The 234,877-nt window shown below is 47.6% G+C and overlaps 2 protein-coding genes, 1 long non-coding RNA gene, 1 other non-coding gene and 1 pseudogene across 8 annotated transcripts; 2 read left to right on the top strand and 3 right to left on the bottom strand.

Moving 5' to 3' along the window:
- Positions 1-1,755: 1,755 nt before the first annotated feature.
- Gm25079 lies at positions 1,756-1,958 on the bottom strand. The gene has a single exon (XR_003951982.1). It is a non-coding gene; the product is annotated as a small nucleolar RNA SNORA73 family (small nucleolar RNA).
- An 18,115-nt stretch (positions 1,959-20,073) lies between these two features.
- Positions 20,074-72,872, top strand: Sec22a (SEC22 homolog A, vesicle trafficking protein). 4 transcript variants are annotated; one of them, NM_133704.4, is made up of 7 exons: positions 20,085-20,179; positions 22,244-22,442; positions 35,009-35,172; positions 36,210-36,404; positions 54,390-54,505; positions 65,134-65,199; positions 69,716-72,872. In NM_133704.4, exons 2-7 carry the CDS (start codon positions 22,261-22,263, stop codon positions 69,914-69,916), a joined length of 924 nt encoding a protein of 307 aa, NP_598465.2. In that variant the 5' UTR covers positions 20,085-20,179; positions 22,244-22,260; the 3' UTR covers positions 69,917-72,872. The 4 variants fall into 4 exon arrangements, with proteins under 4 accessions (XP_006522297.2, NP_598465.2, XP_006522298.1 ...); XM_006522235.3 differs by having other exon boundaries at positions 20,173-20,528; positions 69,716-70,594; XM_006522234.4 differs by lacking the exon at positions 65,134-65,199 and having other exon boundaries at positions 20,074-20,179; positions 69,716-70,594.
- Positions 72,873-78,259: 5,387 nt separating this feature from the next.
- Adcy5 (adenylate cyclase 5) lies at positions 78,260-229,509 on the bottom strand. 2 transcript variants are annotated; one of them, NM_001012765.5, is made up of 21 exons: positions 226,768-229,139; positions 135,053-135,202; positions 130,741-130,862; positions 116,712-116,823; positions 114,920-115,047; positions 113,007-113,165; positions 111,783-111,924; positions 109,438-109,578; positions 105,486-105,508; positions 104,663-104,807; positions 103,567-103,664; positions 100,394-100,481; positions 94,382-94,498; positions 93,812-93,976; positions 92,326-92,501; positions 90,956-90,985; positions 89,909-90,041; positions 85,393-85,656; positions 84,346-84,550; positions 81,612-81,736; positions 78,260-80,390 (listed from the first exon to the last, which is right to left on the bottom strand). In NM_001012765.5, exons 1-21 carry the CDS (start codon positions 227,902-227,904, stop codon positions 80,262-80,264), a joined length of 3,789 nt encoding a protein of 1,262 aa, NP_001012783.3. In that variant the 5' UTR covers positions 227,905-229,139; the 3' UTR covers positions 78,260-80,261. The 2 variants fall into 2 exon arrangements, with proteins under 2 accessions (NP_001012783.3, XP_030104945.1); XM_030249085.1 differs by lacking the exon at positions 226,768-229,139 and adding an exon at positions 229,334-229,509 and having other exon boundaries at positions 78,265-80,390.
- Gm46550 lies at positions 148,088-154,831 on the bottom strand. The gene is made up of 3 exons (XR_001781915.2): positions 154,822-154,831; positions 152,077-152,079; positions 148,088-149,154 (listed from the first exon to the last, which is right to left on the bottom strand). It is a non-coding gene; the product is annotated as a predicted gene, 46550 (long non-coding RNA).
- Gm25179 lies at positions 149,080-149,164 on the top strand (annotated as a pseudogene).
- Positions 229,510-234,877: the final 5,368 nt, after the last annotated feature.

The following is a 234,877-nucleotide window of genomic DNA, read 5'->3' as shown; positions in this document are numbered from 1 at the left end:
GCTAGATTATTGTTTTGTTTTTAATTAACCTTAATTTTTATTTTGTGTGTATGGTTATTTTTCCTGAATGTATGCCTCTGCACTATGTGTATGCAGTGCTTATGGAGGCCAGAATACTGACACAGGTGTTACAGACAGTTGTGAACTGCCATGTGGATGCTGGGAATCAATCCACCAGCAGAGCCGGTGTTCTTAACTACAGAGCCATCTCTCCAACCCCTCCACCTTTTTTAAGCCTATATTTTCTGAATGGTCTGTATTTGTGCCTATTGACCAATGGTCACATATCCAAGGGAAATGAAATTCCCTCCCTTACACACAGCAGGTTAAGGAGTTTTTTTGTTTTGTTTTGTTTTGTTTTGTTTTTGCAGCTGTTTCTCCTAGCCAGAATACTCAGCCACATGAGAAAACATGTGCTAGGAGAGTTTGAATGCATCAGAATCACACACATTAATAAGAAAACACTTCCAATTTTTCACATTAAAAAGTAGCTGGAAGTATGTGACCATTTATCGAAAGCCCCAGAGTCTCCGGAACAGTGCAGTCATTTTGTTTGCACACATGGACAGAAAACCACGGGGCTGACAGGAGGCTGAGAAACAGGGGCCCTAGCATGATGGTAGCTTGAGAGGTTAAAGACAGAAGGGGAAAGAGAGGCACCTTCAGGGCGACACGTATTGATGTACCTTGTATTATCTTAGTGCCTTTTCAAACATTATATCACATTACAAAAATTATCTTTAAAGAAAACCTTTAGAAGCATATACTTTGTTGTATCACTCTCTCTACTCTTCTTAAATCTCTTCAGGTAATAAGGTAGCATATTTTGATGTAAATTCTACCTGCACAGCTCTCTCTCTCTCTCTTTTTCGTCCTTGTATTTTACTACCAAAGTGAATGGAAGAGAAGCTGGAATAAGGTGCAGTATTATTTCAAAAGTAGCGAACCGAGGCTCCCTCTGCTGAGGACCAGAACTTGAAATGAATTAGGTTTGGTTCAGTCTGGAGTATTAATTGGATTTAATTATTTATGAGCTCAGTATCATAAGGGTCCATGATCCTTAAAAGAACTAATCGCATTTCAAAGGGCACAGAAAACCATATAAATGCAATAAAGTCTCATAGTCTATTCATCAGCACATTATCCTGAGGTCCTATGGAAGGAGTGATCTGTTTAATACCCCAGACACTAATCCAGGCTTTTGCATCAGACGCCGTACAATGTCATTTAACGCCTACAGAGAAACAGCAACGATTACCCACATACCACAACCCAACACATTTATAAACACACATGCATATGAGCTTGAAAACAAAGAGTGAGTCAGCACAAACGAAGTGACGCAGAGGAGGGGCTTTCTGGGCACTGATAATGACAACCAGTTATGAACTAAGGAGCAGCATCCACTCTCAGCGCTCAAGTGTTTGGTGACGTTAAGGTCAAAGTTCCCTTCTTCCCAAAGAAGAGGAACATGGTGTGATTTGTGCCACATCCTACAGCCATTAAGTAGGTTTCAGAAGCCAGAGCTAGACCAGCAGTAGTAAAGTAGTCATAAGTCACTTTAATAAGATAAAGTATGTTTCTTCTTCTTCTTCTTCTTCTTCTTCTTCTTCTTCTTCTTCTTCTTCTTCTTCTTCTTCTTCTTCTTCTTCTTCTCCTTCTCCTTCTCCTTCTCCTTCTCCTCCTCTTCCTCCTCCTCCTCCTTCTTTCTTCCTCCTCCTCTTTCTCTTCCCCTTCCTCTTCTCCTCCTTCTTGGAATGCTTCCTGCATATCTTGTCTCCTTAGTCATTGCCCACAGACCCTTGGAAATCAGAGGAGTATACAGACACAGACTCAGAACTCAGTTTCATTTTCAATGTTGTAGAAAGGGCCTATATATCATTGGGCAGAGCCCTGTGCTCCCCTCTGATATTAGGACAGAGCCCAAACAGAATGACTTCCCAAGGTATCCATTTTGAAAGTAATAAATATTTTTTGAGACACGGTCTCTCTCATATATAGTCCTAGCTAGACTGGATCTCAATATGTAGACTTGAACTCACAGAGATAGGTAAACCCTTGCATCCAGAGTGCTGGCATTAAAAGCATGTATAGCTATAGATAGCTCAAATACCTTGACATCATGTTCCTTCTCTGTGTTGGATGCACCAAGAATATAAAACAGTATTCTTTACTTTTCCCCAGATGTACAACATCTATAGAACCATAGGAAACCACTGAAACCTCAAACTTACAAAGTGAGTTACCAGTACTTTTCAGATGTATCAAGACTACGTCGAGAGCAGTGGCTCACGCCTTAATCCCAGCACTCTGTAGGCAGATCTCTGTGAGTCTGAGGCTAGTCTGGTCTAAAGAGCAAATTCTAGGCTGGGTAGGACCACATAGTAAGACCCTGCTTCAAAAAAAAAATCAAGATCATCAAGAACAAGAAATGGATGAGCCAATGCCACAAATAGAAGTGGCAAATGAATGAAATCTGGAATTCTGGATTAAATTCCTAGATGGTGTGTGGTGATTTGAATATGCTTGGCTCAGGGAATGGTCCAGGGAGGTGTGGCCTTGTTGGAGAAAGTGTGTCCTTTGGGGATAGGCTTGGAGACCCTCCTCCTAACTGCTCCTGGCTTCCTTTGGATGAAGATGTAGAACTCTCAGCTCTTTGAGCACCATGCCTGCCTGGATGCTGCCATGCTTCCTGCCATGATGATAATGGACTGAACCTTTGAACCTGTAAGCCAGGTCCAATTAAATGTTGTCCTTTATAAGAGTTGCCTTGGTCATGGTGTCTCTTCACAGCAATGGAAACCCTAACTAAGACATGGTGTTAGTAGAAAAGCAAATAATCTGTTTAAGTTTGTCGCCTTCCTGGTTCTTGTTCCAGTGGGTTAGTGGGTTCTGATCATTGGGGAGCAGTTATATAAAACATTATTAGAGGAAGCTAATGAAGGTTATGCTTTCAGAGCCATTTTTGTGACCCTGAATCTATAATTACTTTAAAATAAAAGATATATTAAAATCTGGGCCCAATGCCCTTTTAAACAACCCCTTAGCAACCAATTGTTCATTTGCTATGTTATGATTGGCTGCCAAGGCTTTCTATCTGGTTTATAGGCAGTTTGAGTGTTCCATTTCAACTGTAGTTTCAGGATTCGGTGGATGTTCATCTTTATTATTCTCCACTAAGCCCAGAACTCTGTTGCTTTTATGGCTATGTCAGCTCTTTCATAATTAAAGTGACTCATTTGAGCTTTCTCTCCGTCTGTCTGCTCCTTTGATAAGGACCTCGTGAGCTCTGTCTTGTTCAAGGAGTTTGCTCTGGCTTGGGCATTCATTTTTCTATTGCTTTTCTACTTTGGGCAATCATTGATTTCATTTTCATGTTTCTTGAGTCTCTTCTATCACTTTTTCTCAGTTCTTAGGCTGAACTCTTGGCTCATTCGTTGGCTATCTTTTTTATTTACTATTGTGGGCAGTCATAAGGATACGGTAATCTCGTCTAGTTCCGTTTGGCTGCATTGAACAAGCTTTAGTGTGTAGAATTTTCATTATGCAATTTCAAGGGCGATTATTTTTTTGGCCATAGTCTAACCTTTTGACCTACAGGTTATTATGTTTGCCTTTTTGTTTCTAAGCACACAATGCATCCTCTTGTTCCATTATAGTTATGAAATTTCTTGTATAAAAACAGGCACACTCTTGCGGTTTATGTGGCATTCTTGTCATTTGCCACAAGATTCACAGTACAATGTTAGTAACTACTGCCCATTTCCTCTTCTCTCTCCTCTCCCAAACAGTTCTTGGTGGCCTGAAATAAGAGCCCAAGCACCCTGCCCGATCGACCGACTGATCTGGGCTCCTCCTTGGCTCACTCTCTCTCACCACGTCTTCCTGACGACTTTGTATACTGATGAAGAGTGCTAAAGCGTGCCCTTAGCTTGATTTGCGATTCTGTTCACCATCTTCAGACAAATTACGGCCAATAAAAGTTTTCAAATTAGCATCTCCTCTCTGGCCCTTGCAGGTACCGGTGACATTTGTGTGCAGACAGAGGTTACAGAGATTTGTGATTCGCTGGTGACTATAGGTCCAGAATCCGTCCTTATTATTGCCGGTGTTAAAGCATGACGAGTAATCTCCTGGTTAATTTATACACTCCCACAACCTGAAACACTGAGCTGAGCCAGAGTCTGAAGACAAGGTTGGGAAGGTCACTCTAAAATGGAATCTAGTGAGATTTAATACACAAGGGAAGCTTTAAAAAATAATAATAATAATGTATTCTACTTTGTAGTGTTGAATGGTCTTTTCTGTGAGTGAGTTGTGAGAAGCAATAGCCTCAGCTCATGCAGACTAAAAAACAAAACTAAACAAGAGAAAATGAAAACGAAAGTGGTAATGTCATCTATTTGTCCAATACTATGTGGTCAAGGTTCTCCAAAGAAACAGACAATCTGCCCCGCCCCCTCTCTCAGTGATGCAATCCAAGCCTGAAGGCCACCTGCTGGTAGAGCTCCTTCTTGCCTAGGGGAGGTCAGACTTTATGCAGTTCAAGCCTTGAAAGCTTTTCTCAGAATCTATCCATTTAAACATTAATATCGTCCCATAACAAATTCACAGGAAGAAACAGCACAATGTTTGACCATCTCTCTGGGCATGGTGGCTGTATTGGTCAGGGTTCTCTAAAGTCACAGAACTTATGGATAGTCTCTAAGAAATTTATTGATGACTTACAGTTTGCAGTCCAACTTCCAACAATGGTCAGTAGCAGTTGTGATGGAAGTCCAAGGATCTCACTAGATTCCATTTTAGAGCTCAGTCCCACACGGCAAGCAGGCAAAAGGGAGAGAGAGGCAAGGGGGGACAGGGACGGGGAGAGGGACAGGAAGAGGGACAGGGAGAGGGGGAGAAGGGGAGATAGAGATATATATATAGAGACTTCCTTTTTCCAGTGACCTTATATGGTCTCCAGCAGAAGGTGTAGCCCAGATTAAAGATGTGTGCCACCACACCTTTAATCCCAGATGACCTTGAACTCGGAGATCTCCCCGTCTTAATCTTCTGGAATTCATAGCCACTATGCCTCAAGATCGCCACACCAAGATCCAGGCCAGAAACTTCTATCTTCCAGCCTCCAGCTCAGGGTCACTGGTGAGCCTTCCAATTCTAGATTGTAGCTCATTCCAGATATAGTCAAGTTGACCACCAGGAATAGCCACTACAGTGGCTTAGCCACAGGTCTAACTCTCGTGGCCATAGGTAAGAAGAGGCTGAAGTGAATGGCTGCCGGTGTTAGTCCCTTGGCAAGCTGAGTGCCAGAGAGGAAAAGGGGCATGACAGTGCGCTCCCTCCCTGCTCGTTCCTAGTGTTGTGGAAGTTTACTAAACTCCTGCAACCTCAGATTCCTTATTCAACTAACTAAAGGAGTTTGAGAACTAGATGGTAAAGTTCCAACGTGAGGATCCCTTTGTAGAGACTGAATAATTACTTCCTTCCGTTTCCGTGCAGAGGGGTCTGGAAGCTTCTGTTTTATTTGAATCAAACTTCCTATGAGAGGATCCAACCCTTGGCTCACAGAGTACCATTCGGCTTACAAATTCCATTACCCACATATGAGACCTAAGAATCCTCACTGGGAAGGATCCATCCATTGTTCATGACTGTGATTGTATCTTTAGTCGTAAATTAGTGTCTGTGTTGGAAATTATTAATAAAAAATAAATCAGCACTCTCCTGGACAGGGTTTGTTATCAAGATTGGGAGTCTGGTAGGGGAATCTTAGAGAGACCTGAGTGTGGGAAATAACTACCTGCACTGCTCACCACAACGAGAGTTACCTGTCTCTGTAACTTCATGGGAAATCATAAGCACACTCCTTTCTCTTGACCTTCATTTGCTGAGTTCTAAGTGACCCATCCCTTATAATCTGGGCCACATGTGACACTGTACAGACTCTGTGGCCTACTGTATAGTTCCATAAATATGCCATCTTATTATTTTTAGTCAGTTGTTTTTTTCTCTTTTGTCTCCTTTTAAAAATATAAGTGTGTGTGTGTGTGTGTGTGTGTGTGTGTGTGTGTGTGTGTGTTGTTCCATGCCCATGTGTGTTCTGATACTTGTGGGAGCCAGAAGAAGGCATCAGATCCTCTGGAGTTACAGGTGGATGTGAGCTACCTGATATGGGTTCTGAGTTCTAAATTCAGGTCCTCTGGAAGACCAGAAATTGTTTTTAACTGCTAAGCCAGTCATTCTCAATCAATGGGTCAAAACCTCTTTGGAGGTCACATACCAGATATTTACATTATGATTCATAACATTAGCAAAATTACAGTTAAGAAGTAGCGATGAAATAATTTTATGGTTGGGGATCAGCACAACATGAGGAACTGTATTAGGCGTCACAGCATTAGGAAGGTGGAGAACCACTGGGCTAAGCCAAATCTACAGCCTCTCTCTTTTAAAAATTTCAAACTATACTTTATTGTATGTATAGCAATACAGTTTACATGTTAAATGATATTATAATAGAATGATTGATTCTTTGAAACAGTCTCACTGTGTAGCCCATGATGGCCTGAAACTCACTATGTAAAACTGGTTGGCCTTGAACTTGCTGTCATCCTCCTGCCTCTGGCTAGTGCAGAGATTGCTAGGATGAACAATGCCACACATAGCTTCTTAGACCAAATTCTAAAGAGATCCTGAATGGTTACTGACCAGCTCCTCTGGTCAGGTGATCCAATCGGCTGTGGAAATGGACCACATTTTTAATGGATTGGTCCCTCCAGGAATGTAAATCAAACAGTTGAACTTACAGGCAAAGTGTATAAAGCAGGCTAAGTAAACTCTAGCTTAGTTTCTAGTGTGGTTGCTCAGCTGGGGCAATCAGTGTTCCTTGGAGAATTGTCTGGCCTTTGCTCCTGCAATCTTCCTCCCCAGAAGCTCTCAGTTGGTTCTGATATCACAGTAAGCCTTCAGAGATACAAAAGTGGGTTATCAAAAGAAAAGCCTACATTCCACCAGTCTTTCTGTTTCTCTACTTCTTCAGGGTCCTTGACTGTCATTTGGTTGGTCAGTGCGGTTTTTGGGATGATATAGACATCTCTTATGGTCTAGCCCTGTGTGTATCTACTTCTCAGTGTCTGTGTCTTTCTTGGACTTTGACTCCACACCCTTCCACACAAATGTGTCTGTATTCACATCGCCCCACAGTGTTACCTCTCTCTCTGGCATGCTCCTGTTCCATAACATTCCATTCAGAACATTGGTTTTGAACTTGTAAAGCTGAAAATCAGACACAGGAATAGCTGATTCCCTAAGCTGTCAAGCTCCCTGCGAGGACAAACCTGGAACAACTGGTCTACCTTCACCCTCATAGTCACACTCTACCTTGCCTAAACTTCAGCTTCCACATCCACAAATCAATCAACTGTAGATTAGAAATTATGTCTACACTGAACATGGCCAGGATTTTTTCTTGCCATCACTTCCTACGGAGTATGCACAACCACTATTTACCTCACATTTACCTTATATTAAGTGTTACACATAGTCCAGAGGAGATTTAATTCAGCCAGAGGATTTCCCGTGGGTCAAATGAAAACATGCCATTGTATGTAGGGGGCTTTGCTCCATATCCTGATATTCAGGAACATTCTGGAACTGATTCATCGCAGAAAAACCAAAATGACAATTGTATAGGAAAGCTGAATCATGGAGAAAACATGAGAGCTTTCAGGGCTGGATTTGAATCTCCACTCTTATATTTACTAGCTGTGGGGACCTCGGCCAAATCTTCTGAGGGCTAGTCCTATAAAATAAAGTAAGGCACAGAAATACTAAGAATCTAAACAAGTGCAAAGGCAATTAGCATGTAATGTTAATGCTTATTTTTTAAAGATAATTTTTAACTATGTTAGTAATAGTGTTTTCCAATCCCTAGGAATTGGTGAAAATGGAGGTTTGGGTGTGCCAGGCAATCAGCTTATCGTTTCTGAGAAAGGCATTTGTCTCCATTCCATCCACCCTCCAAGGTCACTGTCACATGGGGGTGGTGAAGAAATGATGGCTATATTTATAGCAGCTAAGGAAAGCATACTTTGGATCTGGAGAACTTCCCCCACCTCAAACCCTCTCCTGTAATAAAAGTTTAAAGTCTTTCCCTGCAGCCTGCCTTATTTTTTTTCTTAAACTACAGCAGCAATGTCACACTGCGGTTTTTTTTTTTCTCTCTGCACAAATGCCACTGTATTAAAATATATTTCTCACTGAATTTTGGTTGAAGGGAATATTATTTCTAGGTCATTTTTCCTCTGGCCAAGAAGTATACAATAATTAAAGCCTTATTTGTAAACAGGAACAGGAAATAACTTATAGCCAAAGTACAATCAGTTTGCTCTTTCATGAACTTACATATTTATGCGTTTGAATAAAACCTATGAATACTAACTGGGTCTTTATTCCAGTAAATGAGGCTGCGGAGGGGAGTGAACTGCAGGAGGGAAGTACAGGGCACATAATTGAAAAATAAGATGGAGCGATAGACTTTAGATGCATGTCTACTGCTGGGTCATTTTGTGGCTCTAACTAAGCACACGGCTTCATGCTCTGATTCTTCACCTGGAAAATTATGACAATAAGACATCTGGGAGGTATGGCATGGGCATCTATTTTTACATCAAAAGAGAGCATCGACATGTCTTTGGGACTTTTGAATCTAAATAGGTAAATATTCAAAACTACCATCTAGGAAGTTAGAATAGATCTATTTTATCCTTTGTTAACAGACTTGTAATATCTGAAGATGGGGAGAGAAAGAGAGAGAGAGAGAGAGAGAGAGAGAGGGAGAGAGAGGGAGAGAGAGAGAGAAAGAGAGAGAGAGAGAGAGAGAGAGAGAGAGAGAGAGACTGAGAGAGAGATATCTTGGTACATTATTCATGTCTGGCCAGTCTAGGCTTGCCTAGAACTCATGATCTGCCAAGTAGCTGGAATTGCAAATCTGTGCCACCAGGCTTAGCCTTAGAAAGTCATTTTGATCTAGGGCTTCTTTAGATTTCTTTAGTATTTGTGATCATTAGTATTAACTGCTAACTTGCAGAAGTTAGAATCACTGGAAAGATGGGCATCTTGGCCTGACCTTGGGGGGATTATCTTCATTTTGTTAATGGAAGTAAGGAGAGCCACCTATGGAAGGTGGCCCCATTTAAGGACTAGGTCTGAACGAAAGGCAGGAGGGAGCTCCTAGATGCTTTTGTCAGAATATTTCAGAAACAGGAATATAGACAGGCCTCTTATAGTGCTGAGGCGAAAGCACAGGGCAATAGGTAAGTTATATAATGAGAAATGTATTTGTCCAATAGACATACTTTCAAATTATCAACCTCATCAATCATACAAAAGCTACAGCTGGAACACTGGGGTATGCTAGGGATGGAACCTAGGGTCTAATGCTTGTTAGGCATGTGCTCTAATTGGTGAGGTGAGGGGATTAAAAGCCTGATGACGCAAGTCTAAGTTGGTGTTGGTGGTAGAGAAATGAGTACAACATAGTGACAGTACAAGTCAGCATAGAAGTTTTGACAGCAATTGGTGTGACTTTTAATTTCAACTCTACATACCCTTAGCAGTTCTCAATGGTTCTCCACCTTCCTAAGGCTGTGACCCTTGAACACAGTTACTCATGTTGCAGTGACCCTTGACCATAAAATTATTTTCATTGCTTCTTCATAACTGTATTTTTTTGCTACTGTTATGAGTTTTAAGGTGAATATTTGTGTTCTCTAATGGTCTTAGGCAAACTCTGCATGAATTGGAAATTTATGGGTTCTTTAGAAAGTCAGTTGTGTTAGATGGTGTTCTGTTGGGGTAAACAGGTGAAGGAGTGTTTTCTTGAAGTGGACATAGGTAAAAGACTAAGGCAGACTCTTGAAGGAATGTTTCATTGAAGCAGACACAGATGAAAAGGTGTTCTATTAAAAACCAAGCATATAAAAGGACTTATGATGAAGGATTCTTCATTAACAATTCTATATGTATTATGTTGGGTAGTTGAGCTCCGTTTGTCGGGACTCCATAGAGAAAAACACATTAAGAAACTTCTGGCAATGTGTCTTGGCTTCTTACTGCTTTCATGGATTCAGACGGCTTGACAGAGAGATGTCAAGTGAGACAAATATACATGTTGAAGCAAGAAGTATGTTGAGGCAAGACTCATGGAGGACAAGTGATGTTTAGAGGGAGAATAAATAGAACTCAATGGACAATGATGGAGGCTGAGCTTGGCTTGCTGGTCTTGCGTCTTCGTTGATCTTCGCTTTGTTGATAGAGGCATAGCTGAGAACTTTTCCTGGCATTCCTGTTGGTCTCTCTTGTTGACTCGTGTCAAGGCTGAGACATGGCTGTCTCTATTGGATCCTGTCTTCGTTATTGATTTATGTTTATTATCTTGACTCTATCGAACTGGACTCTTGATATATCTATGAAATGTTTATGAGTAGATCAAGCTGCCTCTGCTGACTCCTGTGAACTGAACTGTTGATTTCCTGACAACACAGATAGGATTTGTTCCAAAGAACAATTTCTAAATAGGTTCACTTCCCCTGTATCCTTTCTGTTCCACTAATTCTGGTGGGTAATGGGCTAGAAAGGAGGTTAAAGCGTTTATGAACTATCATTTAAAAATAGACTTTAGGACTGGAGAGATGGCTTAGCAGTTAAGAGCACTGACTGCTCTTCTGAAGGTTCTGAGTTCAAATCCCAGCAACCACATCGTGGCTCACAACCATCTGTAATGAGATCTGACGCCCTCTTCTGGTGTGTCTGAAGACAGCTATAGTGTACTTAGATATAATAATAAATAAATCTTTTAAAAAATAGACTTTTAAAAATTAAGTAATATCTATGAAAGTGTTGTTGGACCCCTCGAAGTTATCATGGGTCACAGGCTGAAAATGGCTGCTTTAGATCAAACTTTGGCCAGGGATGTGTCCTATCTAAACACACTGAGCAAAGTGTACTTGTGATGTGTAGAATGGTTCGAGAGAGAACCTAAACATATACTAATAGGAAGGACTCGATAACTTATGGGTCATCTGTGTCTCCATCTGCTGCTGTTAAGAAGGATAAAATAAACCCTATGCTGGCAGATAGGATAGGAAGGACTGTGCACAAAATATTGTTAAGTCATTAAAAGAAGTTGTAGGATAATAGGTGGAATTTGATCTCATTTTTCAAAAATGCTGCATATGGAAAAATACCCACTAAGCCAGTAAAAGAGGAAAATTGCAAAAGCTGAGGGATGACTTTTTCTGTTTTGATTTTATATGCTTCTACATTATAATTTTTATAGCAATTCTAAATGACTCCTGTTGTTAACACAGCATGTAATTTTATAGACAGGCTTTCACAATTCTGGTTCTCCCAGCCCGTCCCCCACACTATGTTAGCCCAACTGTTTTCTCTGTCCTTGTTTGGGGAACTTTTTGTTTTTGTTTGGTTGGTTTGTTTTGTTTGCTTTACCTTTGCATGTGTCTGCACATGCGCAGGTGTATGAGTATGTGTGGAGGCCAGAGGTCAATATTTTCTATGGCTCGCCACATTCATTTTTGACACAGGGTTTCTCACTGAACCCAGATCTCATCCACTTGGCTAGCCTTATGTGTCAGTAGGTGCTCACCATCCACTCTCTGTCCTACAAACACTGGGCTTTCAGAACACTCTGCCACACCAGGCTTTTGTAGGTATTAGAGTTGGAAATGTAGGTCCTCACTCTTGTGTGGCAGGCAGCCTCCTCATTTACTGAGCCATCTCCCTTTGGAAGGCATTTTTATATAGAAACCTTCCCTGCTAATAATAAAACAAGATGTGTTGTCAAAAAAATTGCAAACTATGGGAAAATCAATGACAATTAGACCATGAATCACTCTCTCGAAGTGAACTGGCACACACTTTGCCAAACCTCCCCTTTTGAAACCTTTCAAAATCTAGAGTGGTGGGAAAGGTCCGCAGAGTGCTGACCCTTTAGAGCAGTGGTTCTCGCCCTTCCTAATGCTACAACCCTTTAGTACAGTTCCTCATGTTGTGCTGACCCCAGACCATAAAATTATTCCCATTGTCTTTTCATAACTATAAGTTTGCTACTGCTATAAATAATAATGTAAATATCTGATATGCAGGATATCTGATATACATACAGCCTTTGTGAAAGGATTTTTCCACCCAAAGGGGTCGCCACCCACGGCTTGAGGATCACTGCTTTAGGGGGTCATTTAAAAAAATTAATCATTCCTTTCGTTTATATCTCAAATGATATACCACTTCCCAGTTATCCCTCCACAAGACCCACCATCCCACATCTGCCCTCTCCCCCGTCCCCTTTGCTTTTATGAGAGTGCTCCCACACTCACTCACCCTCTCCTATCCTACCGCTCCAGCATCTCCCTAGACTGGGTCATCAGACCTCCATAGGACCAAGGGCCTCCCCTCCCATTGATGTCAGACAAGGCTGTCCTCTGCAACATATGTATCTGGAGCCCTGGATCCTTCCCTGCACACTCCTTGGTTGGTGGTATAGACTCTGGGAGCACTGGTGGGCAGGCTAACCTATGTTGTTCTTCCTATGGGGTTGCAGTCCCCCTCCACTCCTCTAGTTCTTCCTCTAGCTCCCCCACCGGGCTCCCCAAGCTCAGTCTGATGGTTTACTTCAAGCATCCACATCTGCATTGGTCAGTTGCTGGCAGAACTCTCCCAAGAACAGCCATGTTCCTGGCAGCAAGTGCCTCCTGGGAAAAGTAACAGTGTCAGAGTGTCTGCAGACAGGATGGATTTCCCAGGAGGGACTGTCCCTGGATGGCCCTTCCTTCAGTCTCTGCTCCATTTGTTGTCCTCATTCTTCCTTTGGACAGGAACGTTCCTGTGTTAAAAACTTTGAGATGGGTGGGTGACCCCCATCCTTCTACCTGGGGCTGTGCCTATCTACTGGAGGTGGTCTCTGTGGGAAGCCACATATGCCATTACAAGGTGGCGCTGGCTACCACTGGCCACCACACATAAGTCTGGGTGAACAACCAATGTGTACATATGCAGTAAAGTTTTTCACCAAGTCACTGCCTGGCCTGGGCATGATAATGAGGCTCTGCAAGGTACTGAGAGAGAATAACCAATCAGATGAGAGACATGCAAATGAGGTATGATAATGAGGCTCAGTGAGGTACTGAGAGAGAATAACCAATCAGATGAGGAACATGCAAATGAGGTAGAATGCATAACCAATCCGGGTGTGAGACACGCCTCTCCTAGGCCTATATAAGCAGCACCAGTTCTGGGCTTGGGGTCTTCTTGCCTACACAGTAAATGCTCTCCCAATAAACATGTTGCAGAAGGATCCTGTTGTGGCATCTGCTTTGCTGGCGAGTCGGGCGCTCACAGGTCTCTACAGGTTCGGTCTCCTTAGGGGTTCATTTATAAATTGCTTGCCAATTCTGGCTTTTTGAATTCCCACACTGTCCATCATAGGCCTGGTGGGAATAGGTTTTAATCTTTCTGCCAGTTGGTATCTTTTATGTTAATCTTGTTACCTCCAGAACCTCCTTCTGTGAGAAAAGTTTTTAATTCTACCAAAGGTTGTTCATCCCTATAAGGGCCCCCTGTTTTCTGAATCTCTCTTGCTCCTTCCCATGGACTAGCCAATCACATCAGACTGTGAAGCACAGCTCCACCAATGAGATGAGATGCAGTCACTATCACTGTTGAAGATGAAACACAGGGGCCACTTTGGCTGAGTGTGTGTGCTCACCTTTTTGCAAGAAGAAATCACCTTGCTGACTTACTTTTGTTTTGTGTGTTTGCTTTGTGCAAACACTAAGATTATTCTTTCCCCTCACTTCTCTGCCTTATTTTAATACCTCAAGAAGCCTGACAAATAATATCCCATTGCTCAATCATTAGAAATACTGAGATTGATCCCAGGGTGATAGTGGTGCACTTTAAACTGTGTTGATGGTGTGAATAGGAATGCCCCACTCTGGCATTCATAGACTCATGTGTTTGAATGCTTGGCCCATAGGGAATGGATCTATTAGGAGGTGTGGCCTTGTTTAAGTAGGTATAGCCTTGTTGGAGGAAGTGTATCTCTGTGGGGACAGGATTTGGGGTCTGATATGCTCAAGCTACGACAAATGAAGCTCAAATCAGGCTCCTTCTGCTGCCTGCAGAACAGGATGTGGAACTCTCGGCTCCAGCTTCAGCTCTGTGTCTACCTGCATGCCACCATGGCAATAAGGAACTAAACCTCTAAAACTGTAAGCCAGCCCCAATTACATGTTTTCCTTCATTAGACTTGCTGTGGTCATGGTGCCTCTTCACAGCAATAGAAACACTAAGCCAGGTAGGTTTCCCTTTGGGGACTGGGCAGTATTCAGTACAATGTGCTTCAGCACTTTAAGGTTGTCTTGCATTCATTTATCTTCCCCCTAATGACTTTACCACCGATAGTTAATTTCCACCTAAAGCAGTGTTTTCATTTGGGCTCAGAAAGGTGATTTTTCTCGTTCTGTATTTCCTTCTATTGTACAGGCCATGATGTATTAAGTAAAGCTGTCCGTCCTCACCTAGGAAGACTTGTTTATTCTGAAACACAACTCCCACTGGAAGGGAAGGATATTTAACCTCTACTTAATTCTCATTCAATATTTGTTGGCCACTTAGCAAGCCTTTGTAAATGCTCTTTCCAGGCCCCTGTCTATTTGCAGTGAGAGTGTTCCATATTCTTTTATTGACATGTTGGCATTCCTTGTCATAATTAATGTCTATCCCCTTAGTTTGTTGCTTAAATTCTAATTGAACTGGTTTTCTAAAAAAAAATGCAAACATGTTTTGTGCTTTTAGTTCCTCTGAGGTATTACCTTTTTTTCCCAGTGACTTTTCATTTCATCCATTCCCAGACACTCTTCTTGTCCAAAGCCAGTCCTTCTTTATTTTCTATAATTGTTTCCCGGTTGAATTTTTCTATATTTATAGAACATGCTTCTTTTTAAATTTATTTTACTTTATGTGTATCAGTGTTTGCCTGCATTCATATATGTATGTGATACTCATGAGTACCTATTTGGAGCTAGGCTCATAAGTGGCTGTGAACCACCATGCAGTGCTGGGAATTGAATCCAGGTCCTTTGGTATTGCGGTTATAGAAATGAAACATGACAAATGGCAGGAGCATATATCTTGCTCTTCCACTCCCCCAACATTTACTAATTTATTTTGTGTGAGTGTGTGTGTGTGTGTGTGTGTGTGTGTGTGTGTGTGTGTGTGTATGGAATCAGAGGACAGTTTGAGGAAGTTTGTCTTCCCTTTTATCAAGGTGGGACAAGGGCCTTTGTGTGTTGAGCTGTCTTAACAACCCTCTTCTTTTTTAAAAAGGACATCTATCCTATTAAAAAGGCCCTGTCCTCAAGAGCTAATCTAGCCTCCATTACCTCCCAACTCCATTTCCCATTTCCTCCATAATCTCCAACTACCCCCACAGTGGGATCTGAACTTCAGGATATGAGTCTGGAGAGCATGGACATTCCGCCCATCTTATTCTTCGGATCGTACCACTCGTGTTTGCAGTTGTTCATCATGCTACCTTCCCTTCTTGAAGTTTTCTCTCAGGAAGAGAGGGCTACCTCACTCCTGGAGACAGGATTTGGGGCACGTCCACAGATTGGCTGTGGTAGTTCTAGCATCTACTCTGTTTAGCGCTTCCTAAACACTGCGACTCTTAAGGAAACGCTCACCCTCTGTAAGCTCTGAGCCGTGAAATGCCCTCTAAGTGGCTTTTGTACACTTCTGATATATCCCTGTCAATTGTTGACATTTCCACACAATGACCCCAGACGCACACATTCCTTTCTCTGCCCTGGCTCTGAGACTATGGCACCATCACCGATTTCTGGTTTCTTTACTGAAAGTGGCATTTTAAACCTGATTTTTAAAATTCCTTTTCCTAATCCCAGAGGGCTGGCTCCTGTTTTCCCAGCGTGTGTGCCTCATTTGCTCAGTCTTAGGACACACACACACACACACACACACACACACACACACACACACACACAAAGAGTTTCAGAATTGCTAATTAGATTTCAGTATTAATAAGTCTTTATTTTTCCTTTGGGGGTAAAATCTAAGAAACAAAACAAAACAAATGAACTGCAAGGAAAAATCTCTGCATTAGGGGCTGGTGAGATGGCTCAGTGGGTAAAGGTGCTTAATGCCAAGACTGATGTATGCTTTCCACTCCACTGTCTTTCTCTCTGTGTCTCTCTCTGTCTGTCTCTGTCTCTGTCTCTCTCTCTCTCTCACACACACACACACTCCAATTGAAATGCATATCTTAGTGTTATCCCAAACTCCCATCAAAGGATGCCTTTCACGGATGTTTCTTATAATTACTTTTGTGGTCCAGAATGTGCTTTCCCTGGGTGAAGATTCTATGTGCACTTGAAAAGGATGTGAGTTCCACCGCTGTCTAGTGAAGTGCTCTGGAGTGCCGCCATGGCAAACTGCTCATCTTCTACGTCCTTACCTACTTTCATTGACTTCCTCCCTCACTAGAGAAGGAAGTATTCTGAGCTCCCCATTGATATTCATGGCTGTATCTGTTTCTCCTCTCAGTTTACCGGTGTCTGCTCTATGTACTTTTCTTTCTGATGTCGTTACAAACCATCACTCTTCAACCTTGAGGACATTCCCAGCTCTCATGTTTACTTTGATAGGAACATGACTATTTTCATCTTATTTTATTTAGTTGTTGGGTTTTTCCTCTTTTAAAAGAAAATTATCATTGTTAACATAGCCGTGCATTCATTGTTAAAGCAGACAAGTTGTAGAGAGCATAGGTTGGGTTATGCCTTTAAAAAAAATCCAATGTACTAATATTTGCCTTTTACTTGAGGTGTTGAGAGCACTTACATTTCATTTAAACTGTCCCTGTGGCTGAGACTGAGTATAACATATTGATATCCATCCAAATTGGGTTTTGTTCCAGTTTTCCTTATTTCATTTTTGGTAGGAAGGGGACAGGATTGCACTGTGTGACTTAGGGTCTAGAACTCACTGTAGAGCCCAGGCTGGCTTTGAATTTATGACAGCCTTCCTGCTCAGCCTCCCTGGGATTACAAGCATGACCAACATCCTTCTCTTCTTTTGAGTTATTTATGGTACTTCATTAAAACAAAGATTTCTTTTATTTAATGTGTATGCAGGTTTTGTCTGTGTGCATGTTTGTGCATGACGTTCATGCACTGTCAGAAAAGGCTATCAGAGCCTCCAGGACTGGAGTTACAGGTGTTTGTTCACTGTCCTGTGGTTGGGAACTGACCTTGGGTCCTATTCGAGAGCAATAAGCACTCATAACCTCTAAACTCTCTCTTTATCCCCTGGAACTGCATTCTTAACAACCAATAAACTTTTGGGTGTCTCTATGTTCCTTGTACTATATTCAAATAATATTATTTCACTTTATGTGTGTCATAAGAACTTTATAACAATCCAATATCCATAGTTGTGGGCCCTGTGGCCACGGATTTAACCAACACATTTAAGATATTTATGGGGAAATTTCATCATACTGAGCAAGTATAGATTTCATTCTCTAAACAATAAGTTTTAGTAGTTATGTGGCCTTTCTGTATAAGCTATTATAAGTAAACTAGAGGTGATTTAAAGTGTAAAGTGGATGTGAAGAGCAGCTTTTCAATATTGTTTGTGGTAATTAAATATTATCTCCAACGTGTTGCTTGTCTAGGGGCCTCTCTACTGAATGCTTTATGTTTCTAATGAGGTTTTTTTCTTTCTTTCCTGGACTAATTACTTAGAACCTGAATGTTTCCAAACTGCTTGGAAACTCTAGTAATTGTTCCCACTTAACTTTCCCAGTAGCTGCTATTTGCCAAGGACCTTCATGTATTCTCCTGGAGCTCTTCCTCTGCTCTCAGATTAGAGCTCTTGCTCGTCTCCTCCTTACCATGAGGTTGAACGTCTGCTTGGCTTTCTTCTAGCCCGTGCTTCCAATATTATTCCCAGAGAGCGATCTTGGAAAATCTGGGGGTTCGCTCTGTTGGCTTCTTCTTTCTATGACCATAAAGTGACTGCCAGGTTGGAAAATGCCTGCAAGTGCTTGTTCCTCAGACTTGGTTTTCTTTCCTTTTGGTCATGCTAGGAAGCAACTTCCTGCCTTCAATGCCAATGTGGTGGTTTTTGAATAGCACGTTAGTGGAGTCATGTAACATGTGTTTTTGTGTCTGGCTTATTTTAGTCTTGTGGTGATTTGTATACAGTTGTTGATTGTCGTTCTTTTTCCTTAGACTGTGTGACTAGTCCACCACCTACTCATTCTATAGACATTTTAATACACATGAATACATTTCTGCTGGAACTTTATCTCAGAGTGGAATGCCCTGTTAAGTCATACTAAGAATTACCAAATACATAATTAGTTCAGATCTCCCCTCTGAGCCCTAGGCATACTTATCCCCAACTGCCTCTTGACATTCCCATTTATAGGTCTTCAAATTTAACATAGCCCACATGTTTGCTACACTTTGAGAATCCTAATGGCTTCTTAACCCATCTAGTTACCTAAGGCACCATGTTTAATAGTCTCCTTTATTTTGACCTGCTCCAGAAAATCAGTCCATTAAGACCCATGAACTCCACCTATGATTTATTAATATCTTGAAATTGTCCATCTCTTTCTGCCTCTACTGCCATTATCTTTGTTTAAGCCACCATCATTTGTGGCCTTGACCAATACAACTGCCTCCAAACTGGCCCATCAGTAACCCTTCTTGCTCCCTATCCATCCATCTCCATAAACAGCAAAATGAGCTTTAAAATATGTAAATCAGATCCTACTTAAGAATCTTTATTAGCTCTGTGAATTGATCTTAGGGTGTGTTGCTGAAGTCTGAACTGTATAAAGTAGCCAAAGAGAGTTAGACCTTGCCTCATCTCAGCCTAAACTTCTTGCCCCTACATACTTTCTGCTTTAGGCTTTTTATTGATGAAATTAACCATAGTGACCAAAGGCAACTGGGTGTGGAAAGGATTTATTTCATCTACGAAAAGAAGTGAGGGCAGGAGCTCAAGGCAGGGATCTGGACAGGAAGTGAGGCAGAAGTCATGGAGGAGTGCTGCTTACTAGCTTGCTCCCCATTGCTTGCTCAGCCTACTTTCTGGTACAACATAGAACTACCTGCACTGGGGTGAAGACCGCCCACATTGGGCGGGGCTCTCCTGTATCATCGTCAATCAAGGCAATATCCTACACACTTGCCCACTAGGCTAATTTTACAGAGGGTTTATCAAGATTCCTTCTTCTAGCTATGTGAAGGTTTCTGTCGAGTTGACAGAAACCAACCATCACGACTTCCTAGTACAGTTAAATGCTCACAAATCATGTTTCCAGGGTCTAGAACATTTTTAAGGGTCCCTTAATATACCTTGACCTTAAAAGGTACGTAATCATGGAGCTCTTCCCCGACAGTCCACAACTCATTCATCAATGTACCTATTAGTTTTTCTTCACAGTACCAGTCAAATGTACATTTCTGTAACAATTTACCTTAATGCCTTTTATTCCTATTACACCTTAAAAGGAGTGCTGTGGACATTCCTGTAAAACATGCTTAAGATGCTGCCGACCATTTAATTGACATTCAGCATATCCTTGTTTAATAATACTTAACCTCGTGAAGGCTGGGAGGAGCTACTGAGGCTTTTCTCTCTGTTTTGCTAAGTTTCTTTGTGTAGTGCCTGATGGAAGAAGATCCTTTCCCTGTTCACCAGAGAGAGCTTTTCCTCTGTCCCGAGTGGCGCACGAGAGACAAACTGCTTCCCGACACAAAGCAGCAGGTGAAGGAGATTAGCCTTATTTCCGAAGGACAGCATAATTCTCTTCTTAGAAGAGAAGGCAATCTCCTGGCGCAGGTGCAGGAAAACCTGCCAATCTCCGCCGGAGGAGGCGGGGATAGGGCGGGCCTCGGAAAGGGGCGGGTCTTTGGATGCTTCCCACGGCGTCCGATAGGCCCGTGCGAGCTCCGCCGGCGCCAGCCACGTTGGACGCGGGCATCCCCGCTGGAAGGCCACTCCCGGCCCCACAATGCACTGCGTGGCACGTCACTCCGAGCCGCGGGTCCCGGAGCGACAGGTATGGCCCGGCCCCTCTTTTCAGCTTCCTCTGGGTCTCCCGGAGCTCTGGCCGGCTGCTCGCGCCGCTCTCTCGGAGTTCCACCTCGGCTTGACCGGTAGTTGTCCGAGCCGGAGCTTGGTGGCGGTGGCCTCAGAGCTTAGGAGGACGGGCGTGCAGGGTCCGAGTCCCTGCGACCTAGGGCTGCGAGCCTCGCGGGCGGCGGTTGCTGTTTAGCAGGCCTGTCCTAGGATGGGCGGCTGGAGTAGGGGCTGCTGACGGGGAGGGACGGCCGTCCCGGGCTGCCAGCGAGCCGTAGTGTTGACTCCCTGGCTCCCGATGTCAGCAGCACACCGACTCACTCGGGCTGGTAGGTGGCCCGAGAGAGCTTGAGGTGGCATTCCTACTTTCTTTTGGGCGGGGTAGCTTGTACCCTGTGATTTGTGAAGTCTGAATGGGCGTTGCAGTTGGACATCTTACTCGTTGGCTCTGGGAAATCCCGTGAGGCCCTGTTTTAAAGGTGCTTTGCGACTCTCTGTGGCAGAAAAGAGACCTGAGAAATTGGCTCCACAAGTGGGGAGTCTCCTGCTGCTTAGCTTCCGGGATCACCATCACCTGGGGGCAGGTGGAACTCTTCAGAACCCGCCCCTCCTGTGCTTAACCCTGGGCAGAGCCTGGGTGTCCCGCCAGGCTACACGTGATAGAATCCCAGCGGATTAGTACAACCACCATTTTTTTAAAAAACGGAATCACATTCCATGTTACTGGTACCCACTCGTTTGCCAGTACCGTGAGAAGTCGGTTTCTTAAACAATACTTAGAACTTCTAGTGTGTAAAGGAAGACTTGAGAGCTGAACCTGACACCCGTAACCAAAAGTTACTAAAGGATCGGCCGTTTCCACTTAAGAAGATCACATCAGTTTAGTACTTGATTTTTAGAGACTGGGTAAAGTTTAAGTATATTTTAGTTTGGTGTATGAAAAGACACTAGCAAAGAGATACTTGCCACCTTCCTCTCCATGTAGTAACGAAGCCTGGGTATGTTTAGAGGCAGTGTCTTATAGAGTTATTAGAGTTAGTAACAACTTATTACTTACTAGGGGTTGAACAAATGACTTAAGCTTTTGGAACCTGTGTTTCTTCCAAAGCAAAGTGAAACAAATACCCAACCTTACCGGTTCCCGGAAGGTTCAAATGAGGTGTATGAAGTGGATCTTAAATTCAATTAAAAAAAAAAGATAGGTAACTCCTATAATATTCTGTCATATTGTACCTCTGGGCACTGTAGGCAGGTCATTATTAGAGCTTGCAGGGTTCGTAGTTGGGTGAAATGGATGGCTGCCTTTCTCCAGTCACTTGCATAGCAACTTGTAGCACTATGAACACTGACCAGTAGGGGTGAAGCATATGTGTGCCACAGCATAGGTATGCAGGTCAAAGGATAACCTAAGGTATTGGTTCTTGCCTTCCCACCTTGTTTGAGACAGGGTCTCTTGTTCACTGCAATATACCAGGTGATCTGTCCTCAGAGCTTCTGGGAACTCTTTGTGTCTCCAATTCCCATCTACCTGTAGGAGCCCTGGATTATAGATATCTCCTCATATAACCACGTCTCAATTTTTCTTGTGTTCTGGAAAGCCAAACTCCCGTCATCAGATGGCTTGCCCTACAAGTGTTACCATTCAGCCATCTTCCCAGCTTGCAAATGCTGTTTTTACAAGCTTGTTTGGTAGTGGGAGAGATGGCTCAGTGGTTAAGAGCTTTAGTTACTCTTGCAGAAGACTCTAGTACCCCCATAGCTGCTCACAACTATCTGCAACTCTAGTTCCAACATATCAAGTTCTTCCTCTCTGTTCTCCAAGAGCACCGGGCATGCACATGGTGCGCGTACATACATGTGGACAGACACTCATACACATAAAATAAGTTACATATTTTTAAAAAATGTGTTAATTGGAAGGTTCTTGGAATATATTGTGTTGTTATCTTAATACTCTGATTATTACTAATTGTGAAAGTTGTATAAATGCTTACCAGTTTTGGCCTTGATTTTTATTTAATTCAGATTTCTCATTTTATTTTAGGTCTTCTGTGGGTTGAAATGTCTATGATTTTGTCTGCCTCAGTCATTCGTGTGAGGGATGGACTACCGCTGTCTGCATCCACTGATTATGAGCAGAGCACAGGAATGCAGGAGTGCAGAAAGTACTTTAAGATGCTGTCCAGGAAACTTGCTCAATTTCCTGATAGATGTACACTGAAAACGGGGCGCTATAACATTAAGTAAGACCTCAGTTTGGTTCGCTAGAGTCAGTTGCCTGTAGGTTGCCATTTTCATGAAATGTAAATGGTTGCAAGAAAACCTCATGTTTGAGTGACTCTGAGAAACTTGAAGTCAACATTCATGTTCTGAACTTACCTTAAATAGTAGTCATGATGTTATTAACCTTTTGTCTTTGCAGAGTCTCTGGATTGGATTCTGGCTTTAGAAGACTTTATATAAGTTTTTCAGATAGTGCTTCCTGTAAATTGCTCGATAACTATTTAGTAGAGTTTTCACATGCACAAGATTGTAGCAAGCAAATTGTAATGGAAAATGTTAAGTACAGTTTTATCCTACAGTTTTATCCTTTAAGACTGGGCAATAGGATAGAGTGTGACTTTACCCTGTGCTGACTGCATCCTTCAGGAAGAATGATATTTGACCCGAACCTTTAAAAATGAAAAAGAAGACAGTTGTATGAAGGACCCTGTGGATGGGGAGTAAGGCTGGAGAAACTCTTGGATCCATCTTAAAGGGTAGGAGGAAAGCCAGTGGTGCCGAAGCACCTGGGGTCAGTCAGGTGGCAGAACTTGAGGTCAAGAAGGTAGGAATGGGACAGGCTATTTAGGGTCCTCTACGCTGTGATGAGTGTGTACACCCCTTTATTAATCTTGTGCAATAGGAAGCTGCAGGGGAGTTTTAGGCTGGAGAATTGTATGGTCTGGTCTTGACTCAGCTTGGATGGACCAAGCCACTTTGAAGAGCGACTGAGCAGGAGCAGAGTGACCGCTAGGGGGCGCTGTAGAGACGACAGGTGCAGCTTGAGTGGGTAGTAGAGTATTTGGAGTTAAGCTGCATTTCAGGCCTGTCACCTGTAAAGGGCCCTGAGAGGCTTTAGGGTGCGAAGGAAAAAGAAAAGAATCATGTAGATTTTTGGCCTTAGAAACTGCATGCCTAATGGGACTACAATGAGCAAGACTAGAAAGGTTTAAGTTGCATTTCACTGGTAAGGTTTCTGTTTGGGTGTGTTAAATCTGAGATGTCCAAGGGGCATGGTCAGCTGGATGTATGAGCCTGAGGCTTAGCAAAGAAGACAATTGTGGGGTTTAGATTTAGAAATCAGTTTATGATTTGTTAAAATGGAAACTGTTAAAACTGTGGAAACAAATGAGACCACTTTGGACAGCATCCATATGAAACAATTAGAACAGTTAACCCAGGGTCCATGATGCTAATTATGAACATAGAAGGAAAGCAGATAGTAACAAAGTGGGTTTTATCAGCAACATAGCCTTATTATTAAGATCAGACACTATATTTTGAAGAATTAAAAGTTGCCTAAGGCAGGACTAGGCATCACAGCTAAGAGTAAGGCAGGGAGGCAGGAGAAGCAGTGTGAGAGCCACATGGCAGGTTGACTTGGTGCTGGTGGATGAAGATTTGCAGGTAGCTATGAGACAAGTGTGATGACTAGTGTGGCTCCAGGTTCTGCTGCCTGAAAGTTCAGGCGGAGGGATGTTACTGTACACAGCAGGCTGCAGGTCACCGCTGCAGGTTTGAAGAAAGCCATTTGATTAAAAATCAAGCAGTGTAAGGAGTGGTGTGTCCTTACTCCCAGGACTCAGGAAGCAGAGGTGGGCGGATCTATAAGTCCCAGCTAGAACTACCTAGAAACAAAGAACAAGGTACAAAACCAAAGCAAACCCAAGACTATAGAACAGAGAGTAAAACAGAAAGTTTATCAACCTGCTACTCCAGTGTGAAGTAAACAAATAGATGTACAAATGAGAAAGAAAATGCCGAACAGAAAAATGGCTCAAAGGACGAAATGGTCAAGCCTGTGAGGTGGAATACTAGAGATGAAGAAAAGGAGCGAGCACAGAATGATAGTGTCCTCAGAAATGAGCAGTCCTTGGAGAAGGATGGCTTAGCTGGCTGAGGAGGAGGGACAGTGAAATCCCATGTGATTTTTTTTTTTTTAAATGGGAGATGGGGTCTCACAGTATAGTCCTCGATAGTATTGAACTCATTAGGTAGGCCAGCCTGGTCTGCCTGACTCGGCCTATCTTTTGCTTTTTTTGTTTGTTTTGTTTATTTGTTTGTTTGTTTTTTGAGACAGGGTTTCTCTGTTGTAGCCCTGGCTGTCCTGGAACTCACTTTGTAGACCAGGCTGGCCTCGAAATCAGAAGTCCGTCTGCTTCTGCCTCCCAAGTGCTGGGATTAAAGGCGTCGCCACCACGCCTAGCCCCTGACTCGTCCTTTCTATGCTAGGATTAAAGGCATGTGCTACTGTGCCCAGTCTTCATGTGATCTTTACAGTCTAGTGGAAGGATGATGGGGATTCTGGAACCATTTACATAGATACAGTTCAAATTTTGAGGGCAGAAATGCTCACTGAATTTAGAGAAGGCCAGGATAGAGCCTCAGAGAATGTCCACAATTATTTAGATCACATAACTCTAAAATAATGGGATATTACACTTACCTGGAGTTTTGGAAGCTTATCTAGAAAATCACATTGGTGGTAGCGGTTGGATTGAATCTAAAGGCTATCTCAGCCTGCCTCTACTTAGGTGAAGACAAGACCTTGAAGCGTTGAAGCATTGTAAGTGGTGGCATTGTAATGTCCTCTGTCATTCTCAGCTCTGTCTGTTGTAAGGTAGTGCTATAGACATGCCGTAGTTACTGGGGACTGCCTGAAGTCTACGGTAATATTGGTAACTACCTGGAATTAAAACACAAATCTTTCAATTTTTGTTTTGCTGTATCTTCTTAAAAGTAATAGAAATGTACCAAATTTTTACTATGTCCCAATCCTATTTAATTATGAATTTTAGACTTTATATCATTTCTTCTAATCCTGTCTTATTCTATACAAAGGATTTGATGCAATTTTCAAATACAATAATACAAGAGGGTAAATGAAGAAATCAGATGAAAGGAGTAGATTGAGGGGATTAAAAAACAGAGGTAACACTTTCTGGAGATGTAGCCCGTGTGTGTGTGTGTGTGTGTGTGTGTGTGTTAGAGCAGGCCTGCAGGTACTGCCTGAGCTCCCTTGTGTCAGAGGCAAGGTTGAAGGTCAGTCAGGAGACTCAGTTTCCCTGTAATACAGGACAGGGGCAGCATTGTGCTAACCCTCCTCCGGTAGCAGTAGCGAGCCTGTGTGACTTTTCTTAGACTCCTTGGTATAAGCAAATGGCATGATAGGACATTTATTTTTTAGATTGGTTGGTTCATTGATTAGTTGAATTTTGGCTTAAAATTGCTTTTATATTTACTTCATATAGGTGTGTTCATATACATGGCATACACACTCTTGCACACCATGGCACATACCACACAACTGTTGGGAATTGACTCTCTCCTTCCACCACATGGGTTTCAGAGATCCAATTCAGGTCGTCAGGCTTGGAGGCAAGTGCCTTTGCCTGCTGAGCCATTTTGCTAGTACACAGTTTTTGTGTTTTTCAGACAGTGTCTTACTATGTTCCTTTATCTGGCTTTGAATTTGTGATGATTCTCCTGCCTCTGCCTCCCCTCCTGAGTGCTAGAATTGTAGGCTTGCCCCACTGTGCCTGGCAATACAATGTTTTATGACAGAGGTTACAAGTGGAATAAGTCTGATCCAAGAATGCATACATTACATAACTTTTATAACCAGGCATTAAAAAAAAAATCTCTGCATGTTTTTTGTAGTCAAGTATTTAAAAGGGTTGGAGAGAACTTTCTTAGTTGTAGTTCCAGACAAGAACCTGATTTTATGTATTTTTCTCTCATTAATAAAAGGTCCTGTTGGTTGCTTTCTAATCTTTTGGGATGTGGCAACAGACTTAGTCTAATATAAATTGGCAATTTATTTGTGTTACTTGACTTTAGTTTTTTTCCATGACCTTTTTTCTCCCTGCTCTAAGGCAAATAAAACTCAAGGGCTCTGCAGTGGCAACATCGTGGCACACAGCCACTAGGCTGCCCTTCTTTGTCCTGGCCATGCTAAGGATCTCTCTTTCAAAGCCCAGATTTTTACCTGCTTGCTCACTGTCTTCATGTAGAACTTGCTCAACTACTCTTTTTCACCACTTATTAAGATTCTTTAAATATTAAAATTCTCTAATTTGCTCTCAGTAATTGGGTTGTAACTCATTGAGGAAATTGACCCACCACTGCCTAATCTATTTTAAATATATATTTATTTTTTAATTAAATGTGTATGTGCAGGAGTGTAGGGGCTGTTTACATGTGGATTTGTGCACATGTGAGCACAGGTCCCCTTGAAGTCCTTGAGAGTTGGTGTTTCAGGCAGTAATGAGCCACCTCTGCGTTAATACGTGCTCCTAACCATAGAGCCTCTCCAGCCCAGCCTAACCTATTTTAAGTCTTCATCTTTTAGTATAATGGTTTTCAAATCTGTATAGAAATTGAGTGTCAAAGTAACAAGTTATAATTGTAGGCTAAGTCACTTAGTACTTCACGCTGAAGTCTAGTTGACCTGACAAGAGAAAGACTAGAGGCTTCAAGGGGAAATGTAAGAATAGTAATGTTTAAAATGGAGACAGCTCTTTTCATTTTCTCCCTCTGTGTATGGGGAAGATGATGGTTTTTTTCTGACTGCAATGACCCACGGGTCTTTTTGTGGGTAAAGCATGTTCCTCAGTGTGTGGCTGGCCTTGCCCGTGTCAGAGCAGCAGCTAAGTGTGAGAGAGAGCTGCCCCTCTTGGCTTTCTGTTGCTGTGATAAACAGCTAAGTGTGAGAGAGAGGCGCCCTGTTGGCTTTCTGTGGCTTTGATAAGCATCACGATCAGAAACAACCTGGGGAGGAAAGCGGTTGTCTTACTTACACTTGCTGATCACCATCCACTGCTGGGGAGATTCTGGGTGGAAGCTCCAGCAGGAGCAGGGTCAGAGCCAGAAGCGGTGGCACAGGCTTTAATCCAGCACTGGGGAGGCAGAGGCAAGCTGACAGCTGATACTAACTGTGGCAGGTATTTTAGGAATTTACAGGTTCCCAGCCATGGAAGTGAGCCTGTTTTCTTCAAAAGGGTTTTTTAGCTTTGGAAAACCTTCTTGCTTGGTCTTGTTGTTTGGTCAGAGTGTGCAGTGTTGAGTGTGAGACGATTTAGTTGTGTGATTTTGCATTCCACAGTGATATTACATAATTTTAAAGGAACTAGTATTTCATAAATTAACGAATATACTTTCCTCATGCTGTAATAAATATCTAATGATAACCTTATTACTTTGAAAATGGCTAAAGCAATCATGAAAATTAAATTGTGTCCTCTGAGTCCTTAAAACTCTGTGGTTGGCTTTGGAATTTAAAAAAAAATCAGATTGTGTATTTGAGATCTCTTTTAATTTTGAGACATTGATCTTGTGAAAAGACAAATGTCCTTTGAGGACCAGGCCTACCCCACTGTGAATTTTAATGGAACAATGTGATTACTTAGTTCTTTCTCTGGGAGTTCATTTGAAGTGAGTGAAGGCTGTGGGCCTCCTAGGTTTTCTCCTGCTTGAAGATGCAGTTTCTTTGTATTTATCCCTAAACTACTTTCGGTGGGAAATGCTGTTGAAAGCCTCCTGTCTGTTAGTTTCAGTCACTAGCAGGTCTTTCCTGTCACTCTTTGCTGATAGTTTCTTTCTACAGGAGTTGTAGCTTGAACAATAGCATAATTATTCACCACCTACAATTAGCAGGTACTTTACCTAACATCTTTAAATTTTGTATGGCTCTGAATGCCGAGTAAGTGGAGTACTTCCCTATTGTGGGCAAAGGCAAGCTCAAAATTCACATTAGGTTAAACAAAAAAGCAAAATGTATCATGAAAGCTTGCTTGTCAAATGCTCGGTAGGCAGTCTTTCTTCTGTACAATCTCTTGGCTTTTGTAGATTTTCTGTTCTTCACAGATCGGGAGACATTTACCAGCAGCTGCAAGCCTTAGTGGAGCTGTGTACCTGCCCTCCCTTGATGTCAGGAGCAGGACTTTGACAGGACTACTCATTGTGGATAGGAAAGAGGGACACTCACAGGTAGCCTGGGCACACTCCAGTACATGTGGCATAAACAAGGCTGTATATAATACATGGTGGGTTAGAGGCCTTCCCCCTAGGGAAGAGAAGAAAGGATGCTGGTAGATACCCATAACCAGTACTGTCACTTTACTGATGGAAAGAAAGTCCCATCAAGTCATAAAGCCAAGGAACAGTAGAGCAGAACCCCAGCCTTGCCTTTTGCCTTCATGGTCCACATTATCTCCCAGGAGATTTATGTCCTTCCCCTTTTGTGACCACGTGTGTTCCCAATCTCCCTAATTCTTTTAACTTTTTATGGAGAGAGAAATTGACCAGGTTAAAAAAAAAGTGAGGTCCCTTTTTTCTTTATTGTTGAAGAATGAAGTGTCTGTGTGAAGCCTAAATTTGATGGGACAGCAACCAAGCTACTTGGGAGGGATCGCTGCCCTCCTACTTCCCTGCTTGCCTTATTGCCAGCCTCACATCACCTCTCGGCCTGATTCTGGCAAACGTGTGGCTGTGAGCAGCGTGTCTGTTGAGTAGACGCAGGAGCACCTCGGAAGCACATCACTCTTCTTTTACAGTTCCTGTGGGAAGATCGTAGTCACAGCTCTGATTGAGAATGTGATCAGTTTTCTCTCCTTACACCTCTCAAAGACTCCTTTCTCTTTCTAAGTTGACTTTGCCTGGTATGCTGCATATGAATAAACATTTTTTATATTTAATGAGACTAAAAGTAAAGGCTAAAATAGGTCTTTTACTCATGGACTGATTTAATTCATGATTTGGTGCTCTCATTAGTGAGTAGTTGAAAGCCCGCTGTGTGAGAGGAGGGTAGGTGAAGAGGTAGGAAGTCTTGCTGCAGCGCTGTACGCTGCTGACCCTCAGTGGCTTCTCCCCCACTTTCCCACTGAGGGGGCAGCCTTGAGTTGTTAGTTTATTTTGTATTGGATACATCTATAGGACAATAGGTCCTATACTAAACATAACCAGCAGTGAACAAAAGGTGTGCCTGCTTTTATATTGTCAAATTATTATAATATTTAAAAGATTATATACTTTATTTTAGTAAAATTTTTGTGAAAGTTTTTATTTCAGAGGTACTATTTTTTTTTTAATACTTGGCAACTTTAACACAGAGTTTATGCTACTAGAGAGATTTACTGCACCCAGGAAAGCATTTAATGGGGGAATATAGCTATAAAGAATAAGACTTTTTATGTGTGATGGTATAATTGAAGAATGAAAATAATATATGTAATATTATTATCATGTCATTTAAAATTGCTATATATTTTGTCATTTAGCTTGGAATGCTGTGTGTGTGTGTATGTGTGTGTGAGAGAGAGAGAGAGAGAAGGAAAGAGAGGGAGAGAGAGAGTATGTGTGTTGTATTAAATAATTGTTTCAAGTATTAAGTAATTGTTTCAAGTAAATCTTGGGCAATTGTATTTCAGGCTCATGGAAGTCGAGGACCTTGTCTTTGACATTAAACCTCACATAGTGACATGCTTGGCCACTGGTGTTCTGTGATCTGCTGAGAAGGAACGTCATTGCCTTTACTGTATATTTATATAGTGCAAAAAGCTGTCAGTACTTAATTGGTTATATGTAAAGTTTGATACATTGTATCTTAAATTATATGTCAGAAAAGTTTTATGTCCAAAATCACTCATTTAGGAGTCATTTATGGTGATATATGCTAGAATTAGCTTTTTAGCAGCGTGATTAGAAGAGCATAGCCCTGGTTCAGAAAGCTGTGTATCTTTCAGCCTCACTTACTCTGGATACACTTGATCCTCAAAGGACTAAGTTCCTAATGTCTGACCTGGGGAGAAGACCAAAGGAAGTTTGGTTAAGTTTCTTGGCCAGAAGAAAGGTGAGGCTAGAAATGCCAACTATTGAAACTAAAGCCCAGAAACAGAGGAATTAAAACTTATAAAAAAGAAAATTGGAGGGAGCTGGAGAGATGGTTTAATGGTTAAGAGTACCCACACGGTGGCTCACACCCACCCATAACTCCAGTTCCAGTGATCTGATGCCTTCTGACCTCTGTGCTAACCAGACACACAACACAATGCACACATGCACATGCAGGCAAAATACTCACATATGTTAAATTTTTCTTTTTAAATCGACAGGGTCTGGTGGCATATGCTTGTTATTACAGGATCAGTAGGCTAAGGCCAGAAGGTTTTGAGTACGTGGCCAACCTGGGCTACAAAGAGTTCAAGGTTCTGTTTAAAAAACGATGTGATGGTGCATGCCTTTTCATCTCAGCATAGGGTGGGTGGGGTCAGTGGGAAGAAGCAGTAGCAGGTGGATCTCTGAGTTTGAGGCTAGCTTGTTCTACATAGTAAGTTCTAGGCTGAGAGGGTTAGAGGGAAGAAGGAGGGGAGAGAAGAGAGAGAGAGAGAGAGAGGGGATGGAGGAAGGGAGAAAAGGAGAGCAAGAGAAGGAAAATGTAAATTCACAAGTATCCTCATTGGGGGCTGAGAGATGGCGCTCACTACACAACTGTGAGGACCAGAGTTTGGATGCTAGCACCTGCATTATAAGCCCTGCATCCCCAAATACCTGTAACTCCAGGTCTGAGGAAAATGACTCCCTTTTCTGGTGTCTTTGTGCATAGGCATGCACACCTGAACACATGTGTACATAGACTCGTACAGACACAGACACACACAAATAAATCTTTAAAAAATTATACTCAGTGGACTGAGGGTGTAGCTGAAACTCTAGGTTTGATCCTTAGTACCGCATAAACCAGGTATTCAGGGAGGTGGAAGCAGGAAGAACAGAGGTTCAAAGTCATCCTCAGCTGTGTAAAAGTTTAAAGAACCTGGGATATGGGAGAGCCTGTGTTTTACAAAAATCAAAAAACAAAAATCAGAAAATGAAAAACATTATGCTTAAGTTAGAGAAAAGAGAGCATATCCATTGACAGTGCGCACACACACACACACACACACACACACACACACACACTAACAGTGATGAAGGGAGCAGCATCATGACTGCAGATTTATATGGTCATCTGTGGGTACTCACTGCAGTACCACACCTTCAATGCTACCATTGATGGCCTCTGAGAATATCCCTGGTTCTGGATATGTTGAAGGTAAATTGTCCTGAAATGGTACAGTGACTGGCAGAGTAGATGTTTTCCTCAGGGACTCACTGAGACTGCCTTGTGCAGATACTGCTAGGCTGTAAACAAGTGAATGGTGCCTATGTGGCTCTTCTTTATCTGTTAATTTGTTGAGTACTTATTATGTACGAGACCCAACATTTCAGGAGCTGAGAATACAGTGGTGAGCAATCCCGAGACCATCCCTGCTGTCCTAGAGTACAGCTATCAGTGAGAGAGACATTGCAGAATGCAAATATGTAAATGTACGCTTACAGCTTGAGCTAGTTGATGGGTAATTACAGCTGCTATGCAGTGACCATAAGGGTGGGTTCACTTTAGATCAGTGGTTCTCAACCTTCACAATGCTGTGACCCTTCAATACAGTTCCTCATGTTGGGTCACCTCGTGGGTGATCCCAACCATAAAATTACTTGTTTGATACTTTATAATTGTAATTTTACTAGTGTTTTGAATTGCAGTGTAAATATCTGATATGCAGGATATATGATATGCAACCCCCAAAGGGGTTGAGACCCATAGGTCGAGAACCACTGTTTTAGATCAATGCATTCTGCAAAGGCCTTTAAGAATAGGTGGGTGAGGAGACTTTAGCCACTTCAGATTTGGAGTACAGGGGGAGTGGAGAAGATAGTGTTCTGGAATCTTCTTGGGATGGGATTGACTGAGCTGGGAGTAGGTTGGCATCTTTAAAGCTCTGAAACAGGCCTCTGTGGCTGGAATGCAAAGAGGGAGGAAGAGAGTTGCAGAAGATGAAGTGACAAATTAGAAAGGTTTCCTAGCAAGAGGGTGTGTGGGTGTGTTTTAAAGTCCTTAAGTCTCATTGCTCTTCATGTAAGTGGGAAAAATCAAAACAAACCAAACAAAACCCTCACACTGATCTGTGACTGAAATCAAATGAAAAAATTGATAAAATGAAAGTTGATGTGTTTTAGAAAGATTATAGACTCTGGAGTGAAATGTTTTTTCCAGTCTTGGTTCGTCATGCTGGGGTTCAAATGCAGGGCTTTGCATATGCTAGACAAGTACGTTTCCAGCTGAGCTACATCTGCAGCCACACCATCTCTGCTTGTTAATCATGTGGCCTTGGGTTAGTTACTTGACTTCTCTGAGGCTCTTCATTTGCAGAATGGATCTACTCTTCTTCCTCCTCCCTCCTCTCTCCTCCCTCCTCCCTCCTTAAAGCATAGTGTTTGTATATAGACCATGAACCAAGTGAGACTGGTGGGTGCAGACAGCATGCTTGTAGTGATGGTAAGAATCTCTGTCTGGCCCTACAATAACTGAAAAGGCAATTCTTCTTCTTATTATAAATGTAGATTAACAGAGCTGGCATGGACTGTTAGGAAGCTGGTTTTCATTTCAGAGAAAGAATTATAAGCCTAAATTTACTATGAAAGTCATATATGTCGAATGCTTTATAGCCAGTTCAGAGAGTATCATACAAGTAGATGATGTCCTGAAAGTGCCAGCATATAATCTTTAAAACAAAAATAGGGTTTTCTGTATTTCTCACCAAATTTTCCAGTTAAATTTAGCACAAACAAGATTTGCCATATACTATGTGGTAGGTGTCTGTGGCTTGTTGAACTATTCATGAAGAGAGAAGTATAGCAAAACTGACATAATACAAAAACTGTGGTCCAAAAATTTTAGTCACATTATTAGATGATAATGAAATAACTTGTGTCTCACTAGTGGGGAGTTCTGAATGGATGGAAGCCAATTACTCATTGTGTCCAAGTTCTTCAAACTGTTGTGGAGTTTATCCAAATGCTAATGACAAGGCAAAGAATTTTGACAATGACAAAGTATTTTCAGATAAGAAATCACTTGAGAAAAATACATTTTAGACTGTTCTTTGTGGCACCTGATTGTAATCCTAGCAATTTGGAATCTGAGACGGAAGGATCAGAATTCGGAGGCCACCCTGAGCTAATAAATTCAAGACCAGCTCAAGACTAGTTTGGTTTCTGTAGCTAGCAATCCTGATTCAGTGCCCCACCCCCCACGCCATCCCACCCCACCAAAAAGACAAAAACAACAAAATACTGACCTTTGATTAAAATACTGTTTTAGAAAAATTCCATATGCTATATAGAGTTTTTTTTTTTTAATTAATGATTCTTGAGAAGGCATACAGTTGCCTTGGTGAACACCCCCACACACACATACACACATATGTGTGTGTGTGTGTAAATGAATGTAGGTGTGTGTGTGTAGAAAACAAATGTTTTATAAAACAAATATTTCAGTTTCTTCTTCTTGTTCTTGTTCTTCCTCCTCCCCCATTCTTCACAAAAATTTTCTAACATTAATTTTATATCCTACTAATAAGTTGCAGCCTTAGAAATTTTACAAAAATGACTATGTATCAAGTGGAATTGTAGAATTTAGAAAGGAGTTTCAGGTTCCTGTAATAAGTTGAGTCTAGTCTTACTACAGTGTGAACTACACTATAAAAAATACAAAGAGAGTTAGGAGCATGGCTTGCCCAAGGGGAGGGAGATGGAGCACCTACCTATGGACAGAGGAGGCAATGAGAGATCAGTACATAGTCCATTTTCCCTCTCCTTTGAAAATTGAATCATGAGAACATACTTACTCCAAAAGTTAAATGAAAAGAAGGTCTGGGTGCCGGAGAGATGGCTTAACAGTTAAGAGTGCTTTTTGCCATACAACCATGATTACTGGTGTTTGAATTCTAGCACCCACATGACAAGCCCGGTGCTCTACACATGCCTGTAATCCTAGTTCCAAGAAGAGTGGAGACAAGAGGGTTGCTGAGGCTTGCTGACTTCCAGTGACTGTCTCAAAGGAATAAGTGGAAAGTGATAGAGGGGGACTTTGACACCTTCTGGCCTCTGAGCATGCACAGGGATGTGCACCAACACACACACACACACACACACACACACACACATACACACACACACGAGAGAGAGAGAAAGAGAAGTGGGGGGAGAGAGACACTGAGACCACATTATTAGAAAAAAGTGCACTGGTATGGATCAATGCAGATTGCTGTGATTAGTAGTATATAGCACACAAGTGAGAGCCACAGCCTGGATGCTGTGTTGATTTCCTGTCCCTGGTCTATACCATCCTATGTGATCTGTACAATAAAAGGATACTTAGGTGACTCATTAAACGGTGAATTTGTGTTTCCACCTGCTTGGATGTTTATGTATGTGTGTGTTTTTCCCCTTGCTTTCTGCTCCATAATGAGATCTAGATGCATACACATCCATAACTTTGGATAGTGTTATATGTTGGTTCCTTTAAAGTTGCTGGAATATATAATAAATGTTAATATCTCCATTGATACTGTAGCAGCAGTTTATACTGTATAGAATCAGTCTTGTGAAACAAGGAATTACCTTGATTTAATTTGAAATTTTAAAACCAATGTTTTCTACACTGTAGTTTCATTAGCTCTCTGGGAGTGAGCTACATGATGTTGTGCAGTGAGAATTATCCAAATGTTCTCGCCTTCTCTTTCCTGGATGAGCTTCAGAAGGAGTTCATTACTACTTATAACATGATGAAGACAAATACTGCTGTCAGACCATACTGTTTCATTGAATTTGGTAAGGGCCTGGCTTTGTTTGTTTGTTTTATTCTTTGTACTTTTCTTATTACCCTGTCTCTGGTCAAATTTACATCTAATATTGGGAGTAAGGGAGAAACTTCTGCAACCTTGATTTTGATAGAATAATTGGCAAAAGATCTATAGTTCTTAATTTAGATGTCTATTAGGACAAAAATGTGTTTGCATTGTGAAGGAGATTGTGATTATTAGTCCAAAGAATGACTCCCAGAGGACACATTCTCAATGAAAAATTTACTCCATTTTGTGTTTATGTGCTAATCTTTTATAGTCTATTTAATGTAGAACAGGGGTTGCCAAATGCTTGCTAGAAAAGATCCTAGAGTATATATTTCAGATTTTAAAGGCCTTCCAGTCTCTGCCACAACTACTCAGCTCTGATATTGCAGCTTGGAAGCCGCCACAGGCAATACATAAATGAGTGAGCATAGTTATTGTCTAATAAAACTTTATTTACAAAAGCAGCAGTTTAGATTTGGCCTATGGGCAGTAGTTTGCTCAACCAGAAAAGTTTGGTCAAAGTTATGAATTTCTTTATATAGAAAGAAGGGAAATCGTAAAAGTAAAATTCTGCTTAGAAGATATTTAGGAAATCTCTTTTATTCTTTTAAATATACTCTTCAGAACATACTATCTAATGGTGTAAAAAAATAAGAAAACAGTTATAAAAACACATTGCTTGTAGTGTAATTTGTATGTAATTACAGCTGATAACAGATTGAATATTTTGTCAGATAAGGATATAAAAATTAAGGCAATGGTTGACAACTCTTTTCTTTTTGGTTTTTGTATTTCCTTGAAGTCTATACTTAGGTCAGTAGGCTCTATTTCTAGTACGTTAATGCTAGACTTTACTGTTGAGAGTGCTAAACAGAAGTAATATTGGAAGTCCCAGGATAAACTAAATAGTTTTGAATATCAAATTTAACTTTATGAAATGTATGTCCATAAGTATCACACTTTAAGATGACTTAATTAACAAATGACTGCAAGGAAACTTATTTTTATTTTACATAGATAACTTCATTCAGAGGACCAAGCAGCGATATAATAATCCCAGGTCTCTTTCAACAAAAATAAATCTGTCTGACATGCAGATGGAAATCAAGCTGAGGCCCCCTTATCAAATCCCAATGTGTGAACTGGGATCAGCAAATGGAGTCACATCTGCATTTTCTGTTGACTGTAAAGGTGCTGGTAAGATTTCTTCTGGTGAGTTCTGGATCTCAATTATTTTATTAAAATTTTAAAAGATAAAACAAAGGAACACTTGAAAATGAATTGCTTTACTCTAGTGTTTTAAATCAACTACATGAGAGAATATGGAAGTTCAAAGCAACCCATTTTCCCAGTTGTTATAAAGTAGGCTACTGAAGACGTGACTTCTGGAAGGTACTTTCAAATGACAATCTCAGAAGATTTCTTTGTAAACATTTTTCGGAATGTAGGCCTGAGAAGTACTTTCCATCCTATCAATAGGGCTATGTTTAGTCTACATGTTTTTCTTAAGTACAACTGTAAAGGTTGTGGTGCTTATCTACGCAGTCTCCCCTCCCAGAGAGTACACGGGGCTTGACAGTTGGGACAGGATGAAACTTTTCCTTAGAATGGAAACCTCACTGTTTCATGAAGTACAGTATGCTGTTATTGGACTACTTCTTAGAATTTTCCTGTGGCTTAAGGTGATGTCTGCCTCCATATAATGCCTGCTGGTGTGTCTTAGGTTCTGTCGTCTCCGTAGCCGAAACAGCAGTTATGTCCTTTCTGTGCTTCTAGGCTGATTTGTTCATCTTCAGTTTCTTAAGACTTTTTTGTCATTTTGACATCTTCCCCTGTGGTGGTTTGAATATGCTTGGCCTAGGGAGTGGCACTATTAGGAGGTATGACCTTGTTGGAGGAAGTCTGTCACTTTGGGGATGGACTTTGAGACCCTTTTCCGACCTTCCTGGAAGTCAGTCTTCTTCCTAGTGACCTTCAGATGAAGATGTAGAACTCTTAACTCCTCTGGCACCATGCCTTCCTGCATGTTGCCATGCTGTAGCCTTGATGATAGTGGACTGGACCTTTGAACCTGTAAGCCAGCCCCAATTAAATGTTATCTTTTATAAGAGTTACCTTGGTCATGGTGTCTCTTCATAGCAATGGAAACCTTAAGACAGAAGTTGGTACAGGGACTGGAATATTGCCATGATAGGCCCTGCCATGCTTTTGTTTAGAGAAATGTGCATTTGGGGGTTTGGGGAAGTAGTGGGGCTTAATGGACCATCCTAGTAGGAATATAGAAGACATTGGTGCTGAGGATAATTCGAACTGTGTAGACCTGGCTCAAGATGTTTCAATGGAGGAAAATTTTAGTATGTGGCCTAGAGAGACTGTTACTGTGATATTTTGGTGAAGAATGTGGCTGCTTTTTACTGTTGTCTGAAGAGTCTACCTGAGGCTAAGGTAAAGAGATTTCCAATCAATTGCTTTGACAAAGGAAGTTTCGAAACACTCTGGTATAAATTCTGTTTTGTGGTTACTGAAGTTCACTCTTTGAAAAGCATTTTGATGAAAATGAGCAAATTGAAAAAGGAAAAATATAAACTGTATAGTTCAAAGAATAAAGGGGCACCAGGAAGTAGGATGGAGCTGAATCCTGTGTTCAAGGAGTCTAATAAACAGATTAAAGGAGTGGTGACTTGGGGCAAGATTTTACCCAGCTAAGCTTACTGTTTATGCTTTTGCACCTGAACAAGGAACAGTTATATCTAGATGTTATTATTACCTGGTTATTGTTTCCATTTGGACTTTTAATCTGGAACGAACTGCAATCCAGAAATGAAGTGCACAATAGTAGTGATCTAGATCTGGAGACTAGAAGATCTGGCTCTCGAGGAATAGTGACCATGAAAAAGCTTTAGCCCAGGCATGGTGGTACAGGTCTTTAATCCTAGCACTCAGGAGACAGAGCCTTGCAGATTTCTGAGTTCAAGGTCAATCTACAGAGGAAGTTCCAGGACAGCCAAACTTAGGCAGTGAAGGAGTTGGAAAACAGAAAGCTGGTGATAATATAATAGAAAAAGGGGGCCATGTTTCAGTTCCAGCAAGCAGCAGAACTGGACAGCTTCAACCATGTGGCTCTGGCTTTAGAGTCAAGAATAGAAGGGACTACTGGGACAATTGATGCTGGTTAGCTGGAGCTAAGAAATTAGTGGTGATTAAGAAGAGACCAGCATTACTGAGGTAAGATCTTCTGGGAAGTGTTTTCTGATAGCACAAAGAAGCTGTGTTCCAGAGATAGCTAAGGTTGTACCTTGTGCTTCATCTGGACTTGGTAATATATAAGAATCATCCAGGTGGTACTGGTTTTGACAGCATGAAGGGGTCAACGAGAGCAGCTGAGGCTTGGCACTGTGAGAAGCCATGGAAGGCCATTGGTGAAGGTGCAGCCTCAGTTGAAATTGAAGCCTAGACTGAAGGGGTCATGCAAAGAAATTGAGGCTTCATACCATGAAGGGAGCCTATTGGTGAAGCCACAACAGAAGACTCCAGTGAATTGAGATGTCAGTATCATGGAATGATGATCACTAAGAACAGCAGCAACAGTGGAGTGGAGTCAAGCCAGAGCCTAGAGTGCTACAGAGGGCAGAGCTGGAGAAATGACCCAATCTCCTTTGATGAGCCCAGAAGATAATGTGTGGATCCCAGACATTGGAAAAAGAAACTGTGAAAGTGCCTTGGATACCCAAGATGTTAGAGATGCCAGAGCCTTGGAATACCTGCTAAGGAAAACTGCTAATAGGGAGTGGGACCAACCAAAGAAAAAGAATTGTGTTAGTACTAAGGAACTGCCAAACTGATTTCCAGAGTGGTTGTACCAGCTTGCCATCCCACCAGCAATGGAGGAGTGTTCCTCCTCCTCTACATCCTCGCCAGCATCTGCTGTCACCTGAGTTTTTGATCTTAGCCATTCTGACTGGTGTGAGGTGGGATCCTAGGGTTGTTTTGATTTGTATTTCCCTGATGATTAAGGATGTTGAACATTTTTTAGATGCTTCTCAGCCATTCGGTATTTCTCAGTTGAGAATTCTTTGTTTAGCTCTGTACCCCATTTTTTTTTATTACGTATTTTCCTCAATGACATTTCCAATGCTATCCCAAAAGTCCCCCATACCCTCCCCCCCCCCCACTTCCCTACCTACCCATTCCCATTTTTTTGGCCCTGGCGTTCCCCTGTACTGGGGCATATAAAGTTTGTGTGTCCGATGGGCCTCTCTTTCCAGTGATGGCCGACTAGGCCATCTTTTGATACATATGTAGCTAGAGTCAAGAGCTCCGGGGTACTGGTTAGTTCATAATGTTGTTGCACCTACAGGGTTGCAGATCTCTTTAGCTCCTTGGATACTTTCTCTAGCTCCTCCATTGGGGGCCCTGTGATCCATCCAATAGCTGACTGTGAGCATCCACTTATGTGTTTGCTAGGCCCCTGCCTAGTCTCACAAGAGACAGCTATATCTGGGTCCTTTCAGCAAAATCTTGCTAGTGTATGCAGTGGTGTCAGCGTTTGGAAGCTAATTATGGGGTGGATCCCTAGATAAGGCAGTCTCTAGATGGTCCATCCTTTTGTCGCAGCTCCAAACTTTGTCTCTGTAACTCCTTCCATGGGTGTTTTGTTCCCAATTCTAAGAAGGGGCACAGTGTCCACACTTTGGTCTTCATTCTTCTAGAGTTTCATGCATTTGGCAAATTATATCTTATATCTTGGGTATACTAAGTTTTGGGCTAGTATCCACTTATCAGTGAGTACATATTGTGTGAGTTCCTTTGTGATTGGGTTACCTCGCTCAGGATGATGTCCTCCAGGTCCATCCATTTGCCTAGGAATTTCATAAATTCATTCTTTTTAATAGCTGAGTAGTACTCCATTGTGTAAATGTACCACATTTTCTGTATCCATTCCTCTGTTGAGGGGCATCTGGGTTCTTTCCAGCTTCTGGCTATTATAAATAAGGCTGCTATGAACATAGTGGAGCATGTGTCCTTCATACCGGTTGGGACATCATCTGGATATATGCCCAGAAGAGGTATTGCTGGATCCTCCGGTAGTACTATGTCCAATTTTCTAAGGAACCGCCAGACTGATTTCCAGAGTGTTATTTGGTTTTCTAGAGTCTAACTTCTTGAGTTCTTTGTATATATTAGATATTAGCTCCCTATCAGATTTAGGATTGGTAAAGATCTTTTCCCAATCTGTTGGTTGCCTTTTTGTCCCATTGACAGTGTCCTTTGCCTTACAGAAGCTTTGCAATTTTATGAGGTCCCATTTGTCGATTCTTGATTTTACAGCACAAGCCATTGGTGTTCTGTTCAGGAAAATTTCCTGTGTGCCCATATCTGTTGGGAACAAAATAAGGGGTGGGGGGGGGGGCCTGGAGGAGGGCCCAGGGAGAAGTGGGATAGGAAAAAGATGCCCACACCCTGCCAGAGTTTCCCTATTCTCTGGTCAGTCAGGCGTGGGAGGGCTGCTATCTACTCTATCCACTCATCCCTGGGTGGGCATTCCTCCATCCCACTCTTCAGGGGGTGGTCAAGGGACAGCCCTGCCTGGAAACCCCCCCACCTCCCCGGAGCCACTTTGCTAAAGCCACCAGGGTTGTGGGAGAGAGGGAAGAGGGAAGAAGTTCCCAACACTGACTAGAGTGCGCAGCAGAACTTGAAGGAGCAGAACACAAACTCTATGGTTTTAGAGCTTTATTATAGAAATGCAGGGGAAAGAGAGAAGGAGAAAGGAGGAAAAGAGAGAGAGAAGAGAGGAAAGAAGAAGACAAAGAGAAAGGGAAGAGGAGAGAGAAGAAAGAGGTGAGAGGACAAAGGAATAAGAGAGTGAGGTACGGGCTAAGCACCCCTTTTTATGGTCTTCACTGTTGCTAGGTAACTGGGGAGGAGTCTAGCCTGAAGGTCAGAAGCTTGGGCCATTGCTTATATGACTACTGACCATGCTTCTCTTGTGGGGGCTGTGGGAGGTGGTACCTTAGGCAGGGGCCGGAGTTCCAGGAGCATGAGGGAACGCCTACCGTGTCATGTAGGTGAAATATGACCATCGGGGGTTCAGACCTCAGCTCGACTGGAAACCAGCCTGCAATTCCCCATACATCTTCGAGGCTCTTTCCAACAGTAATACCACTCCTGGGCATATACCCAGAAGATGTTCCAACTTGTAATAAGGACACATGCTCCACTATGTTCATAGCAGTCTTATTTATAATAGCCAGAAGCTGGAAAGAACCCAGATGTCCCTCAACAGAGGAATGGATACAGAAAATGTGGTACATTTACACAGTGGAGTGCTACACAGCTATTAAAAACAATGAATTTATGAAATTCTTAGGCAAATGGAGGATATCATCTTAAGTGAGGTAACCCAGTCACAAAAGAACACACATGATATGCACTCACTGATAAGTAGATATTAACCCAGAAGCTCAGAATACCCAAGATACAATTTGCAAAACACATAAAACTCAAGAAGGAGGAAGACCAAAGTGTGGTTACTTCGATCCTTCTTAGAAAGGGGAACAAAACACCCATGGAAGGAGTTACAGAGACAAAGTGTGGAGTAGAGACTGAAGGAATGACCATCCAGAGACTGCCTCACCTGGAAATCCATCCCATAAACAACCACCAAACCCAGACACTATGGCAGAGGCCAACAAGAGCTTGTTGACAGGACCCTGATAAAGCTCTCTCCTGAGAGGCTCTGCCAGTGCTTGACAAATACAGAAGTGGATGTTCACAGCCATCCATTGGATGAAGCACAGGGTCCCCAATGAAGGAACTAGAGAAAGTACCCAAGGTGCTGAAGGGGTTTTCAGCCCCATAGGAGGAACAACAGTATGAACCAACCAGTACCCCCAGAGCTCCCAGGGACTAAACCACCAATCAAAGAAAACACATGGTGGGACTCATGGCTCTAGCTGCATAGGTAGCAGAGGATGGTCTAGTTGGTCATCAATGGGAGGAGAGGTCCTTGGTCCTGTGAAGCTCTGTGTCCCAGTGTAGGGAAATGCCAGGGCCAGGAAGCAGGAATGGGTGAGTTGGTGAGCAGGGAGTTGGGGGAGATAGGGGATTTTTGGAGGGGAAACTAGGAAAGGGGATATCATTTGAAATGTAAATAAAATATCTAATAAAATAAAATAAAATAAATTCTAAAAAAAAAAAGAAAAACAATTGTGCAGTTAATATAAATGAAAGAAGTTGGAGATCTAAAGAGAGCTTTGACATCAGACATGGAGATGCTGAGTTTGGAGTGTGCCTGGCTGCTTTTTGGTCTTTGGATCAGTATTTTCTCACTATGATGTTTTGGAATGGTAATGTGTATCATGAGATGTTGGAGGTATGTGATTTGCTTTTTTTTTTAAATTTTGATTTCATAACAGATCATAGCTAAATGATTGGATAAGTATCAGAAGAGACTTTGAACTTTTAACATTGTTGAGGCTGTTATAGACTATGAGACTATTGAAGTTGTATTATACTATGGCTAGGTATGGCCTCCATAGACTTTTGAGTTTGAACAAGCCTGTGGAGGCCAGGGAGTAAAATGTGGTTTGAATATGCTTGACCCAGGAATGGCACTGTTAGAAGGTGTAGCCTTAGTGAAGAAAGCTGTCACTTGGGGGTAGGCGTTGAGACACTTCTCCTAGTTGCCTAGAAGTCAGTCTTCTTCCTAACGACTTTCAGATGAAGATGTAGAACTCTCAACTCCTCTGGCACCATGCCTGCCTGGATGCTGTCATGCTCCTGCCTTGACAATAATGGACTGAACCTCTGAACCTGTAAGCCAGCCCCAATTGCATGTTGTCCTTATAAAGAGTTGCCTTGGTTGTGGTGTATCGTCATAGCAGTGGTAACCCTAAGATATTCCCTTTCTCATATACGTATAAGGGATGAATATTTAAGTAACTTGTAAGAAGAAAGCATTGAATATACTATTTTATTTTCTTGGAACAAAACTAGTCAGAAGGGGGATAGAGAGAGGCCAACATTTAGTAGCACTGGCTGCACTTCAGAAAGCCTGGGCTTGATCCCCAATAACCACACGATGGCTCACAACCATCTGTCACTCTAGCTTCCAGAGGATCTGATCCTTGGGCACCAGACAGACATGCAGACAAAACACGTGTACACATAACTTTCATTTAAATTAAAATATATTTGTTTAGTATATATTCAAAGGGCTCAAGCAGACTTAATTTAAAAGCCAGCCCCACAGCCCGCAATACAGAGTCTACATAGACTCTGAGGAGAGGACAGATCGTCTGAGACGGTCAGGTGCTTTGACTGCATTGTTCATACATTGTTCAAATTTGTTTTCTGGCAAATTACATTGTTTGTTGTTAAACAAATCTCTCAGTTCTATGATAAATTCTCCATGGCCATGATGTGTGATGCTTTTTATATGCTATCAGGTCCAATTTGCTAAAGTTTTGCTGATAATTTATAGTGTCTTACTGAAGGAATTGATTTCTAGCTTTCCTTTTTTATAATGGCCATGTTTGTTTTTGCTATCTGTGCACAGCTGACGTGAGAAAGTACACTAGAGGGTTTTCCCGCCTCTTCTACATTTTTGGAAAATGTTTTGTAGGGCATAGCAATAAATCCTCAAATATTTTTGTCTGGGGAAGTTTTAAATTCGTTCTTTCCTAGGGCCAGTGCTGCTCAGCTTTTCTCTTTCTTCTTAGTGAGCCTTTGCAGGTTTTTTGTTTGTTTGTTTTTTAAAATGGAATCTGTTCATTTTTTCCAGGTTTTGGATTTTTGGTGTACCATACATATTTCTTTACACCTTTATTTTCCATAAAATTAACAATTATGTCTTTCTCATTACTGGTATTAGTAATTTTTTTCTTTTGCTCTTTTCTCCTAATATATAAAATCTGATCACTTTTATTGATTTCTTTAGGAATTTTACTTTTATTGATGTTTTATTTTCTATTTTATTAACAAGTTCTGCTTATTGCTTCCCATTTTCTGCTTACCTTGGGTTTCTGTGCTTTCATTTTCTGAGATTTGGAGCAGTTTGAGATCTTCTTTTCTAATATGAGCACTTGCTGTTCCATATCTCAGTCTCAGTAGCAGTTTAGCTATATCCTATAGATTTTATCATACTGCATTGTCCTTTCAGTCTGCTTATTATATAGTTTTATTTAGGCATTCTCAAGTGTCTATTGATTTTTAATTCTATTGTGTTCAGAGGATAAATTGTATTTGACTTGAGTATTTTAAAATTTATCTAGACTTGATATTTTCCCCAGAAAATAGCCTGTCTTAGTCATTCTTTTCTGCTTATTTTAATTTCCTGCTGTTGGTTTCTGGCACTTTAAAACTCCACTAAGAGTCACTTAGATCATGGTGCCTGAGATTGGTGAAATCTGTTGTGTCTCTTCTGATTTGCTGTCTGCTTCAGTCATTCTCTGAGAGACGGGTATTGCAATTTCTGCACTTCTGATTTTATATCTTTCTCATTTTAGGGTGATGAATTTTGATATTATGTATTTTTTTCAGATTTAATTCTTTGCTGTATGTGTATGAGTGTTTTGCCTGCATGAATGTCTGTGCACCACATGTATGTTTGCTGTCTACAGAGAGGAGTGTTGGATTGCCTAGAACCGGAGTCATGTATGGTTGTGAGCCTCCATCCTCTGCAAGAGCAACAAATTCCCTTAACCACTGAGCCCTCTCCCCAGCCTTTAAAGCGTGTGATTTGTTCTCTTGATGTGTTGGTTCTTTCATCATTTTAGGGTTCTTTGTGCCTAGGGATGCATTAAGCTTTGAAATCGTTATAATATAGATACTATATTAAAATTAATATTAGTAGTGGACCTGTTGTCTTTCTCTTTGTGTCCTTATGGTTGAATGGTGTTTTAATGCCCTTTTATGGGAATCCTAAAGGTCTAGTGAGGAGCATCATGTATGTGAAGGGCATCAGAACCTCTAACTTCTTGTTTGTATTTGGTGCTGTCTGCACCCAGCAGGATATCAGTCACCATGGTGCAGCCATCACTTTCTACAGTGACTAGTGACATGTTGATTTGTTCATTGCTCTTTGTTTTGACTTATTTTTCCTACCTAAGGCAACACTTTCACATATTTGATAAATTTGAGAAGCACATCAGGAAATGCTATACTGTCAGTCTTCTTTTTCCCAATAACCCTCTTGTCTACCTGGATGAGAGTTGGGCTTATAAAAGTCACAGTGAAGAAATACCTTTAAACCAGTCTAATAGATTAACAAGCCGGCCTGGTGGACTATTTTAAGTCATCATTTAACCAGAAGTAGTTCTGTGTTTTTGTGTATCTGCATGGTCTTAGAGACTTCATTTTAATGATCATATTAACTTACGAGCTCAGGTCTTATCTTAGGCTATGTCAGAGCACACTGACTGAATATTACTGCTTGTGGCTGCAGCATATATATATATATCTATGTATGTATGTATGTATGTATATATATGTATGTATGTATATATGTGTATGTATATATATTTATTTATTTATTTTTAAATAACTGCTCTGCAGTGGTTCCTCGTGTTTTTAGTAATATGTGTCATTGTTGACCTTTAGAGGTCAACTGTTCATACGTGTAGAACTTGCTCGCTTTTAGGATGATAAATGTCTTTTCCCCTTTTTCCTTAGTGTCAGTGCAGGTGAGGGTGGGTGGTTTAGCAATGTGCAACTAGCATGCTACATATAGTTGTGGGTGGGAGGGTTGTTAGATTTTGTCATGTTAAATACTATCCCTTAGCTCTTAGGCCTAGTTAGTGCCCAAAATCTTTATTTTTTAAGTAAATATAGAAAACATGACTCAGTTGAGTCTTTTTTTCTTTTCCTTCCTTCCTTCCTTTTATTTCTTTCCTTTCCTTCTTTGTTTTCTGATAGTACAGATCTGGATGGAATTCGTAGAGGCATATTGCTTGCTGTCAGAGTAACTAAGTTAAGTCTCCATTATTATTTTCTCTCTCTCTCTTTTTTTTTGTTTTTGTTTTTTTGGTGTTTGTTTGTTTGTTTTGTTTTCCGAGACATGGTTTCTCTGTATAGCCCTGGCTGTCCTGGAACTCACTCTGTAGACCAGGCTGACCTCGAACTCAGAAATCCGCCTGCCTCTGCCTCCTGAGTGCTGGGATTAAAGACATGTGCCACCACGCCCAGCCCATTATTATTTTCTCACAGCAAGCTAGTTGAGGAAACATACTGCCAATGTGCCTCCCCAGCACCAGAACCCCCACAGTAAGCCCACCTGCGATGCTGGCTACTCTGCTGCTTCTGGGATTGCTGTAGCATCTCAGAGCTTGTCAGAACATTGAGTGGCTGAGGAAGTTTCTCCCGAACTTTAAGACAAATGTGGGTTTTTTGCTTGCTTGTTAGTTTTTTTTGCTAGCCCCTTCCTTCCCCCTATTTTGGACTTTTGCCTTTAAAACATTAAATGCTACCAGTGCTGGCCACAGGCATGACAGGCTGAAGAGGCAGTGTAAAAAGCTCCAGACCTAGCAGCTTCTGATGTGTTGCTGTGGTCCACAGAGAAGGCTGGGGCAGCAGCAAGTCTCTTTGGACTTTAAAATTGTTCCTATGCACCTATTTTATTTTTGTTTAATCAAATAGACTAGTTCCCCCCCCCCATGGAATGAGAAAATAAAGTGGTGTTTTATAGTTGTCATTTTATTTGTTTGAAAATATCTTTCTTTCTCTCTCTCTCTCTCTCTCTCTCTCTCTCTCTCTCTCTTTCTTTCTTTCTTTCTTTCTTTCATTTATGTGTCTCTTAGTCTATGTTCACATGTGTGTGTGATACTTACAGAGTCCAGAAGAGGATGTCAGGTTCCTAGGACCTGGGATTACAGGCAGTTAGTGAGCTGCTGTGTGTGGATGCTGGGAGCTGCAAGTGGACCCTGGGAGGAGCCTTTGTCTCTAGCTGCCATCATCTTTCAGATTAATATTCTGTTATTTGCTGGCTTATTATCCATATCTCTTTCATTTGTTTTCATGATTATTTTTGCCTTTATAGTATATAACTATTATTTCACTGTGGGGTGAAGTTAACTTCTACCATGAATAACAAGCTAAGAACCAGCTTTCAAAGTGGAGACTGTTCCTTGCCAAAAGACCATGTCACTGCTTCATATCCAGGGTCTTATCTTAATATTTTGTCTGTGTTTCAGAGCATCATCCCTGCCTTCCAGTGTTATTTTGCACAACACAGAACCCATGAGTGTCATGTAGTGTACTCTATATCCTCTGTTTCTCTGGGCCCTCAACTGCTGTCATTCAGTAAACTGTGATTTAGTAAATGTGCAGAAATGTAGTAATGGCTTTGAAATGTTAAAAAAAAAGTATACTAATCAGTAGTGACTCTTTTATTAGTGGTGTCTGTTGCCTGGTGCATAAACTTGGTTCTTACTACCAACATATTCTACACGTTTGACCACCAGCAAATGCCTGACGTGATGCTCTCCTATAACTGTAGTCATTTTTTATTGTCTAGCTTGCATGTGTCTTAAGGCATCTACCCAATCTGCTTCTCAAGTACTATCACCATGAGATTAATAATGCATACAAAATAAGGTTCTATGGGGTGTTAAAATATTAGATCCCTGTAAGCCAAGGGCCAGGAAACTTTTTCTATAGAGGGCTAGATGCTACATATTTTAGATTTCTAAAGGCTATATAGGCTCTGATGTATCTCTGCTGGCATAAACACAGTTTAGTCGTAGATACTATAAAAAAGGCTAAGTGCTCTGAATTGGCTTATGGGTCATAGTTCGATCAGCCCCTGATGTAAACTAAGCTAATGACAGCATGGTTCATGTACTGCTAGGTAGAAGCAGAATATTTCTGATTTCTTCCATTTATAAGGACAAAGAAAAAAGCTTACCAAATTATTGTCTAGTAGATATCTAAGATAATGAGCTGATGAGTGCTAGTGAGAGATCATATCCAGAAGAGCACTTGCGGGATTGGGCTGTAACTTAGTCCATAACTTACTCCACTCCTGAGCTTGAGCCCCGCGTCAGACCCAGCACCAGATAAACCACAGGTGGAGGTGGGGGTGGTCAGAATTTGAGTGTCATCCTCAGCTACAACGTGAAAAGCACTTGCAAGTGAACCTTACAAAAGCAGTGTATCATGCTTCAAGACAACCATGGTGGAGATGCAAGCAGGAATGTTAAATGAAAAACATGTTGTTGTTTGAATTTAATTCTATTACTTTTTAAAAATACATATGGGTGTTTTATGTGCATGTATGTTTGTGTTTCTCATGTATGCCTGGTGTGTGAAGAGGCCAGAAGAGAGTGTTGGAGCTTCTGGAACTGTAGGTACAGATCATGTGAGCTGCCATGTGGGTACATGGTGGGAATTAAACCTTAGTCCTCTGCAAGAGCAGCCAGTTCTTAACCCCTGATCCGTGTCGCCTGCCCAGAAATCACTGTTTAATTGGGATCGTCACCATGGGTTTTAAGCCTCAGATGGTAACACTAGTCATAGCAGTTACCTCAGGCATTAGTCTTAGTGGTGTTTGGATGGAGAAGCTCCATGACCTCCAGGCCTCCATTGGCCTGCTCTCCTCTGAGAATTCTGATGCTGTGGGTCCAGCAGTAGCCCTAGCTTAGGATATCTGCCCTTTAATATATACTCAGGATTTAGGGTAATAGTCTTACTTTGAGGTGGGCTTGCAACTTGACCTACCAAAAGGTAGACTGTTAGAAATTCTATGGACTACTGACTTCTAGAAGTTCTCTCTGAACTTAGACTCCATTGGCATGCTGAGTCAGTACACACCAGACACTAGAGGCAAGTGAGAAGAAGCCGGGATTGTTTTAATAAAGAATGACTTAAAACTAGAGCTTACTTTAAAATTAACCTTAAAATTATTTTAATTCAGACTGTCTACATAATATTTTCTATATTCCTCAAGATAAAATACAGTTGGATTTTTTGTTTGTTTGTTTTATGGGGGAGAGAGAACCTCTAAAATATGGTTTTCAAGTTTTCCCCTTACTTTGGTACAGTATTTTAAAATCACTTTAAAAACAGTTCTTGATTTTTCTTTAAAAACCTTTGATCCTTTCTTCCTATAGTCTGGCATGAATATTGTTATCTTGCCATAATTATTTATTGAGATATGACCATGATGGAGTGAGTTGATGGAGTGAATGGATCTTGTTAAATGTAGTAGTAAGTCCTGCCTTTTCTTTGTCTTTTTAAATGTTTTATTATGGAAATTTTCAGATAAAAATGTATAAATATTGGGATCAGAGGATTAGTTGCATGCTTAAATCTTTAGGAATTGATGGTTTTTTGAAGTACTTATACCATCCTACAGTTCCACACGTAATTGTTCTAGCTTAGAAAGGAGCTGACACAAAAGCACCCTTCAGAATGAGCTTTAGTACAGAGCCTCACAGCCATGGTCAGCCTCACTGCAACCCTGAAGTGGGGTCGGGGAGGGCAGGCTGATTGTCCTTTAAATCCTGAGAGGAGTTTCCTTAGGAGAGATGACTGCTGTGGAGACCATGACCAGGGTCCTGAAGGGAGAAAGACACTCTTCTGTTCCAAGAACAACTCTCTGACTCTTAAAGGTTTTTAGGAGATGGGGGTAAGCTTCAGACCACATGATCTAGCTGGGCCTGGGCTAAGTGGCAAGTGTTATTAGAGGCAGGCACTAGATAGGACCTTAAACTTACGTCTGGAAGGGAAGGACTGCGAGGCTAAAACATAGCTTGCTTTCTTGTTCTTTGTCGTTGGGGGCTGCATGACCTGGTTTCTAGGAGAGAGGCAGCTCAAGGGCCTTTGAGCTAGCAGCAGACCACCACTCCACACCGTATCATTATTTAATATTACTGACCTTTTAAAATTTATATTCTGATTCTATTTTTTCTTTTCCTTTTTCTTTTCCTTTTGTTTTTTTGAGACAGGGTTTCTCTGTGTACCTTGGCTGTCCTGGAACTCACTTTGTAGACCAGGCTGGCCTCGAACTCAGAAATCCGCCTGCCTCTGCCTCCCAAGTGCTGGAATTAAAGGCGTGTGCCACCACTGCCTGGCTAGTTTTTCTTTTTAAAAAGTCATAAAATTCCTCCAGTTTCTGACATCTCTGTAATCTTCATCTGTTTTGAAAGTTTTGTAGACAACTTGTTAGTTGGCCAAATCTTTTCTGTGAATTGTTATGCTAAATATTCTGGAGGCCTTTTATAAAGATAGCAAACACTTTCAAGATGGGAATAAGGATTATTATCTAATAAGAGAATTACAAGGCTGACGAGGAATCGTAGAGAGTGGATGCCTGCAGTGCTAGCAGTCAGGAGCCTGAATCAGAGAATGAGAAGTTTGAGGCCAGCTTGAACCACATGGTGAATTCCTGTCTCAAAGAAAGGCTGGGGGTCAGGGGAGGAAAAGGAAAGAAAGTATCATATGCTGTATGTAGGGAGTGCCTATGTCCATGTAAAGGGAGCTGTCCTGAAGTGTCCTTATCTTACGAGCCTGTTCCTCCAGGAGTTGGGCTTCCTCAGTGACCGCACCTTGTGCACTCTGTCTGATGTGGGGCAGAGGTGCTGTGGTTTAGTGCACTGTCTTTTTGGACTAGTGATGGCTGCCCTGGTTTCCCTTTTTCTTTTATATTTCAGCCTCCCTGACTTGTCTCACTATACTTATGTCGGGTCTTCCTTTTCCTGTACACGTGTGTGAAGAGAATGACGCTGTCAACCTTGTTGTGTGTAAACCTTCTGCGTGCCTGCTGGAACTGCACACACACCTGGGTGCTTCCTCAGCATTACCAGGGACTTCACTTCTTTCTTAGGTCTGCAACAAAGGCCTTTCTTTGTCATCTTTTTTCTTTTCATTTTTTTATTAGATATTTTCTTTATTTACATTTCAATTGATATCCCCTTTCCTGGTTTCCCCTCCAAAAATCCCCTATCTCCCCCAACTCCCTGCTCACCAACTCACCCATTCCTGCTTCCTGGCCCTGGCATTTCCCTACACTGGGGCACAGAGCTTCACAGGACCAAGGACCTCTCCTCCCATTGATGACCAACTAGGCCATCCTCTGCTACCTATGCAGCTAGAGCCATGAGTCCCACCATGTGTTTTCTTTGATTGGTGGTTTAGTCCCTGGGAGCTCTGGGGGTACTGGTTGGTTCATACTGTTGTTCCTCCTATGGGGCTGAAAACCCCTTCAGCACCTTGGGTACTTTCTCTAGTTCCTTCATTGGGGACCCTGTGCTTCATCCAATGGATGGCTGTGAGCATCCACTTCTGTATTTGTCAGGCACTGGCCGAGCCTCAGGAAAGAGCTATATCAGGGTCCCATCAACAAGCTCTTGTTGGCCTCTGCCATAGTGTCTGGGTTTGGTGGTTGTTTATGGGATGGATCCCCAGGTGAGACAGTTTCTGGATGGTCATTCCTTCAGTCTCTGCTCTGAACTTTGTCTCTGTAACTCATCCCATGGGTGTTTTGTTTCCCCTTCTAAGAAGATTTGAAGTATCCACACTTTGGTCTTCTTTCTTCTTGAGTTTCATGTGTTTTGCAAATTGTATCTTGGGGTACTTCACTTCTTAAAGTCTGAACTTCATCTCCCCTTCCCTCCTAAAACTGCCTTAGAGCATCAATGAACATCTCTTGGACAATAGATTGGATACTGTGTAATTTTTATATGCAGATGTTTCTTGGCCTGTCTGTAGGTACCATTATTCACATATTCCTTCTGAAGCCCTCCCTCCCCACCCCCCTTCTAGTTGTCTTAGGTTATCTGCATATATCTTATTCTCTCACATCTGTCTTCCCCAATTTATGGCAGTAGCAAAATGAAAAAACTGCTCAGGAGATGCTGCTACCTGGCTTGATGATACTCCTGCATGGCCCTCGTTCGTTAGAGAGTAGGTATACTCTCTACCTACTGGTGCCTGCCATGGTGCCAAACGGAAGTGGGCTGCAAACTTTGCTTGCTGTACAGCGTATCTAGACTCTGTCTCACTGAAGTAACAAATAGCACACAGAATAATACTTTATCATGTGGTTAAATATCTTGTTTGCTCATCAAACTGGGAAATTGCCTTCTGTGGTCCATTTGCAGAATGAAGTTTGTTTGAAAACTCTTCTTAGAAAACAAGCCACAGATCCCAGGAAAGGGGTGAGGATAAAGCAGGGAAAGCAACACATTAGAACTTGTTGCCCACAGTAAATTGGCCCCGCACCAACCTACCTTTGTGCACGGTGCTTGCCTTATCTTCATTAAAAGAGACTTAGCACTTGCTTTTACCTTTTAAAAATATCTTCGGTCATTTTGAAATGATCAATTCATAAGCGGTATACTTTTATTATAAGATACATGTTCTAAGGCCAAAAAACAAGTTTTAGGAAATTAATAATTTATATTAGCTAGTTCATTTCTTGTTTTTGGTTTTTTTCAAGACAGGGTTTCTCTGTGTAGCCCTGGCTGTCCTGAAACTCACTGTGTAGACCAGGCTGGCCTCAAACTCAGAAATCCACCTGCCTCTGCCTTCCAAGTGCTGGGATTAAAGGCGTGCGCCACCACTGCCGGGCAGCTTGTTCATTTCTTAAGTACATTACCATCAACACATGAAAGTGGTAGCGATCTTGTTTTGAACATACCTTACTTGACCGGGTAAAGCTAGAATTTTCACTGTTTGGGTTTTGGTATTTTTGTTGTTGTTTTTGTTGTTGTTTTCGTTTTTGGTGAGGTTCCTCGTTTCATATGGAAGTGGGATTTGATAGTTATTCAGTTGTTAGTTGGTTTTATTCCTAAATCCCATTTGCTTTTTCTGAGGGAGGCTCAAGGACAGAGATGCTGTACAACAGGACTAGTTGTAACTTTCTCAACTGCTGAAACGCTATGGGATCAGGACTGTAGAGCGGCATTTGGTTTTCATAGCAGAGTCTAAAGGGAATGTATTGAAAGACCAGACATGGGCACAGAAGAAATTATGAAATGTTATTCTAGATTAGTAGTTTCTGCTGAACCTGAAGAACCTTCCATGAGATGTGGGTTTTGGGGTTTTTATTAACTCTTTGGGGAATCTTTTCTGCTGTGATGGCTGAATATAATTTGCAAAGACCTGAGCTTTTCCTTCGTTAACTTTCTGCCTCATTAACTTCATTGTTGGGCTTTTACACTTCAGTGGTTTAAATAAAGTAATAAAAATGTGGTTCTGTTGTTCTCTCTTTGCCAGTGTCCCTTTTGAAGCCTACTGATTATGTATTTAGTTGTGTTTTCATTTAGGCACAATTATAAAGCCTAATAACTATAAAATGATCATGAAGGGAAGTGATTGTATGACAGAATATTTTACTCTGTTGAAGCCTGAAAATTAAGGAATGCCTTTGTAAAGATGAAATGATCAATATTAGCTGGTGTGTTTTTGGTTTGGGCTTGTTTTAGTAACTTTTCTTCAAATGACCAAAGAGGACCAGTCTTTGCAGCTGTAAGACTGCATCCTATTGACTCGTTTGGGGTGATGACTAAATGTGGGCTTTCACATATAGCCAGCAGTGTTCATAGCCTTTAGTCCCAGATAAGGGGCTTTTGCTAAAAGCAAGCTATGGATATCCTTAAAAGTGTTTTCTAAACATTTTCAGAAAACATAGGAGTTTTGTATTTACTCTCCAAAGTCCTCTTTTGCAAATACTTGTACCACATTGCAAATTGTACACATATTTGGGCAGTAGTTTTGTTTTGTTTTGTTTTGTTTTGTTTTGTTTTGTTTTGTTTTCTAAGTGATTTACTGACGGATGCCAGTACTCTATAGCATTCTTGTACCTCAAATAGAAGTTAGAGGTGTCTACTAAAATGTACAAAAGCAATGTTAGTTCCATTTGACTTTTAGAATGGGACTTTTTATGTCACCAAACATTTTTGCATTTTAGAACAATATTTAAGCTTGATATTGTGGCACAATTTTAATCTACTGCAGAGAGGCATTGGATCCCTGAGGAAGCCATCCTGGTCTACAGATCAAGTTCCAGGGCAGCCAGTGCTACACAGAGAACCTTTGCCTACACACATTGTTTAATTACTGTTTACCTTCTAAGATACATTGTTTAAAGTTATTTACATTTGACTCATTTAAGTTGAACAATGATTTTCTGTCCACATAAGCTCAGCTAACAAGAGATACTGCTATTCATTTCTAACCATTCCTTTTCTTTTTCAGCCCATCAGCGACTAGAACCAGCAACTCTGTCAGGGATTGTGGCGTTTATCCTTAGTCTTTTATGTGGAGCTCTGAATTTAATTCGAGGCTTTCATGCCATAGAAAGCCTCCTGCAGGTACTGTGCTATTTTTGCAGTTTCTGGTGACTGGGTCTATTCACTCGACTTGTTACAGAAGTGATTTGAATTAGATTAGGTCTTAGTGTAATCTAAGTGCAAGTTCCAAGTCTGTTCTTACACCAGACCTTCTCTACTTTCTTCAAAATCAAAAGCCTGACCTCAGAGGCAAGCCTTGTGGGCATGCCTGTAATCTTGGTCCTTGGAAGGCTGAAGCAGGAGGCATACAGATGTAAGGCCAGTTGAAACCACATAGTGAGTTCCAGTCCAGCTTGGGTTATACAGGGAGACCCTGTCTCAAAAAAACAAACACAAACACAATCCCCCTCCCCCCAGAATATTTCTGGTTGGCACGTTCCTTTATTACCCATTCTTTCGGAGGCATTGGCGACAGGCACTGTGGTAGCATGAAGCTTTGTTAGCATGGACCTTGAATTCTCACAGCTCAAAGTTGAGTTAGGTAGGCAAAGGAGTCTCGGTGTAATACTAAGTTCTTAGAGCCGGGAGGGAAGAGTCCCTGTGATTCAGAAGAGCTGAGGAGAGAGGCTGAGCTGGTGTGAAGGAACACGAGGGCAGAGAAAGGTGGGAGCAGGAAGGTATGGACACGTCAGTAAGCTCTGCTGCTGCGCCTTTTGACCTTTTACAACCTGAGTTGGTGATTGGATAAGGGATGGATCCCCAGGTAGGGCAGTCTCTGGATGGTCCTCCCTTCAGTCTCTACTCCATACTTTGTAACTCCTTCCATGGGTGTCTTGTTCCCCCTTCTAAGAAGGATCAAAGTATCCACGCTTTGGTCTTCCTTCTTGAGTTTCATGTGGTTTGTGAATTGTATCTTGGCTATTCTGAACTTCTGGGCTAATATCCACTTATCAGTGAGTGTGTGTCATGTGTGTTCTTTTGTGATTGGGTTACCTCACTCAGGATGATATCCTCCAGATCCATCCATTTGTCTAATAATTTCATAAATTCATTGTTTTTTTTTTTTTATTGTGTTTGCTGACGGGAGCCTGATATAGCTCTCTCCTGAGAGGCTCTGCCAGTGCCTGACTAATACAGAAGTGGATGCTCACACTCATCCATTGGTCTGAGCATAGATAGGGTTCCCAATGAAGGAGCTAGAGAAAGGACGTAAGGAGCTAAAGGGGTTTGCAGCCCCATAGGAGGAACAACAGTATGAACCAATCAGTACCCCCCAGAGCTCCCAGGGACTAAACTACCAATCAAAGAGTACACATGGTGGGACTCATGGCTCTAGCTGCATATGTAGCAGAGGATGGTCTAGTTGGACATCGGTGGGAGGAGAGGACCTTCGTCTTGTGAAGGCTCTATGCTCTGTGTAGGGGAATGCCAGGGCCAGGAAGTGGGAGTGGGTGGGTTGGTGAATAGGGGGAGGGGGAAGGGGATAGAGGAAGAGGTTTTCGGAGGGAAAACCAGGAAAGGGGGATAACATTTGAAATGTAAATAAAGAAAATATCCAATTAAAAAAACCAAAAATCTGAGTTGCCTATTTATGGGCAGGGTCCTTGGTTTCTTCAGATTCTTCATTGTCCAAGGGAGTTTCTTCCAGGGCCTTTAGCTACCAGACTATATCTACTATATATAACCTATTCTCTTCCTGTGCTTTCTGAATCTCCTTTCTTAAAAGTCCAGCACATTTACATTTCAGATCTCACAGTTGTCTTTTTCTTTATTTCCATTCACTTTCTACCAAGAGTTCTTGACACTATCCATTATAAATCAAATCTCTCTCTCTCTCTTTCTCTCTTTCTCTCTCTCTCTCTCTCTCTCTCTCTCTCTCTCTCTCTCTCTCTCTCTCTCTCTGTGTGTGTGTGTGTGTGTGTGTGTGTGTACTATTTATAAAAACCTGCTCGGCATGCTATGTTCATGGTGCCATTCTACAGGTCCTCTATTTTCAGCCACCTAAAACCAACAGAAAGCAGATGACAGTGTTGGTCCCGACATCATGGGAATGCATGGGGCTTCTTTTTGTCAATTTCTCTTCTAAACAGTTCCTCACAGGCAAAGCCCCTACCCCTCTCAGTCAGTGGATGTTGGCTGTCATCCCTCTACCTTCTTGTCTCACCCCCTGCACTGCAAAGTTGGATTTATTCCAGTTTTCAGCCAGCTAGACATCCTGCCAACAAGAAGAAATGGACAATTTTGAAACTGCAGAGTGAAAAAGCTAATAAAATAGTCTTTAAAACATTTTATTGATGTAATAGGAAAAAAAAAAAAAAAGGTGGGATAGGTATAAAAAAGTTAACTTTCTAGATAAAGTAGCCCTGGGCAGAGAAAAAGCTTTACTCTCACAAAGCCTTGTTTACATCCTGACTGAAGAGGTGCCTCAGATCTTAGCACCTGTAAGTTAAAAATGCCTATAAGGTGCTTCCTGGCTCAGCCTGTTAAGGATTTCCTTTGGACACTCAGCTATCATGTCCTTGCCTGATCTGGCATTGATTCTTTTCCTTCCTCTTCTGGTTCATAACTGAAGAACTAAAGGAAGCTTTTGTGTACTACAGCCTTTCATGCTTTTGAAATGTTGCAACTGACTTCAGCTTTCCTTCATTGCTAATTGTTCTGTGTTTTCCCTCTGATTGGTAATACACTTGTCTGATTGTTGTGAGATGGTTTTAAGTTTCAGAAGCACAATCAGATCCAACTATTTGCTACTTAAATGTAATTGACTCTTTGTTCTGACATTTCTCAGCTTGTTTATATTTTTAAAAGACAACTTTATGACCTATCTTTCTTGGACACAGATGCAGAGATCTTTAGCAATATTAAACCAAATCTAGAAATGCGTAAAAATAATTATACAAGAACCAAGTGTGCAATGCTGATTTAATATTTGAAATCAATTACTGCTATCACTTCAACAATCTAAAGTAGAAATAATAGTCATATGATCACATCAGTAGATCTAGAAAGGAATTTGACAAAATCCAGAAAAATCTTCATGATAAAAACAAAATATTCAGACTATATCAACAAAAGGAAAATAAAAAACAGAAACAGTTTGAAGCAAACCAGGAGTAGAGGGAAATTTCTTCACCTTAATAAGGAAAACCCATTTCAAATCTCAAGCAACTAACATCTTTACTAACAAGAAACTAGACAACCTTTCCTCTAAGACAGAAACAAAGTAAAGATGCCTCCACTTAACTCTGCTGGGTGAGTCCTGTGTACTGGAAATCCTAACTGATGTAATAAAGTAAGAAAAGGAAAAAAATATATGGAAGGAAGAAATAAATTTGCAGATGGCACGATTCGCTATATAATGACTCCCAAGACCCAGCCAGAAGCTCCTGAAGCTATCGTGGTTGCATAACGGAGTAGGAGATTGGACTGTACAGACAATATTTAAATTCCAGCAACAACTGAATGTAAAAGTTCTAAAAAAGGAGGTACTTACAAGTAAATCTAAAACATATACAGGACCCATATGAAGTAGATTAGAAACTCTGACCAAAGAAATCAGAGATGAAATAAACAGAAAACGATTTCACATTTCTAAAGGAAAACTCAATATTGTTGAAGTGCCAGTTCTTTGTGTGCTAATGTGCAGGTTGAACATATCCCAGTCAAAATCCCAGCAAGTTATTTTGGAGATTCAATAAAGTGATTGCAAAGTTTATATGGAAAGCAAAAGACTCAGTACATAGAAAAACAAAACAAAAACAGAAGTTTTTATTCTGTATTCTCACTAACAAAACTCAAAATTTTATTTCTACCAACAGATGAGTGGGAGGTCTTTCCATACCAAGCAACTCTGCAGTCCCAGCGAGGTGTTTTACAGTTTAATTCAGTTTTAATGCTGTCTGCTTAGAGTTAGGACTCACACGTTAAGTCTCAGTCTCATGGGCTGCCCTTGCTTGAGATCCCAGTCCTATGGGAGATTGTTCAGATAACCATCAGCTGGCTGTAAGAGAGGTGTGTGCAACTCCTCATCTGGTGCAGCCATTTGTTAGCGCAGTTCTGCACGCAGACACATCTGGTGGCTGATTAGAAAGGCCATTTCAAAGGACACAGGAGAGTAAAGAGGTGCGTACATAGGGCGAGGTTAGAAGGGTTTAGACACGAGTCTCTGTTCTGGTGGAGCTGAGTTCATCTCCTCACAGGCCGAGGTGCTCACCAACCCAGCAGTTCTGCAAGCTCCATGGTCAGAGATTTGGGGAGGCTTCTCTCCTCTCTCCTCCTGGGAGATTGGGATAAAGACAAAAATTCCAGCCATTTAACCATGGCCTTTTCTGGTATCCAGCACTGATCTAGGAGGCTATCAGGAGTTGCTTCAGAACAAAAGCTGTCCTCCTTACACAGAAAATTCCAAGAGAGATGGGAATTCTGGGTCAAATCCTTCTATAACTCAGGAAACTAAATTCCTAAATCTTAGGGGCTCTCTATCAGGACTAGTGCCAAAGATGGCACCTTCATTTACAAGGGTTTAGGAGCCCTGTGTTAGGGCAGACTATTTATTACTACTTCATACTTTCTGATGAAAACAAAAGTTGGGCTCACATTGCCCATCTTTAAGATGTACTGTAAAACCACATATTTAAGACAGTATGATATTGGCAAAAGAATAAACAGTACATCACCATGACAGAATTGAAAGATAAGAGATAAATTTACATCCATGTAGCGACCTGATCTTTATCAAAAGAGCAAAAGCAAATCAATGGAGAATGGGCAGTCATTTTAACATGGTGCTGCAACACAAGAAAGCTACATGCCAAGGAATAAATCTGTAGATACTGCAAGTTGAGTAAACAGGAATTTAGAGTGGGTCATAGATCTAAATGTGAAGAACAAAACTTAAAATTTGTAAATTAAAAGAAGCAGCATAAGAGAACTCTGGTGTGAGCCTGGGGTCTGGGGATGAGTTCTTAGGTACAGCACCAAAAGTGTTGTGAAGGAAAAATATGCTGTTAGGCATCACTACATCTATCAATGTCTGTTCTGTGAGAGACTCTGCTAAGAGAATGAAAAAAGCCCCAGGTTAGGAAAAGATACTTGGAAACCTCCAGCCGTGACTCTCTAGGGCTGGAGAGATGGCTTTTCAGTAAAGAGCTTATTACTACTACTCTTCCAGAGGACCCAAGAGATGTTTGTCATAATGTACAAATAACTAACACATAAATAGGAAGAAATCTTTAAGGAGAGGAGAGGGTGATTCTAAAATACACCAAGAAATCTGAAAACTAAGAATGCAGATCAACCTGTTAACAGTGGTAAAAAAATCAGTAAAAAACCTCACCACAGAAGATACTGAAGGTGACAGACAGGCATGTGAGAAGATGCTGGACATTGTGTCATTAAAAAACTGCAAGTTTAAAATATGATGCCACTAAACACTTGTTAGAACATGCCCCAACTGTTGACAGCTGACACTTCCCAATGCTGATGAGGGTATGGAACAAGGGAACCCTCATTTGCTGCTAAGTGGGAGTGTAAAACGTTAACTGCAACTCTGGAAAACAGCTGGGCTGTTTCTCTCAGAGCTAAACAAAGCTTTACTCTCTCATCTGGTGATAGTGCTTTTAGGTGTCTCTCACCAAATAAGTAGAGCACTTTCAACATGTGGGTGTTTATATCAACTTAGTTATGATTTCAAGGGAACAGCTATGGAAGGTGAGTGGTAAACGGTAGTAATCCATACAGTAGACGACAACCATTCCGTGATAGAGGACACGGCTGGGAGTCACAAAAGACAGACAGACACCTCTAAAGTGCATGTTGCTTGATGAAAGCAGCTAGCATGAAAAACTACGTCCCGGACACTTTCTGCAAGAGGCAGACCTATAGACAGTAAGTTCTATAGTTATGCTGGGATGGGAAGTCCGAGATTCTCAGGGCCATGCAGTGGTGCTTTGTGACTTAGTGGTGGTGCTTGCCATTGTGCATTTGTCCAAGCCACAGAGCCTACAACAGGAAGAGAGGAAATTACCGGGTGGTAATATGTCAATACTGGCTCAGCATTTGTGGTGAATGTATCACACCAATTCCAGTTGTTACTAAAAACTGAGCCAGGAGTTGAGTATGAAGACTCTCTACTCAATTTTCTATATGACTATGGCTAATCTAAAAAAAATCTATCTTAGTTGGGTCTGTGGAATACTCCTTTAATATAGCACTTGGAAAGCAGAGGCAGGTGGATTTCTCTGAGTTCCAGGCCAGTCAAGGCTACATAGTGAAACCATGTCTCAACACACACTCTCTCTCTCTCTCTCTCTCTCTCTCTCTCTCTCTCACACACACACACACACACACACACACACACACACACACAAAAGCGTAGTTAAGAAGCCAAGAGTAAAACAAAGACTTTTTCTTTGGTGATCAGTCCAAGGAAAACTGGAAGGGAGACATGTTTCTTACCCCGAGCTTTGATATTTTGATGTTCTCCAGTGAGGTGCAACCCTACTTGGCAGCAGTTAAAAGTTCAACCTGTTGAACTTAGCCTGTTCTTAGAAGCATGATTAGGTAGGCTTCCTCTGCCTGTGGGGGTCTGCATAGGCCATGTGAGGACATTAATGCCCCAGTTAGAATGGAGCGTGGTTTAGGAATCTGATCTGTGTTTTAAGGTCTATATATAAATTCTGTGCCAGTTTGAGAATGCCAGTGAAATGCAGGTCGGGCCTATGGACCTTGTGTGTACTAGCCCCTGTCAACTTACTGCCCTTCCTCCATACGCAAATAGCAAGAATGGTCTGGTTGAATAACAGCATGTTCTAATCTGCATAAACAAGCTCTGCAAGGTTGGGAAGGTAATACACATGGTGGACTGGCAGATGGGGAACGAATGGAGAGGCAGCAAGGCTTCACTAAGTGCCTCTTCCTAGATGGTTCTTACTTTGAACCATGTAAAATTGCTCACCAAAACAACTGTTGGGCTAGGAGTAGAACTTTAATGCTAGAACAGTAGCCTAACAGTACGAGATCGCTCGGTTCAATCCTCAGCAATGAAAAACAGTTTCTCTAGGGTAAACAGAAGCAAAAAAAATAACATCTTTTGTTAATCCAGTTTAATAGGTAGATTCTTCAAGTACCAAAAATTCAGATACAGGTAAATCTTTTGTGTAACAATGACATGATGTTGGTCACTTTTTCTTTCCTTCAGAGTTATTCTTGTTCACAGTTTATACGGGATGAAAAGTCATTTTTTTGTCTTCACTAAAGCCTTTAGACTTGGTCTAGTCTCTTCTGGTTTCTCAGTGCATTTTGTGTTAGGAATAATCCCTTTAAATCACAAGTTAAATAGTTCTTCCTGAAGCTTTCTCTGAAGAATTTTGTACAAATATTAAGAATTATATAAGTGGAGTTATTCAGTTCTTGCTAGTGAAAGAGCTGAAAAATCAACAGCTTCCATAGTTCTATAAAACTTGATTTATAAAGTAAAGGGTTTATTTGTTGGGTGTGATAGCACATGCCTTTAGGATCTTTGTGAGTCCAAAGCAAGCCTGATATAGTGAGTTCCAGACCATTCAATACTATATAGTGATTCCCTGTTGTTAAAACAGGAAAAATAAGTAAAGAATTTATTGAAAATTATAACTTTAATCTAGTGGATGATATATTGTATATTTCCTGATTGTGAATAGTATAGTAGATAGGTACTAATTTAAAGTTTATAGTTTTATAACCTTGATTTGTAAATACTCTGAATAATAAGAATTATTATCTTCTAGTATGTTACTTTATGTTTGTGGCATGTTTAACTCTGCAGACCTACAGGAGTCAGCATTCCTGTGTATTGCCATTGTTGTTAAAGATCCCAGATAAGTGTGCTGGTGGAATGGCTCTGCTGGTAAAGGCTCTTGCTACAGGTCTAATTGCTGAGTTGGATTCCAGGACCCCTAGGATGGAAGGAGAGAACTGACTCTTGCAAGTTTTCCTCTGACCTCCATCTGTTTGCTGTGACATGTGTATGTGCATGCTTATATGTGCAACCATACGCAGACACAAAGTGTGAAGAAAATGAAAAAATAAGACTCAGCATAAGTTTGCTTATTCTAGATTAGTAACTGTTACTAAGAGTGATAGAATTTATTAAAATATGTGGCACCAAAGTTTTTCTTTGTTGTATGTGTGTATGTATTTCTCTCTTTCTTTCTTTCTTTCTTTCTTTCTTTCTTTCTGTCTGTCTGTCTGTCTGTCTGTCTGTCTGTCTATATCTATATCTATCTCTCTATATATATATTTATTTTTAAGTTGGTAAATCTGATTTCATGTTCAGAGTAATGTGTAAATTGGATTATTTGCACTTGCTTCCTAGCTTTGTTCTGAGTTTAGAGATGTTAATAAGGTTGTTGTGAGTTGACACCTCAGGAGTGTATAAGCTTTTATCACACTGTTTATAGTGCAGGGGTTCTTCTAACGATCAGTTTTGAAATGATGATAATTAGATCAAGGCGAAAGCAGAGCTACTTTTCATATGGAGTATTAGAAAATGAATCCTGTGACAATAACAGAAATGCTGCCCTGGAAGTCAGGAGACCTGTGATCTCTTTGCCAGTAACTAGCTCGTTGCAGATAGGATGCTGTGGGTCTCATATTGAAGTGTGCAGGATGGAGGCTTAGACTCCACATGCCCAAGGACTAGAGAGCACTAATGCCCTAGGGTCCTCAGACTCGAGAGTTGTTTGCAGTACTTACTACAAAGCAGAAATGAGTTAAGAAATAAAAAATACAGCTTGTGAATAAAGATTTAAGCACAGACTGCCTCTGGAAACATGCTTTGAGGTATTGTAAAATCAATTAAGAAAGATTTCAAATGGCAGTGTACTCTCAGAAAAAAAAAAAAAAAACCTGTTACATTATAGGACCAGTAATTAGGTCCTGTGATATGTTGAAAGGCTATATATTCTTTCACATATTCTGTGGTTGATGTATTTACCATGTTAGAAAGTGTTTATGACTCAACCAAAATACTAAAGAGCAGCATGCAAAAGTATAGGTTCATTTCTTTGGGGATGGAGAGTGGAGAGGTAGAGAGAAAAAGCCAGAAACACTCGGAAAGGTTAACAATCATTGTTCCTTTATATAAGAACAACATGGACTTCTTTGTATAGTGTGCGTGCGTGTGTGTGTGTGTGTGTGTGTGTGTGTGTGTGTGTGTGTGTGTGTGTACGCGTATTTGTGTTTTGAGACAGGCTTTCTCTATATAGAGCTGGCTGTCCTGGAACTCACTGTGTAGACCAGGCTGGCCTTCAACTCAGAGATCTGCCTGCCTCTGTCTCCCAAGTGCTGAGATTAAAGGCGTGCGCCACCACTGACTAGCTTGAACATAAACTTTTATAATTGGGAAAAAGGACTTAAAAAAATAAGCAGTTTAATTCAAGCCTTTGAATTAAAAACGTAGAAACTGTTGAACTGCCTGCTTCTGGGGCAGAACTGGCCTGAGCATCCTAGGGGGATTAATAGTTTCTGTTCCAAGATCTCACTAGCATAAGCCACTCTGCCTTGTGGCCTGTTCTGTACTCAATCAACTGCACTAAAGCAATTTGCTTTTCTTTCTATTGTATACCGATCCTTCCACCCACATGGGCAGAGAGAGGCACATTTGGTGGCACAGTCTTGTAATGCCAGCACTTAGGAAGCTGAGCAAGGGGATTGAGCATTTGAGGCCAGCCTGGGCTACATCATGAGATCCTGTAGGAAAAAGAAAATTATTTTTCCTAAAATAAGAGGTCTAGTGTAATGTCCCTGCATGGAAGAAAAACACTCCTCCTTCCTTGGTTTTGTGTACTGTTCGTCCACACAGTGAAGGAAGTTGAATGCCGGTACTTGCTAGGAACAAAGGACAAGTGTATGGTTCTCTATTCTCACAGGCTCTGGCTATTCTTCCTTACTGTTTTCTAGCTCAGTGACATTATAACCAGGCCTGATCTTTCTTTTGGGGATTTAGCACACTCTAGTGGACAGTAGCTTTTCAGTCACCACAGTTTTATTTATCATGCCAAGTTACTTTATTAGGCAATTCATTTATGTGCTTCCGGGGAGTAGAGCTTGTCAGATTGTATTTAAGTGGTGAGCCTCACGAGCAGGGGGAGCTTGCTCACTGCCAGGGTGGAGTGCATTTTCATGTGGCTTTACTGGAAGAAGAGGTTTTCTGTATTGTGAGGAAGCTAGCTTTTCCTCGGTGCTTCTCATCATCCCTGGGGTGACAGGCTGCTGATAGGTGAAGTTAAGACACAGAGAATGCAGGCAGTTTTCTTCAATGTCCCATTCCTCTGCCTTTTAAATTTAAATGTATCTGTATGCATGGGTGTTTTGTCTGCATGTATGTCTCTGTACCACTTGTGTGCCTGCCTGGAGAACATGAAGGTCAGGAAGGAAGCACTGGATCCCTCGCACCTGGACACATTGTCAGTCCCCATGTGGGTGCTAGGAATTGCACCTCTGTCCTCTGGAGAGGGAGTCAGTACTTTTAGCTGCTGAATCAGATCTCCAGTTACTCCTCGCTCCCTGCCTTACCATGTGTTCTATATTTCTATTTTTTATACACCACTTTGTAAAATGTTTGAGTGTGTATAAACATAAACATATCCTATCCTGGTAGATTGTTTTTGGCTTTTTTTTTTTAAGTAAGTACTGCCAATCAAAAGGTAATCTTGATTTGTTTTTTACAGAGTGATGGTGAGGATCTTAATTACATTATTGCATTTTTCCTTGGGACAGCAGCCTGCCTTTACCAGGTAGGTTTCCTCCCATTTGTAACAAACACTTCCCCATTGCTATTTGTTTCAGATGTCGGGTCTCATAATTGCCTGTGTGTTTAAAATACATAAAAATGGTGTCTGAGTTATTTGCCTCTCCTATAATTTGGTCTTCTGTTATCTTTGTAACCTACACGTCAATCTTGAGTTGTAGGCAGATGTTCACAGTGGACTTAGTCCTAACCCTTTCTCTGTGGTGGGTTATCAGGGGTGCCACGTCATGTGCCTGCGGCAGAAAGGCTACTTCTCAGTTGTCTAGTGAGAACGAGAGGATTTGTGCTCTGGAGGAAGCCATTAATAAGGAGTGACACAGCAAAGTAATATTTTAGGATTTTTAAGTAGGCATGACTTTTCAGTAGAGGCGAATAGGATGGATTGTAAACAGAAGGACTGGCAGTTAGGAAACCAGTTGGGAGATGATTCTAGCAATTCAGATGGAAAATAAAGGGAGCGTGAAGTTTGGCAATAGCAGCAAGGCCGTGAAAGAAATACTGCCACTGAGAAGGAAGGCCAGTGAATGTGTAGACGACTCGGGGTGGGGGTGGGGGCAGGTTCTGTGCCTGGCCAGTAGGGAGATCAGTCTCAGGAGAGATGGGAAGAATGGCCATGGCAGTGAGGAATACTCAGGAATAACTTTGTTAGACCATAAGGAGCAAACAGGGTCCACTGACCCAACCTTTATAAGTGGCGTGTTCCTTTGGCGTCTATGGGAAAAAGAAAGAAAAGGTAGGACTATTTAAAGCTCAGTGTGGACCTAAGACTACCCAAAATTTAGTAGGACGCCGGGGGAAAATACTTTGATAGGTATTTGAGCTCTACACAAACATACATTATACATTTTAGTTTTAGTGGCTTCACTTTAAAATCTTTAAACTTTCTTAATGTTATCTTTAGAAGTCTTATTAAATTTGACAGGTTTCAAATGACACTTCATACAGGTAATGTGACGCCATGTGTTTGATAGTGGAACACAGTGTGCTTCAGTTTGCACAGTGTTCTCTTGAGGGTTTCCCACTTTAATCCTACACCCTGTCATATAAGATTATTGTCTCATTTATAAAAATGAGGACAGAAGGACTCAGTACTGTTCTGTGGCAGCATAACAGGAAAAGGGAGGAGCCGAGGCTACTGTTGCAGAGTTAGAGCACAGGTTCACTCCCCTATAGCATGCCACCTCTGTGCCCAACCAAGTCACTAATCCTGCTTCTTTTTCTTTTTAAATTGTTTGTTCGTGATCGAGTGCTGCAGCACCATTTCTTTATCAGACTGCTTTCTTCCACGGAATTGCTTTTGCACCTCTATATGAACTCAGTTGGTGTATTTTGTGAGACTTTCTGGGTTCTGAATTACGTTAGTTTGGTCTATTATCCTTCTACCACAATCATATGGTCTTTATTACCCTAGCTATATACCACCTTAAATTCAGTTTTCCTAATAGTTACAGAATGATTCACATTTTCTATTTCAGCAGATGAAATTATGGTAGTTTGGGGGTTTTGTGGAAGTGGTCTATTTTATCTAATTTATATGTATAGAGTTGGTAGTCATATCTCTATTCCTTTGGTGTCTGCAATGTTTATGATAGTGTTTCTTTTCTGATGTTGGTAATTTATATTGTCACAGTTGGTCCTGTCAGTTTCTATGTCACTGTTTGAACCAGCTGTTCAGTCCATCAGGGTTTTTGTTTTGTTTTGGGGTTTTTGGGGTTTTTTTTTTTGTTTTTTTTTGTCCCTCTTCTGTTTTTCTGTTTTCAATTTTATTGATTTCTGCTCTTGTTAGAAGTTAGAAGTTGACCTTTCTAGGTTTCATTTCAGTTCTGGTTTTGTCTCACATGTTTTAAAGCTATGTGGTTTTAGTTCATGCAAATTTAGGATTGCTCTGTTGTCTTGGCAGTTTTACTCATGTGTCATCATTTTCTTTGCTTTGAAGTGTTTTTATATTTATACTTTTCCTTTTTTGATTAATGTACATGACATATTCTTTTTCATCTTTTTACTTTTAATTTGCCTCTGTTATTTGATGCAATTTTCTGATAATGAAATTGGTTTTTTAGTCTACTTTGCTAATCTCTTTCTTTTGGTTGCTGTATGTAAGCCATTTACATTTAATATAATTATAGATATATTGGGCTTTCTTTTTGTTCTATTTTCATTTTTTAATTTTCTTTTTTCTATGTTTCTATAGTTTATTTGAGGTTTTAAGAATTCCACTTCAATATTATCTATAGTATTTAAAAACCTGATGGATTGTAAAGTGGTTCCTGACTATAGGTAACAAACAATAGATACTTGTCATAGTCTGCTGTTGTTACTTCGTTTACTGAGATATAGACACATTATCTCCCTAGATGTTCTATTGTCCTCCTCTATTTATAAAACTTTCATTTTCCCCATATATTCCAGAACATGTCAGACACTTGTAATACATTTTTTTCAACTGTGAAACATAAACTTAAAAGGAAAAGACCACCTGTCATACCTAGTCACAGTGTTGCTACCGTTGGTTTTTCTTTCTGAATATTTCAAGTTTTTTCTTCTTTTGTTTTCTTTTTTGGCTTAGAGTAAAATTTTAGCTGTGTAATATGTTTCATCAAGGTGATATCAACAGCGCTCATTGCAAGGCATCTTTTTTCTTCGTTGCCTGTGAAAACTTGAGTCATCAATTAAATTTTAATACAAGAAAAACTTTTCGTTACAGTAGAATTCCAATTAATGAATGTAGAAAGAATGATGGAGATAAAACGTCACTATTAAATCACCATTAAGCAAACACCACTGTAATAACTGAGGCAGGCAGAGGGTGGCATACATTCCCATCAAGGGGTCCAAGTTGACAGCACTGATAAAACATACTGCCTGGCACCTCTGTGTTGTTCTTGGCAAAATTACATATGCTTAACTCAATCTTGGAACACTGGACACATCCAAATTGAGGAACACAGCTCCAGCATAACTGATGAATATTTATCAGGTCTGTCAAGGTCATGACTGAGAAGTTATTACAGATTGGAGGAGACGTGACCGCTAAGAGTAGCACAGAATCCTGGGTGGGAAAAAGGTCCCTAATGGGACACTGGACAAAATCAAAGCCCATCAGTTAGCAATCCTCACTGTGATCACGTCCTGGTGTGATGACTGTTCTGTGGTGGCTGTGGAAACAGTACAGCTCTGCTATTTCAAATCTACTCCAAGTCCAAAGTTTATTCAAAAGAAAACTCATGTCTTTAAACCTTTATTTCACAGTGAAAATCACTCTCTTAAAATAAATGCTTTTATTTGTGGCATATAGATAGCAATAGGGTTTTTTTTTGGTTTGTTTTTTTTAACAGCAGGCAGGGTCTTACTGTATAGTTCTCTGGCTTGCCTGGAACTTTATAGGCCATGCTAACCTACAGAGATTCTCCTGCCTCCAAGTGCTGGGATTAAAAGCATCACTCTGGTGTGCATTCTTCAGTTTTAAATATGGACTAATCTTCACTCGTGAAAGAACTAATGTTTGGCAAGAACTCCCTTACCTCCCATTCTGAAGCCTGGATACAGTTCACAGAAACTACCGCTGCTTTTCAGAGACTTCACGAGTGTATACAAATCCCTTACTTCCCAGATAGTAGATTTCAGGCACATTCTTGAAAAGGATCCATTCAGTCATTAAATTTTGTACAGCACTTATTATGTACTTGGCACTATTCTAGACTCTGGAGATGAGCAAATGCACAGGAGCTGTAGGTGACAAGCAAAATAAGCATGTTTATAACGTGGGAAAATGAAGGATAAAGGGGACAGTACTAGGGCTGGTGGGTGGGGGATGCTACCTTTACTGTCTCACTGAAAGAGCACTCACTGTCATTCTTTGTCCCCTTTCCTACTTTCTAAGCTATAACTGCTTTAAGCTAAATGATGAAGATATGCTAATATCACTCTGTCCCTTCAGTGGAGACCCAACAATGCAATGGCTTTGTTTCTGTCACAGCTGAGGAGCAAGACCCAACTCCTGCAGCTCCTCACTATCCCCCAGCCTCAGCCACATTCTACCCCCCACCCCACCCCCGCTGTTTCTCACACCTCAGACTTGTTGTTTTCTTTACCCCTCAGACTCCAGTTGTGGGAGCGTCCATCTTCCTCAGCTGTTGGCTGGTGTTTCTGTGCTTTCCTGGGTTCACTGGCCCAGGGGCTGAGAGCTCAGCAGTGTATCTATCCTGTTCCCTGCTAGGGTAGAGAATTTCTGAAGTCTGTCTTACAAGGGAGTCACCGGGCTGTACTTCCATTCAACATATGATGAAGAATGTTTTTCTTCTGAAAACGAAAGACAGAGAAGGGAAAATCTGTTTCCCTTTCGAGCCCTGGAACTCCCGTGACTGAATTTCTCCAATAGCTTACATTCTCTTTTTCTTCTCTAGGAACTTCCTTCATTTTCTTCTCATGTTTTATTCTACTCTGTTACATATCTAGCTCTTTTCCTGTAACCTAACCAACTCTGATTTTTATGTTTTGAACAGTGTTATTTACTTGTGTACTACACCAGCTGGCGGAATGTCAAGTCATTTCTGACTTTCGGCTTAATCTGTCTGTGCAACATGTATCTCTACGAACTGCGCAACCTCTGGCAGCTTTTCTTTCATGTGACTGTGGGAGCGTTTGTTACACTGCAGATCTGGCTGAGGCAAGCCCAAGGCAAGGCTCCTGACCATGATGTCTGACATCTCCCTTCGGATGATTTGCCTTTGCCTTCAGGGGAAGAAGGAGAGGACATAAATTTGCTGCCAGTGTGATGAAGAAACCAGTCACCACACCAGAGAAGCTCTGCTTTCTTTCTCTGCCCATCTTCCCGTTTTGTTTTACAAATCAGCCTGTGAGCGTGTGAGACCTGGTAAGAAAACTTCCACAAGGATCCTTCCTACAGTGGAATGTCAGGCCATCACAGCAGAAGTTCAGAATCACCTGAAGACCTGGCAGGCAGCACTGAATCCTCACCAGAGAGTTAAGCAAAGCTTAGTCCTGGGACGTGCTCTGAGGACCAGGCAGAAATGCTGCAACCTAAGTTTGCCTTTGTGAGGCATTAGTGTAGACCAATGAAGAAGATGCTGCAGCAATTGGAAAGCTACGATCTAAGACAGCCACTGTACTAAGTGTCAGATTATTGGCACAGTTGTAGTATCGAGAGTTTATGAAGCCTAGAATGGCATGGAATTGATTTTTTTTACTTTTTCTGTTTCTGCCACCTTTTAACTCTGGAGATCACCTGGTGTGGGAGAGGGCTGTGATGTACATCTCTACAATATCACAAGTCCTGACAACACAGTGATAACGTGTTTTCTTTCTAGACCATGTTTATCATTTCTTTTGAAATCACTAAAAATACATGATTCATTTGACTATTGTGGTCTTCCAAATTCTTATCATTTGGGTACTATGTATACTATTATTTGCTTAGTTTCTAACCTTTAAGATCATAAAGTATTTAACAAAGAAAGGAGCCCCTACTCCAAGTGGAAAATGAGTTATCAGTTTGCCAGCACACAATGAAATGCTAAGTTCTCACAAGGTACTGATACCCACCAGGGCTCTAGACCCAAGTAGCACATTCATTGTAATAGTGAAAGGTGTTGCCTGGCACCAAAATGAGAGCCCTGTGGGATACTCCAAGGATAATGGAAAACTGCAAAGGCAATGGCTTTTTCATGGTGGCACAGCACTGGTTAGTTATGGTTACACCCAGAACCAGTTCATTTGTTCCAGAGCTGCTGAGTGTGAGAAATGAGACGTCCCCTGACAATTCCGTTTACTTAATGGTTTGGGGAGGTAACTGGTATCCAGAAGAAATAACACTCTTATAACCTTGGAAGATTATTCAAGCCATTTTGAATTCATGATAGAGAAGCACAGCTTGATTCTATTTGCAAAAATGTACAAGTCTACTGGTTTGGAGCCATCATGAATGATTTGCCTTTGTTTTTAAAGAAAAGATTCCAAACAAGGACTGCATAGGATTCTGGTAACTTTATATCATCCCTCAAAACAATGGGCCTTGGTATGTAGTCCCTTCAGGGGCTGTAATTACTTGATAGGAGGAGTCACTGAACTGCCTCATCTCTCTAACCCATTGTGTGGACACTTGCAAAAGTGGAAGATACCTGGAACCTTCACTGCCCCTCCATCTTAGAAAAATAAGGTAGAAGGTAGGCAGTAAGTGGGTTTATGATGTCCATGGTTTATTTAAAACAAACTCCAAGTCTGTCTAGATTTCTGTGGTAACAAAGCTGCTAACAAAGTTGTCACGTACCTTCTGAGAGCAGCCCCGAGCGAGGCACCACATGGACTGTGTTTGGCATTGTATACCTATTGAGCCTTGTAAGTAAAGTGGTTCAACTTAGGAAGGCTTTCTGAGCTAGTGGGTAGAGCAGAAGAGATTCCTCATGATAGTTAATCAACCAGGAAATGTGGGCTTTCTGATTAATTGTGGCTTTACTACATCTCCGTATTTGATAGCTCTCTTACTGGTTTGATTCAAAAGCTACCTCAGCATCACTGTGTTGTGTTGCAGTGTTTAGAATTTGAGTCTGTTCAGCAGGGGCACTTGAAAAAAAAATCACCATTTATTTCTAAAAGCTTGTTTTTCTGTTTGTGTTTTACCAGCTGTTTTGGGTTAAGAGAGTGTTTATATCTTAATGAAACAGCTATAAGTAATCTTTTCTGTATCCCACTGCCATCTTTCATTCTTTAGAATGTGCATCCCTAAGAGGGAACATAATTACCTTGATGTTGTCCAAGAATCTCTAGGCTTGTCAGGGTCCTAGAGAGCCTCTTCAGTGTCTAAGCTGTAGCACTGATAGCAGCTTCCATTTGAAGTGCGCCTTTACTCCCAAGCATTCGCTCCCTCGGGGTCCTCGTGAGGTGTGTGTGGCTGTGCTGGAGTAATCAGATCCCCACTTACGTGTCACATAGCTAAGTACACGTGCGCTAATTGCGCACCAGGCTCTGTGACCAGTGTGGGACTAATGAAAGGACTCTGTGACAACAGTCTTCCCAGCATGTGTCAATGGATGTTTATCTTAATTTAGTTCTGAAATGCTGCCTGTTTACTCTGCCAAGAACAGACACTCTGTCATAATCTAAAAGTATTTGCTTACTTTATTGGTCTGGGTTTGAAATGTATTCATACTGAGTCTTTTCCCTGAAAGAACAACATGCCAAGAAAAGTCACAAAAGATGGTGTTGTTAAAAGCTGAACAGAAAGGGAGACAGACCAGAGCAGTGACATACAATGGGGAGCTACAGCTGCCACTGTGGCTCGGAGGGTGTGAGTCGGTGTCCAGAAGCTAGGGTCAGAAGGGAGCAAGTTAGACAGGGCTCTGTCAAAGATGAAACACATTCCAGATAAGGTCTCTTGTACTGATGAATTTGGTAAAAATGTTCTCACTTGGGGTCCTGGGAAGTGCTAAAATGAGCAGAACTCTTAAATAGACATTGTATTTGCATATTGTGCAGATTATCTGTTTGTCACAGGTTTCCATTTCTGTGTGTATGCATGCATGTGTGTTTGTGCATATGTGTGTGTAAGGATTTTATTTTGTTCCTATAATTAAGAATTCTTGCCCTGAGCTAAGAACAAGTACCTATTAAAGCATGAAAGTCCATTTGAGACGAATGAATCATGGAGAACCTTTGCCCACTTTTGTAATTTATAAAGCAAATGTGCTAATCCAGTTTAACACAATTATTTTTGCAATGTAGGGTTTTTTAACAGCAGACTCAAGTCTGCAAAAGTACATTTTGGTTAGGCCATGTCAGGAATGTCTCTCAGCTGTGGCTTTGCCCAGGCTCCACAGAGGTCAGGAGCTTGACCTCTGAGGTGCAGACCCAGGGTGACTCCTCTGTGCTCCTGTAGTATGCTGACCTCCAAGTGAATACTTACTTGGCCTTTTTTTCCTCCAGAAGGCTTAACCTAAGGACATACTCTAAACTGCTGGATTTCCAGGGGAGCATGGGGGAGTGTGTGCTTATCACTTGTTATTTAACAATCGAGAGTCACGTTGTGAGAGCTGCCATGGAGTGTTTGGTTAAAGAACAAATAAATGATCTCAGAAGCATCCACCACTTAGACCAAAGTTGAACACTTAGCCTCACCACAGATCACAGGTCATTCTGTGTCATGGTCAGGGTTTCTTAGTCTTTTTCTGCACTTCTTGAGGAAGTGGAATCTTAAAAACTGCAGTAAGTAGAACCTGTTCTGTTGTTTAAGTTGGATTTAATAATATCCTCATTAAAAATCAGCAAGGGAATCCCCTGCAACCCTCAGAGTTCTGAATGGATTGATGAGGACCAGGCAGGCAGGAGTGCAGTAAAAGTCTGTAACTGCCACTTGGTGAGAGGAGCCACTTGGTGAGAGGCATTTGGTCATGTTCACTCTTGCTCTGGGGCTGCTGGCAGATAACAGCCCCCTGCCTAAGCCCTGGTTGTTCCAAAGAAAAGCAGTCCCCGCCACTGACTCTTCAGTCTTATGTTCGTGAACCTCTAGGCTTATGGTTTCTTGAAGGGCTGAGCTTTTCAAATAGTGTTAGGTGAAATTCAGTAAATGTTGACCCCTGTGTGCTTGGAAGCCATATGCATCCTACTTATTAATGGTGACTGGGATTGACACATGGGTACCTGGTGTCCTGTACTTTGGCAGTGCTGGTATGTAACCTCTGCACACCTGAGGACTCTTAAGAGACTACAGAGAGAGGAGTTCCCGGATCAGTACTGTAGCATCACAAACCCTTCCCAACGTTTCCTTGGCAACAAACAGTGTTTTCGGCCCAGCCTCACCCCTGGTTCACATTTGCCCTTTTCTACTGTATTCCACAGCACAGCAATGCAGGCACCACCCAAGTTCATGGAAGTCAGTCAGGCTCCATCTGAGATCAGGAGACAGGACTTATGCCTTCCATTCCCGTGAGGGTCCAGGAGTCCATCCCTAGCTCTGTCTTGGCCACTTGACAATTTTTGCCAGCACTTGGTGTCAAGGCTAGGTTGCAAACAACCTTGCCTAAAGGTGAACAAACAATATGTTGCCTTTGCCCTTTGTGCTCCAATAATGCTTACTGGTGTCTTTAGTACTTTGCATGGTGTATCTTAAGGCCACCTGGGAGCAGGAGACACTACCTCGTTTCATTTGAGAGAACAAAACATGGGTCAAGAATGGCTTTGGATGGCCCCATGCCAGTCGGTGGTGTAGAGCTGCTACCTGGATTTGGGTTTTTATTTAGAAGTTGGTGCGCATCCGTCTATGCTACATTGTGTCTCAGGAAATTCTTGGCATGTATGACAGCATTATAGCAGAAGAGAGAACAGTTGGAGCAGACCTAGAGGAAAACAGAATTGTGTGCTACAACATGACTCTGGGTGTGGCCATGTTGCCCTCGCAGCAATCCTGGAGGCATTCTTTCTCACTGATGAGCCGCCCCAGTCTCTGCTTCTTCGGCTTGGAGTAATTTTGTGACAATTCTGCTATGAGTCTCTAGATGTAAAAACAGAAAAAAAAGAGGGAATAGCTTTCTACCACTGAGACTGTTGGGATCCAGATTCCCTGTTTCTCTCCTACTTGTGCTATGACCTTGCACGTCTCTGACACCTTTCTGCCTTAGTTTTCTCCTATGTAGTATGGTGGTTGTGATTCTAAAGTGAATGGATATAGGTAAAGCCCTGGGACCAGCATCAGGTGTGGCCACCACGCTCACAAATGCGATAAATCCTTGCACGAAGCTCTTTAGAAGCCATCCTGTAGGGGAGGATTCTGTTGCAATGTCTAGCATGCAGTGTTGCCCTGGGCAAACATTTGTGTGGACTTCTGGACAGAGCACACATCCGAAGAGGGAAAGGAATTGAGTGAGTCACGCCTGCTGTATATCAGGTGCTCTGTTGAAATGTTCCTTACACAGCTTAATATCCTGAAGAAGGGGTGTAGAGTCACCCTGAGAGAGGTAAGCTATGCCTTTCAGTCCTCTCCCTCCCAGCCCTAAGACACAGGTGTGCTGGGGAACCCTGTCCTATCCAGTGTGGCACTAGAGTCCAGGCCTCAGCGACTTTGCTTTGAATATACCTGTCTGTCTACCTGACAGTCTTGGAGGACACCTTCCCTGGTGCCCCTGTGAGTCCCTACTGATAGGGAGATGAGAGATAGGAGGTGAGCAGCCTGCAACCTACAGTTCTGTCAGCTGAAAGGCATTCTTGAAAAGCACAAATATAGCATGGCTATAAAAAGATGAAGGTGAACTGCTTTGAAAACTGAAAGCCAGTAGGGAGTGCAACTGTGGCCAAGTGACAAAGTGGGGAAGCAAATTTTGCAAGACTGGAAAACCAGTGCAAGTAAGACTAAGCAAAGATGCTGACAAGCCCAAGACTACAGCCAGCCAGGTCTGAACCAGAAAGCTGCCAGCAGAAAACTCTGATGAGGCTCCCTGAGGGGTCCTGGGGAACCAGTGTGCTGTCACCATGAGCTGGGGTGGCTCTGCCCTGCTCACTAGCACTGCAGAGCTCAGGTGGAGTGGTGGGAGGCTCCCTCCTTGGCCTAGGGGCTTCGTTTTTGACCTCCACTGTCCTCTGTTTTCCCTTTTCTCTAGACCCACTCGCTCTGTGACCTCCCCACCTAGGCCTCCCCGGCCCATGGTTCAGAGCTTCAAGGCGGATCTCCAGTGTTGCTGCTGAGGACAAAGCGAGGGCCTTTTCTGACTTTGGTTTGGAGGTAATCATACTACTGGCTTTTACGTCACTGTAAACCTTGCCTGTAGCTCTAAAGTTGTAATCTTAATTCAACTGTTGCTGTCCTATGTGTGGCCTGGCACCCAGAAATTGGGTAAAGAGCTGCACGGATAGAATGCCAGAGGGGAACCTTGGGGGCCTGCCAGGCTGCTGTCCTCACTGAACTATGTTCTTGTGTGGGATAGAGACCCTGTAGGTGAGAAGGAAGGCTAGGCAAGATAGAAAAAAGCTCTCTCTCTCTCTCTCTCTCTCTCTCTCTCTCTCTCTGTGTGTGTGTGTGTGTGTGTGTGTGTCCTGCCCCCCAACCTGAAACAGAAGCAGACCCCCGAGAGCTTTTAGAAATCTAAAAGGATCTCAGATCACCAACTTTTAAAAAAAAATTCCACATTATCTATTGTACATGTCCATGCCAGTGTGTGTGGAGGTCAGAGGACACTTGAAGAATCAGTTCTATGTTCCACCATGTGGGTTCCAGTGATTGTGCCTTTTCCTGCTGAGCCATTTCAGCAGCTCACTCCCTAACCTTGGCACGGGAGTGACAAGCCCATGCCTATAGATCTTAGCTATGGACAGGACATCCTGGGTAAATGGTAAGCTGCTTGTAGACATCCTAGCAGTTTCAGGTGTACCAATGCTCTTCTGTCCTGCCACCAGCACAGAAGAGAAAAGTACTCCTCCAAGGTGTGCAGCCATTCTTTTTAGCATTCATTTTACTTTAGGCAGTGACACATAAGCCATGATTTTCTGGAGTCATTCCTACTGATACCATTCTCTAGCTCAGGAGCAGTTAGGCTTCTTGGTGCCACTACCCAGCATTCCATTTCCCAGTGCCCAAGTGCTTTCTGCTCAGGTGACTAGGTTCAGCATTGCCACCCAGTGCTGGGAAGCTCAGGGTTTGTTGATTACTACTGAAGCATTTGGCCCCATAATTCACCATGCAAAAATCCCCAGCTTGGCCTCAGAGCTCTGCGTCTTGGGTGACATTTGCTTTTGGACGTTCATAAGTATACTTGCAACTTTGAAAGTTTTGAAGTAGCATGGCTTTGTTACAGACTTAGCTTCATCTTCTCCAAGACAGGAAGGCCTTGTGGCTTCCCACCAAGTCCCTGCTAACTTCCTCTAGTACTTACCATGTTAGCTGACATCTGGTATCGGCTCCACACAGGGATGGGATGCTTGAACCTGACCTGTATGCCCGTGGGATGTGCTCTAGTAGATTCTATGAATTAGCTTTCTAGATGTGGATATCCTTTGCAAGAAATGTAGAGCTGGACCTGTTCTGGGATCTGCTCAGTGAGCATGATGGGAATGGGAAAGGCTTTAGAACTGCCCCATGTGTGATCCTGTGGCTATGCATGTACTTGTGGTCTCAAGAGGTGCTCAAAGGCCCAGCCACAACAGGTAGGATTTCTTTAAGGGCTGAGGTTCCTACTCTGACCAATAATAGCCATGAAGTGGTTTTTTTGTTTGTTTGTTTGTTTTGGAGAGTGTTTCTCTATGTAGGTTTTTGTTTTTGTTTTGTGATAAGGTTTCTCTGAGTAGCCCTGGCTGACCTGGAATTCACTCTGTAGACCAGGTCAGCTTCAAACTCAGAGATTTGCCTACCTCCCAAGTGCTGGGATTAAAGGCATGCACCACCACTGTCCAGCTTCTCTATGTAGTTCTAAGGCTTGCCCTGAATCCACAGAGCTCTGCCTCCTCAGCCTCCCAAGTGCTAGGATTAAAGGTGTGCATGACCACACCCTTCCAAGTTCCATATCATTGAATTCTTTTTCTAGTTTGTGTGCCCCAGCTGGGAAATGTCAGAGTTAAGCCCCTGCCGCCATAACAAATATCTGCCTCTATAATACATCAGTCCTATGCACATCTGAAGCCCTGCTGAGGTCTAGGCCTGCCATGCCAAGAACTGTGTAGCCAATGCTTCTGTGAAGCCAGGAAACTTTCTCACAGGTCCATTCATGTTACCTATGTCCAATTTAATTTGTCTGGACCCAGGTAATTTGATGGTACAGCAAATAGAACCTGCTGAAAAGGCTCCCTGTGTGGTCTGGCTCGGAACCTCCTGCTTCTTACAGCTGAGTGGCCTTAAGCAAGCAGTATAAGGATGCTGCACCTCAGCTTCTTCCTCGGTGAACTGTGATGACCAAGAAGGACTATCGAGATGGCATTTGTGTGGTGCCATACAGTTGTCACCATCCATACAGGTCAGATCTGTTCACCATCCCCGCCCACTGTCTAAGCCTTGTTTTTCTTCTGGCACATCTTCTTCCTGGACCCTGACCCAAATGAAAATCAGACCAGAAAACGGTACCAGTGAAAGTGTTTTTAATAGTTAAATTATTTAAATAGACTTTTCAATTTCCATGGGAAATCATAATCGTATCATTTTTGCAAGAGCAGGAATAAAAAGAGTGCACACACCCCTTAGAGGGAAGGAAGAGCTGGCACTGCACGCTGTCACCAGTCACTGCTGGAGTGGGGAGGAGCCTCCATGGGGAAACACAGTATAAACTCAGCACACACACTGTACTCTGGTTGGAAGCTAAACAGAAACCCACTGGTGTTGGCAGGACATGTGGAGGGCTGGGGACTTGAGAACGGTGCGAGAGAAGCAGCCCCCAAACAGAGGTGAGGGCAGTGCAGAACTCGGGAAGCGGCAGAGCACAGAACAGAGGCAGGGGCAGCAGTCTGGGGTCCGGACTTTGTTTCTTGGGGCTGGTGAAGGACATCAGGGTAACATTGAGCTGGCACCTGGCTGCCACCTCACTTTTACTCTCGTGCTAGAGGGGAGAATAACTGCACCCTGAGAAGCAATGAGGAGATCTGGGCAGACAGTAAGGGTGCTGTTCAAGTTTATCTGTGGTAGAGAAGGTCATTCCTCAAAGGTTCTTGGAAAGTACAAAAACTATTTTCTCCTCAGGGCATTTAAGTGTCCCCTCCCACCAAAACCAGACAAAATCTTACCTGTGTCTGGGGGTGGAAGGCAGGGCTATACCCTTTCCCTAAACCCAGGATGGATAGATTGCATCCCCAGGTCACAGGGACCCTTTCCAAGACAGCCCCCCGCACCTGAGCCAACTGAGGAGGTTGTAGAGCCTGGGCTTCCTCCAGCCCTGGCCACTATTGAGCTCCAGGAACCTGTAGGACCGGCCTCTGTGAGGGAGGGGACCGTGCAGCGTCTCTGAGACGAGTGGAAGAGCAGCGCTAGTGAGTGCAGGATGCTCAGACCTCCTGGGACAGGAGCAGTGCCTTGGCCTTCTTGTCCTGTTGGCATTCACTTACTTGGGAAATGGGATGTGTGTAAGGTGGAGTTCGAAAGAGGGGCTAGTGTGGTACCCCAAAACAACACACAACCCTGCTCTGGCTGTGCCTAGAAGTCTGAAATGAGGGGAACACACACGTACACCAGTACACACACACACACACACACGTACAGTACAGAGGAGCAGAAGTGCACTGCTGGGCACAGCTGCTTCCTAATAGAATTTACAAAATATAGAATTTGGTATATTTGTTAGATCTCCAAGGTTTCAATAATACAAAATAAAAAATACAAAAAGACAAGTTGGGGTTCCCACCTCCCTTCCCCAGTGGCATCCTCGTTTTGCTTGTGTGTCTTATAACACGCATACAACTAGCATAGTCTAAAGACGGGCAGAGAAAACTTGTTTTGTTTTATTTAATAAATATTTTCTTTTGCTCAGAGCCACTGCTCCTTGCCTGGTGTCCTCTTGCCTCCCTTGTCAACAGTCCTGTTTCCCTTACAGGGCATTGTCTCTGTGCGTGGAGGTGTGGGGAGAGGATGGCACAGGCCACACGTCTCCCAGTTCCTGTCCCCCAAACGTTGTGAGGGGGAGTGACCTCTCCACAGTGGAAAAGCAGACCCTTGAGTTCCATGGACACCCCCAGGCCAGCTTTGAGCTTGCCTACCACCCCATCATGGCCAAGGCCTCCCCTCAGGCCAGCCACCATGTGCCATGCTGCACCACCAATGAAGGCTCCGGTAGCACCTCCACCATGCGGCAGCAGCACTTGTCAGAAAACTCAAGGTTCAACTCGAGTCTAGCAGAGTCTTCTGCCAAGGGGAAACATCTTTGGTCAGCTCGGTGCTTGCAGGACGCTGGCACCCTGGGCCTAGGCCAAAAGCCATGCCCACCAGCAAAGGCAGAAGTTGCTTCTGAGTCAAAGTGGGAATTTTACCAGCACAGCTGTGAGCCTGGAGCACAGGCCCTATCTGCCCATGGTGCACAAAAGCTGTTCCAATCCTCTGGAGGCCAGGATGCTGGCACCGCTGGCTGGTATCTGCTAACTGAGGGGAGGCCCTCCATTGAGGAAGTAAGTCATCATCTCACCCTTGCCCTTGACCTTGACCACACCCCGGCACTCCAGCTGGTATGTGTTGGCGGCCAGCACCTGGTACATATCTGTAGTAACCTGAGGAGGCATAGGAAGGGAGAGGACAGGCTATCAGTGACCTTTTCCATGATCTGCTGTGGGCACATCTACCTCTGTGTGCCTATGCTCTGTTGCTGCCCTGACATGAGAGCAGGGAAGGCCCTCCACCACTGGCTCTTGGGGACAATGAGGGGCTCATCCGTGGAATGGCAAGTACCCAGGGATTTGTCACTTAAGTGCTATTTGGAGCCTCCAGAAGAGCTGGCTCTAGTCTCATTCCGTCTCTTTATAGGAAACTATTATGGCCATGCCCAAGGCTCCAGAAATGTGTATTGCCCGCCTGTGGTTACAGTTAACAAATAGTAGAGCCTGGATGTCACTCCAGAGCCAGAGTTCAGGCCTGTCTGTCTTAGTTCTGCAGACTAAGAAGGCTCCCTGGGGTGGTGAGAGGGCAAAGGATGGCACGGGTGTATGCCAAGGATTGTCAGAATTCCCAGCTCTCTGTATTGCCATGCAGCTGTTGGGCAGCAGTCACTCACTCTACAGACATTGTGCCTTTCTCCTCCTCAAGCCCACAGTAGGGAAAGGCCTGGTACCTTGGACAGCACCCATAATTCCGTAGGCCAAGTCAGGGCAGCATTGTAATGGAACAAAAATACCTTTGAAATGGTACTGTTAGCACTTGTAAAAGCAGGCCCGGGAAGCTGACTTCCCACAGCTGCACCAGGACCTTCAGGTGTGTGGTAGTACATCTTTTTTCAGAATGGAACAAGAAGCAAGTCTGAGGAAAGTGAAGGGAGGGACTGAAGAGCTGCAGGCCCAGGAATCAGCACCAGCTTGCAAAGGACAGAGAAGGGGAATGTAATTCCCATTGTTCTTGGAAAGACACCGGCAGCCTCACCAGCCCAGGAGAACTGCAAGACCTACTGGGTAAAGACTTGCTCCGTGCAGCTGTCTGTAGCCTCCTGTATACCTGGATTGGCAAAGCTTAGGCTTCTCATTAGCACTCTTAGTGAGGCCTGCCCCACTGATTCCTTCTGTGCACAGTAGAGAGTCTGCACAGGCCTGGGGCTCTGTCCAAGGTACTGAAGGTCTGACCCAATCCTGTTTACCAAAACTTCCCCCACTGCCACTTCACCTTTGAATCCGAAGAGAAACTTTAACTGTGAACTCTGTATGGTCTGCAGCAAAAGCCCCCGAGCACCAGGGTGACAGGCCCTTCATGTGACTGTCGTGAATGGTAGCTGTGCTTGCACTCACCTGGATGCGGTCAGGCACCCCAGTGCTGTCCATACGGCTGGCCACATTCACTGTATTGCCCCAGATGTCATACTGAGGCTTGCGAGCCCCAATGACTCCAGCCACTACAGGTCCAATGTTGAGCCCTGTGTGGACAGAAATCAGCCATACTCATCAGCTAAAGCCACACATACGTTGCTTGCTATTTATTGCCAGCATCCTCCTTTTGGCACTTTGTGGGTGCTCCCGATTCCTGCTGGACTGAGGCTAAGCTTAATCTCTGAGCCTCACGTTTCTGCACTATCCATAGTTCAAGAAAGCAAGGATGTGTATGCACATCCACTGGTACTGTGTGTGTCCTTATCTCAACCCTTAAGTCCCTTGCCATGTGTACCCTCGTCAAGGTCTCCAGGAACATCTAGCATAGCCCAATACCTTTCTTTTTACATGTATTTGATTCAAGTATCTCTGTGAGCATGTGGTACATGCACATGAGGATGCCTGCAGAGGCTAGATGAGGGTAACTCAACCCTGGAGCTGGAGTTAAGGGTGACTCGTTGGGCTTGGGTGCTGGAAATCAAACCTGGGTACTTTGTAAGCATTCTTTAGCCACTGAGCCATCTCTAGCTGCCCAATGCTTTTTCTTATCCTTCCCTCTTGATAACATATTTCAGTACCAACTCAGAGGACAGCACAAACTCGCTCCATCTCTCTTCCTCACTCTTGAGACCTTGCACCTGGCCCATTCCCTTATCCTGTCACAGCACATGTGGCTTTTTAAGCTAACATGCTATTTCTATGCTAGACTGACCCTATCACCGACCAGACTGAGCTCAGATGGCTTCTATTCCAGAGACTATGCTACCAAGACTGCTTAGTTGCCTGCTGGTAGAATCTGTCATTCCATCCCCAGTCTGGTCCAGTCCAGTTGTTGAGACAGGTTACCAGGAGAATACAATGAACTGTAGCACGGCAAGTGGGGCAACATTACATGAAAATAAGGCAGAGGTGACACAGACACGGGCACAGGCTGCATGTGTGGGCTACAGCGGATGCCTGGCCTCCAGAAGCCAAGTCCAACCCACAAACCACTGTGCCCAGAGGGCAAAATAAGCAGCCTGTTCAGGGACAGCCTGATTCCCGACACTTAGACCAGAACAAAGTATCTCCTGGGGACATTAATGATCACAATATTGTTTTTAAGTGATGTAATATTTCAATCTAATGTGCTAATTTTGAGAATTGAAATGCCAGTATTTTTGTGAATTACTGTTACTTAAAAAAAAAAAAAAGACATCTGAATCATTTATGACTTGAGCCATAGTCGGGGAGTTGATAATGCATAAAACTTTTGACTAGAACAAAGGCCTGCTCTTTTAGAAAACATTTTCCACCACTACAAACCTCCAGAGAAGGGAGACTGCCCTCGACTCCATTCCTTTAGCAAATGAACTGCTGTTGTGACGGAGCAGGGACAGGTGAAGGCAAACATGCTGCAGAATAGACCCGTGCCTTCTGGAAGAGGGCGCTCAGAGCTGCGGATGGGGGCAGGGGCAGGTCTAGGGGCTGGGGAGAGTGTGAGCTCCAGGACGGGTGTGCGCTCTCTCTGCACTGTTCTTTCTACTTTTGCAGAGTTGGAGCAAATGGTTAGGACTGGCAATAGGGCTTAGCCAGCAAAGGCGGCTTACTGCTAAGCCCGGCCAGCTGAGCCCAATCTCCAGGACCTTACATGGTAGGGAAAGGAGAGAACAGATTCCTGAACATTGTCCTCTGACCTCCACATGCATACACACACACACACACACACACACACACACACACACACACACACACACAAGCATAAATAAGCTCCCTTTACCAAAGACGGAGCCCAAAGATATAACTCAGTTGGTAGAGCATTTGTCTGAAAAAAAACCTCAGAGATGCTGGGTTCAGTCGTCAGGACTGGAGACAAACACATGAGATGCAGTCAGGTGAAGCCTGACACGCCACCCCCCCCCCCACTGCCTACACGTGTGTGTGTGTGTGTGTGTGTGTGTGTGTGTGTGTGTGTGTGTGTGTGTGTGGACCACCAGCTTTCAGACGGTTGCTTCGGGCTCACACTGGGAACTCAGTGGTACCTTGTCCACTTGGCTTCAAGATTACCCTGCTTGAGGGGCTACAGAGATACACAGCACTGGCTGTTGTTCTAGAGGACCTGAGTTCAGTTCCCAGCACCCAGTCACCAGTTCACAACCATTTGTAACTCCAGTTCTAAGGACCTGACAGCCTCTTCCAGATTCTGCAGGCAACAGGCATGCACTTGATGCATAAACATGTATGTGACAGGACTCATACACACAAGAAATACTCAAAGAATTACTCTGCTTTAAAAGCTAAACCATGCCATATGCTGCAGGTCACCTCCATAATCTCAACACCTGGGAGGCTGAGACAGGAAGACCGTCAAGAGTTCCTATCTCACAACGCCAGAACAAGCGGAGAGAAAACCATTGTCAGTATTATCTGGTAATTTTCATAAAGCATTCTACTTTACTCATTTTGTTAACTGAGTATCTGTTCAAAATGTTTATAACGGTGCAATTGTGCTAATACGCACATTTTGTATAAAAATGTAGAAGTATTTAGTTTGACTGCTTTTCATTTTTACTGAATGAGTCTGCAGTAAGACTTGCTTTCTGCCATTAGACAGACCACAGATAGGGGCGGGGCATGGAAGAGCCCCAGAGCCCTTCCCACCCCCAGGCCTTCTCACCAATCTTCATCTGGAAGTTGTTGAAGGAGTGCTCATTGATGTACTTCATTTGGTCCATCAGCTTCATAGCGAAGTCTGCAATAGCCTTGATGTGGGTCTTGCCTGCCTTGTCATAGGTGGAGTCGTTGAGGCCAGAGGCAGCCATGTAGGTGCTGCCTATGGTCTTGATCTTTTCCAGCTGCCTGAACCGATCCTCACTGATGATCTAGACAGAAGGGGTTCAGACCAAAGTCACCACCCAACTAGGTCACTGAAGGTCACAGGTAGGATGGAGAGGTGAAAGGAAGCACAGAAGCCTGGTTTTGTGGGTCCCTTCCTCACACAGCTGGGGTGTCAATTTACAGTGAGGTGCCCAAGGCTTTGTGGCAAAGCTGGGCCTTCACAACACCACTCCATTAGATAGGGCCTATGACCTATCAACTTATCCCTGTACCAAGAGCCCTGAAGGACAAGGTCTCTAACCGCTACCAGGTCTCACATTCCTCCACCCATGAAAATTTCCCCAATATTATCTAGCAAGTCACCTAATGTTTCTATCCCAGGGCTTCTGGAAGGCTCACAGATACCTTCGCCCAATTCTAGTGATTTGGATGCCCTAGGGCAGTAGACCTTCAAGTACTACATATCCATCCCTCTGGATTATACCCCACTCCTGACACAATGAAGCCTTCCCTGTTAGCCTGCACACACTGGGTACTCAGAAAGGGTTTAATTAAGGAATACATGGAACAATGGTTTATTTCCTTGCCTGCCTTCTTCCTTTGCCCAGGCTCTTCCTGCTCTCAAAGCCCTTGACAGAAAATGGGCCGCCTCTGCCTTGGTGCCACAGTGGCTCATGTTCAAAGAGCAGGCAGAAGCACTAGCCCCCACATATCAGCACGGTGACCTTAGGCAGGACACTTAAGGTGTAAGGCCTCAGTTTCTCATTGTAAATGGTGCCAGGAGCCATGATGGCACCTGGGAGATAGTCAGGCTCCTGCCATCAGAGCCTCTGGCAAATGGAGAAAGGGGACAGGGGGGACATGTAGGGGTGGTCCCCAGGAGCACCTCATCGAAGTCTGCGATGATCTCATTGAGCAGCCGTAGGCACTCGACGCCCTCATTGTTGGCCTCTAGCTCTACATAGAATTCGGAGAAGTTGGCAATGGAGGCAAACATGACAGCCACACACTCGCACGATTGGTAGTACAGCTCGTCATTGCGCCGTTCCCGGGCCAGGAAGTGGGCAGCCACGTCCTTGGGCAGAATGTTGTGCAGCAGGCGCCGATTGTAGGCCTGCAGCTCCTCCATCTCCTCCTTCTCTTCTGTGGCCTGGGGACAGAAGGCCCAGTGAGAGGAGACCAAAATGCCCCTGAAACACTCAGGGTGCCAACAAGTGCCAGCTGCCTCTCCTCACAGCTGTCTGCTTCCACATGTTCTCCAAACACCATGCCTGACCATGGGAAGAGACAGGAGTGGGTGACAATCCCATTGCCTCTGGCAAAGAACACACATGGAGGACGGGAACAAAAAGGGAGTGCAGGTCTCCCCTAGATGAACTGGCAGCCAAGAAGAGCAGTGATCCAAATCCACACCCCAAACAGCCTCCACCACGCCCCAACCCTGCATTTTCTCAAGATTAGGAAATGCGATCAGAAAAGCAGCTTGCCAGAACAACTCTACTGAACTGGTCCCTCAGGAACTTGGCCCAGGTCCTGCCATGTCTGCTTCCCATCAGAGGAGACTGGTTCTGGCACCAGCCAAGGCTAGCAGGAACGATGTCAGCCAGGATGAGGAGGGCATATCACTGAGTTCAGTTCCCCAGTTTGGGTCCTGGGTCTGCAGATGGAGTTTGGGGCCACTTATGTTCCAATGCTAAGCTCACGACTGAGGGTAATGGTGGCCCACGTGAGGCAGTTATGCACAGAGGTGTGGTAAGGAGCCACTTGACCAGAGTGACAATATATAGATTAGAGTGTGGAGTCATCTGGGTCCTCCACTCTTGATGGCAGACAAAATAGTCCCCTTCTTGGAAATGGCTATGTGGCCTGGCAGGCAGAGAAAGTATCACTAGCAGGAATGGTTTAAAAACCCAACCAGTGTCTCTGTCCAAGGGAAGGAGCTAGCAGACCTTCCCAAGGCTGTAGGATCTGAACCCAGAGGGGATGGAGAGTCCCAAGTCAAGAGGCCTGGGAACGCCAGGGAAGAAGATCTCATCTTCACAGCTGAGTGACTCTTAGAACCACTGGAGTTGTGGAGAACTCAGGTTACACTGAGACCTAGGAACCTCTGCACACCTCCAACCTTCTCCTGCCACCCTGAGTGTCCAGGCAAGTCCAATGGTGTGCACCAGTTTCCCTCCTAGCCTTCAGCCTTCTGACTGAGATAGGAACTTTGACCATGTCTCTCCCCATGAATAGAGTCACCTATAACTGCCTCTGGGCCCGTTCTCAGCACAAAAGGGCAGGGGAAGGGTGGGGAATGACAACTACTTATCCCTTGCAAGGCCTGCTTACACGTTTCTGTTGTTATCTGCTGGCTCTTGTCCTCCCAGTTCCCCCAAGGCCCAGAAGAACAGGAGACAGAAAGACCTGCAAGCATCATAAGCCTGCTGGTCAGCTTCAAGGGAAAGAAGAAGACATGGGCTGGTGACAGGGACCAGCCACTCTACTCACATGAGCAGGGGACACTGGAGTCAATACCCAGGCCATAGCTCTCAGAAGCTGAGGAAACAAAGTGACCACTCAGTGGAGGATGGAGAGAGGCTGATGACAAGGGAACAGAGGGGAGGGGAAGGACAGAAAAGGGATCTTGAGGGGAGGCGGGGCTATTACTACCAAGCTCACAAGCCACTAGGAAAGATGAGGGGAGGTGGGTTTCTCGCTGCCAGGGTAGTACAGCCAAGCACAGAGTCTTGAAAGAAGCTAGAGGCATTAGGTCAGAGAGAAGGGTTCTGGACGGAGCTCATAATTTAAAAGCTGTAAACAAGTGGTGTAGACATATCAATGTGCATGCACGCAGAGGTTCTCTCTGTGTCCATATCCACTGATACACATTTCCTAGCTGTACCCACAGATGACTGGGTGAGCCCCCGAGTGCTCAGATCTCAGCTTCTAAACACGATTCTCCACTTAGGGAGAGCCAGAGATCCTTGAAGGAGTCAGAGTCCTGGCCTAAAGCCAGGAGAAGTGGCCGGAAAGCTATGTACCATTGTGTTGTGCTTGGGATGCTCAAAGAATGGTGGTGATGTATTCAGTGACAGCTGCCAGCTTGACTAAATGTGTATGAGCCAAACCTACAGTGATGTGAGCATGAAAAGAAATAGCCAGGGTGGGTCATACTCAATGGGCTTCAGGACTGTGAACGGGTGACAGTCTAGAAGAATAGACAAACTGATTAATGGCCAGGGACACCTCCTTACAGTATAATGCCACCTAAAGAGAAGGCTGGACAGACAGGGAACATCACAGCTGACATTTCTCTTTGGCAAGTGGGGGCAGCTTGAGAACATATGCTGTCATGTAGCCCTGGCTGGCTTGGTACTTGCTATATAGACTAGGCTGGCCTCAAACCTGCAGCATCCCTCCTGTTTCTGCCTCCCAACTACTGGGATTGCAGGCATGTGCCATCATGCCAAGCTACAGACTGGCATCTTTATGTGAGCAGACACAGGAAAGAATTGATGGATGCAGAGGCCAGAAGTGAGGGTTTAATAAGGACCAGAAAACTGTTGTAGCATCTTATTGAAAGGCATATGTAGGGGAGAAGCTTAGCCAAGGGCAGTTCCTGAAAGTGATCAGGGTCAACACTGTGGTGGGACGAGGACAGGAGGGAGGAAGAGCTGAGCTGCTAGGGTGACAAGCCCAGCACTTCTCCAAGGTCTCTTCCAGAAACACATGGCCCATGCCTGCCCAAGAGCATGGACTAACAAGATCTCTACAACTAGTTCAGACTAAGATGAGAAAAGCCAGAGTGCCACGGTGAGTTCTGGTAGGAAGGGTGCAGGAGGTACTGCAGGGCTGGGCTTGAAAGACAGACGTTGGAGTATCCACAGCCGATGAACACATGCCAGAAAGTCTACATGGGATGGAGCATAAAACCGAAGCAGAGGATGGGACTGCGGGATCTCAGCGTGTGCTTCTTGCAGCTCTTCTGTAGGCTGAGCATTGTGCTTTAAAACTTGCCCAGGGCTGGGGAGCGAGCTCAATCCTAAAGTGTTCCTCGTGTTCCATCCCCAGAGCCCATGTTTTTATTGTTGTTGCTTGGTTGATTGGTTATTTTAAAGCCAAGCATGGTGGGATTGGCTTTTAATCCTAGCACCTGGGAGGTAAGGGAAAGTGGGTCTCTGGAGCTCAGTGGTCCCCATGTGCTCACAGATACTTATGCACCCACATACATACACACACACACACACACACACACTCTCTCCCCCTCTCTGTCTCTCTCTCTTACACACACTTGTACACATACACACTCATACGTGCACATGCACACACACACACGTGCGCACACACACCAAACCCTAAAAGCACGGAAGGGGCACTATGGGTGTGGCGAGGAAGATTTCCAAGGAAAAGATAAACTGCTCTTCCTGTGCTCAGGTGGGACAGAGTGGAAGGGCCCTGTGGTGACAAAGTAGGAGTAGGAGCTGGAAATGGTTTGAGTTTATGCAGCGCCTCAGGCCATAGGAACAGAAGCCTTGTCCCTGTCCACAGCACAGTCCTTCCTGCTACCAAGGATCACCACTCAGTCTGGAAGGGTCAGACCTGCTGGAGCTGGGAGGCCTCAGCTCTCACAGGACCATGGCTTTCCATCCTTTCTAGATCCCAGGCTTTCCCCCTGGCTGGAGTTGAGCTCACCCAGCAGAGGCTAGCAGTAGGCTAGCTCTTCTTGAAGCCTTTGAGACTTGAGCCACAGCCAGGGTACACAGTGGCAACCATCTTGGGAGAAGCCCACTGAGGACGCATGGAGGAAGACAGAGGTGGAAATGTGGGCAGAGATGGAAGGACATGGGCTCTAGGTCCCACAGAGCCTGGTCTAACTTGGGGACTTCCTCAAAGAAGGATGACGGGTAATCCTCAGCTCACTGAGAGCTAGGACTTCAGGAGAGGCATTCCCCAGGGGAAGCAGATGGCCGTGCTCCTGCTCTCCTAACCTCAGGGTACCCATCAAGGACCTGACAGCCAGATCCCATGGTGTATACCCTTCAGAAGGAACACACAGATGGCCACCTGCATGCAGCACCCAACGAAAAGCAGGGTCTCCTGTCCCAGCCACCAAGCTTGAGTCTTGACATTAAGAAGTCTAAGGCAGAAGTAGCCTGCTATGGTCTGGAAATAGGAGAAAAGCCAGGAGAGACAAGGAGGCTAGACTTGGGCTAAGCCACGGGAGGGGCCAGAATCACAGGTCTAGGCAGCCAGCCTGGAAGCCAGCTTTCTCTAGTATGTTTTCTTGGGCTCCTCCTCCTGGCACTGGGCAGCACTCAGATGAGATGAGACCAAAAACAGGACGCCCAAGGGTCTATCTAGTAAGTGCTGTGAGGTTTGCCGCTTTCCCTGTGCAACTCTAGTACAGGGCCACCCACCTGCAGTTTCCAGAGGAAGTCAAGGCGAGCAGTGGACTCCACCTGCTGGGCATGCAGATACAGAGCCAGCACGAAGACAGAGATGATGATGGGCGTCACCACCTTCAGCGCCACCTTGGTTGCATGCTCAGGGCTGTCAGTGAGAGGCAAGCAGGCTTGAGCTCACTCTGGTACTCAGTGGGCTCCAAAGACTTGAGCTTTCTTCCTCTCACTGCAGCCCCTTTCCCCCACCTTCTCCTGTACAAGCTGCTAGAGGTGCTTCCTTCAGGAAGCCTTCCAGCAATGGGGGCAGCGGTTTTCCTACCCTGGTACCTTACATTCTTGTCACTGGGTGAGCCCATCTGATCACATTAGGTTGTGAACCTCTCCTATAGATCAGCAGTAGTAGTTCAGGGTCAAGGGAACCAGGCCAGCCTAATGACCCTGTCTCTGGGTACTGCTAAAATGGGAGTGATCCCATTTCCAGACACTGGGGAAGAGAAAGTTGCTATATAGTGTGCTCCGTGATGCGCCTGGCACAGAGTAGGCCTCCCCACATGGAGGCTGTAACTGTACAGCCATTCCTGTTCATCGGATACAGGCTCACAGAAAACGCTCATTCCAGACCTGCTCCTTGTATAGCACAAAGCCCAAGTCCTGAATGTTGGGACTGACGCCTGGCTCCCCCTCCTTCAGGGCTAGCCTCAGAGCCTGCGATTGGCCGTACTTGGAAGGAAGCAGGCTCCATCTCTATCTCTGTGTCTAGAAAATTGAGCTCAGAGCTTAGAAAGAGTAGAGGCCAAATGCTTTAAAGCAATCCATGAAGGTGAATCTTAAGCCTGATGATGCTGTCATTGAGCCTTCAGATCTCCAAATATGGAAGTCAAGACAGTCCAGGGATGGTCTGATTACAGCCCCTGCTCTTGCAGGGAAGGCCTCCTCACCTGCTCCTGCCACCTTCACCACTCACCTTGTCACAAGGCCCCTCCTCCCTGGGAAGAGTAGCTACCCACGTATTCTATTTGCCATGGGGAAGGTGGGGGCCCCATCAGAGAAGGAGCCACTCACCACTGGGAGGTCCCGTTGTTGCTGAAGTCTCTGTGAAGAAAAGTTGGGGAGACTGCTTAGCCTGCAGGCACCCCTGACTCCCAGCCTCTGCTGTGTCCCTAAAGCTCTGTTCTACTGCCTAGCTACCGCCTTGCCAGCCCTCCTCATCCAAGGGTACTGTGAGCAGCAAGGCTTGCAGAAAGTGTGCCTCAGTCAGCATCTGGTCACGCTGACCAAAGCCGCTCAGTCCTTAGCCCCTGTCTGCTCCTCCCATGTCCACCCTGTCCCCCTGTGCATCTCTGCCCTATGCTGCAACCCTGGAAGGGCAGAGGGGAGCCCTGCAGCTGCACCAACCCAGATGGCAACTGCTGGCCACGTGTGACTACTAGGCCTTGAACTACGTTAAGAGAGACTGTGCATTTAAATATACTACAAATAGATTGGGGAAGAGGTAAAATAGTTTCACAGTAATTAACAATCGATTTATGTTCAATAGATCCTATCTTGGATATAGTGGTTATACACAATTGTTATTAAAATTAATTGCACCTTTGGTCTGAGGTATTGTTCTGTAGTGCAGCACTTATCGGTCTAGTACAAACAGCTTTCGATCTCCAGCCCCATAATAAAAAGCTACCATACTTTCTTTGCCTTTTAAATTACAGCTACTGAAAAAATTACGCACATGGCTTATGTCATGTATCTACTGTACAGTACTTCTAGAGTCAAACCCGGGTCTCTCGACACAAAGGCCTCCACTGCCTACCTCCACTGTCAACAGTGGGAGTGAAGAGGCTCAGAGGGGGAGAGGAGGGAAAGAAAAATCAACCGTGAGGTTGGCTCCCAGACAGGTGGAGGCAGAAAGATTAGGAGTTCAAAGCCAGCTCTGAGTGCCTATTCCTGATGGCAGTGTCTTCCTGTCACCTGCCCACACAGCCATGACTCTTGTTTGAATCTGACGTCCAGCCTTAACTTTCTCAAGTGTTGTCCTTGTCACGAGAGCTGCCTGTTCTCTGACTGTCCTTGCCTGGTTCTGGATCGGCTCATCCCAGGCCCCCGATAAATGTATGAACACCTGAGTAGGCGAACTGAAGCTGAACTAAAGAATCCTTGCCTTCATCAGCCCCCAAGTGTGATGTGAGCACTGACCAGCCAACTGCAGGCAGAAAGGCAGTGGGGCCTGGTCACTAACAATGGGAAGGGAGGAAAGGAAGACCCAAGACCCTGTGACCCCCGTGTGCTCTGCTCCAGTAACCAGGCCTAGGGAGACGGAAGACATTTTCCTTGTACGTTCCCTGTGCTGTTGGGACCTGTCACCCTGGTTCCTGCCACACGTGCCACCCTGGATTCTCCCCAGACCCGCTACAGGGAGCAAATAAGGTGCTGCATACATGGCATTGGCGGTGACCAGAAGGTCAGCGTTGTCGAAGAGTGTGACGCCGGGCACCTCCACGATGAGCACATAGATGAACTCAATGGCCAGCATGAGCACCAGCTTTCCAATGCAGCTGATCTGCAGGAACACGGAGCAGGCCAGCAGGCTGAGCAGCACGCTGTAGGTGAAGTACTGCAGAGAGAGAGGGCCATGTCAGATCCCAGCTCTGCCCCTGCCCTTACTGGCCCCTCCTCACCCTCCCCTGGCCTGGTGGGGGAGTGGTACTGGGGGGGGGGGGAGAGCACATTTTAGGAATGTTCCTGCTGATGATAGCCAGCTGGGAGGTGAGAGGAGATGTCAGCAGCCCGGCTAGGAAGCTGCTGGAGATGGGCTCCAGGTTGAAGTGGGCCTGGAAGGTGAGACAGGCCACGGCCATAGCTCCAAGCTCAGGCTGACCTGCCTGACTCATCCTCTCTAGGCCTCGGTTTCCCCATCAGCAAAGCTTCCAATCATATATGTCCGTCCACAGATGCTGATGGAGCTATGCCTGGCACCAGAGGTAACTGCAGGCAACAAAGGCCTCACCCTGAGCTGCAGCTCTGACAGGGATGGTTCTAAAACCTGCGAGTACTTTCAGGACTCTCCCAGCTGGGGTACACCTGAACTAGCCCACCTGTAACTGATGTGACAATAAGTGCCACCTTTACTCCACTCTTCCTGTGACTATTCACACACATGACTGCAGACATGGCACTGTTTTAACAATATAGTGTGCCCAGACTCCTTTAGGGCATGTGTGAGACACCCTCCTAAAGTCTGAGAGCTCCTGCAGTCTAAACACATTGGTTGCAAATCAGGTTTCCCAGGAAAGACCCTCAGGGCCCTGTCCTATAACTGTGGAGAAGTCTCTTCCGATCTTTGTGCCTCTGTCCTCTGCTAACTAAGGGACCTCCTGCTGCTAATTCCAGACATTAGCATCTATTCAAATAATGGTTCTTTCTATTCAGCACCATTATTTCTGAGTTTTCTCCACTCTCACTGTTTCCACAATGCCTCTGCCTCTGGGCTGCAGCCAGATGTTAGTGACTAGGAGCAGGCAGCCCAGGGCTTTCAAAAGACAACTGAAGTACTGTAAAGGTCCCTGGTGATTAGATGGGTTCTGGAGCAGCCTAAAGCCATGCACCACCTGTATCTGAGAGAGGAGAAGGTGGGAGATAATCCCACCATTCTCAGATAATCTAGTATCAGAGTCCCAGCTACCCATCCTGTAGAGGGAAGACCTCTAGCATCCAGCCAGTACCTGGTTTAAGTACTCCCTAACCCCCAGCTATGTTGTGAACACCGTCTTTGTAATAAGGAGGCTGCTTGGGTGTGGGAGGGGCTGGGAGAGGGTGTCTCTATGGGCTATGACATTGCTTGGGGTTGCCCAGAGCTGTGAGGAGGGGCAGGAATGTCTGCCTGCCTCTGCTGCCATCCCCACACCCTGTCCCCATCTCTCGAACCTCTGGGAAGTTGCAGTTGGGCTGGGGGCTGCCACAGAAGCCCTGCTCGTCGCCCAGGCTGTAGTTGAAGGCCGACTCCATCACATGACATGCGTTGACCTGGTTCACCGTGATGTTGTGCTCCTCTGCCAGGCAGCCCACCAGGTTCTTAGAGTTGCACATGAACTAGGGTAGGGAAGAGGGTATTGAGGCTGCTCAGCCCCTAAAAGCCAAGCTAGCAAGGCCCATCCCACAGGATGGTGGGTGGTACCAGACCCACCCTGTCTCAGGAGCAGCACTGTACAACACAGAAACGAAAGAAGACTACCTGGAGGGAAAGCTTTGCTCTGGCTACAGGGATGGCACCTTCTAAAGGCAGAGCTATTTTATTCTGTGTTGGAGACATCCTGTGCTCCTTCTAGCATGAAAACAAGGAACTAAAAGCCTGGGAGAGATGCTAATGAAAATTGAATTAGACCCCAGCCTAAGGCGGGGGGCATGAACTTCCAGGGAGATGCTCATTAGCCATGGGGCCCCACTGGTTTGAACCCACAGAGTTAGGAAGCACTGAGAGGCTATGGAGAAACCCACCATGTTGACAAAAGCCGAGAGGAACACCAGGGTGATGGTGAATACCCCGACCAGGGTGCTGTTCTTCTTGGATCGCACTATCTTCCTGGAGAGTGTCTGCAGGGGAGTGGGGAAAAGCTGGGGCAGGAAGAGACAAAGCAGAAGACAATTAGAACTCCTCAGATAGCCACGGAGCTCAGAGGACACACCCTGTTCCTGGAATAGCTCCCCAGACTTTCCTGAACCCCTCCAGGACTGTGTAGCTCCATGCTCATTCTAAGGCCCTCGGCTTCAGATCGTCAGAGCCTCAGCATTGGCCAGGGGAGACTGTCAATAGACCCCATCCACAGCTGACTGGGGCAGGATGAAGGATGCTATCCTGACCAGTGGTCGGAGTCTGGGCCTTGGGGTCCAATCAGGGAGGAGCAGTGGATATTGAGGAGCCATGGGGGTATTGGGAGGCTCGAGACCCTCCTGAGAAAGGGATTCAGAGAGGCTCTGCAGAGGGGCAGAGGAGTGTGAAAACAGGAGGGAGGGAGGCCTGAAGAGGGACCTGGGCAAGCATCTTCTTCAGCATGAAGGTCTCAAGGAGCTGACGTTTGGCTTACCCAGTTCCTCCTATATTGTCCCCAGTAAGACAAGCCGCATGTCTGCTCCAAGACTCTCTGTACTCTTAGTAGTTAAATGACAGCCTGCTCAGCCCACTCTGTCTTCACATCTGACACACTTGACTGGTGTCCTAGACCACACCCTCCATGTCTGCCCTCCAACCTAGGCTAACAAAGACGTTGACAAAGTAAAGCAGGTGACCTGGGCTTCTCCAGCTTTACTGCCTCAGCTCCTCCTGGTGAGGCTTGTCTGCTGCCAAGAGTACAAGTGACCTCAGAAGCCCCCAAGGACAGAGGGTGGGGGCATGGAGGGGCATGGGAAAGGAGGCAGGAGGTGGGGGCATAGAAAAGGAGGCAGGAGGTGAGAGGTTGAGGGGTATGGGAAAGGAAGGGAGGCAGGAAGCTTGTTCTCTGAGTTTGTCTGTGCTATATGACACTGAGCAAGCCTTCTCTGAAGGCTGTCTGTCTGTCTGTCTGTCTGTCTGTAGGAACACCTTAATTCTTTTGGTTAAGGAAAGTGGGCAAAGGCCTGTATCCATCCACAGCATCCCTCAAGCCCTCAGCATCCCTGGGCATTTCGACAGAGTGTGCCAGGCCATGAGGTCTATCTGTTACCTAACACTTGAGTGCTGACAGCTGACATCAGAAGCTACCTACCCCATACCCCCAAAAAAGAAAAAAAAGAAAGAAAGAAAAACAGGTAAGTTAGATTTTATCAATTAAAAGATTGTGTGCAGAAAATAATTTCAAGAAAGCAAAGCAAGGGCTAACAAAGATAAGAGGGAGATCAGAACACTCGTGGGTCACTGCAGGAACTGCCAGTGCTACTGCCGTGGGAATCCTGGGACGGTTTCTTGGAAATTAGGTACAAGCTATCATATTTGACATTTCCACCTCTGGTTTTATACACAAAAGTGCTGAAAGCGGGGACTTGAACAGACATTTGAATGTCCAGGTTCACAGCTTCATTGTTCATGACAGGGTGAAGATGGACAGGTATTCAAATGTCCATCAGTGGTAAGCAAAATGTGCTGTAGCCACACCATGCACACACTGAGCTTCGAGACAGAAGACCGTGGGATAGGGGAGCCTTGAACCTACTATGTTAAGTGAAAGAAGCCAGTCTCAAAGGCAACATACTGTATGAACCCATTCATATGGGATGAGGAGAGCTTGCAACCTGAGTGGACTAGTGGTTAGCAGTGAGGTTTCTTTCACAACATGCCGACCTCGCAGAGTCAGCGCATCTGTCGCCATGCACACCAATGCACTAAAGATTAGCGAATTACATGTTCATCCACCTTTATAAAGGGAAACATTGGGTATGTGACTTGACATCTTCATATAGCTTTCATTTTTCCAGGTCTTGTTCCGTCTCTTTGGGACTGTGTATTTCTGGGGACAGTGCTAACTTTTGGGGACAGCATTAGTGTCTCTGGGCTTCAGCTCCCTTATCAGCGAGTAGGGAAGGCTGCCTCACCGAGAGGCCCGGGAGGCTCATTTGAGAATGCTTTGTAAGCTGTCACATGTAGTGGTTTGGATGAGGAATGTCCCTCACAGGCTCACACACCTGGTGCCTGGTTGGCATCTCTGTTTGGCGGGCCAGTGAGGACAGATGGGCATGTCTGTTTCTGCTGCCATCGTCCTGTCCCTCTGCCCACCTCTCCTGAACCTCAGGGAAGTTGCAGTTAGATTAGGGACTGTGGTAGCCCAAGAATTGCCCAGGCTGCAGTTAGGTTTCTATTGCTTTGATAAATACTTTAAAAAGAAACCTGGGGATAAAGGGCTTATTTCATTGTACAGCTACAGTCCATCACTGAGGGAGGTCAGGGCAGGAGCTCACTGAATGTAGGAACTAAGGCAGGAACTGAAGCAGAGGCCATGGAGGAATACTGCTTACAGGCTTGCTCGCCATGTCTTCCTCAACCCACTGTCTTATACCATCCAGGAGTAGCTAACTGTCCAGGGCTGGTACTGCCTACAGTGGGCTGGGTACTAATTAAGAAAATGTTTGACAGGTTGTCCTACAGGCCATTATGATGGATGTATTTTCTCAATTGTAGTTCTTCTTCCCTGTGAATTAGCTTGCATAGTGTTGACAAAAAAAAAAACAAAACAAAACAAAAAAACAAAAAACAAAAAACAACTCAACAAGACTCAGCTGCGTAGCTAAGCTTTCCCACTGGCCTCTGTAGTCTGCTGAGCTATACCAGGCTCCTGTCAGTAAGCGCTTCTTGGCATCTGCAATAGTGTCTAGGTTTGGTGTCTGCAGATGGGATGGATCCCTAGGTAGAGCAGTTTCTGGATGGCCTTTCCTTTGCTTCACACTTTGTCTCTTCATTTCCTCTTGACAGGAGAGATTCTGGATTCATATTTTTGAGGTTGCCTTCTGCGTGAAGTTACGCTGAAGCCCCATATGAAAAGAGAGCAATTGGAGTGTGGAGAAGGAAGCTCACATCACACAGGCCCGGGCTGCTTCCTAAGACGATTTGCTACTACAAAGAGTCGGACGAAGCAGCTGGAGCCGGCACAGAAGGGAAGGGGCTGCACCCAAGACACGTGTGCTGTCACTGAAGGGGACCAAGATCTGGCTGGCTTATCTCACGCAGGGTTCAGAGAAGGGATTTTGACCTCAGGAGAAGTAGCTGGATTCCCACTGCTTTGGCTCCCCCCCCCCCACACACACTGAGATTCTCTGCATCTGAGAGAGTGGAGAGGGACCTAGTATGGTTTTCTCCAAACATAGCAGGAATCCCAAGGGCAGGCAGGAGGGCTACATGCCGATTTGCCCTCAGTAATGGCGGCAGCCAAAAGCAGGTCTGGGGCTGTGGGGCTCTAAAAGCCGCTGATATCCGGAGAAGTGAGAGCAGACCTCGGGTCCAGGACTCAATCCACCTTCCCAGGAAGTCTGGTTGTCCGTGTACAGCAGCAGGTGGACAACAGGAAGATGATGTGACCCAAGGTCAGCCAGAGCCCTTCCCACAGAGACGGGGAATTCTGGCACACAGGGAAGGCGGCCAAGCACTCAGTCCCGTCCTTGGGCATCTTTTGGCAAGAAGGACAAAGGGTGGACAATTTGGTGACGGGAGCTGTTTGTGGGAGCCGAGAAGGCCAACAAAATAAAGAAGCTGAACACAGCTGTCTGGCCCTTGTTCACAAGAGCCTGTGCCCAGAGTGACCACAGAATTGCCATATCAGAACACTGGGACCTCTCAAAAACTCTGGAAATCAGACGGGGGAAATTGATGCATTCTGGTAAAAGGAGAATTCTTCTCAAGGGAAAAGAGAAGAGAAGAGCAGTCCAGTCAGCTGCTGATCAATACCAGACAAGGGGATATGGTAACTGTTAGTCCCTCCAACCCCAGCCAGCCTTGCAGGAACTCAGTAATAAGACTGTCCACATTCAGGGAAGGGCAGTCAATATTCCCTGCTATCTATCCAATGAAAGGATAGCCTTTTACAACATTTTGTTTTGGGACAGGATCTCACATAGCTCAGGCTAGCCTCAAACACACTGTGTAACCGAGAATGGCTGTGAAGTCCTGATTCATTCACTTTCATCTGAGATTAGGGAAACACACCACCATACCTGACCGCCTCTCACACACCTTAGTGCCCAGTCTGTTTTTAGTGTACAAATATAATGAGGGAGGAAGAAGAATTAAGCGGAAAGAATTCGTAATGGAATTGTTGCCCCCGTTGGCTTCTGCCTCGCAGAGTGTGGACAAAAGAGGAAAAGATGGCTGACCAGAGAAAGGGAGGCAGCAGGACCAAGGTGAGGACTCTTGTCTACCTGACTTGTGATTGCCAGCCCGGAGCAGCAGGTTCCAGACTTGACGAGATGTGGCGTTTTCTCAACACAAGTGCAGAGGAACTGCATTCAGCTCCCAACAGCCACACAAGGCAGCTCACAACCACAGGCAACTTTATCTCCAGGGACTCCATTGCCCGCTTCTGGCCTCTGAAGGTGCCCACATTCACATGCATGAGAGCAGGCTACATGAATGCCAATGTAAAAGGCAAGTCCCCTCACAAAAATATAGTCTCTTTGAGATTTAGGGAAAAAGCAAACTTTAAGAGTATTTTAGCTGTGGTGTGCTTTAAAGTATTATTGTGACTTTTTTTTAAAGACAGGTTATTATCACTAAATAGCTCAGACTAGACTTGAATTCTGTCCTCTTGCCGCAGTCTCCCAGGTGCTAAGATGACAGACCTGTTCCAGAATGCTCAGTCAAACTAATGTTTTCTTATTGTTGTAGCAAAACAAAAACAAAAAACGACATATTTTGCCGTCTTAATGTGGTGTTTATTACAGGCTCGACATTGGGTGACCATTACTGCTACCATTTCCAGAATTCTTTCATCACTCTGAGAGCACGGAAACACTTCCGACTGAGCAACAACTCCCCATTCTGCCACCTCTAATCTACTTTCTGTCTTACGAATTTGTCAGATAATTTCATTTTTGAAATGATACAGTATGTGAATGGGGCCTCCTGGCTTCTCTCACTCAGCACGGTCTCCAGGGCTCATCCACACTGCAGCATGTGACAGTACAAGGCTCTCCCATGCACTCGAACACTGGTCCCTCACCATAGTGCCATATTTATGCCTTGTCGTCTGATGATGGGTGTTGGGTTGCTTTCCCCTTTGGTTCCTGGGACAATTTGGTGCCTTATTGTTATATCCATGGTTTCAGACAGTAAGCTGTCTACTAGGACCAAACAGGCTAAGAGGCCTTGACAACTTCAATACAGCGAGACACCCACCATCCTCTCAGGAAGACAGACCCACCTTTACCTCACACACATAATTCCTAAGGTCCCTGTCAGACCTGACAGATGTTCCACCAAGATTTTTGACTAGGAGGCAACTAAGCAAATAGACTAGTGAAGGGCCCAGTTTGGAGGATGGAAATAATGGAAGGAGACAAAGGCTTGCTGGGAAAGGCGATAGCCTGGGGTCAAGTACTGTCTAGAGATACAGCCTAGACAGAGGACTAAGTATGCCCAAGAGAAAACCAAGATAAATCATACAACAGGAAGCCAGGCTCTTTGGTGTCCACCACGTGGCCATTCTAAAACTGTGCCTCAATGGAGTCATATGTATCTCTTATCTGTGTTCTCTAGACTTGTCTAATTTCAGACAGTGACCCTTCTCCACATGCATTCTCTACTGAACGCTCACTGACCAATCCACTGTCTCAGGCTCTGGCTAGCGGCCCTCTTGTCCCGTCTGACGCTGACACAGCAATGGCAATCTTGTTGCAGAGATTAACAAGGGTTAATGAGGCAGCTATAGGAACAGCCTAGTCTCCAGCTGGGCTTGCTGGAGTTGTGGACCAGTACCGTGTGATGCTCAGGCCTCAGCAATGGCCTCAGCCACTGGGAGGAAGCCGTCTGGGAGGCATGAGAGGGAGACTCACCTTCACACAGGCATAGATCACAGACACAAACACCACCAAGGCCAGCAGCAGGAAACACGACAGGTAGAAACTCAGCATGAACAGGGAGCTAGGGGTGGAAGGGAGAGAAAGGGTGAGAAGGAAATACATCCTGGTAGGAAGCCCACACCCACCATGTTCCAGGAGCCTGCCCAGCACTCGGGGCCCAGATCCCAGGGCCGCCCAACTGCTCCGTCCTTCCCAGTGTTCCCCAAGAAGAGCTCTTGTAGTGAGGGCCCATGCAGGACCGTGCTGCAATACAGTCCGCATCTGCTCCTCCCACTCTCAGGCCACCATCTTGGGGGACCAGCTACCCACAGGGACCCAGTGGAGGCAATCAGAGAACACTGGGTCAACAGTTTGACTCTTAGCTATTCACAGCAGTGCTGCAGGAAGCATGGGAGAAGCAATCTTAAAAATCACCTGTTAATAACAGGGCCCAGAATGGGCCTGATAAATGGCCGTTCCATCAGCAGCCCAGACAACTCTTCTTTGAGGCAGTGTGATGTGTGTACCTAGCCAGTCTCCCTTTCCATTGCCAGGGCCCCTTTCCCACTCTTGCTCAGGTTTTGCCTGATTCTTAGGCATTTCAACAAGGAAGTGTCCCAGTCTTCTTGAGGAGAGAGCAGGGCAGAAAGCCTCAGACAGACGAGCTGCAGGTACCTTTCCTTCCAGAACCAGCCACTGCCCTCCTGCGGCCATAGCTCAGCCAGATGTAGCACGCCCACAGGGCCGTATGGGGTGGGATAGCCTGGAGATGCCAGGTATTGTTGTCAGGCTGTGGGCTAGTGGAGGGGGATACCACCTGCTACCCAGGAGGGTTCAACAGTGCCTTTGCTCCTGGCATCCACGGAAGCAGTGCTCGGCTGACTTCAACAAGAACAAGGGGAGAGTTCTTCAGAGGGAAAGAGAGAGCCTGAAAGTGGCTATTAAGGCTTCCCTAGAGGGCACAAGTGGAATGACCTGAGTCAACACCCTGACCAACTGGAGCTGTGGCCACAGGCAGGAATGAAGCTGGCATGGCCCCACCCTTGAGCCTTGCTGCCCTGTGGCAAAGGGACCTGTGCAGACTGTGTGCAGGATGGGCAGACATTGTCAGTCACAATGGGACAAAGTGGGATAGTCATTGATGGACACCGTTATTACTTATTCCATGTCAACAGAGAAAAACTAGGGCTGAATGGCAGGACCCACAGTCCCACCAGCTCTGAGCAGCTCCCATGGGAGGAATGGGCTGAGCTGTCCAGTCCGGGTGCAGCCAGCTCCCAGCATCCGGTTTTCACCTGAGGTGTTCTGACAGTCAACACACACACACACATAAAGGGTATCTTCACACAACGAATGCCATAAAAATCAAAGGTGTTAAGAAGGCAGAAGTCGGGCAAGCAAGATGGCTCAGTGGATAAAGGTGCTTGCCACCAAGCCTGACCAGCGGAGCTCTATCCCTGGGACCCACATAGTAGAAGGAACAGAGCCAATATCTGAAAGCTGTCTTCTGACCTCCACATACTTTCAGTGGCTTATGCACATGTGTACACACTCAAGTGCACACACAAGTGTGTACACACACATACAAATACACACACAATAAATGTAATAAAAAAATCTTTTAAAAGAAGGCCAGCGGACAGCATGTACCTCCTCTGGGGAAGACCACCCTCCCCCTCCCCCATGCTGGGGAGTGTCACTGAAGTGACTTCAGTCCAGACGGAGACCGTCAGACACACCCGAACTTAAACACTCTACAAAACACCTGGCAGGGTCACATTAGCCTTGCCAAGTTCACAAGAGACAAGCAAGGCTACAGAACTATCTCCAACTATGGAAGGAGAAGGAGATGGATACAGCCAACTGCAGAGGGGGATCCCAGGCAGTGTGGCTCCTGGAACAGAAAAAGGGTACAAGGGGAAACTGAGGAAGTGAGAATTGGCCCAACGGTCAGCAGGCTGAGCATGGATACTGTGCGAGCTTGCCTGTGACCATTGCGATTCCCTGAAGGAGGCTGCCAACACTAGGGGAAATACATAAGAGGCATGGGCAAGCTCGCCATGCGACTTTCCAGTTTCTCTGTGGACCTATAATCATTCAAAAAGAAAGATGAAGTTTGGGAGGGAGGACACCTCAGATCAAGCGTGGCATAGAAGGCTGAACCACACGGAATGACGGATCCAGAACAAGCCCTGGCTGTAAACTAGGAAGGCATCTGGGAATAGTTTTGGAAACTTGATATGGATAGGGTACCAGGTGATAGGAGGAGATGCATTCGTTTTGTTTGATATGTAAGCCTCTATGCTTAAGGAGGAAGATGTCCTTAGAACAGACGTCTATTGCTTATTGGGGAGAAATGTCCATAAGAGCTCATTTTTAAAAGTCAGAAAAAAGCAAATGAAAAAGATACTGGAAAATACTAACTACTGTTCTATATTAGGGGTGGGAGTTGACTTCCATGTGCTTGAATGATTTCACAGTAAAGAATTAAAATGTGCACATATAAACACACCCATCATGAACACTCATATGCACACGCATACATAGGACAACACACTTCTCTCCTAGGTGGGACTCCTGTGAATGGCCGTCATTAAAACCTCATTTCAAAAGCTCTCTGCCTGCCTCTCAGTGGTCCTTAGTGACATGGTTAATTCTCCCCAAAGCTTGGTGGGCCTCTTTGTGAAAAGCCTTCCTTGAAGCTCCTCCTTTGAAATACACTCACTAGTAAAAAAAAAATACCTTTTGAAAATATATATATACATGTGTGTATGTATGTATATGTATATATGTATACATACACACACACACACACACACACACACACACACACACATACACATATATATATATATATATATATATATATATATATATATATATATATATATATATATATATATGCAAGAGTCAAAGGTTACCTGGAAGCCAGAGCCAGAGTGTCAGATGCTCTGTGTGACTTAGGCAGGTATGACAGGAGGTGACAGATAGAAAGGAGTCTCTTGTGCAACTGAGAATTGCCCAGTGAGGTCTTCACCCAGGACCCCTGATTGTCTAAGAAACCAGCCTCCCAGCCTGAGCAGGCTAGCAGACGTCCTCCTCTGTTCCCATCCCACTCGGGGGTCCTGCAGCCAGAAGAGGGAGCGTGAGCGGGAAAGAATACTTACTGGGGCACAATGGTGATCTGGACAAAGCAGATGAAGAGGAAAACAAGCGAGGCGCAGGCCACATAGGCACCAAATCGGTCATCCACCTGCTTGGAGTACTGAGAGGAAACATGCGCGGTGAGCTCCACCAGGCCCTCCCACTGCCTGTGAAGGTCCAGCCAATCCCACTCACCCATCGCCCAAGACACCCTCCTCCATGACACATGGAGACCAGAGCTGGGCTTACACAGAGGGCAGCCAGTGTAAATGCCCCTATGGTGGAGTCTATGTGACAGTGACCAAGAGACTTGGGATTGCTAATGAGACACTTTATGCCAACTGGCCCACAGTCCACATATTTCATAATGGCCACTGCTGCAGACCATCACCACTCTCACAGGGCACCGAGTGGTCCCCAGACTAATTTGGTTTCTACATCCAGGAAGCACTCACTCTCCCTTGGGGAGCTCAGGTGACTTATTCAAGGTCCCAACCCCCGAGTCTCACCTCCTCCCAGGACACCATCTAGCCACACAAATGCTCACCTTAAAAGGGACACACCCCTCAGGCCCACTTTCCATAACTGCTTTACTAATCAGGCCTGTCACGCCTGACGTTGGCAGTGGCTGATGGGGGCATAGGAACACACAGGACAAAGGGAGGTGCCTGGTGGCCTGCTGAGTTCTTCAATTATAATCTAAGGTGGGACAAGGACCTTCCACTGGCCCTTCTAAAGCAGCACCTGGAGGTCCTGATGGGCCCCAGGAAACTGGGTGGCTCAATGGTCATAGTAATTATTATGTGCACAGCATTTACAATACACGCCCTGTGTGGTAGACACCACTGCATATGTTTGATACAGACAGAGCTCAGTTGTTCTTCACCCAGATCCTGATGTTGATATGCTAAATATCTCTAGATAAGGAAATTGAGGCACAGCAATAACGAGATGCATTCCTCCCAACCATGGAAATCTCCCCAGAACTCATCGCCTGGGGTTCTGGCATGGCATCAGAGATTAAGACACTGGCACTGGAGGAGAGAGGAAGTCACCCTGTGGGCTGCCCTCTATGCCCTGCCTTGCTTCTGCCAGGGGCCCTCTCTCCTGATGCCATACCTTCTTCTCTAAGTCGGGCTCCCTGAAGGTCAGGAGGAACTTGCGGACGTGTTCAGATCGCAGTCTGTCGATGCTCCTGGCATCGATGGCCCGACCCAGAAACTCGTCCACTTCATCCTCTGGGTTCGCACTTTCCTGGGCATTCCTGGAAAACCCAGGGCAGACATAGGCAAGCTGACACCCAGGGATGCTGTCACGTGGATAGCTCTGCTTGGCCATCTAGACTGACCAGAGACACCTGGCAGACCCCCAGTGAACTCTAACTTCGAAAGGGGCAGCAGGAACTGAGACCAGGCTGTGTTCTTAACAACTGCACATGACCGGAAGGTCCCTGAAGCTCAGCGGACTTTGCTGGCAATGTAGATTATTATTGAAGATGATGCTGTTATTCCAACAGGTAAACCTCTTTCTTTACTCTGTAGCTGTCTCCTCTTCCTGGAGCTAAGGCTAGGACTGGTGGGTGGGACTCCTCCCACAGGGACTGTGGTTCATCTGCCACTTGAGCCATGAGTAGGACACTCTTGGGAAATAGGCTTATGGTGCTGAATTTAAAAATCTAATTTCTCAAGGTAGAACCTGTTCTTTGAGCATAGTTTCTAGCACTCGTAAGAACTGGGAAGCACAAGAGGAGGAAGAGGATATTCTCTCCAGATCCTGCGCACATCCAAGCCCTGCTGCCGGTGTGCATGGTCTGTGTTTCCCTAAGGGAGCCATGCGGGGGAGAGCACAGCCTCCTGGGCTACTGCTCCAGCCACGGCTGAACATCTGTCACATGAACGAGCCAAGGGGGAAGGAGGAGAAAAACAATGGACACACTACTCACTTGTCCTTGGGGTCCTCAAAGCCCTAAAAGAGAATGAGAGAGGAACAGAGGGCATGAGACCAGCAAGCAAGGAGCACACACAAGCCTGAGCAGCCACAGAGTCCAGCACGGTGGCTCTCTGCCATTGACCACTGCGATAAACAGAAGTACAGCTCCCTTCCCTTGGTGAGCATAGTGGGGTCCTTCTGATGGGTGGCATAGGCTCTGTGCTCGGTGCCAGGAGCATTAAGCTTATTCTCTCCGCTGGCACCCTTCATATCCCCACCGTGACTCCTTATGTTTCTCAGACCTTCCCTCCTTCCTGTTGGTCCTTGGCTTGGAGAGAAATTGCTGAGATGCTCAGAACTTTACACCTGTCCACACTTGCTAACCCATGCGTGCACACACTGATCACAAAAAAAAAAAAAAAAAAAAAAAACTCCAGAAAACCAGAAGCCTCCCACCCCAAACAGCTGAGTTCTGGTTACCTACAACCACTTAAGTGGTATCTTGGAACCAATGTGTTCTTGCAAGGCTAGTGCTGACTGGATGTAGGAGGGAAGGAGCCCATATGCTACACCTGTAGGGCCTGAGTACCTTTCTGTGGTTCAAGTCTGCAAGCCCGGGAGAGGGTTAAACCGTCACAGACAGATGTCAACCACACAGCCTGCCTCAGAGGTAATCACTAAAGATACAAACTATCAGAGTCTGAGTGCCATAATAGGACTGGGAGTAGGGGTCCCTGTGATGGGAGGCAGTGAAGGTGATAGGTAGCCCTAGACCTGCAGATAAAATACAAACTGCCAGAGCAGGCACGGAGGAACACCTCTCAGGGAGCACTAGTTAGCAAATGGGGAGTTCGGCAAGCACCGAGTGAACTGGAAGTCCAAACAGATCCCGACCCATTTCATTCTGAGAACCTGGCTTGGCAGATCCCAGGAAGGACTTCCACATGAGCCAGGGCTGGGAGGTGCTGAACAGACATGGCAGTCCCGTGCCATGGAAGCCTCTAGGGGGTTCCCTGCTGTCACTCTGACCTGCACTCAGGTGCCTACACCTAGTCTAGGATGGCCTGCCACTCAGTCAGTTTGTCTGCTCAGACCAGCCTGATCCTTCTTCCTATCCCCTGAGAATTACCCCACCCTCTCTTTAGACTGTAGGGATCTCCCAGCTGTGGAAGTGGGTGTCACACAGCTGAGCATCTTGTCTGGAGAAGGGTCCATGCCTGTGCTCTCCTCATGACCCCTCAATGAGCCCAGCACAGCCAGAGCACAGACGGGCAGGCAAGCTGTCTTCAAGATGCCGCTGTGAGCCTCCAGATCACGGAGTTCCATCCCATGAGCCAGCAAAAACTATACAACTGGGAACAGTGGTACTGTACCTATGCAGGCCCATCTCCACAGATCAAAAATACCCTGACGTGCCTGCCTCCTAGCCACTGTGGAGGACACACTTTCTTTCCTGTTCCGGGAAGAGAGCTGGATTGAACCTCAGCACCCAGGGGATGCCATGCCATGTTGGCGTAGACAGTGCAGGATCCACTGAAGGTGGTGTGCAGTGACAGCAGGGTAGAAGGCATTGTTAGCAATCAAACAGCTTGGCACTGCCACTAAGAACAGGCCAGGGCTGGACACAAACCCATATGGGTTCCATCTCTAGCACTTCCACCCACCAAACATGCACGCATCCACCCACCCACCCACCCACCTGAGCACCTAAGCCTCAGTCTAGTTAACTGGGCACACTCCTCTCTCCATGCTCACCCAAACTAAGACAGCATCGCTCCATCTCGCTCGGCCTGCTGGTTCCAGCAGGGCAAAGCCGTGTCCTTGGCTTAATCACACAAGCTCAGTCCACATTCCTCTCCCTGTCAGCCCTTTATTAATACACAACCTTAAAGCCTTGGCAAGGTGTGCACTCAAGCACAGAAGCCCAGCTCAGCACAGCGTTTGGAAAGCTGAGGAAAAGCTCGATAAAGATTCCACCGAACAGAACTGCGGACCACAGATTAGTATCTTTCTCCCTGCTGTTACCGCTCATCGAATCCAAACCGTCCCTCTTCAGTGGGCTAGTTTTTTGGTTTTGTGTATTTTCAGATGCTGTTTTTTTTTTTGTTTTTGTTTTTAACTCACCCATGTGCCAGAACAGGTAAAAGTGCTCTTTTTGCATCTTCCCCCAAAGATTTCTGGGAAGCTTTAATGCCAATGCTAACAGCTGCCAGGACAGCCGCTGGAACTGTCCCCACCCCCAGCCCAGACTCCCCATGGAACAAGCTGGGCTGGTGAGATGAGGCTTTGATGCCACTGTCCCCAGGGAACACTGTGCCCAGGCAGCATGGGCACCTTATTCTGCACAATCTTCCTCCCCTGCTGTGTGAAACAATTAACACCCAGAAGCCTCCCCTGCAGAGCGGCCTCCTCTGGAGACATCCCTTCCCCTGCAGCCCCTACTGCTAATTCTTCTAGAGCTCCTTGTCCTAACGGAGATGAATGTGCCTGCCTAAGGAGGACTCACAGCCCAGACTGTAGGACATAAACTGAGGTTGCAGGTTTGTCCGAATGTCACTGAAAAATCTCTTCCAGAACATCGGAGACCGTGGCTTCCCACCAGGCTACTTTCCTGCCTGCTAGCTGTTACCTTCTTCCTCTGTACCTCCCTAAGTCCCCGCTCTTGTTATCTCTTCCTACTCCAGACTCCCCTCCATCCTTCTGTCCTTCCCTCTCCTAAAACACACACACACACACACACACACACACACACACACACACACCCCACCACCACCACCACCACTATCAACAACAACAACTATAACAAACAGATAAACTCCCCAAAGCTTGCTTGGTCCATAGGGGCTCAGAGTCAGAGTCTATGGGAGATTATTAAAGAGAAGGCAGCAACAGGGAGGGGTGGACACCCGATCTTTGCTTTGTGGAAGCATTTGGAGGGCCCAGCAGGTTGTGTTGGTGTGGATCAGGTCTGTGGACATCCAGGTTCAAAGCCTTGAATAAGGCCAGGCCTCTCCTGACTTCTCTTGTAACAACAGTGTACAGGTTTTTAATGGAGGTCTGGACTTCCGCTTTTCTTGCTGTCCCTTCCTCAAGGTCTCTGGCTCTTGCCCGCTTTAGTCCCATGGGTCTGTCTCATCCCCTTGGCTCTATCTATACCTCCTCTGGTCTGTACCCTGATCATTATTGCCAGCAGCCTGCTTCAGCTTACTCACAGTGACCACAACCCTGCCCTTAGCCCTGAGCCTCATTATCCCTCCTTCCTGACCTGAGCAGTGTCCCCAGGAGTGGGGGCTGAGGTCTGGGCAGAAAGTGGCAGTAGTGCCATTGCCACTTGGCTTTTGGTGATCCCTCTTTGCTCTCTATGAACCAGCACCACATCCTATATTATATTTGGGGTGAGCTAGGGGTGTGTGTCCCCACACCCAAGAAGGCAAAGTGCCTTGGGTGGCTATATGACCTTCGGCCTGACACTCCTGTTAAAAGGTTGGCATTAGTGGGGGTGGGGTGAGTGGGGGTGGGGTGTGTCTCAGCACAGAAGCAAAGGGGGCCATCACCAGGCACTTGCCAAAAAGCACCGGGATGGTTTCTGGGCAGTTAGAATTAGGAATATGCTTCCAATTGCTTGGGGAATGTGATAAGGGCTGGAAGGGGCCAGGGAGGGCAGTGTCACCCAGCTCCATGGCGTCTCAGTTGTCAGTACTGAGGCTGCTGGAAGTTCTAGTGGCATGCTGAGTCTGAGCAGCCAAACCAGCAAGCTCTACCCGGAGGGAGGGAAGGGCACTGTTGCTATGTCCCCAAGCCATGGGATAGTAGGACACATGGACCAGAATTGGTCTAGGGTTGGGTGTTTTATATTCCAGCCTAAAGTCAGGGTGACCCCTACTCCCCTCCCTTCTAGATTCCCCTCAGGCTCAGGGACAGCCTTCCTCCCCAGCCCCAGGAGCATCCTGCCACCAGAAACTCACCATCCTCTTCATCTCCTTTGACACCTGGTTGCCGCCCAAGTGGTTGTAGAAGGGGCGCTCGGCTCCCCAGTGAGGCGGATTGTGTCCGATGGAGTTGGTTCTCTGGCGGTTCATCTTGGCGATCATGGCCTTCTCTTCTTTCTGAAGGGCAACAGAGACACCTCAGTGTGTGGGCAGAGGAAATGGGAGAACCCCAGTGGGCACATAGCCTCACTCCTCTCAGGAACAAGAGTCTGGCCAGGCAGGGTGAGAAACAGCTGCCCTGAAACCTGCTCCCCCAAAGTCTGGGATGCTTGGCACAGACACTTGTAAGAGCTGTCTCGTGAGGAAGAAATGGGTGTAGGAGACGCCTGTGGCTTGCAAGAAGTGCTCCCTACAAGTCTGAGCGCAAGATTCTGTCCTGGAACTTTTCAATCCCAATAGCCCGACCTTCTCCTCCGTTCCCCCCCATTGAAGGCTGAGCTCCCTAAGTCCTAACAGATGTGCTAGAGTCTGCATCATGCAGCCTGCCCTCCCTCTAACGGGAGGGGAAGGGTACTCCATGGAGGGTTGATCTTCCTTTCCAGTCTCCCAGGTAGCCGGGCCAGCTTGTACCATGGGCTCCATCCCTGGCAGGTTCTCCTCCCTGGAACACGAGGTTCAACATCTATTAGGGCTCTGCTTATAGCTTCATGAGTGGGTAGAACCTGGGATGAAGGCATACAGATGGAGGGAGAAGGGCCCTAGACTCCAGTATTTACTTCTTCTCGGGTCTGTCAGCAGAAATAGACCTCTGCAGCTTTAAAAAGCAGCTCTCAGACCCCTGCCATGGAGTTAGAACAAGTCAGGGACAGACACTCAGCCAGCTACCCATGAGCAAACACTCCTTAAGCATCCGTCTGCCTTTCTGTTGTTCCAAATGGGCATCAGAGGTAGGATGTTTGATGCAGGGTTTAGGGGGACACAGCCTCTCCAGGTCACACTTCCAGGGACTGGGCTGTCACCCCATTAGTCTGCCTCTCCTTCCTGCCTTTTGTACTAGCGGCTGACTGCAGGAACCAAGACCCAGAGGGCTCAAGGCAGGAAGGAAGGCAGGATGAAGGCTAGCTGCCTATGCCGCAGAGACTGGGAGGAGGGATAATGGGAGGGCTGGAGAAGACCTCAGAGTTCATTCATACTCTGGCGGTGAACAAGCATGTGTTTAGGAGATTGCCCTAAAGTGCAGCTCTCCTCCCACACCCTTGCTGCTGCTGCTGGAGTATCTGATCAGCCAGGACCCCTTTTTAGGTACAGGTCAAGGTGTCCTCCTGCTCCCCCTAACCCCTGCCCCACCATGGATGGGCAGTGTCTTCTCTGCCCTGCCTCTCCTTAGAAACCGATTGTCTCCATCCAGGCCTCTCTGGACTGGCTTACACAGTTTTTACTTTCCACACTAACTCCTTAAGCAACAGGGAGTTTTTCTCTACCAAAGGACTGGCCACCAAATAAACTCAGCGGGAGGGCACAGCAGGGTGTTCTAACGGAGGGAGAAACAGAAAATGCCCCATTTGCTTTAGAAATTAAGAACGCAGAACACAACACTATTAAAAATAGAACTGAGGCCTGCTAATAATTTAGTTTTATCCTTTGGCAGATGTGGGCTGAGACAAAGGGAAAAGAAGAAAGAAACCAGAAAGTGAAAAGTTTCAAGGAACAAAGACTCAGGGGCCAGCTAGACGGCTTAGCCTGTAAAGGGGCTTGCTGCCAAGCCTGACAACTGGGGTTCAGTCCTCAGGCGCTAGCAGGGTGAAAGAAGAGAACTGATTCCTCCAAGTTGTCCTCTGACCTTCACACACATGCCCTGACATGCACACTCTCACAAACATATATGCACACACAATGCCCAGAAAGCAAATATAGTTTTTACATTTTTAAAAGCAAGCAGATAGTTGATGCAGGCTGAGGCATCAAAAAATATATCCACCAGAGGGAGTGAGAAAAACACAAGAGTGAGAATTGACAGCCAACTAGGGAAGAGAGGAGGAGAGAGGAGAAGAGACAAACCGCCAGAGGCAGAGGAGCTTCCTCAGCTTCGCCCCTCCATCTCCTGCACCCTGAGGGAGCCTTCCCTGCTTACTGGTCTGAGGCCTACGGTGGGGTTTTTGGGTTTTTTTTTTTTCCAACTGAAGTGGAATGAAAATATCCCCTCTTCCCCTCAGCTTTGCCCGGCTTCGCTCACGCTCAGGCCCTTTCTGAGAGACAGGAGGCAACACTGGGGAACTAATGACTTCCCTCAGGGAAAGGAGAGGAGAGCAGGCCATGAAAAGGTTCCCATTCAAAAGACTGGGGCTCCCTGCCCCCCCCCCCCCCAGGGCCTGCCCACCTACCCGCTTCTGGGTACAGCTCAGGATGAGGAAGGTCTCAATGCTGTGCTCCTTGAGGTAGGCATTGCGATCGCCACCACAGCCTGGTTCCACCTCATAGTCCCCATTCAGGTAGTTGAGTGTGGCCTTGGTGATGTGGATGCGGCTACAGTGGGGGAAGGGCAGAAGCGTGAGCTGAGAACTGAAGACCCGTCCTGATGTCATTCAAACCTCGAGGCCCCAGCTCTGGCTCCAATGGCAGCCCACCTTACATGTGACGGACAGGACACTCCCAGGTCATTTCCAGTGCTAGCCCACAGCACCCAGCCCCTCCCACACCTCACCCAGCATGACTGAGCCTGCGGCAGCCTACCTAAGGAACATGCCTCTGATCTTACGAACCTCTTTTCTTTTTTTAAGATGGATTTATTATGTATTCATACAGGCCAGAAGAGGGCACCAGATTACATTATAGATGGTTGTGAGCCACCACACGGTTGCTGGGAGTTGAACTCAGTATCTTTGGAAGAGCAGTCAGTGCTCTTAACCTCTAAACCATCTCTCTAGCCCCACCCACCTCATTCTTGCTCAGAAGCCAGCAACAGTTCCTGCCACTACAAGCTGGAGTCTGAATCCCCAGCCTGACATCCAGGTCCCTCCTAGCCACTGGCTGCCCCTAAAAAACTATCTGAGCTACTTCTATCCACTGTGTCTTCCCACATCTGTGTCTTTCCCACGTCATCCCTGCCCACTGGTCCTTTGGCCTGACCTTTCTGTCCAGGTACCCACTCCCGCTTTCAAAGTCCTGTAGGTTACTGGTCTCTCTCCTCTGAAATATCTTGCTCTCTACCACCGTTCACAAGCCACCGTTATCACATAGGACTTGGTCAAAGGCTTGGAAGGTTAAGACAATGTTCTCTACGGCTCGTGCATAAAGTGTGGTGATTTGCACTTTCCTGCTTGCTTGCTTGCTTGCTTCTTGCCTGCTTGCCTGCCGTGCTTTGGGTTGAATCCAGGATCTTATGCATATTAGGTTGGTTAAGCTACACTCACAGCCCCCTCCCCATTCCCTCCTTGTGCACTTGTGTGTGTGCTCGCACACACAAACTCTCTTAATGCCATCTGCTCCAGTGTGTCTGCTCCTCTTCCTGCCTCCTCCAGTCCCACATCATGACAGCCTCTTCTGAGAGAGAGTGAGTAGGAAAGGAATTTTGGGTCTCTACCTGCACCTCCCCTGCCCCCACTTACCCCGCCTTGCCACCAGCTTCCATGTGGTTGGCCAGAGTGACATCGTTAGACCACACGTCGAATTGCCACTTTCTGAGACCAAGGACACCGCAGTGTACTCTCCCGCTGTGAATTCCCACGCGCATGTTCACGTTCACCCCTGTCACCTCCCGGACCAACCTGGGGATGAAGCAGGGGTAAGGCTGGGAGAGGGTCAGGGGCTAGGCATACAGAGCAGGGGTGAGGCTGGAAGGAGGGGCTGGGGTGAAAGGGGAGTTGGGAGGTGCAGGGGTCAAAGATGCATTTCTCTCTGGTCCATCCTAAATAGTCTAAACCGGTCAACCTGAAGGGGCCAGGCAGCAGGTGTTTGCTTGCATATTCAGGTTAACCAGGGAAGTGCAATTTCTGTCTTGACCACAAGGTGGCGAGGTGCTGCACACTAAAACCAAGTGTGCCTCCTCCCATCCCCCATCCCTATTCACCCAGCTACCTCCATTACCACCGCCACTGTCAATCTGACTGCTTGGAGAACTCAAGATAGACTGTTGCGCTATCTTGAGCCCATGGGGGAGATAGTCACTCCAACCCCTAATCATGCATCTCTGGAGGCAAGGTAGACTGGCAAGGTAGACTGGATGGTTCCCCCCCTCCCCAAGGTTGATTGACTGGATAGTGGCACTTCTTTTAGAGAAGGATCTTTACATGGGTTTCATGGTGAGGGTGGGGGTGGGGGTGGGGCTGTAGGAGGACATAGGAGATGAGACTGGGAAAGTGCAGAGAACTCAGGTGCCCTTTGAGTTACAGGACATCGTGGTCCCAGCCACAGTTCCAAGGGCACAAGAGTCCCAGTAGATGGGGTGGGCCCTTTATAATCTCCTATGCTGAGGGAGAGCTCTCCACCTGTATCTGGGGCTCGAGGTCTGCTTAGGGTCTGCAGAAGTCATTCAAGAGATGGGGAAGGGTCAATACAGAGTTTGCACTTTTTAGAAACCACCCTTCCCTGATTCAGCAAGTGGTGAGATTTGGTTTGGTCCCGTGGGCGGCTCACCCCAAAGGCTCACCCCTCACTCTGCCTAACTGCAGGAAAGACTGGGGACTCCTCTCTTGTCCTGGGATCAGCTCCCATCCTCACTGGAGCAGTCCCTTCTGCCCAGAGATGCCTGAGGACACACTCCCTTGAGGATAAGGACAGCTCGCCCTATTGTTTCTCTTTGCTATGGAGCTAACAGCTTCCTGGTGCTTTTCAATCTCCTCAGTGGGACCTGCTTCTCTCTGCAGGGGCTGAGTCTCAGAGCAGTCAGGCCTTCCCATCCAGCACTGGCTGGCTGTTGGAGGACAGTTGGTAGAAGTGACTGTAACAAACAAAGGCCCTAACCACTTTTCTGTCTGGCCACTCTGATCTCTGACCTTACCATGTTTCACTTTTGTCACCATTCAGACCATTCCTAAAGCACAAAGTAACTGCATACTTCCCCTGATCCAGAGTCCCGGCTGGTTGTGCACACAGGCTCCTCCATGGCCAGGAACAACCAAGCCTAGCCCGAGCTCCTTCTGCTGTTGCTCACAAGGATACATCATCGGCCATTGAATCCCTAGAGAGCTCCCTAGCCCAGAAGAGCCTTACTCTCCCACCTAGGAGTACAGCTCATGTTTTTACATCAGGAACGGGGTGTGGGGACCGGTGAGGTTTTATAGGACAGCCCATTGGCTCAGGCCTCCTCCTGCCGGCTCTCCTTCACCTTGAGCCTCCCTTCCTCGTGCCTCCTTCGGGAAAGCCAGGAGCCCCGGAGCAGAGATGGAAGGTGAGGTACAGAACTAGCCGGCAGCCTAGCTGGGGGCCCTGGGTGCACCCCACTCTTTCCCTCCTTCCATCAGTTACTACAGAAGACAGTGGCTTGGTTCCCTGGGGATAAAGCCCAGAGGTAAGCACTTACGAGATGGCCTCGATCATGTCCATTCCCATCTCCACGCAGCAGTGGGCATGGTCGGCTCTGGCTTCAGGCAGCCCCGAGACGCAGTAGTAACAATCCCCGAGGATCTTAATCCGTAAACAGTGATTCTCCTGGAAAGCAAATTAGTTTAAAAAACCCAAACTAGTGGGAAAGAGAGTGGGAGGGAAAGAAATGAGAAACAGAGAGTCACTCATCCTTGGAGTAAGCTGCCTGCCAGAGAAGTGGGCACAATTCTGTTGTCAGGGCAGGGATTGGTCACAGTCAGCCTTATAGGAGAGGTGGGACAGAGCAAAGACTAGGAGACAGGCACTGTAGCCCTTAATGAGGCACCACAGCCTAGGAACTCTTCTCCCCTCCCCTCCCCTCCCCTCCCCTCCCCTCCTCTCTTCTCTTCTCCCCTCCCTTCCCCTTCCCTCTCTCCTCTCCTCTTCCCTCCCTCCCCTCTCCCCTCACCCTTCCTTTCCTCCCCTCCCTCCTCTCCTCTCCTCCCCTCCCTCCTCTCCTCCCCTCTCTCCTCCTCTCCTCCCCCCTCCCCACATCCCCCTCTCCTCTCCTCCCCTCTCTCCTCTCCTTCCTCTCCTCTCCCATCCCCTCATCCCCCTCTCTTCTCCTCCCCTCTCTCATTTCCTCTCCCCTCCACTCTTTTTCTTTTTGTTTGGGCAAGCATCTCAGGTCCCACTCCTTACCCCAGAAGCAGACCCTGACCCCTATAAGTCTATCAACAGTTTTAAACCTTCTTATTAAAAAAAAGACTGAAGCAGGCAGAAACAAACTTGAGCCAAAACCCCACATGACCCTCAGGCCTGCCTGAGATGTTTGTCAAAGGAATGTTCAGCTTTGCCAGTAAACACATGCGCGAGCGCCAAGAAGCCACCAGAGTTCAGCACCTGCTGCCTCTGCCACCATTACTTCAAGGCAGGTGCCAGGGGCAGGGAGGCGGGTCAACACCAACGCCTAACTGGGAGCGAGATGGCCAGCCATTGTGATCGGTTACAGCAGATGCCTGAATCTGACCCTGTGCTACTCCATGAAGCTGGGACAGTGGAAGATGGGTGCCTGTGAAGTCCACCCAACACGCAGATGACAACCATGTCCCCATCTACCTTGTTCAATATCAGTGATGGGAAACTACCATCTAGCACCCGCCAAGGCCCCAGAAAGCCCCGATCACAGTAGTCACTTGTCCACAGTCTGCCTATAAACAAGGTGCCAGTGGGCAGACACTGTAGTCGGTGGCTACTTACCTGACAGGAACCCACAAAGGCTCGGTCTGGGCAAGAATGAGTGGAAACAGAGAGAGACCTACTGGGTGAGTGTCTTGGTTGCCACTCCCTGCTATGAGGGGTCACTTCCACTTTTGTCCAAGTGCTGGCAAACCCTCTTTCTGGAAGCCTCTAGGGACTGTACCCAGCTGCTTACAGGGCAGGTAGGGGATTCAGATCCCATCCCTCAGCCAGCCTCACCAGGAATGCAGCTGTGTGTGCCCACACCTGATGTGGCACCTGACGTGCCCAGGTAAACAGATTCCGCTGCAGGCTTAGGTGCTATGCCCAGCAGGCAGGCATGGAGATAGACCTTCCTTTACATTCCCTCACAGCCAGGGGTGATGTCTCCAACTGTGTCGCCAGAGATGGTGTGGGCCACAAAGACACACTCTGCAGCCTGACTGATTTCTCCAACCCAACACCGGTCTCCCCTAAGCAGAGTAAAAACCTAGATTACCGTCCTCAACCTCAGGGCCCTCCCCTGACAGCCCGCACTCAAGGTGACTCACCGCAGCCAACTTGTCAAAGCGGGCGAAGAGCTCATTGAGGGTCATGACCAGTTCTTGGGCAGTACACTGGGAAGCCAGGCTGGTGAAGCCCTCGATGTCAGCAAACAGGATGCTGGGAGACAGGAAGAGGAAGAATGGCTATAGGCCGGATGTCTGTGCCCACCACGTCCATACAGTAAATCCTAATGTCTGTTGTAAGGATGTTAGGAACAGGGCCTCGGAGAGATGGTTAGCCTGTGAGGATGGGACCCTTGTGAATAGGTCAGTGGCTCGTGAGAAGGAAGGACAGGACAGCTTGCCTCCTGGCTCTGTTGCCATGAGACTATGAGAACAGGCTAGAAGATGGCCCTCACCAGAGCCCAGCCATGTTGGCACTGTGGACTCAGGCTTCCAGCTTCCAGAATCGGGAGAGAGTTGTTTTATGAGCCACCCAGTGTGGTGCCTGTCACAGAGCCTGGACAGATGAAGACAGACTTCTGTGAGGATAAGGTGGGGGATGTATCACGGACCTTGGGAGTGCCTCGGGCTCTAGAACGGCCACAAAAGTCCTGGGGGACTTGTAGTTAGGCTGTGCTAAACCACCAGGACCAAAAGCAACTTGGGGAAGAGATTTCTTCTTACATGCCATACTCTGTCTGTCACTGGGTATGAGAACTTAGGGCAGAGACCTGAGGCAGGAGCTGAAGCAGGGGCCACGAAAGGATGCTGCTTACCAGCTTGCTCTCCAAGGCTTCCTTGCCTTGCTTACTGGACAGCTCCAGATACCTACTAGGGGTAGCACCACCCATAATGGGCCAGCCCCTCCCATATGAAATATTAATTAAGAAAATGCCCCCATAGAGTCACCTAAGGGCCAATCTCTTGGAGGTGTTCTTTCCAGATATGTATAGGTTTGCACTGAGTTAACAAAAAACCAACCAGGAAAGGACTCCCAAATGGCTGTTGGTTAGAGGACAAAGGCACAGGCCTCTCCTACTACCTGGGGACCCCTGATCCTGTTCTGCTGAACTTTCACTGCAGACAGTGTGAACTTTCTGTGAGTAATCCTCCCACCACCTCCCCCCCCCCAACCCCGCCCCTAGTCACCTTCAGTCCTGCCCCTACCCACAGGGGGTCTGGGTATGAGCGGCTTTTACACATTGCTCTGGGAAGTGTGGGCCAGAACAGAGCCTGTCCCGTAGACCTTTCACTTCCCAGTCTTAAGCAGACCTCAAGCTATGCCACCCCCAGGGGAGTCCTTTAGAAGGGACAGACTGAGAGGGGGGAAGGGGAAGACAGAGGTATACACCAGCCCCTGCCATCACCTGGAAGTCCCTAAGTTCTCCTGCTGGGGCCTCTAGCCTCACCATCCAGGGGTGCCATCAGCCACACCAGCTAGGTGTGGCTCTCTTGATCATTCTTGTTTGCCCCTGTTCTTTAGTTTGAAAATCTCTCTTTTCTTCAAAACCAACCACAGGAGGGAAGGTCTTGAGGCCACAGTGTGTGAGGGCCCCTACATGCTTACTTTCTTAAGAGGGATACAAAAACATTCTGTCATAGACTGAGATGCGTCTGGTAGAAAGGCTCTGAGCCACATCATCTCTCAGCCCCCTAGAGCCTAGTAGCTCCCACACCAGGGACAGGGCCTCGGAGGAGAGATAGAGACCACAGTGTAGACCACAGTAGACTATAGTAGACCCTCCCTCCAAGTTTGCTCTCTCCCCAACACCCACAGACTTCGAAATTAAGAATGCGTAGCTAAATATATTTTGTAATTCTATACCAAGTGTCTACTGATATATTGAGCATGCCTTTTGTTTACTTATTTATAATTAAAATGTTAACTTGCATGTGAGAATATGTATATATACATGTTCATATGTATGAGTTCACGCACACATGGGTGGGGCGTGCATGTAATGGATATCTTCCCCAGTTACTTTACATATTATTTTTGAGATGGGGCTTTCTCACTGAACTTGGAGCTTGCCCATTTGCCGGACTGGCTGGTCGGCAAGCCTGAGCTTCCATCTCCAGCTCCTGATTACAGGTATAGATTGTTTTGTCCAGATTTTTGCAGGGGAATTGGGGACTCCAAACTCAGGTCCCATTCTTGAACAGACTTCACGACCCAGCTATCCCTCCAGCCCAACTTTTTATTTGCCGAGTGTGAATGTTGTGGCTAGTTATGAGGTATGGCGTTAGGGTGGAGCAATCAATTGCAGGCAGAGTACCATGCCTACATCACCTCAAGGAGTCGTCACTTCGTCCTCCAACTGAACCAACCTGTACTGTTAAATAGAACACATCTCACATTGTGATGCTATCTGTGGCCTTTCTGACCCTCCCAGGGCCGGGCCAGTCAAGTCCCAGAGACAGTGAGCAGCTACCTTAGTGCATACATCTTACAGCCAGACTAGCCAAGTGAGAGCATCCCAACCCTTGCAGACTCCGATTACCTATGGGCAGCTAAGGGGCATCTTGGGGTACCTCCCATACTCCAGTGGTCCCTGGAATTATCCAAACTGGCCAATCAAGAACTTCTTCACCCACATCACTTTCCTTCCCAAGGAAGCACAAGAAAGGCTCTGGCCTGCATTTTCCTTTCCTCCACATAATAAATATTTCACTTATTACTTTGTTGCCATATTTATTAATGTAACCAAATATATATATATATATATATATATATATAACAGTATTCTAAATACATTGAAGCTGTGGGTGCTTTCCTAGCACCTGAGGCCCTGGATTCTATCCCCCACAGCACAATGTAAAATAATATAATATATATTAATATATCCCTTTACGCTCCTACATATATATTCATTCCAGCCTCACAGCTAGCTACCCTATCAGACTAGCAGTTGCTTTTAAGAGAAGGAAATTAAAGCACAGAAATATTGACTCACCAGTCCAAGACCACACAGACAAGCTCACTCCAAGAGTGTACCTGTTATGTGGTCTGTCAGCCCCAGTCACTCAGAGAGTGACCATGTCCTGTAGTGTCCTGGCAATGACTATGGGGGACATTTCCCATAGTTGCTCACAGACCCACAGAACAAGCTATCAGGGAACATGGTAGCAGGCTGGGCTACCAGGAAAGGCATGATGGGGTTTGGCCCAAGTTATCCCAGAGGAAAAGCATGGGAGCAGCCACCAGCATTTGTCTGGCTCTTCTAGCTCCCCAAACCCCTAGTACCAATCTAGGCCAGCAGTGGTGACTACAGAATACTGGTCAGAGGGAGAGAGGTGGATAAGACAGGCCACAGACGAGAGAGGATAAGGAGAAGCGTGTGGGCATCAGACGGCTGCCCCGTGGGCTGTCTTGGTTGTGGATGAGGGATGAATAGGATTGGGGAGTCTGGTGCTTTTCCTGCCTATAGATAGGCTCACTGCCTAGAGGGCGGCTGCCTGAACTCACTGGGAAACAATATGGTGCCCCCTCACCCTTTCCTCACTTTCTCAGGTGGGAAGAAGGGAGGTTTCTCAATCTCTTGTTACATTCTTATTCTGGATTTGTTCTTTTTCTCCTAGGAAATCGAAACCAATAGCAACCAGGATGGAGATCAGTTGGGCATAAGCTGAGGAAGCAGAGAGCCTCTCTGCTTAGCCATCATCTTGTTTTAAGTCGAGAATGCCAGGCACCACACCCAGTGGCGGGTCCACCTGGGATGCCTCTGAGACCCTAGAGTAAGAGAGAAGAAAGCCCCCTTGCCCTGCTGGGTGACCCCAGCTTCCAGGCAGAGCAGAAGAGGAAATGAGGAGGCTAGATCCAGAAATGCAAAGCAAAGGTGTGTGACCTTAAGGCTTCTTCAAACCAAAGGCCACTGAGCCACCCCACAGAAGCCCTGCCAGCCATGGGAGCTCTTTTCTCTATCACTACTCTTACTGCCTGGATCCGAAGTCTGCTGTCCCTGGGCTGGTGTCCCTTGGGGTCCCCTGGGGGAGCTTCCCTGTGGAGAAGCCTCAGAGCACCAGCCCTAGGGATTCCAAGTTAATCCATCAGGGCGAGGCTCTTCTGCAGTGATTGTTTTATTGTGTTCTATTGTAGTTGAAGCTTCTCTGGTGGTTCCACTATGCAGCAAGAGATGAGAACCACTGCACTGGCTTAAATAGCATCTTCTCCACAGGATCCCACCACCCTGAATTAGATACGGAACCCCTCACTTAGGTGTACTGTTCTTCTCCACTGCACTTTAACCATTTGATACACAGTATCTCTCTCTTAGCCACTCTTTTGCCTCCTACCAGTTAGTTGCCTACAGCCAACTGTAGTCTGAAACCCTCCCATGTGGGTTCCAAATGGCATGCCTTTCTGCATAATTTGAGGAAATCTTGTTCCTTTCTACTCAGTCTCACCTGGGCCTGAGTCATCTCTTTTGTCTAGCAATGTGTCCACGCTGTGTGTGCTGCCTGCCCAGCAGTAACCTTAGTGGTTGTCTCAGCTATCAGATCCACTGCTGTGACTATCACAGTGCCATGTTCAGGAAGCCTTATTTCACTTTACAATGGCTCCAAAGCTCAAGAAGAGAGAGAGGGAGGGAGGGAGGGAGGGAGGGAGGGAGGGAGGGAGGGAGGGAGGGAGGGAGAGAGAGAGAGAGAGAGAGAGAGAGAGAGAGAGAGAGAGAGAGAGAGAGAGATGCTGGCAGTGCCAAAGAGAAGCTGTAAATGTTCCTTTTAATTAAGTGAAAAGTCAAAGTTTATTGTACTTTAGCAGGGACAGGGAGAACACTGCATAGGCAGGGCTCTAGACCATCTGCAGGAAGTCCCCCTCCCCTGGGGGTCTGGGAAAGCAGGCTCAGTGTATCAGAGGGACCACTGCACCTAACACTGTGGCTGTTACTTATTCTGTTCTTGTCAACCTCCTCTAACTGGAATGTGAGCTCTCTGAGGAAGAGATTCTCACCACACTCACTCACTGTTATATTCCAGTCCCTACAGAATTTGCCGCTGAGGCACTGGCTGAACACAGGCTCTGTCTGCTTTGCCCTCAGCTTGACCCCCACCCCCAAATCTGGGCAATAACTCTTACGTTGCAGGAGCCCATATTAGTTTAAAGGACTGCCAATACAAAGTGGCAGAAATGCCAGAGATGCATGTCCTGTAGTTCTGGTATTGGAAGTCTGAAGTCAAGGCTCTGGTGGGGCCAGGCTCAGGCTCCCCCGAGACTTGTGCTTCCTCTGGGGATGGCTGTCAATCTTAGACATTCCTAAGTCAGAGGCTGCTCGAGGTTCAGATCTTTTCGTTCAGTGTGTGTTGTCGCACAGCCCTTCCCTCCTCTCATAAGCAGACGAGTCATACTTCTATGACAAGTACGAGCTAACCTTAACCTATAGGCTCTGTGAAGCTCCTACTGCAGCGCCTCTTACCTGTGGGGATCTGTTCCAAATCCCTTAATGCACACCCGAGGTCATAGGTAATACAGAGTCTGTGCTTTATCATACACACAGGCACATGTGATAAAGTTTAACTTATGACTTAGACATAGCAAGAGGTCAGTGATTAAAAAATGGGACAGTGTAACAATATACTGTAGCAAGAGGTATATAAATGCTCTCTCTCTCTCTCTCTCTCTCTCTCTCTCTCTCTCTCTCACACACACACACACACACACACAAATTCCCTACTGTGCCATTTAGCATCCCCCCTTCTTGCATATGGCTGGCCCAAGATAACCTAATCCATGAAAGCAACATTTTAGATATGGAGGTCACATTTACAAGCACTAGGGGGTCAACACTTCAGTTTATCTTCTAGGGAGACAGTTCCAGCCACAGCAATGCCTGGTGCTGATTTACTGAAAGGAAGAGAATGCTCATGACTTGAAGGCAAGCAAGAGAACAAATCTGAGCCCTCCTTCTGCCTCACGAGGCCTCCCACCTCAGAGAGTAGCCTATAACACTTGGGGGTCTGTCCCTGGCAACCCTCACAGAATCAGTGGGACGCGGTTCCCAAGGCCAGGAGACAGTGTGGTTAATCATCAGGAAGGGTTAGAAACCTGAGCTCTCTCCAGCTGCTGGGTGTCTTCTCCGAGGCTCTCTCAGAGGGGAAGGCAAGTCACCCACAGCCACCCCAGGAGCCATGCCGAGCAGGCTCTAACCTGAGTTGGGAGAATCTCACACAAGGTCTTTGAGGTCCCAACTCTAACCCCCAAAACCTCTCTGGCCAATCTGTGGAAACCGCTACTTGTACACACATCCACCCTTTGAGAGGCAAAGCCTATTCTCTGGGGTTTGTTGTTGTTGTTGTTGTTGTTGTTGTTGTTGTTATTGTTGTTGGAGGATTTTGCTTTATGCCTGTCTCCTATAGAGGCTCCTGTGTTTCATAGGGTCTCCTCAACACAGACTACCTGCTCTGGGGCCTGAGTTTCGTGACCATATCACTAGGGATTCTAAAGCTACTTTACAGCCCAGCACCAGGCCCAGAAAAGCAGAAAGATGTTAGCTAATACGTTAGCTCATTCAAGAGTTCCTCTTGGCCACACTAGAGAGTCCTTAGACACTAGGGCTGGGCCCACATGGGGAGTATTTTCCTAATGAGCTATCTCCCTAGCTAGCCTACCTTCTCCAAGTGTGGGGAAGGCCATCAGTTAGCACCACAGGCCCTCCACAGCCCTGCTCTGTCCACAGGCATTTCCTTACGATTGTCCCCTCTCACTGCTCAGAGATCTATGACTTACGAGTTGTCAACATCTGGCCCAGCTCCTACCCAGAAGGCCACACCCCGCAGCACCACGGGGCACTTAGGACTGGGTGGGCTGGCAGGGCTAACAACTGTGCCCTGAGAGCCTTCCCAGTCAAGGCAAAAGTGATGTAAAGTCTCCGCCCACCTCTTAAGATGCTGATAGCAGTGGGTCCAGAAGCACCGTGGGGTGTTCCCACTCTGTACAGGCAGGAAGCCTCAGTGGCTAGGCCTGTGCAGGACACCATTTCTTTGTGTCCAACAGAGCTGTCCCCTGCCACACCTACACTCGATCTTTTCCAAATCACCCAGCCTGGAGAGACACTTGGGTTCATGGCCTTGTCAGGCAAAGGAGGGCAGTAAGCCATTCATATCCATTGAGGGTAGATGAGTTAGTCTCAGTCAGAACTACCTGAGGCCCAGGCTAGACAGGAAAGGGAAGATGACCAAGGATGGACACTAGCATGTACAATGCCATCAATTGGAGAATCTACCCCATATGGCCACAGCCTCTCCACCCTGGCAGGGGCAGGGGCATTCCTTCAGTAAATAGAGTCCAAGAGAAGTCAGGGTACCTCAGATCAAGGCATATCCTGGAACCCACTTTGCTAGCTAGCCCTGGGGCCTCCTGCAGATTCCAGGCCACTCCCTACCCACATCCCATGCAAACAACAGAACCCAATGGAATCTGTGCACACTCTTCCAGGGATGTGACAGGCTCAGGAAAATGCCTCTTTGAGGAGAGGCCCACAGAGGAGGCTGAACCAAGACCCAGCAATCATCAACTAGATCTGTGTGAATTGCTTTTCTTCTCTACCCGCCTACATTTTCCAATTTCACTACAAAACATAATCCTTTATATAATAAAACATTTATGTTTGAAAGGCTGAGAGCAAATCACCTTTTTTTTCCTCTTAGAACACGATTCTTACCCACTTCTCTTCCCCACATCTTGACTTAGCCCACTCAGAATAATCTCCATGTCTGAGTTCTTAGTACGATCCAACCCACAGGTCACACCTATTTGAACTTGTCTCAGAAACACGACTGGGCCGTCAGTGCCTCTCTCCACTCTGTCTCCTCTTTCCTGGCTTGCCAGAGTCTTAATTTTCAGAGCCCAGAACTAAGTCCTTGCTGATTGCTGGTTCTGTTTTCCGCTGTCTTCATACTGTGTCTCAATACAAATGGGGGCCTTTAGTGAACCCCATGTGAGGAGAGGCCAAAGCCCTTCAGCAGGTGCTGTCAGGAAGGCTGGAGTGAGGAAACCTGTTTGGGGCTTCCCCCAAAAATCATACCAGTTCACCATGTGAACCAGCAGCCCCACTTCTGGGCATATCCCCAGACCAAATTGAAAGCAGAGGTGTGAACAGTAATTAACTGTATACACACACACACACACACACCAGCATCACTTAAACCAGTAAAGGGTGGAAACGGCCCAGGGGGCATCAGATGAAGAAAGGATAGGCAGAATTCCATCTGCAAATAGAATATTACTCAGTCTGGACAAAGGAGAACATCTTGACAAATGCCTCAACCTGGTTGGACCGTGAGAACGTTGCACCAGGTGAGCCAAGCCAGTCATCAAAATCACAAATTCTGGAGATATCTAGAATAATCAAACAGATAAGGACAGAAAGCAGAAAGGTAGTTTCCGGACTAGGGGTCAGGGCACAGGAATGTGTTTAATGGCTACACACTTTGGGAACTATAGCTCTGGATATGGGTGGCTGTCAACAGTGGATGTAGCTAATGCCACGTATCCTCACAAGGACAGACTTTAAACATGATAGATCTTATGCTAGACCTATGTTTTTAAAAGATTTATCATTTATTTATATGTGTCTATTTCTATGTGTGGGTATGTACATGAGCACATAGTTGCCCATAGAGGCCAGAAGAGTGTTGGATTCGCTGGAGTTGAAGTTGCCAAAAGATGGGAGCTACCAGATGTGGGTGCTAGGAACCAAACTCCAGCTTCCCATAAGAGCAGCATGCTCTCAGATGTGGGTACTAGGAACCAAACTCCAGCTTCCCATAAGAGCAGCATGCTCTCGTCAGCCGAGCCATCTCTCTAGCCCCTTATGCTATACACATCTTTTTTGGGGGGGCGGGGGGAGGTTCGAGACAGGGTTTCTCTGTATATCCCTGGCTGTCCTGGAACTCACTTTGTAGACCAGGCTGGCCTTGAACTCAGAAATCTGCCTGCCTCTGCCTCCCAAGTGCTGGGATTAAAGGCATGCGCCACCATGCCTGGCTGCTATACACATCTTAACACAGCAGAACTGGCTGGCTTGTCAGGCCACTGTTCCCACAGTCAGCTCATCTCTTACATTCCCTTGGAGGACTGGACAGTCCCTAATAGTGTCCCTTTCATAGCAGTACCTGGCACATAGTAGGTTCTCAGTAAATGTTCACAAGGCCATTTGCAATCATACTTGATAAGGAATGGAGTTGGGTACACTTCTAGCATCAGGTTTGAGATGCCCACGGTCCACACATCACATGGCTGAGGATGGGACTGGAGGGGGGCACTTTCCACACTCTCCCCCTAGAAGGCACACTCCACCCATGGGTATCTGAGCATCTCAGACATGGTCCATAATCATTATAATTCAGAACCACACCGCACAGTGGCTGAGCCAGACGCTAGAGCAACCTAGGGAATGCAGCCATGTCCTTGAAGAAGACAGGAGAGAAGATAACCTTCAGGGGTGGGGGCAGGGATTGGAAAGAGAAGGACTGGAGGAAGGGGGAGGCTCCAAGGCATCACCACAGCCCTTAAATGTAGGGAGATATTATACTACCTCATTCGAGGTCCAGCCTAGGCAGTCCTTCTGCTGGATTCCTGCCAAAACCTCAGGATCCGTGGCTTCCTAAGAAGGAGTCAGTGGGGGCCCAGACTCAGCATCCCACATGAGATGCCATAGACATGGGGATGTAAGGACAGGGATGAAGTAAAGGCAAGCTACCTCAGAAAGGATAGACTTTCCAGGAAGGGTCCACACCCCCTAGAGGTGGTGGCCTTCCTGTACCTTCCTACAAGGATGGCCCTAGCTCATTCGATTACCTAACACCTTTCAAACCTAATGCACTCCAGTATGAGTTGGGAGAGTCAGGGGGTGGGGTCCCCCTCACTCAGTAGGACCACCCTGGAATTCAGGAGTCTCTGGCACTCTCTGCCCCCTGACCTTTGGATTGGTGGCTTGCTACCTGATCTTAGAGCTAGCCTGGCGGCCTCCACAGCCATCAGAGTAAATAGACTACGAGGCAGGCTGGGGTTTGGGGACTTTCCAGGCATATAACTTTAAAGGTCTCCATTTGGTACTGAGGTGGTTTGAATAAAAACCAGGCCCCACCAGCCCACAGGGAGTGGCACTATTAGGAGGTGTGGCCTTGTTGGAGGAAGTGTGTCACTGGGGGTGGGGGGTGGGCTTGAGGTCTCAGATGCTCAAGCCAGGCCAACTGTCTCAGTCTCTTCCTGCTGGGTGCCAGTCTGGATGCAGAATTCTCAGCTACCTCTCTAGCACCAGTCTGCCTGTGAGCTGCCATGTTTCCTGCCCTGTTGATAATCAACTGATGCTCTGAATCAAGGAAACACCCCCTTATAAGAGTTGCCTTGGCCACAGCATCTATTCACAGCGATGGAAACCCTAACTAAAACAGGTACCTCACCTCACATCACTCCTAGAGACAACCTGTAACTTAACTCTAAGTCACTCCAGAAACAGCATGTACCTTCAAGTGCCTCCAGGGGTGTGTCCCTTAGCTCCAAGCCATGCTGCCTGTCTCTAGTGCATCTTAGAGTGCAGCTCAAGACTCCACAGATGAGGGCAGAGGTACCACATACATTAAACAGCTGAATGAACACACATGTCTACCCCCCCAGGTTACATATGAAAAAGCAAGGCTCCAGTCAGGTAATCCACACGCAATCCCACAGCTGACTGACAGGGCTAGCACGTGTGCCATTCTGCTCCACGCAGACACTCCACCATGTGGCCTTCTGGTAAGAGTGACCCAGGATGTGTCTGCATCTTCCTACTCTGTACCCACTTCCGCTAGCCCAGTGGTTCTCAACCTGTGGGTCACGGCCCCTGTGGTGACCAAATGACCTTTTCAGGGGTCACCTAAGACCATTGGAAAATACAGACATTTACATTGCTATCCATCACAGTAGCAAAATTGCATTCGTGCAGTACAACAAAAATCATTTTATGGTTGTGGGTAGGGGGGTTACTACAGCACAAGGAACTGCATTAAGTTCTCAACCCTGTGAGGCCTGATGTCCGGGCAGGAATAGAAACCCTATCTGAGCTGCCAGCCACAGGGGCTGACACAGCCCATCTGTCAACGCTCATCAGACAGGAGAGGCATCTGGGATCTCATGCCACAGCCGGTGGTAGCCCAGGACCGAAGCGATCTAAGCTCCTCGGTCAGTTCCTGCTGGTACCCGGGAGCCGTATGTTATGAGGTTGATTTACTTTCTTTGTGGCCTTGCTCTTGGTGTGGCAGAGAGCAGCGTGCCATCACCCTCTCTAAATATTACAGCTCTGCAGAGGGTGGAAGAATGTGACTCATCACCCTTTCCTTCTCCAGCTAAGAACCCCAGGCCTCTCTCTGATTACGGGCGGAATAACAATCCACACACACACACACACACACACACACACACACACACACACACACACACACGCGCAAAAAAATAAAATAACAGCAACAATCATCGCTGCTCCCGACTGCTGAGCACAGGAACTGCTAAGTGCTGTCTCCCCCTTGTTCCACAGACTCTTACCGCAGTAAGCAGACACTATTACTACTCTGTGTGCAGCTGATGAGGAAGGAGAGGTTCAGAGAGGCTCAGTGTTTTGTTCACGTAGTCCATGCATGAGTTTTTTTACCCCAGAACCCAGGCCTCGCCTCTGTACTCCACGGCTTCTCCCTGAGCTCCCCCGCCCCCCACCATAGTTTTCAAACTATGGTGTCCACCATTACTACCCAATCTAAACTCCCACTCCAAATCTGGGGCTAGAGTGGCATGTGCCTCTCCCAAAGGCTGCATCCAGGCTAGAAGCCAAGGAGGGGACCCCAGCAGGAGGTTTGTATGACCATGGAACTCTAATCTCTGGTGTGTGCCGTAGGTTATCCCTCCCTGAGGATTTAAGATTCAGTTCCCTTGAGCATCATAATGTCTTCATCTTTTCTCTCCTCCCATCTCTTTGCTGATTGCTGCCATCAATCTGGCTTATCCTAGATAGAAACATCCACTGTGACAGGGACCTGACTTGATACTGAGATAGCCTTGTGCCTTTTCTTTTAATGACATGAAGTCACTGCAGGCTCTTCACAAGGGTACCAGATACATGGGCCATCCCTTGAGATGATCGCGGTGAATTGAGAAGGCAGGGTACCCTCTTGAGCAAACCTCTTTGCTGCAGGACTGGGACTATGGACCTGTGCCATGTTTCTCAGAGCAGGTCCCCCCACCCCCACCCCACCCCCCGGAATTATCTGTGTAGACATCAGTGGAAGCTACTGGAAGCTCTGCTGAGCTCAGAGCTGCTAAAAGAAAGCACCTTTGTCCCCTACTGGGGACAATGTCAGGGTTGGTGAGAGTATGAAGACAGAATGGAGAGGAGGAGGTCAGGACCCGGCTCCCACATGTTGAGGCCACTGAGGAACACCCCTCCACACTCGCGAAACGCAAGCCTCTTGCATCTGTCCTAACAGGCAGGGAAAGGTATTTCTTCCTGTGTCCCTAGGTAGAGCCAGAGAGCATATGAGAGCCTGGGAGCTCCTCAACCATGTGGGTGGATACACTCAGGATGCACACACACATCAGGGGGGGGGAGGGGGAGAGGGAGGGGGAGGGGAGGGGAGGGGGGAGAGGGAGATGGAGAGGGAGAGATTGATTCTCACTTTTCCTCTAGGCCTCTTTCCTCCCAAGGGTTTTCCAAGCTTCCTCTCAGAGACCTTGTCCAAAGGTCTACCTTGGTATAGAAACACATATTCAAAGTCAAAAGGTCTGAAAGCTTTCTGGGGACAAGCAATCCTGTTAGCCAGCTGTGGACCATTGATAAAGAGTAAATCTCTGGGCCTTAGCCTCCTGGTCCCCTGCATAGCAGAGATGATAACATACCAACCTCTTACACTTTGTGGGGACCAGGGGAACACAAGAAAGCACCCAGCAAGTCACCGTTTCACACTTGAGGACAGGCAGAGGAGTCAGCACGCCTTACTACCTCCCAGGGCTCACGGCCATCAGTCACATGGTAGCCTCCACTGCACCTCAGCCAGGTGGCCATCTGCCTGGGAGACCATGGTATCTACTGGTCAGCTTGGATCTGCCTGATACAAAACATGAATAGCTAAAGGGGAGTGGCAGGATCCCCCCCCCCCAACAAAGCACAAACGCAGGATGCATCTATGTTTCTCCTTAAAGCCTTGGCCTTTGGGTTTTGAAAGGCGTGTGGGAGGAGCCATAAATGCAGAACAATAGTCTCAGACTTTAGGGCACATCTAGAAGCTGCATGGTTCTGCTGGGGTTCCACATTCAAATCACAGTGTCCTGTTCCCCCTCCATCCCTGTTGACAGCCACTGTGGGGGCAGTTTGCACAATCCAGTGGCTCCCTTGATGGAAAACGGCCCTGGCCTCCCAAGAGTCTCTTCACTCAACCTTCAAGGATTCAGGCCTTAGGAGATTTTCCCCACCTTTCTTGAACCTCACAGTGGCTCCTTTTATGGGCAAATGGGAAACTGCCAGGCTCTCCAGAAGCCACGGTGGATGAAGGCCACCTGTACCGCATATGTCCCTGAGGACCTCATAAGCAGATTTTGCACTCTATTAACCTACATCTGTTTGCACATCCCTGTTGTCAGTGGCTTCTGGCTAGGGAGGCAGCGGGCGCACAGAGGAGGTGAAGTGTGCTTTGGGGCAGGCAGACTTTACAGAGATGGTGTGGGGGGGTGGGGGTGGGGCTTTCCACCCAGGTCTCAAACATCCAGCTGAAATTAGGATTGTTGTTTGTGCCTCCTGCACATGGGCTTTGGGAGCATGTAAGAGGCTGGTGACAAGGACTATAATGAGGAGGACACTGGGGTCCAAGGCTGTGTGTTCTGTCTTTGTCAGGTGAGTAGTCTCCCCATAGCTGGCCCGCTTCTTTTCTCCCCTTCTTTCTCTATTCTCTCTTGCAACTGCGCTGCCTACTTCAGATTAAACAGTGCTAATTCCCCTACACAGAGAAAGGGCAGTGCTGCCTGCTCCACAGCACCAGGCCACCCTGTTAGGGTGTGCCCCCATTAGGAGGAAGAAGAGAGGCTGTCTTCCATCAGGGTCCAGCTCTTCCACCCTGCCCTCACCCCTACCTCACATTGTCATGCTTCTGGATGTAGATCTTGTGGAACATCATATCCTCCTGCTTGGCGTTGATGTCTGCTTTCATCTCCATGGCAACATGACGGGGAAGGACAGACAGCAGGAGACGCTCCTGCAGAGGGAAGCAAATGAGTCTGTCACCATTCCATCCACGTCTCTGGTGCGTCCCCTGTCATCCATACCCATGCCCCTGCCTGCAGGACCCAGGGAGACTTCCCAGACTCTCCTTAGACCCACGGAACCTGTATATGGGGACAGAAGAACTAGAGTCACACCCAAGGCTCTCTGGGATACCTCCTGGTCCGTTGCCTAGCTTCCCTCCATTCTGCTCTGGCAACCGTACTCCTGGTGGATCCCTGAGTATATAGCAGCTTGGGTTAAAGCCTTAAAAAGCCTCTGTGGCTTGGCTGCATCGCTACTGACAGCATTAGCTGGACTCATTCAACAAGTCAAGGGTTTATGAATGTCTACCAAGTGCCAGGCAGCATTCTGAGTATAAGAATCAGAGCCATGAACCTACAGGTAGGCAAAGCTCTTCCCAGAGCCCTGACAGGCTACCTGCCCTGGGCTGCAAGAACTGCTGGCATCTGAGAAGGCTTTGTGGAGTCTAGAAGGACTAAGACCCTTCAGAGTCTTTCAGTTCCAAGTGGGAGACAGTGAATGTCCCAAGAACAAGAGAGACAAAGTTAACTTTGAGGAACCAAGACAAGTTAAAGCCAGTCACAAGGGAGGTGGGAGAGAAGCAGGGGGATGGGACAGGGCCACGTTGCAGCAAGTCATGTCAGCTGGTTACAGAGTCTAGATTTCATTCAGTTCCTCACTTTTCCTCCAAGGTCTGTTCTGCTCCAAGGTGCCCCACCAGTGGCTCTGCCTGAATGACCCAGCCTTGGCTAGAGACCAGGCCCTCTGCTAGGCTCACAAGGTCTTTCATTCTGGCTGCCTGCAGCCTCTCCTGCCCATCATTCTGCACCAATTTCTGGGTATCCCACCCACCAGGTAACCCTGAGACCTTCTTGCTTCAGTATCCTTTCTGATTCTTCTTCCTCTGGGTGCCCAAGGAAGCGTCCCCTACTTCTGTCCTCTAGAGACTCTTGCCTCAGGGAGCAAGAACTGTCCAGCCGCCACCTTCCATCAACCCTCATGTCACCTCCACTCATATCCAGCCCAGGGCTCACTGGCTTCCAAATGCCCACTTCACCCCCACTGGGATGACATTACACCCCCCATAAGGCTCCCCCTCTGCCTCCTGCTTTCCCTTGCCTTCACAGAGGACACCTCCATCCTCCTGCCTCTGTAGAAACTGCTTACGTTTCTAGAACTTTCCTCTGGTATTTATTCCCTTCCTCTTGGCCCCAGGCCAAACCCTAGGGTTCAGCGCTGAGCTAGGAAGAGCTCTTCAGTGTGTCCTTTCCCCTCTGTATCCTGGTCCACTGCGTCCATGACTTGCGCACCTGTCTCTGGGATACATGCAGTGCCACTCCGGCTCATAGTTTTCCTTTCAGCCCTCCCTGCTGCCTGTATGGCTTAAATCTCTCCAAAATATGTTGCTCTAGCACCGCCTTGCTTAACAGCACATCAAACAGGACTCTGAGCCAGCTAAGCTCACCCTTCCTTGTCCTTCATGACAGCCCCTATGCCCCACCATCCCTCCTGGGCCCACTCTTTTCCTAGCATGCTCTTCTGCTCTGGACTGGCTACAGGACCAGCCCATGCCCCAGCCTGGTCTCACCATCTCTCTTCTCTGAGTCCTCCCTAACTCCCCAACTTTTCTCCTGGCACCCATGAATTGATACCTATGTTCTACCCCAATATAATAACCATTAGGGCTTTCTCCAGCTTTGGAGCTTTTCTTGTCTTTGTGCACAAGTCCCTGAACTGGGACCCACATCTTTATATGCTGTAGGCCATCGCCTTGCTCAGGATGACCGTTCCCAGATGCCAGCATCCCCATCCAACTCTGCTCTTCTTTTATAAAACCTCTGATTCTCTGGTACGTCGATAGCCTTTTAGCTGTACCTCCCCTTAGGTAGATCTAAGAGGCCTCCTTGGGGGCAGGAGCTGTGTCTTATCCAGTGCCACAGCCCGTGGTCTTATGTCCTGTTGTGAAGAATGTAGCTGTCTGAGGTGTGCTTGGTCTCTCAGGCATTGGTGCACATATTACCGAAGGCCATCGCACATGTACTAAAGTCTTAATAAACAGCTGCTGGTGAGAGAGACATGATCTACAGGGAAGTTTCTGTGGCATGAGACAGCTGGGAGAAAGTATGCTTCAAGTGTAAATGTTGGAGCTGCCATACGTCAGTACACTTTTATCCTGAGGATGACTGGTATGAGTAGAGAGATGAACAACTCTGAGTGCCTACATGATGTGGAATTTAGGAGCTGAGGTGGGACCCTAAGAAGCTCCCCCTACACAAGTCGCTGGCTCTGGTCAGCTGAAAGCAAGGTGACTCACCCAGTTCTTGGCCCTAAACATGGTGTGGCAAATAGTTTCTTCCCTAAACCCCTATGAACTTTAGTGGCAGGAACAGCCTGGCCAGGACCAGAACAAGTAGAGGGATGAGCTGTGAAATGACAATTATCTGGGCTGCTGTCATGGCTTATGCCTGGAATCCCAGCACTTGGAGACTAAAGGAGAGGGGAAGAGTCCAGCCCAGTCTGCACTACACAGGGAGACCCTGCCTCAAGAAAACAAAAACAGATGAGAATTATCCTTGGGGAAAGATAATGTCCAGAGTGACCACGTACAATGCAAATGAAGGAAGGTGTTTCTTTCTCAGGGGAGAAACGCTGGAGCAAAGCACAGGGATTGAAGAAGGTGGGACTTAAGGGCGAGCAGGTGTGTATGGAAGGTGAGGTAAGCCTATCAGGGCAATGAGAAGACCCAGGAGATACTGCTGAGCAGAGCTTCCTTCAAGAAGCTAGGCCAGAAGCCCAGGGAGGGTTGAGTGAATAGAGACTGGGGTCAGGGCTAGGGCTAGGGCTATGTATAATTCAGTTGGCAGAGTACCTGTGTAGTAGCCACGAAGCCCTGCGTTTTATCCCAGCAGTGTAGAATCTGGACATGGTGAGGAAATGCCCATAACCTCAGGATTTGGGAGACAGAGGCAAGGGGACAAGAGGCTCAAAATCATCCTTGCCTACAGACAAGGTCAAAAGCCAGCCCAGGATATCTACGCCTGTGTCTCCAAAGTGGCGAAGCATGAACAAGGACAGTCAGGCTTCAGATTGGTCAATGTCCATTGGGCACCTGGCAAAACACCAGAGCCACAGAGGCAGGGTTAGAGAGGACAGGCAGGGACAGGGGGTTCCTGGAAAGCTCATCCCTACATGGCCATCTGGATGACAGCAACGATGTCATCGTGAGCATCTAGCATGCATCCCCACCAGACAGAGACACCCACACTTCAGTGAGCAGAGCGGCCACTGTGTGGACGTCTCTGCTGCCCTAGCCAATCCCTTCCTGTCTCCAGCTCAGAAGAGAGGGCCTTCTGTGCTCGCATCTGCCACAGGAACTGATGGCATGCGGCATACAGGACCCTCTGCCAGTGTTTGCTGGTCTACAAGAACTTCCAGAGTCATGCCTGGTCCAAGTGTGTGGAGACTCGTCACCCTGCTGACCTCAGTACCATAGCTTTACACTGTGTTGGAGGGAAAGTGAGGAGAGAGAACCATCTGTCTGGGTGGCACGGAGAAAAGGGGGCAGTGGTGACTCAGAACTGAACCCCTTCCCTCAGAGCAGAAACAGCTAGAACCTTGATGCCAACCTGAGTCCCTGCCCCATCTTACTCTGGAGAAATTCTGAGTGCTTTCTCTCTTGGCACAAAGCTGTGGCCTTGTCAACGGTCAGCCTCTCTGGTCAAGTACTGTCTGGGGAGAAACAGGACAGTTTTCCTTCTCTGAGGTATCCACACCCAGAACTGGATAGAGAAGAAGAGCTGGGGCTGGGTCCCCAAGGGGCTCACAGTGCTTGCCCCTCTCACCCTTCTCCTGGGTCCAAGCCTCTGTCCAGGCTGGAAACGCTGGCTGTTCTCACATCTTCAACTCGTAGGGGACCAGGATAGAGAAAGGCTTTTGTTGCTTGACCACAGGGTCACGTGAGGAGCACACAGGCAAGAGACGGGATTCTAAGGAACCACAGAGTCGGGCTCCCTGCAGGAAATACTGCTAGGAGGAGGGACTGGGCAGAGGGATGAGCATGGCCTGGGGGGAGAGGCAGGCAGATCGCAAGCCAGCCGTTTGCTTGTGTGTCTGCAGCAGGCCTTGGCTGACATCCAGGCCTCCTGGCTCCTCTTCACTCACCTGTTGCTGGTTCTCCCGCTGGGAATGGAGCCGAGCCTGGATACACTCCCGGGTCTCCTGGAAGGCCTGTCTCTGGGAGACCTCAGCTGGGTAGTGAGTGCACACACCCACAATGTTGGTGCAGGAGAAGATGAGGACATTGGAGACAAGCTGCAGAGGGAGAAAACAAGACACTCAGGAACACAGCGGGCCTGGGCACCGGAGCCTGCCTGACCCTGGTCCTCCAGACCCCCAAGTCCCCGCATCTTAGCAAGTTCACACCCGGCCACTAACAGACGCACACCAAGGTGGTTAAAACAAGACTAGAATGAGTCAAACTCAATCATCCAGATTTTCTAATGTTTCCAAAGATCTGAAATTGGTTGGCCTGTGATCGAGGCACAGCACCTAAGGACCACAGAGTCCCTGAATAATCATACCAAATATGCCAGAGATACCACAAATTAAAATAACCTTCTGCATAGAGTGGGAGGCTACCAACAGGAAGGCTCCATAGGAAGGGTAGGGGGGACTTCACTTTTAAAAGTATGAGTTGGTATAGCACAAAGGGCCTCTGACTTATTACTCTAAAATTTGGCTCTCATGACCACAGGCCACAGGACCATAATATCCACTCTGAGGGATGAACCTGGCCAGGGGGGATGAGATGAGGCCCAATCCCTTCTTCCCCAGGCTTCCATTCTCTGCAGCAGCCAAAGGTTTCTGATCTCCCCATACGCCAGCATCTGCCTTTTCCCAGCTCTTCCTGGCCTCCCTGCTCCATGCTGACTGAGATGTGTGTGGGAAAGCATTCCCGCCCTGCTGCTCAGCAGACCAAAGGTTAAGCGTCTTTGGAAAGAGTCCTTACTGAGAGACTAAGGTAAAACTGAATGATGCAATAGACCTCGCCCCCTCACCCCTCAAACGCAAGGGACTGCCACCCGACAAGCCCAGTGAGCCGAGCTTCTCCAGGATGGACCTGGGAGTGATGCTCCATGGATACTTAGATGCTGAACCTGGTCCTCCAACCCTTGCCCTGAGACACATAGAACAGAAGCCAGGAGAGAGGCTTAGGGGCTCGCTTAGGCCTGTGGGCTGTGAGGACTTTGAGCTCCTCCAGTTTCTCTCCTTAGCTTGTTACTTTCAACCCCAGAGAGCACTAGGCTCCTCCCTGCATCACTGGCCCCCAGTCCTGAGTGAGGAAGGTGCTTGTCCATATGATTCTCAGTGTTACTCAGGGCTTCCCTCCACCCAGCAACGGGTGAAACACAAGACTCCCACAGTCCTTTGGGGCTTCCATTGTCTCTGTCCTCGACTTAGATCTTAGGCCTAATAAAGGTTTCCCTTGCTACACTCTGAGGTCATATTAGTGTCACTCACAGCCTCCCCAGCCCAGTGAAGGCACGGAGGCCAAATGGGCTCATGCTGGCTATGGTGCCATCTGTCTCTAGAGATGTCCCAGAGAGTGTCTGCTCTGCTCTACAAAGTGAAGTTATCTCTCATCTTTCACAGTCTGTCTTCCCCACAGTTAAAGATTGTTCTGAACCACAAGGTATGGGCAGGCTCAGGTGACCTGTGGCCCCAACTTTGATGGCTAATGTTACCATTGCCAACTTCCACCCAAATCCTATCAACCCCCAAATCTTGGCATTTTATATAAAGACACGATATTAGAAATCCATTTATGACAAGGGACGAAAATCCTGCTCCATGGCGGCTAGCAAGCCAACTAAAGAATCCCCTTGAACATAGGGGATGTTCAAGTGCCCCTAGAATGTCTACTGTGGTGGGGTAAGGAGGTGACTAGGTCAAAAGAATGGATCCCTCATGGCTAAGCTTAATGCCTTAATGGGAAGAGATGCCTCTGCTCCCCATCAGATAAAGATATGAGAACCCCAAAGAGGATGCTCACCAGAATCCAGCCAGCACTTTAATCTCAGACTTCCAATCTTCAGAATGAGAGAAACAAATGTTTTTATAAGCTAACCCAGTCTATGGTACTCTGTTGTAGCAACTCAGACCATCTAAGATTAGGAGATGTGTGACTAAAAACTGAAGGAGAACCAGTAATACAAAGCAGGAACCACTGTACATCAAGCAACAAGGTGGAGGTGAAGGCCTAAGTGGAGGAGAGATGAGGAGGCCTCTGGGCAGGTTAGGGTGCACTGAGCATTGAGAGATATGCAGTGAGGCCATCAGTCATAAGAGACACATGGTCCTTGAATAAATAACTCAGTTTTTCCAGAAATCCACAGAAGGAAAATAAGTAGCTCAGGTTGAGAAAGCCAAGCCTAACTCTGATACAGGGGGGAACCATTAGAGATTGTTGAATCGAAATCCAGGACAAGTGCATGGCTTCCAAGACTGATAAGGGCAAATTCAAAGGGAATAGAAGGTAGGTTAGGACACAAGGCAAAATGCGAGAGAACAAAAACCTGGCTGGGGCTGGGGCCAGACAAGGCACAGAAGAACCCTAGGACAAGAAAGGAGAAAAGAGACCACAGCCTTCGGTATAATCAGGTCAGTGACCACGAGCCAATATCCCTAGGGGACGTCTGAGAAAGGAGAGAGGAGGTGCTAGGTGGCAAAAGCAGAAGCAGCACAAAAGAACCTGGAGAAGATGTCGTGCTAGCCACAGACAAATCGATGCCTCAAGACAACACAACCCAGGGGGAGTCATCCCAGCAATGGAGGCTGGTTTCCGCTTCAAGCACCAAGCGCTTCTCCATATTGACAGGTTAAAACAGAATAGCTACATGGCAGTACAGTAGTTACTGGAAAAAGCCTTTGATAAAATATAACATGCATTCATAACCTAAGGGGGAAAAAACCCCCACCAAACTAGGAATGGAAGTAAAGTCAGTCTGGTTGGTGACACAAACACTTACAGCTAACACCCTTTACTGGGACAGACGGATGTTCTACCCATGGCTGTGGGAAAGTTAAGGATGGTCCTGCTCACAATTCCCATTCATTGCAGGGCTGGAGGTCCCAGACCATGCAAGAAGACAAGAAAAAGAAAGAAAGACATACAGATTGGAGCCAGAGGCAGCAGCATATGTGTGCCTGAAAGCCGAGCTATTCAAGAGACTGAGGTAGTAGATCAACAGAGTCCATGAGTTCAAGACCAACCAGGGCAACATAATAAGACCCAATGAAAAGGGGAAAGGAAGGAGGGAGGGAGGGAGGGAGGGAGGGAGGGAGGGAGGGAGGGAGGGAATTAGTTTTGAGGGGGGAAAAAGTACAGCACTGTCTATTTGAAGTCAGTATAATTATCTATATAGAAAATTCTATTGAATCTAGGAAACATGAGTTAACATGCAAGCTTGTGCAAGTCTTGGCTCTAAGGCTGACTCTTAAAAGCAACTGTTTTTTTTTTTTTATACACAAGCAATGAAATATTGGAAGTAAAATTTGGTAAAGTTCCATTTACATAGCATTAGAACCATGAAAATGATATATACTATATATCTAATTAAGTTTATTTTCTACAGAACCCTGATGAAAGGAATAGTAGAACTTATTTTTAGAATGGAGAGTTGTGTCTTGTATTAGAAAACAGAGATGTCAGTTGTTACCCCAAATAATCTTCACATACAACATGGCCATGATCAAAGCAACAAGAACAGGCAAAATAACCCAAGGTGATTTAAAGTATTAAACTTCAAGATTTATTATAAGGGTCCAGTAATTTAGAAAGCACAGATCTATAGGTCAATAGGATAGAGTTTAAAATAAAATTATATATTAATAGTTGGTTGAGTTTTGACAAAATAAGCAATTAATTAAAGGAAGAAAGATGAGCCTTTTTCAACAAGCGAGGCTGTGACAGTTGTATACATACAACAGAATGGAACTTAGACCCTATATTACACTGTATATAAAGTTAAAACAAAGAGGAACAAAGATATAAATCTACGAGCTGTAACTATAAAACTCCTCCAAGAAAGCATATGAATGCATTGGTAAATCCTAGCTTTTTTTTTTTTAAAAGATTTATTTGTTTAATGTATATAAGTATTTTGTCTGCATGTATGCCTGCACACGAGAAGAGGGCATGAGCCACCATGTGGTTGCTGGGAATTGAACTCAGGACCTCTGGAAGAGCAGCCAGTGCTCTTAACCACTGAGTCATCTCTCCAGCCCATATATACTACCCTTAAATTTTTTACACTTCTTTGTTCGATTTTAAGTATCTGTAGAGGTCAGAAAGCTAGAAAGAGCCCGTGATAAGGGGAAGAGGAAGAGGCCTCAGATCAGGAAGGGGCTAGAACACAGGTGATTTGGCCTTAGGAGAGGAACACTGCAGATGGAAGGCTTAGTGGGGTGGGGGAGGGGAGTTAGAGAGAGAAAGGGGTAGAGAGTAGATTAACCAAAACTGAATATGTGCAAAAAGGCTAATGGGAGGAAACCTATTGCTTTGTAAGCTAATTAAGAAAAAAAATTAAGGAGCTTGAACCTTAAGGTACCCTGCACGAGCAGACCATGCTTTCCCAAGAAGATATGGTTGTCAAATGAAAACTCTCAGCAATGTGGCTATTGTTTTGTAAGTCATTATCAGAGAGGTTCTCAAAACAGCACGGGCTACTGTCATTGCTCTTCAATGCCCATTATAACTCTCTTGCCGAAGGAAAACCCCATTTTGATTGAGGGACATAGAGAAATCAAGCTGACACACTGCCTTAGAAACTTCCTCCTGACTGGTTCCTTGTCACAGTGCCAACAAGTGCTACAGAGTCTCTGGGGGAGGAAGGTGATCAATAAACACACCAGTGGTAAGTACTGCTTGCCCAATACTGACTTGCCACGCAAGATTGGCCTGGGTGCAGTAGCGGCTTAAATGTTATAGGACAACCAACCACTGGGTTTGTGGCCTGCACCACAGGAGGGAACTCGTGTCTAGTACTGTAAACCTGGTTAAAAACTCATGGCACAGGAAGTCATGGCCCTAGAGGGGAAACTCACTACTGTTGTTTCGCTAACTGAACGTGATGTCAAACTGCTTTCTGATTGTTTATATATATACCCATTTGTTGGTGCTATTGCCAACCTTGGTCAAAAGAGTTTCTTTTTGCAGTGAAAAGCAGCCAACACAGACTCATGACTGGTCAAAGTGTTGAGAAGTGTGCTCAGCCCTAAATGGGATATTATCACCCTTCAACTCTAGCCCAGGCTCAGGACCATCAAGGAAGAAGGGGCGGATAGAATGTAAGAAGCAGGGGGTGTGGGGAGGGGAGAGCTGTCTTCTGAGTGTGACCAGCCATTGTTAGCAGCTACTGGTATCCACATCACATCAAGCCAGACAGTGAGTGTAGCATGGATGTTGAAGAGCATGCATTGTCCAAGAATAAAGAATAAGCATTTCTGAGACAACATGAGGTAGTTTGAATGAGAGATGGTTCCCATAGGGTCCCCTATTTAAGCACCTAGGACCAAGTGTGTTTGTGGAGGTGGAGCCTTGCTGGGGGAGTACACTGCTAGGGGCAAGCCTGGAGAGTTTTGTCTTGCTTCCCCCTCAGTTTGCTTTCTGTTTTATGTTTGTAGATGAAGATGTGATCCCCCAATTCCTGCTTCTGCTGTCACTCCTGTCACTTGTGTCCACACATCCTGACCTGTCAGGGTAGACTCATCCCTCTGGAACCATAAGCAGAAATATTTCTTCTATAAGTTTGGTTTTGGTCATGGTCTCACTATGTAATCCTGCTGACCTGGCCCTCACTATGCAGACCAATTGGACTCAAAATCATAGAAATCTGCCTGCTTCTGCCTCTCAAGAACTGAGATAATACACTATTACATAAAGATATTAAATTAAAAAAATCTTGAGCCGGGTGTGGTGGCACATGCCTTTAATCCCAGCACTCAGGAGGCAAAGCCAGGCAGATTTCTGAGTTCGAGGCCAGCCTGGTCTACAAAGTGAGTTCCAGGACAGCCAGGGCTACACAGAGAAACCCTGTCTCAAAAACAAAAATAAAAAAACAAAAACAACCCCCACCCCCCAAAAAAGAATCTTCATGGCCTTGCATTTGGCAATGATTCCTTAGATGTTACATCAAAAATACAAATGATCAAGGAAAAAGGCAAAAATGAATTTTGTTAAAATTAAGAACATCAGTGCTGGAGAGATGGATCAGTGGTCAAGAGCACTTCCAGAGGTCCTGAGTTCAAATCCCAGAAACTACATGGTGGCTCACAGCCATCTGTAATGGGATCTGATGCCCTCTTCTGGTGTGTCTGAAGACAGCTACAGTGTCATATAAATAAAATAAATACATTTTTTTAAAAATTAAGAATACCTCTCAAAAAAAGCTATAGAAATGAAACGAGCCACAGAATGGGAAGAATATTTGCAAATGATATATTTGATTAAAATATTAAACTCAAAATCAATAAAGAAGTCTTGAAACTCAAACATTAAATAAACAAATAGTTTACCTTTTTAAAAGAGCCAAAACAAACAAAACCCCAACTAACTAAATGGTTTGTCCCCTTGGATAGGTGGGTGACAAATGAGGACTTGCAAAGGCACTCTACCCACATCAGTGGCCATCAGAGAGATGCCAGCTTCAAAACCAATGAGCCACTGCTGTCACCATAAGGATGGTCAAAGCCACTGTAAGTTTAAGATGGAAAGAATGAAGAAAGCACTACTATACCAAAGACAGAGATGACAGAGCCGGAAATCTTCCACCTTGATGTTGGGAATAATCTGGCCATTTCTGGAAATAGTTCAGGCATTTTGGGTAACATTAAATGTGTAGTTGCCTTGTAACTCTGGCATCCCTGTGCCCCCACCACACCCCCTCTTAGGTGTCTATTCAAATGAGACGAGAAAATACATTGATGCAAAGATGCTGCACTTGATTGTTCATGGACACTAATTCAGACATATGACAAGATACATTGTTGCAATGATGCTACACTTCATTGTTCATGGACACCAACTCCATCAGAGAAAGGAATAAACCGCTGCTGTGCCCTGTATGGATCAACCCTGATACACCATGCTAAAATGAAAGAGGTAGAGATGCCCAGATCTGGGGGCAGCCCGATTCTACAGATATGACATTCTGGGAAACGGGACAGGACTACAAACAGATACATGTTTACGTGGGGCAAGAGTGTGGTTAAGTGTTTACATAGGGCAGCAGGAGGAACTCACTTGGGGTGGTAAAACTGTTACTATCTCAACTGTGTTGGTATCTCAACTGTGTTGGTGCATACATTTCTACATGCATCTGTTGAACCCGTGACAGATGCTTTTTATTGTATATAAGTTATCTTGGTTAAAAAAAAAAAAAGAACACTAGATCATATCTAGAAGAGAGAATATGAGGAGCTGGCCAGACAAAGAAAGGGTAGGTAGGTTTTTATCTTTCTGGGCCAGAAAGAGAGGCCACAGTAGGTTTTTAAGACATGACTCCAAGGTAATTATCAGCAGGCTAGGGCTATAGTCAGTGGGTCCTAATCCCCAGGTCTCAATCCTGCTCTCTCCTGGTGTAATCTAGCCTTTCCTGCCGTCCACAGGCCAATGGCAGCAGTCCATGCAAATCCAGATAAAGCAGGAGTCGTAACCCAATAGGGTCCAAATGGCTTCGCTAAGCACTGTGCTTCATCTCGCATTCACTAAACACAAACTAGTGAGGGCCAAGACGGTGCTGGGGTTTCAGGGTCAGGGATAAGATTATTGGGGGCTTGGGGGGGGTGCAGCAAATGGAACTAAGAGAGAGACATTAAGCTTGCTTCACTCACTGCCTGCTCTCACTGTCTACCAAGAAGCAGGCTAGGGTGTGCACCAGGTCTTCACGGGTGCTAACCCTCTCTGCAGGAATTCTTCTTGGGTTATGACTAGAGGGGAGGTACCAGTCAAACCCTCCTGGAGTTCTGCTTCCAGGCACCTGGGGAGCCTAGTGTACACATGATACTTTGGACACAAGGATGGTTCATGCAAATGCTGCCCAGCTCTGTTCCACTAACAACGTGACATGACATGACTGTTGATCATCACCATGCTGACTTCAGGGGACATATTTAACTGCATGGACACACATGCATGCATGTGCACATGTGTATGTGTGAGCAGACAAGATCCCCATAGACATTACACCTAATGGAGTTAGGGGGTTCCAACAGAGTAGCAAAATCTCAGCTCTGCGTCTGACCTGGCCTCTGCGTTTCACACACGCTTTGCAGCTGGAATGGGTCGACAAGTCCCAGGGGACCTAAGACCAACGAGGGCCACACCAGGAAGACCCTTACCACTGGAGGATTTGGAATTCTGTCCTGTGGGGAGAGGCCTATGAATATTTAATAGTTCCCAAACATCCACACTTTGGAAACCCCTCTCTGGCTGCCCACAGGCTGTGGGTTTGGTTTGGGCCAAGGTGTAGATTACAGAGCTGGGTTTGTGCCCTGTCGCCTTGGCAGAAGACTGAAAGAAATCCCAGCAGCTGGCCTCAGACAGTGCGGTCTGTACTGAGGCTCCTTTCTCAGCACCACTGCAAAGGGCAGATGGCTGAGTGTAAGGAGAAATAACCAGGCACGGCAGAATGGAAGGAAAGAGGGACCCATGCAAGGAAAGACTCTGTGCACTTTTCTCTTCAACCTAGCTCCTGTTTCCAAGACTCAGCCATGTGGTGGTTATGATTGGGTAGGTGGTAGTGATGATGGTGATGGTGAAGGAGGAAGAGGTGGAGGAGCTGACGGTGATAGTGATGGTGATAGTGGTGGTGATGGAAGACAAAGAGGTGGTTGTGATGGTGGAGGAGGAGGAGGGGGTTTTGGCAGTAATGGAGGTGGTAGTGCTGGTCAGATTTTTCCAGAGACTCAAATTTCACCATTTGGCAATTTAGATCAGAAGGCAGGTTATTCTGTTATTTGAACCTCAGCCAGAGCTTTTCAGTATGAATCATTTTTAGCAGAAGTTGATCCCATGCAACATAAGATACTGTGCCTTGTTTTTCTGAAATTTAGGCTGAACTGAGGGACCCAGGTTTTACCTGGTAATCCCGGCAGGAACTTTACTAGCCTTGCCTGTCACTCCCAGCCGTGGCTGCCCTGTCACCTACAAACCCTAACATGCAGGCTAGCCCCCAACATCATCTCACCTGTACTCTGCCTCTGCTGTAGTGACAGCTGAAGTGTCTCTGTATGCTACAGCTGGAGACCTCCCCAACAGAGTGCAAGCCAAAGAGCAAAGGTGCCATTTTCCATGCTCCACCCAAGCCACCAGAAAGTAGGTGACCTCTGGACCCTGGGGCTGAGGTACGGTCTCCTGCTAAAGGGAAGGAGAGGGGCTCTCCCATAGGTGTGTCCTCCCACCTCCGTCTCTAGGACAGTTACCATTCCTTCCTGTCGACAGCCGTTGCCAGTTTACAAACACATAAAGCTAACAACCACATGAGTTCCAAATAAAAGGAGCTGACAAGCCTGCCAAAGCGTCTCTCTCCTACGCGGGCAATCCTTTGTCCCACACAGTAGTGGTGGGAAGCTCGGGGGACTGCAGTAGAATCCCATTAAGATTTCAAATCAAATAAAGGAAGGAAAAATCATCTTAAATTATATGCTCAGGCAATCGACCAGCAAGGTTCCTTGGATACCGCACCATGTTCCACTAGGCACTCAATGCCTTTTAAGAATATTAACATAGTTTTAGACTTTTTGTTTTTAATACTATGGTGACATGTCTAAAAATCATCCCCTTGCAAAGAACAAAGGGGGTGGGGGTGGTTTTGTCTTTGAGGCAGGGTCTCACTATTTGGCTGGCCTTTAACTCGGAGATATCTACTTGCCTCTGCCTCCTAAAATCTGGGATTAATGGTGTGAGCTACCACACCACATCATCTGTGCTCAGGGGCTTTTGGATTGAGCTCTTTTAATGTGTAGGCACACCGGGTTGCACATTAGATATATAGCTGTATCCCTAGGCCTCTGGATCAAAGAGCAAGTCCACCTCTGCCAGCACCGACTCCTCTCCACTCCAGCTAGTGTGTTAGCATCCTTCTACCCTGGGATTGTCACACTCACCTGTCAGCTCAAGAATCTCTTAAGAGCCAACGTAGCTCCTGAGGGGCTTCCAGCCTCTCTATGTAAAGACCCTGGAAGACGCCCTTATACACCAGGACACTCAGAGGACTCCCCACAGGCAGAAAATGCAATCCCTGGCTCCTGCATTGCCATTAACCACCTACAAGTCTCACTGTGGGTGTTCCTGTCTCATCACCTACCCCAGCCTATCAGTTACATCACTCTCTCTGGACAAATGTCACAGTACATGTTAATGCAGTTATACAAGGTTACTAAAATCGAAGCACGAGTTACTGGTAAGTTAGTAACTAACATCTCCAAGCACGAGTTACTGGTAAGTTAGTAACTAACATCTCCAAGCACGAGTTACTGGTAAGTTAGTAACTAACATCTCCTGGATACATTTTAGGAAGCTTCAGAAGACCACCTCACAGCATGAGCAAGGTCTATCGCTGGTATCTTGTAAAAATGTTAGTGGGAAAAAAAGGAGCTGCAGAGATGGCTCCATGGTTAAAAGCATTTATTGCTCTTCTAGAGGACCCTGGTTTGGTTCCCAGAACCCAGTTGATGGTTTACAAGTATCCATTAACCCCATTCCCAGGGGCTCCAATGCTGTCTTTTGACCTTCTCAGGCACCAGGGTAGACATACATGCATGCAGGTAGACACACATACATGCAGGTGAAACACTCCTGCATACACACACACACACACACACACACACACACACACACACACACACAAGTCTGAAATAATTTTAGGAGAAACAGACAGATCAAGAGATGAAGAGAGAGACAGGCCTCATGGAATGATCAGGGGCAACAATTCCCAGGCTTACACACACTTTCACATAAATGTTTCATATGTCCTCTCAAATCCTGTAAGACAAACAAGCCAGGCTCCATCCTTGCCTTGCCAATGAGGAAGACGGAGGCTCTGCCCGAGGTAACAGACCAAAGCAGTGGCAGAGCCAAGATCACAACTTCATCATTCCAAGCTCAGAAACAGTCCCACGCCACTACACTATGCTCTTATTTATCCCCAATTTAATTTAGGGGCAGTTTTGTTTTATTCTATTTAATAAAGAACACTCAACTTTCTCTCACCCTGTCATAGGTGCCCCAGGCTTTCTTCACAGACCCAGGTCACATAAAGAACTACTGATTAGATGGGGGCTCCTTGCAGCCACTGCCAGATTGGACAAGCATCCTTGGGGACCCTGCTGCCACATCGCTCTCCAAGGCACCCGCTGCTGCGAGTGAGAATGGCCACCACCTGTCTAATGAGGCCAAGCCTCGCTGTACCTGAGCTGCCCTTAGTTCTCAATGTTGTGAAGATAGAATTCGGTTACCATGGAGTTCTCAAAGTGTGCAATTCAGCACTTTAGTGCATTCACAGAACACCTGCAACCTTCTCCCCTGAAATGCTGTGCCCGTTAGAACCCTCCTTCCCTCCTTCCCACACCCACCCCAGCCAGCTCCTTTCTGTCTCCACAGATTTTCCTATTATGGCCTTTTTACATACATGGAATCAGACATGCGAGGTAGCTTTCACTGCTGGTGCATCTCCCTTAGCTTGGTATTTTCGAGACTAATCTGCGTTATAATGAGTATCAGTGCTCTTGTTTCTTAGGATGGCGACCACTCCCTTGATATCTTGAACAATACTGAAATGGCCAACGTTCATATGCAAATCCCTGCACCAGCTCGGTTCTGCTCTCAGTTCTTTCAGATACTAGCACAGGAGTAGTGTCTGGTAGTATGGTAATGGCATTTAATGTTTCTTTTTTTCAGGGCCCCCATCAGAACTGGGTTCTAAAGTGGTTGCAACATTGTATCGTCTTAGGGCAATGTAGGAGAGCCCGCTCACTTTCCTCACTACTTTCTCCCGGCCCCTTGTTCACTGTCTGGTTGTCAGGTGTTCGTTTGGTTTTGTGTTTTATGACAGTCACCTTAGTAGGATGACACTTTATCTTGCTGCGGTTTTGACTCCCTCGAATTTGTAAAGCAAATGGTGACAACAGGTGAGGCCGTTTATCCTGTGCCTTGCACAGCTAGACAGTTTTGGGGTTTTTATCTCTTAGTTAATCAATTCCTGGGAACACCACAGCCTTTGTATACGAATCCCATGGAGAAAGCATGGCTTCCGTTTAACAGCACTTACTTAGGTAGGGCAGCCTTGTAATTAATTCGTCCAAAGTTGATCACATGCCCTGAGATGAATGAACCCTGAGCGCATCCCTTGGTCATCCAGCCCCAACCCTGCCAGACCCCAAAGCCAGTAAGTCAGTTATGCGGACATGACAGAGAGGACATGAGGCAAAGGTGTCTCAAGCTCCAGCCTCTACCATCAAGCTAATCTCCTAAATATTCAGTCAAGAGTTGGGGCAACCAGATGAAACAATATCCTTAATATGCCAAGAGATTTACAAACCCTCCAGAAACAGGTTAGGGTTTAACAATGAATCGGCAATATGGTGATGAAAACTTCCAAGGGAAAACTGCCCAGCAGTGGTGGTGGACACCTTTAAACCCAGTGCTCAGGAGGCAGAGGCAGGCCAGCCAGGTCAGCAGAGTTCCAGGTCAGCCAGAACTACACTGAGAAACCATGACTCAAAAACTAAAACTAAAACAAAACAAAAACAAAAACAAAAACAAAAACAAAAACAAAAACAAAAACAAAAACAAAAACAAAAACAAAACAAAACAAAAAAGATAAGAACAATAAAGAAGAGGCAAATGAGTTAGAAAAAGAACACAAAAATGTGAAAATTTAGCTGTGCAGTGGTGGCGCACGCCTTTAATCCCAGCACTTGGGAGGCAGAGACAGGCAGATTTCTGAGTTCTAGGCCAGCCTGGTCTACAGAGTGAGTTCCAGGACAGCCAGGGCTACACAGAGAAACCCTGTCTGGGACCCTCCCCCCCCCCCCCCCGAAAAGGTGAACTTTTGTAGCTTTTTGCCTATAAAAATACTAAGTTTTTTTCTTTTCTTTTCATGGTAGTATTAATGAGAATACAATAGAATAGGCCTCCATGACCCCTTCCTTCACCCCCTGCCCCCCAATCTTAGCTGTGGCAGCACAAACCAGTAAAACCTTTCAGGAAAGCAGTTTAATGAAGAACATTGGAAGAACCTTAAAATGTTCAAGCCCCTTGTCTGGCAGTCCTGACAAGGGCAGCTGTGCCATTCTCCCTCCACTGTCCCCTTAAAGAGCAAGCAGCTAGACACTGCACAACTAAGGATCAGCTAATAGACACAGTTCAGCTGCGTGGAATGCCCCAGTCTCCATGATGTCTCAGTTTACGGAAATTTAGCAACATAGATGATGCTTCCAAATGTAAAATCAAGCGAGGGAAAGAGAGTACAGTAGTATACAGCGTGAACAGCAGCTTTCCAAACACATACACTTAAAACATTAACACTAGAACAATGCCTCTTCATGGCAAGATCGTAAGCTTCTTCTCATTGGACCACTGAGTACTTTCTATCAGAGGTTGTTCTTTAAGGAGAGTCAGACAAACACATAGACAGCAGGGGAAAGTTCTTGCTCTTTATGATGAGTGAGGCAGGCTGAAGAAAACAATCCTCCCGGTGGCAGAGAGGAGGCGAGAACACAGACATTCACAAAGCCAGGCAGAGTAAGCCAGAGGGGAAAGGAACACCAGGCCAGGAAGGGCAGTCCCAGCTGGGCAGAGTCCGTGAGGAGGGCCACACGGAGGAATGCTAAAGGACAGGCCTGCATCGGAGCCTCGGAAGGAAAAGTCAAGGCTACAGGCATATGCCAGGGAGACCACTCAAGCAGGGAGAGAGAAAGCAAAAATATGGCTGACCAGAGAGCCGGTAGCTCCAGATAGCCAAAGGTTGACACTGCAGCACCAGTTGATAGTCTGTGTTGGGGGAGAAAGCTGACACATGACGCCAGAGGTCAAAGTCGTAAAGATTCTTGTGGGCTACTTTCCCCCAAAACATAAAAGTGTACTGAATTTTCAAAGTATAAGATGTGCGTTCATCATAGAAAACTCCAGCTTTGCGCAGTGGCAGTATCGTAGCCAATGAGGTTTATCCGAGGCGCAATTATTGCTAATTGAAAACTTTTCCCTTCATAGAAAACGCCGATACCACAGGAAAATATCAACCCCCACCCAAAGATGGCTGGCATTAACATTTCCTTTCACTCTCGTTTCTGGCCTTTCCTTTCTGTCAATGCTTTCTGCTTTGCTTTCATGGGCTGAGATCCTGCTGCTGACATCATTTGGAATCCCGCTTTCTTCAGTTTATATCACAGAAGCAGCACGCTCCTTCTACTACCCCAGCTTCGAGCATCGCCAGTGTTCGCCAGGGCAGTGTGACCCAAGCTGCACATTAGGGAGAGAAATTTGTCAGCGGGAGGAGCAGAGAAAAGAAGATGCTCAGGGAAGAGAGGCCAAAACAAGCTAAAGAAATGGCACAGGCAAGGGACGGAGCCACACTCACTGGCAGAGTGTCTACCAAGCATTCAATGGACTCCGGGTTCAACCCCCAGTAGTGCAGAAACTGGGTGTGGCCGCTCGAGCCTGCAATCCCAGTGCCCGGAGGTAGAGGATGAGCAGACATTCAAGGCCATCTTTGACTACATAGTGAGTTCCAGGCTGGAGGGACCTGAGTTGGGAGCTGATGTCTCCAGGGAAAGGGGGGCTTTGGCTTATATCTATTCAGGGAGGGGATAGTTTGGAGTCAATGAAACATTGATTTGAAAAAGAAAAAAAAAAAGAGGTGTATTGGGACTGGAGAGATAACTCAGAGGCTAAAAGGACTCAAGTTCAAATCCCAGCACCCACATGAAGTTTCATGAAATTCTGAGATCCACTGCCTTCTTCTAGCCTCCACGGGCATTGAATGCATGTGGTGCACAGATCAACTAAACACATGCAAAACACACCATACATATAACACAAAACTAACTAATGAACTGAATAAATAAACAAACAAACAAACACTAAAGAAAAAAAGATCAGGTATGATAGAAGCCAAAGGGAGAAATTCAATGGAGGGTAGGGGAGCCAGAATCAGGTGCTATGAGAGATGTTGACCTCTGTGCCCACAGGTGACCTCATAGAAAGATCATGTAGAAGAGAGGGCAGCCTTGGGGGCTCAGCAGAGGTCCAGGGTGAAGGCCACTATCTCAGGGTCTTCAGGACTTGAGAGTCATGGCTAAGAATAGCCATGGCATGGAGAGAGGGAGGGGGGAGAGCAATGAGGAGAGCAAGGCCCCCACAGGGCCGTGCTGTCCACCACAGTAGCCACAAATAGCCATGGGCACTTGGAATTTCTTGTACCTCTGGGTATTTTGTTGTTGCATTTTTTTCTTCTTCTTTAGCTGATGGGAAAGCTAACACTGTGCATGTGGCCCTCCTTATGTTCCTCTTGGATGGCACTGTTACTGAACAAAGAGAAAGCCGGGGGGAGGGACAGAGCATAAGCTGACTTGCAGAATAGTACGACTGGTGGTCCACTGTCGAGACAGAGTGGCCTGCCTCTCTCTCTATCCTTAGGGATCATTTCTGAAGGTCCAGACCCAGCTGTCTGGTTCTGAGCAGTCTTCAGAGGGCAATGTTAATGGCAGCCTCTCTTTGCAGCTCACAGAGCAGCAAGTGAGGTGGCAGAAAGAGGAACTGGTCGTTGGGGGGCTAATGTTTGAGGTTAGACCTCGGGTCTAACCTCATCAGGTGGGGACACACATGTGATGACAGAAGTCTCCAGGTTTATGTAGATACATTACCAAGCTAGACATCAACTTCTCTAGCATGCTGCAAAATGGGAGAATTTCTGGAGGTGCCTGAATTTAAACTCATGGCAGGGAAGGGGCACCTCTCTGAGCAGTGAAGTCTCCTGGAGGCCACTGTGTCTAAGCTTGGATCTGAAAACAATGAACACTGTAGCTCTGGGCAAGTCCCGTTCCATTGTAAATGTCAGCTTCCATGCATATATAGACAGGAAAAGTGGAGGATTAGCCAAGGCCTTCGCCCCCTGGAAAAGTCCACCTGGGCCTCCGACCGCCTAGGAAGGGCACTTTACAGTCTTATCAGTATAAAATACAAGTAAGATGCTACTTATAGGATCCTCTGAAACCCCTAGTTTATCCCTGCCGGCTGGCTCCCCAGGGCACCACTGACTTGTAGCACACTGCACAGCCCACACCCACCTGGCCCATCCTGGATCTGTGGGGAATCCCAGAGGAAGCCAGAGCTCTTCAGAACCAATGCCACGCCAAGGCTCCTGACGACATTGTGGGAACCATGAAGACGGGGCAGTGTGGAAAAGCAAAGACATTCCCACATTAGATAGGGTTTGAAGGAGGCGGCGTGTGAATGAGAAGAGGCTCAGGGGCTGAGAGGCGCCTTGGAAACTCAGCACAGTGGCCTCACCCACCCACCAACGACTACTGCAGCTCCCTGACCTCTGGCAGAAGGAAGAGTTTGCTCTGTGGCCTGGCAAGAAGGTTTGTGGGAGAGAAGTTTATTTATAATCCAAGTGCAATAAAGTTTCTCTCTTCCAAAAAATCTCAACTTGGAGAACAATTATCCTCTCCCAGGCTCGGCTTCCTCCTCCTGCTTCCACCGAGTCAGACAAGCGCTCATTGTTCTGCGTGAGCACTGGTGACAGTTGAGGGGGATGGGGGTGGTGGGGGTGGAGGGAAAGGGTTCAGGGGAGGGAAATGCGGCCGCACCTAAACGCCAACTTCCTGCTTCTACCCTACAGGTGAAAGGCAGCACTTCCAAGCTTTCCCATGCACCCCTAACTTTTTGCCCACCCCAGCCACCTATATCCCTTCCCATCTCCTCACCTCCAGGGATGGCAAAATGTGTTTTCTCATACAGCTCAAGCTAGCTTCAAACTTATTATGTAGCAAAAGACAAATTACTGATTTCCCTCGTCTCTCCCTCCAAGGGCTGGGATGACAGACATGTGTCATCACCCAGAGGCTGTGTAGGCACTGGAGACGCAACCCAGGGCCTCCTGAACTCTAGATAAGGATTCGACCAACTGAGCTATATGCCCAGCCATGGCCAGTCAAAATGTGGGAAGGCTTAAAAGAAAACCACTACAGAGAAAGGGAAACTTCCAGCCAGCCATTCCCATCCAACTGCAAATAGAGGACAGACTGAGGACAGTTTCAGTGAGGGCTGTCCTGGATGAATCCACTGCCTCATGGACAAAGGGGCACCTGGTGTTTCTCATACTAGGCCGTATTGCCAGCTCTGCCAGGTGCTTCAGCAGGGAATTTTGGGTTCTGAGAGTGCCCGAGGTGAGGAGACACAATGGATGGGATGCTATGTTGAGAGCCAGGACATGCCAAGTCCAGCCTTGTGACTTGGGAAAAGCATAAAGCCTCCTGGAAGCCACGTAGCCTGCATTCATCTCTACGGTGGTACTGATGACTCCTGTAACAAGACAGTGTGTACAGGTGTCAGGGGTGCGACACAGCATGGGCTGGGGCTAGCAGTGCTCCTAGTGATTGACCCAGTGAGGAATGGCTGAAGATGCCACCGGGTCTGGCTTGGCTTCTTTCTGTACTAACCCATCATGTCTCCATCATTCTGAACGGAGGCAAACACACAGCGGGTACCAGTAACCCCTTGTCTGCTAAGCCAGGGAATTGAAGGCTAACGGATCCTTACGAGGTCTCAGATATCCCAGCTTACCCATGAAGAACGTCCCAGACCTGCAGTCAGTGTTGCCTGACCCTGATCATGACATGGGGCCCAGAGGGGTTCCCACCTGTGTCAAAACCAAGCAAAAGCTGCTCAGATGAAAATAGTACATACTATGGCCACTAAGGGCTGGAGAAGAAATCTCCATCATCAGAGAGATGAGCCCTAAGACCTGTCTGTATGTCCCTTGAGTGGGAGGATAGCTCTGCAGCCTCATGAAAAGGCTTGGGAATAGCAAATGATCTGATCTGGATTACAGACTGTCTGCTCTCTCTCTCCTTCCCTGCCCCACCCCAGGACTGGCCGGTGTGGCCAGATCCTCCCCTCTCTAGGCCTCAGGAGGTTCCTTCTTATGAAAAGCAGGAAGAACACAGCACATGGGTTTCAGCTGTTCCTGGAGGACACCGGCATCCTGGGTCTGTGGGACTCCTCATCGTGATGATTCAGCTTCTCTAAGCAAACCCACGGGGCTCTGCCCCGTCTCTGGCAGCTGTGCTGCCAACAGGATGCAGGCAGGTGAACGGGTCTTGTGCCGAGGCTACAGGAGCACCCCTGGCCTGCTGCGTGATGCAGGAGGAATCAGACTCCCTTGAGGCCAATGACCTCCTAGCCTGGGAGCAGAGGGCCACCGTTAAACCGCACCATTCCTGATGGAAACATGGGGAAAGCATCCAGGGACAGAGTGTGGGTGACGCTCCCCTATACACTGCCTGTCTTTCTGCTCCCTCTGCTCCAGAAGATGTCTCAAGGTCTCTGGAGGTCTGCTTCACGGGCCATAATCACAACACCTCTTCTTTAGGTAGAGAATTTAGAACCTTCTGGTTTAAAAATAATACACTTGCTTAAAGGCTGTGACAGAGTATGGTAGTTTGTCCAACTCAATTTATTGTCCCTTCTTTCCAAAATAGTACACACTTACCAAGTGTGACTCAGCGAGACAATGCTGCCTAGTCCGGCCTGGCGGCTAGGTATGGCCAAGTGATGGTGTTCAGGCAGGGGTGTGAACAGAAGTGACACGCGAGGCTTCCACATCACTGCTCATTCCAACTTCGCACAAGCCCCACCCGGTCTGTCCCAGCAACCCCCAACTGCCATTTTCTTCTAGACTGGAACACAGATAGTCTCTGACCTAGCTTTCCCCGGGGTGACGGTGGGGTTGGGGGGGATAAAGAAAATGGACTCAGGTAGCATAGCAGGGCAATAAAGGGAAGAAGAGGGTTACTAACCTGGACCAGCCACATGGGGACTATCACACAGAAGATATGAACTCCTTCTGAAAGCCACCCTACCCTACCCCGTGACTGTGGCAGTATCTCAGCCTTGCCCCTCACTGGCAAGCTGTAAGCAGAGAGGTTTCCAGAACTCAGTCTGCAGGTGGCAGCCTCCCCTCCCCCAGTCTCACTTCAGCTTCCTTCTCCTTTCTTCTCCTTTCTGTGCACAGCACACAAAGCCGGAGGAAACAGGCGTGGCTGGGGATGTGAAGACTCAAAGCCTCTCCAGACACCGACGAAGGCTTCTGGGCAGTAGTCCTGACAAGAGCTGGGACCAAGCCCAGACACAAAGCAGACATGGAGTTCATGAAGGAAGGAAGCGCACGGTGGCTGAACGCTGCAGGTGGGGAGACAGGGCCCCGAGGAAAGAGGACACGGGCTCTGCAGAATGTCAAGGAGACGAAGCACGGTGCGAGAACAAACAGAGCTCGGGCCTCAGAGAACCCAAAGCTTAGGTAGGGTCTTCAGTACTTCACGTGATGGCTGTGAGTAACCTGGACTTGAATTCCTCACCTACAAGACAAGGACGGTGCGAGCTACTTCTTGGGGACCGTGAAGACTCAATAAAGCGATCATCTAAAAGGTTGGAGAAGCAATTCTTCCACTGTCTGTCCGGGCTTAGATGGACGGGGAAAGCAAGATTGGGGAGCCCCCAACTCACACACACAATGCCAACCCCCTGCAGCCAGGGGAGGGCATCAGGCTCAAAGCTGGGTGCTTCATTAGAGGATGTCCCAGGAAAGTGACCCACGCCCAGACACACACCCTGAGCCAAGCTGCATTCCGACCCTACTCACAGACACTACCCACAGACGCTTCTCTCTCCCGGGCTTGGAGGACTGGGCAAGAGCTGGAGTTAACACCAGCTCCGTGCCCTTTGTGGGTGACATTCTGGGCTATCCCATGAAGGATTCCAGACATGGGACCACCCACCTGAAGGCAAAGGTCCCCTTTCTCTGTTCGGTGGCCTCTTGAGACCCTGGCTAGGACTGACAAGACAACAGCAGAGGCTGAATATTCCTTACCTAAAGCTAGGGGAATGGAAGTCTTTGCCTCGGGTGAGAGCCAAGCTCCAGTCTTCTCTGGAGGCTATCAGCAAGCACAGGCTAACCTGGGCCAACTCAGAAACCATCCTGGACTAACAGATCTCCATACCGCCAAGGGCAGGGAAGCAGGAGCTAGCCAAGGGCCTCACTGCTGACTTCAAGGATGACTCTCATATAGGCTCCTCATGGGGCTGAGGATTGAGTGAGGGGTCCTTAGAAGGCAGGCCAAGTAGAGTGCCTGAGGACTTTGTAGCGAGAAGGGAAGTGGGCTGTGGCCCTGCCCATCAAGTCTCCAGTCTCCTGGGCTTCTTCCTCCTTCATATCTACAGCCCCCAAAAATCTAAAACAAGCCACTAGATGATCTGGGAGAAGATGCCTTATCTGTCCCAGGTGAAGCGGGCACTACCTTCTGTTGGCCATGCCACAGAACCTGGGCTCCTTGACCCCTCAGCCATGAAGGTCATCTGCTTGCTGGCATGATGCTGTCTCTCATCCATGAGTCTCTACCTGCTCCTGAAAGTTGAGCTTCAGTACTAGCCTGCCTAATGCCTCCTCTTGCATCTCAGTTCACCCTCATGTGTCCAGACAGAGAGCTCTGCAGCCCAAGAAACCCACCCCGGCTGTTGTGGGTTTCCACCAGAGAAGACAGCTCAGACATGGGTTTAAACCAATAGAAAGTCTTTATTAGCAAGCCAGTGACTGCTATGGGTGTTTGGGATAGCCCTGAGCCTTTCTCAGGGCAAGCTTTTAAGCACAAAAGCCACATTCTGAGTTGACATACTTCAATTAACAAGAACAGTGAGCCAAAAGTGGAACTACAGAAGCCAGAAATTCTATGAACTTTGACAGGTTAGTCCTTTTTTTTAGTCTTGGCAGGTGGTACTATGTACTGAGTTTTACAGCCTAAATGGTATTTCCATCATGGAGTCAGTCATGCTAATATCTGGGACTATGTTAACCCTAGCCATCCTTCATCCTCCACTCTGCTGAGGTTTTAAAAGCAGCACGCACACCCCAGTGTGCCGGAAATAACACATCAATGCCCCATGGGGACGTGATAGGGTCCAAGATATGAAACGGACCCTAAACTCTTGTGTTGAAGGTTAGGTAACTCGATGGCAGTGCTGTTGACAGGCTATTAGACAGTGATGGCACTAACTTCATCAATGGATCAGGCATTGATGAGTTAGTAGCTATTGATGAGTTTCTGATCTGGGTCTCCAGAAGTTGAGGACGGTCAGAGAAAGCAGGTCATTGAAGCATGCCTCTAAAGGGTGTATCTTGTCCCCGCCCCTTTCTACGTGGCCTCCCCTTTCCTTCCTAGATGGACACCAGCATGTCTCTCCTGTGCCTTTCTGCCATGACTCATCTCGTGGGCCTAGAGGCAAAGCTATCCAAGGACTGAAACAAAGAGTCAATACATATGTCCTTCTTTACATATTTTCTTCTGTAATTTTCCTTCTCTCCATAGGTCTTCCTCAGGTATTTTGTCAGTGATGAAATGTTGACCAACAGAAGCAGATTAGCTATTAGGCCCTCAGGGGAGTTCATGCTAAGTGCACTGGGTGAGGAGAGAATGGTGTGCTGCTTCTGCCTCTGTGAAAGAACAAACTAGAGTTCCTTGAATGGCTCAGATAGGAGTGGAAAAGGCCCTGACTTCTCCAAACCCACATCACATGCTCTCTGTATGCACATCTTCAGGGACGAGAACATGAGGACCTTGTGGGGACAATGGTGAGTCTGGCACCCTGCAACCACCACCGCTATGTCCCCATACCCAGGGCACATAAGCCTGCTGGGATAGAGGATGGGATGAAGTCGTCTCTGGAAGTCTGGGCCCACAGAAGTGGCATGAAAAGGAAAGTGAATGGAGACTTCCCTGATAAATGAGCATTGGCGAGTCTGGGGATGTGTCAACCAGGTTCTCTTAAGGGGACCACGTGCACGAAGGCAACAGAGTCTGCAAAGCTGCCTTTGAACCTGGGTCGCCTTGGCACTGACAAGCAGAGGAAAAGACAGAGAGGCTGTGAGTCCTCTGCAGTGAGGAACTCTCTAGAAGCTATTCAACTTTCACTGGTGCTGTTCCAAAAGCCAGAACAGGATTAAGAAGATGACAGTCTGGAGAGAGACAAAGTCCTATTAGTTGCAGGGTCTCACACAAATGCCCACGACTCCCCACCTCTCAACCCCATCCCTGGAGGTGCTAGAGATCTGACTCCTTTGACAGAGGAGTGAGCCAGGCCCCTGTTGGGATCCAGCTCATGTCACTTAAATAGGTTATCCTTGCCAGAGCAAATTCTCTGCAGCGCTCAGATAAGTCCTAGCTCCCATCACTGACACCTGCTGAACTGCAGACTAAGGCCAAGAGGCCAAGAGACCCCGGGTGGCAGAGGATCAGGTCATCCCATTTCTTCCACGAGTTCTCTTGGACACCTTAGCATAAATCTCTTGACTTTTTTGATTCCTATAAATTCAGGGCAAGTTTCCTAGTATTTGATTTCTATTTCTCGGCTGGTTATGCCTGGCCTGCTACTAATGCTGTATATTAAGGAGGCCCAGTCAGTGTGTGACTAGCATGGTGGGACATGGCCCTGCCTTCAGAGAACTGATAACTAAGGTAGAAAACAAGCAAACAAACAAAAAACCAAGAGAGAATACACAGACAGATCTGGGAGATCAACACTGGGTTAAGACTCAAATGTCTGTTTGAGTCACAGAGGTCAGGACAGGCATCAAGGAGAAGGCAGCAGTTTGGCTGGGAGCAGGAAATTATCTGCTTGAGGTAAATTTTTCAGATAAAACAACTGTCCCCAAAAGTCAAAAGTACAGCTGGGTCAGAAAAGAGGCAACCAGAGGGGCCTGGAGAGATTGTTCAGTGGGTAGGGGGCATCTGTCGCTCTCACAGGGGATCTGAGTTTAGTTCCCAACACATAGATGGTGGCTCACAACCATCTGTGACTCAGTTCCAGGGAATCCTGTGCCCTCTTCTGACTTCTGTGGGCACCAGATAAACATACGGACATGCAGGCAAAATACTCACATACATAACAAACTGAACACAGCCAAAAAATTAAAAGAGGCTACCACAGCATGGTAACCAGAGGACAGCAGGTAACTAGGCTGTGTCACTCAAATGGTCCAGAAGGTGAGCTCTTGTCTGCCAGATGAGAAGCTCGGCTTGGTCACAATGTAGTTAGCAGTCACTGTAGTTAGCTGGCAAGATAGAAAGGAATGTCACGGTGACAGTGAGGCTGGCCGTTGTCCACTGACTGCTTACCGGGTGCAGGTATAGCTGCATCTAACACTCAAGATAATGCTAAAAGCTGGGTGCAGTTACAAATCCCATGCTATACACAAGGAAAGTGAGTACCAAGAGGCTGAGGCCACAGATCTGGGGAGTGATGGAGCTGGAACCCGAACCAGGGCTCGCTGATTCAGAAACCCATGCTCTCAACCACTAAGCTACCTTTCCCCTCCCTGATTCCAAGGAGGATCATTTGCCTGCAGTTGCAAGGAGAGATGCCTGTTAGGAACTGAGTCTGGGCTCATGACTAGATGTACGAGGGACATGGGGCTGCAAAGGAGACATGCGTCCAAGGAGTCTAGGAGGGATATACTGACATGATTCAGAATGGTCTTTCCCCACAAGTCCAGGGAGGCATGAATGCACAGAGGCCTCTTGACAATGAGGAGTGGAAAAGAGCACAGACCACAGAGGAGGCGACGAACTCGGAATGACGAACAGAGTGTCCATACCACAGACCCTGGCATGTCTTTCCTAGTCAGTCTCTTTCTTCAGCATCCCCAGCTCCTCCCTGAACGTGAGCCTTCGCAGATCACCCTCAGGGGAAGGAAGCTCCCATCTACTTTTTCCCCTTCCAGGGCCCCATCTTCCACTAACACCCTACTACGGTCCCTTCCAAGTTCAGGTTGTGGTCTGAGGGGAAATAGATGGGCCTGCTTAGTATCTGTCATCGAGTCTCTATCTGCCTCGGAGTCCAGAGCGGGGGACTTATTTATCAAGTCTGTGCATGCGAAAGCCTGCGAGCGCGTGTCAAGAACCTAAAGCTATAAACAGCTCTGCCCCTGGAAAGGAAGCACAGCGCCATTTGTCCTCGGGGGACGACACACAGAGGGAAACCAGGCACAGACTTTTCCCAGGTCCTTCAGCCAATAACCTCAGCTACAGGAACTCGCAGCACGGATGCTTTCCTGAGGACACACTGAATCCCAGTAGTCATCAAAGCATCACCCCCAACAGCCCAGCCTATCGAAACTTGGGGCTCAGCAATCCTTCTGGAAAAGGTAACCCTGTTCCCAGTTCCCTGAGCAACCTGAAGATGAAGAGGCAATATAACTCAAAGTCAGAAGATGACATTATCTTCTTTCTTCGAAAAGAATGTCTGTGCCATGGTTCACCTCTCCCCACCCCCAGAAGCTTAAGCTGGGAAGTTGAGTCCTTCAGGACAGCAGTGTCCTGGCAGGCTGGCTTTATTCCACAGCACTTCCTAGGGGGCAACTGTTTTCTCTGCATGCATGGGTCCTGAGATGCAGGACAGAGCAGTTGCTTGGCCAGGCGGCAACTGGAAGGCAGAGCGAAGTGTCCATGAAAATGCCAGGAGCAAAGGGATTGCCGGGTTTACCCCTCCACATTAATATGCCCATCCTCACAATTCCTCAAGCATTCAATATGAGGCAGTCTGGCACACAGTCCCTGCAACCCGGGCTCCAAGAAGCCCTTAGAGTGGTGACAGGAGTCACGGCAGTGAGAGTGACGTGGGACTAAGAGCTTAGTTCTTTCATGGCTGTATGGAGCTTGTGAGCAGCAGACCAGAAGGCTACCATCTGCCTGCTCTCCTGGGCAAGAGGCCAGGTGGTGGGGCTTGGGGAAGCTCTAGGTCTCCTTGATAGTTCTGCTATTTCAACAGGGGAGGGATTCAGGGTGTCCTGACTTTGAGCCCTACAGTAATAAAGAACAAGAAAATGCAAATAACTGCCTGAGGTGGTCACACAGGAGCTGAGATGCTACCTGGGTGAGCTCTTAGACCTAGGCTTCTCAAGAAAATTCAAATTTTCTTTTGTAGATGTGAATTCTTCCTGCCTGAGGTTCGGGATCTATGTCCAAGGTAGCCTTAGAAGGAGGTATATCCCATTGGGTGGGATGCTAAAATAAATACTTACAGACCCCTCTACCTCAGCCCTGGGAGTCCCAGAAGATCAACGGGTCAGTAAGAGAATGGTGCCAGAGAGGAGAAGTCAAGGTTGGCAAGAAGGAAGGAAGGAAGGACCAGCCTTCTTCAAAGAAGGCGCAGGAAGAATGGTTTCATTGAAATCTTCCCAAAGCCTAATTTTAGACTAAGTTCCTCTCTCCACTAGCACTCTTCCCAGAAGTAGTCTCTGTATCCGGTGACTTTCCATCATTCCCAGGTGAAGCTGCCTTCTCTGGAGTTTCAGGCATGGGAGGGACTTCTGCTCTGTACAGAGGCAGACAAAGAGCCACACCCCAGGTAAGGAGGAGTCCAGGTGGGCAGCCGACTCGTCCCCGGTCACGTGTCCACCTCCCGCTGATATATGCAATGATGAGACCTAAGCTCAACAGCCAAGACAGCCATCTCAAAACAAACCTGATCCTGTATGATGTAGCCTCTCCTGCTTCAAGCCCCGCTAACTTCCCAGATTAGGGCGATGAACCCCATCTCCTCCACTCAGCTGTTTCTGTTTGTACACTGGAGTCACGGGCTTCCCGGCTTCCCTACCCTGTCTCACCCTGCCTCTTGCTAACAGCACTGGCTTCAGAATAACCAAGAACCCCCACCCTACCTTCTCTCTAGTTGCCTCCTCTTCCTGCAGCCCAACACTCAACTTCTGACACACCCCTAACACCCACTGCAGACTTCAGTTGAATGTTGCACACGGCCAGGCCATTTACTATGACCTGCCTGACCTCTCTGCAGCCATAATTGCCGTGCTGACTGCACACAGCATACAGACCGGACCCTACCAAAGGCATCAGTACTCAGCACGCTGTATGGCATGTACTAAAGGCTTACGAAACACCACGGGAGCATGTGGATGAGTGACGAAAGGATGGAACAGACAAGGGAATCAATCTCTTAACTTCTGGGCAGTCTCCAAAGCTATTCATGGCTTTAAGTGGGAACACTCAAACAAAGCTTTGGAACAAAGCTATAAAACAGCTCACTGCCCCATGATGGGGGATATTTTCCAAGACCCCTATGAAGCCTGAAACCCTGGACCAGGTTTCTAACTGTGAATTCTATGTTTGGTTGTATACACACCCTATGATCATGTTCCATTTATAACTCAGTAAGAGATTAACAACAGTAACTGATATGATAGAACGATGTAATCTAATAGGTTAACTCAACTTAAATATTTATCTCCTAAATTTTCCATTTAATATTTTCAGATCATGGTTGATCACGAATAATTGAAACTTAGAGGGGGGGGGACCCTGCAGCTAAGGGGGTAGTGCATAGCAGTTGTCTGTCCTCCGTTTCAGCGTGGGCCAGGCACTAACCTTCTCCAGCCAATTAGCCAGAACAGGCAAGGCTATAATGTAATAATAAATAAGCCCTCAAGTCCCAACAGCTTAAATCACAAACCTGGAGTTCTGGCTTTTGAAACAAGCCAAGTGGCTCTACTCTATCTTGCGGCTATGCCATCTGGGCCATGTGACCTCTGTGGGAGAAGAGATGAAGGCATAGGAGATTTTTGTGAGCCAGGCCTGGAAGCAACGCATACACATCCTAGTATACACACCTTCTGCCGCCACTGCTCTGGCTAACTCTCAGGTATTCGGTCACAAGTCAACTGTGAGGCAGGACGAGGAACACTTTATTCCCTCTCATGGGCCCAAAAGAGGGAATCTTCCTTACCACGGTCGGTCGTGTGGATCCTAATATGGACTCCTTTTATCTAGAGCCCTGCAGCAACCAGAGTCCTCCACTGGCCAAGACAGCCACACTGCCTTGATGGGTGGACAAAATGTCTTACCCCAGGATAACACACTGACCAGGCCAGGCCCTCCTGGGGAGCAGCAAGCCATCCTCTGTGTAGCTGTGGGAGGCCTAGAACGCTGGAGAAAAGACACAGGAATTGAGCCCTTGCACAGGCTCCCGAAAGCCCAGCTGGCCCCAGCCTGTGAAAGGTCAGCATGACACTGTCCTAGGGAAGCTCTGCTTCTGCCTGAAAACACAAGGGTCATGGCTTAGTCACGGTCCGAAGTGGCCAGCAGTCTGATAGAGAGAGAGTGGGGGAGCCTGGCTGGGGAATCTGCCTTGGGCTAGGTCCTACTCTGCTCTGACTGGCCAAATATCCTCAGTGGTCTCTCACAAGCCTTTGTTTCCATAAAGCTCGCTTTGCCCCAGAGTTAGTGTAGGAAGTAAAGGGGAAAGGGAGAGAATGAGACTCAGATGCAAGAAAAATCAGTTACGATAAATAATATAGTCTCTTGACGGGCATGGTGGTGCATACCTTCAACCTCAGCACTCAAGAGGCAGAGGTAGGAGATCTCTGAGAGTCTGAGGTCAGTGAGCTCCAGGCCAGCCAAGGCTACATAGTGAGAACCTGTCTCAAATTAAAAAAAAAAAAATCAAAACAAAAACCAGCCAACCAAATAAGTCACCTCCAGCTCCAGGGCAGGGCCTCTGTGCAAAGGGCTGGGTCCATCAGTCCTGTGCCATATTCCCCTCTAGGTCCTCAGGATCTGGGTTCTCTGGTTGAAGCCCTCTAAGCTAGGACATGGGTGACCATGTGTGGCACTTGGTCTCGCTGGCCAGATGCTGACACTCACAGAATATGCATATGCGCACCAGTTTCCCCAACTGGCTCTCCATCTTCCCACTCACTTGTAGCTTCTACTGCCTCTGTCAAGGACACAAGGACACTCGGCCACTTTACCATTCCCACCTGATCAACTGTGGGTGGAGGTTGGAGAGGTAGCGGCAGTTTTTATACAGCAGAAGTACCGGGACAGAGGATTCCAGAGGGGTTTGGCCTTCCCTTGCAGACATGACCTCTCCCTAGCTTCTCCTCCAACAGGGCTTCTGAGGATCCTTTGAAGAAACACCCGAACTCTTGGTAGGGAACTAGGGTGTGTCATGAAGGGTGAGAAAGAAAGCAAGAGGCTCCAGGCCCCCAGAGCAGGTGGGCTTTTGAGAATCTTGCCTGAGAGAACCCAGAACAGAATCCATCACTCACTTCTGTGGAGAAGGGTTGTGGGAGGCAGGAGAGGTGTACAGAGAGTGGGTGCAACAGACAATGAAGGTTGACAGGAGAGGCCTCCATGACGGCACAGGCGTGGGAGGGGCTGGGGGAGGGGAAGACATCACAGGGGCTGAAAGTCTAGGCTTCACAGTCAAGAAAGCTAACTGGAGCCCCCAGGGTCGGCTCCAACTTCTGAACAGATGTTCTGTGAACAGCAGAGACTAGATCTGTAGCAATTTCTGGAGATTCGGTTCTGTGAGACTAGATACCATTTCTACTCCCATCATTACGGAGTACTCACAGTTTTACAGAAAACAAAACAGAAACAGAGACACGCAGGCGAAATCAACTCTGCCCAAGGACACACAGACAAGAAACACATGCCACTAGAATTCAAGTCAAGGTCCCTCTGACCAGACACCTTGAGATCTGTACTTCCTCCTCCTGACAAGAGGACCAATCTCTAATTAGGGCCTTATGAGGAATGAGGCAACTTCTCTCCCCATCTTTCTCAGCAATGACAAGCTCATGTTTGAACACAGTTTGCTCCCCAAGGGAAAGCTAAGCCCGAAATGCCCCTGCTGTAATTAACAGAGCATCAGTGCATCACCTAGACGGTTCCACGGAGTGGCTTGAGGAAAGGAACGAAGGGAAATGAATAGGAAGGCATCCCTGGGGAGCAGTGGGTCTGGTCCTCAAAGCCAAGCCCCAAGTGGCTAAGGGCATTCAGAGAACGGAGGGTCCTGAGCTTCCACAGAACAGTGGGGAGCAGGAGAGTGTAACCCTGGTGGCAAGTAACACAGGCTCCATTGGCTGTCCCTTCTGGAGTCGGGGTGCCTGGCAAGAGCACCATCCCTAAAGCAAGATGACAGAACCACACCACAATGCCAGAGGCTCCAATCCTCCTCAGATCAGCCCCTTCCTCCATGAGGAAACTTGGAATTTGACCTCCAGCAAGTGCCTACCTGAGTCTCTCCTTTTGTAGCACGGTAGATCCTAGCCTTAGCCAACATTAGGGATGCATTGCTAATACCAATCCACAGACATGCCACTTATGCTCACTGCTACTGGGAAAGAATGCTACAAATGGGCTTGTAAAGTGGGTGACAGGATTGAGAGCTGGTCCCCAGGAGAAAGAAGGGAGAAATTCTGTCCTGGCCCCCTACCACCATTCCAACTAGTCAGGCAACTCAGGGATCTGAGACCACTTCTTCATCTCAGAGGGGATATCCGACCGACCTATGCAGTGGTTGCAGATTATAGGCAACAAGTGTGCAGAGTGGTAACACATTTTAAAGCAAGAGTTTAATATAATTTCAGATCTTTCTTTACTAGGAGGAAAACACTTCCCTCTTCTAGTATGCATTAAGGTTTGTCATTGTGCCTTAAGAGCTGCTGCGTCTCATTGAGCATCAGGGTCCAGGCTCAGCATCTGTGTCACAAGACCTCTTGTCTTTGCTCTGCAAGGATCTAAGCCTGTGACCTGTGCCGCGTCCTGGGGGAAGGAACTCTCTACATCTCTTCCCTATAAAACACAGCCCACAAAGCCGCTCCCCAGAAAGGGGAGTAGAACTCACATAAGGACTCACATAAGGGCGGGCACCAATTCTCCCCATGCTTGATACCGAGAGTCCACTAGGAAGCACTGGACAATCCAGCAAGAGGCTGGCAATAGGCACATGTGGCGTTGCCCTGGGCCCATGCTGAGGCCACTGCCCTGATGCTTATGTATTTAATATCTTAATACTTTTGGTACAACAGAGCATACATACATTTTCATTTGGTGCTGGGCCCGGCTCTGCAAAAATCATGTTCATGCCCTCATCTCATAGGGCTTGATGGCTCCTCCTATCACTCCCGAAAGTCTCAGCCACTACCATTTTTGAGTTCCTTTGTGGCCTGGAAGGTAACTGCTTTCCACTCTCATCTGGAAGATGACTGTTCTCTTTTTACAGAGCATCCAAGAAAGTCCTTTTAAAATACAACTCAGAATTGTACCACCTCTCTGATCAAAGCCTATGATGGCTCCCATCTCGCTATGCATAAGAGGGCTGTTTGCTACTGCTGACAGTCCACAAGCCCTTCCCTTTATTCTTTGGTCTCATTGTCTGGGGTCCCTGCCCATTTTTTTTTCTATACCAGCAACATGGCCATCCTTAGCCCTCCACAAACGAGGTATATAGAACAGCCTGGCATTAGGGTTCCGGCTCTGACTGTCCCTCTTGCATGAGACACTTGAGGCCAGATAGTCTTTCCCAAAAGACCTTCATCCTTTCCATGCCTGGATGGCCCCTAGAATCATCTCATCTATAAGGACGGAGTTGCCGATCAGTCCAGTCTTTAAAAGGAGACAATAAGTACCAGGCGTGCTGGATCATACTCGTAATCCCAGCGCTTTGGAGATACATCTTTAAAAAAATAATTTTTATAAGAGTTAATGAGAATGTAGAGAAATGAACTCTCCCGCAGTGTTGGAGGGATGAAGATCAGTGAGCTTTCAAGAGAAACAGTAAACACGAAACCACCAAAGAGCCATCCGTCCTATGCACATACCCAAGGGAAAGCAAGGACTCGGAGATAATTGTACGTCTGTGCTCCCAGCAACATCACTGACAAGAACCAAACAGAGGGAGCGGCCCAGAGCCAGTGACAGTGGAGGCTCTAACAACGTATGGGCTCTACATACAACAGAGCATTCCATATTGAGCCTTAAGTAGGAATGAAATCCTAGCACACCACTTTAAGAGTGAATCCGCCGAATGAAATTACTAGACGCATACAGTGACCCCATTTCCATCAAGCAGTCAGATTACATGTTATGGGGAGCAAGGGGTGGGAGAAACGTCACATTACTATTTTAAGGGACAGGGTATGTCTGGGATGATGTAAGGTTCTAGAAACAGATTCTAGCAATGACCACACAGTGTGACGAAAGCACTTAATGCCACAGACTGGGAAGTGTCCATGCTACATTTTATTCTTAAAACATTTTAACTTTTAAAACCGCCTTTACTTATTGTGTGTAGGGTGGGGAGCATGCACGTGCTACAGTGGGCACGTGGCGTTCAAGGGGAGGCGTGTAGGAGTTCAGCCTCTGCTTCTACCATGTGAGTCCCAGGGATGGAACTCAGGTCACCATGCTTTGCAGCAAGCCCCTTTACCTACTGAGCCTTTTTGTCGGCCCTAAAATAAAATTTTTTTAAAAAGACGAACCACTCTGTCTCCTGTACTTCCTCCAGGCCTATATCTCCTGCCAGCCCCCTCAGCCTCCTCCACACCCACCCCAATCCCCTCAGCCTCCTCCACACCCACCCCAATCCCCTCTGCCTCCTCCACACCCACCCCAGGGTCTGGAGTGCTGCTGACAGGTCACTCCTGACCACTGTTGCACAGTGGTGACCAAGTCCTGGCTCTAGGGCAGGGAGCTGCTCGAGGTCTGCTGCAGTCCTCCACTGTGTACAAAGGACACATTTAAAGGCAGCTGAGGCCACAAGGAGGGAATTCCCTCACTGAGGACTGAACCTCTGAGAACAGAGGCAAAGCTTAAGAGGCAGGAGGTCTTGGCAGAAATGTGGGGATCTGAGCCGCAGCTCCAGGATCGGAGATCTGAGTGATGCCAAGCCACGGGCAGGCAGACAGTGGCTGAGGCGTGTGGCAATGACAGGAGAGGCAGGGAGGCCTTGCTCTAGTGTGCAGCCAGGCCCACAGCTCCCCTCTCACCTCCTTGGAAAACATGAAGTGGGTCAGTGTGGCCTGGCACTCGAACAAGCTCAAAGGCCACTCTTCTCTGTTCAGAGCTCTCAGGTTTCTAGAGCCACTCCTTGTGGGGCATGGTGGGTGGGCTGCACAGGGCTCTAGCTCCTGCCTTCCCAGAGGAAGACAAATGCCAGGTAGAGCGAAGACCACACTGTACCACCACCACACCAGCAGAAGCAGCAGCAGCAACACTGCAGCTCCCAAGCAAAGGCTTCCAACAACTAAGCTGAGAGGGGTGAAGCTAGAGAAAATTGGGAAGAAAACAAAAAGGCCCACATGCATGTGCATGCACGTGTGTGCTCACAAGCACGTGACTGTGTGCACACACTCATCCCTCTTTCAACCTGGCCTTGCACGGGACCGTCCTGTTCTGTAGTGAGACAGGGCATCTGTCCATGTTCCTGGACAGGGCTACTTCCCTGCTCTGACCCAGGAAGGCTCATTAAGTGATACCAAACATGTGGTCAGAGGAGGGGTCAAAGGTCTCCAGGCCCCAAGAAAAGATCCTGAGAGATGTTTAAAAATAAGCGGCTGCGGATGGGAGCGGTTGTCTCCTGTGAGAACAGAACAGGGTGGCTTGACAGAATGTATTATCAAGGACTTTGGTGAGATCAAGCATAGATCTTCTAACAGACGGGAACCAAAAGTACTCAAAGACTTCTCCAAGAACAGTGACCACCTCCCCAAAGGGAGTATCTTCTCTGGGCTGGGATCCTGTAGCCGACTGGGGACAGAGTTGACAGACCAGCCTTAGACGCCCTATGTATTTCTACACCCTCAACAATTGTACCTTCTGTCTGTGTTACCTGCAGCTCCGAGAAACCATATCAGCAAACAACTGCTTCCCTGCCATTCCCATAAACCCTGCCTCCCACCCAGCTGTATGCACCATGTTGCCTTTGTCACACAACCCTCCCATTCTAATCTGAGGAGCATAAGACACCAATAAGGCCACACCGGCCTCTCTGGTCTTCCCCCAAACCAAGGGGGAAGGGAAGTTAAGGGGAAACAGGAAGAGAACAGGATTTGGGGATAATGTGGGCACTAGAAGGGCCAGCCTTCCAGTCTCCTTGGAGTCTTTGGACCCCACTCTGGTCCTCAAAGTCATAATATTTACAGGGAACACTGTAAAGCAACACGCAGCAGCTCAGCCTGGCTGGCAAGTTACTGCAAACAGCAGATGTCTCTGAACAATCTGAACACGGCCCCCCTTACACCCACAGCCCAGCCCACCCCCCCAAGAAGGAAACAAACAAGCAAGAAACCCCAGCCTGAGCAGCAGCCAGCTCTGCCGGCTCCATCCAAGAAGCTCCCCTTCCGGCAGAGGCCACCTCGGAGCCAGCCACACATGCATGCTGTGTGGGAGAGCAGGCACATCCTTCTAGGGGCAAAAAATGTCCACTGCAGACTCTCTCTCTCTCTCTCTCTCTCTCTCTCTCTCTCTCTCTCTCTCTCACACACACACACACACACACATTCTCTCTCTCTCTCTCTCTTTCTCTCTCTCTCTCTCTCTCTCTCTCTCTCTCTCTCTCTCTCTTCTCTCTTCCTGCTCTACCTTCACCCTTGTCAACACCACGAGCTGTGTGAATATGGGAGAAAGCCAAGCAGAGAGATGGAGTCAGGAGGAGGAGGAAATGTCAACAGGGGCCAAATGCTTATTTTATTTAAAGCTTTTATAAATAGGCCGCACTTAGTGCTGGACAACCAAGAAACACGGCGGCTGAGATCAGAATTCCTCTACTTCCCAGACACCTGTCTGGGACAGAGGCATGTTCCAGGTGGCAAGGGCAGCTTGCCAGTGTTCTGAGTGTGTATTCCTACCGCCCTGCCCCACCCCCCACCCCCCGCAACTCCTGGCACTCACATTTTAAGACCCCATCCGTCCTGAAGTTGCCTACAGAAGCTGGAATCCACACCACCTGACTGAATGACCTTGGGCAAATTACTTGAGCTCTGTATACCTCAGTTTCTCACCTACAACATGGAGACTCTATTAGCATCTACCAGCATTTACACCCAAGTGTTGTAGAGAGTGGATTCAATGTTAATTATCACAATATTCCTCCACTCTCCAGTTTGCTTGCTCCCTCAAGTCAAAAACCAACAAACTAAACATTCTTTTGTGACCAAGAGATAATCACCCCCATCACTGTCCTCATCACCCTGTCTAGACCCACACCAGCCTTCCAGGCTTGTGGATAAGGACACTGAAGCTGAGGGGGACTGTGGCATGGACTGAGGGCAAAACCTGAGCAATGGGCCAGGGAGGACGGACAAAGGGACAAGGAGCATGTGACAACTGATAAGCCAGGAAAGAACTCCAAGCCAGGAACAAATCTGTAAAGGTTCAGTGTTGGGGGCCAGGAGAGCACAGACATGTAGCTTCGTTATACAACTCAGCCTGGCATCTCACTTGCTTGGGCCAAAAGGCTAAGACCCAGATCCCCTACTCTTGGTAGGACCACTATCCCATAAAGGCCACCAAGTGTCAGGATGGTTAGCAACCCAAGCCCCAAAGGGAGACATTCCACAGGATGCATGGCCCCAGGAGTCCCACTTCCTAGCCTGAAAACCCCTAGGCTTCTCAGAACACTCCAGGACCCTCCAGCTTCTATCTACGGGTGCTTGGGGGGGGGCAAAAAGAAGGCCCAACCTATCCCTCATTTGATAGATGAGATGCTTCGGTGTGCTCAGCATGGCCCATCTGTGGCCTTTCTTTTACTCAGAGATGACCTGGTTTCACTGATGACAATACTCCAACCCTCCCCACAGGTTCCTGAGCCCTGGACCAGACACTCTCCAAGGTACAGCATCCCACCCACCGGATAGCACTAAGGCCTTCAAATAAAACCCCTGACCACCTTTCTTCCCTTCTCAGAGACACAACTCTCCACTGCTCACAAACCCCTTATGATCACTCTCCACGGTAGCCAGTGGGTCCACCACATTTCAAACAGCTACGGTCTTGCACTCTTGGCATGGAGGGCAACTTCCGGTAGAAAATAGGCTAGAGCTGGGTGTGGGTGACCTCAGGCCCTGCCATCAGCACAGTACCAGGGACACCAGGGGCCATGAAACACTTCCATGGCTATGAGGGAGAGTCAAATAGTTCCTCCTTCTGGCTCTAGTCTGTTTATTCATTCAGGGAAAAAAAAAAGATATAAGACAACAAGGTAGGAGGTCAGATCCTATAATCAATGGCACAAAACTCTAAGAGCCTACAGAATTAAGGTGCAGTCACACAGGTGTGTGCACACCACATGAACTTAGTCATGCATGATTGTGTCGTGTGAGTTATTCCAAGAACACCTGGAAAGCTACTGGTTTCAGGTACTCAAACTCACCCTGTGTTTCATTATTTTTAAAGTGCCATTTGAGCCAGTGTACAGTTCCCAGGTTATTTAAAAGAGCCTCGACTCAGATCTTTTCTTCTTCCATAGAAAACACTAGCATTAGGAAAGCTATCCAGAGGGAAGAAATCGATGCAGTCAAACCCAATTGATCAGGGAGCATGGATTAATTGTTCAGGACTTGAGCAACACAATAGGAAGCTGGGGGTCAACTGCATGTGACAGTCACCAAAATATGAAAACCCTCAACCTTGCTAGGGGGAGCCACCCCTTATGCAGGAGGACAGCCATCCCGGCCTGTTCGCAAACAGAACCATCAAACCAAATGAAATAGTAGTCAGCTTAGAAAAGGCAGACAGAAGAAAAATTCCCATATGCTAGTTAGTCAGACTCATTCGAGGTTCAAGAACAGGCTAGCACTTGGTTCAAGACATCAGCACATAAGCCCACCTTGAACCTTAAGATAACCTGGTCTTGGAGGAAGACAGAAGCATGGCAGTTCAGTAGCTGGGAGTGTGCAATCACAGGACACCAGGAAAGGAAAGGACATGCCCTGTATAATGAGAGTGATCTAGGGAGGCTTCCTGGAGGAGGTGAGGTCTGGCTTGCACTCTGGAATGTAAAAGTGGGTGGGAAGGAGAAACGGGAGGTTTAAGGTTGTAGCAGCAGTATACAACAAAGAAAGTCAGCACTCAGGGATACAGCAGCCAGGAAACAATGTGCTCTGACCTGTGGTGCATTTTGGAAGAATGTCATTACAGCTGTGTGGCAGGTGGCCCAAAAAAAGAAGCAAGCTCAATCAGGGAGAGCTGCTACAGAGGTTCAGATGAGCAATGATGAGGAGCCAAAACCAGCAAGTTGAGAAGAGCAGGAGGTGGGCGAGCGAAGAGGAGTTCCTGAGCCAAGACCGCAAGATCTGGATGCCCCACGGAAATGAAGAACTGAGGGAGCGGCTGTCAAGAGCGGCTGTGGCTCCCACCGGGGCAACACAAAAAAGATGGCCGAGAAAGTGCTTCTAGAGAGGCCAGGGGTTGAAGGGCCCAGGGGAAGCAGAGACAACAGCTGGAAATCCACAGGAGACCCCAGGGGATGGGTAAGGGGCCAGCGAGCAGTAACAGGGACAAGCCAGATCAGCCACAGGAAAGATCTGAGATGGAACCCTGAGAAAAATAAATGTTTGCAGATGAAGGAGAGGACAGGAAGCCAAAACTAAGAGTCCAAGCAGATGTGGTCAGAGCAAGAGACCCAGAGAGTTGGGAAGGAGGTGGTATCAGGGTAAGGGGTCAACACTGGCAGCCAACGGCCTGCAGCATGAGCTTGTAGGGTGTGTGGCTCAGCCTGAGTTGAGAGCTATTCTGTCAGATGGCTTGGTGGTGAACAGCAGGAGAGAGAACAAGGGAGATGAGTGAGGCAACCCTGAGAGGGGAAGGAGAACCTGTGTCTGTCCGTGGTCAGTGTGAGCAGGAGGGGCCCAGAAAAGGAGAGTGAAGTGGCCAGGCCAGCAGAGGCAATGCTCTAAGCACCACACTGGACCTGGGAGGCCAGGCCAGGCCACAGCCTAGGGTATCATCAGGGATACACAGGACTTATATGCAAAAGAATTCAACTCTGAGCGCTGACGAGAAGCTCTATGGGTAAAAGAACTTGTCCACAAGCACGAGGCCCTGGGCTTGGATCCCCAGAACCCACCCACGTAAAAGATGAGGCATGGCTGCACAGACACCAGGAATCCCAGTGCCTGCTGGGGTTGGGCAGAGAAGAGTCACTGGGGCTTCAGGACCACCAGCCCAGCTCCTAGGCTCAGTGAGGGATCCTGACTTGGGTAAGTAAAACAGAGAGCCACAGGGCAGGGTACCCCATGTCCTCCTCTGGGTCTGCTCCTGCACCAATGTGCATATTCACACACATGCAGGATGAACACACACACACACACACACAGAGAGAGAGAAAGAGAGAGAGAGAGAGAGAGAGAGAGAGAGAGAGAGAGAGAGTTTGAAGGTCATCCAGTATAGAAAGTACACAGAAAACAGCCCTAGTGAGGCTCAGTGTGGTCCTTCGGAGGAGGAGGAGGAGGAGGAAGAGGAAGAGGAAGAGGAGGAGAAGAAAGAGGAGGAGGAAGAAGATGAGGAGGAGGAAGAGGAAGAGGAGAATATGAAGAAAATAGCCAACTTCATCAGGAAATCTTGCCAGGAGAGGACTTGGTTCAGAAAAGTTAGAGATTTCCCTCTCAGCCCAACTCAGGAATCCCTCCTTATGTCTGATTCGGTCTACCCCAGCACCAACAGGGTGCATTTGCACAAGGGGAATTTTCACAAGAGAGCTAGCTGCCACCCTGCCCCACCCCAGCCCACCCCACCCTGTGTACACACAGACACAGCAACTACTTGCTCTTGGTGACACCCCCAGCAGAGAGGCATGTGACAATTGGATGAAGGGGGACACTAACCAGGAGGTCAGAGAAACCTGTAACATTCCTCCTCACTGACCACGGGGTCAATCACCTCTCCTGGAATTAAGTTCTTCTCAGTCTGTGGCCCTGAGGAGGATGGAGCCCAGAGAGAATCGAGCTCAGCGTGAAACTGATCACCGGGAGAGTAACGGGATGGCCAAACAGGCCTTCCGAGCCCCACCTCCAATAAACACAAGGCCGATGGATGTGAGGGTGGCTTTGGCTCAACAGGGAGTTACAAATCGTGCTCCCTTTTTCTCCCCTCTGTAGAAAGGTATACAAAAACCACAGGACCCATGTGACAGGCAGAGGACATGGTCCTACAGAGGGCTGGGTGACAAGGGTAAGAATGGACTTTCCTGTCCTGGGCCATCAAGTAATCTGCCTTGCTGTTGGTCACTGTTGGACAGACACCGTGAGACAACAGACCCTAGGAGACTGAGCTCCAGGTAACACCTAATTTTTTTTTCTACTGCTTGTGGACAAGGAAGGGGAGGGGGAGGGGGAGGTGTGAGCCATGGTGGTGGCCTGATGTCAACGAAGCCTTTGGCACCTCCTTGTTCATCCTATCTGATGTCAGCTTTTTTCGGATCCTACCTCCTGCCTTGTCTGTAAGCACTTCCCTCCCATGCCCTCTGATGGAGACCTGCTTAATGGGCCTTCACTGAGGCCTATGCAAGTGCTCTCTGGGAACCTGGAAAACCAGAGTTGCTTTTCCCTGCAGGGAGGGGTGATGAATCAATCCCTTTTTCCTCCCAGAGGAGGATTAAAAGTTGCTTAAGGGGATTATAATACACAGAGGCACCTTGGAGTTAGGACAGAGGACTGGGCATGGGTTCCCTCTGGGCTGGGCTGGAGTAGAGCAAGCCTTTCCTCTCAATCCATTGGGGAATCTCAGCCTGTGAGGCTGCAGGTGCTGCAGTGCCTCAGCTGGGCCACCCAGTTACATCCTTGGGACAGAACCACCCTGATCCCTTTTCTCCCCCTTCACAGGTTCAGGAGAGCAGCAGAGGTCCGCAACAGTGCCCCGCCCCACCCCTGCCATCTCTACCTCTTAAGCATGAGAGTCAAGGCAAGGTACACTGTGGGTGTTGGCGCACTTCTCTTCCCTGGAATAAAACAGCCCTACTGGTTTTGGAAAACCAGAAGCCCAACATTATAAAGACAGTGTGTGGAGCCAGTCTTGGGCAGGGGGCCAGCAAACTTCCCATTTGCCCCTCCAGGAGCTCGGGCGACATCCAGTGCACCTGCACAGAGGACCAGCTGCCCAAACAGACTGACCAGGGGTTCCTGGAAGCTCAAAGAGAAGACAGGGCATGGGGGGGGGGGGCTCCAGGTGGGTGGGATGGGAGGGGACAGATGGGAAAGGAAGGGAGAGCATGTGGCTTTAGCAGGGGGAAAAGTGAGCCGGATTCTGAGAATTTGAAAACATGTGCCACCCCAAATCCTCAGGGCCCCAAAAGTAGGCCAAACCCACCCTGCTTCCCTGTTGACCACAGACTGTCTAAATACTTCCAGATGTCCTTGAGGGCTATGCAGGGGCCAGCAAGTGCAGCTTAGACAATATAGAAAAAAAAGACCATCCCTTATAAAGGAAGTCCAGCTTAGACAATATAGAAGAAAAGACAGACCATCCCTTAGAAAAGGGAAGCTACAAGTTAGTTATGACTACCAAGCTGGAAGAAGAGGAGACCACAGGGCTAAGGCTTGGAATGGATTACAGAGGTGTGCTTTCTGGGAGGCAGCTCTGTCCCATCCAAGGCCACTGTCCTTGGGCTGCCTCTTCTCTCCTTGCTCCAGACATCCTCTGCTGTCCCCCTCTCCGAAGTCCACCAAAATGCCTTTGCCCCAATAATGTGCACAGCCACCGGATGGGCCAGGATTCTTATTAAATCCAAGCAAGGACACAGGCATTCCCTCAGGCACCAGCTCCGCCCCTCACTGCACACACTCGGGGTGTGGAGGCACCATTCATGGTGGGATAGGAATGGCTCTCCAGCAGGCTTCAGCGTGGCATGCCAGGGTCCCCACAGGATGACAGGTCATAGTGAGGTCAATGACTCTGCCACCAGCCCTCTGTGGCTGTGTGCCCAGCTCCTCCACAAGGCTTGCAAGCCCCTCATCTCCATTCTCAGAGCCATCTGCCGTGGCCATCCTGGCATGGTAGGGCCAAAGCCTCCCTGGTCACACCAGGACTCTGGGGAGGTAAGGCAGGGCCAGTACCAGCAGCTGCTGGAAATCAGCCCACTCCAGGCCAGAATGGCCTCCTCTCATCTAGAATATTTGCCTTAATTCACTCTGTGTAATTAAGAAAAATCCACAGCTTGTCCCGGCAGGGGCAGGGCAAGCAAGGATCCAAACAGCACATCCTACCTTGTGCTAATGTCAGCGTTAGCTGGTCTCAAGAAGGAGAGAGCAAAATGGGTTAGAATTAGGGGTGATTTTCTTCCCTCCTCTTCCTTCCAGATTCCCCTCTCCAGTGGAGGATGTGGCTTTTATGATTGGTAAAGAGAACAGAGTGTACCGGAGAGTGATCCCCCCAGTCACCCTGCAAGCTAGCTTGGGACTTCAATGGAGCACACACCTTAGGGAGCACTGGGCTCTATGGACAGCACAGGGTAGGAAGGGAGACCAGACCAGCTCTAACTCTCAGGCTACCAATCAGCTGACCAGGGGTGCCCGAGCCAAAAACAGGAAACCAGACCCTGGCTTCCAGGCTTGTGTTGCTTCTCCGTACCACTTTCTCTCTATGCCACCAACCCCATAGTACCTCTGGGACTCCCAGAGGCCTTCATGCTGTCCCTTAGTTATGCCACCCCCAGGATAAGTACAACTGGGGGTCAGGAAGATATCAGTACCACCAGGGTCCCCCGCTCCGCAGAGCTGCAGGGATGTGCCGCTGGCTTTAAACACACTGGTCTAAACTGACATACGCTTGAAAGACAGAACTTCAGGCCCTTGGAGACAGCAAACAAAGCAGACAGGTGAGCAGCCAAGCCCAAAAGCTCAGGGCCTCATCTATATGTTGGGGGTGGTGACCTCTGGAGGTGGGCATCGTATGTATGGAGGGTGGTCTGTGCCTTCTATCCTATGCCTAACCTGTGCAGGTGCACCCCACTTGGTAGCTCTTGTGCATCCTCCCGAGGCCTGCTCTCACCCACCCTCCAACTCTGGTGGCTAAGAACCCCTGCCTAACACTATATGCAGCAACGTTTATTAAGATGTTGGTGTGTTCTATTGTGTTCTATACTTACAAAAAATATTTCTTTTTCAACCCCTTAGCCCAATATGATTTTAAGACTTTTAAAATTAGGAATAAAGGATAGTATCTCTAATCAGAACACCTTAACAAACCAAGTGTCTTCATGTGCCCTTCCAAGGGATCTCATTGTTTTTGGATGAATTTAAAAATTCTGTCCCACAGTAATACCTCTCCCATCTATAGCACTGCAAAGCAGGAAGCAGCCAGAAAAGTACCCTACAAGACAGAACAGATGTCATTTAGACCATGCGCCCACATCCAAGAATTACCCATAAGTGCTAATCACAGGTTATCACTAAGTACCTGGTGGCAGTTAGTTTGCACAAATTCTAAGAATACACTTGTCAGGCTCCTGCAGTTTAGAAATAGCAAACTGACAGTGGGGGTGGGGTCGGGTCAGGTCGGGGCGGGTCAGGGTGGGTGGGGATTGCTGCTCCAGCAGGCTCTGTGAAAACACTGAAAAGTGACAAGTCACAGCCTACTAATGAAGAAGACGACAGAAAAGGCATTTGGGGAAGCTGTCTAAGTTGGGGGTTGGGGGGATGTACCTCAGTTGGTAGAGTGCTTGCCCAGCAAGCATGAAGCCCTGAGTTCAACTCCAACACTGCATATACAGGGTATAAGCACACATCTGTAATCCCAGCCCTGGAGGGTAGAGGTTCAAAGCCATCCTCAGGTACATAATAAGCTTAAGGCCAGCCTGGGATACAAGAAACCATCTTTCTGTGTAAAAACTGCATTAAGTTACATATTTAAAACACAGATACACACAGGAGCTGGGCTGTTTGGTAAAGGGAAAATGTCTGTCTGCCCTCTGCCCTCTGCCTGCCTTGGGCTTCCCTATGCTCCTCTTGGCCTGCCTCATTTCCTGACACCTACCAGGATTCCACTCAACCTATTGAATTCTCCTCACCACACAGCTTCCTCCTGGGGCTCTTCCTGAACCCTACCACTCTGGCTTGGCTGCAACCTGTGTGCACCGGGGCTTGGCCTGTTGGGTTCCCAGTGGGAAGACTGCCACATTCACCAGGAGTCTCAGTGAGTTTAGAAGCACGGATTGGCTCAGCAGCAGAGCAGGTCCTTCCTGCCTTCTCCAGCACACGTGGACGCACAGACTATAGGGATCCTCACACAAGGGGAAACTTCAGGGAACCAACGCCCACTGCAGACTCCTGAGAAGCCTCCTGTCTGCCTTTGCTCCTCAGTAACTGGAAAAACTAACTTTGTTTCTGTCCTGGTGTTCCCAAGAATGGGTGGAACTAGGTGGAAGGGAAGGGGAGCCCTGCCAATACTGTGGCACAGTGAAGGGCAAGGGCCAGAAATGCCCAGGATCGCTTTTGTCCCGCTTCTTGCATATGTCTCCCGGACTCAAGGACAGCCACAGGCTTGTCTCTTCTAATCTTCATAATTGAAAGTTCTTCCTAATGTCTGGCTTAAATGTCCTCCAGCATCCTTTGGGACAGAATCTTCCCTACTCCCAGCCATTTATTCTTTGATTTTCAAGTCAGCTGACTTTTTCCTCCTTCTCGCTTCTGTTTTCAAGACAAAGTCTTGCTCTGTAACCCAATATGGTCTCAAACTTGCCTCCCCAGGGCTGAGATTAGCATATCCCACCACAGGCTGTTTCAAGCAGACTTTTTCAAAGCAGGGAGGGAAGAGGTTGACAAAATGGCTTGGAGAAAATAAACACTTTCTCAGATTGAAGAGCCTGGATGACCAAAGCAGACAATGAAGCTGACCCTGTGGGAGGCAGACAATACGTGTGGTAGCCACTCAAGAGTGGAGCCAGAAGGTGAAAGAAGGGTAGGAACAGGAACACAGGGTTAGCCTTGCTGTAGAAGGGACCAGCTGGCTGCCCACAACAGCACTTCCGGGTGTCTTGGGGTCCAGGCACCTCTGTGTCTGGGATACAGTACCCCATGGCCTTAGAGTACCAATACAGCCAGCCATCTGTTGTCTTCCTGCACAGAGCACTGGCAGATGTGTGCCCATTGCCATGGTAACCAGCTCTCCCAGCACCTGGAGAGCGTCTCACCAGTACTGAGTGAGGCCTTTGGGTGATTTGTAACAAAAATGCTCCTCTAGGCTAAAAGCAAGGCTTCTTTGCGGACTGACACTTTCTGTTGGCAAGGAACTGAGGACTCCTCTGAGGACAGTCACGCACAGCCATCTCATGGCCTGGCAGGGTCACTCGGAGGTCTCCTTGGCTGAAGCCACATAGGATCCAGGAAGGGATCCAGTCCTCCATGATTTGGTAAGGATAGGTCTGGACAATGTTGTATATTAATTTCATCCCCACTTTCATGCTCAGAATCCAGGCACATCTTCTGCTCCAAAACAGCTAACAAAGGGCAGTCGGAAATGTAACTTTTATCCAAACACCTGGCTACAGCCCATGGGATCCGACTTAACTGTTTCACTACTCTCCCCATTGTTACTCTGTGGCAGTTTTCAAGCCCCATCCTGTTTGCCTGGCCCATGCTCTTCCCTGCTGCTAGGACTCTGGCTTTCACCCGCTGAGCAAGCTCTGCTGCATGCAGTCTTCCCTTACGGGAACCAGCACTACCACAATACTGTACACTAAGTGGCCATCTGCAGACAGGTCCACATCTTACGGACCGGCTGGCCAAGGGGAGACCTTTCTCCTCCATTAAGCTCTAGCAGGCCCCATGTGGACGGAGCCTGCAGGAAGCTGCCACACATGTTCTAGCATCTGACTCCTTAGAGACAGGCACCCCAGCTTCCCTGCTGGATTCAGGAGAGATTCAGGGGAGCAAATCATCTCCAGGCGTCCTCCAGGCCATCACAGCTGCTGGGGTAAGGTGAGGGTCAATGAAGAAGCACTGTGCATAGATTTCTACAGTGTGTGTTGGGGTGGGGAGGGGGACACTCCGTAAGAGGCTTAGTGTCATAGACTAGGTGTGAAGGATCAGGTAAAACAGCTACTGGGAATTTTTTTTTTTTTTTTTTTACATTGGTTACATGTTACGATGAGTGTGTTTGAGACATACTGGATTAAAGACAGCATCTCACTAAGATAAGTTTACCTATTTCCTTTTCACTTTTGAGAAACATGGCAGTTCACTTGCTACTCGAGCCTGACTCCTGAGATCTCACGTGAAATCTCACGTGAAGTTGCAAAGCTGGAGGTGCTGGCACACATATCTGTAATTGCAACAGAAGACAGAAATTGGGAGAACTACTGGAAGCTTACAGAGACTGGCTAGCCTGGCGTATGGCTAGCCTGGGGTATATAGCAGTGACAAGAGACCCATATCTCAAACAAAATGGAAGGCAGGGAACAATGTTTGAGGTTGTCCTCTGATTGCCCAGGTATGCTATAGTATGTAACACCCACCCTCATTGTGTTTCTACTGCACTGGGGGGACCCCTGTGAGCGCTGGGTATTTCTGGATGGTACCCGTGTGTTACAATGTCCCTGCCCATACAGAGTGTGGGGAGAGTCCCGTCTGCATGAGATTCAGCTTCTCACTGCTGATGCCACCTCATCCTGCTTTGCTTCTGTAAGCTCATTATATTCTTAAATTATGGTTAAAAGCACAAAACCTGACATGAAACCTGGCCTCTTAGCAGATTTGAAGGAACCGACACAGCTTTGCTATCAGGCCACCCCAACCCTTTTCTAGTTCCCATGACATATACATACATAATATCTTTGAGAAATGTCCCAGGTTCACTCTACAAGGAACTAGCATGGCAAATTAGCTCATTCTGTTTAGCTATTTGTGCCCTAAGGCCAAAGCTGAAAGCCAGAGACACTTTGGAATAGCCAAGTTGCGATGGCACAGGGGCCTGTGCAGTTCTTTACCGGTGCGCAGCACTATTTGCATGCGCTGGTTCAGGGGATGTCACAAACAGCTGGGTCAGCATGAATGTCCCCAGTCCACCAATGTGGCACCCTGCACGTGCCAGAGACACGGCACACAAACCTCCCGTGTCAGAACTGACCACATACCAGGAGGGCTTAGGGGCACAGCTCACAGAACAAAAACAAAACAAAACACAACACAACCCATGAAACAGGATTAGACTAGGAGCAGGTAGAGGACCCAACATCCAAACTGGAAGCTGGAGACCTGGGTTCCCCCCTGCCCCCCACTAACCACCACCCTTGTCTGGCATTTCACATCTGGAGCACAGGATGCGTCTAGACTGGAGCCTGCTTGCCCTGTTGGTGGGAATGAGAACTGGCTCTGATCACAGCCATTTGGCAATATGTGTCAAAAGCCTTCAAACTCTTTGACCCAGTAATTCCACTTCTGAGAATCTTCAGGAAGTCATCCTAAATGAGGAAAAAGCTTTAAGTGCAAAGACCTTTATCTCACTACTATTTATAAAAACACACACCAAAAGAAAAAGGAAAGAAGCTAAAGCCTAATAATAGGAGGATAGCTAAACTATGACATGGCAAAACTAATAATGAAATATTTTGAAACTACTTAGAAGACTCTTACATCAAGAAAGAATGGGGGGAAGCAGTGTTTATTGGCTTTTATGTTGCTTTTGAGGGGAGTGTTCATCAGAGGTATGGAGGGAGTAGAATGTTAAATGACTGACGTTATATATCTAAAGATAATTTAGTTTTTAAATTATATTTACTTAGCTGAGCGGTGGTGGCACACACCTTTAATCCCAGCACTTGAGAGGCAGAGGCAGGTGGATTTCTGAGTTTGAGGCCAGCCTGGTCTACAGAGTGAGTTCCAGGACAGCCAGGGCTACACAGAGAAACCCTGTCTCAAAAAAAAAAAATTATATCTAGTTATTGGGAGAGGCACTGTCACAGCATAAGCATAGAGGGCAGAGGATAAGTTGCAGGAGTTAGTTTTCCTCCTACTTCAGTGGTCCTGAGGAAGGTCACTAGACTTGGAGCCATCTTGCTGGCTCTCTAGACGTTTTCTTTCTTAAGAGAAAAAGGTGTTCTGCTTCTGTGGGAGACCACATAGGCACACGTGTTCATGAAAACCAGAAGACAGCCCTCCATTTTCTTCATAACAGCTATTCAGAGGGATGGGACCTGGAATTATTTTCTTTATTTGGTTTCTAATTGTAGATAAATAAGCCCGAGTCCTGGCTGCTTGAAAGGCTAAGTTAGGAGGTTCTCCTGATAGGAGATCGGGTCCTGAGCGATACAGCAAGACCTTCAACTCAAAGCAGGCAAGCAAAGCTATGCAAGGTTAATATACATAGCAAGGATTCTGTCTTTAAGGCTTCCCCACGACTCCCACCACCCTGGCAGAACTGGGTGGCCAGCTAGGTGGTGGTGGGCTCACATGCTGAGCCCAGGGCTATGATTGGCTTGACCAGGAAAAACACCTGAGGGCTTCCCAGCTGCCAGGAAACCCTAGGAGACTAGGGGCCAATACAGCTCACAGCCAGCTAAGAGATGATCATCCTTACCACTCCATCCTCCCCCCCATTTCAAAAGGGGTGGGGGATAGGAAGAAAGGTCATTTTCGTAGCTCCTGGCTCTTAAATGAAAAGCAAGCAGTGCTTCCGTCTACCCTACATCCTATCCCAGAGCAACTAATTGTCTTTCTTCTTTCTTTGAGACAGGGTTCATAGCTTTAGCTGACCCAGAACTCACTATGGAGACCAGGAAAGCCTTAAACTTATAGCCATCCTCCTGCCTCTGCCTCCCAAGTACGGGGATTTTAGTCATAAGCTACCACACTCCTAGCTAGGACAATTGATTTTTAACTCTTATTCATGAGAGGTCACTTGGTGGCTTGGGTCAGGAAAGATGGGCGGGGAAAGGAGAGTCACCCACCTAAGTGGATCGTCGCTGTTTGCCCAGGGCATCATCGGTACAAGACTTTGTTGGAACAAGGGATGAACGTGCCAAGGTAGCTTTACACAGAGTAGGAACAAGATACCAGTACCATCCGCTCTTACATCCTTCTTGGGTCAGCTATTATCCAACCAACCCAGAAAACCTTGCCTGTCTGGAGGTGGGGGCAACTTCAGAAACCTCAAGAAGATTCACATGTAGCCAACCCACAGTGCCCATTTCAGAATTCACAGGTAATGGCTCCCATGTCACATCTCACACAAGGCCTGACTAAGGCTGGAGAAGGGATAAGAGAGCCAGCCAGATGGACAGGGCTGTTCTTCCAAGGCCAGGACCACATGGCCCTCCGAGCTTCAAAGTAGCACAGTTAGGGGGAAATGTGCAAAAGGGAAGCACCTTCCCATAGCTTGACATGGGGCCACTACAGCCCTTAATGCTCTAAGCACAGAGATAAGCCAAGGGCAGCGGGCTCCCAGAGGGGTCACATCAACTAAGAGGAGGCAGAAGCATGCAGTTATCAAGGGATGTGGATGGAACACGGGCAGCACCTTTTAAGGTCGATGGCAAAGAGACAGCCCTTTACTTTAAACATTGCACTTGGGCCAGGCCCAGAAGTAGAATACCACACTTCAGAGCATGGCCCTCACCCGGGGTGACTATTCTTGGGATCAAATCTGGCTGCCTGACAGCCCTGGATTGTGGGGGGTGTGGTGGCCATGTGCTGGCAACACCGGTAGGCAAAACAAATGCAGACTCCCTCCATCCAAAGGAGAAAGGGCTCAAAGCAGCTCTGTTTTTTTTCCTTTGAAGTAAGATGATGTAGCTATGTTACACTTATTATGTAATCAAAGTCGGCGATGACAAAAGGATCAAGAAGTCACAAAAAAAAAAAAAAAAAAAAAAAAAAGATCAATGCCGATGCTGAAGACAGTGAGATTGAAAGATGCCTTCGCAGATACTTTGGGTCCACATCTGGCAAGGTCTGGAGTAGCAGAGACGAGGGGCAGTTTTATAACCAGGAAGAGCCAGCACTGAGCAATGGCTGTCTTACTCACAGCTGAGGGATCCTGGGCCACAGCCAGCTCCTGGTCCCATCCTCCTACAGATGCCAGCCTCCCACTCCTTCCATTGCCCAGTCACTCAAGAATGCCCATAGGGTCTTTGCTGTCTGTGAAATAAGAGTACGGTGTGGGACCTCTTCCTGTAATTCAAGCTCTTGGGAGGCTAAGGTAAAGGGACTGTCAAAAAGAAAGCCAGCCTGGGCTATAATGCAAGACTGTGTTAAAACAAAAGGGGTGTGTGTGTGTGTGTGTGTGTGTGTGTGTGTGTGTGTGTGTATGTGAAACTGGAAGCCAGGTTTACCTAGCCTGCGGGGCTCTCCTCACACAGCCGCTCACCATGGACTTCAGTCCCTCTTTCCCATGTGTCCCACCACAGCACGTTTTGCTTTTCTGTCCCTTCGACTTTCAACCCCAGCCTTCTTTGGAATCCATATTGGCCTTCAGGCCATTGGCATCTCTCCAGCAGAGGACAGTGCTCTCTGCTGCCTGCCTGCCGCTCTGAGAGCAACCAGCTGCTCACAGATGTGCGACCTCCTGCCTTTCACAAATGCTTTGAGTTTGGTTAGTGACCAAGAAAGAGGTAGGGTCCAGTCTCCACCCTCAAAGCACCTGAACTCCAAAGATGAAGCATTGAACCAAGCAGAGCCCAGAGCACTGCAGAAGAGGCCAGTAAGAAGCATGCACAACACTGTGTACAACAGAACTGCCAGGCCTCACTCACCAGGGGCTTGGCAAAGTCAAGCAGACTCCACAACGCTAAGTAACAAGCACCAAGCAAGCCCCAAATGCTAAGACTGCAAGACCTAAAAGCAGCGGGGTTTCTGCCTCCCGAGATGCCTGCACAAGTAAATGCTGTCCACCAGACTCAAGGGTAGGCATGGTCCACCTTGAGCTGCTGGTCAGTTCAAAACACCAGGCAGGGGCCCTCTGGACCTGGTCTCAACCCCTGCCTGGTACCTTCCAACCCTGCAGGGCAGCCTGCAGGGCCCAGAGGTATGGAATCAGCCCAAGTGCCCTCCTGTGTCAGGGCCTGGTTCCTTCTGGCTCCTCTTCCAGCAGTGTTCTGGAGACGGGAATGTGTGCTATGTGCAGAACAAACACTTACACAGGCATGGGGTGCAGCTGGAGGAAGAGAGGGAGGCAGCCAGGGAGGGGAGGGAGCTCCGAGCGCCTCAGATCAGGACACAAGCCTGGGCTGGAAGCCCTCTTTGTGCTGGTTGACCTTCATGCTTTCCCTGGGGTCTCACACATGACTCCCTACATGCCTTGGAAGCATCTACATCTCCCATCAATGCCTTATGTGTTGCCTGAGAATACAGGTGCACCACAGGGGCAGACACTGGGGGAGCTAACTTTCCAGAATTACACACACACACACACACACACACACACACACACGGAGGGCACAGGCTCTCCAGGCCCAGCTTCCCCCTGCTGTGGCCTGAGTTTTCCTGCAAAGCGACGCTGGTCCTGTCCCCATCCTGAAGCAGCCCGGTGCCCATGCTGCTCCCACAGTCCTGGGTTAAAGTTCTTAGCATCAACCCACAGCTGACAGAAAGACTACTTGCCTCTGACCACAGAACCTCATCTTCAGAGTCTTCCCTCTACTGGAAAGTGTCTTTGCTTATGTTCTATTACTATAACAGAATATCCGAAGAATAGCCACAAAAAAAGGTTATTCAAGTTTACCCTTGGTGATGTTGGAATTCCAAGATTAGGCAGCTCCATCTGGTGAGGACCTACAGCTTCAACTCATGGCAGAAAGTGGAAGGGTTAGTGGGTACCCGAGGAAGAGGCAAAGCACAGAAGGCAACCTCCCTTTACAACATCCCACTCCAGGGGAACAAATCCAGCCCAAGACTGTAAGAACTGCCTAGCCAAGATCCACCTGATGTGAGCTCTGGCAAGGTCAAGCTATAGGTCAGCCCAGAAGCATGCCAAAGCCTCAAGACCCAGAGTCTCTTCAGACAGGTAGTGGAGCTGCCCCTTTGACCTCCACTTCAGAACCCAAGAGAGCTTCCGGAGGCAATGTTGGGGCAGGGCAAGAGGAGACACACCCAATGACAGGCCACAGCAATGTCACACCCAGCTTACCTACTGTGCACTTATAGGGTCATGCCCAACTTACCTACTGTACACTCACAGGGTGATACTTGACTTACCTACTATTCACTCATAAGAACATATCCAATTTACCTACTATGCACTCATAGGGTCACACTCAGCTTACCTACTGTGCACTTATAGGATCATGTCCAACTTACCTACTGTGCACTCATAGGGTCATACTTGGCTTACCTACTGTGCACTCATAAGATCATACCCAATTTACCTACTATGCACTCATAGGGTCACACCCAGCTTACCTACTATGCAACTCATAGGGTCACTCTACTAATAGAACAATAGTCAATGTTTAATTGCTATGAAGAGACACAATGACCATGGCAACTTTTATAAAAGAAAGCATTTAATTGGGCCTTGCTTAGAATTCAAAAGTCTAGTCCATTATCATCATGGTAGGGAGCATGGCAGCATGCAGGCAGTCACGATAGCTGAGAGCTCTCCATCCGGATCCACAGGCAGTGGATGAAAGAGCCTCTGGCCTTGGTATGGGCTTCTGGAACCTCAAAACCCACCCCTAGTAACACACTTCTTCCAACAAGGCTACACTTCTGATCTTTTCAAATAGTGCTGCTCCCTTGTGACCAACCATTCCAATCCATGAGCTATGGGGGATGTCCTTGTTCAAGCCACCACACCTACTATCAACTCACACTTTTATTTCTTCATTTCCTATGCTTTGACATCTAGCATCCTGTAGGAACAAGGGACATTTCTGGGACTGGTTGGTTTATAGAGAGAGCAATGCCTGGCCTGTGAGTATACTTCTTATACCACACCAAACAAATTGGAGACCACCTTCTCAGCACACAAGTCTTTGACTGGCAATGTAGCCTAGGTATCATTCTTGCCCAGTATGAGTAAGGTTCTGGGGTTCTATTCCCAGCAGGAAAGAGAGAGAGAGAGAGAGAGAGAGAGAGAGAGAGAGAGAGAGAGAAGAAGAAGAAGAAGAAGAAGAAGAAGAAGAAGAAGAGGAGGAGGAGGAGGAGGAGGAGGAGGAGGAGGAGGAGGAGGAGGAGGAGGAGGAAGAGGAAGAGGAAGAGGAAGCGGAAGAAGAGGAAGAAGAGGAAGAAGAGGAAGAGGAAGAAGAGGAAGAAGAGGAAGAAGAGGAAGAAGAGGAAGAAGAGGAAGAGGAAGAGGAGGAGAGGAGAGGAGAGGGAAGAAAGAGAAAGAAAAGAAGGAAAAAGAAAAAGGAAAATAGAAAAGGAAGAAGGAAGGAAAAGCAAGGAAGAAAGGAAGGAAGGAAGGAAGGAAGGAAGGAGGGAGGGAGGGAGGGAGGGAGGGAGGGAGGGAGGGAAGGAAGGAAGGAAGGGACAGAAGGAAGGAAGAAAGGAAGGAAGGAAGGAAGGAAGGAAGGAAGGAAGGAAGGAAGTCTGTCTGTCTTATACTCTGGGCCTCTAGTAACTCCCACCCTAAAGACAACCAAGGAGTTGCAAGCAGCTTATCGTACACCTGCTCAACTGCCTCACCTGTTTCTTCCCTCACAAACAGCAGGAAAAGCCCCCGCTCATGTTCCCCCTTGCATGTTCTACCTCCTGGTGTCTAGGTGCGTCCAAGTACCATGTGGTCCCTGCATGGATGTCATGGTGCGGCCCTCCCCCAGGGAGCTTTCACAAATGCAACAGCATCTGTTTCCTCCCCTGCCGGTTTCATGACACTTGAAAACAAAGCCTGTGGTTTTGAATGCTCATCTTCTGGGTTCCCTCCATATTTCAGACAGCTACCTGATCCCACTGAGGTGTGCTCACTCAGGACAGAGGGTCTGAAGGGAGAAGGAAGGTATCAGATACTCCCAGGGGCACAAGTAATGACGTAATGAGTTCAGCTCTGTTGAAGTGATCTAGGCACAAGGACACTTGGGGAAGTGCTCCCAGGACTCCACTGGGCTGTCCCTCCCCACCTGAGCCTCATCTGACTCCTTCCAAGAACATGCTGGCCATCATCCTAGAGAGGCCATCGCTAGCATACCTGTCCTTAAGGCTGGCCCATGGCTACTGCTCCTGGAGACACAGGACTCTTCCCAGTCTAGGTTAAAATTTCTTATTTGAAGCCTTCTTCGCACACCGCTGGAGACATGTTCAGAGTCGAGCCACACTCCCAAAGACTGACTGTCCTTCCTGCAAACACGACACCTGCTGCTTTCTTATTGATGTGATGAGACACCATGGCCAAGGCCACAACCACTAGGCAGAGAGAACTCACTGGCCATGCCATTGGCTTTTGAAACTTCAAAGTCCATCGTTACTGACAGGCCTTCTCCAATGAAGCCACACCTCCTAATCCTTCCTTAATAGTTCTACCAACTGGGGACCAAACATTCAAATATATGAGCCATTCTATTTCAAACCAGCACAACACCCCTCCTGCTGGTCCTCCATATAGAAAACATCATCCTACATGCCCCTTTAAGAGCATGACTCAGTCCCAGCTCTGGCCACCGCCCCCATCTCTAGCACCTAACTCCAGCAAGTGGATCCCTCTGGCTACCTGGGATTACATACAACAAAGTGTGCTAACTCTGTGAATAGACTGTTAGTCCTAAGAAGGTATGAAGTACCAATTTATGCTGCACTGTAAGTGAGCCTAAAAAATATTATGCAAAGTGAGGGGCTGGAGAGGTGGCCGGTGATTAAGAGCGCATGTGGCTCTCTCACAGAGGATCTGAGTTCAGTCCCCCTGCCCCCCACTCTAGCTGCAGGGAAATCTGGTGAACTCTTCTGGCCTCCACTGCACTCCTGTACACAAACCCATACATATACTTGTATCAAAAAATAAAGACAATTGAGGCAAAGGAGACAGGGTGGGGGCAGGATGGAGGGAAGGAATCTGTGAGGGAGGACAGGGAAGGGGGCAACATTTGGGATGCAAATAAATAAAATAATTAATTAATAAGAAATGCAATAAAGACAATCTTTTTAAAAGAATGCGAAGTACAGGAAACCAGACACAAAGGACACATATGGTTTCAGTTATGCTAAATACTCATAATAGGAAAGGCCACAGAAGCAGAAGACGAACTAATATAATCATTGTCCAGGTTAGTGGGAGAAACAGCACCTACTGATGGGCCTAGGATTTTGGCTTGTGGTTATAAAATTGTTTGAGACTAGATGGAGATACTGTTGTACACTGTAAATGTGGTACATCTACTGACTTACATGGTACTGAACTATATAGCTTGACTAGGCTAAGCCTCTGTTAAATTTCACTTCAGTTGTTAAAAGAATGATGTCTTAGTCAGGGTCTCTATTCCTGCACAAACATCATGACCAAGAAGCAAGCTGGGGAGGAAAGGGTTTATTCGGCTTACACTTCCATGCTGCTGTTCATCACCAAAGGAAGTCAGGACTGGAACTCAGGCAGGTCAGGAAGCAGGAGCTGATGCAGAGGCCATGGAGGGATGTTCCTTACTAGCTTGCCTCCTCTGGCTTGCTCAGCCTGCTCTCTTATAGAATCCAAGACAGCCAGCTCAGAGATGGTCCCACCCACAAGGGGCCCTTCCCCCTTGATCACTAATTGAGAAAATGCCTTACAGTTGTATCTCATGGAGGCATTTCCTCAACTGAAGCTCCTTTCTCTGTGGTAACTCCAGCTGTGTCAAGTTGACACAAAACTAGCCAGTACAAATGATATCATATAATATATCAATTAGATGCAGGATAGATACTGTAAAATGATGTGAGAGGTCTCCTGGAATAGTGCGAGGAGCCCTGGACCTTCCAAAGAACTGTCAACCTCCCGTTGTATATTTGGTGACCAGCAAACATTAAGTAATCCACGGCATAGCACCTCTACAGGATGCTCAACTCTCAGGGGTGTGGCTACAGCATCCATCTTCCTCTCCAATGTGAGACTTGAATAGGATGGCAGAGAAATGTGAAGATACTCATCTGGGCACTCAGCAAGCTAGTCAGTATGCAAACTGCCAAAGTTTTAAAATAAAGCCACACACTAGGTGTGATGGGGACATCCCCTTAGTTTAAGCACCAGGTAGAGGACCTCTGTCACAGGTTTAAGGACAGCCAGGCCTAGAGTGAGACCTGTATATCAGCTACAGTTTACATACATGAAGTGTAACTGTGAAAATAAGATACAGAACGTATTTAGAGAGCTAGCTAGTGCTATAAACTAGAACCTGCTTCTAGAGAGAGCATTGCCGGTAACCTGCAAAGCCTGTGAAATTCCCTCTCCAGTTCATCCATACTGGAGTTCATAATTATGTCACCGTAATTTAAGCAGACTGACTTGGCCCCGAGTTCCTCCACATACCAGGGACTGTGCTAGGCACCATGGGCACTCCAGAGGTGGGTAAGATTGAGTCTCTATTCCCAGGCAATTGATATGGGTACCATGAAATCAGGCAGAATGTGGAAAGGAGAACAGAGGACCCACAAGCGCCAGTCATCAGTATAGCCACTGGGAAGGCATTCTTGGAACTAGGATGTGTGGCTTCTCCAAGTGGGAAGGGTATTTCCTTTCTCACAATCAACATCCCTGCAAGCCTGGGAGAGGGAGCAGCTACCACAGATTCTCACGGTGCTCCCTGACACAAATAGTCCCCAGCAGCACCTGAGGACAAGCAGGGTTATACCCTCTACTGCCTAGGACTTGGTGAACCAGAAACTCTGGAGTAGGGCCCACTCTATTGAGTATGGCTTCCCTGCCCTCTCCTGCCACCTTCAAGTAGACCCAGCAAGAGAGAGGGAGGAGGGAGGTGGGAGGAATGGGGGGAGGGCTGTTTAGAAGATGCTCCTCACTGAAGATTCCTCCCATCTGCCCAGGCCCTTCTTGGACAAACTGAGAAAAATCCCCCCAGGCCAGATAGGCTAATCTATCACCTGGATATAGATTAACTTTCCCTTTCCACTATCCTGGCCTGGGAAAGGTAAACACCTGCTTGGGAAAAAGAAATAATAATAAATCTGCTGCCAGGAACCTGGGTTCCCCCATCAGTTGTCCTGCCCCTGCAGAGGTACCCCTATGGGGTGCAGCCTTATAACCAGGAGGTCCCCAGCAGGAAGCAATGGAGCTGACAGAGTCCTCTTTCCTTGGGCTCCATCATTAACCCAGCAGGGGATCCATATCTGCCCCCAGGGCTCCCTTCAGAGCAGAGTGGATGGGGAGAGAAGAAGGGGGGGGAGGGGAGGATGGATGGGGGCTGGAACCTAGCTCATCACCCCAAGGACAACAAAGTGACTGGGGCTTTCCTTTCTAGAACTCCCCAGGAAGTAGCTCACAAAGGCTCCCAGGGTAACTCCACCCCTGGAAGAGCTTCCCTCCACCCTCACCACCCCCTCCTTCCCAAAGGACAACTCCACCTCCCAGGGTCATACAGGAACAGGGAAGGGGGGTGCTGTATCCAGGGTGAAAGGCCTGTTTAGGAAGGGCTCTCCCACTGTTATTCCAGGACCCTTGGCCACACCCACCCAGCTTCTATTAGCTGGGCAAATACCAGGGTGACAGCACGCACCTAAATATACAACACACGCAACAAGGGCTCCACCACAGCAGGGTCCCTGCTCAGCACCATCCACGTTTCCAACAGTTTCCATTGCTAACCATTCCCTACTGGGTAGAGCCCCGAATTTCCAGCACTAATTCTCGGAGCTTCCAGGCTACAAGTCAGCAGCCGCCCCAGGACACATGGAGCAGCAGTTCACAGCAAGCCCTGTGTGCACGTGCTGTCCTTCAGCTACCCCACATTCTGTGGGAGCCTCCGGGGTTGGTGTTAGGGCCCCAGAAGCACTTCCTTTGAGAAACATCTGTGTCATATCATGGGGCCCCTTCACAGAGGCTTGAACTAGTTAAGAGCAATGTCTGGAGAGTGAATGGAATCCTTTGGGGCTCAGAAGACAAATCCATGGGAGGCTAAACTCAACAGGGACCAAGCCAAGGCCTGCCAGCCTCACCCATCCCTGCCAAGGCTTCAGATAGTCACGCTAGCATCCTGTTGTAAGCATTCTGGGAGGCTGTGTCCTCACTGTTTCCAGCTTGAGAGAGAAACCTCCAGAAACCCTGAGCCAGATGGGACCACAGTGGCAGCCTGCGTCTGGAGCCCACTAGTCAGGGACCTCACCAAACCTAGGGAGAGCACACAAACCAACACTTGCAGCCCGGCCCCGGGATTCAGTCCAAACCCTAAGGGCAAAGGAGACCGGTGGATGTTGTTCCCTCCCTCATCTGTGGGCACCACAGCCTTGGGGCTACTTAAGGCATGCCTACAAGCACTCTCCCTATTGGGTCAGCTGGGCTGATATGTCAACACAGGTGAGCTGACTGGCAGGGCTTTCCAAGCCTGTTGACTGCACACAGGACCAGGTAGATAGCCTGAAACCTCTCAACTCTCCCCAGGGAGAGCCTAGGCTGCCTAGGCAGCCTGAGGGCCTTGTTCTAAGCCTACTTGCCAGGACTGCCCACCCATCAGCCTGCACACTTCCTAAACAGGCTACCAGGACTTCACAACTCTGAGCCACGACCCAGCACCCAGCTGTTTAGAATGTCTGTCCTTTCCAGAAAGTGCCACAGAGGCCTCTTGACTCACGAGTCTCTTCCTAAGAAGAGAGAACACAAGGACAGAACAGGAAAGAACAAAGCTAAGAGAGGCTCCCGGATGCAGGGGATGCACCACAACAGAGATTTTTCTCATACAGTCCCACTGGCTGGCAGAGTCCTGGTCCAGATTCCTGCTACCAGTTGCTCTTTGGGAAGACATTCTTCCACCAGGAGAAGGTAGAGAGGGTCACAGAGAATGACTTCGGCCCCAGCCATAGTCTGAGACTGATCTTTGGAGCTCAGGTGTTTGATTGCCAACATGGTAAATATGCCCACCATAAGGAGCAAAGAGTAAAGGGGGGGGGGGATCTTGACTGGGTCATCTCCATGGTGTTCCCCTCTGACTGCATAGACACCACCAGTACCACCACAACAAATATAAATGCCTTGAGGAGCCATTCTTAAAGTTCTAAAGGCACGGAGACAGCAGTCCCTCTGCTGAGGGTGCTGTGTGTATAGGGGTTGTCAGAGAACTCTGAGAAAGGGTTAAACAAAAGGGGGAGCAGGGGGGTGCCTAAGAGCCTCATAGAGTCGTGGGTTTAATGCGAGGGTCTGGTACCATAGGAATCTGTATCATACTTGAGCTATGTGCTTACATGGGTGACTCTGGAATCCACGTCCCTCTTGCCCCTCATTTCCTATCTCTCTTAGGAGGGGGGGAAAAAACAAAAACCAAAAACCTCAACACAATTAGAAACATCTGGATCCTTCCTCAGGCTAAAAACAAAACAAACAAACAAACAACAAAACTGGGTTGTCCTGGTTATGTGTTCGTTCGATGGCTGCCCTAAATAGCCCTGAATACACACGCAGGCCGGTCAGGACAGATGGTGGCCGAGTTGCTGGCCTGCCTGGTCCAGGCGCCTAGCCTAGAGCAGCCTCACTAAGCAGCAATCACTGCCCTGCCTCAGGCTCTGTCCCCTGGCTAAATTTCAAAGAGGCAGAGCTCCCAAGACAGAGATCTTTGCTGTAGGAAGCAAACACACAGGGCTCCTCCAAGGTGAGATCAGCCCTGTTCCCTGCTCTGTTGCCCTCTCTTCATCCTGGAGACTCTGCCAACTCACAGCACCGAAGTTGCTGCAGCCCATCAGATGGGCCAAGCCGCTCCTGAAGTGACCTTGGTAAAAGCAGCACTGTGTGTACCTAAAACACCTATTTCTCAACTGCATCTCAAGCAGGCAATGTCCAAGGTGGGACTGGGCTGGAATAAGGCCGTCCAGTCTGTCAGAGGGAGAAAAGGTGCTCCCTCCACAGAGGTCCCGAGGTAGAAACTATGTAACGCTGGCTCCTGATGGCCCTCCCCTCAGAAACCTGGCACCTGAGCCTGGAGAGCTAGATGAGGATTAGCCCTGTACTGAGAGCAGTTACAATGTCCCCAAAACAAACCCCAAGGGAGGAAGCGATTCATCACGCTTCTGAAGTTGCAGGTGGCAGGGCCACCCTGGGGACCCGGTCTGCCTGTCCATCATCAGTACTGTCTCAGATGTACACAGATTTATGGGTGTAACAGCAGTGCTGGTGTCTACCCCTGAAGGAGCATACCATCGGAGACCAGGGAACACACAGGGAGGAGACCAGGGCTGCCTAGAGGACAGTCATGCCTGAGAACTGAGTCCCAGACTCGCCTAGCAATATTTGACTCTGGGAAGGTCACTCCCTTGGGCCCTGAGCCTCCGTCAGGAGTTAGGAAGACTGAGGAAGGGGAGAGCATCTCAAATGTCCCTGCCTGCTCATATTCAAATATCAGAAACCTTAGAGGAAGGTAGAGGAGTGTGGAGTGGCTGGTAAGGTTATCTGGAGAGTATGTCCTGGCTCACAACACAGTACCTGCTGGGGGAGTCTGGATCCTCAAAGATCACCACCCCACTTCTCATCCAGGACCACTTTGTCTGCCTCCACGGGGAAGGCACAGCAGGCCATGAGCTCCAAGCTCCCCATCTGCACATTCATCCCCTCTTGAGCCTCAGTTTTCTAATCTTAAAAATGGGTGTAATAGTGACTTCTGCTTCACCAGTACCGCAATGAGATAAATATGGCCAAAAATTCCTTGGAGTCTGTGCCCAGATTGCTCTGTGCCCAGCATTAGATACAAGCGAGGCATGGACACCCCAATTCAGGACACAGAGAGCAGCATTTCTGAGGTACAGTTCTGAAGCAGGGATTGACCCATCTTTTTCAAAACAACCCAAGACAGTTGAGCTGTGAGTGGCTGCAAACAACCTGCTCAAGGTCATGTAGACCGTTGTGACCCACGGAGAGAGTTGAACTCAGAACTGGCTGACACCAAAGCTGTTCTTCGCCGTTCTAGCTACATGACTCACAGAGAAGACCCCCAGGGGTGAGCTAGGGTAGAACAGCCACATCCCTGACCAAGGCGGAAATCCATTGAGCTCTCTCACGGCCCCCCTGGCCCTCAGGCCTGATAGGAACTGTTTATTCTAGACTCTGATATTTTCTGTAAACACTGCTTGGGTTGCCAAGGGAAGGAGAGAAATTCATTTGTTAGCAAGGAATGAGATAGAACCATAAAGCTGCCTTTGGCTCCACTAGGGACCAGAAGAGAGGGTGCAGTCATCCACTGGCCCTTGATAGAGCCCGGAGCTGCCTGTCCCAACCCACAGGAGACCAGTGGTACCTCCACATCACAACTGCAGGGAGGCAGTCAGGTGCCTGTGTGTCTGTGGTCCTGGCCAGTCAGAGCACCGCTTGCCAGAGCCGTGGGGAGGACTTTATGGCACAAAGCAAAATGACCCAGATTCTTGCAGAGCTGAGCCACTTGTCCTCCTGGGGGGTGACAGAGGCCCCTGGGAGAACTAATGAGCCTCCCCTCAGAGTCTGTGGGACCGTTTGGAAAATGATTACTTTTCTTGTGACCAGAGGGGGGTGGGGGACATGTCCCCCAGCCGCTCTGTGGCCTTGGGGATAAGCTGCTACCCGGGAGAAGGTGATTTCATCACAAGGCCTGGCCTCTGGGGTGTAGTCTGGCACATATTCCCTTTTAGTTGTCCACCCAAGCCCCACACCCTTGGGGGCATGCACAGAGGGAAACTGAGGAAGGACTCTATTGGTGGCCTTGGGATCACACATAGAGACCAAACTTCAGTAGAGAAAGTTTTTCCTGAAAGAAGCGCTAAGTACACAGGGACCCATGGATAGAATGGCTGAAATTCATGTCAACATACTTAAGCAAGAAGTGTGTGGAAGGGGGAGCAATAAAAAATGAATAAAGTAATGTGGTGAGAATCATGGCAGTTGATAAACTGAAGGCTTGGGTGCACAGAAACTCACATCTCTGCACTCTGAAATGCCTCATGCAGGATAATCTGACAAAAGTCCCACAGGAGGACAGGGATTAAACTACTGATCCCAGGTGAAGGCAGGGAGGGGCAGGCCCAAGGAAGCAATAGCAGTTGTCCCTCAGAGGGCTCCACTCTTCTCTAGAATATCTGCCCCACCAGACAGATGTCACTCCTTAGGACTCCCGACTCTTCCTCTAAAGGGATGAGCCAAGCTAAGAATTGCCTATCCTGGACCCGGCAGTAGAGGAGCAAGCCTTTAATCCAAGCACTCAGGAGGCAAAGGCAGGTGGATCTCCATGAGTTCGAAGCCAGCCTGGTTGACTAAACAACTTCCAGGACAGCCAGGGGTACACCAAGAAACCTGTCTCAAAAAAAAAAAACCAAAAACCAAAAAACAACAACAAAAAAGGAGGAGGAGGAAGAAGATGAAGAGGAGGAAGAGGAGAGTGGGAGAAGGAGGAGGGGGAGAAGGAGGGGGAGGAGAGTGGGAGGAAGAGGAGGGGGAGGGGAGGAGGAAGAAAAAGAAGAGGAGGAGGAAGAGAAGAAAAGCAAAGCAAGAAAAAGAAATTCCTTCCCTGGTAGTTTTATAGCCAAAATATTCTGCCCAGTGGAGTCAGAGAAGTCACCAAACTGGGGCAAGGACAGAACCAGCCACCATGAACTGATGAGGAATGAAGTGGCAACTTGAAGGCACCGTGCCACCCCAGACAGCTCTCTCACAGGAAACAGTGGGGACTGAGGTTCTGAACAAACTCATACCAGATGGGCCCTTCACAGCCCCAGACACGCTCCCTGGTACAGAGAAGGATGCCAACTTTGGCTCTTATTCACAGGCACTCTTGTCTGGGATTGCTTTCCATTGCCATGATAAAGCCCAAAAGCAACCCGGGGAGGGCAGAGTTGAAGACCTTTCACAGCTCAGAGCTCAATCGTGAGGTCAGGGCAGGATCCCGAAGGCAGAAACTGAAGCCAAGGCCATGGAAGGGCACTGCTTACTAGCTTGCTTGCTCCTGACTTACCCAGTTTTCTTTCATATACACTCTAGAACCACCTGTCCAGCGACGGCACACACACACACACACACACACACACACACACACACACACCAGCAATCAGTCATCAAGACAATGCACCAAAGATTTGCCTACCACAGACCCCCTATGGGCCAATAGGATGGAAGCATTTCCTCACCTGAGATCACTTCTCAGACAACTTGAGCTCGTATCAAGCTGACAAAGAAACATCCAGGGCGAGTGACCCTTGACCCCTGACCCACTACCACATTACTATTAAACCATAATCTTTCCTTTCTTGTTCATCCCAGGGTTACATATCAATATCAATATCACAATACAAAACACAGTGTTACTTAAACCCCCCCAGTCTTTGGAAGTTAGTCACTTATAAATATCCGAAGTCTCTCTGAAAATCCGAAGTCTGTGGGCTCCTGTAAAATCAAAACTAAGTTGCACACTTCTTACTCAAAGAGGGAAGAGCCAGAGCACAGTCACAATCAAATCAAAGAAAATCACAACTCAACAGCGTGAAAAGCTCGGAGCTTAACATCCGAGTCCACTCACAATACTCTGTGCTCCAGAGGGGCCTGGACAGCTGGCTCCACTTCACCAGTTTGGCCATCCACAGCACACATAGCTCATATCATAGGCTCAGGCCAGCTCCACACAAGTGTGGCTGTCCTTGGTGGTCATCCCTTGGTACCAGCCTCTCCAAACTGTTGGGGCCTCCACGGTACCAGAGCTGTACCTTTTCCTCTCCTGAGTTCTCTTCAGGGACTCTGACCTTCGACGTGGTGCCAAGCCCCAGCCCCTCTCCATGATCCCGTCAATCCCAGGGATTCTATAGCGACTGAGCCTACATCTTCACTAATGGACTCTCTCGGACTCTTACAGTGCCAACCTCAGCCGTTCTTCATGACCTTTTTTATGCCTTCAAAACAAGTACAACCTGGAAGACTCTTACACATTACCAGGTTCAGCTGCCAGCATGAGATTCTGCCTCCCCTCCCCCTCCCACTCCCCCTCCCCCTCCCCCAGCCCCCCTCCCACTCTGGACCACAGCTTCAGTATGTCTACTCTGAGGAAACACTTCCCAGAAGATTGTTGCCTCCGTGATGCTGGTCTCTTCACCACAACTGATTTCTCAGCCTCCGCTAACCTGCAATAATTGTCCCAGGAAAGCAAAGGTTTCACCTTAGTGGTCAGTACTGCTCTCTTGTGGATCACAGACCGTTCTTCAGCTCCGGCTGACCACACGCCCCAGATTCTTAACTCGAAATCTATCACATAAACAACTCCGGTACAGTCTTTGCTTCCCTGTAAAGCACCACAAGCCAGGCCTCCATCCATCATCTGGCACAGCTCTCAGCATTATCCTCCCAGATCCCACAACAGCTCAAAGGCCAGGCACGGCACGCAACAGCTTTTCCAACCCAAAGTTCCAAACGCCTTCCCAGTCTTCCCAAGACGAGTTGGTTAGGCCTGTCACTGCGACAGTCTACCCTCTGGTATCAATTTCTGTCTTATTTCCTTTCTGTTGCTGGGATAAAGAACATGAACAAGAGCACCCTGGGGAGGGAAGGGTTTATTTCATTGCTGAGCTTACAGTTCAGCGTGCAGGAAAGGCAAGGCAGGACCCCATGGCAGGAACGGAAGCAGAAACCACAGAGGAATGCTGCTCACCGGTCTGTACACTCTTGGCTTACTCGGTTTCTTATTACACACCCCAGGACTACTCTCCAGGGATGGCCCAGCCCAGAGTGGGTTGGGCCCTTCCACATCAATCATCTACCAAGAAAATGCCCCTACAGGCTTGTCGATAGGCCAATATGGTAGGGGCACTTTCAACTGAGGTTCTCTCTTCTCAGATGACTCTAGCTTGTGTCTAGTCAGAATGGGACCCACCTGCTTTAGACTGAATTGTGCCACCCCTTATTCCTAAGCCCATGTAACTATAATAGCTATGTCCTTTAAGAAAGAAACTAACGCTAAATGGAGTCTGAAGACTCAGATCCTGATCCACAGGGCTTCCATCATTTTAAAAGGAGGAAAAGACACCAGAGAAAAGACCAGGAAAGGACCTGATGCAAGGCTATTCCTCCATCAGGGGCTATTCTGGGAGCACTTCGATCTTAAACCTGCAGACTCCACAACTGTGAGAGACCAAATGCAGGAAGTGGAAGCCTCCAGTGTTTGCCTGGGCCTGGAACCTGGGCCTTGTGCATGCTAAGCAAGCACTCGGCCACTAAGACAAGTCCCAGCCTCTCTGGCAGTTTGCATGGCAGTTGGAGCTAATTAATACTCTCCGCCCTAGAAAGCAAACCTCAAAAGGTCACTACAGTTCCACCTGACCTTCATCTTCGAGCCTGACCAGCACAAGCGCCTCTAATTTCCTAGTACACACCCTCCCACCATGCAGGACCAGGGCTAGAAGCAGGAAGGAGAGGCCAGAGATCATGCTATCCTTCTGGAAAGGACAAGAGCATTGTGGCCAGTGGAGCTCTTTTGCTCTCCCCCTTCCTGGCTCCTTTTCCCAGACTCCTCAACAGGCCAGCTGCCCCCAAACCCTCCTTTTCCCACAGGCCCCAGCCAGGCCTCCCCCTCCCCTGGTGAGAATATTCCTTAAGCCATTGCCCTCAGCAATCCCCTAAATGAGGGAACACACGTGAGGAGTGTGTGCTAGGCACTGATTCATTCCCACCCCCTCCCTAGCAAGTCTTTATTAAATGTCGACTGTTGGAGATGGACGTGCAACTCCTGATTCTCAAAGAAGTCAGGAACCTAGGAGGAGGAGGAGGGAGGAGGAGGAGGAGGACATGAGCCATGGATGGTATCTCAGTGGAAAGCTCGAGGGGGGGGGGTGTCTAGATCCCAATCACGGGTAGCAGCTGTATGAGCCGGGATGGTCACCCCGCCTCTCCAGGCTCCATTTGTTCCACTGCAAATAAGAGAGTAGGAAATAGTGACGGTTCGTTCCCACGCAGGCATCTACAAGTCTGAGATCAAACAAACAGAGTGGAACGGAGTAAGAGTCTCAGAGTAGCATCACCGGAGAGGCCTGCGATGGGCAGGAGGGAAACATGGAGGAGGCACTCCCAATACAACAAGATCCTGAACCAAGCATGGCTACCCACTCTCCTGTGGGCAAAGGGACAGCCAGGGCAGGAGTCAGGACAGTCCATCTCTTTGGCAAGCCCTGGCCACCAGACCCATGGACACAGAACCACAGAGCACTCGGGAGCCTAGGCCCACCTGCTCTCTGGTTCCTGGAGGTCACACCGGCACATGTTCACCCAAGATTGCTACCTCCCCACCTACTCCATTCCCCCCAACCTCCCTACTGTGAGGGCTAATTTTGTATGTCAGCTTGATGGGCTGGGGGAAGCCCAGGAAGCTGGTAGCACATTATTTCTGGTGTGTCTGTGACAGAGCTTCCAGAAGAAATGAGCATTTGGACACAGTAAAGAACACAGCCCTCATCGGACTCAGTGTTTCATCTAACCTGCTGAAGACGTGAATGGAAATGACAGAAGGGTGAATTCTCTCTCTTCTTGAGCTAGGATGTCCATGTCCTTCTGTCCTCAGACAGTTTCGGGCTCTCAAACCCTTTTGGACTTGGGCTGTGATATACCAGTTCGTGTAACTTGCTTGGGCTTTGGGACTTGAACTAGGCGGTTGGCTCCCTGGTTCTTAGGCCTTTAGGTTTGGACTGAGACCAAATCAACTGCATTCTTGCTTTTCCAGGTCAAGGGGAGATGGGGATGGGAGAGGTGTCTTCTCAGTGTGTACTGCTGGCGAGCCAACCCTTCATAATGCATCTCTTGCCACATAAATTATCCTCCTGGTGTTTCTCAGAAAAACACTGTCAGATTGCCCTGGTGCCCCATGATGATCCCATAGAGAGTTCCTGTACTGACCCAAGGCTGAAGGCACTCAAACACCTTCCCTGCATATGTTACCCCCAGGCTAGGGGTGAGGGGCACTGCCTACCAACTTCTTTCAAAACAATAGCATCGCTCCTGCACTTGAGCCCACCTCCTGTACCTCTGTTTCTTTACCTGCTAAACTCTTATCATTCTTTCAAAGGGGAGGTCTCCCGTTTGCCTACCCTTCCCTCATTACCATACATCACCAGCCTCTCCTCGGGACTTCATAGCATGCTCTCCAGCACTTCCTCTTCACCCAACAGACCCTTCCAGCACAAAGAAAGCCCACACTCCATGGCTCCACTTGAGCCACAGGGCTCAAGCATGCAGGATCTGTTATCTGTCTAGCCTTCATCTCCACCTGCTTCAGGTAGCTCTGGACTCGGGTCCCCAGAAATGGCTCGCTCAGTTCCCAATCTTTACATTTGCCTTCCTCATCAGCAAAACAATGTAGCTGGTCTCCAATGCCAGCTGAGTCCTGAAACTTCCCTGGGTTCTGCCTCTGCTCTCCCCCCTCTCCTCAGAGTCCCTCCCCCACCCCTGCTCCTCCCAAGTGTGCTCCGCTTGGAGCTAAGAGTGATCTGCACACTTCTCAGAGACACCCCAACCCCCAAACGCAAATGGCAAGCATCTGGTGGGCGAGGCCTGCACCTTCCTCATCGCTGTGTCCCCAGCAGAGACACGCCATAGCTGTTCCCTCAAATAAACTGAACAGCCCGTTCCTTGGAGGGAGAGCGGCTGGGGCGGGCTGCCAAGGTGCGATGCGGAGGGCCTTGGCACTGCCTGGGACATCAGGAGCTGCATCACCCACCCTGGGGACAGACAGGTCTCTTCTATCCAGCACAGCATGATTGTAAGTTTATGAGTCATGGTCACGAGACCACAACAGCCTAATAAGGGACATGCTCTATTCATCCTCACACTCACACACAAGACACATCCCAGACAGACAGACAAACAGACAGACAGACAAGAGGGGAGCAGATATGTCCAAACGCAAATCCACTGTGACCTGTCCTCTCCAAAGGTTTATTACTGTCTCCTCTGCCTCTATTCCCCATGCAACTTCCGTCCTGTCTCAACAAACATTCAGGAAGAAACAGAGATAGAAAAGCTTGGAAGAGGGTCACCTGCACCCCAAGCTCTGTAAAAGGTCCCATGCCCTGGCCTGCTCAGGACCATGTGGATAGGCCATACCTCCACCATCCTAACTCCACAAGAGGGGACGCACAAACAGAAGCTGCTATTCTTGGGGTTCTGGAGGCCAGATGCCCAAAGCAAAGGATAACAGAGTCTCTGCCTCCCAAGTGCCACAGGGATTCAGCACCGCGATGTCCCCTGCTGGCAGATCCTCACTGTGTCTTCAGGTCATCTTCCCTCTCTGTCTCTGTACCCAAACTCTAACTCCATATAAAAACACCTCACTATTCATTGAAGCCAAGCCTAAACACTTCATCGCCACACAGTCATCAGCAGAGGAAATACGTCCAAGCCTGGTCACCAGTGCTTCGCGTTAGGATTTCAGCATCTTTTCCGGGAGGCACAATCTACAGCTAACAGACCCCGGGAGAAGAGTCAGTGGAGATACTGTTACCACTCTTGCTATTGAAATAATAACCATAAAAGAGAGAACCCTCAGAAGGCAGACCTTGTGCTTCACTGTTTATTATAAACATGTTTAACAGCAGCACGAGGTAGGTCACTTTTATTATTATCCCCACTTCCTGCTGAAAAAAAGCCGAGACCCAGAAAGGTTCCATAACTTGCCCATGCTCAGTTTGTAAGTCATAGCATCAGGATGCAAGTGCAGGTGGTCCTCAGCCTGGACCCTCTAATAACCGTATCACACCGTGTTGGCCTTCGCATGTTCCAGTTCCGGGCAGCTCAGACATTCTCTCATCATTGACACCTTGTCCCAACTCCAGTAGGTGTGGTCCACTAAACCATCAGACTGCGACATCCATGGAGCGCACTCACAAGTCAAGTGTTCCCTTACACCCAGGGCATTTGGGGATGAGAAAGGCAGTGGGGAGGGGCCACAAAGAACAAGTGGAGCTCACTGTCTCCATTTCCAAGGCCGAGTCCACCCAACCCCAGACGAGCACCATGTGCACCAGGATTTGCTGGTTTGCTCTGCGGGCTTTTGATTTCATGGGAGAAGACCGTGGGAGGACTTGAGCCAGAAAAGTGGGCGACTCATTGCCTTCAAGAGCCCACCACCATCTCTGGGGTACTCACCACAGCCCTGGCCTGCAGCCAGCCCCTCCACTCACAGTTGTCTCTATAACTGTGTGTGCTGGCTGGTGAATTCAGGTTGTTGTTGTTGTTGTTGTTGTTATTACTGTTGTAATAATTACATTACCTGATGTTTCTTCTCTGGCCACTCCAGGGACACCACAGACATTAGCTCATAATAATGCGGTCTTTAGTGGAAGTGAGAGACCTTGTGGGCACAGGGACTGCCAGCTCCTTCCCAGGCAGAGGGGGGGCCCTCTGAGGGCTCTGCCCAGACACTGCTCCAGCCCGCTTTTACCTACCCCTCTTCTTCAACAAACTGGCACCCAAGCTGAGTCTAGACGTGGACGGACAGCTAAAGCAGACGAAAGCTAAACTACATAGGCTTATGGAGAAATGAGGGTAGATGTGGTGGTTAGAAGGGGAGCGAGGCTTTTGTGTACATCCTGCCTGTGTGGTTTCCAGGGGTAATGGGGAACGTTGGGACACATGCATAGACTGGTAAACTAATTCCCCAGACAGCTGTATAGGATGGACAGCAACAGCTCTAAGGACAGGTGATTTGTCCAAGTAAGCACTTACATACAGGCATGTGGTAGACAGGGACAATGAACTACTGAGATGCCCAAATGCAAAATCTAAGCACCTATCACTGCATCCTACCTTCAGGGGAAGGCAAGGATGCTAGCTCAAGACCCATGGAGAGTTACAAAACCTTCCCAAGTCCCTGCCAAAAATGATCTGCTGTTAGACTCGCCTCTTCACAGGTCGGGTCCCCAGCAGCAGGCTTGGCCTCCCTGCTAATAGCACCATGACTACTGTGGACAAGAAACCCTCAGGGGCTTCGGAATTTCCCAAGAATTATACCATTCCCTGGAGTAGGGCATCTACACAAATCAGTGGTTCTTTTTCAAGTAGGGAAGATGAGTTGGGTTCCAGAATATCACAGGCTGACAGGAACCCAGAGATTCTTACACCAGTAATCTGACTCACAGAACACAGAACTGTTGCCTTGGTCCTTATGGGAAAGAGTATCAGGTTGACTTTAAATACAGGTTAATATTTCCCTGCCTGGAGGTAAGTGAGGGGCAGGCCAGCTATTGGGGCCACCCTGGGCTATTATACAGCAAGGAGGATGCACCCTCAAACTACCTCATTCCTCCCACCCACCTCACTTATATACACACAGCACACATATATGTGTGCCATAACACAACCCTACGAGCTCTTGACCCTCTACAGTAAAGCCATCCTCGTGCTGCCTCTGGGGCTGCTGGGAGAGGGAGTGGAGGAGGCAACTAGGAACAGCTACTCTTGACACGACCTTCCCAAATAGAAGGGAAAAGCTTTCTCAGCCTTCTTTCAAAATGGTGGGGATCAACCCAGCCCCTGCCCACCCTCCAGACCTCCTGGTCTCCTAGGGGAACCGTGGCGGTCATCCAGAGAAGCTTCTCATTTGATGGGGATGGGAGTTGGAGGTTCTGCCATCACTGGGCTTACAATTACTGTCAGGGACAAGCGCCTGCAATCGGCGTGTCATGACACCAGTCCTAGAAGGACTGAAACGGAGTACCAAGGCAGGAAGGACCCACAGGAGGGCACCCAGCAGACAGCAATCCCTCTGCAGGAGGGAATGTCCAGCCCCAGGAGCATAAAGCTTTCCTGAGACAGAGCAGGATCCCTGCGGACCAGAAAGCAGATGGCACATCCTTCAAAAAAGAGATGGACACGCTGTCGTCTGAAGAGGGGAAGGATGGGTTGCCCAGCCCCAGGTAGCAGGCCTGGCCACCATGTGCCACAGACGGTACTTGTAGCAGTCCCTAAAGGTTTTGGGAATAGAGAAGAGCATCGTCCCTAATGCTCACACAAAGGCCAAGACCCAGGAAAGCCCTCAGACAGCTACAGTGGAAGGCTACTCCATTGTTCTATGTTCTTGAGAACACCAGTATCAGGTAATGTGGAGGGACATGGGATGCCCCAGCCCCAGAGAAGATGGGCTGCATTGAGACAGGGAGCTGAGAAGCCTATGTGACTGGACCACACTCCCATGTACATGCATGGTTTCTGAACAGGCAGGGTTTACACGTCCATCCTGGCATCTGTCATCAGACACTACTATCAGACAAAGGCTCCCTTAGAGCCTATAGAGAGGTCTTGAATTCTCCCAGTTTGCTGCTAGAAAGATGGTCCAAGTTGAAGCCACAAACCTCTCATGCAGGAGAATGCTGAATTCCCTGAGGATCAAAGGAGGAGGGCAGAGCTGTCTCTAGAGAGATACTGCTTCCTGTCACCTTTACCACCTGAAGGCATGTCCATCCTTTTGGTCCTTTCCCTTGGTGGGCACCGGCTAGCTTTCCTGATGAGCTGCAGGTTAGGACGGGGTGTGTATGTGTGCTTTTGCACGAGAATGTCAGCATGTGCCCTTCTGTCCTGGGGAACAATAATAGTTAATAAATAAGTGAACAGCAAAAAATAGCCTCAAAGGAGCTGACAGGCAGAAGGCCAGAGCGGCCGGGCATGGGGCCAGCACCCTGAAATGCCAAATGTTAATTTAGCCAAAAAGAAAAAAAGGTCCGTCTTGAGACTGCCTCCATCGGCCAGGGCCTGGGGCTGCCGTACTTTCTCACGTCCTCTTAGTCCCTCCCCAGACAGCTAGATGCTGTAGACAGGAAGGGGGCCTTGCAAGTTAGGGTAACAGGGCTGGAAAGAGAAATGGCCCAGCCTGAAGTGTACAGGGTTATGACCCTGCAGGAAACCGGCAAGCCATTTCTCAAAGGGCCTCCAACCATCCGCCCAGCCCTTGGTTCTGCCTGAAAGGTTCAATCAGCCAGAGGAACACTCTGGGCATTATCATAGTCACAGACCCCAGGCATGAGTCCTGCCCACCTGGCCACTCACACAGGACCTGGGGACTACACTCATGGATGTGGTAGTCACTTACCCTGCTAGATACTGTCTCAGTCAGTGCACTGTGAGTCTTCCTTCGCACAGGGCTCACTGCCTGTGGCTCTCCCACTGAGGCCTCTGGCAGTCTATGGGAGGTTTTGTTATCCTTCGATACAGGCACACCCACCTTAATAAAGTTTCAGAATGAGGCACATCTGGGAGAAGCCTCGTGGCTTCCAACATCCACACCCATGGCATCTAACCCTACTGCAGGCTGTCTGCCAACCTGTAAGCTGCAACTCTCAGGGCTTGTCTGGCACAGTGGGTGGATAGCTCAGTCCTTTTGGGATTCTGTCCTGGTCACTTCTGTATCCTTCAGATCTTTAGGGTAATCCTTGAGACTAGTGCCTTGTGCTTTCTGGACCTCAGTACAGAAAGTGGGGGTAGAGGTGACAGTCATTCCAGGGGAATGCTCAGGGCTGTGTATGGCCCTGGGCATGACTGTGCCTGGGGACTGCCGGATACACACATAGCCTCTGCGGAACCTTGGTGGCAGAAAGTGTGAAGTCCTCGTCCATTGCTTGTCTCAGCTGCCTGTGTGTGTGAGCGGGAGCACACAGGGTAGAACGCTGTACTCCCTCCAAGAAACCTGAGTAAGGAGACTGTAGGTCCCAGGCTAAGGGTGCTTTCCCCCTTCCCTGGCCCTTTCCTTATTCTGTTTGCAGGCCAGGAAAACAACATAAGCTCTAGGACTGGGACCAGCTTGTCAACTGTGACCACCCCGGGGCCTATGTAAACTGGGGAGAGGGCTGGGTCAGGTCTGAATTAGGGGTAGCTAAAGCTGAGGTCAGTCTTATGAGCAGCATCTTATTCTGAGATCTAGAGAGGTTTCTAGACAACCCGTGGGTGGTTTCTAAAGGGCAGGCTCTTGTAGGGGAGGAATGGTGGTCAGACACCTGCTTCTCCCAGACACGCCTCCTGAAACTTCATTAACACAGACATGCCTATATCGAAGGGTAACAAAACCTCTCACAGACCGCCAGAGGCCACAGCGTGGGAGAGCCTCGGGCAGCGAGCCCCATGCAAAGGAAGCCTCAGACTACACTGGCTAAGACAGTATCTGCCCGGGTAAGTGACTACTACATCCATGAGTATAGTCCCCAGGTCCTGTGTGAGTCGGTGACCAACAGGAAGGACTGGTGGCTGGGTCCCTGGGTGTGTGACTATGGAAGTCCTCAGAGAGTCATGGTTCCCCAGGGAGGAAAAGTTGCCGTTTGAACTTCTGCATGTCTAACATCTGAATGGAGAGAGAGCCCTCGCTTGAGGGAAGGGGGCTGTCCTAGTTAGAGTCACTGTTGCTGGGTTGAGACACCGTGACCAGGGTAACCTGGGAGGAAAGGGTTTATCTGGTTTACACTTTGATATCACAGCTCATCGCTGAAGGAAGTCAGGACAGGAACTCAAATAGCTGGAGGCAGGAGCTGATGCTGAGGCCACGGAGGAGTGCTGTTTACTGCCTTGCTCCTCATGGCTTGCTCAAACTACATTATCCTAGAACTCATCTCAGGGATGGCAGCGCCCACCATGGGTGGGGCCCAGGTCTTCCCCCATCAACCACTAATTAAGAAAATACCCTACGGTATTAGGGATTTAGGTATTCCTCAATCTTTTCAGATGACTCCAATTTGTGTCAAGTTGACATGAGACTAGCCAGCACAAAGGCTGAGATGGGACATTTAAAGACCAAGAAAAGAGAAGATGGCGCTGTAGGAGTCACACAGTCCTACAAAAGAAGCCATCCCTAGACACCTGAAGGGAGAGGCAGTCTTCTGGTTGAGAGGAGCAAGCAAAGAGCCTGCCTGGCCCCTTAGCTGCCAAGGCAGAGCGAAGCTAATACATAATTGCCCAGGGCTTCTACCTGTCGCCCATCCTTACTCCAGGCACTTCCCTATGAGAGACCATGCACACAGACCAGACAGGCACCTCTCTCTAATCAATGAGACTATGTGAACATTCTCCTATACAGAAAGTCTCTTAAAGATCCCCGGTGACTCCACGCCCACAGCCCCCTGGCATAGACACCAAGCCTCCTCTTAGCCCTTGTCCCATCAGAGATGGGGGAGGGGCAGGCTTGCCTTCCCAGAACATCTTTCCCTGTCCTCTGGGATGGGTTCTGGGGTGGGGGATGGGGGTTCCTCCCTCCACAGCCTCGACCCTGCTACCCTTTGACCAGGACTGCTCTCCCTCATGCTGCCAACACTGAACCCAGCTTCCAACTAGCTCCCCAGGCTCCTCTGACCTCCTGAAACCAGGCAAGCTACACCACCCCCTCCCTGTACTGCCAGCATGCTTTGTTTCCACACTGTGCCCAACGGGCTATGTGACCATCTCTCCACACAGACAGGTAAGCCCAGACTCTAGAGATGGTTGCCGAGTTGTGTGATCTTGTGACTGCCATGTCTCAACACCTTCATCTCCAAAATGGGGATGACAATGCCAGTACTCCCCAGATAGGCCATGTAAAAGGTTAAGGAAATTGCTGGGTACATATTGCAGGCACCATTCAAAGGTCTGCCAGGGAAGGGAAGGGGCTCTTCATCTTGGCTTCCCAGTACCTAACACATGAGAGACATGTGTGTCAAATATTCAGTCCATCAATCAGTGGATGCCGGTCCCCAGACAGACAGAAGTCACATTAACAAAAATAAAGCCAGTTCAGAAGTGATGTATCCCTTTTGGGGACATGCCAGGTTCAGGAAGACAGAAGGACACTGACCAGATCAGTTGTTGGGGACTCATGATAAAATATTTGAGACCTGCGCTGTCTGACTGAAAGGCTCTGTCATCCCACTGCAGGCCTGTGTGGGTTTTCTTTCCTATTTTCACCCACCCCATACACACTCTGTAACACACACAGGGCCTTCAGAGACCATCTCACCATTGTCAGATGTGGAAACTGAGGCAGGGCTGGATGTCTTGTAAGGACGGCTGCGACTGCAGCCACGCACTGCCGTATCACAGCCGCTGTCCCGATGCCACCTGGAAATGTTAGTTGGCCTCTTGTCTCTGGCTACTAGCATAACATCCTGTTATCAGGCTGCTTCTTAGCTCCCAGCCTCTGGCTTAGACTGTCTAATCCAGACATTCTCCTCGGCCTCCTCCAAAGCTTCCTCCAGCTCTGTCCCCTGAGGACGGCCAGGCAGAAGCTCTACAGAAAGTCCCTTCCTACCACAGGCTGCACCCACCTCAGCCTGCTGCCAAGCCTGCCTCTAGCTGAGCCACACCTCTATGGAGGGACTTTTTGATCTTGAGACTTGAACTTCTGATGCTTCAACCCTCAGGTGCTGGACTCACAAGCACGTCCTGCCAGTCCCAGCTTACGAGGTACTAGGCAATCGGCCCAGGGCTTTCTGCATGCTATGTACTCATTTTGCCTCTGCCTACACTCCCAGCCTGAGGAATGGGAAATCTGGATAACCTCAGCCCTGGCTCTGCCTGGGAAGGGCACTGGAGAGTTCCCAGGTCACCTGCTTCAAATATGGGTGCCGACCTAAGAAGCAGGTGGCTGGGCTCTGCTCTCCGGTTAGTGGATCAGACTTTTCCACAGGAGACTGAGTGGGACGGCTATTCTTGGTTGTCAACTTGACTACATCTCGAATGAACTAAAACACAAATGACTGGACACACCTCTGAAGGATTTTTCCCCCTTTAATTAAACCACTTGAAGTGGGAAGACCCACCTTTAATCTGGACGCACCTTCCTCTGGCAGCCTGTATGAACAACATGGAAGAAGGAAGCTTGATCTCTTTGCCTGCTTCCTCTTGCCCTCTTTAACAAGTCCATTCTTTCACTGGCATTACAGACTACTTCTGTGAGGTTCTGATATATACTGAAGATCAGTGGAGACATCTAGACTCGTGGAATGAATACTACTGAATTCTTGGACCTTCTGTTCATAGGCAGACATTATTGGATTAGCTGGGCCACACCCTGTAGGCCATTCTAATAAATCCCTCATATATATATGTGTGTGTATATTTATATGTATATATACACACATACATATATATGCATACACACATATACATATATATCCATATATACACACATACATATATACATATATAGAGAGAGAGATTGAGAGAGAGAAAGAGAGAGAGAAAAAGAAAAAGAGAAAGAGAGATTGATTCATCATATAAGGTCTGTCACTCTAGATAACCTTGACTAATACACAGTGGAATGAATAGGATTTTTAAACAGACCTCTTAGGAGTCCTGGTATGAACGGGTTTGGGAACCAATGGGGCACCAGCTTAAAGTGTGAGCACTGTGTCACTCATTTCAATTTCCTTATATGTAAAACGTTCTTATCTTTAGAAGAGGGCAGCATCCCCTGCCTAGTTTAACTTGTGCTTCTGTAAAAGCATACCGCAGACGTAACGAGCAGCGGTGCCTACGGCTGTAGTTCTGAACGCTGGAGCAGGGATGTGGGCAGAACTCCTCCATTTGCCTGGGCCCCATTCCCATGCTAACAGCATTAATCCAGAGTCCTTGTGACCTCATTGCCTGACCAATGTACCTTGGATGCTCTTGTACTGGGGATTTTTCCAGCCCCTGAACTTTATGGCACAAATCCAAACCATAACACCTACCTACTGGGCGATAAAGAAAGTCAGTAAATCACTAGATGCTTGGCATTGTAGGTGGTAAATGTGTAGTGAATGGTAGGATTTGGCAAGGCTGTCTGTGATAGGCTGGGCATTTCTGAAAGAAATTTCTATTAGACTGAAAATTCCTCAAGGGGAAGGGCAAAATCCCCTCTTTCCTCTCCGTACCCAAGGCACTAGAGTTTCTGACACAGATGAGAACAGAGGTGCTGTTTCCCAAGACACCCCCACCCCATCCCATGCCCTGACCCTTATCAGTCAACAGGATAAAAAAAGGGACTCCCCCACCAGCTTCCAGGGTTGAAAACTCTACCTCTCCCCACAACTGAAAGCAAAGAAAGTTCACTCATCTCTTCTCGGGAATATATCTGCCGCCTCCTCCTTTCCTCCCACTCCACCCCCACATGCACCCATAAAGCATCTTCCCAAAGGTTTCTGCCAGGAGCCTGGAAGTCAGGACACACACACAAATACACACACACACACACACACACACACACACACACACACACACAACATGCACACACACACAACACACACACACACACACAAAACACACATACACACACACCACACCACATGCACCACACACACCACAACACACACACACAACACACACACAAAACACACACATACACACACACAAACACACACACACATACAACACACACACACACAAATACACACACACACAAAACACACACATACACATACACACACAGACTGACTGACAGATGAACAGACAGACAGATGGACAGACACCCTCCAGTAAGACTATCTAGTAACTCAGTCCCAACTGGGCGCAAGTGAGGGACAGCAAATCTTAGTGTGAGGGTCACATATGCCCCACAGCGTGGCAGCACAGGCTGCCCAGCTTCTAGAAACCTTTCTACACTCTGCTTTACCCCATGTCTGCCCCTCCTACATCACCTGCCTCACCACAACTTGAATTTGAGTACGGGATCGCAGCAGTCTCAGGCGTAGCAGCATACCCTGGAGAAAGGGTACTTCACATTACTCCGGGGTCTACCTTTGGACCAGACACATTAGTGAGCATCTTTTCCTTATACCCCAGTGACCACCCACAGCACACACAGAGAGACCCTCTGCCCACTCCAGGGAATGCAGAACGGGGCAGTTTCTATCTTTTAGTCTCCTTAAGAGAAACCAGGCAGCTGAGTGCAGTGGTACACGCCTATAATCCCAGCACTCAGAAGGCACAGCAGGAGGATTGCTGGCAAATTCAAGACCAGCTTATTCTACATAGCCAGAAGTATAGAGGGAAGCTCTGTCTCAAAAATAAAATAGTAATGATAGAGTAATCAGGTCTGTCCTTTGTATCTCAGGATAGAGGAGACTTCCTTGAACTTCAAGAAAAGAGGCAGAGCAAACGCATAGAACAAAGACTGGAGGAGGTCTCTCAATAGAGCCACACTCAGATGGCTGCATCCACATGTTGCCTCTGCTGATGAAGACAAAGGCTCAGGGCTCCAGTCCTCAACCTTGGAGCACGTGAGAACCACCACCACCACCCCACCACCCCCAGTATCCTTACAGAACACGGTGTGCTCCTGAAGCCCCAACTGCCAGGAAGGAGGGTCCCAACTACTATAGCAGGAGGAGAGCTTGCACCCAGGAGTTCCAGAGAAGCCTGGGCAGCACAGCAGGGCCCATCTCAAAAGCAAGGCAAACCAAACAGGTTGTGGGAAACCCAGGCCTCCGCCCACTCTGATGGGGCTGACTCTCCAGACACCCTAGGATCTAACCTGGGATCACATCACCTGGGATCACGTCATCACCTCAGCCTGCTTGGAGGACTAACAGCAGACCAGGCTGAGGTGCAATCCCCTGCGCCTGTGAAGGAAAAGTCTACAGGAGCCCCACCAATGGCAGGTGGGAGGGGAACAGGGCGGCAACACACCCTCAGGAGGACTCAGATGGTGACTAATTGGCTTTTCTAGGCCATCGTCACCAATGCTAAAGGAATATTCCACTTTTAAATAAATGTAAAGCAAAATCCAAAATTAACTCTCCCTGGATAAGCCTCTCCCAAAGGGAGACATGGCAGGCCACAAGTGATGCTTGGCCAAGCACTAACCTTGAGGATCTACCCTTGCTCCAGGTGCTCCTCAAGCCCAGGCCACAGGTGCTTCCCAGTCTGCCCTCCAGAGCACAGGGACCCCCAAGAGATGCCCTGCCCTTCTTACCCCATCCCAAAGGTGGCAAGAAAGAGCTAACCTCAGAGTAGATAGGAAGGGAGCTCTCAAGGTGGTACACCCAGTGACCACCAATACCATGTCACCTTCTTTTATGAAGTCCTACACACACACACACACACACACACACACAGAGAGAGAGAGAGAGAGAGAGAGAGAGAGAGAGAGAGAGAGAGAGAGAGAGAAAGGCAAGTCCATCAGCGCTGAACTAATACTGCTAGCTGCCTGCTGTGTAACCCGGGGCAAAGCCGTCCGTGTATCTGATGGGTGTTCAGTGAGCATCTACGATAGACACAGCCAAGCTGCAATGGAAGAGAGAGATGGAAACTAATGAACTCAGCCAAGGAGGGTGAGGCTAAGATGCTTGTCCATACAGATGTAAGAGAGAGCAGGGAAGAGCTACTACCAACCAACAGGCATTTGTCAGCTAAAAGACTTGGACTTCCAGAAGGCCAAGTGGAGGTTCCCTGCTCTGCTGAGACTCACTCTAAAATATTCTTGCAGATATTACAGCACTGAACTTAGCCATTTATCCAGTCACATTTGGGGTTAATTGCCAGCGATAAGAGCAGCATAAATATACCAAAGCACAGCCTTGCCTGACAACATTTTATCCAGCAACCCTCAAGCATGTTTGTTTCCCCCTGTTACATGCCTATGATCATTTTCCATGGCCATCACTCTCCACTAACTCACCACAATAAACCCTGTAGATATAAACAACTTGCCTTTCAACAAAGCCATAAATCAGATTCCTGTGTCATCTACATGACCCCTCTGCTGACAGGGGAGGCTCAGGGCTCAAGTCTTCAATCTTGGTGCCTGATAGAACATTTCAAAACACTGATGCCAGGCGACAGGGAGCCCAGTGATAGTCTGTGCTCTGTATGCATGAAGCCCTGGGCTTGAGCCCCAGAACAAAAAAAAATATTTTTAAAAAACACTATACTTAAGCCATCTCCTCTGAACCCTGAGATTAGGTGGAAACTTGTAGATGTGCCTTCTCTTCCGACACCTTAAGTTCTGGTGGATTCTTTGGGGTTAACCCATGCAGCCAGCCTAAGCTCCAGCCCCAGGCATCTATTGTAAAAATGCAAGCAGACACCCAAGGCACCACACATGACTCTAAACTTTAAGGAAGGGTGTAATGCATTCTGGCAATGGCGATGCCATGGAAATGCACCAGAAAGGACAAAGGACCCTTTCGGAACTGGTGTAGTGATCCCTGTTCGTATTGGCACTGAGGATAGGTGGTGGTGGTGTGTGGAGATATTGGTCCGGGGGGAGCCCTCTCTGCCAAAGTCAGATCTCCTCATGGAACCCAGGAAAGGGAACTGCCTGCTCCCCTGAAAGCTGGGCAAGTGGGGGCCAGAGAATTGGTAACATACAGTGAATATGTATATATCAAAGCAGAGAGCAGCTAAGGGGAGGGGGGAGAGAAAGAGGGAGGGAGGGAGGAAGAGAGGGAGAGAGAGAGAGAGAGGGAGGAAGAGGAAGAAACCCTCCAAGATAAATTGACAGTGCAGGGCTTGGGTGTAGGTATGTGGTAGAGCTTGCCTTAACTACATATGAGGCTCTAGATTCTTCCCTTGGCACAGAATTTCTTAAAAGGACAAACTAGATGGAGGGAAAGCTCACAAGGCCTTAACCCTACACAAAGAACCACAGGCAAGTAAAGAAAGTGGAGAGCAAGATAAACAGTCTCCCCAGGGAAGAACACATAGACTGCTTACCCAATACCAATCGTCATCTCGGAAAACATACATATGAGTAACATTATATAGACTGAACAGGTTGTAGTTATATAAGCATACACAGCATCGTGGTGGTGGGATAGACCTTTAATCTCAGCATCTGGGAGGCAGAGGCAGGCAGATCCTGAGTTCAAGGTCAGCCTGGTCTATAGAGTGAGTTCCAGTACAGCCAGAGAGCTACACAGAGTTAAAAAAAAAAAAACGTTATACACATCATGCACATAACAAGTGATGAATGAAGAGGTCATCAATTTGAATGAGAACAAGGAGAGATACATGAGAGAGTTTAGATGGAGAAGGGGGAGAGGGAGAATGACGGAATTATAATGCCAAAAGTTAAACACGCCAGATGGTGGTGGTGCACACCTTTAGTCCCAGCACTCGGGAGGCAGAGGCAGGTGGGTCTCTGAGTTTGATGCCAGCCTAACTCTAGAGTGAATTCTAGAACAGTTGTGTGTACACAGAGAAACCCTGCCTCTAAAAATCAAAGAAACAAACAAATAGCAGCGTATGCCCTAGAGAGAAAAAGATAATGGTTTTAATCTAGTCTGCAGCGCAGATGTTGCAGAGCTAGGCTTCCTCCACCCTCCTCCACTCTCCCAGATGTGCACTAGCCCTTCTGCCTCTGCAGCCTCTTGGCTGAGATGGAAGCCAGGCACTTCCCAACCGGCAATATCTACTCCAGGCCGTCAGGGGACCAGTGGCTCCCATCCATGCAGCATGGTGAAATGCTTACAGGAAAGAGACTTGGCCTAAGGGTTAGGGACTAGGGTAAGCTCGGTGGACGCACAGCTTTCCCGGCTCTACAAGAAAATGTGGCAATAAAACCTTGAGCATGAAGTTGGCAGGAGTCACTTCCATGTGACCCTATTCCCGGGCAGTCTGTGCTCCTAAGAGCTGTTGGGTAAAGGCAAACTAGACCTGGTGGGAGGTGGGGGAGGGAGGTGGGGGATGGGAGACAACAGCAAATCAGAAGAAAACCCAAAGTTGGGAGAGTGGGGAGGTGAGGAGAAGGGTATGGGGGGAGTTGAGGGATGGGTGATATGATGGGAAGATATTGTATGAAATTCTCAAAGAGTGAATAAAAATATCAACTTCGACAGAGTCATCTTCCTGCTCGGTAATTGATGCTGAGGTAGGTTTGCCACAGAATGTGCTTAGCGACATCAAGGGCACTTTACAGGGGGTCGTGGTGGCTTCAAGATCCTCCAAGGACTCCCCTAGTGAGCGCTGAACTGTGTACCGACAAGATGTTACTCTGCAGAAACTCCATGCTTGACCACAGGGCTGTAGCAGGAGGCAGTCCTGAGGTACCTGTGGCAACCTCCCTTCCCTCCCTCCCATGTCTCAATCTAGCAGAAGACTAGCTCAGAGGCCACCTCGCCCCAGAGCTAAGCAATCCTAGCATCACTTCTGACTTTTCTCCCAGTCTCTCCTCATCAACCACCACCAGGAGCTCTTCAAAGGCGATTGGCAGGATGCAGGCTCAGGAAGATGACAACTCATTTAATGTCCATCTGCACCAGACACCAGAAGGAAAGAAAGACATTACAAAAAAAAAAAAAAAAAAAAAAGTTCATTCCAAAAAAAGTTCATTCCAACAAAAAAGTGCCTGGGTGCAGCTGTGCCTGCTACAGCTTCTGAAGAAGATGGAAGGCCACAGAGGACTCACCCTGGGTCCAACTGTGAACAGTCCCGGCTTCATGTCTAAAATTTGGATGTGTATAGTGCCTCCTACATCAAAGAACTAGCAGTGTAGCCTGAGCGAGGTCACTCTGCCTCTCTGAGCCTCTACCTCTCCCCCCCAAAAAAAAACCTCAGAGGGGTCATGTGACACCTCTGTCCAGTGGACCCTCACATATGCTAACTTGCAGGACTACCGGATGGGAGGACAGCAGTGTCGCTGCAGAGAAAACTGACAGAAGAGAAGAAGTAAGGCAAACTAGCCAGAGCCGCACTCAACTGGGGCTGTGAACACCCCAGGGCTGCTAGGAGGAGCAGCCACCCATGACATGCTAGTGTCTTGGATTAGCAGTTGAACCATCTGGAATGACTGCGGCCACAGTCTAGACCACATCTCAGCCCTGGGAACACCTTGTCTCATCCCTGGAGTTTAATTAAAATGGGCTGGGTGGGCCTTAGTAAGGTGTATTTTCAAAGCTCTCTCTAGAATTCAGACACGGAAGTGGATAGAAAATCCCTGATTTTGACCCTCCCTCACTCTTAGGCTTATATGGCAGAGCTAACTGAGCATACAGGAAGACACAGGCACCTGCTAAAGCAATGGTTCTCAACCTGTGGGTCAAGACCCCTTTGGGAGTCAAATATCAGATATCCTGCATATAAGATATTTGTGTTACAATTCAAAACAGAAGTAAAAGTACAGTTGTGAAGTGGCAATGAAATGATTTTATGGCTGGGGGTCACCACAACATGAGGAACTGTATTAAAGGGCGGAAGCATCAGGAAGCTTTTGCTCTAAGGGACCTTGATCTAGGTGTTCCATTATTTGAGGTAAAGACCTCCCTGCCAAGTGCCACATCTCATTCCTTTGGGACACATGTCCCCAGCCATGCCATACACACATGTGTGTCTGTGAGTAAGTAAGCTACCTGTGCAGCCGTCGGGGCTGTCATCAGATGGAGAAAGCTGGGTGGAATTCACCAGATGCACCACCTTAGCAGGCAAGGTCACAGCTGGGAGCAGTGTGGTGGGGCGGGGAGAGGCAAGAAGACAGGACAATACAGACTACTGAGCTACATACTGGCTCCATCCTGTCACAGCCTGGCCAGCACACCCTCTAATCAGCCTGGATTTCTCTCAGCTCCACATTAGATAGAACAAAAACAAAAACAAAAACAAAAACAAAACAAAACAAAAAACAAAAAAACTCCTAAGCCAAGGGGTCTCACTTCTTTTTTCAAAAATAAAACTTGTTTTGAGGTAATAGGTTTATTGTCATCTTGTGACAGTAGCTTAATCTGGAGAGAGGTCAGAGACCAACTGGGGAGGATACATAAAGCCAAAGATGTTTAAGTGTCAATGAAGCAAATACAAGTCTCCCTAAAAAATATTTTAAATTTCACAGCATCCTCCTAGACTTGCCAGCATCGCATCAGTAATGAACAAGCCACCGAGTAGGAGCGAGGAGCCATAGGCAAGCCCAAGGAAGGTTGTACCTTCTGCCACCCAGCTCTGCACCAGATGCATTTCTGCCCCCAGCACACAGCCTCCTGCTCCCTCATGTTCCAACCAAACCAGGTTAAAGTCATGCCGACCCACTGTCTGCTTGGATTTCCCCTAATAAGAGGACCCAGAGATGAGGATCTGAATGGGGAAGGTTTACCTGGGAGTTAACCCTAGAGAGCAATAAAAGGGGGTGGGAGATTGCAAACCAGAAGGAAGCAAGCAACCAGGAAGAAGAGCAGGAAGAACGTGTTACCACCTTGAGTCACTATAGTGCTTAACACTCCCAAGAGAACTCTGGGAAACTGGAGAACCCACACCCCAAACTAGACTCTTCCACCCCAAGGACAAAGAAGGAAGGTACTCGGATGGTCAGAGCCCTTCCGGCCTGCCCTGCCAGTAGGCCCCAAGGTTCAAAGCCCTCGGGTGCTAGGAGCGAGAAGCTGGACTGGCAGACGCCAAAGGCGCATGCCCGAGAGCGTCAGGGACCAGGCTGTCTGCTATACTGCGGCTATACTGCGGCAGGACCTTACAGGACGCTCATGGGCTCCTCGTACACAAGTTTCTGCAGTGGCTGATGGGGTGGGGGAGGGGGAGATTCTCCCTCTTTGGGTTAATATTAAGATCAAATGAGGCAGGGTCTACAAGAAGGTTCAACAGTTAAAAGTGCTTGTTGCACAAGCCTCATGGCCTGAGCTGGATCCCTGATACGACAATGTCTCAACAAATAAACCAAATAATCACGTGGTGCTTTAGCCAGCGCCCCGGGGTGAAGTAGACTCGGTACCTAGCCACTGCTTAGGACCGATCCCTCAGGAGATGCCTTATTTTGGAGATTCGGGACAGGAGAGGAAGAAGTCACATTTAGGCAAAATGACGATCTGAAATGACCATTACTACCTCCCCATGGGCAGCAACACATTCAGAGCCTGAAGCGAGAATTCTAGAAACACACCGAGCAGAGCCCAGGTCTTCCACAGCGTTATGCAGAAGCCCAACCTGCTCTCAGCCTAATGCCAGCAGACAAGTCCAAAGAAAAGCTGAAGCCAGATAAAGGAGACATATCACTAGCCTGGTCCAGCCCCGTCATTTTATTTCATATAGGATTTCTGACCCAGATGGAAAATGAGATGTACAGGCAGTCAGCCAGTGGAGCCTGGGCAATCTCCTTCTAAGGGAGGCAAGCTGCCAAACACGGGTGTCCTTGGTTGGTCTATCCCAGAGGCAGGGGACTGGATGGAGAGCAAGTCCTGAGAGTGCTGTAGTATGTTCTACCCAACACTAGTGTCCCCTGTTCCATATTCCTTGGGGTGAGGGAGAACTCATATGGGATCAAAAACATCTGATAAGGGCTTCCTGCAATAGCCCCTGCTTCGCAACTCTTATATACAGTAACGTATTAAAAGCTTTTAAACCTGGGAATTCTGTTCAGCCCAGGACAGCTGTCCCTCAAGGTCTTAATGGGGATTGGTTCCAGGATCTACCTCAAACACCAAAATCTACAGACGTTCAAGCCCTTATATAAGATAGTGTGAGATTTACATAGAACCCACACACATACACCCATGCATTAAGCCATCTCTGGGATCCTTGTATCACCTAACGAGATATAAATGCTATGTGACTTTATCTCACTGCTCTGTTTAGGGAACAGTGGCAAGAAAATGAAGTCTGTACGTGCTCAGTACAGACTCAAATATTTTCAGTCTGCAGTAGTCGGATCCACAGATGCAGAACCTACAGATGCAAAAGGCTGACTATGCTTCCCAAACGTATTCAACGCTGGCTGTATGTGTATCTATGAAACAGTGGTTAAAGGCTCTCTCAGGAATATGCTTAATATGAGACTCTGGACTAAGGGCTGTCCTGGGAGAGCTGGGACCCAGGTGAACCAATCCACCGCCCTTCACCCTAACGCAGTGCCTTGGGTCACAGGAGGCACCACTAACAGATGGCTACCGGAGTGAATGGGGAAGGCTGGGAGTGGTATAGTATCAGCAGTGCCAGGCGCGCAGCCCCGTTTCTAAGGCACACGCTTCAAATTGCTGCAGGAGGGTTTTGGAAGCCCTGCTCGGAGTTTAGGATTACAACCCACCAAAATAGGCTTCCAAGCCGAGCGGCTGGCTTCCTTCTGTGGAGGTGTTGGTCTAGCACTTCAGCGAAGCCTAGAGTCGGCGGCGGAGTGCAGACATCCACCCACCCCACCACCCATTCATTCATTTCGTTGGTTCATTCAGAGCCTCACTGAGCACCTACTATGTACGCACATAGTGCTGGTAGACATTAGGCCTGGAGCCCCCAGGACCCCTCTGAAAGTATAGCTTGCCTGCTGTGAGCCTAGTGACACTGTCCAGTGCCCAGGGAGCCCTCGAAGTTAGAGTGATGTCAGGCTGCCTCAGCCTCAGAGTCGCAGTGTGTAAACCCCCGGAGCAAAAGGGGGGGGGGGGCACATTTCATGCTGACACATGAGGCTGGGCTACAGAACAAAGCTCCTTCTGTCTCCTTATGTTTTGTTTGTCTCCCCCTCCTCTGACTATGTCCCTTTGTTCCCAGTAGCAACCCTGCCCCCACTCCCAAGCCTTTCCTATCCCCATACAAGCAGCAACAATCTCTCATGCCTTTCCTCAACTCTGACCTCTCCCCTTCAAACCTGATTCCCTAATCCCTTCCTATGCTCTGTCCTACTCCTTTTCCAGCGTTTTCTACACCCAGAGGCAGCCCTAGCCACGCCCTCTTTCTACTGCCCTCTCCCCATCACAGTAGCTACAGATTGCTCTGCCCCTAACAGGAAATGGGCTAGAATGGTGGGAGAGGACTGAGAAGAGAGCAGCAATTACAAGCTGGACATCTCCCATGAAGGTTCACTACTACCGTCATCCAATCAGCTTCCAGATCTGCATCCCTGAATTAGCACACACTTAGCAGCCCCTCCCGATGCCACTCAGAAGACATGCAGGATGCTGCTGCTTTCAACGGGGGTTATGCACTATGATCTGAGAATAGTCTGTGTCTCTCTAAGGATCCATCATGTCTAAATGGTTGGTCCCCAGGGTGACACTACTGGGAATTTTTGGAGCCTTTGAGATATGAGCCCCTAGAAGGGTTTCTAACCTTCTAGGTGTGGAGGTGTGACTTCTTGGCAGTTTTGTCTGATTTTTCCAGCCATGGCTCTAACTTAGCCAGCCAGTTGAAGATGACCTTGAACTTCTGACCCTCCTGCCTCCACATACAAGGCTAAGATATGGGCTGCTTTGCCAGGTTTATATTGCTGTCCCAGGCATTTCACCTCACCCAGCTTTCTCTGTCCCTTTTGGTTAAGATGTGACCACTTGGTTCTAGCTACCCAGGTTCCTGCCTGTGCTGCTCATTAAGCTGGAATGCAATGCTCATGAGAGAAGAGCCAATGTAGATACCATGTCCTTGAATCTCCAAAGCCTTAGTAAAGAAACTTTACTTTGTAATAAAAAGTTTGCTACCAAGGCTTTTTGTTACAATTGTGTGAAATGAAAGAATATATTGAGAAGAGACTGCTGAGGTGGAATGCAGAGAACCCCAGGGCATAGCTGCCCTGCCCTGCACACTGAGCCATGGAATCCTAGGGTTGGCTGTAACCAGAAAGAGCTCCTCTTGCTCATTAACACTACCAGGAGAGCTTGGAGTAGTAGATCTAAGCTTTTTTAGAAGAAGAAGAAGAAGAAGAAGAAGAAGAAGAAGAAGAAGAAGAAGAAGAAGAAGAAGAAGAAGAAGAAGAAGGGGAGGGGGAGGGGGAAGGGGAGAAAGAAGAAGAGGAAGAGGGAAAATGGGGAAGGGGAGGGGAAGAGGAGGAAGAAGAGGGGGGAGGAGGAGGAGGAGGAGAAATAGTTCAGGTTGAGGGATTTATTGAGTGTAGCCCTTGCCTATGTTACTCAAGGTCCTATATTTGATCCCTAGAACGAAAACAAACAAAAATCCCAACAATTTCTGGCCTCCACCCCAGCCCCTTGGATGTTGCACTTTCTAGCAGCATTTGTGTATCTACATCTTCCAAAATCTTCTCAGAGGATAATGGTAAGTCTAGGCTAAGGCTCAGTGATGGAATAACCTAGGCAAGCACAGCCTCCACAGGGAGCCTAGCAGGCAGCCTCTGGCTCCACTCGTGTGCCCCACTGACAGAGAGCATCTTATTTAGTCAACTGCAAACCCAGTTGCCAAAAGGCCTCCTACCTGGAGTGAAAATATGCCATTATTTTCTACCCTAAAACCTATCCTGGGAAGCAACCAAAACTGAGTTAGCACCTCTTGTAAACTCCAACAAGAAATCTCAGCAGCAACAGCAACAGCTTGTCTCATTCATTTCTCCTCTGTGGTACCCTTTACTCTGTCGACTGTCCCCTTAGAATTCAAGGTCTTCAGTCCTCTTACTAAACTAGTCACCTCCCTCTGAATTTTAGAATTAAACACTATACTTGACAAGATTCCAACCTTCCTATGAACTGGATCTCCTATAACAGAACCAAGAGTCCTACCTACCTGCTTTTCCCACAGCTCATTTGAGCTCACTGTCTATTAACTAGAAACCCCAGATTTTGTTCAAAGTGTTATAGAGATCTTTCCCATCTTGCACCTGGATATTACCTTGAGAAGGTTAAAGTAAGTGTGTGTGTGTGTGTGTGTGTGTGTGTGTGTGTACCTCTGTGTGTGTATGTGTGCGTCTGTGTACACATGCTTGCATGTGTGTGCTCATGTGTGCATGTGTATATGTATAAAATGTGTGGGTGCATGTGTGTGTATGTGAGCATACTTGCAGGTGTGTGTGCATGCCTGCATTGTGTATGTACATCTGTGTGTGTCTGTGTGTATGTATATATAAAACTTTGACTTTCCAGTTTACTGCATTACGTTTTGTATTTGGGAAAGAAAGTGAACACTAATCTTGCCCTCCACGAGCTAGCTACCCCTATCTGATAAGCATGGATGAGAGAAGGATATGCTAGAACATCACTTACGTAACTATACTCAAAGGACTTATGGGAATAAGCATGGTAAAGTTCTCAGAGCAAACTTTCCATTCCCAACACTCCTGGGAAGTAATCAATCCCAAAGTGAGCCCACCCCAAAATGGAAGAAGTTAGCTGAGGTATTACATAGGCCTTGTGAACAAGAAGTCACCCAGCTAGGAGCTGGCATAACCTAGGGAGACTCCTTCCTGGGGTTCCCTGCCCCACCCCTACTCCCACATTCGGCTGGAATCCTAGTGGCAGTTCCATTCATGTCTCTCAGGAAAGGAGGTGGCCTGGCCCAAGTCTGGGCCACAGTCTTATTCTGATGCCAACTGCCAGCTTTGACACGGGGACTCATGGCCAAGGCCTGTCTACACAGGACAACTTGGGTCCCAGCCCTTTTATACAGTGGGGTTCGGGAGGTTATCTATCCTCTGTATAGACAAACGTGAGCGCCCTGCTCCTCAGCAGAGACATGAGCTCTTACGTGCACATCAACTGAGACTGACTGAGCATCCCTACCAGCTCAGCAGCTGATCATTCTGACCTTCTGCTCACTAACAGGTTCCTCCCCCCGGCCCAGACCACTGATCCCCCACCCCCACCCCAAGACCTAGCAAAAGACGCCCACCCTCCAATCCTGCTCAAGCCCTGCCAGGAGCCACGTCTACTCCCCTCTAAGTAACCTGTCCTAGCTGCCTGCAAAAGGAAAACAGAATTGAAAACAATTAGAAAATATAACTAGCAAATGCAATTAGCCCAGGGGCTAATTGAGGGGGCGACAAACAGACCCTCCTCTGTTCCAGACTTCAAGTCAACCCTGACTCCAGCCTGCAGGCTTCACTTGTGGCCAGGTTGCCCTTGCACAGAAATACAAGTGATGAAGAATTAACTGGTGGAAGACAGTGCTGGGCCTGTAGGGTAAGTGTGTCCCCTTCCATGTGACCCAGCAGTAGAGTACTTTGGGGAGGCCATGATGGCTGATCAGAAGGCCTCTGGGCTATGTTCCAGAGGGAGGAGGAGGCTTCTCAGCTGATATTATAGTCCTGTGGTGCACACAGGATTTAGGAACATGGGGACAAGGGAGTAGATCACTCAAGCCCAGACCCTAGGCTCAAAGATTATAGGAAGAGCGGGTGGACCAGGCATTCCCTGGGGGCTCAGGTCAATAACGATCATTCATCATCATTAGAATAATGAGAAAGGCAAGGGCCCTTGGATGCCAGCCCAAAACAAGCAGGTCAGAGCTGCAAGGATCTCCTTTGAAAGGCTTTCCAGCCACCCCAGCACCAGTCAGACAGACTGACTGACAGACAAGCAGGCAGGCAGGCAGGCACATACACATATGCTTGTCCCTGGGCAGCCATGGGACTCTGTTGCTGGCCTATATCCTCATCCATCCCTGACTTCCGTAAGGCAGTCATTCACACGTGCTCAGTCACAGAACATCACCCACACAGTGCCTTGTGCCATTCTCATGGCTGGAACAACTGGTGACAGTTGTCAGTTCAAACAGGTACAAAAGACATGCGAGAAACCACTAAGCTAAGCTTCTCTGGCAGGGACTGGGAGAGAGGGCGAGGAGCTAAGGCAGATAGAAGTCCCCAGGGACGGGCATTCACTCAGCAAGCTCCCAAGAAACACACAGGGACAGAATCTTCTCCCCAGAAGCCATGCCAGCCAGGTTTAACGTGGCCACAAAATAAAACACCCCACATTTGAAAGGTGCCCCTACTTCCCAAAGAGCTTCTCCATTCATCTTACTTCCTAAGGTATCTCTGGGAGGAAGAAATGACCGTCTTCTGGAGTTCAAACGAACACCTCACCTACACAGGTCCCAAGGACATTGTCTCCAAAATATTCTTTGACAGACAAGCATGGGTAATAGTTGTGGGAGCATGCTTGTTTGTGTGTGAGTGCACACAGAGGTTTTATGTAGCAGAGTGGGATACAGTCAAACAAAAATGAGGTTACCATGGCAACAGGCTCCAGCATCATTGCAGCCTATTAACACAAGTGAGGAATGTGTTTGGCAGATGCTCGAGTGTTATTTATGGTATGGGTGTAGCAGAGGGACCTCTAACAGGCAAAGGAGGAGAGAAAAAAAACAACCTATGGCGCTCCTACTGTACCCCAGTGAGGGGATGAAACCATGACAGCCAGACATGAGCACAGAAGAGGCTGAAGACCAAAGGAGGAGGTAAAACTAGCTGAAAGGCCAAGGAAAGGGTAGGTGGGCAGATATCCACAGGGGTGCGCGAGTGGATGGAGGAGGGAAGGAGCAGGTGGGGAGAGAGGAAGGAGCACCCAGTGCCACCAAGAGGGGCCCCTGCACCTCCGGTCTTAGTAGTCTTCCAAGTGAAGACCAACATGTTAAGAAGCCAAGTACTGCTTCCCTAACCAAGCCTAGGGTGGAGCCCAAGCATCAAAGGGGCGGGCCGAGGGTGGAGCCCACGCATCAAAGGGGCGGGGCAAAGTACACACCAAAGCATGCTGAGAGCCCCCGGGCTATAGGAGAGTAGAGGTTAGCCTTGCAGACTTGAAATAATGTTTGCACAGTTTACTGTCAGCCTACTGCATGGCCAAGACACCACAGGGTGGAGAGGCAGGGGGTGGGGGTGGGGAGTGGAAGGAATCAGAGCTCAAATACAGAATAGGTTTACTATCACCACCTGTCCTGGGTATGTGTCTTCCTTAGGGAAAAGAACTTACCATCTAACCAGACACCCTCCAACACCTGCTGCTTTAGAGCAATCTGAGGCAGCTGGTCCATGACTGTTTCCCTGTCACCCAGCACAGTTTTTACTCAAGAAAGACACATTCTGGGTGATGCATAATCTGAATGGTAAAGTCAAGTACAAACAAAAACAAAGGTGCTGTTTTCTCTAAGGCCAAACAGAAAGGATGTTTGTGTTCCCATCTTGGCCCATTTCTATGGAGCTCTGCTAGACTTAGAGAGAAAAAAAAAAAAAGTTAAGTCTAAACCTACACTCCAAAACCTGCAGCCAATAACAAAGTCTAAAGACCACAGTGGGAAAAGAAGCCTGGTGTGTGGAAGGGTAGAGTAGAAAGGGAGGAGAGAAGGGCTAGCCTGAGGAACCACCAGGGAAAGTCCATCTGGCCAGCAAGATTGCAACAGTCTGTTCATGCTAAGACGAAGCTTGGATTTAGCTCCATCTCCGAAAGCCTATGTTCGGGACTGCTTCCTGTTATTGTCAGACCTCAGGCTCTCAAGTCTGATGCTGTAAATACCTTGAGCTAGAAACCTCCACTGCCACACACACAAACCAAAGGCTCTTCCTTCCAAAGAATAGCTGTGCCCACCCCCACTGACACAACGCCCATCTGAGACTGAAGCTCCATATCAACAGTAGCTACACTTTCAAACAACGACCATAGCTTAAAAGATTGCTCTCAAGCTCAAAGCTGATCTCTAAACCCCACCCTTTCTGATACCCGGTCAGAAAAAAACATCACTACCACCTATTTGACCTGGTCCACTCACTGGACCCCAACCAAGCTGGAGAGATGTTACTAAATCTCTAGTAAGTATCTAGTATACCTGGGGAAGGGGGTGGGGAGAGAGAGACAGAGAGCTCAGAACTCCCAGGAGGTTACACTAGCAAAGTCAATGGGTGGCTGAGAAGAACAAGTGTTTCAACTTGCCTCTGGGACCACTGTTAACCAAGCAGGGGGGAGAAAACCCACCATGGCCATGAGAGGAGATCTTCCCAAGAGGCGAGGCTCCACACGGAGAATGCTGGGAGTAGAAGGGGCATAGTCAACCGTAAGAGAGAAACTTGGGACCCACAGAGGTTCCTCCCAGTCACAGTGCCTCCTGAAGAGCCAGAACCTATACGGCTGTTATTTCCTATTTGAGGATGTACTAAGAGGGCTCAGAAGAGCATACCCATAAGGATGCAGAATTCAATAGGATCAAAGTCTGGGAAGAAGGTAGAAATGGAAAGGAGGAGGGAAGCAGTAACAACAGAATTCTGTTAAGAGGGCCTGTGAAAAGAGGCAGATACCAAAGGAGGTAGAGGAGTGTTTGGTGCGCTCTAAAGCCACACTCACCCACTTGCAAGACCCCAGTTGATGCTCCAACTGGGCAACATACAAATAAACAGGCCCCATAGGGCTCATAGACTGGGCCAGAGAACAGGGTGTGGATACCAGGGAGACTGTCTCACCCTGGGGTCAAGCCTGAGTCACCAGTTAGAATCATAAGTTTGCTGTCCTTCTGAGTCCTTTGTTTGCCCAACAGGTCCCTGTACGGATATAAAGTTCCTACGGGGCACCATCCAGGAATGTCCATTGGAAGGGAGTGTGGTGCTCTGCCCAGCTGGAAAGGGGATGGGAATCACACACATCTCAGGAGCTCCTTACCCCTTGTGCTAAAGGCAGAGTTGTGGCTTGGGTCACTTTGGAAGAGAAAGCTAACTTAATCAGTCCTGCTTAAAGAGCTCAACAACTCCCAGCAGTCCAGCCTCAGGGGGCAGGGTTACAGCCTCCTCCTTAAGACTGGGCGACAGTCTTCCACAAGGCTGGAACCAGGGACTAGCTAACAAACCCAGAGGAGCTCAGGAGGGGTCGGCTGCTAGAGGGTCCAGCCACTTAGGTTGGGAGTGTTGTTTATACAGGACCAGAAGTTCTGAGAGAAATAGGGACTCTGAACATTTCTCAAATCCCCCTTTCTTGCTTAAGTTGGCAATTGTGACTAGTTCGAGGAATGTCTTCTACCAGGCCAACAGCATTACAAGCCTTACAAGAGTAGTCTTTAGTAGGTAAAGAAGCTAGGCATGGCGTGATGTGGCGTGGCATGAAGCCTTGTCTCTCTGGTTACTTTTGACCACTTTTAACTGGTGTAGACTTCATCCCTTTTCTCTAAAAATCAGGTCGAGGTCTGCCTACCCCTCAATCAAGTGTGGCCTAGTGGGGCCCTACCTGTTTCAGCAGAAACTGGTCCTGGGAGTTGGTGTGCAGAGAGATGGCCAAGTGGAGAGCCGACAGAAGCACCCCGCTGAGCACCGCAGCCCTCATGCGCACAGGCAGCAGGGTGTAGATGGTATAGATGAAGAACACGGTCCACCAGATGCCCTCGGAGGCGCTGCGTGGCTGTGGCAGCAACAGGCCCACTACCTGGACGGCCAGCACCACTGCAATGAGCGCATAGCAGGCCAGGCCCATGTGGTCCTGGTGGAACGCTGCACGGTTGCAGAGCACGGCCATGATAAGGATCACGCCCACAGCAGCTGCCAACACGGCCAGGTAGGCTATCTGGAGCGGGGGGCGCGCCGCGTGGAAAGCCAGCATGACCAGGCACACAAGCACCAGCACGGCCATGAGCATGGTGAGACTGCTCTGGTTCAGGCGGAAGAAGTAGCGCTGGTACAGACGCTCCAGTTTGTCCGACGGGAACTTCTTAGAGCGGAATATCTGCAGCAAGGCCAGGCAGCAGGCGCCCAACGACAGCACCGCGCCGGTCCCAGAGCCTGACGCCACAGAACTGCCTCCATCCTCCGACCCGTCTCCATCCTCGACGATGCCAGTCCCGGGCTCCAGCTCCTCGGCCGCTCGGCCTTTTCCTCGACGCTCCTCCAGGCCCAGCTCCACCGAGCGGGGGCGCACCTCTGTGCCACCTGCGGCCGCTGCGGCCGCCGCCGAACTGCCGCTGCCGCCCGCAGGGGGCGCCCGGGTGCTGCCCCCTCCAGCCGCGCCCCGCCGCTGCCGCCTGCTGCCGCGACCGCCGTCGTCGCCACCGCGCTCCTGCCAGGCGGACTTAGAGCGGAAGCTGAAGCCGAAGCCCCCAGCCAGAGGGTCATCACCGCTTAGTGGAGGGTCTTCGTCGTCATCGCCACCGCGCCAACGGCTGGCCAGGCGCTGCTGCTGTTGTGGGGTCACCGCTCCCCCAGATCTCTTGGTGGAGCCGCGGGTTGATCCCCCGGGGGCGTGGGGGTAGCCATTGGCGCGGGAATCGGCTTCTCCCCAAGCGGCGCGATGCTCCGGGCCTCCCCGGGGCGCTGGCGACGCCGCTGTCTGTGCAGCGTAGCCCGGGGGGCTCACGCTTTTGGAGCCGGACATCCCCCCCTCGGCCTCGTCGTCTTCTTCCTCTTCCCCCGGGGGCCGGGCCGGGGGTCTCCAAGGAGAGGGCGGACAGCCAAGCAGGGGGACCAGGCTAGGGTCACACGTCGAGGGAGGCCCGGGGCCCTGCGCAGCAGCGGGACATCGTGGCACCCCCGTCCTGAGCGGTGGAGGACAACGGGAAGGCTAGCGGGGAGACAGCGCAGCCCCGAGGTGAGAAGTAGCTACGAATTAGAGTCCAGAGTCCCAGGTCCGAGACGGAGTTGGCTCCGAGCGGTGGCAGTGGGGACAGCTCTGACTGCTGCGCCGGACGCAGAGATGTCCGGACTCCTGGCTCGCGTCGAGCTCAGGCTGGGAGTTGAGGAGCAGGCGGGACGGAGAGGTGTCCTTGCGGGCGGCGCCTCTCCGAAGCTGGCAGTTCCCGGGCGCGGCGCTCGTGGCTTTTGCCTAAGCCGAGAGCAGCGACTCTCCCAGCAAGGTGGCGGCGAGGGCGGCTCGGCAGGGGTCCCGGCACGGAGACGCAGCGGGTGCCCTTTGCTCGCAGCGCACTGGGAGCGACTGGGAGGTGCAGGCTCCTGCCAGCATTATTTTCTTACGAGGGGTGGGGAGGTGGGATGGGGGGTGGAGAGGACGGGGGAGGGGGCGGCGGGCGGAGCAAGAGCTCCGGAGCCCCGGGGAGGAGGGTCCTGGAGCCCGGGGGGGCCGTCGCCCGCATCCCCCACCTCCGGAGGCGCGAGTGGGAGCGTGGCCCCCGCGAAAGGCGAACAGAGCCTCCGGCGTGCCCGCGCAGGGGGCGGGGGCGAGGACCGGCTCCTGCGGTGCGGCCCTTCCCCTCTCGTCTCCTCCTGTCCCCCAGACCCAGCAGGCCGGCCCGTTCCGGCAGGTCCCGAGGGTTGAGTCGCTAGCTCCGCAAGCCCTGGGTTCCTCGTTGCCGGCGGCTGGCCCACCGTAGCCGAGCGCAGAACCACTACGCGGAGGGCGGAATCCGGCGCAGCGCCGCCGCCGTTCTGCCCCAACGCAGGCGGGCTTCTCCCGGGGACCACGGCATCCAGCGATGGAGGGCTGCGGCTCAACAGCAGCCGGCCGATAAGGGCCGGCCGAAGAGCCGCGGCGCCCCGGGGGCGCTCCCGAGGGGCCCGAGGGAGCCCGGCTCCGGGCGCGCCATGCACGCCTCGGGCCCTGCGCCGCTCCGGCCGCTCGCGCCGCTCCTCCCTTCTCGCCCGCTCGCCGCCGCCGCCGCCGGAGCGCCCTCCGCATCCCCTCCTCCCGCCGCCTCCCCGCCCCCCGCGCCGCTCGGGCCTCGGCTCACAGCGGCGTGCGGCCGCCTCCGCCCTCTGCCCTGCCGCCGCCCGCGTCCTGGCCCCGGCACCCCGCGAACATACTCAAGCCGGGCCCGGGAGCCGCAGGGACCCCCGCTCCCCTTCCTCACCTATATTTTCACTGCGCCCCTCCCTCCCTGGTGCCTGGAGCCGGGTCAACGGGCGGATCCCTCGTCGGACCTGGGTAGCGGGCAATCCACCCCCGATCGGGTCCTGCGACCCCAGTCCTATCTCCCCTCTTTTTATTACCCTTTTCTCCCCCACCCCCATTCAGCCCAACTTCAGCTACGGTGCTGCTCCCCCCTTCTCTGGTCCGGCTCTATTGGCCGCTTCCAGAGCTGTCAGACTCGAGTCCGGCGCTCTTATTGGGCGATTCTGTGGCCCGGCGACGGTGCCAACGGAGGGCGCGCCGGGTGGGGGGCGCCCCGACCGCTACTGCCGCAGGGAACTGGAGACAGAGTCCCTAGAGAGGACGGAGGGACCCAGAGCCAGACCCGGAAATGAACTAGGGAGATGCAGAGACTGAGGATGTCTGGGGCACAGAAAGACAGCGATGGAAAAGATGGAGTTGCTAGCAGTGGGTGAGGCCGATGCAGCCAGGGTGGGGCGAGCAGGACCACTTTGGAGCATAGTTACTAAGAGGAAACACCACTGACAGCTGTGGGAACACCTGGCGTTTATAAGGAGCCCTTTGCCTGTTCATGTGTTTTAAATCCCATGTGGTTCTAGTAACAGCCATGGGCTCGGATGGGGGACAGGGCCTGTGTAGCTATTTCCTATTTGCAAATGTGGAAACTGAGGCTCTAAGAACTTAGCCAACTTGGAATACACCACACAGGTCTCCTAACCCACAATCCAAAGATCTTTTCTTCAGTGCTACGCTGGCTTCCACACCTACCCAGATGCTCCCACAGGCAAGCTAGTCTCCTTGCCAGTCAGGGAAGCAAAAATGACCCTTCTGGGAACTCCTGAATAAAGGCAAGGGTAGACAAGAGTAGACAGCTGAGTAGAAGATCTGGGTCTGTCTGCCTCTTCAGCTCCCTTGACCCCCTAAGCTGTCCTAACCGGAGTTCTGGCAGTTTTGCTTGGGGAGGGTGACTTGTATGCTGTCAGCCCCTTCATCCTTCTGCCGTCCTCCAAAGTTGACAAGAAGCCTAGAGGTCCACATCCTCCTCCACTGCTCATCTCCTTGGCAACTGAAGATAAACCTTGCCAGAGCTGCAAACCGGGAGGAGAGAAAAAAAGAATTCCAAGGGATCTGCGTAAACGGGATCTTGAGTAATCCTCCAGCCTTTGAGTAATCTATGGTTGGCTAAGTAGTAAAAGCAACACGAACCTAGCCAGCCAAACCCTATCGCGCTGGAAACTTGCAAAGCATTGTACCGGGCTGGATGCTACCAGGAAAAGACAGCAAACTGGGTCTGGAACTCGTGTAATCAGGGAGGGAGCAAAGCTGGCCAGCCCCTCTGGCTCAGCCACACTCACTAGGCAACAGGATTCCAAGAGCCTGTCAGTGTACGGCAAAAACCATTGTTTCCCTCTGTGAGTACCAAATCGATTCTGGGGGTGCAATCTAGGTCCAGCAGGGAAAGAAGATGGGCAATATTTGTTAAGCTTCTTGGTACTGTAGGGATATTCTATTGTCAGTGTCAAACACCAATAAGAGAACAGATTTAGTTGTGATCTTAATTGGTTTTTCTTTGTGATTTGGGAATCAAGCAACAGCTCGTTCTGGGTAATAGACTGAGTGATCTGATGAGCTACACAGAAGCGCTTCAGCTTTCTAGACAGAAAATGGCTGAAGAGGCAGAATCGGAACAAAGAGGGCATAGCTCATTTCAAAGAAGGTGAAACCGGAGTGGGACTTCCTTATCTTGTCAAGGCTGGCACGTTTGGGAAGTTCACACCTGCATAGTCTCTCTCTGTCCCCCTAGGGAAGGTCAGATGATTAACAATGTGGCCTGCTGGGACTTGAGTCTGGTGCAGGGTCTCAGTTTGAATCAGCCACCTCCTGTAAATTTTGCTCAACTGACTTAAGGAAAGGATTACTCCAGCATAAAGATGAACACATTTCCAGAATTCTGCCATTGTAGCAAAGATGTTTAAGAGACACTTGGGACATAGGCAACTGCATGCACAGAAGGCATGTAGACAGCGAGGTTACTGGGCAGCCTTGCATCCTTGAACCTGTTCTCACTCCTCCTCCTCCCTCCCTCTCTTCTCTCTGCCCCCCACCCCCCACCCCCCACCCCAATCCTCCAGTCCTGCTAATTGAACCTAGGACTTCTAACCTAGCAGTAGTCCCTACCCTGACATTATTTCGTTTGGTTTTTTTTTTTTTTCCACAACAAAAACTGTGTGCATCATAATAATGTTAATGGTTTTCATGTCAATAAACAGTTTATTTACAATACTCAGTTTAAACACATTCTCACTATGTAAACCGGACTGGCCTTGAACTTGTAAGACCCCTGCCTCAGCTTCCTGAGCACTGGGGGTTACCAGTGCATACCACTACATTGGACTAATGTCCCTTTTCTTGTTGGAGTAAAATTCCATTGTGTGGGTATATTGGAACTGGCATAAGCGACACTCTTCTGTTAACTGTTACTCATTTTCATGGTCATTCATAAAATATCCCATTCTTTTAGGGGTAATAAGCAATTTGATAGATAAATCTTTACATGCATCCTTAGTTACAGCCTTGGGAGAAATTCCTACAAGTAAATTTGCTCAATCAAAAGATGAGCATAATAGCCTTAGAATATTTCAGAAATCTGCCACCAGCCCTTGACTCGAGAGGTACCAACTTGCCCTTGCCCTTGGATGCTCTTGGGACACACCCATATTTGATTCCTTTTAACTAAAACTTAGGTCATCTCCCAAGTAGCTCACTGCTCCTTGTGCTTTCTCACAGACAGTGGAATGACTGTGCCCAAATTCATTGTGAGTGTCAATCTGTCCATATCTGTCTCTTCCTCAGCACCCTCATTACCACCTTTATCCAGATGGTCCCCCTCCATGCCTAGACAACTTCTGGCCCACTTCATCTTATTGTATCCTCTCTGAAAACCATCCCCCATCACTTCCAATATTACCCAGCCCCTGGACTGTTCCACAAGACGCTGTAGATACTAACTCTTTCCTCTGCAAGTTATCAACACCCGGGGGAAGCCCTTTTTAAGGCTCCTGTACCTGCCCTGGGGCTCGTAAGCACTCCTACCTCCTCTGCTCCCAGGGTACCTTGCTTGCATCAGCACATGGTTTGGACATTTTTACAGACCTGGAAGCACAGCCTACAAAGTTAGTATTGTTCGTTCTGTACCCAGTGTTAAGCCTGGTCCCTGACCCAGTAATGAGCAGGATAATGGCCTCAAGTGTGAGTGTGGAGGGGGCTTGCCATGGTAAGTGGAGATGGACCATTGGTCTGCATGCTTCAGCATGGTACAGAGAAGCGGTTTTGAAGACAAAGGGGAGAGCAGGCAGAGAGCTAGCCCAGCAGTTAACAGCGTTTGTTGCTCATGCAGAGAACCCAGATTCAGTTCCTACCACCTACAAGTTACAAGTTACAAGTTGATGTAACTTCAGTCGCAGGGGTCTGACTCCTTCTTCTGTAGTCTCTTCACACGTGTACATTTTATACATGCAAGCGAACTGGCTCACGCCTTTAATCCCAGCACTTGGGAGGCAGAGGCAGGCGAATTTCTGAGTTCGAGGCCAGCCTGGTCTACAGAGTTAGTTCCAGGACAGCCAGGGCTACACAGAGAAACCCTGTCTCAGAGAAACAAAAACAAAAACAACGACACAAAATAATAAACCTACAAAAACATTAAATAAGGAAGTAAGGCTATGGAGGTTCTTGCTGCCCAAGCATGAGGATATAAGTTCAGATCCCCAACACCCACATAAAAGCCAGCCTATAACACCAGCCAGCTTAGGCACAACAGCAAGTTCCAGGTTCATTAAGAGGACCTGTCAAAAAAAGAAGATGCAGAACATAGAAACTGACATGGAGACCAGCCTCTGGCCTCTCCAGATGCTGGAAAAGCATGCATTTGAGGCCAGGAGTGCCCTGGTGTTAGGAGGAGGCAACCTCTGGCAGTGAAAAGAGATCTCTCAAGACCATAGACAAACCAGGAAGCTATTTCCGAGCAGATGTAGTCTGGGACAAGAAGTGACAGCCACAAGAATAAGACCACTGGATGGAAGAGTCTGAGGATTGTTCCCTGTGTGTGGGAGGAGTCCTTTAGCTCGGGAGATTACTCAGGAAAGCCAGGACCACAGGGTGGAAAAGCAGTTCCTAAGGATGTCCAGGCTGTGCAGGAGAGGTAGAGGATATTAGTCTGAGGCTCTCTGGAATAAGCTCACACTTTTGCCAATGGGAATCTCAGCACTTGTTCGCCACCGCACCGAGGGCCTTTGAAAAACAAAAACAAAAACAAAAAACGTGTCTGTAGTCAGATCTACTGTCTTAGTTAGACACCATAACCAAGGCAACTCTTATAAGGACAATATTTAATTGGAGCTGGCTTACAGGTTCAGAAGTTCAGTCCATTATCATCAAGGCAGGAACATGGCAACATCCAGGCAGGCATGGTGCGGGCAGAGCTGAGAGTTCTACATCTTCATCTGAAGGCAAACAGGAGACTGGGTTCCATGAAGCTTGGACAGGGTATTAAAGCCGATGCCCACAGTGACACACCTATTCCAACAAGGCCACACCTCCCTGGACCAAGCATATATAAACCATCACATCTACTCTGGCCACCTACCCCTTATGTCTCTGTCACCCTTCAAGACTTGATTCTACAATATTCCAGACTGCTCTTGTCAAAGAATATATCTACTTTAGAATCAGAATATTAGAACGTAAGTGCTTTAGAATATGCAGTTGTTCCTAGAGAAGTCAGTTCTGATAGTATTCTCCTACTTACAAACTTGTTTACCTACTCAGCTTAAAATCCCACTAGTGGAGTGTCATACTTTGGGCTAATACACACACACACACACACACACACACACACACACACACACACACGAATGCAGAAAATCCAGAGACAGAACATAGATTAGTGGGTTTTGAGGCCTAGGGGAGAAGAGGACTGGGTAGTGACAGCTCATGGGTAGATTTAGGGTGGTGAATATGTTTTAAAATTAGATTATGGTGATGATTGTATAACTCTGTATATATACTAGAAACCATTGAATTACAGAATGGAATTTCTGGGGAGATGGCTCAGTGGGTAAAGTACTTGCCTCTCAAACATGAGGGTGAACATTCGATTTCCAGCACTCACATAAATTCTGGGTGTGGCAATGCACATAACTCGGTGACTGGGGTGCACTTTGTGGTGCCAAAGTTCTGTCTCGGGGCTGGAGAGATGCTCAGCACTAAAGAGCACTTGCTGCTCTGCCAGGGGACTGGAGTTTGCTTCCCAGCATCCACATCACACAGCTCCCAAATGGCCTGGAACTCCAACATCAGAGATCCAGCGTCCACTTCTGGCCTCTCAGGGCGCTTGTACACAAGTGTCTATGCAGGTGCGTGCACATAGACACACTCACACATATAATAACCTCTTGAAAGTTCTGTCTCCATACAGTAATTTAAAAATAAATGCAAGTGTTCTTAATATGTTGAAGGATTTGGGCAG

The sequence above is a fragment of the Mus musculus genome, chromosome 16 (genome assembly GCF_000001635.26).
Source record: "Mus musculus strain C57BL/6J chromosome 16, GRCm38.p6 C57BL/6J".
Classification (NCBI taxonomy): Eukaryota; Metazoa; Chordata; class Mammalia; order Rodentia; family Muridae; genus Mus; species Mus musculus.
Note: the sequence above shows the minus strand (reverse complement) of the source record. Positions and strands in the feature narration are given on the sequence as shown.

Coding starts and splice junctions, on each gene's coding strand:
- Sec22a (XM_006522235.3), top strand. CDS start 20,498: ATGTCAGCAGCACACCGACTCACTCGGGCTG. Junction 20,529..22,243: donor ACACCGACTCACTCGGGCTG/GTAGGTGGCCCG, acceptor ATTTTATTTTAG/GTCTTCTGTGGGTTGAAATG. Junction 35,173..36,209: donor ATACTGTTTCATTGAATTTG/GTAAGGGCCTGG, acceptor TATTTTACATAG/ATAACTTCATTCAGAGGACC.
- Adcy5 (NM_001012765.5), bottom strand. CDS start 227,904: ATGTCCGGCTCCAAAAGCGTGAGCCCCCCGGGCTACGCTGCACAGACA. Junction 100,482..103,566: donor CAGATCACCATTGTGCCCCA/GTAAGTATTCTT, acceptor TTCCACCCCTAG/CTCCCTGTTCATGCTGAGTT. Junction 92,502..93,811: donor CCAACTGCAACTTCCCAGAG/GTTCGAGAGATG, acceptor CTCTCTCTGCAG/TACTTCACCTACAGCGTGCT.